Source organism: Anabrus simplex, chromosome 3, assembly GCF_040414725.1.
Source record: "Anabrus simplex isolate iqAnaSimp1 chromosome 3, ASM4041472v1, whole genome shotgun sequence".
NCBI lineage: Eukaryota > Metazoa > Arthropoda > Insecta > Orthoptera > Tettigoniidae > Anabrus > Anabrus simplex.
In genome coordinates, this window is record NC_090267.1 from 65,323,391 (window position 1) to 65,611,748 (window position 288,358).

General features: G+C 39.5%; 1 protein-coding gene across 1 annotated transcript; it reads right to left on the reverse strand.

Annotated features, from left to right (window-relative positions):
- Positions 1 to 23,721: 23,721 nt before the first annotated feature.
- LOC136866655 (synaptotagmin-10) lies at positions 23,722 to 195,698 on the reverse strand. The gene is made up of 8 exons (XM_067143773.2): positions 195,387 to 195,698; positions 158,656 to 158,808; positions 102,319 to 102,450; positions 93,736 to 93,890; positions 93,485 to 93,653; positions 53,511 to 53,631; positions 47,473 to 47,644; positions 23,722 to 23,926 (listed from the first exon to the last, which is right to left on the reverse strand). Exons 1-8 carry the CDS (start codon positions 195,696 to 195,698, stop codon positions 23,722 to 23,724), a joined length of 1,419 nt encoding a protein of 472 aa, XP_066999874.2.
- Between the last annotated feature and the right edge of the window lie 92,660 nt (positions 195,699 to 288,358).

Below are 288,358 nucleotides of genomic sequence, written 5' to 3' on the forward strand. Positions count from 1 at the left end.
GTGCAGCTGGAAGATATAACTGTTCCAGAGTAAATGGAAAATTATATTATTGCAAAGTTTGTTTTTCAACCCATATAAACGGTGTTAACTGACCGCAGTATAGCGAGTGCAAGGGAGACGTGCTATTGTCTCACACTTTCGCGACGGGCGCGTTCGCGAGGAACTTTCGTAGCGTACCGCGTGCTGTTCTTGAAACTGTGTATATATACCCTTAAAGTTGAAGTTTTCATTGTTCAGGTATCAGTGTGTTTGGCTGATCCTGTAAAGAAGGAAGGGTTGTTCGGCTCGTGGCATTGAGCGGCGAAGATATTGTTAACCAAAGCCTTCTGTGTTCCAGTTGTAATAACTTATCATCAAGAAGATGGCGACACATGAAGAAGAAGAAGGAAGTGCATTCCCACATGTTGATGCTGTGACCAACATGGTGTAGATCCCTTACGGAGCGGGGATGTGAGCTGTTGCCTTGTATCCCGAGATTCGCCATGGATCAGTTAAGACGCATGTGTTATTTATGGAATGCTATATGAAGTATGTTAAGGTACTAGGGCAGTGTAGATAGGATTTTTAATTTAATGTAAAGAAAGCCTGACGGCATGTGTTTGATTCATTTTGTTATTATGATATTTTCGGATATGAGAATAATGCATGTTTATTTCATTTTCATTTTGATTTATGATTAGATAATTGGGATAACGAGGGATTTGATAGGATTAGTTTGTTGTTCATTCATGCATGTTTATCTAGTGTAGGATATTCCAGGTTTTCCTTATATATAAATGATAGGAGGACTAGATTGATTGGTTCATCTAAGTACAACGTTAAATACGTATTATTTCATTTTATTTCGGTTATTCAGAGAGTCAGGTGTAGTTAATTTGCATGACGCATGGTATTTCAGAAGCTTTCTGAAGGAGCTGCATAACGGCGTCGTAAGAATAAGATCTTTGAAATTAAGTTGGAATTTGTTTTTGCCTAATGATTTGCACAGGAAACGAACCGAGTCTCTTAATGTGGAAGGCCAATGTGATTCATAAGAAATATGAGATATAAGATTGCATGCTGAATTATAATGTGTTGGTGCAGGCCGATTGTATGCCTGACATGTGAGAGAATAATGTGCAGTGGATATGTACCTGCCAATTGTTTTCTGAGTGTTTATTGGGATCAGAATAGACAGTATTAATTCCAGACTAATGAGTCTAATGTTGTTAAATGGTAAAAGCATGCTAAGAAAGATTGATTATACGTGAGTTTCCGTATAGCCGGCAAAGACGTTATCTCATGGCAAGCTGATTACTGGCCGTGTTTTATTAGAAGGCGCGAATGAGACGGTATTTCCTTGTGTCAGTCTTGGGAGACAGAATCCAAACTTTAGCACAGTGTTGAGTTCGACATTCCTTTCAGCTCGCAGTCTACCCGGAAATACATTACGGATGACCACGTTGTTGAGCGCTCAAATGCAGCAGAAGGAGGCAATGTTGCCCATTGCTTTCTTCATGATATTGAGGGTTATTTATATGTTTATACCTTACAGGATGATGTTTTACATTGTTATATGGTGTTTGAATACCTTGTCTCGTTGTTTTAAGGGGGAACAGCCCGAGTGCTGAATTATTGATGGTTAATCTAGTTCTGACTAGGTTTTTTTTTGTGGTGAACCGCGATTCACGTAGAATCTGTGTAGTATTTAAGGTTTTTACTCGTTGTCCGATGTATATAGATGTGTTTAGTTTTGATTATTTGATTTGTTGTAGATATAGTATAGGAAATGCCCCTAGTATTTTGCATAATTCACATAACATCCTATCGCGTCTTAAATTTTATTTCTTTTCATCGTAACTTTTCTTCATAATGTAACCTTTCTTTAACCGGAGAGTTTTGGTGACTCTCAGTTCAAATTAACTTCGTATCGTTGTGATGCGTTAAAGTGTAACTCCATGCGGAAACAGTACATATCAGTGTATGCGTACACTTGTTACCATACAATATAAACAATGGACTATAAGAAGAAGCTCAGTTCTGAAAGGATATAAGTACTCGTTGCTGAGCTTGATTTTTTTCAATTTTGTTTCCTTAAAATGTTAACGTTGTAAATGTCCATTTTTTCCCCTTTATTTTTGAGTTTTGTTATGATATTTTAACTTTTGTGTTCATCAATTTTCAAGTAGAATGATTTGGGGATATTTATAAACAAATTCATCTTACCCCATATGATTGTTTCTCATTCGTTTATACCTCCATTTCCTGTCATTTATTTATATTTAAGAGTAGAACTTCGACTTTTATCCTGACCCAACCGACAACCAACCCACTCTCTGCCCAACCCTGAGTTAGTCGGATGTTCATACAGGAATGGAGGCATCGTCCTAGAGGGCATTTACCCTTGGGTACGGTACACTATACCTTACTATACATTCGGAAATCATCCTCTTTCTATCTCGAATTTGTTTCGGTAACATTGTTTAGATCTTCTAATCCTTCATTTTGCTCAGCTTCATCACCTTGTTTGCAGGATATAATTACTAGTGTAACATGCCCTATTCAAAATGGGGATGGAGCCACGTAAAGTTGCATGTACATTCGAGGAGAAAAATATGATGTCAAATTTCCTTTTAGTAAAATGAAATGATTATAAATATCTCTTTCAATAAACGAAACTCAAATTTATGAACATTAATTTATTTGCATCTAACGAATCGTTTTCCAAAGACATCTCGATGGAATTTGGAGTCGACAAGTGTGGGAATCAGTTAATCGAAATTTGGGGGAAAACTGATTCCGGGCCTATGCCATTATCATGAAAGAACTAATCTGTTCTCTCATGATGAGAGGAGGCCTCTTTGATAAAAGGGAGCCTCTATATGTTTCTTAGTCATGGCCCTCCTACAATACTTCACATCGCAGCCTTGCACGGTTGCTAGGTAACATCACGTCACACATTTTGTACCGCTAATTTCGTGACGCAAATATTCAGATGATCCCCAGCCAAAAAATAAATTTTATCAACAATAACCTCGTCCCGACTGGGTACTGCTATTGGGCTCTGCTCCTTCCGCTGCCACTTATCTCACTAGATGGAATTAGAGATGGTAAAACTGACCCGTTAAGGACGGACATGCATTATTTTCTCGTAACTCAAAAAAGTATTAGAGAAAGAAAATGTTTCAGAGTGGTACTGGAAACTGTAACACAAACTTAAAAATACAACACAGATTTTAGCATTAGAAGGTTCGTGATACTAAATCATTACTTTACCTACTCATTTATTAGTCATTCTTGTTTTAACTCATTCGAAAATTTAACACATCCAAACGTTCTGATCGGACTCAACCATATATTTATAGCTTTGCTTATGTAGAAGTATGAGTTGAACACATCTGAATGGGTTTAGGTCATAAAATGTTGAACATTTATTGTTCAACATAATTAATCAGCATGTTATAAAATAAGACACAAATCTCCAAGAACGCAGTTTCAGAAAATAATGTTTCCTCTTCTTACTAAAGATTGGAGTTTTGTGATCTGAATGGTGTCGTGTTTTCTCGATTTTGTTTTCATGACATTTTCATGGTTCTTCTAATTCTTCATTTGCGTACACATTCTTTCCCACGGTACTACTTATAGCTCATTAGATGCTGCACCCCAGGTACAAAGGTGGGTTTGGTATAATTACGGCAGTTCTATCATCTACATGGAGATGAGTGGTAGTATAATTGACCAAATCAACTTCAAATAACAACCGTCTCTAAGTGTAATTAGTTTTATGGGCTCAAGAAAGTGTGCTTTAACACGTAAGAACTTAATTTACTTCAGAATCATTATAATAGAAAAAAATATACATGACATTCTTTTTTGTGAAAAACGGAATTTTTATGTATATATACTGAGCTGAATTTAGTGATACGTCTAATAATTCGCTCATTATTTTAGCTTTTAATGAATAGAACGCGTAAGTTCAATAAATACCTACATTCACGTATTAATGACCACCCTGAATAACAAGTTAATTTTGAAAGGTCAGATTAGGTTTGTATTTGATCCCATACTACACTTAACTTCCAATAATTCAGCCATTGTATATGTAGCCTTTCGGTAGTTGAAAGAGCGGCAGTCTAGATGATTGACTGATACGGCTTTGTAATAATACTCAACATGGCTTAGCTGTGTTGATACTGCTACACGGCTGAAAGCAACGGGAAACTACAGCCGTAACTACCTAACGAGGACATGCAGCTCTCTCTGTATGAATGATGTACTGATGATGGCTTCCTCTCGGGTTAAATATTCCGGAGGTAAACTAGTCCCCCATTCGGATCTCCGGGTGGGGACTACACGAGAGGGGGCGATCATCAGGAAGATGGATACTGACATTCTGCGAGTCGGAGCGTGGAATGTTAGAAGTTTGAATAGTTGTGGTAGGTTAGAGAATCTGAAAAGGGAGATGGGTAGGCTAAAGTGACATGTAGTTGGTATAAGTGAAGTATGTTGGCAGGAAGAACAGGATATTTGGTCAGGCGACTACCGAATTATCAATACGAAATCAAACAGGGGAAATGCAGGAGTTGGTTTAATAATGAATAAGAAAATAGGGCAGCGGGTAAGCTACTACGAACAGCATAGTGAAAGAATTATTGTCGTCAAGATAGACACCAAATCAATACCCACCACTAGTTCAGCGGATGATGAAGAAATTGAAAGAATATATGAGGAGATAGAAGATTTAATACAATATGTAAAAGGTGACGAGAATCTAATTGTGATGGGAGACTGGAATGCAGTGGTAGGCCAAGGAAGAGAAGGTAGTACAGTAGGAGAATTTGGATTTGGACAAAGGAACGAAAGAGGAAGTCGGCTGGTTGAATTCTGCACTGATCATAATTTAGTCCTTGCCAATACTTGGTTCAAACACCACAAATGACGGCTGTATACGTGGACTAGACCTGGAGACACTGGAAGGTATCAAATAGACATTATGATTAGGCAGAGATTCAGAAACCAGGTGTTGGATTGCAAAACTTTCCCAGGAGCAGACGTGGACTCTGACCACAACTTGTTGGTCATGAAATGCCATCTGAAGTTGAAGAAATTGAAGAAAGGAAAGAATGCAAAAAGATGGGATCTATACAAGTTGAAAGAAAAGAGTGCGAGGGATTGTTTCAAGGAACATGTTTCACACGGACTAAATGAAAAGGCTGAAGGAAACACAGTAGAGGAAGAGTGGAGAGTCATGAAAAATGAAGTCAGTAGGGCTGCTGAAGAAATTTTAGGAAGGAAGAAAAATTCTACTAAGAATCAGTGGATAACTCAGGAAATACTAGACCTGATTGATGAACGACGAAAATACAAGAATGCTAGAAATGAAGAGGGCAGAAAAGAATACAGGCGATTAAAGAATGAAGTGGATAGAAAGTGCAAGGTAGCTAAGGAAGAATGGCTGAAGGAGAAGTGCAAGGATGTCAAAGGCTGTATGGTCCTGGGAAAGGTAGATGCTGCATACAGGAAAATCAAGGAAACCTTCGGAGAAAGGAAATCTAGGTGTAAGAATATTAAGAGCTCAGATGGAAAGCAACTTCTAGGGAAAGAAGACAAAGCAGAAAGATGGCAGGAGCATATCCAACAGTTGTATCAAGGTAACGATGTAGAAAATTTGGTTCTGGAACATGAAGAGGCTGTTGATGCTGATGAAATGGGAGACCCAATTTTGAGGTCAGAGTTTGACAGAGCTGTGAGTGACCTGAATAGGAACAAGGCACCTGGAATTGATGATATTCCCTCTGAATTACTGACTGCCTTAGGAGAAACCAGCATGGTAAGGTTATTTCATTTAGTGTGCAGGATGTATGAGACAGGAGAGGTCTCATCCGATTTTCGGCAGAATGTTGTTATACGTATTCCCAAGAAAGCCGCTGTTGACAGGTGTGAAAACTACCGCACCATTAGTTTAGTGTCTCATGCCTGCAAAATTTTAACACGTATTATTTACAGAAGAATGGAAAAACAAGTTGTAGCTGAGTTGGGAGAAGACCAATTTTGCTTCAGAAGAAATGTAGGAACACGTGAAGCTATCCTGACTTTACGTCTGATATTAGAGGATCGAATCAAGAAGGAAAAGCCCACGTACATGGCAATCGTAGATCTATAAAAGGCATGCGATAATGTTGATTGGAATAAGCTATTTATGATTCTGAAGCTGATAGGGATCAGATACCGAGAACGAAGAATTATCTACAACCTGTATAAAAATCAGCCTGCAGTGATAAGAATTGAGGGCTTTGAAAAAGAAGCAGCAATCCAGAAAGGAGTGAGGCAAGGCTGCAGTTTGTCCCCTCTTCTTTTCAATGTTTACATAGAACAGGCAATAAAGGAAATCAAAGAGAAATTTGTAAAGGGAATCACAGTTCAAGGAGAGGAAATCAAAACCTTGAGATTTGCCGATGATATTGTTACTTTATCTAAGACTGCAGAAGATCTCGAGAAGTTGCTGAATGATATGGATGAAGTCTTGTGTAAGGAGTACAAGATGATAATAAATGAGTACAAAACAAAAGTAATGGAGTGCAGTCGAACGAAGGCAGGTGATGTAGGAAATATTAGATTAGGAAACGAAGTCTTAAAGGAAGTAGATGAATATTGTTACTTGGGTAGTAAAATAACTAACGATGGCAGAAGTAAGGAGGACATAAAATGCAGACTAGCACAAGCAAGGAGGAGCTCTTTCTTAAGAAAAGAAACTTGCTCACTTCAAACATTGATATAGGAATTAGAAAGATTTTTGAAGACTTTCGTGTGGAGCGTGGCATTGTATGGAAGTGAAACATGGACGATAACTAGCTCAGAAATAAAGAGAATAGAAGCTTTTGAAATGTGGTGTTACAGAAGAATGCTGAAGGTGAGATGGATAGATCGAATTACGAATGAAGGGATACTGAATTGAATTGGTGAGAGGAGATCGATTTGGCTAAATGTGACGAGAAGAAGAGATAGAATAATTGGACACATCTTAAGACACCCAGGACTTGTTCAGTTGGTTTTTGAAGGAAGTGTAGGTGGTAAGAACGGTAGGGGTAGACCAAGGTGTGAATATGACAAACAGATTAGAGCAGATGTAGGATGCAATATTTACGTAGAAATGAAAAGGTTAGCACAGGATAGGGTGGAATGGAAGCTGCATCAAACCAGTCCATGGACTGATGACTCAAACACATATGTACTCAGTTCAATATTATACTTTGTCCCGTATCAGCATGTGGAAAATTTGTATTTCCGCGCAGTGGTTTAGTGGTCGGAAAACAGTTAGAAAGATCACATAATTTTTATATAGAGAGAATAAAACAATTTCTAATGATACAAAAGCCATAAACAAAGCTTTGCTTTTGGTATATCATTCGGTTCCCGACAATACGCAGAGCGCTCACTACTCCAAATAAATGACACGGAAGTCTTTTGGCTATCATGGCGTGTGAATCGACACAAACTGAATGTTAACTTCGCATTTCATACATCGTTCCTTGTTTTCGATAGTTAAATGCGACGGCTCGCGACTGTTCGAATAATAGTGAATAATTTAATACCGACTTAACACGTGCTGTTTTGAAGCCGTTTGATGTTGGTTTAGTCACGATGTACTGTTATATATAGAAGAGTACTCATGTTACATGTTTACACGGAAGTGTTAAGTTATGCAGGCAGTGGAATGAAACGTGGAAAATAACAACGTCAAGGGATTACAGAAAAGGGACAATAGTTCAATAGTTAAACATCAAAAGAATGAATACAGAGAACCGTAAAACAAATCAGTAAAGAAAGAACAGAAAGAACAAAAAAAGGAAATAAATGAACTGTTAAAAGAAAATGTATAATGTACAGATTACAATATGTCTAAATGTATTGCTTCCATCTAGCTTTGCTCGTTTCACAGAATATAAAGCCCTAAGAGCTGACCAATGTTATTCCATCATAAATAATAATTATTCTGCTCAAATTGCAAGAAACTACGTTGTGTTCGTGATTTACTAAGAGGCGTAATTTTTTTCAATTTTTCCACTCAGGTAATTCATTCCTTGATAATTGTTTAAAAGGGAATCACATTATTTACAGTGTTTGCAGAAAAATATACACTATAGTTTTTAACTTTTGTAAACATATATATTGTGAAAGTAATGTCGCTTCTGTTTACGTTCTCGGACTTCCAAATTTGTGTTGTAATTTTCCACCCAGAATGATATCGTCGCTGCCGGGACCAAACCTCCTATGTGTTAATATTTTTGGAGATATACTGACCCGCAGCACATACATTATGAAGAGCGAGAATGCCTTGACCATATTCACACAATATTGCACCTTAGATGACAGAACCTTACCAGCCAAAGTTCTAAGCTAAAATAGTTCACATAGGAGGTTTTGTCCCGGCAACGACGATATACTTTTTCCACTAAATGGAATTTGTTCAATGAATTTAATTGTATGTAGCCAACGAAAAATTCTCACACGTTACATTCTGGATGTTATTTACCTTTAACTATCACTTACTTGCCATAAATGGCCTAAATCACTTCCTTAGTTAAATAGCGATATACATTTTGTTTCAGATTCTGAACAATTTCACACACAGCAAATGGACCCAATCCATTCACCGTTATGGATCTGTATTTATTTCACGGGCATGCATTATATAAGTCCATAAATTTATTGAGTTTGAGGAATAATTAAGTTTGATTGCATGGTAAGAAACCTTGCACCGATCCAGGAGAAAATGCAGGAAAACCGTCTGCGCTGGTTTGGACATGTGTTGCGTGCAGAAGACAATAAAATGGCAAAGTCAGCATATAGATTTAAAGTCGCTGGAAAGAGATCCAAGGGACGACCAAGACAGCGATGGACCGATACAGTGTACAACAACCTGAACGCTGTAAGACTACATCCAGACATAGCCCGAGACCGAATTAAATGGAGACAACGAATCCACACAGCAGACCCTGCCACCAGGCGGGACAAACGCTAAATAATAAGAAGAAGATTGCATGGTAAGAAATACATTTTCCTCAGCAGCCAGACATTTTCCTCTCGTTTATAATAGCACTAATTTCTGTGTGTTTGTAAACTGTGAGATGACTGTTTTCTCGAATCTGTAAGTTCATGCGTCTCATTCCATTGTCCTACAGAATATCATGGGCCATTGAGAAACTAGTATTACATAACGTGCAAAATATTTCATTTATCTTTGCTACTTTAAACGTTAATGTGAAAACTCCGTTTTAAGTTCATCTACTTGCCTTTTGGTATGCATAACAAATGTACTCTGCACCATTTCAGTTATATATTATCACACATCTCCACATACACCAGTGATGCATCATGTAACAGAAAACGACTGCCAAGAAAACGACACATAAGTATAAAATTTCATTATCTGAGGAGGATGGCAAGACTTGATAGTGGCTGATATCACTCCTCACATAGGTGGCAATCCCGTATGTTGCATGATTAACTGCGGAGACTAATTTAAATCATGGAATTCTCCCTCTGGGTTGTAGTTGGAGATCATTTTCCGTATGGGTTTCTTGAAGCAAGGTGGTATGATTCTGATGTTCTTTGAGAATCTTTGCTAGGTGTTCGCACTTTGCTTTGCTCATGCCTCCGATGTTAAGCTGGCATATTTTCATTGAAGGGCCAATGTTACGAACTTGAGGACCGGCCAAGGTAGATGTGGCGCCACTCTTTTCAAATGGGGATGGAAGACATCACCGCAATGTGACTGCGGAGAAGAGGAGCAGACAGTGGATCACATTGCATTTGAATGTCCTTTGCGTGCTTATAGAGGCTCCATATAAGTCCATAAATTTATTGAGTTTGAGGAATAACTAAGTCTCAAGCGAAGCTCTTTTCTGGCTCACAACTTTTGATATGGAACTTTAGTTATGAACTTGATATTGTGATTGTACATATTTTGTATAATATTTTATTCATCATACGCTAATAAATAAATAAGTATAAAATGCTGCCTAAGAAACATCACATATAACTGGCCGAATGAAGAGAATTATTAACAAGTTATAAAAGGTAAATTGTGAAATTCATTGTTTTAAAGGTATCTTGACCATTTTTTAGGCTACACTATTTTGAATGAAATACGCGATGATATGCGCCTTTTATATAGTTTGGCGAGACAACATTACGCGTAATAAGAGAAATATTGAAAGATCTCTTAAATACTACACATCTCCTAACGCTATGTTGCCAGGAAAGATGGGATGTATACTACCTCATGACTGTGTAGTTCCGGTAAATGTTCGAATGATTCCTAATAGCAAAACTCTTCCATGGGATGTTCCAAATTTGTTCAAATTTTAGGAGGCTTCAACCATTAAAATGAGGCTGCATACTGACTTTCCCTTATTAGAAATATTTCAATTTTTAAGCAATGCCACAGTCAGCACACTCAGTCTGCATGAAACAATAATAATTGTACCGGGGGTACACATCCCCCGGGAAATTAAACTGCGCGCCTTCTATAAGTCCATCTAGGTAAACAAACATGAACTGATGTATTACAAGATACTTTGGTTTTCAACGGTTAGATATCTCTATCATCGGTTTAATTGCTCCCTCTAGCGGGATGAACTTTAACTATTTCACAAAGGAATGTTTATTTTTGCAGTTGGCAAACCTTTTGTTTTCAGGATTGTTTTGTTTATGTATTAAAGTTGTCAACATTTCAGTTGGTTCCCTCTTAAATAGGAATCAACCTATGAGAAACTTGTAAATATTTTCTCCAGCCAATTAAAATTTGGGACGTGTGCTGGAATCCAACCTATCAGTAAAGAGTTCTGGAAGCTTCCCCTTAAAAATACTATAAAAGCTGGGCGCTTTAGGGCCGTATTGTCTGAATTGCTCCAGTGAGAGGAGGGTGAGTTCGTGTGAACCAGAAGGCTCAGCGACTCAAGGTATTGGCAGAATTTTCATAAAAATCTGCGGATAGTTTGAGGGGAAGATTTCAACATTTTTTAAAATGTAAATTTCTATATTTAGTGGTTTAAAATATAAAATTTTTGGCAAGTCTGTTCTATATATATATCATATTTATTGAACGAATTAATGACTTCCCGCAATAACGGGTTGCCACAATGGACAAAGTAAAGCGTATCAGGATACAGAATGTTTTATCATATAGATATATAGCGGCAATATGACTTTTTAAATTGTGGAGGTCCGAACAAATGAGATTTCAGGATGTGTACAGATCCACCTATGGTGGAGTTAACAATTCTTTCAATGTTGTTTATGGGCAGGTCGAACTTCTGCCAAAATTCTATGAACAATGCAAGTATTGTGCCACGAGCACCAAGCATTAGGCCGATAATCTCTACCTCATTCAGCTGGTATTTATTTTTGTAGAACGGTACGGTAGGTGCGTAAATGTTCTGCTTTTCGAGATGAATTTCAGTAGACTGGCCAACATGGTGCTCGAATCGGATGGTCGGATCGATAATAAAGGCAATTATGTCAATTCGTCTTGTACTCCCTGTCATAGACAAACCATGGACTTCTTCATGTACACGGAAGTTTCTACTACGGAGTTCTTCTGCAATCAGTGATCTTATCTTGTGGTGACGTGAGTTTGTCAGTATTTTGCCGTAGAGGCAAGAACCTACAACGAGAACCAGTGTTTCTTTCTCTCTGACGCATCTGCTTTTTTAGAGGAGGGAATGTGTTGTTGCGAGTTTCGCTATTCATTGGATTCACCTCGTCTTTTCTGTATTCCTTCCGTGAACATTTTCATTCCACAGTCTGTTTGGAGTTTCTGTGGTAATTTGCTTCACCTCGGCTTTTCTTCATTCAGTCTGTGAACATTTCGTTCGGCAGGCATTGCAATCGAAATATGATTGGGGAGAGGGGGAATATATTTGGAGATTTCCTGGTAACTTGATGCACCTCGACTTTTTTTAAAAATCGTCAGTAAACATTTCTTTGTACAACCTCACGGTCGAGCTAAGACTGGGGGGAGTGGGGATGTGTTAGAAGATTTCCTGTTTATTTCCCCATGGCTTATTTAAAATTCCGTATGTGAACAATTCGTTGCACATACTACGATATTATGATAGTTTTCCAGTGATTTTTCGTTACCTATATAAATCTGACAACCAATCACGCCGAGATGGAAAGCGAATATAGGTCGTAGTAAAGTGCATTCGAAATACGTAGTGTACACCCGCCAAAGTTATACAATGGGACGCGGTTGGTAGCGAAAACTTTGAAAGACTGTTTGATTGAAGCTACCTTTTTTAATGGCTGTAGCACAAACGATTAGTCTTAATACAGAGAATACATACGCTTACTTCAGATCTGCCTCTTCGTTTTAAACGAGTCCAATTCCTGACAAAAATTTGTTTTGGCATGAGAGGGTCAGACACTTAGCGTGGCTTGAGTTGATCTCGATGGAGAATGTTTTTGTCATGGTCAGCTTTACGTGTTCCTTTCGCGTATTACGTAAAAATGAAGTATTTTCATGTTCACTACTGAAGTAAGAATAATAATAATGTCGAATACAAGAAAATACTATAAGTCAACGTTTTTTGGGGTACAATTAGCTTTACGTCGTACCGACACAGGTAGATCCTATGCCGACGATGGGATAGGAAAGGCCTAGGAGTGAGAAGGAAGCGGCCGTGGCCCGGTATGAAAATGGGAAACAATGGAAAACCGTCTTGAGGGATGGCCACTGTGGGGCTCGAACCCACTATCTCCCGAAGGCAAGCTCACAGTTACACGCCCCTAACAGCACGGGCAACTTGCTCGGTCACTCGGATAAAAGTACCTATCACCCTACATTCATAACTGCCTCCGTGCAGAGCCGGGGTGGATAGTTAAATGACAATAATAATAATAATAATAATAATAAGAATAATAATAATAATAATAATAATAATAATAATAATAATAACGTAATATTTTATTATCGGCTACAAAAGACGTCAGACTATAAGAATTGTGTTCTGAGAAGTTAAAATATACTGGAGATATTTCAAATTTATAAATTATTAAATATCAAGTGATCACTCTGACATTCAATTCCAAGAACATATGCCAAGGAGATGAGTAGCTTCACAGGGCACTGGTTCCTTTGTACCGCCTTCCATAACAAAAAATGATCGTATCAATGTTATAAGCATTACCCATTATAGATCATCAGGTAGTGTAGGGATATCTCGCCGATGTGTCATTTTAAGACAGTTTCCAATATCAAAGGATACAAGTCGTAGGACTGTTAATTTCTCATCTAAGCACTCCTTCATTTAGCGCTTGTCTAGTGAGTTATCAAAACTTATAAATAGAATGTTTCAAATTTATCAAGAAAACGTATACGTTTCTGCTAGTGTAGAATGTTTACTATCAAAGTTCTGTCTCATTTCTATTCATACCGACAATTTCCTGCATTAGACATAATGGAACTTCAATGCAGTGTCTAGATGAATTATTTACTTCACTAGTTGAAAAGTATTATCAAAAGCCGCTGATAAATTTAGGGAGATGGTAGAGGTGCAGAAGAAATAATGCTACGTTCTGTAGCATAGTTGGTCTGTAGAAATAATTTTTTTCGAAATATTTTCTCTAGATTGTATTTAGTTTAAACTAAAAAAACATAATACTCTCGATTATAAGAACACCTCACATTAAACTGATTTTCTAATTTTACAAAAGACTGGGCATATTTAATGTGAAGAGGGAGATTTTTAGAAGTACCTGTCCAAACAGTGGAGTGTATTCCTTTAGTCCCTACAAGTGTAGCTAAGAACTGCGTTCAATGGAACAGTAACGGACTTGAGTCTCAGTCCATAGATGTGCAAAAATTCATTACAAGACGTTGATTTCATAATATACATTGTGCACTGTGGAGCAATATATCTCCTTTTGATCACATATGACGAGATTAGTTCCATCAATCTCTTGATGATACAGACGTTTAACATCAAATATAAAAAGGAAGGTGATTACTTATCTTTAAAGCTAATAACCTATACTACGCACTACAGCATAACTATTTCAAAAATTGCTCACAGGAAGGTGAATGAAACACGAAATCCTCCAGGGAGAACATCAATATTATCACCAGAATTTGTTTGCTATGTATGACGTTCCTTTCTCATAACGTTTGACAATCATTTCCTATGTTCGGCTACGTGCAACAATGTCACTGTGAGGAAAAATTGTTCTTTCTTTACATTTTTACATCCATGGTCACAATATTCTGGAAAATAAATTATTTATAATTTTTCTTCATGAGGTATAAATTTAAATTTAAATTCGTGAATAAATGTCCCCAAATTCATACATATTACCTCCTGTAACTTATTTCACAATTCTAAATTCTAAAGTTGTTATTCGCGAACACTGTGACTGCCCTTGACCTAAAACTAAGAAAATTATTTTTGTTCATAACCCACAAAATCTAACATTTTATATTTTCAGTTCGTATTCACATTAGTGTTCATTCAGCTTCCCCACCGATCTCACTGCAATTAAAATGTACGAATGTCTCAGCTACAGTCCAGCACAACAATTCACAAAGCTATTAATCTACTCAACAGATGAAACTCGTGATAAAGACACTAACGTACGAAGTTACAAAGGCATCAATAATATGTCAAATGCATGATTTTAAAAATAATAACCTCTGAGGATTTCTACACCCATTTTCTAAAGCAATTATATTCGTTCTTACTACTGTCTTTTTACAACTACCTTGATGATGGACAGAAAATAATGCATTAGGAAAAACTCAAACTCAGATTAGACGACTTGCCAGCAAGTTGAATATTCTGACTTTGCGTTGCGGTAAAATGCATTCTCATTAATGCTAAGTACAATAGGCATATTGTGCATACACAATGTCTAAATCTATGACGTAATATTGTCCAAGGATGTTGTATTGTACGTGACACATAGGAGTAGCTAACATGCAGTATGTTCATGCATTTAGTATGTGGTAGAGGACAGGACAGTGCTAGACCCAGAAGGAAGAAATCCAACTCATGATGTCAGCGAGCCTTTTAAGAATGGACAGCTTCTCCTCCCTTAGGCGTTTGTGCTATTTGATGCCCCGAGGGTAATTACTTGAGCAATTTATTGTGCTTCCCAACTCTTAGCAGTCTTCTTGTCAGCGCGATGACGCCTTTTCTTTCACCTGGTATGGAACAAGATAACAATATTAGACAATGAATAGGTTCCTAAAAATATTTAACAGAATAAAAGGCTCTACACAGAACAGTCACTTTTGAGTAAACATTTCCCAATCAGAACGTGCGGGACAAGCCATCAAATAAAAACAGGGTCTTGAAGGAGTAAGGAACTGAATAGGAAATAATTTTAGATTTAGGCAGGGGAGGAATTAACCTCTTGGCTGAGGGGTAGTTTATATTTAAATTATCAATTAATTTATATTTATAATTAGTGTTTTTACCCGTTTATTGAATATCAATTTTGCAATGGAATAAATGATTTCTTCATGAATTTATGCCAAGCACTCTGACACAATTCACGTGTTAATTACGGCATGTTAAACTAACATTTTTTACGGAAACGTGTAGCAGTAATGTGATGTACTGTATGATAAAGTTGAACGAAATATAGACATAATGAGGATTATTTCTGAATTTATTGTACGGGACAATTCCTTGTCCAAAGTTGTGTGAAAGTGATATGCAACGAGTGTCTCACGGAAATTTGATTAAATATCCTTTTTTTAAATATATCCGGCATTATTAGTAATATAAATGTACACTGACTGACAGAGCAAATGCAACACCAAGAAGGAGTGGTCAGAACTTTATGCCAATTGCAGGGTAGACTGACGTCACTGAGGTATGCTCATGATGTGAAATGCGCCGCTGTGCTGCGCACGTAGCGAACGATAAATGGGACACGGCGTTGGCGAATGGCCCACTTCGTACCGTGATTTCTCAGCCGACACTCATTGTAGAACGTGTTGTCGTGTGCCACAGGACACGTGTATAGCTAAGCATGCCAGGCCGCCGTCAACGGAGGCATTTCCAGCAGACAGACGACTTTACGAGGGGTATGGTGATCGGGCTGAGAAGGGCAGGTTGGTCGCTTCGTCAAATCGCAGCCGATACCCATAGGGATGTGTCCACGGTGCAGCGCCTGTGGCGAAGATGGTTGGCGCAGGGACATGTGGCACGTGCGAGGGGTCCAGGCGCAGCCCGAGTGACGTCAGCACGCGAGGATCGGCGCATCCGCCGCCAAGTGGTGGCAGCCCCGCACGCCACGTCAACCACCATTCTTCAGCATGTGCAAGACACCCTGGCTGTTCCAATATCGACCAGAACAATTTCCCGTCGATTGGTTGAAGGAGGCCTGCACTCCCGGCGTCCGCTCAGAAGACTACCATTGACTCCACAGCATAGACGTGCACGCCTGGCATGGTGCCGGGCTAGAGCGACTTGGATGAGGGAATGGCGGAACGTAGTGTTCTCCGATGAGTCACGCTTCTGTTCTGTCAATGATAGTCACCGCAGACGAGTGTGGCGTCGGCGTGGAGAAAGGTCAAATCCGGCAGTAACTGTGGAGCGCCCTACCGCTAGACAACGCGGCATCATGGTTTGGGGCGCTATTACGTCACCTCTAGTGCGTATTCAAGGCACGTTAAATGCCCACCGCTACGTGCAGCATGTGCTGCGGCCGGTGGCACTCCCGTACCTTCAGGGGCTGCCCAATGCTCTGTTTCACCAGGATAATGCCCGCCCACACACTGCTCGCATCTCCCAACAGGCTCTACGAGGTGTACAGATGCTTCCGTGGCCAGCGTACTCTCCGGATCTCTCACCAATCGAACACGTGTGGGATCTCATTGGACGCCGTTTGCAAACTCTGCCTCAGCCTCGTACGGACGACCAACTGTGGCAAATGGTTGACAGAGAATGGAGAACCATCCCTCAGGACACCATCCGCACTCTTATTGACTCTGTACCTCGACGTGTTTCTGCGTGCATCGCCGCTCGCGGTGGTCCTACATCCTACTGAGTCGATGCCGTGCGCATTGTGTAACCTGCATATCGGTTTGAAATAAACATCAATTATTCGTCCGTGCCGTCTCTGGTTTTTCCCCAACTTTCATCCCTTTCGAACCACTCCTTCTTGGTGTTGCATTTGCTCTGTCAGTCAGTGTACATATGGCAAAAGCTACCGCATATTAGTTCAGTTATTCTCAATTTTTCGGTAAACCTAACATTAATGGATATTGTCACGAGAATTTGATTAACTTCACTTGCTCTTGGCCTAAAATGGAGAACACTGGCTGAAGATCAATCTGTGTTATTTGGACTCCGTGCAGGGTGATGCATGATGGGTCAGTGACGACAAGAGAGTGAAGTGTAATGCCTCTAGACTTGTACATGTATGTTTATGTTGTAGTGCAATAATTATTATTTCCTGTCTTTGTGGTTAACACTAGTTCGGTGAATTAATCCCTTAAAAAGTATGGTGACCCCCGACGTGATCATTAGGCGTAAAAGAAAAGTTACGGTAGAATACGTAAGATTTAGTGAAAAATACCGGCACATGACCATGGAAAGATTAGTGAAGCAAAGTAAGCCAATTCGGGCGTCGTTTACAGAGGTGTATCATGAATTAATACGAAGTTTAACCAGTGAAATAGTTGATCTGGAATCGGTAGAGAAGATGCTGATGAAATTGGAGAGGTTAAGTCCTGACGTTTCCACACTAGGTGATTTTCTTTTTTCAGAATTAACGTTGGAATAAGAAGATGATGTGTATAACCGTGAGTACGAAGCACTTAAACCATATTCAGATAATAGGGATGAAACAAGACCGACTACAATATCTCAGACCGTTATATCAAAACCGAAATGGTGAGCATCATAGGATGATCAGCTGCCGAGTATTCAAGGTTAGATACTAATCCAAAAAACTCCATTTGGACGTGTCCGACTGGTTGGCTGAATGGTCAGCGTACAGGCCTTCAGTTCAGAGGGTCCCGGGTTCATTCCCGGCCCGATCGGGGATTTTAACCTTAATTGTTTAATTCCAATGGCTCGGGGGCTGGGTGTGTGTGGCGTATTCAGCATTAGAAATCATCCTAGGTAGTGCTCTCACCTTCACAGACATGCAGGTCGCCTAATAGGCCGTCTACGAGAAAAAGACCCGCACCAGGCCTCTCCGGAGGCCCTACGCCATTATTATTATTTTGACGTGAAAGCTTCGCATATTAGATTACATTCCTCCAGTAACTCCAAGATTAATGTCAAAAAATGTACGTTTTAGACAATAATCGGTATAATGCGAAATAAACAAGAAGAGGATTACGAACCAATGCCTTAATTAGATTAATGCATTACCTTACCTTCTTAGAATCGTTTAAAATTTGATAACACAATACTGACATAAAGAAGCATGTAAATAAATCAATCACTAATAAACTGGATTTCCGGCAGTCGCCCAGGTGGCAGATACCCTATCTGTTGTTTTCCTAGCCTTTTATTGAATGATTTCAAAGAAATTGGAAATTTATTGAACATCACTCTCAGTAAGTTATTACAATCCATAACTCCTCTTCCTATAAACGAATATTTGCCCCAAATTGTCCTCTTGAATTCTAACTTTATCTTCATATCGTATTGTTTCCTATTTTTAAAGACACCACACATTCTGATTCTTCTACTATTGTCATTACACGCCATCTCTCCACAGACAGCTCGGGACATACCACTTAGACGAGCAGCTCGTCTCCTTTCTCCCAATTCTTCCCTACCCAAATTTTGCAACATTTTTGTAACGCTACTTCTTTGACAGAAATCACCCCCAACAAATCGATCTGCTTTACTTTGGATTTTTACAGTTCTTGAATTAAGTAATCCTGGTGAGTACCCATACACTGGAACGATCCTCTATTTGGGGTCTTACCAAACACTTATATGCCCTCTCCTTTATCCCCTTACTACAATACCGAAACACCCTCATAACCATGTGCAGAGATTTGTACCCTTAATTTACAATCCCATTTAAGCAGATCATTCCTTATATTAACACCCAGGTACCTATAGTAATCCCCATAAGGAACATTCACTCCATCAACGCAGTAATTAAATCTGAGAGGGCATTTCTTATTTGTAAAACTCACAAACTGACTTTTAACCCCGTTCATCACCATACAATTCGCTGCTGTCCATCTCACAATATTATCGAGGTCATTTTGCAGTTGCTCACAATTTTGTAACTTCTTTATTACTCTATACGGAATTACATCATCCGCAAAAGGCCTTATCCCTGATTCCACTTCGTTACTCATTTCCCTTATATATATATAAGAAAACATAAAGGTCCATTAATACTGCATTGAGGAATTCCCTTCTTAATTATTACAGGGTCAGATAAAGCTTCGCCTACTCTAATTCTCTGAGATCTATTTTCTAGAAATATAGCAACCCATTCAGTCACTCTTTTGTCTAGTCCAATTGCACTCATTTTTGCCAGTATTCTCCCATGTTCCACAGTATCAAACGCCTTAGACAGGTCAATCGTGATTTGACCTCCTGAATCCAAGATATCTTGCTGGAATAATAAAAGTTGAGCTTCAGTGGAATAACCTTCCCTAAACCCGCAAACATGTCTAATTTAATCAGAAAGAATGCTTTCACAAAGATTACATGTAATGCATGAGAAACTGACTGGCCTGTAATTTTCAGCTTTATAATTATCACACTTTCCTTTATACACAGGGTCTATTATAGCAACTCTTCATTCATTTGATATAGCACTTCATGAAAACAGTAATCAAATAAGTACTTCAAATATGGTACTATATCCCAACCCATTATCATTAGTATATCCCCAGAAATCTTATAAATTCCAGCCACTTTTCTAAGTTTCAAATTTTGTGTCAAATTGTAAATGTCATTGTTATCATAGGTAAATATTAATATACTTCTTTAGCATTAGTACCTCCTATATCTGGATATTATCCTTGTAACAAACAACCTTTACATACTGCTGACTGAGTACTTCTCCCTTTTGAAAATCCTAACATACAAACTCCCTTTGTTCATTAATGATTCCTGGAATGTCCTTCTTGGAACCTGTTCCTGAATTAAAGTACCTATACACAACCTTCCATTTTTCACTAAAATTTGTATGAATATGGCATGAATCAGATAATATTTTTAACAAGCAACTGATTCCATTTAACATAGTAATAAAGGATGGTAGTTTTTGTTTTATTAAGATACACGATGGATGGTGGTAGATTTGACGATATCCGTCAATGCAATCCTAACTGAGCAGTTAGTAATATTAAGGGAGAATTGCTACGGTAGAAAAGTAAAGTAATTTAATGTGAGCATATATTTTACGCACATCTTTGTTGTTGCACTATTTAGACATTGCATTCAGAAATTGGATAGTGCCCTCAGAAATAACAGTACACTCATAATGTAAAATCTAATGATGTGTTATGCTGTGATAAATGCTTATTGATAGAGCTACTTTCTGCCTCTCGATAGCTGTGGGATAAAAGGAGTTCCTTGTCAAATTTAGAGCAAGCCTTAATAGTATTCTTATGAATCTATTATATCGAAGGTATACATGGTGAAGTAGAATTACAGTGTTAGTTCTTTGTATGAACCGATACTCTCATGGATACGCGTAATAAATTGTAGCAGCCAGTATCAGAATCTCTGGCGTAAACCGTACCTTAGCTGAAACTAATAATTCCACTCTTATTCCAAAGCAAATGCTGTGTTCCTACATCTTACAATATCCATATCACTATCAGTAATAAATAGATCCTCTAAAATATTCACTAGGATATAAATCCCACTGGAAGTGGAAAGATGTTCGTAATTGTAAATTCATTCACCAAATCGTACAGCGTGTCCCAGCAGTTATACAGAACTTCTCGCTTGACACACACCTATTTTCCTGGGAAACACCTTCACATTCAAGGCACTTGACATTTCGAAACAGTAATTCATGTGGATATCATCAAATCTACCATCATCGTGTACTTTATAAAATGAACAGTATCATCCTTCATTACTACGTTAAGTGCAACCAGGAGTTTGTTCTAAGGTCATCAAAAGTAGATCAAATCTTGTTCGCAGCACTTTCAAAAATTTAACTCGTCACCACTTTCTTCTGGAAAGATATATATGCTAACCAGATATCTTTGTTCGATACATTAACGGTTTGGCCTTTGACTTAATTTTCCAGGTGTATATTCATTATATATTTCTCCCCTAAAGCTTTATATTCAAGGAATTTATAAACTGAAGTATCTGTAACAGTATAATTTAACCCACAACCTACTTTGCAACACTAACGATCCATTTTGGAAATGCTACAACCGTTATAGCACAACAATAGACTCTATTAAGCACAATTATTTACACAAATAACACTACACAATATGAATTACTCGTCAAAAATTGCGTATATACTTTATACTTCAATAAAATTGTTGAACTGGTACTTTGTATTCCCTAAACACAATGTTAACAAACCTAACCATGTGCGAACTACACATCACTTACGTCCAACAGGAATTCCACCATTTTCCAGCCAATAGATTGTACCATTAAGGGCTGAGATATTGTAGTCGGTCTTGGATGAATTTAGGTTAAAGATGACGAATTTATGTACTGAAAATGTCGGCATGGTTAGAGATCAAATATCTGGTATTTCGTCTGCAGCTAGGAATTTAAAACTACTTAAGTTGGAATTAGCCAAGTTGGATGGATATAAAGGGTTGGCTCGGACTCCGGGGCATGTTTGAAATAATCCATGGCGATTGTAATATACAATCTGAAGATAAATTTCAGTATCTGAATCAGTGCACCGAACCTGCCAGTTGAGCCAGAGAACTGGTAAATAGTTTCCCTACCACGGCCGAAAATTATTCTAAGGCTATAGGGTGCATGAAGGAACGGTCTGGATGTTGACGATCTTTTGACTGGGTTTTACGTTAGGGAGCTTATGCAGAATATGTCCCATAAGAAGGAATAATCAGGGATAGCCATCCCATATTGCACACTAGAGACCAAGTTAAGATTTCTATAATAGATAGGTGTAAACAGCGATTAATAAGAGTCAATGTTATTCCCCCTCGTAGAATCGTGCTTATCTGAAGATGTTTTAAGGTTACAGCTCAGAAATGGATCATCAGCGAATGAAGATTTTGTCATTCCACAAAAAGATAAACTGGTGGCTCTTCTTAATTTCCTCAAACGTGAAGTGGAGGGAGGACAAAGGATGACCCTTGCGCAGGCATGATTCTGTTTAACCGATAGGAAAGACCATGAGGAGGGAATAGGGAACATTTCTGAAGTCAAACTGCGAGTTCATTGTTCTCTGCGAAATTTGAAGGCAAGAAGCAAAAGTGTGTGTTTTTCAGCAAACCACACAAGAGTAGGGAATGCCGCCTTGCTCAAGAAATGACCTTCGAGGAAATGGGTAACAATCTAGCAAAAGAAATCTGCTGTATTACTTGTCTGAAGTTAAGACAAAGAGCCAAGATTTGCAAGGCACACGTTCGATGCCCCGTATACACTAACCCTCATGTTGTCATTATGTGCCATAAACTGAATATACAGGGCTTTGAAGAGAAATCTGAACCTAGAACTGAAGAAGGTGGGGAAACTCAGAGCAATATCTCCATGAACAATCAGAGTGCCACAAAGGAGATGTTTCTTCAAACAATCGTGTATCAAGCTGACGCATAAGGGGAAGGAGAAGAAGGTCCGAGCATTGAAAGGCAGGGGATTCCAGAGATCCTACATCTCACAGAAGACAGCTGAAGAAGTGGGGTACAAACTTTTGAAAACAAAGCCGATGATTTGTAAGTTAAATATATTTTATAAAACTAATAAAATAATTTTGCATTTTAATGGTTCTATTGTGGGGTTTAAATTTCAGGATTTAAGGCTCTAGGAATTATTCCTAATAGTACAGAAAATGGTTGAATAATACTAACCCCGATACCGCAGACTCTTACCAGGATATGAATGTAACCATTACTTCCACATTTTGAAAAATTGCTTATAGATCTGCACAACAGAGAGATAACTTCTGGCACTAGGCAGAAAAGAGTGAAAATAAAAGTCCGTCCAGGAAAACGTGTAAACATTCCGTGCGGTCCAGAGCCTAAACCTCAAGGAACAAAGCAAAACCAGATAAATTCACTGGAAGATATGATGGTGATTAAGAAGCGAGAGTATTTAGATTCATTATCAGATGTAAGTGTGAATAGGAACTGTACAATTCCAATGGATGTAAAGTAAAGCCTGTATCAGAAGGACATTGATATTGGTCGTCTAAGTGTTAGTGATTTTGTTCCTGTAAGAAGGATATGTAAATTTATTTGCTTTTAAGTACATTGAGAAATTTATTTCTTACCTCTGATTATAAATATACTTGTTAAAATAATAACAGTGACCAAAGTCACACAAGCTGAAATATTGGTTTACACTTGTATTCAAAATAAAGCTCCAAAGTCACCCCAACTGGAAGGTGACTTTCGACGGAATGCGTTTTAACAATTAAACAAGAGTAAGAGTTGACTGCTATGATATTTCGTTTTTTAAAATAGGTCAGGACAAGAATGTTATGTTGCTCTTTAATTATTTACGATGATTTGAAATTTCCAACTGTCCAAAGTCACCAACTTCTATACTATGTATACTGGGGTCAATACCGTTACCTTCCATTAAGACAGCTCAGGCTGACTGGCAGGGTCTGTGAGGGCGGTACGGGGATCTGACCCGGGACGGTCTCCAACAGTGGGTACCACTGCGCAACAGGTCTACGAGGATTGTCCAGCATCTCCAGCCAGTGATCTCGTCCAATACCGATGAAACTCGACCCGATCGCTGTGCAGCCCATCAACTCGTTCGGTCCAATCCTGGAGCATGAATAACAGAACAAACTCTAATACGTTCTCCAGGTAAGAAAGACATACGTTATATTGTCTACTGAGGTGAGTTCACGTATTTTTATTTTATGTGTTTCAAAACGTAAACGTACACGGTGAATTAAAAGAAAAGAATACCTTCATTTTATTCTTGCGATGTGCAGATATGACAAATAACGAACAAATTTTGGTGTAGTGAAAATGAATGCTAATATATTTCATCACAAAGTGGAGCGGGCAGAGTTGGTACACGCTGGCACGTTTCCCTTTTAACGCACATTTCTCGTGTGAATGGAAACAGTTCAAATCAACGTAGCAGGTTCAATCAATCGTGCATATTCTAGAGCCCGGATTTCTAAGCATTAATAGGTGAGAATGCAAACTTATTCAGCGAGCAGCAAGTGGCTTCTAGACCACTTTACAGTTACGTGTTTGGGCGCAACATAAAATGTAGAGGTTATTATAGACCACATTTCGTCCCAGGAACACTTACGTAGGGAGTGTGACTTGGCGGACACGGGGCCTTTGCTTCCACTTACTTCTGTCAGGATCCTCACTTTTGTATCAATCAATCACCACTTATCAGCATTTAGGGCAGTCGCCAAGGTGGCAGAATCCCTACTATTGTTTTCCTAGCCTTTCCTCAAATGATTGCAAAGAAACTGAAAATTTATTGAAAATCTCCCTTGGTAAGTTATTCCAATCCGTAACTCCCCTTCCTATACAAGAATATTTGCCGCAAACTGTCCTCTTCAATTCCAGCTTTATCTTCATATTTTGATGATCTTTCCTACTTTTAAAGACACCACTCAAACGTATTCTTCTACTAATGTCATTCCAGCCATCTCTACACTGACAACTCCGAAAATACCACTTAGTCGAGCAGCTCGTCGCCTTTCTCCCAAGTCTACCCAGCTACTCTTCTGTCGGAAATCACCCAGAACAAGTCGAGCTCCTCTCTTTTGGATTTTTTCCCGTTCTTGAATCAAGTAATCCTTGTGAGGGTCCCATACACTTGAACCATACTCTAGTTGGGATCTTACCACAAATTATATGCATTCTCCTTTACATCCTTACTACAACCCCTAATTACCCTCATAACCATGCACCCTTTCTTTATAATCATATTATGTGATTTCCCCAATGAAGGTACGTTCAATGATCCCCAAGGGGAACCCTCATCCCATAAACACAGAAACTTTCATCTATCCTATCGGGCCTCCCTTGGTCAAAGCTTGTTGTTTTTCGACATCGACGGTGTTAGGTTTCATTTTCACGCCCTTCGCGGCCCTTGTCTTTCTTTAGCCGATACTTTCATTTCTCGAAGTTGTCGTGCCCCTTTCCGTTATTCTCTCTGATTAGTGTTAACAGGGGATGGTTGCCCAGTTGTACTTCCTCTTAAAACAATAATCGCCACCCCTTAAGGCCATGTTGTTGTTTGAGTCATCAGTCCACAGACTGGTTTGGCGCAGCTCTCCATGCCACCCTATCCTGTGCTAACCTTTTCATTTCTATGTAACTATTGCATCCTACATCTGCTCTAATCTGCTTGTCATATTCATACCTTGGTCTACCCCTACCGTTCTTACCACCCACACTTCCTTCAAAAACCAACTGAACAAGTCCTGGGTGTCTTAAGATTTGTCCTATCATTCTATCTCTTCTTCTCGTCAAATTTAGCCTAATCGATCTCCTTTCACCAATTCGATTCAGTATCTCTTCATTCGTGATTCGATCTATCCATCTCACCTTCAGCATTCTTCTGTAACACCACATTTCAAAAGCTTCTATTCTCTTTCTTTCTGAGCTAGTTATCGTCTATCTTCCACTTCCATACAATGCCACGCTCCACATGAAAGTCTTCAAAAACATATTTCTAAATCCTATATCAATTTTTGAAGTGAGCAAATTTCTTTTCTTAAGAAAACTCTTCCTTGCTTGTGCTATACTGCATTTTATGTCCTCCTTACTTCTGCCATCGTTAGTTATGTTACTACCCAGGTAACAATATTCATCTACTTCCTTCAAGACTTAATTTCCTAATCTAATATTTCCGATATCAGCTGCCTTCGTTCGACTGCACTCCATTACTTTTGTTTTGGACTTATTTGTTTTCATCTTGTAGTCCTTACCCAAGACTTCATCCATACCATTCAGCAACTTCTCAAGATCTTCTGCAGTCTCAGATAAAATAACAATATCATCGGCAAATCTCAAGGTTTTGATTTCCTCTCCTTGGACTGTGATTCCCTTTCTAAATTTCTCTTAAGGCCATATCGTCAGTATTTATGCAAATTATTACAGAAGTGTAGTGCAGGCCGAAAGAAACTCGTCTTTTAAAATTCTATTTATTCGATGCGTCGACCTAAGAAGATCTTTTGCCCCTAGATCGCACCATGTGTTATGAACCTGCGTGTATTTGGAAATTGCGGAAGTGTAAAGTGTTGAATGTGAGTAAAGGGCATTAAGGACGACATAGACACCTATTCCCCAGACCAGGGTATTAATCATGTACAATTAAAAACCCTGATCCGGCTGGGAATCGAACCCTGGGCCGCCGGGTGACAGGCGGACGCGTTGCACCCTATACCGCGGGGTCGGACAAGATACTCGTTACTGGTCCAAATAAGTTTGTATCCTAACCTACTAGTCTTTAAACATCTGGGTTATAATAATTAAAGTATCATAATATTCCATTTGGTTCAGTTATAATAAAAATTATTACAATAAATAAAAGATATACAGTTGTCCGACTCATTGGCTGAATGGTCAGCGTTGATGCCTTTGGTTCAGAGGGTCCGAGTTCGATTCCAGACAGGGTCAGGGAGTTTAATCTCCTCTGATTAATACTTCTGGCTCTGGGACTGGGTTTTGTGTTTGTCTCAACACTTTTCTCTTCATATTCACACCACACACTACCAACCACCGCAAAAACACGCAATAGTGATTACACCCCTCCATATAGGGTTGGCATCAGGAGGGGCATCCGTCCGTAAAACAGGGTCAAATCCACATGTGCGACACAGTTGGCACCCGCGACCCCACAAGTGTGGGAAAAGCGGTAGAAAAAGAAGAAGAAGGAAATATATGCAGTTGATTTATATTATGTCACAGAGTGAGTGCACAGCGTCTGAGGAGGAGTCGCGGCAGCTTGTAAGTGCGCACAAGTAACAGATACTAGACACTTGGATACAAACATCAGTCCTGACAGACAATACGAGCTCTCTGAATCAAGGCATATTCATGATTAAACTGTTCATTATGCAGCACTTACGATAAATGTGTAACTAAAGCACAATTGCACGACTACTTTGAAACTTCACGACAGCAGCGCAGTTCGTAACAGTCAGCGCGGACGGAACGGATGTTTATTGTCAGGCCCAGAGACTTGAGATTGGCGCATGTGCGGAAGCCATGCACTTTTTAAGTCGAAACAATGCGACTTATTCTCAGACGACCACAGTATATTCGATCGTCTTCTTTGCCATCCATGACCTATTGCAGCCCTGCTCGCTAACCAATGGATGTGCATGGCTCTCAGTCATGGCGATACGCAAACCGACACTCTTCCCATGATGCATGGTCGAGACGGTGCATGCGATTAACTACTCATCAGGAGTACCGACGTCTATGGACTCATCATCGGAACTCACACCGAATCTGCTTGCACTGGTATGAATCCTGGAGTTTGCGTCATCAATTTAGCGTGGACAGAAAACCGACAACGTGATAAAGCGGCAACCAGTCTTCGTCATCATCTTCCTTACGTTATTACCGTGCGCCAGTACTCTGCTTCCGTGGCGCCGTGTTCTAAATGAGTTTCTGCAGTCTTTGACTGGCGTTGTTCTAGACTTTAACAGTGTTTCTTGGTTACTGTAAAATCCCTTACGCCTGGCAACGTCACCGCAAGATGAAGTGTTTTTCTCGCAAAACGTATCTAGTGAATATTTAGGGCCATAAAATTGTTGCTAAATCAGCGACCATTTTGTTGGATCTTGATAGGCGAGTTTATCTTGCGACATGGCGTGTGAATGTTTTGTGCTGGATGAGCTGCCATTTTGTTGGACATAGATCATGATGCTGCATATTTCTTTCTATTTCTCCCTGTGGGTGGAGAGAAAGAATGCGTTATCTGTACTTCCTGCAAGCCGCAAGAGGATTCAAAGAGGAGAATAACCAAAGAATATGCACTTGCTCCCTCTTCTTCTAAGCACAAAAATCACATCCACGATTTTATACTTTTCCATTTACAAATATATTTTTTATTCTGTTATTTCTTCTTCTCCTTATAGAGTCCATTTTTCCGTCAATGGAAAATGGCATATTTTTGGAATCACCACTAGCCTGTCTTTCTTTGTTGTATTTGTCTTCCCCTGAAGTTTCCCTTGTGTAAAATCGCCATAGGTTCGACATTGTGAAATGTGTGTGTTACGGGAATACCCGTGGAGTAGAAAGACGTTAAAGAAGGTGCCGGGGTGAATGGGTTTATCTACAATATCAAAATTAATTTAAAAATTGAACTGAAGATTATATTTCTTTTATAACTTCAAAACAATTTTTCACCGAATAAACATAACAATGAAACATCAGGTACAATGACAATTTCATAAATTGGGGAATTCAAGATTCAGACCTTGACAATTCTGGGCTACAAGCTCCTAGGTTACAAATTTACAATTGAAAGTGGTATTATGTAGTTAAGGGCAGAAATCCCCTAATTCAAGAGCACTTGCTCCCTAAATTACGATATCTAGCCTCCCAAAGGCACACATTACTGTTGCAAAACTTTGAAAAAGAGCTAAAAGGCTCTCATTTTTCCCAGCCTACTCAAGGCAACATCACATGGAAATCTGACAATCTCTGGCCGCTCATGGCACTATTTACAAATTGAAATATTATTACACAGAGGTATCTCGTACCCAACCTACAGGGCCTTTGCGAAAAAAAAAACAGGATAAATACACTGCCCGAACACAAACTGAATGGAGGCGAACACTGCGCTCCAGATAATAAAATATTAAAACCTATAGGGTTCTCGTTCGACGAAACTGCGGCTATTCCCAAACTACTCTGGTGGCTAGAATGGAATAAATTTAATACATTACAAAAAGGTTGCAAAATCGCAGACACCTCAAATCAAGATGAAGGGGAGCTCGAGAGGGTAACTCACTCTCTATCCCCGATTTACAATTAAAGATTTTATGAAGTTTTTACATTAGCCGAAAGAAAAGTTACAGTTTAGAAAAGTAGGTTACGTAGTTAAAGATTCGGACCTTCCCCTCAGATAAAGTAGTGGAGGCAGCAAGAAAGATATAATTTTATGTGGCCATTACCTTATAGATGTTCAGCTGGCCGAAGAAAGAGGCGGACCGGCCTCCTGCCTTAACGCACACAAAGAAAGACGATGATCAATTGGCAAGGAAACACGAAAAGCCGCTATTTATATACCCTCAGGGAAGGTTCTAGAGAATTCAAGACTAATCCAGACTCGCCCTCTCAAAATTTATTGGTGAATTCAAAGCGAACAAGAAATGCGGGATTGGTTGCAAATTAATTACAAAAATTTCTGATTGGCTAGATTCAAACCTGGCGGAAAGAAAAAGACGTGTTGCCAACCCAAAAATAAATGAACAGAGAGTCAATTATGGACAACCTAGAAATACAAAATTTTTAAAAGTTATAAGGTCTTTCACCTTGCACCAGAGTGCATGATCAAGTTTTTTGGTAGTGTCATCTGTGGAAAAATGTCCAAACTTCTTGATATATAGCAGAGCAAAAAAGGAGAAATTCAATCAGTTTATGAAACTACACAATAACAAAATAACTTAAAATTTCAGTAGTGACATCTTCTGATTAATGTTCTAAGTTCGTGTTATATCAGTATCCATTTTTGTTCGATAGAGGAGTTTCTTAAGGCGCTGATTTTGAATGAGCGGAGTAGAGGTGTACCTCCCGGCACAGTGTGTACTAAGTTTAGTAATTTCATCTCACTCTTACAATACTGTAACAGTCATCAAACGCTGAAACGTGTTTTAAATAGTTCACTACATTATACACGTACAGACTATTAGGACCACTTAAAAATTTGTCTTAAACCGGGTAATGCATGTGTTACTACCCATTCTCAAATTATATTGGTCACCGGTATTGAACACAGGAGAACTCCATCGATTCCTCGCCATGGTTTTTAATATTTACAAGAGTGATTCTTATTGTTGCACGTGTAAAATCCTGCTTTACGTATAACTATGCATATGTAACTTGACTGTACTCTGCAACTTTTATACTTTAATGCCCATCGTAAACCCACCGTTGGACATTTTTGCAGTGGTTGTGCCATCTAGCGGAGTTGAGTAGCATCTGAAGAGACATAACCATTGCCTACGTTATTTTATAAGACCGAAAGGTGCCGCACAGTGACTGGGTAACACTAGAGTTCAGCGCTCTGCCATCGGGATGGCGCTTTATCACCCTACAGAGAATAGAACACTCCCATCCCCTAGTTCTGGGTCACCTGAACCTGGGAAGGGGAAATTAGTTTATTACAATTCATTGAATTCAATACATGCATTACATTCTCCTTTTTACATTTATTTCATTATTACTATACTAAATATTGTTTATTTTGTTGTGGACGTTGACAGTATTTTCTAGTCTAGGACAACATGAATCTGCTCCTTCCTGAGCTTATTTAGTGCTTATTAACAGTGTTTTATAGTCTAGGACATTTATCTTTTCCTTTTCCGGCTCCATAGCTAAATGGCTAGCGTCCTGGCCTTTAATCACAGGGGTCCCGGGCTCGATTCCCGGCAGGGTCGGGAATTTTAACCATAATTGATTAATTCCGATGGCTCGGGGGCTGGGTGTAGCTGTCGTCTACATCATCATTTCATCCTCATCACGACGCGCAGGACATCTACGGGCGTCATATCGAAAGACCTGCATCTGGTGAGCCAAACTTGTCCTTGGACACTCCCGGTGCTCAAAGACATACGCAATATCACTTCATCTTCTCCTTCGTAAGTTTATTTAGTGCTTATTTTTGTGTCAGAAATCTTATCCAACAATTCCAACATATATTATGAATGAATTGAATGGCTATGTGAATTAGCGAACGAATGACTTCATGATTGAATTGTGGCCGTCCCTGAATGAATGAATGCTCAACTATAGCCACTAACTGGGGAGAGAGTATTCATTGACGAATGAATGACCGAGCTCGATAGCTGCAGTCGCTTAAGTGCGGCCGGTATCCAACATTCGGGAGATAGTAGGTTCGAACCCACTGTCGGCAGCCCTGAAGATTGTTTTCCATGGTTTGCCAGTTTCACAACAGGCAAATGCTGGGGCTATACCTTAATTATGGCCATGGACAATTCCTTCCCACTCCTAACCCTTTCCTATCCCATCGTCGCCATAAGACCTATCTGTGTCGGTGCGACGTAAAGCAGCTTGAATGAATGAATGAATGAATGGACGAACGGCTGAGATCATGAATTAGTGGACTAGATTTCAAGTCCCCTTTTCCAGTCACAGATAGCCGCCAACTGGGAGACAGCCTCCATTGATAAATGTGTAGCACCCTACATATCAGTTCATTATATGCATTTATTCTAAAGATGAGAGAATGTACTGAACCCCCTTTATGCCTATTTACAACTTCCAGCTTTCTCAGTTATACACTGACTGACAGAGCAAATGCAACACCAAGAAGGAGTGGTCAGAACTTTATGCCAATTGCAGGGTAGACTGACGTCACTGAGGTATGCTCATGATGTGAAATGCGCCGCTGTGATGCGCACGTAGCGAACGATAAATGGGACACGGCGTTGGCGAATGGCCCAATTCGTACCGTGATTTCTCAGCCGACAGTCATTGTAGAACGTGTTGTCGTGTGCCACAGGACACGTGTATAGCTAAGAATGCCAGGCCGCCGTCAACGGAGGCATTTCCAGCAGACAGACGACTTTACGAGGGGTATGGTGATCGGGCTGAGAAGGGCAGGTTGGTCGCTTCGTCAAATCGCAGCCGATACCCATAGGGATGTGTCCACGGTGCAGCGCCTGTGGCGAAGATGGTTGGCGCAGGGACATGTGGCACGTGCGAGGGGTCCAGGCGCAGCCCGAGTGACGTCAGCACGCGAGGATCGGCGCATCCGCCGCCAAGCGGTGGCAGCCCCACACGCCACGTCAACCGCCATTCTTCAGCATGTGCAAGACACCCTGGCTGTTCCAATATCGACCAGAACAATTTCCCGTCGATTGGTTGAAGGAGGCCTGCACTCCCGGCGTCCGCTCAGAAGACTACCATTGACTCCACAGCATAGACGTGCACGCCTGGCATGGTGCCGGGCTAGAGCGACTTGGATGAGGGAATGGCGGAACGTCGTGTTCTCCGATGAGTCACGCTTCTGTTCTGTCAGTGATAGTCACCGCAGACGAGTGTGGCGTCGGCGTGGAGAAAGGTCAAATCCGGCAGTAACTGTGGAGCGCCCTACCGCTAGACAACGCGGCATCATGGTTTGGGGCGCTATTGCGTATGATTCCACGTCACCTCTAGTGCGTATTCAAGGCACGTTAAATGCCCACCGCTACGTGCAGCATGTGCTGCGGCCGGTGTCCCGTACCTTCAGGGGCTGCCCAATGCTCTGTTTCAGCAGGATAATGCCCGCCCACACACTGCTCGCATCTCCCAACAGGCTCTACGAGGTGTACAGATGCTTCCGTGGCCAGCGTACTCTCCGGATCTCTCACCAATCGAACACGTGTAGGATCTCATTTGACGCCGTTTGCAAACTCTGCCCCAGCCTCGTACGGACGACCAACTGTGGCAAATGGTTGACAGAGAATGGAGAACCATCCCTCAGGACACCATCCGCACTCTTATTGACTCTGTACCTCGACGTGTTTCTGCGTGCATCGCCGCTCGCGGTGGTCCTACATCCTACTGAGTCGATGCCGTGCGCATTGTGTAACCTGCATATCGGTTTGAAATAAACATCAATTATTCGTCCGTGCCGTCTCTGTTTTTTTCCCAACTTTCATCCCATTCGAACCACTCCTCCTTGGTGTTGCATTTGCTCTGTCAGTCAGTGTATCTGCAACTCACAGAAAGATCATGAATTAACAGTCATTCATTAAAACATCACTACTTCTCTGTTGAGAGGCTCTTTGTGAAGCTGCAAAACTCATTCATTCCTGCTCCTGCGATAAAATGGTAGGTTCTCCAGGACCGGTTCCATGAATTTTTGCAGAAGAAGAACCGGAAGTTTATAAAGTTTTTGCATTTGCCACGCTAAATTGTCTGAAAAAACATGTATTGAAATAAAAGTGTACAATTTGTGAGCAAGTTCTTCCGAGGCAGACAAGGAACGGCACGGGATATGAATTTCATAACTTCCTGTAGTAGCGCAGCAAATGATGTTTTTAGGGCACCTAAGCCCTCCTAGATCCTGAAAATGTATGAGGCTGCTGACCTGGCTTTTACTCGCAGGAAGAGAAATAGGCTGTAAACAAAACTTCTCAGCTAGTATTTACTAGAAAATGTGGCTATTATAATACCTTAATACGTTTTTGCTTTTTTGCTAGGGGGCTTTACGTCGCACCGACACAGAAAGGTCTTATGGTGACGATGGGATAGGAATGGCCAAGGAGATGTAAGGAAGCAGCCGTGGCCTTTAATAAGGTACAGCCCCAGCTTTGCTTGGTGTGAAGATGCGAAACCGCGGAAAACCATCTTGAGGCCTGCCGAGAGTGGGATTCGAACCCATTATCTCCCGGATGCACGCTCACAGCAGCGTGCCTTTAATCGCATGGCCAACTCGCCCGGTCTTGTTAGGACTCATTTTGAAGTACGGACAGCTGCTTGTTCATGCCAGAGTTGTCAGCTTTGTGCTGGTACAATTTATTCTGAAGATTATGCAGTTTTCTTCGTAACGTTTTAATAATGGCATTTCACTTAGCAGTCTCGTTCGAAGAGACTCCCTAACTACTAGCCTTAAAATCGGTGAAAATGGAGCTCCTATATTTTTATAATTTTATTTGCCTCATCTTCGCTAATAGTAGCAAAATTGCATGCAGTGTTTTTGGGACACACAAGTTTTCAAATCAAATCAAATCAAATCAAATCAAATCAAATCAAATCAAATCAAATCAAATCAAATCAAATCAAATCAAATCAAATCAAATCAAATCAAATCAAATCAAATCAAATCAAATCAAATCAAATCAAATCAAATCAAATCAAATCAAATCAAATCAAATCAAATCAAATCAAATCAAATCAAATCAAATCAAATCAAATCAAATCAAATCAAATCAAATCAAATCAAATCAAATCAAATCAAATCAAATCAAATCAAATCAAATCAAATCAAATCAAATCAAATCAAATCAAATCAAATCAAATCAAATCAAATCAAATCAAATCAAATCAAATCAAATCAAATCAAATCAAATCAAATCAAATCAAATCAAATCAAATCAAATCAAATCAAATCAAATCAAATCAAATCAAATCAAATCAAATCAAATCAAATCAAATCAAATCAAATCAAATCAAATCAAATCAAAATCTCTTTATTTGCAAATGAGGTGTCTACCTCGGTGGCAAATGGTACACTAAAATACATTATTGTCAAGCACTAAATTTTAGATTAACAAGAGAATTTTTTTCCTAGAATGCAATATTATACAATTTACGCTAACAGTTTTTCTATTAAACACACAGCTCATCCGTACTTACAAATATAGTAAACTCATATACAGTATGTGGAATTACTTCAAATAATACTATACAACTGGTATAAGATTAAAATTTACTTTCCATTTATTTATTTATTTATTTATTTTTTACCTATTTTGGAACATAAGTAGCATAACGACCTGCTGCGTGTTAACCAGAGCCCCTTTTTCCACCACTTTTCAGAGTTATTGAAGGGCCTTCACAGATACCATTGCGGTCTCAGGGCCCTCGAAGTCCCCACTGTACTTCACCCCTACAGGCAGTCCCCTACTTTGGCTTACAAACTCCTTAGATCAGCGGATTGAATTTAATTCACACATATTTTTTTTTTATTTAAAATAACCTGCACTGGTTGAATGCCCTCTAACATTTCATTTATTTTCTCTGTTGCTGTTTATTTTCTTCTTTAATATCTGTACAGATTTTGAAAAAGGATCAAACACTACCCCTGGTAAACTGTTCCACTCCTTCACGCCCTCCCCAGTGAATGAAAATTTACCCCAATCGCTTCTGCTAAAGTTTCTTCTAATTTTATACTTGTGATCAGTCCTGCCGATATAATTATTTTCCAACTGAAGCCTCTTACGGATATCTCCCCATCCTTCTCCTGTATAGGCTGTATATATTCCTATAAGTCTAGATTTCTCCCTTCACTTACTTAAAGTTTCCCACCCAAGTTCCTTTAACATTCCTGATACACTACTCTTTCTCCTGAAATCTCCTGTTACAAACCTTGCTGCTTTCCTCTGCACACTATCTATTTCTTTTATTAGGTATTATTGTTGAGGATCCCAAACACTGTTCGCATATTCTAATAATGGACGAACCATACTTAAGTAACTTTTCTCTCTTAATTCTTTGTTGCATCCTTTATGTAGCCTCATTATGACATGTAACGATCTGTATACTTTCTCAACAATGTCATCCAGTTGACCCTTCCAGTGCAAATTACTTTCTAATCTTACACCTAAGTATTTGCACTTGCCATATTTTGGGATAACTACCCCATCCAAAGTATATTCAAATTCAGTTTTAAAACTCCTGTTTTAAATGTTGTAACAGTTGACTTGCCTCCATTAACCTTCATATTATTTTCTTCAACCTACTGTTGGATACTCTCAAGGTCCCTTTGTAATTTTGAACAATACTCAATGTTATTTATTTTCCTATAAACAATTATGTCGTCTGCACACATTTTGATTTTTTGATATTATATTGTTCCCTAAATCATTTGCGTATATGAAGGAAAGTAACGGACCGATTATACTACCCTGTGCAATTCCCTTCCAAATTTCTCTTCCTGTGATACATTACCTCCTACTTTGATTTTCTGAACCCTTGATTTTAGAAATGGTTTTATCCAACGTGTAACCCTTACGACCAATCCTACTCCCTCCAATTTCTTTAATAATATTCCATGTTCCACTCTATCAAAGGCTTTGGGAAGATCTATGGCTATGCAATCTAACTGGCCTCCTGAATCCAACTGTTCTTATACGTCCTGCTGAAATCCCACCTGTATTGCCTCACAAGAAAATTTCTTTTTAAATCCATACTGGCTCCTAATGAACCAATTTTTATTATCACATATCCATGTGATGTACTTTGATATTAAACTCTCCAGTATTTTGCAAACTATACTGGTCAGGCTGATTGGTCTGTAGTTCTCTGGTTTCCTGTTATCACCCTTTCCTTTATAAATTGGTATTATTATAGATTCCTTCCATTCCTTTGGCATTACACTATTATTTATGACATAGTCAAAGAGAAATTTTAAATAAGCGCTATGTACCACCCCATTGTCTTTAATACCTCCCCAGTAATTTGATCAATTCCTGCTGCTTTTCCTTGCTGAAGCAGCTGGATTTCTCTGAAAATATCTTCATTTGTGAATGAGAAGCTTCTTGTTTTCCTACGTGTCTCTCCCTCCCTATCTTCTGTTTCAGTTTCCAACTTCTGACAATCTTCTACTGAATATCTGAATTCTCAACTAAATAGGTTTGCTTTCTCAGTATCTGTTAAATAGTGTTCACCCCCTTCCCCAACCATTGTAGGAATTTGGATTCCTTTTCCTTTTAGATTCCTGATATATGAATACAGTTTCTTCCATTTCCGTATGTGGTCATAACCCTGCTGAAGTATGCCATTCATATAATTCTCTGTTGCTTCCTTTTTTTACTCTATTCAGTTCCCCCATTAGTTGTTTTCTAGTTTCTCTACTCTCCTTACCCTCTTTGATTTTCCTGTTCACTATTCTACATTTTCTTTTTAATTTTCCTATTTCCCTTGTATAATAAACAGGGTCTGAGGTAATTTTGCCCTTCTTAACATGTACAAATCTCTTCTCTCCTTCAGAATGATTCCTTTAAATTTAGCCCAAAGTGTATCCACATTACTCCCTTCACTCATCCAACAACTAAATTGTGATTTAAGGTAAGTCCCAAATTCATCAACTTTAGTTTCTCTGTACAGTTTCTTGTCTTGTGTGACCCTCTTATTAAGCCTTTTTGGTACCAGTCCTACATCCATTATTACAGCCTTATTGTCACCTGTTCCTTCAATTACCTCAGTTTTATCAACAATTTCCCATGGTTTAACCAAGAATAAATCTAGTAAGTTATTGAGACGAGTCGGTTCTTGTACTACTTGTGTATATCCTCCCTCCCAAATTAACTTATTTGCCAGTTTCTGTTCATGGGCTTCACTTGCAGCTCCATTCCATTCAACTTCAGGCAAGTTTAGATCTGCCCCAGTTATTACCACATCATTATTATTGTTTTTATGAGTGTAATCTATTATTTGCTCAAATACTTCCATATCTCTTTCCTCTCTTTCAGGCCTATATGTTCCTATAATTCCTACCTCCTTCATATTATTGTAAGGTTAATACCTTAAGTTTAATCTCCTTCAAACATGTCCTCCTTAAATTGTTAGCAGAGGTATACATATCTTTGTCTGTGTACCTCTGTATCACGCTGCTCTCATTGTGGCTATTTTCCTCCTTCCCCCTCCACTCGCTCCCTATTACTAGCGATAACGGCGGGGCCTTGATTAGTGTTGTGGAAGCCATTTTGCATTTTTTGTTTCCTGTCCTTGTACGGGACGGACGTGCCATGTGAGGGTTTATATTAATCCAGGGTTTTCCCTGGATTTTTCCCCCTTTTGGGGTGTAATTTTGGTAGGTTCTGACCTTTTGACTATTCTTATTTTATTTACGTAAATTCAACTTGCGTTATATTTTTCTGTTCTGATTCTCCTTCGGAGCCGTCATTCTCGCTAGTCCATAACTGACCCCTTTTCAAAAACTCATTTTCTTCTGGTTCTCGGTTTTATTTTTCAGTGGTCAGCTATGCTAATTTAACCTTCCCATTATGCAAGGTATCAAAGTTGTTCTATTGAATGAATGTAATTCTGTATAGGGTTATACCCATTTCAAACTTGGCAAGCTAAATATGCCTAACAGATCTATAAGCTTAAACCTTTATCACCAACCACCCTGGGTGGTAAATTGTTATTTCTTAACGGAGCTGAGAAAAATGAATTCCAATCCCTTCAACGGTGTTTGGTTTCTCGTTGACCGTCTAATTTTAATTTTAGTTCACGGTTGCCTTGGTGACTTTTATTGTGATTGAGATCGATTGACATTGTTCGATTGAATGAGTTGACTAATGTTTTTGCTGGAAACTGACACGGGTACGTTTACTGTTGGTTCTTGTGAACTTGACTTGGAATTTTGGGGAATTATTATTATTGATTTCTTTATTTCTCCCCGGTAACTGATTTCTTAGTGAGATCCGTGCGATCTCTATTGTGATTTGGGTACGTGAAGTGTTGAATTTGGGAGTAACTTCTCCGTTTCCTGTAAGGCTCTGGTTGAGTCGGTGTGGAATTTTATTGCAATTACTCCTCTGCGCTTGTGATGCCGTTCTGATTATGGGCATATGATCTAACCTATGAAATATTATATCGAGCAGTTATTCCTGCTCCCGCCGATACGCTCCTGAAGTATTGGTAAATATATTACCGTGTTTCCCATTTCTGGTCTCCACTGGCCCTGTGGTGTCACACGTTGAATTTATTTCTTAAAACTGTATTCTGCTATTTCTCGAGTTAACCATTTTTATTGTGCCCGTGCTGTACCTCTGGTTTGTGAGGTTTTTCATGTTTCGCGTTTTGGGGCTTTTCCTGTTTTCTGTGTCCTGTTAATTTATGCAGGTATTTCCAGATTAACATCGTGGTAAGGATAGAATTCATTTCTCTCCTTGTGATTGTGAATTCATGTAAATTATTTTTAGCTGCACCCTTTGAATCTTTAATTTCGCAAACCTCTTGATTAATCTTCGTTTAGTTCAACCTGGTGTAGTATTTCATTTTGTGTTTAAATTAAATTTCTATATTCCTAAAACCTCGGCTTATCCTTTCGTGTTTATGAAAGTGCACTAATTGTTAGATTACCATGATACTGTAACACTATTGGTCACGGTTGCAAAGATCCAAAAGCACCTTCTACATACTATCCTCGAGGTAAGTTGTTTGTTTTTTAATAAAAACTGGCATTTACTTATTGCTTTCGCTGTTTCTATGTGGTGACTCTGTGTGATAAGTTACTTGGATTTTCTGGGTGCATTATCTTCGGTAATTGCTGTACACCGGAATACTTACTGCCTTTGAACTGTCACTTGACAAACGCCTACTACATCACTGTGTCTCGAGACTTACCAGATACCTTGGTACCAAAGGATTATTAACTAGTGAGTCGCTCTGAGCTACTAGTGTTATGTTTGGTGTCCTAGCTCCTTAGTGTGCTAAAAGTGTTTTCATATCGATGTACCAAACTCTCTCTAGTTTATGTACTGACCTAACCCGTCCATCACTGCGTGTCTATAGTCAGGCTTAGTGTAGCAGTGCTACGGATACTGTCTGAGTTCTAATAGGACCTCACCGTGTACTTGTAATCAACCTAACTGTAACTGAGTATATCTCTTGGAATTTTAACTAATTATCGTGACATCTCTAAGTGTAACCCAAACCTAACCTTTAAATAATTGCATCGTCACCGTTCTTATTATCGCACGTCACAGTGTCATTGTATTTTAAAGTGTGCACGTTACATTATCACAAACTAATTTTATCCCTAATATTTCATCCCTTTCATAGGTAAACCAGTCAAGTGAACAATAAGTTTCCTTCACCGGAATAAACACCCTCTCCCATTTTATCTCCTCGCTCTCTGCGATAGGCTGTATACCCTTCTGGAAATACTTCTCTATTACCCACCCCTTCTCTGAACCACGATTCCATTCCTATCACCACATCAGGCTTGTACGATTTCATCAATGTACTGAATTTTAATTGTTTATTTACTACACTCTATGACAGTTTACCAAGAGCAATCTCAGACCCCCTTTCTTTTGGATAACACATTACCGATATAATCCGTTTGAGGCTGTCGTTGCTTTGGAGGTTTCCTAGCTGTAGCTGTCACTTGTTTGTACTATGTCAATATGACTAAATGGTTAGCGTGCTGGCCTTTGGTCAGACGGGTCCCGGGTTCGATTTCACGCAGGGTGAGAAATTTTAACCATCATTGGTTAATTTCCCTGGCATGGGCCTAGGAATTGGAAGGAAGCAGCTGTGGCCTTAATTAAGGTACATTTGCCTGGTGGGAAAATGGGAAACCATGGTAAACCATCTTCAGGGCTGCCGACAGTGGGGCTCGAACCCACTATCTCCCGACTACTGGATACTGGCCGTACTTAAGCGACTGCAGCTATCGAGCTCGGTCAGTAGATTTGTTGATAAGAATATCTTGGATTTTATGTTCCCATATTTTCATCGAGGCATTGGTGTCAAGGGGTGTTTTGCTAAATGTTCCCGTTACCAGCAGTACATTACAGTTATATGTAGAGTTGCCTAGTGGTGAGCATGATGAGGCAATATGTTTGTGTGTGAGCCTTGTTTGCGTGTATTTTCATTGCAATGATGTATTTTGGGCACATATGACACGGCATGTGTTGTTTTGGGATGCTGAGCGACAGTTATCCTAAGTACTTGCAGATGTATTATGGCTGCTTTAATCCCCGATGGGCCAGTGGCCTGGGCTGGAGTAATATCATTACAACTAGCATACTTGTTGACTTCATAGAAACTGGATGATCTCATGTATTTTGAACACCGTTACAGGTTGTAAGAGCAAATTTTCCAGTCGAAGTGGTGGGGACTAACGCCATGGGTAGGCCTATATATGATTTTGCAACAAGAATTACGAATGTCTGTTGCATGAAAATGACATCCCTTGTTGACATGATATTTGCCCATATGGACATTTAAACCAAGCTGTTCTTAGAAAGCTTACCCTTCTTTGGTGGATAATCTCCTTCTTGCTACTTACCGTCCCTTTCCCTTTCTGTTAATTTTCCCGCCCATTTCATATTTGCCTGCCTCTTTCACCTTCCCTTTCCATTTAATCCTTTCTTTTGACATCTTATTCCCTACTAGCTGATGTACCTGTGCTTCGCTTTGGGATTTTCAGAAAGACTGCCGTTGTAGTTTTCCTAACTGAAGTCATTACAAAAACGTCAGTAGGAATGTAGCGATTAAAAGCAATGTTATCATATAAAATACTCGATCAAAGGGCAAACCGCACTCTTCTGCCATTATTCCGTTTAATATGCACACTGCTCATTCCAATCAGTGCCTCACATTAAGGAGCGAATAGCTCGAATGCTATGATGAACCAGTGTGTTACACCAGTAGTATCAGAAAATTTATGAAACAGAGGAATGGCATGCTAAAGAAGAAAGTTATCTAACTCTCCATCTACTTCCCGCCAATATTCAGGCAGGTTGTTACGCTCGGTACGACCGGGCGAGTTGGCGTGTGGTTTGGGGCGCGCGATTGTGAGCTTGTATCTGGGACATAGTGGATTCGAACCGCACTGTCGGAAGTCCTGAAGATGGTATTCCATGGTTCCCGATTTTCACACCTAAGCCGCTTCATTCACACTCTTAGCCCTTCCTTATCCCATCGTCGCCATAAGACCTATCTGTGTCGGTGCGACGTAAAGCAAATTTTAAAAAAATACTCGGTACACAGCAGTAATCCTATCTATCGAAGATGAGTGGTAACAGAGGACACAAAGAACATCACAAAAAACAATAGTCAACGTAATGCTATTGTTGATCAATTTTATGAGCTTTCTACATTGTAGTCCTTCACATTTAGTTTTCTTTCGACTCTGTGATATTAGGACGTCTTATAAAATTATTTTATAGCGTAGACTGTAGTTCCGTATTCTCCGATTTCACATACCGATTTTCATTAAAAACTGTTTACAAATTTTCTCGTTACTTTTTCGCTGATATGGACATAGCAACAAAAATCCAAATTCATGAATATCTCTGTGATCATAGCCGGTAAGGTAACCATGTATGAGACATAAATGATCGGAAATTTACTATATATCTTTAGTAATATATATTTATAGATACAACCACTAATAACATAACTATTTGAGAATTAAATGTTAGGCCTTCCCCTAAACTACATTTCACACAGCGTGAATAAAATTATTCATAGGACTACAAATAACAGAAATATTTGAGAATTACATTTTAGGCCTTCCCCTAAACTACCATTTTTCTCATTGTGAGTACAATTATTTACAGCCTAGATTGTATCGACTTATTTCCAGATTTTTTCCTATCAATTTTCATTAAATATCACCATTAATAACATAAATATTTGAGAATTAACTTTTAGGCCTTCCCCTAAGCTACCATTTCACTCAGCGTGAATACATTGATTTATGGCCTAGATTGCAGCAACTTATTCACCGACTTCGAATACCGATTTTCATTCAATTCTCTTAAGCAGTTTTCTCGTGATGCGTGTACATACATACATACATACATACATACATACATACATACATACATACAGACAGACAGACAGACAGAAATTACGGAAAAGTAAAAATTACAATTCCCCGTTACTGGTGACCCGGCTGCTACAGAAATACCATCCTTTTTAAACTCTAAACAATGTACGGACAAAACTGTTATTTTATATATAAGTTATAGATTGAGTTGTTACAAAGATCTATTTGACGTTACACCGAGTGAATGGCTTCACGGTGTGAGTCACGTAGCTGTCAGCTTGCATTCGGGAGATTCTGGGTCCGAAGCCCACTGAAGGCAGCCCTGAAGATGGTTTTGTGAGATATCCCATTTTCATGCGAGGCAAATGCCTTAATTACGGTCACGGTCGCTTCTTTCCTATTCCTCTGTTTTCTATCCCCTCGTTGCCACAAGAACTATCTGTGTCCGTGCGACGTATAGCAAATTGCAAAAGAAAAAACTATTTTACACAACTCTTTAAAACATCATCATAACCCCCACCATCATCCTTCTTTTCTAATTATCACGAGCTCAGGTTTACATTTCTTATTGCCATACCTTTGTGGGCTCAGCCCTCCTTTCTGTAAGCATATCCCATGAACTTATTCAGATTACGCAAATGTAAGGAATACAGAGTAGGTTGAGAAGCTCGGTATTTACAGTTCTGATACAGGTTATTCCTGTGCCATAAACGCAATCTGCTCCACTTTCTTTATCGTTAGCATCCAATCTCCGGAAGTTTGTAAATAACAATTGGATGTGTCTTCTGAGTATGAAGTAAGCGAAATATTAAGTCTACCTCAAAATAATCCCCAGAGAGAACGGCAGACTTGATTGCTTCCCCTTCACGGGATTGGAAAACAGTCTGGAACTAATCCTTCAATAAACCGTTATCCCTCGGGATAAATGCAATTAACACCGCACCCGCCAAGCTCTGATCAAACCTACTCGTGGTCTGAATGCGACATTGCTGGGAACGTGTCTGGAAGCTGCTACTACGAGACGAACAAAATCAGTTTCTTGAAGTTCGCAGAGTAAAAGTTTTCCAAAGCGTACATGGCAGACTATATATTGTAGGAGGTAACCTGTGAATGATAAATATGCTTGTCTCATACCTGTCGTGAAAAGGTCAATACAGAATATCGTCAATAGTCCTCTAATAGATGGACTTGTTAATTGGGGTTTTTACACTGACTGACAGAGCAAATGCAACACCAAGAAGGAGTGGTCAGAGCTTTATGCCAATTGCAGGGTAGACTGACATCACTGAGGTATGCTCATGATGTGAAATGCGCCGCTGTGCTGCCCACGTAGCGAACGATAAATGGGACACGGCGTTGGCGAATGGCCCAATTCGTACCGTGATTTCTCAGCCGACAGTCATTGTAGAACGTGTTATCGTGTACCACAGGACACGTGTATAGCTAAGAATGCCAGGCCGCCGTCAACGGAGGCATTTCCAGCAGACAGACGACTTTACGAGGGGTATGGTGATCGGGCTGAGAAGGGCAGGTTGGTCGCTTCGTCAAATCGCAGCCAATACCCATAGGGATGTGTGCACGGTGCAGCGCCTGTGGCGAAAATGGTTGGCGCAGGGACATGTGGCACGTGCGAGGGGTCCAGGCGCAGCCCGAGTGACGTCAGCACGCGAGGATCGGCGCATCCGCCGCCAAGCGGTGGCAGCCCCGCACGCCACGTCAACCGCCATTCTTCAGCATGTGCAAGACACCCTGGCTGTTCCAATATCGACCCGAACAATTTCCCGTCGATTGGTTGAAGGAGGCCTGCACTCCCGGCGTCCGCTCAGAAGACTACCATTGACTCCACAGCATAGACGTGCACGCCTGGCATGGTTCCGGGCTAGAGCGACTTGGATGAGGGAATGGCGGAACGTCGTGTTCTCCGATGGGTCACGCTTCTGTTCTGTCAGTGATAGTCACCGCAGACGAGTGTGGCGTCGGCGTGGAGAAAGGTCAAATCCGGCAGTAACTGTGGAGCGCCCCACCGCTAGACAACGCGGCATCATGGTTTGGGGCGCTATTGCGTATGATTCCACGTCACCTCTAGTGCGTATTCAAGGCACGTTAAATGCCCACCGCTACGTGCAGCATGTGCTGCGGCCGGTGGCACTGCCGTACCTTCAGGGGCTGCCCAATGCTCTGTTTCAGCAGGATAATGCCCGCCCACACACTGCTCGCATCTCCCAACAGGCTCTACGAGGTGTACAGATGCTTCCGTGGCCAGCGTACTCTCCGGATCTCTCACTAATCGAACACGTGTGGGATCTCATTGGACGCCGTTTGCAAACTCTGCCCCAGCCTCGTACGGACGACCAACTGTGGCAAATGGTTGACAGAGAATGGAGAACCATCCCTCAGGACACCATCCGCACTCTTATTGACTCTGTACCTCGACGTGTTTCTGCGTGCATCGCCGCTCGCGGTGGTCCTACATCCTACTGAGTCGATGCCGTGCGCATTGTGTAACCTGCATAACCTGCCTACTCTGTTTTTTCCCCAACTTTCATCCCTTTCGAACCACTCCTCCTTGGTGTTGCATTGTCACTGTTAGTCAGTGTATACGTATGATTTTGCTATCAAAATATCATTCGGATTAAACTCATTCTGAGGATGGATTGCGTCAACTTTCTATTTGCTAGAATAACATCTTTGAATTTGAGCACATTCAACAAATACATTCATGTAAGATTGTGACCTCTCACATGCGCTGTATATACGATGTATCCTTTCTTTGCCTCATTCAAGAAAGTACATGCATTCATTTACACAATATCTTGTCAGTCCCTAGATGAAGTTCCTGTAATGATTGCAGAAGTTCTATCTGCTTTCCTATAACACATGCATAGAGTTACAAAGAAGTAAAATTAGTAAAAGAAATTCCCAACAACTTATTATGCTTTATTCAGTTTTATAAAGACATTGCAGAGAGAGCGAGAATTGAATTGATACTGCATTGAATTTATTGATAATTTACATTCCACTGACGCTGAAAAGCTCCTTTATGTAGCGTCTTCATGTAATAATATACAGGTTTACGAAAACGCTAACGAAATTATTATGATATTAAACATCTTTACTATAAACTATTATGCCTTTAAGCGTTCAGGCTGCAAGCATCTGTACATTTACTAATCGCCACCACAATCCTTTATTTGTAACGAGTTCTGTGGCTTTGTTTACTTAGTTTTATACCTCTTACCTTTAAATACATTAAAATATTAAATAATCCAAATTCAAGAATTTAAATTTTAAAATAAATTTAAATTACGATTTTTCTCGTACGTATAGCAAATTCAGTAAAATTGGAACATACATAATATAAAATGTATAAAAATGAAACATTGTACCGTCAATTACTTGGCTTTACCAAGAATCTGAAACTAAAGAATCAGTGAGTCAAACAATTCTCTAGGAAACATACATCTTTCTAAGTGATAGAAACACTTTTGCGTGATCTCTTCAGCCCCTTGCGTACTACTCCAGAAACGAAATAGTGGAATTTTCCTTCCTAATCCTCCAGGAACGAAGTAGTGATTTTTTTCTTTTATAACTGTACCGGTAGGTACACCTCAGCCCCGTGCATTTAAATGAAGCACCTTGAAGAGCGCTATCTCTCACATAAAAATTGAAACAACTAGTGCAAGAAATTGGGACTTTGATCAACAGAGATGTCACTACTAAGGTGATAGAGTAATGTGTTATTTTAAGGTTTCTTAACTGATAGGATTTCTTTTGATTTTTTTGGTGTATCACAGTTTGCAACAACTATCTCAAGAAGTTTGATTTTAAATCATTCTTGTTATGTACGGTACATCATTTCGCTTGTTCATTAAATGACGGAGAAATGTACTATTTTCTACGGGGTTGATGCTCTGCAGCCAGTGACGGGAACACTCCCACACCTACAGTTATTTGAATGATCCATAAGAGGAGAAAATCAGTGGATGCATAGTATTTCTCTCGGCTTGAAAATTAACCCCACCTATTTGAACTGAACACCGAGAAAACATGAGATGGGACTTCCCCTTTTTGTGTTTGTCTGTCTATATATATAGCCGTTTGTATACTCCTAAAAGTAAAAAACTGGTGGACTTTTTAAAACCAAATTTACTCACTCCCTATTGTGTTATGAGGTGCTTGTGATGTCATTGCAAACTCATGGATTTGGTTGTGGTTGGTCATCAAATATTTTCGTTGACATTATGCCTATCAAAAGGCTGTACATAACAAACGTCTCAGTATATGTTATTTCCGTTCTTTTATGCCATGTACAGTATGTATTTAACGTAGGACGGATATTAACGCAGATGATTAAAAAACTTGGATTTTTAGTTCAAGGCCCATGGGGCATGTCGCGCATGTCACTTCCAGGTGGGAAGCGGGAAAACTAAAGGGACATTTTACTATTTTCTGTAGGGCAGATTTTGAGGGAGGTATCATCAATGTCAGACCTCTGCTCATATGGTATGAGATACAATATGCAACCTGAGAACCTCAAAGAATTTCTCACAACTTTGGATCAGGAACTATACCTTACAATAAATTAGGATATCGTTCTCATTCTCTCTTGAATTTATTCAGATTCATCATGTTTTCGTTACAACCCCTCGCTGTCGCAGGCAAATTGAATTTGAACATATTAAACATCTGAATATAGCCATGTTACTCCGCATAAATTCCTGAAGGAAAAACTGCGAAAACCCTCGCGAAGAACGGATACAAATGCTAGTTTATTCACGTATTAATTTCCGCCGACTGAAGAACCTAACTGTTGTAAACTCAATCCTTATTATCATTGTAGCATGTGAATGGCACAGGGAGCAGATGGTCTGTGGTATATAAGTCAAACGTCAAGGAGTAATTCAGAGATTTGTACCTGTCATAGTCGATCACTTTGACAATAAGGCTCACATCCTCGACGTTCTCCGCCGGGACGTCAAACACCAGCGCCTCGTTATAGACTGGGTGAAGGGTCGCCTTCTTTACCGTCGTCTTCTTCTTCTTGATGCGCTTCCCTTCACAGAGGAGGTACACCTTCACGTAAGGATCTGAAACATATGACAATTAATGTCATCAACTTACGAAATTTGTTACCCATGTTATGAAAGCTTTCGTGTTGAACACTGCGAATTTAAGAAAACAACATGCAACACTATATCCATCTATTTGTCCTTGAACAAGTAAATTAAAATTGACACACCTAGCACACTTCACACAATAATGCATATCATTTTATAAGAATCAGGCACCGAGCTTGATAGCTGCAATCGCTTAAGTGCGCTCAATATCCATTTTGTTGTGTACCTTTTGATACATTAATTAAATACCTCTGTGTTCAATTTAAAGGGGAGATATTTGGCTACCTCCACTGCAAACTTACACTTCGAATATTATGACGTGAACTGTTTGACGTATTGCGATAAGTCCATGTGATGTATGGAGTGTAATCCCCTTGCAAGGAAGACGTTTACCTTCTGGAATAATGTTCGAAACTTTCATAACATATTTCATGCAGTGAATACTGCGACAAGGATAGGATTAGAGGAATGAAAGTGACTTAACTTATTAGCTTCTGGTACGATAGTTATTATTTAATGTGTAATAATAACAGTAATAAATGTCACCGGGTGAGTTTGCCGTGCGGTTAAGGGCACGCAGCTGTGAGCTTGCATCCAGGAGATAGTGGGTTCGAACCCCACTGAAGATGGTTTTCCGTGGTTTTCCATTTTCACACGAGGCAATTGCTGAAGATGTACCTGAACAAAGCCTACGGCCGCTTTCTTCCCACTCCTAGCCCTTCCTGTCCCATCGTCGCCATAAAACCTGTGTCTGTCGGTGCGACATAATGCAACTTGTAAAAATCAATCAGGCAAAATAGCTACCTCAACTGCATCAGAGTCGTGAGTTCGATTCTGAAGGGCTGGCAAAAATATTGACTGTCCGGATCGTAATTGTTATCTCTAGTAATTCACATGACAAAGAGGAGTAGTTTACTATAGAGTTATGCTTTATTAATGAATGACTGCAATCGGGAAGTCTATACTGGAGAGACCACATTAACAACCTTTTCTAAATAAGGCCGCACGATTTGTCAATCAATCAATCAATCAATCAATCAATCAATCAATCAATCAATCAATCAATCAATCAATCAATCAATCAATCAATCAATCAATCAATCAATCAATCAATCAATCAATCAATCAATCAATCAATACTGATCTCCATTCAGGGCAGATTCCCTATCTGTTGTTTTCCTACCCTTTTATTAAATGATTGCAATTATATTGGAAATTTATTGAACATCTCCCTTGGTAAATTATTACAATCCCTAACTTCACTTCCTATAAACGAATATATTGCCCCAATTTTTCCACCTGAACTCAAACTTTATCTTCATATTTTGATCTTTCCTACTTTTAATAATAATAATAATAATAATAATAATAATAATAATAATAATAATAATAATAATAATAAAACAAATTTGCTTTACGTCCCACTAACTACATTTTTACGGTTTTCGGAGACGCCGAGGTGCCGGAATTTAGTCCCTCTGGAGTTCTTTTACGTGCCAGTAAATCTACCGACACGAGGCTGACGTATTTGAGCACCTTCAAATACCACCGGGCTGAGCCAGGATCGAACCTGCCAAGTTGGGGTCAGAAGGCCAGCGCCTAAACCGTCTGAGCCACTCAGCCCGCCATCGTACTTTTAGAGACACCACTCAAACTTATTCTTCTACTGATGTCATTTCACGCCATCTCCACTGACAGCTCGAAACATAACACTTAGTCGAGCAGCTCGTCTCCCTTCTACCGAGTCTTCTCAGTCCAAACTTCGCAACATTTTTGTAACGCTACTTTTTTGTCGGAAATCACCCAGAAAAAAATCGAACTGCTTTTCTTTGGATTTTTTCCAGTTCTTGAATCAAGTAATCCTGGTGAGGGTCCCATACACTGGAACAATACTCTTGTTGGGGTCTTACCAGAGACTTACATGTCCTGTCCTTTACATCCTTACTACAAACCCTAAATACCCTCATAACCATGTGCAGAGATCTGTATGTTTTATTTAGAATCGTATTTATGTGTTTACCCCAATGAAGTCCTGGAATTGCTTCCACTTACTTGTACCAAGCTCCTCAATTTCATCTATCCTATTCGACCTCTCTTGGTCAACTCATGTTCTTTTTCCGCCCCCCCCCCCCCCTGGTCTTAGGTTTGAGAATTCTACGGAGTCTCATTTTTTCACGCCCTTCATTGCCCTTCGATTAGTGGTAATATAGGATGGTTACCTCGTTGTATTACTCCTTAAAACAATAATACCATCACGATCACCACCAGCAGCACCACTACCACTTTTACCGTGGTATGACATCATCGGGTGATGCCGCCATCTTGAGGTACTACAATCCTCATGTAACGTGGCTAACAACTGGATTGTGTTATGCATTACTTGATGAAGATCCAAAAGTAGATTCTGAGATATTTATATAAACGCAATCTTTTGTATTAATTCAAATTTTATGTGCAATGTAAAGTATTATATACCAAAATGAAGATAACATGATGAATTTTCTTATTAATGTGTCCAAATTAGTTATATTGTATTGTAAATATATTGTCGTCGCGTGACAAAAATGAGCTCTGCAAGGTCATCCAAGCGGATCTTCAAGATAAGGAGACAGAGGAGCTTGCTTCCGTGAAGAGGTTAGCATCACAAATTATATTTTGGAGCGCAACCTGATTAAGAAGCTTCCATATAGCTATGGAGTCGGACAACCAGCAGAAGTTCGATTCCCGACTGTCTCGTGGATTTTAACTTTGATTGGTTAAGTCCTCCACCTCAGTATGGATGTTGGTGCCACCTTCATCATTAAAATTCATTTTAGAGAGCACCCTGCCTCTCACACACACGCAGGTCGCGTGTAGGGCATCACTAGCCCTATCCGGAGGCCGCGCACCAGTATTACTATGGCAGTTTCCTTCTTTTAACACCGGGTTTAGCTCAGAGATTACCGGGCGAGTTGGCCGTGCGTGTAGAGGCGCGCGGCTGTGAGCTTGCATCCGGGAGATAGTAGGTTCGAATCCCACTATCGGCAGCCCTGAAAATGGTTTTCCGTGGTTTCCCATTTTCACACCAGGCAAATGCTGGGGCTGTACCTTAATTAAGGCCACGGCCGCTTCCTTCCAACTCCTAGGCCTTTCCTATCCCATCGTCGCCATAAGACCTATCTGTGTCGGTGCGACGTAAAGCCCCTAGCAAAAAAAAAAAAAAAAAAATTCAGAGATTGGACGGCGACTGTAAAACGTCGAGAATACCTATGAGCGTCATTCGGTCTGTTTCGTGCTATGAAGTCTCCACTGAACACGATCGATTGAATTGTAGTGTCAAGGTTACTTATGAAACTGTTCACGTTATGTAATACAGTCATCAGTGTTCAATGAAGCTGTAGTAATGAAAAAGTTTTCAATAAATGAAGTATTCAGACTAGGGTTGAACGGAAGAAAAGGGGTAAGTTATTTTGTCGTATAATACATCTATTGTTTCGGAGACGTACATGTGCATTAAAGTTTAAAATAATAATCAAATTATTTTCCGTCATACTATTTTCGACGGCTTTCGGAGACGCCGAGTTGTAGGCATTTTGTCCCAACAGGATTTATTTTACATGCCACAAGGCTGACGTACTTGAGCACCTTCAAATACCACCGGACTGAGCCACGATCGAAACTGCCTAATTGGGGTCAGAAGGTCAGAGCCTCAACCGTCTGAGCCACTCAGACAGGCTTTAGAGTTTTAAAATACTTCTAGAGAAATTGCGCGGCGATGTAGTTCAATACCTCATTGTCAGGACGACCCCGTCGTAAAGACTGACGTACCTCGGTTCCTCCTATGGCCCCTTTTACGGCCGGATGCCCTTCCTTACTCCAACCGTATGAGGAGGGACGTAATAACCACACTACTGCGTTTTTTTCTGTGGTGGCTGGTAGCAGTGGCGTATGTATGAGAGGGAATAAGGGGGGAATATCCCCCTCCCATGAGCCCATTGTACACTTTGTTATAAATAGATACTAAAACAAAATTAAGTAATAAAATCATCTTACCGGGCAGGTTGGCTGTGCGGTTAGGGGCGCTCAGCTGTTAGCTCGCATCCTGGAGATAGTGGGTTCGAATCTCACTGTCAGCAGCCCTGAAAATGTTTTTCCGTGGTTTCCCATTTTCACACCAGGCAAATGCTGGGGCTGTATCTTTTTTTTTTTTGCTCGGGGCTTTACGTCGCACCGACACAGATAGGTTTTATGGCGACGATGGGATAGGAAAGACCTAGGAGTTGGAAGGAAGCGGCCGTGGCCTTAATTAAGGCACAGCCCCAGCATTTGCCTGGTGTGAAAATGGGAAACCACGGAAAACCATTTTCAGGGCTGCCGATAGTGGGATTCGAACCTACTATCTCCCGGATGCAAGCTCACAGCCGCACGCCTCTACGCGCACGGCTGTACCTTAATTAAGGCCACGGCCACTTCCTTCCCATTCCTTGGCCTTTCCTGTCCCATCGTCACCATAAGACCTGTCTGTGTCGGTGCGAAGTAAAGCAAATAGCAAAAGTAATGTAACCACATCAATTTGCAATAACATCCGTATAAAATATGTTTTATTTTTAGTGCTAATCATAGCCCCCCGTAAAACCTCCCTGACTCAGGCGGCAGTGCGCCGACCACTCACCGCTGGGTTCCAAGGTTCAAATCCGGGTCACTCCAGGTGATGCTCGTGCTGGAGAAAGCGGAAGTGAGACAGATTTTTCTCAGGGTAGTGCGGATTTCCCAGCCATATTTCATTCCGGCAACCTTCTACAATATCATTATTTCATTTCATCTGTCATTCATTAATCATTGCCCTTGTAGAGTGCGACAGACTTCGGCAGCCAGGACAATTCCTATCCTCGCCGCTGGATGGGGTTTCATTTATTCCATTCCTGACTTGGTTGAAATTGGAAACAGACTGTAGATTTTAATTTTAATTTTTATCCCTCGCCTCCACCGTAAATTTCGTTTAAATGGATCCCTGCGCATCTAAAATGTCTTCTTCTTTTACGTATTATTCATATACCCCTCTCCAACTGAAGGAAAAGTCGTACCTTCGCAACTGGTTGGTAGTTTGGTCTGTTGTCTGAATATGAAAAGTAGAGTGTTGGGAAAAACCCAAACGATCATCCCATTAGCCAGAAGGAATAATCGCAAGCGATTAAAATCCCCGACCTGCTCGGAAATCGAACCCGGGACCCTCAACGCTGACCATTCACTCAAGGATTCTGGCTATAAAGCCAATGAATAATCCCTGGAAATAAATAATGTAGAATATAACACGTAATGCTGCAGCGAATTCAATTAATATTCACTAGATAAGCCTGCACTGAGGATGGATATGCTTCTGTTGTAAGTGACTATTGTGACTGACAGAAATATAACTTGTCCGCCTCTGTGGTGTAGCGGTTAGTGTGATTAGGTGCCATCCCCGCAGGCCCGGGTTCGATTCCCGGTTCTGCCATGAAAGTTGAAAAGTGCCACGAGAACTGGAACTGGGTCGACTCACCCTCGGAAGGTGAACTGACTAGAGCGGGGTTCGATTCCCACCTCAGCCATCCTCCAAGTTCTTTTACGTGGTTTCCCACTTCTTCTCCAGGCAGATGCCGAAATGGTACCTACTTTAAGGCCACGGACGCTTCCACCTTCTTTTCATCCCCCACAAGGAACCTGTCCTCCTCCCCTAATTTCGTCATCCCGACCCAAAGTCTCACGCTCCAGGACACTACCCTTGAGGCGGTAGAAGTGGGATCCCTTACTGAGTCCGAGGGAAAACCAGCCCTGGAGGGTAAACGGATTAAGTAAGAAAGAAAGAGCTATAACTTACCTGATGATCCAGTGATGTCCATTGCCTTGAAGTTCCTACCCTTGATGATTGTAACTGTCAGACGGCCAGCAGTCGGCAAGTAGCACAGTGATAGCATCAGCTCCCCAAGATCGACCTTATCCTGGAACAAAGACGTTTTAGAAAGCTATTATTCAGTGGATTCTCTTTGAAGAATGTAAACATTCTGATAGACAAGTGGAATATTCCTCTCACAGCGAATGTACAAGTCGACTCATCTGAATGATCAGAGTCCAGACCTTGGGTTCAAAGGGTCCTCGTTTCCATCCCTGGCATTATCAAGAATGTTATCTATGCCTGATTATTTTCTCTGATTCAGGGACAGTATATTTGTGTCTGTTCCAATACACCGCCTCAGAAACACGTGATATTTATTGCGTTCTTCCCCATGAGTGGGCGTCAGGATGCGCACTGGACCATAAAAGTACATATTTGGAACCTAGGTCATACCCAAGATTCGACCGGATATTGATAGAAGCAGCGGAAAGAAAAATTAATATAAACGTATATATATACATTGCGAGGCCCAACTTCTCAGTAAGTTACACCGCAGCCGAAGTGATAGTAACTTCTGTATATTGAAAGTCTGAAATTATTGGAATGTTTTCTTTTTCCACAGCTTCTCGACGTAAACAGGCATAGAACCGGCGAAACAAGTATTATTTATAATCTTACGCCGAAATACTACATGGTGCAGTAAATTAGAGGAATGATAGTGTAGTAGTGGGAAGAGAGACTCCAAAAAATTGGAGACTCCGTCATGAGATAAGATTAGGTTCAAAGCACAAAGGGGTTGGTTTAAACTGTTTGAGATTCACTGACCACATAGCAAACCTGTCTGTAATTAATTATAGAAACGGCTTTAGAACAAATCTGAAGGAAACCGCAGGAAAAGTCGGTCTTCCGATATCTTTTGGGAAGGAAAAATTTACGAGGTTCACCCACAGCACTCAAAAACAGAGTACAGAAAAATCAACAAGGATAATAAATTTCAATACCTAGGTTAAGTAATTCAGATTAATGAATCCGAAAAGGAAGCGAACAGATCAACAGCAAGAAAACAACAAATCATACCAACTCATTAAAGATACTTGCAGTGAGAAGAATATCTCAAGGAAAACAAGAATAGTAGTTGCTCCATACTACGGGTAAGGTAAGGGTTATACTGCCCGAAGGCATGTCCGAACCTCCGCAGAGGTGTGCCTGAACCGGAGTTTACGTGCGGTAGGTTGGCCAGTTCCTTTCCGCTCCTCCATTCCCTTAACCCCCACCAACAGCGCGTGGCTACACATCCAACTCCTGACCACGCCCAATGTTGCTTAACTTCGCAGATCTCACGGGATCTGGTGTTTCAACACGGCTACGGCCGTTGGCCCATACTACGAAAAACGTAAAACTAAGCAATTTCCCAAATTGTGCCAAAAGTTGAAGGGCTATAGGGCCCGGAAATGTTTCAAATTGTGAGTCTTGCATAGCTCTACCAAACTAAAAAAAACAAATTTCGAAAATCACTACCGGCCTAAGTGCAGTTTCGGAAAACAACGCAAACTCCCTTGTTTCTTTACGCCTTTTCTTTTTATTCAAACCATAGTCAACTTAACTTATTTACATAATTCTTTCTGTAATCTATTTCTTGGCTCAATTCATTCAGGCTTCTTTTGATTTTTGAAAAAATATCCACACCGAATGTAGTTTTAGGGCTTAAGTGTAACTCTGAATTGACTCACATTAGCGATCGTAGTGGTGCTTAATCATTTTATTTGACATCCCTTTTCCAGCCAGCTTCGCAACGACAGACCGTCTGCTAACCGAATCAGAAGCTTTTTGCAGATATATTGCTGCAATGTATAGCGTACCTCGTTTCTTCCTTATGTATTTATCTATTATTTTTTAATTATAAGTATACTATCTGTAGTTCTCATTCCTTTCCTAAATCCTGACTGGTACACTCAGAATATAGAGTAATCTTCTGTCCATTTCATAATTCTTGTTACTAAAATACCCGTTTTTTTCGTGTGGCTATTTCTAGCCGAGTGCAGCCCTTGTAAGGCAGACCCTCCAATGAGGGTGGGCGCCATCTGCCATGTGTATGTAACTGCGTGTTATTGTGGTGGAGGATAGTGTTATGTGTGGTGTGTGAGTTGCAGGAATGTTGGGGACAGCACAAACACCCAGCCCCCGGGCCATTGGAAGTTACCAATGAAGGTTAAAATCCCCGATCCGGCCGGGAATCGAACGCGGGTCCCTCTGAACCGAAGGCCAGTACGCTGACCATTCAGCCAACGATTCGGACTAAAATACTGGTGTAAATCTTACTGAGTGTATCCAACAAGGTGATAACTCTATAGTTATTCGTGTTCGATCTTTCCCCCTTTCTTTTATATATGGGGCGAATTACTCCTTCTTGCCAACATCTTGGAATTTTTATGCCATCAAATATTTTGTTAAATATTTTAGTTATTATTTCCAGTATCTGGCTGTTATTCCCAAGCTCTTTCCAGAATTCATACTTAATTCCCATGACAGCACCCGATTTTCCACCCTTCCCTTTTTTCAATCTGTCTAATACCACATCTGTGGTTATTATATCGCCTAGTACAGGAAGAGTGAACTCCACATGTCTCAGTATAACAGTCTCAGTTTTCTTCCTATCCCATGAGTCTTTAACCACTAACAACCTCGTAAAATAAGTTAATCCCTCCCCATCGCATATGCTTACTTTATGACAGCTTTTATAATCTTTGCATATTGTACTAATTCTTTTACATACTTTTTTGTTTCATTTTCTTTGCAGTACTTATATAATAACTTTGCAACTTTAGCCTGTCAGTTCCTTTTATTTCCGCTCATTCTTTATATTGCTTCCTCGTTTTACAAAATTCTGCTCATAAATCCCGAGATCCCTCATTTCGGTATATTTTTAATATCTTCATCACTTGATTTTTCTTTTCTTTATGTTCATCAGTAAACATCACGTTTTGTTTATATTCCTTTCTCTTACAACTATTCTTTTACCAGCTACTTCAATTGATCTTTCAACCATACTTATTGCTTCATCAATATTATTTTCCTCTCTCATATTCTCAATACCTATCTTCAAAATTTCAAAAGTTTTCCCTTACTAGATAATATTTACGACATGAAATACACGGCGCAGAACCTGAAAGACTGTAACGAAAGATCACTTGCACTGGTGATTATGCTTCATGTGTTCACTGTGCTTTGTAATACGTAAACTAAAATACTTGAAAAGCCTGAGGGAGAACTTGACGATAGTGGCAAAACAACTAATTAAGAGGAACAAGTAGAATGTAGCAATAGAACCGTGATGGGTGTCTTCGTTTTTGGTGCTTGGACGGTAATAGTAATTAGTTGTACAAAAGAATCACTCAGCATAAAATAGCGTAGAGGGAGTTGAATTTAGCTCGAGTCAGATGGGGGTGGTTTTCTTTTCAGAAAAGTAACGAAAAATGAAAATCAGTCACGTAAGTGACTAAAAAAATATTCATTTTTACCATAACCGTTGACGTTATCTACGTTAACTTAATTGGCGATATGCCCGTCATATTTTCAGAACTTCCTTTCATTTTTGATATTCTTTATTATTTTTAAAGTTGATTCTGTAAGTCATGAAGCACTATATGTACACTGTGTTCTTTATGACATGCAGTTTCTCTCCGTGGTTTAGTTAATATAACATTTAAATCACAATTGTCCACGTTGAAGAATAAAATACCATCGATGGACCTTACCAGTTCTGCACCTCCTGTGAGATAGACACGAAGCACAACGCCAACCTTTCGAAATACTGTGCACACGACTACGCACAGGGTGACTGCAAAATTACTTCAGGTTACGATATCTTAGATTTATTTTATTAAGTCATGATATAACGACGAATGTATGTACCCTCTCCAGGAGAATATGAGTTGAAAAAATGGTTGCCCTAAGATAATAGGTTAATTTTCACTTCCGAATATCAAGAAGTTCAGGCTCAATTCCCATTTATTTTCTCATACTGTATATAACATGTCATACGATGTCAGCATGCAAAATGATCTCTGGTAATAAATTGTGTAGGCTATTTACCCTACAAAATTAATTGAACTCAGCCATAGACCGCCCAGCTGAGATCATCTTACTCTGCCATATAGTCTAACCTGACACACAGGCAGGCTAAATGATGCCCAATGACATACATGCACACGATAGCTGAGGATAAGGATTAATTTCTTTTTTTTTTTTTTGCTATTGGCTTTACGTCTTACCGACAGAGATAGCTCTTATGGCGACGATGGGAGAGGAAAGGGCTAGCACTGAGAAGGAAGTGGCCCTGGCCTTAATTAAGGTACAGCCTGTTGTGAAAATGGGAAACCAAGGAAAACCATCTTCAGGGCTGCCGGCAGTATGGTTCGAACCTACTATCTCCAGAATATTGGATACTGGCCGCACTTAAGCGTCTGCAGCTATCGAGCTTGGTAGTATTAATTATTTTCTTCTTTTTTTCTCCGTTAGTATCTTCCAGGGACCACGTGACAATTTCAATGGTTCATCCTTCGTTGTTCCTTCTTCCTCCTCCAATACTCCTTCATCTGCTCAATATGCCTCGTTTTCCTCTCCACGGACCATTTTGAGCCTGATTTCTTTCTCTCCCGACCTTGGGATCCTTCCATCCTTAACCCTTTCTTTGTAAAAATTATTATTACATTCCTTGTACAATTTGTTTTACGTCACATATTCTTTCGAATGGGCCACCAGAGGACCACGTGCCAGTTTCAATTCCTTCTTCTTTGTTCTTTCCTTTTCTTACAGTACGCTTTCATCTGTTCACTGTTTCTTCTTTCTGTCTAGAGACCACTTTGAACCAGTCCTTTTTACTTTCCTACCTTGGAATCCTTCTATTTTCAATACTTTTTCCCGAAAGCTTTCTCTATTATTTATTTATGTTGTTATATTGTTTTTTTCTAAATCCTTTCTTACTTCATTGACCCAGCTTGTCGTTGATTTCTTACCCCACAAATATCTGAAAATCTTACTGGTTAATTTACTATCTTGCATTCGATATAAATGTCCAAAAAACCTAAGTCTCCTTTTCCTCATTACATCTGAAATATTTTCTATTTTTTGATATATTTCTGCATTACTTCGTAATTTCCAACCTTCTGCTGTGTTTTGTGGGCCTAATAGTTTCCTCACGATTCGCCTTTCTAGTATTTCTAGTTTATCTAAATTATAGTTTAATGCCAGACATTCGCTTGCATCTTGGCATTCTGGCTTCACTGCTGTGTTGTAATGCCTTATTTTTGCATTTTTGGATAGGCATCTTTCATTGTAGATATCTTTGGTGACACCATAAGCTCTCTCCATTTTATGTACCCTCTCCTCTACTGCAGATTTTTCTAAACCATTTTCTTTGATTATTTCCCCTAGATATTTTAATTTTTTTACTCTCTCTATTTGGCCAATATCTGTTTTCAGAGATTTTGGTGCATCCCAAATATTTGTTAAAAATTTTGGTTTTTTTTCAGAAATTCTTAAGCCAGTTCTGCTGGCGATTCTTTCCAAGATATTTACTTGGGTTACAGCAGATGTCACATTTTCAGAAAGTATTGCAAAGTCATCTGCAAATGCATGACAATTTATTTCGATCCTTTTGTTTCCTCTTCCTAACCTTATCGGTGAAATGTTGAGTTCAATAAGTTTTTCGTTCCAAATTCTCACTATTTTCTCCAGGACACAATTAAAAAGAATTGGGGATAGTCCGTCGCCTTGTCGTACACCAGTTTTTATTTTGAAAGGCTGTGATATCTCTCCCAGAAATTTCACTTTAGAGACTGTGTCTGTAAGTGTTTCACGGATTAGATTTGCCAGTTTAGACTTTATGCCAAATTCTCGAATTATTATTATTTTTATTATTATTATTATTATTATTATTATTATTATTATTATTATTATTATTATTATTATTATTATTATTACATATCAAATTTTTACCGTACTGTAAGTCAACAAGTTAGTCACTTTATTTCTTCAAATCTTTCCTTGTCTCAGTATTCAGAGCATGAAATGTGTTATGAAGGATTCACACAGTTCTCCAGAAGGTGAACGTCTCCCTTGCAAGCGGCTTACACTCCGTACATCACAAAGATTTATCTTCACACGTCAAGCGGTTCACGTCATGATATACGAAATGTGAGTTTGCAGTGGAGATAGCCACATACGCCCCGTTTAATTTGAACTACGAGATATTTAATCATGCACCAACAAGTACACAATACAATGGATTATAACGAAATTCCCAATCAATGTCCACATTCCTATATCATCTAATTTAAACGCGAAACAGGTGTTGTAACGAAGTAATATAAATAGCTCGTGCATATTTGAAGGCTGAGTGCATGCAACAACTCATAATACACAAAAATTAACATTTTTAATGTGAACAATTTAACAAGGACACATCTATGAAATGTAGTGTAACCAAGGCCTCAAAATATTAACCCATACACAGTTTTTAATCATTATTAATATATGTATTTATTTTAGAAACTTATTTTTTGAATGGAGCGTTATCTACTGATATTAACAAAATAAAACCAGAGTAAGATAGAGAATGAAAGGTGTTTGTTTCAGGATTCTAGTACAAGCCATCGTACTTTGAAAATTGTAAATACCGGCAGTTTTCTCCTTCATATGTCAACACTAACTTGAGAACATACACAGTTCTATCCTTTCAGGAAAACAACTCAATGTCAAAAAAATCCTATGGATAAAACATAATAAATATGAGAATATACGCTTTATGCCAAAAAATTACAATCCTTTTCTTAATCATTGTTATCCGGTCGATTAGATGAGAAGTTTTCCTCTTTCTACCACTACGAGCGCTAATGTGAGTTAATGCTTTGTTTCACTTAAAGCCCTAGAAGAATTATTTGCAGAAGTGATGATTAAAGTTAAGGAAGATCTAATGATAGGCAGGATTCACTCGAATATCGGACTTAATCAGGTATGTAAATTATCACCAATATTGTTTTTACTTTTTATTGATGATGCAATGGACTGTCAGGAGAAGGAGAATAAGTCCTTGCTTAAATAACAAAGAAATTCCTGGCCTAATTTTCGCAGACGACATCCTCCTGGTCTTACTAACAACAATCGGCATGCAAAACAGTCTTAAGAAAAAACGGCTGAATACTGCAGTACATGAAATTTGAAAATAAATATCAAGACTACAAAAATCATGGTTTGTAAAAGAGGAAATAAATTAAAGAGAAACGAAAGGCGCTGGTTGTTATAAAGTGTAGAACTAGAAGTTGTAAATAAATTAGAATATGTAAGAATCATAATAACATCAAATGGGATGTGGAAGGAACAAATTAAACGTGCAAAATTGGAAGGATTGGCCGCCCCTATCAAGTACAAGGTCTCTAAACATGAAGATGCCAAATATGGAATCAAGCTGCACAAAAATATTGTAAATGATCTTCTGATATCAGGTACACTGTATGATGCAGAAAAATGGGGTAACGAAGTAGACAAAAAGGAATTAGATGTAGCAAGTAACAAATTCTGTAAACTAATAATGTGTCTACCAGATTGCACAGCTAATAGTGGAGCTAGAAGAATATTTGAAGATATCAGCATCCAGGCAGATGTAAGCAGGAAAGTAGTAAAATATTGGTTAAGATTAAGAAAGGGAGATGTGAGGGAAATATTGAACCTATCATACCAACACCAAATGAAATACCTATACGATGAATTGGGTGTCGAAAGTGAAAAGTACGCTAGACAGAATAGGAATGGGAGAATACTGGGATAAAGAGATGCACAGTAAAGAGAAGAGATTGATAAAAAGGGTAACGATTAGAGCGAGGGACATGGAGAAACAGATGATTAGCGTAGAATGTGAAACCAAAAGAACACTATCAGAGTTCTGCGGAATTATTCGAAATATGAAAGTAATGAAAGAAAGACTCAAAAATAGAGCACTAAGAGGTGTAGTGTGGTGGCTAATGGGGATATATATAAAAATAAGGGGTTGAGAGATAATCATAATGAAAATCATTGTTTTTTCTGTGCAGAAATAATGGAAGAGGCTCATCTATTGAGAGTGCGTAGGGGAACTGATGGACTAAGAGATAAATATTTTGGGGATGAATATAAATCAAAAGTAGAAATAGAGAAGGAATTTTATACAATATATAAATTGCTACATAAAGAATGGATCACTCCACGGCGAATGGCAATGTTTTTTTGGATTTTAAGAAGTATGTGGCAGAAGTAAATGAAAAGAGATTAGCACTAACTAAAATTATTGTTACTCTTAAACAAATATTTGCATCAAAAATATTAAAATTAAGATACGCGGTGACATTTAAGCAAGCATTGGAATAGTGTGATACACCTGAAAAGGTTCTTTAAATGCCTGTGAAGGCGCTTTTGTGTCTTGCCTGAAAAGGTTTGACATAATATGTAATATCTGCTGGAAAGTGGGTATTTACAATTATGTAAATTAATTATGCTGTTAAGTAGAAGTGAGTGTGTTCGTGTTAATTTGACGCGAGGTGAGCAGTTATATTGTATGTTTGATAATGATCATTTTTTTAAGATAAGTGTATAAATAAGCTAAGTTAAGATACATGTTATTCTATACAATATAGCATTGCTAACGTCTAGGACAAAACAAAGTATATTCAGTATAGTTAAATAAAAGAGGAAAATGTAAAACGTAAGGCATGTATCAAATTGAACAAATTGCAATAAAAGAGTGCTTTCTCCATTAATTCCGCATAATCCGGAACTAGGGGATGGGCGTACTCCTATTCATTCATTCGTTCATTCATTCATATTATCTAGTATGTTGTATCCACAAGACGTGCAGATCCTTTCATGAAAACCACAGACGATATATTCCCTTTTGAGTGGGGGCGGTAGAATAACAGCCACGGTATCCCCTGCCTGTCGTAAGATGCAACTAAAATTGGCCTCCGGTTCTCTTAACTTGGGAGCGTGGGTTATGACCACGGGGTCCATAGCTGAGTCACGGCATTGTTTCCATTTAATTGTGCCAGGCCCCAAAGTTTCATCTATCCTATCCGACCTTACTTGGTCCACACGTGTCATTTTCCGACCCCGAACCAATTAGGTTCCTAAGGGCTAGAGAGTTTTTCATTTTCACGCCCTTCGAAGCCCTGGTCTTTCTTTGGCCGATACCTTCACCTTTCATTTTTGTTGTGTCTCAGATTGGGGTTATATAGAGGATGGTTGCACAGTTTTACTTCCTCTTAAAACAATAATCACCACCACCACCATAGACTCGTGTAGATGTGTCGTAGCTGCAAATTGCAGTCTTTCTATATGTGCCCCTGGAGGATATCTTTGTCGGAAATGTTCGTTAATAACCTATTTGTTTTTCTCTCTTCTCGATGAGTGTGTGAGAGGGAGAGTCATACTTTTAAGTCCGAAGGCTGTTTTGATATCTTGGAGGGAGAATGTTTCCTTTGCTAGTTTTCTTTTGTTAGGTACACATGAGAAGTAACATAAGAGTCATTCCTCTTCTACCGTGAACTCTGTCGCCAATGTTGATTTGGCCCTGATTTACGCCCGGATGCCCTTCCCGACGCCAACCCTATATTAAGAGATGTAATCACTATTGCGTGTTTCTGCGGGGGTTGGTAATGTGGTGTGTTGTCTGATTATTAACAGTGTTGAGACAAACAAAAAGCCCAGTTCCCAAGCCAGAAGAAGTAATCAGACGCTATTAAAATCCCAGACCAGGCCGGAAATCGAACCCGAGACCCTCTGAACCGAAGGCCTCAACGCTGACCATTCAGCTAAAGAGTCGGACAGAAAGGACAGTCATCCGAGATATTGATTATAGTTTCCCCTTACTACAATGAAATTAAACCTCCAGCACAAATTTTCCTTGCACATATACCTTGACCCCACAAATAAATCCGTGCAATAAGTAAAATCATCCGTAAATTATGTAACATTACTTGACTGACGTAGTAACAAGTGTGAGGCACAGACATATTGCCTTTGAGCCATCAGTCCATAGGCCAGTCTGATGTAGCTTGGTTATCCCATGTTAACATTTACCATCCTCTTCAAATACTTTATCCTATATCCAATATAATTTGTCTTAGTTTCTTCTACCATCACTCTATTATTAATCACCATACCTTCCTTAGAAACCAAGCAAGCGAGAATCATGGTGTCTGAAGATGTGTGCTATCAATGTACCATTTTCTCTTGGTGAATTTCATTAAAACGGTCTCTTTTCACCAAGTTTATTCCGAATCTCTTCGTTTGTCATTCTATCTACCCGTCTCAGACTCAACGTTCTTCTGTAATACCACGTTTCAAACCATTCAACTGTCTTTCTTTCTGCGCCTGTTACTGTCCATGCCCGTTTCCATACAACGTCATTCTCTACACAGACGTCTTAAGAAATGTCTTTGTAATGTGGATACCTATATCTGACGTGAGAAAATTCCCTTTCTTACGATTCCTGCCATGCTTGGGCTATTCTATATTTTATATCTTTCTCATTTCTGACATTATCTTTTCTTCCTAAGAAACCATTTCTTTCAGGCTACTTTCTCTAAATGAGATTTCCTGCATCACTTTATTAATTTTTACTTGTTTATTTGCACCTGGTTATTTAATAATCTGAAAAGCCGTCCATCTCAAATTTTTCCAGACGAATTTGGTTTTGTTGTAGAATAAGTCCATATTTTAAGAACAAACTGGCGCACCAACCCTGCCTCTTACACGGATGAACCACGTTCGATTCCCGGCTAGAGCAAGATTTATTTACCTTGACCTGAGGGCTGATCCGAGGTACACTCAGTTTAAGTGATTACAATTGAGGAGCTCTCTGAAGGTGACCTAGCGGTCCCGGTCTAAAAATCCAAGAATAACTACGAGAGGATTCGTTACACTTTCCATGCGTCACCTCGTAAGCTGCAGAAATTGGAGCTGAGCAGTGATTGCTTGATAGGCCAAGGCCCAGTCGGGGCTGTTAGCATCATATATGTTTTTTGTTTGTTGTATGTATAGGAAGAGTAATTTTGGAATGGAATAATTCGATGAATTTCCAAGTTCTTCTAATTAATTTAAGAAAAACTGGGTAAATATTTGATAGGGAATATGCCACCTGGAAGACATTCCTAAATGAGGTTCAAGATTGATTGATTGATTGATTGATTGATTGATTGATTGATTGATTGATTGATTGATTGATTGATTGATTGATTGATTGATTGATTGATTGATTGATTGATTGATTGATTGATTGATTGATTGATTGATTGATTGATTGATTGATTGATTGATTGATTGATTGATTGATTGATTGATTGATTGATTGATTGATTGATTGATTGATTGATTGATATCTACTTGGGCCAGTGAGCGTTAAAAATTCATGAAAGTTATAAAATAATCCAAAGTATTTCTAAAAGATATCGACGACGGATTTCAGTTTCCCACTGTAAAGAGGAAGGACAAAAGTACCCACAACAAGAATCTGAAAACAGTACTGTATGTCATCATCAGCTTATATAAAATCTTAATGTAATAGAATCGTCACGCCCAACAGCGTAACTCTGGAATCCATCATGGCAGTACGTCGCGTAAGGTGTCGAATATTCATCGTATTGATTTCTAAAGGCATATGGTAAAAGTATTAATCAAGCAGAAAATATTTGAGAAAATGATTGCGGTGTGTAGAATTGCGGTAAACTTCTTTCTTACAAGGAATGTCCAAACACATGAGCAATAAACCAAACAAAACCAAACCCCATGACACTACAACCCTTGATGGGCCTTGGCCTACCAAGCGACCGCTGTTCAGCTCGAAGGCCTGCAAATTATGAGGTGTCATGTGGACAGCACGACGAACCCTCTCGGCCGTTATTCTTAGCTTTCTAGACCGGGGCCGGCATCTCACCGTCAGATAGCTCCTCAATTCTAATCACGTAGGCTGAGTGGACCCCGAACCAGCCCTCAGATCCAGGAATAAATCCCTGGCCTCGCCGGGGCCTCCGGGTAAGAGGCACGCACGCTACTCCTACACCACGGGTCCGGCTTTTAGAGAAAGTAGCCTGAAAGAAATTGTTTCTTAGGAAGAAACGATAATGCGAGAAATGAGAAAGATATAGAATAGCCCAAGCACGGCAGAAATCGTTATTTTCTCACGTCAGATATAGGTATCCACATTACAAAGACATTTCTGAAGACGTCTGTGTAGAGAATGACGGGCATGGACAGTAACAGGCGCAGAAAGAAAGACAGTTGAATGATTTGAAACGGGGCTGGCACATGAGCAATAAGGGGGTTAAAAATTATCGAAAAAGCATCCTTGAGGATAAAGTGGCTTGGCAGAGTACCCGAAAGTCCAAAATCACCAATATTCAGCGTCAAAAATCTTATTGGGAATCTGAAGTGTAAGGTAGACAAGCTTCGTAAAGCAAGCTCCTCGTTACTTCGGGGGGAGGGGGGGGAATAATGAAGAGACTCCCATGGCTGTGTGTAGTATAAATGTAGACTTTTTTTTTTTTTTTTTTTTTTTTTTACAATTTACTTTACATGGCACCGACACAGACAGGTCTTGACAATGGGGTGGTATAGAGCTAGGAATGGGAAGGAAGCAGACATTTCTCGTTTTAAAATATATTTGTACAATTGTACGTCGATGTACTATGAGTTCTTAATACGGGACGCGACATATATGTGGAAACAGATCGACGTCAATATTGCGGGAGAAACTTAAATCACCGAGCGATTGGAATATGCAGTTAGAGGCGAGCATTCTGGAGATAGTGAGTTGGAAACACACTGTCGGCAGCCCTGAAAATGATTTTCCATGGATTACCATTTTCACACCAGGAAAATGTACCTTAATTAAGGCCACGGCCTTTCCTATTCTATGATCGCCGTATGACCTATCTGTGTCAGTGCAACATAAAACAAAGAAAACATTTGTTAAATATTAATCAAAGTCACTATAAATAAATGTAGGAAAGTTCATTTCACACATGTAATATAAATCCTAAAATCAAATGTTATAAATTACCCGGCCAGAGGATGGGAAAACTTAATATTAAGACAGGTTATTTGGCGTATTTATAACGAATGGTGCGGGGCAGCGCGGCTCCTCTAGTTAGTTATAAATAGAGAGGGGTCCAGAAAATTGTAGACACTCTTTTGATAGTCAACATTAATGGAACAAAATGACATACCGTTACAATTCTTGCACGAGCGAAAGATTTATTTCTGTACTCAAAGGGACCCCCAGTTAGCAGCCAAACAACGTCGATGCCGCTGAACTGCTGACCGAAGTACGGCTCTCAGCTTTGCGGGTGTGATAGCCGCACAGGATGCCTCGATGGTTTGTCGTAGCTCGTTCAGTGTACTGAGAGTAGCCTACACTAACGTACAGTTCGTCCGGCCCCGCGGTGTAGGGGGAACGCGTCCGCCTGGCACCCGGCGGCCTTGTGTTCCATTCTCGGCCGAGTCAGGGTTTTTTAATTGTAATGATTAATATCCCTGCCCTGGGGACTGGATGTTTTTGACGTCCTTAATCTTCCTTTTCTCACACACAACATTCCACACTACCGCCATTCCAATTACATGCAGGTTCTTTTTTTGCTAGGGGCTTTACGTCGCACCGACACAGATAGGTCTTATGGCGACGATGGGATAGGAAAGGCCTAGGAGTTGGAAGGAAGCGGCCGTGGCCTTAATTAAGGTACAGCCCCAGCATTTGCCTGGTGTGAAAATGGGAAACCACGGAAAACCATCTTCAGGGCTGCCGATAGTGGGGTTCGAACCTACTATCTCCCGGATGCAAGCTCACAGCCGCGCGCCTCTACGCGCACGGCCAACTCGCCCGGTACATGCAGGTTCATGCAATATGGTGCCAGTAGGGGCAAAACATCCACATGGGTCGACGCCCTGAACAAAAAACAAATCAAAAAATCATCATCATCATCATCATCATCATCTGTTTACCCTCCAGGTTCGGTTCTTCCCTCGGACTTGGCGAGGGATCCCACCTCTACCGCCTCAAGGGCAGTGTCCTGGAGCTTCAGACTCTTGGTCGGGGGTTACAACTGGAGAGTATGACCAGTACCTCGCCCAGGCGGCCTCACCTGCTATGCTGAACAGGGGCCTTGTGGAGGGATGGGAAGATTGGAAGGGATAGGCAAGGAAGAGGGAAGGAAGCGGCCGTGGCCTTAAGTTAGGTACCATCCCGGCATTCGCCTGGAGGAGAAGTGGGAAACCACGGAAAACCACTTCCAGGATGGCTGAGGTGGGAATCGAACCCACCTCTACTCAGTTGACCTCCCGAGGCTGAGTGGACGCCGTTCCAGCCCTCGTACCACTTTTTCAAATTTCGTGGCAGAGCCGGGAATCGAACCCGGACCTCTGGGGGTGGCAGCTAATCACGCTAACCACTACACCACAGAGGCGGCCAAACAAAAAATCGTTCAGTTCGAATTGCACCTCGTGAGACCAGATAACCATCCCTGCAAACCGTTCATCCTCGCGAAGCATGCCTTCAAACCATTCTCTGCACTCCATCCTTCGATCCGTGTCGTCCTCGTTCATAGCGTTCAGCGGTCCGGCTCCATGGCTAAATGCTGGCCTGTGGTCACAGGGGTCCCGGGTTCGAATCCCAGCAGGGTCGGGAATTTAAACCTTAATTGGTTAATTTCGCTGGCACGGGGCTGGGTGTATGTGTTGTCTTCATCATCATTTCATCCTCATCACGACGCGCAGGTTGAGTACGAGAGTCAAATCAAAAGACCTGCATCTGGCGAGCCGAACTTTTCGTCGGACACTCCCGGCAATAAAAGCCATACGCCATTTCATTTTTTTATAGCGTTCAGGGATCTTGGAATGTACACTTTCACTTGGCAGCCTTCAAAATTCGCTGTACGACTGGTCGGCCTATCCCGCTTTCACGTGCATCCTGATTCACAGATATTTGAGGTGACAAAGTAAAATGTTGTAATTGGCCATCAAATTGGTGTTTCTTATTGATAACTATATAATAGTTATTTATTAAATTATTTTACATGTGCCAGGCTGAGTGGCTATGGCGCTGGCCTTCTGACCCCAACTTGGCAGGTTTGAACATGGCTCAGTACGGGAGGTATTTCAAGGTGCTCAAATACGTCAGCCTCGTGTCGGTAGATTTACTGGCACGTGAAAGAACTCCGACGGGATGAATTTAAACCCTCTGGAGTCTCAGAAAACCGTAAATGTAGTTAGTGGGACGTAGAGCAATGAACAATATTATTTATATATTGTTTTATACGCTAGCTATCTGGCCATGCTTTCTTCTTCATTTGAAATACGGTAACTAATTTTAATTACAATGCATATTAACGTAATGATAAATTAATCAAATCGCCATTCGTCTGCATTTAGGGCTGTTGTTCAGGTAGCAGATCCCCTATAAATTCTTAAAAGATTTGAAAGAATTTCGAAATTCATCTATCATCCACCATGGTACATTATTACAATCCCTAACTCCTCTTTTTATAAATAAATGTTGGCCCCAACTTGTCGTGTTCAATTCAACCTTTCATGCATACAAGCTGTAGTGCCCGTCCTTGAGAGGACAATCAGATAACACATGTATGAGAGCTGTTAAAAGACGAAGCAAGAACAAGAGGTGTTTGAGGTGTAAAATTTTGCTAACATCTGATGAACTACTTCTTGGTGGTGATCATCTGTAAATTTATTCCTACTTTTTCTTGTTAAACATAGGTGGATTCATGCGTCATTCGTATTTCATTCTATCCCTTAGTTTCGATATTTATTGCATTTCCGTAACTCTCACCACTGCCACACATGAACCACATTTTTTGAAATTATCCAGTCAAAGAAATACTGCACTAATACGAGGTCTCCAGATGGCTGAAAGCACCCTAGAAAGATATAGAATATGTTTCAAAGTATTGTGTGATATGAATTAAAATGTTCAAGTCATATATGAAACTTCTGGCCAAAATTCTTGTCAATAATTCAGATCCCATAAATAATAACAGAAATGTTTTCAAGGACATAGATAAAAAGCTGCACAGTAAACAGGTGAAAAGGAGCAATAGTACTTAGGAGTGAAACGAAATGCTTCTAAGGAAAAGTGAAATGGCGTGTGGCTTTTAATACCGGGGGTGTCCGAGGACATGTTCGGCTCGCCAGATGCGGGTCTTTTGATTTGACGCCCGTAGGCCACCCGCGCGTCATGATGAGGATGAAGTGATGATGAAGACGACACATACACCCAGCCCCCGTTCCGGAAGAATTAACGAATTATGGTTAAAATTCCCGGCCCTGCCGGGAATCGAACCCGGGACATTTAAGGAAAGTTCTTTGTTGTAAGAATAAAGTTTACTACATGTTAATTAGTTAGTTAATCAGCTGGTTAGTCCGTTACTTAGTTCGTTAGTTAGTTATATGTTTTATTTCTTTCATATTGTGTTACTTATATGTTAAACGAAGAAGGGGTATTGAATTAAACTGGCCTAATGGAAATGTATATATATATTTCCAATTACGTTCTGCAAAGCATCTAACTTTCGTTTTACGCCTGGAGTTCCTGGAGGAATGTAAATTAATATGCGAAGGTTTCTCGTCGAAATGTTCTTTATGTGACGCCTTAACCTAAAACCGTCCGCAGTCTGACGTGCTGCTTAGGCTGCCGCACTCTTTGAATTCCACCATCTCGGTTTTGGTATTACGGTCTGAGATAATGTAGTTAGTTATGGCTAAATACCCAGTTCGTGTATCTTTGGAGTCAAAACTAACTCCATTTCTCACAGAGATAATTAAACTGAGTCGTAATGTGAGAAGGCGGAACAGTTCCTTGGTCGCGCAACAGGTGCAGCGCAGTCGTACGCGGAAAGTTTCCGTGAGCCTGCACCAATGAGTTAAGAGGGAAGAAGGAGATAGGCGCTGAACGCGAGCAACGGTAATGACTGAGTAACATTCACCACTAGAGCAGACCCAAGGCTAAGTTTGTTTTATATCTGGAAATAATCTCGCCAAGTGATCATGCCTTTTTTTTTCATACCTGCGAGAGAGGGGATTTTTTTAAAGATGGATGCCCCACGGTTTACACCAAAACCTGAATGGCGTGACAGTGTCAAAATACTATCCTGAAAATTAAGCAATGAGGATCAGGGAAGTGTATAAAAGACATTCATAGAAAATTTACTACTGTAATATCTTTAAAAAAGCAACCAATCTTCCATTCCGGTCTTCCAAGGAGGTCCCTTGCCTAAGGGATGCTGGAACGAAAACTATTGTTCCCCACTGGGTTCAGGCAGTGGAATAGACGGTATTAGAGCATTAGAGACCAAGAGTGGTTTTCATTTTCACGCCCTCTCTGGCCCTTGTCTCTTTTTTGGCCGATATGTTCATTTTTCGAAGTGTCGGACCCCTTCCTTTTTCCCCACTCATTAGTTAATAGAGGGTAGTTGCCAGTTGTACTTCCTTTTAAAACAATAATAAACACCACTACCACAACCCGAATCCCCTGGGCTTGATATCGTAGGTTGTCAATCATGCGGTCCTTAGTTGAGTCCTGGCATTGCTTCCACTTACTTGTGCCAAGCTCTTCACGTTCATCTATTTTCTCTTGTTCACCGCTTATTCTTTTCGACCCCGGAGTATAAGAGCATTCTTGGCCACGCTCTTCGTGGCCCTTGTCTTCCTTTTGCTGATACCTTCATTTTTCGAAGTATCGGATCCTTCCATTTTTCCCTATGATTAGTGTTAATAGAAGACTGTTGTCTAGTTATACTTCCTCTGAAAACAATAATCACCACCACCACCGCTGAAAATTGTTTTCACTTTGTTTTCCACGAATTGTCACCGGAATTACGCGTTCTAGAAAATCAGATTGCATTTTCGACGAAGTGGTATTCTGACGTCTGGCATTCAGTAAAATATGAAGAGCAACCAAGGCTCATGCTAAGAGACATTATTTTACAATGACGCTATTCCTTATTGCCCGACCAACACAGCACTGTTACCGTTCAACCAAAAACTGCTGTTGCTATCACATTAGCTCTGACCTGACTTCATGCTACCGTAGATCACGGCTTTCCAGATTAGTGAATTTCGAACCCTCTTGATGCAGAAGAGGCAGCACCGTATTTTAGAGGGAGTTTGGCTTCCACTGTGTTCGATTTATGGCCCGTCAAAGACTTCAGTATTCTAGATTGTCGGCAAGACCGGCGTTCACCTAGACACCTTTGAGCAAGTGATGCACTGGAGGTATGAAAGACTGAAGATGTCACCACAGCGACCATTAGGCACTCCAAGTACTGTAGGCCATCTTAGCAGCAGTGGTCTTGGTAGGACAAGGGTCTTCATTAGCTATATGTGCCACAGATAGGTTTTCTGTTCGTTTTTTTTTTTTTTTAAGATAGTTCCTCAAGTGTAATCACAATAGCTAAATAGACCTCGAACCAGCCTTTAGATCCAGGTAAAATCACTCAGATGTCCAAGAATCGAACTCAAGGCATAAGGGTAATGAAATGAAATGTCGTATGGCTTTTAGTGCCGGGATATCCCGAGACGGGTTCGGCTCGTCGGGTGCAGGTCTTTCTATTTGACACCCGTAGGCGATCTGCGCGTCGTGATGAGGATGAAATGATGATGAAGACAACACATACACCCAGCCCCCGGGCGATTGGAATTAAACAATTAAGGTTAAAATCCCCGACCAGGCCGGGAATCAAACCCGGGACCCTCTGAACCGAAGGCCAGTACGCTGAACGTTCAGCCAACCAGTCGGACGGCATAAGGGTGAGAGGCAGGCAAGCCAATCTTATACCACGTGGCTGGTGGACGCGTATCTGGTGACTATATAAGAAATATAATTCAGTATGTGAATTTTCCCGGAGCCTAGTTAGCAGTGGCCTCTAAAACAATAATAACAACCACCACCACCACCACCAGTTAGCAGTGGAACACTCACACTTGTTCAGTACCCGAGTCATAAACTTTTCGCCTTGTTTCGATCATTAGTGTAATTGTTCGCATTCGACAGCGCGGTTTCTTCCTCTGGGGGGATGATAACAATAAGCCCATGTGTATGGATTGCAGGAGATATTTATGTCTCTCATGAGGAGGGGATATGACAATACATCAAGTGAATGCACGACACACTTACCGCCTGATCAATACGCTGCACAATTCATACGCTAACAGCCTTGCCGGAGAAATATTGTACCTGCTACGATTTACAGCGAGGACAATTCGTTTTGTGACCTTCGCTAGTTGTAGCGGGACTCAGCTAATTTATCATACCTAGTCTGTCCGCTTCTAGCTATATATTAATCGTAATTCAGCCACTGGAAAATACTTCTCTGCTCGACATTTTGTTTGCTGACCTGCTAGTTGAAGGAATTATCAAGTGGAAATGCGACTTCTTACTCAATTTAAAATCAATGAAAAACAACATTAACAATAAGAAATATGAACAAACGAATATACTTAGTAATAGACATTCATTTGAAAATTATATTATAGACATTTACTCGTCATACGAATATATACATATATTTTGGAACATCAATTGTGTCTTCTCAAATAGCTGCTTAATCCAATTCTAGACCCACCATTACAGTGACAGCAGACACTGGTCTTTCCTGCGATTCCGTCTCTCAGGTTCTAACCTTCTTCTGTCATGTTCAAAATATTTTAGTTCGTCATATATGACTTAGCGCCATTTTGCCTTATCATTGGCTATATTTTCCCGGTTGACAGTGCCAATTTGACATTCCTTTAGAATACATTTCAAAATATCCTTATAGACTATATTTTCAACCGCTCTCCTTGATGAAATAAAATGTCGTATGGCTTTCAGTGCCGGGATATCCCAGGACGGGTTCGGCTCGCCAGGTGCAGGTCATTCTATTTGACACCCGTAGGTGACCTGCGCGTCCTGATGAGGATGAAATGATGATGAAGACGACACATACACCCAGCCCCCGTGCTGTAGGAATTAACCAATTAAGGTTAAAATCCCCGACCCGGTCGGGAATCGAACCCGGGACCCTCTGAACCGAAGGCCAGTACGCTGAGCGTTCAGCCAACGAGTCGGACCCTCCTTGATTAAGGAGGCCTTTATTTTGTTGGGAATACATGATTTGCCTTCGGACGCGTGTTTCTGACATGCGAACGATATGTCCAGACCAGCGTAATTGATTCCTGATTATCTCTGCCTCCTTGATTTAGTGTTGGATTCATCGAGGATACTGACGTTAGTCCGATGACTTTGCCATTTAATTTTCAGTATCCTTCTCAAGCTTCGTTGATGGTATTCAATAAACACCACCATGAACGATTCCAACATGTTCAAAGAAGTGTGCCACACACTATTATCATAGTCAGGCTTGTGTTCCATTTGCGTTTAAAGCTGCTTGCTTGCAAGAAATTGCCGCAAACTCTCACCAATCGAGACCCTTTAGAATCAGATTGGAAAGCAACTCTAACCAGTGGTAACTGCGGCCGATTTAGAAGGTCAGTTTTGCTAGCCGTCGTTTGATCTTCCACATTAGAGAATCCGGTGTATGTTTACCTCCATGGACGACAGTATCACCGCCTTTGTCTGTTCTGCGGATGATCCAAGGAAAGATTTTGGGAAGGTGGGAAATACGAGATTGTGAAGGGAGATGTGCCCACAAACAAGACCAGATTGCTAGCAAAGCTTGTCAGAGCATGGAACAGGACACCTGAATTGGAGGATATAGGGAATAAATGTATTTATAATATGCCCAGAAGAAGTCATGACTTGAATGTAGTGGAAGGTTTTCATGCTAAATACACGGAATACATATTTGGAGATATACCCACCCGCAGCACATACATTATGAAGAGTGAGAATGCCTTGACATTATTCACACAATATTGCACCTTAGATGACAGAACCTTGCCGGACACAGTTCTAAGCTAAAATATTTCACTTAGGAGGTTTTATCCCGGCAGCGACGATATCTTCTTCCCGTACTATGCCGAGAAATATCATCTGGACTCCATACATGTATTAGGATTGATCATAGGAGCACGAGGCAATATTACTCACACATTTCACAACTTTTGTAAGAAATTCATTTTGCATAACCTATTAAGGACATTGGGTTAGCAGCTCTTAAAGGATCAATAGCAATAGTAAAAAATCATCTATACTCATAGCTACGTCTTTGTCCTATGAAGAATCCCTCATGGGTTTCAAAATTATTGCCTGATACACATTTTTAATTACTGTATTAAGTAGGCTGGAATATTGTATACTTATCATTTATGGACATATTATAAACGACCCTTGAAGTTATTAATCAAATTTTAATGTAACCTTTGTCTTTTTGGCAACCTACAAATGGGGGAAGCAGAAAGAAATGCATTTCTCTCTCTCTCATTAAATTTATTAAAAGAAAGTGGTGTAAATGGTGTAATTTACTTTCTTGCTTCAGAATAGATTACTAAGAACAGAGTAATCTAAGCTTAAGGATTTATAATAATCTAACGAAACATTTATAAGTTTGTATAATAAAATGTAATATTCACATAGTGAGTATAAACATTTAGCACACTAAGAGTCTTTGTCACCCTGCAATAAATGCTTGGAGTAGTAAAATATGTTTTCTTGTGTCTGTACTTACTTATACCGTTGGCTTACTTCGAAAACCTCGTAGGTCTATGTCCTAACGCTCTTCCTATCAATTATATTCCTTAAGAATGGTAACGCCCCTAAGCTACGTGTGGATATGCAGCCCATCAGAACAATTTCCTTTGTGTTCTTTTTCCTACGTTATGTGTAAAGGAAAATGAAACTTAAATAGATTATACTGTAGGAGTGCGTACATTCGCTTGCATACAACGTACCTGCAATACGATATGGTATGGTATACTTTATTTTACACATAAGCACAGGAAAATGAACAGAACAAAAATTAGTCTGATGGACTGCATGTAAAAATGTGGCTGGGAGGCGTGACCAGTCTTACGGAATATCATGACTACGAAGAACATTGGGACATACGAGGTTTTAAAAGTATGCCATCAATACGCTCCTGCGATGGGTCTTTTATGGTGAGATTTTCTTTAGTTTTTGAAAATGAGTGTAATAAATGGCGAAATGTTTTTGAATGTTTGTGGAATCATCACGTCTGAACGAATTGATACATATGGCAAAAACATCAGCAAACAATTATTGTATAAACTGGCAGAACATATGGCTACTTATTATCAAACTGTCTCTTAAGGGAAAAATGCATCTAAAGCACATGTTAAACGAAGAAGATATATGCTAAGGACACTTAAAAATGAATACGCTCCAGGTAATATCAGCCCTACTTAAGGTGGCACCGACACCTTTAACAGAACAAAAAAAGCCAATTTCAGCTTAATATTTTTCATTTAAAATTGAACTTCTCTCTTTACAAATGTGAAAACTATGTGTTGATATCTCCAATACTTTCGGATTTATGACCAAAAACGTGAAGGCCTTTCACCCAAGCAAGCCCTTTATCGGTCGTTTCCCGTAACTTTTGTTTACGGAACCGTTTCCCTGATAATTCTGCAAGGTTTTAAGATGCTAAAATGAAATTGTGCATGCACATGTGCTTCATAGACAAGAAGAAAATGCGCTAGAATTATTAACCAAGCTTCGATGGTTAAGTTTAAAATCAAATCAAATTTAAAATGAATGAAAAAATAGACTGCTTGATAATAACTTCATGAAAAATTATTTATACTTGATGGACTTCACTGTTTTTAGTATTTACTGTTGCTATAACATTACTAATCATAACAAAAAATTAATCGAAAGATATTTATGAGTTTGGTAATAATCAGGGGAATGGAAAATTTGTGGCCATGATACACCGCCATTTTGAATAATTAATTTTATATAATGGTGTAAGTTTGTATGATTTTTAAATATGTAGGCATATTATTAAAGAATATAATGATTGCCATACAAAGTTTCCTTTTAGTATTCAATTATTTTGCTAAAGAAAAGAAAGTTTAATGCGCTCCATTTCCCTATGTTCAAAGGTGTAGGTCCCCCTTTAAAATGAAACCTAACAAATGTACTTTGAACTCAACTTTACTCAAATTTCTAACAAAGTTCGTTATTATTTTCTTGCTAGCTATGCGAGCTGTACAATAAATTATCCTTGTAATTGTTCTAGCGTATGCTTTATCCAATAAAACCCATAATAAAGGAAAAACTGTTGGTGTTATTAGAAAGCCAGAATAAGTTTAGAATTTGAATTTAATTTCCTATAAAAGATTAATGAGCACTTTATTCTTACACGTAAAATGATTGCTAGGAAAGAGTGCTGTCTGTCATGTACTGCATTTATATAACGAAGTATGAAGCGGGATATCCAAGCATCTGGTTTTTTACGACTATGTTCAGATGTTATATTTGCAACAATTCCTGGAGAACGAACCTTCTTAGCAGAGAACTAAATATTTCAACGGCCTAATGTGCCACATGTCGCTTGTGTTGTGTCGTTTGTGGAAAACTAAAAATATTTGTGTTACTAATATTTTAAATCGTTTCGTTTTTTGAATTTTGTACGATATAACCTCGTAGAATAAACCGCGTGTAAAGGTGCTATAAGAGCATTATTTAGTTTCTAAGCTCTTACAAAAATATGCCTCATAATCTTCCTGGATGGGTTGGAACATTCATTCTGTCACTGCATCGTATATCGTGATATTTATTTATGTACATGATGTTTTACAAGCTCTACGAATTAAACTCGCAGGAAAAATGTAAGAAGACAGAACCACTATGTAAACTGAGAATGGGATAAATTATGTGTCAGAACGGGCAACCGGTATCGAATGCAATGCAGAGTGAAGGCTTGATAATCCGACGCGAAAATGACGCGGAGATTTTGCAGATGATTTTAAATGCAGATAAATTTAAAGTTGTGTACTGTCAGTGAGAAGTAGTTACTAGTGAATGTGTGCTCTAATACACCCCTTACATAAGTAGGGGGTTAAATGTGATGTCAATAGGTACAGAGAGATAATAGCTATTGAAGGGCCTCCGTGGCTCAGACGGCAGCGCGTCGGCCTCTCACCGCTGGATACCGTGGTTCAAATCCCTGTCACTCCATGTGAGATTTGTGCTGGACAAAGCGGAGACGGGGCCGGTTTTTCTCCGGGTACTCCGGTTTTCCCCTGTCATCTTTCATTCCAGCAACACTCTCCATTCGCATTTCATAGCATCTATCAGTCATTAATAAATCATTTTGGGAGTGGCGACCTCATCGTATTAATAGCCTATATCTGCTTCATTCTCTACATCCCTGACCTGTCAACGACTGGACAACAGGTTGTTTGTTTTCATTTTCAATATAAATTGAAAAACACCTTCAAGAAATCAGCATACCGGCGGAAGAAATTCTGGGAAGAGAAGAGAGGAAAGTCAACGTTTAAGTAAGTGCAATCGCCCCCTTAGCTGAGCCCAACGTTGTGCTAATAATAATAATAATAATAATAATAATAATAATAATAATAATAATAATAATAATAATAATAATAATAATAATACATCAGCAACCCCGTAAGAAATGTACGTAGATTATTCTTTCCAAACAGGTATAAAACAAGTTCTTGAATGACTAATGACTAATGACTGTGTTTATGTGCTCACAAGCGATAATACGACAACAGTCTTGGCAATGCGGAAGCGAGTTTCACGGGAAGTCAATAGTTACAGCTGGGCTCTTCCGTGTTCTCCAGACAGTTTTATCTGTTTGCTGAGTTTCTGCGAAAGGAGCTATTAAGTTGATGCTTACATGACGTGAATGTTTATCACGAGATCTAAAAAATATCTTGGCGCTTTCACCTCTGCAGCTCACAAATGTATGCATTACATATTCCTTGATTGAATCGTAACGTTTTGTACATGTTATTGTGGAGACTCAATTCAAAGAAACATAGATCTGCAACAGATCGCTATGAGGCATTAGTTCCACATACGGAGCTGATTCCTTGAGACATTTTGAGTAAATGCCGTTTAATCCTGTTCCTATTCCCAAGAAATGTTATTAACAACTACAATTTTAAGAAGCAGTAATTAAGTTACTTCACACACGTTGAGCTTCAGAACGTGAGTCAATTAAACAAGGGATAATCTACGAGGAGTCATTTTTATTTCGTTTTCCCAGGCTAGCGAAATGAACTCAAGAAACTGCTTTTTATGAACAACTCGCAAATTTTAACACTCTTAAATATTTGGGTATGAGTACACAGAGAATTACGTTCCTCAGTCTCCCTCAGAAATGTGTTAAATGAGTACTATAATTATTGCGGTGATAAGGGGTATTGTATTGGCACAGATCCTGAATGGTCAATTTTTGAACTGACACTGGGATGACACGGTTCTCCATATTCGTTATTCACACGTACAGTATGTATTTGACATCTAGGATTATACTACTTCATAGCAAACATTAATAATTATGGTATATATTTGCAATTCCTTTGGTGATAGTCTATTAGTGTTGTAAATAAATAGTGAAGGGTAGTTGCAATAAGTGACTATCCTATGTTCTTAGGAAATATGTTATATTACAGGGTCACCCAATCTATCACCCCAGGGTCCTATTTGGCCCGCGAAGACATTTTTGTGGCCCGCCTAAACTGTAGTTGTTTTGCATTTTCGAGTTTAGTTACTGGCTATTATAACAAACAACTTCAATTTCAACTGAAATGTTTTATCTGTACTGTACATATAATTTGTAAGAATATCATATAAGGTTTGTAATATCGGGTTTAAAGTAATCAATCTTTGATCATATCAATTAGACCCTTCAGGGCCACCTAAATGAATCATTCTGTGGCAACTACAGTATTACGTATGCAGCCTTGCTACATCCCCGGCAATTGGCGTTAAATGAAAGCTTCTTGCGTGGGTTTCGAATCTCCGTACCCTCGAACCATGTGCACGATCATATCTCTAACCGCACCCCTGCCAAGCGATCTATCGTGAGGCTTGACACGCTGGTGGCAGTTCCCAACCTATACAATATAATACAATCTTTGTATGCACCTCTTCTTGTAACCTTTGTACCTGTGTTCTTTTTAACGTATTCATTCGGGGTTCCAATAAGGAATAATGGTGATGATCACAATCTCTTGTTGTCTTTTAGCCCGTAACCACACAATTAGTTAAATTACCCTGGATTAGAGAGGGGGACCGTCGTTTACCAGACTTGTAATAAATGCGACGGGTGGCATAAAAGTTGATCGAATGGGGCAGGCGGGCCATTTCGTATATAATATAATATAATTTTCCAATTTTCAGGCTGGGAAAATTCTTGGGTGTATCATGAATAAGTGTAAAGTCGCCTTCTTCGAATACCAGCCCTGTTCCATATTTGCGTCACGTAAAACTTTCTAAGTGATGGTACAGCACTTAACTACCAGTAAGAAAGAAATATTACTGCATTGGATATAGTACGGTATTCTATTAGTTTCAAATCGGCTCTCAGATAAAACTTTTTATACATTTCTCTATTTCAAAATCGCTTTGCTGTACGGGATCTAAACTGAGTACAATCGGGACAACTTATTCTGAACTGAAAGCATAAGTAAGGAATGAATCGTATGAATGAAGATGTGAGTTGAAATGCCATCGATTCATATGAGAGGAATGGAGGGAAATAGTTAACCTACGAGAAAGAATGGACTCAACCGTGGAGAGTAGGAGAAGTAGAGGGAGATCAGGGTGACGGTCGTTATATTTAGTTTTATTATTTGAACGTAAGACGTGTGTAAGCCAGCCCTGCGGTGTAGGGATAGCGTACCTGCCTCTTACCCGCAGGATCCGGGTTCCATTCCTGGCAAGTACAGGAATTTTTACCTATGCGCGAGGGCTGGCTAGAGTTCCACTCAGCCTACGTGATTACAATTGAGGAGCTATCTAACTGTGAGATGGTGGCCCTGGTCTAGAAATCCAATAATAACATCCGAGAATATTCGTAATGCTGACCACACGACATCTCGTAATGTACACACCTTCCAGTTGAGCAGCGGTCGCTTATTCATTTGGAGCTGTTGAGCCATGGGGGTTTGGTGCTTGGTTTTAAGACATGTGGAACAAAAAATGCTACATAGACAGTTACAAATTTTGCCTACATTCAGAGAAGTTTGGAACTTAGTGATGAACGACATAACTGTCTATCGTAAAGGTGTATAATGGTATAGGGATGCAATATAAAAGATGCAACTCAGCAGGAACGTGTTGGATAAACAACAGTAATTCGAAGGGTAAAAATTATTGCAGGGTTCTTCTTAGAAAACAAGAGATAAAACAGTTCAGTCATTGACAATGAAATACAGATAACTGCAGGAGAATTTTGAATGAATTAGCGATGTAAAACAGATCAAAGCATAGATAAGTTGGTTTCAAAACCTACTGGACGTGTAACGAACACTACGCAAGAAACTATTATACCAATGAATTTCAGTTTGTTTATGTCTATCACATAGTGATAACATTAAAATGTAGATTAACTAATGATACTACAAGCTTTGAAGTGGTAAATGAATTGAACATTGTGGCTGTTGTTTTACTACGAGAAGACGGTCATCATCAGCAACGCTCGTTTACTCCTCGTTCCTGTTATTATTCTTCCCTCAGCCTGATGCAAACTGCAGCATCTATGAGGAGTGTGTTCAAAAGTTACGAATTCCACTTCCAGAAAATAAATACGTAGCCCCTATTACGTCCACATGCATTACATGAGTTGAATATTGTAGATTGCCATGAACAATTCTGATTAGAAATATGTAATTTCTTTAAAGTTGTACCGAACCATATCATGGGTACGTTCCATGTGCCTTTCATTTTACGTTTCTTGCGCGTTTTCCACAATTTTCTTAAGGTCGAAATGGTACCTTTTGAACAAAAACTCCTCATACGTGGACTAAGCCCTTTTCTATTACTGCAGTAATCGCGCCGAACGCGTTGTAGTAATTCTATCTTACCTACTTCGCAGTATGTTTAAAAGTAGTTAGCAAAAGGACAAATTTTGAATAAAGTATATAAAACACGTTTTTGGGGTAGTTCTGTTAGCACAGTCATCTTGTAGTAATATATGAGAAGTGTAGAGAGAAAAAAAATATTTTCTCCTCTAATTTATGTTCGTTCCTTTGGCTTAGTAAACTCCATTTAAGACTGTGTTAACCCCTTTAAACCCTAGTGAAGAGTTGGCAAATCCCTAGATCACACTTTTATTTAGATAGATATTCAGGTAGTACTCTCTCAGATTTCAAAATTTAAGATCTGAGTCGTAGGCTTCAAAGACAGCGTACTAGCGTTTCATTCAGACAAGGTGGAAATGTTAACAGTTATGGTTAATTTCTCCGTTTCGTGTACTGAGTCGTTCATTTCGTCTTAATAAACGAGTACACTTCTTAATCTACATACAACACACCACCACTAACTACCACATCCCTCCATTTAGGCCGCCAAGTAATATTCAACCATAAAATTATGCGTAATTAAACAGAGCATGGGCGCCAAAAATTGGGGAAAGCCTGGAAAGAAGACGAAAAAGGAAATTCAAAACTTCAGCTGGAGATGTTGGGAAGGGTGAGTGGCGAGAGTTGTGACAATTCCTCATTTCCAAATCAAAACATTCAATAAACAGTTCTGCTAGTACTAACTTAGCTCTGAATCTATGGATTTTCGGAGATGTTCAACCTAAGTTAGTCACTGAATTCCACGAACCTACTACGATGGCGTAGCAGGGGGAGAGGTGAAACTCCCACGTGGCGCGTCCCAGGTGGCGGATAGGGGGGTCCTAACCGGCTTGCCGGCGGACTTGAGGGAAATAAAATACCTCTCGCGGACCAAAGACACTACGCCCTGCGGGTGGGGGACGCACATGTAGAATACACCCGCGGTATCCCCTGCCTGTCGTAAGAGGCGACTAAAAGGGGCGACCAAGGGCTGACTGAATTAGAACCATGAAACTAATTTTGAATCGTACCATCACGCGGGGAACACCATAGGTTGCCTGTACTTGTGAGTAGTACCACTAAATTCGGTACGAAATCGGTTTGTGATTAGTAGCAGTAAAAGCCTGGCCTGGTGGATTCCAGTACCCGTGCGTCGTACCCATGTGTGCAACACCGCGGGTCTGGGCGTAGCCTGTGAGTTGTACCACTATATGAGCAGCACCGTGGGTCTGCGTTGCCTGTGATTAGTACCCACTATGTGAGGAACACCACGGGAATACCGGCGCCCGTGTTTAGTACACCTAGGTGGGGAACCTTCTCGGTTTGCGTTGACTCTGAGTTGGGCCATTGTGTGAGACACACCATAGGTCTGCGTTACTTGTACGTATTGCAATACTTGTGAGTAGTACCATCTTTTGTGGAACACCGTGAGTCTTCGCTACTTCTGATTAATACCCCAACATGACACATACCATGGTTCTATTTTACTCGCGACATGTACCATTCTGTGGGGCCTTAGACGTGGATTTTGCACCCCCTTTAGACACCAAGCATCATTGTGCTTTATAAGTGGTTCCTTGGTCGGTAATAATGTTATTTTCGATCAGTATTGAGTCCGATCCACTGGTTTTTGTTTGTTTGTTTTGTGTTTTGTTGAGTTCCTGTCCATCCATTCATTCTTCATGTCATATTTTATTTTTATTTTGGTCAGTGGATGCCTTTGCAATTTTTGTTCTTTCATTTCGTACCATTAGGGGCCGATGACCTTCGATGTTAGGCCCCTTAAAACAACAAGCATCATCATCATCATCAGTTACTGAATTCATTCTATCATTTTCCATTTGCGGTCTGGACTCAAACACTGACCAGGTTTCTACATTATCATATTTATGGGCATGTCAAGACGATTCTATGTCCTGTTGCCTTTATTTCTTGCCTAGTGAAGCAAGCAAGTATTGATCGTAGAATGCTGGACTCCTTCGCCTTTCTGCCTGGTATCTTGGTACAGTAATTCAAGAGGAGCAGGTGTGCGCAGCATCCGAGGCTCTTTGGCTAATCTACAGGCGCTGTGTGGGTTGCGTCCTCCAGGAGATCACCTGGGCCAACGCTGAGCACTGACCTGCTCTCTGAAAATAACATCTTGCACTCGCCAAATGTACAGCACATCACGGTATTAAAGCCTTTACCATTACGTCAAGGAAATGATCAACAAAACTGATTTCTACGGCAGAAAATCCCTCACGTTCCATTAAATGAGCTCATTCAACAACATTCCTTCATTAACAGTATTCACTGTCAAGGAGACAACTAATAATTTCTTGAGGACGACACGAGCATGAGAAGTAGAAAATATTAAAATATCCAAATTATTTTGACTTTCTTTTTCTTCTTATCCTGGTGCTGTCTATTCACAGAAGGATGGCGAACATATGGGGTCAACTTTTAATATCGTGTGTTTTTCCTATTAAAGTTAATGTATCGCGGATGACGAACCACTGCCGAAGTATCCGGGTCCAAGATAATTTTCCCCGTCCACTTCTACGTTTCCCTTCTTCCTCTTTGACAGTGTGTATGTGCCCGTGTTTGCCATTTCTGCATATTTGGGAGCCGATGACCTAGGTGTTAGACTCCTTTAAACAATAAACATATGTTAATCATCATCATCATCATCGGAATATGTGACCGAAATAGATCGCCTCCCTGCATTCTCCGAGGACTTACAGTTCCTTCTCCGTGGTGGCTTGGTCTTCCCAAGAGATGTTAAAAATTGGGCGGTACACCCGCATTTTAATGGCCAGCGCTCAGCTCTTACATGAAGATTCTTAATTTTAATTTCGATTTGTCGTTATTGCCTAAAGAGCCTTACAGTTATCAGACAACGTCATGTTATACCCTACATACAAAAAATTATATATTTTAATTCTTATACAAATAAAACACATGTCTTCAGAGATCATTTGTGCAATACAGGCGCCAGCTAATTAAGTGATGTTTCAATGATTTTTGAAACATTTTTACCATTAATATTTTTATATCCTTAGGCAGGTTGCTACAGAGCAGGGGTTTCCAAAAGGTGGCCCGCGAAGACAAATTTTGAGGTCTGCGAAGGCTTTGAGAAATATTTTAAGAAATATGAAAAAAATTTACAAAAATATTTCATACCTCGTTGAAATATGTATTAACTTGTAATTTTAATATTATTTCCTGTTCTTTGTTCACTTAGTATCATTACATTATTTTTGATTAAGAAAAATTAAAATAAAAAATTGGCGGAAAATGATTACTCACAAATTCCAGTGCTAAGTCTTAACCATTATAAACATGGATATGGGTTCGATACCAAGTTTTGAACTTCATGTTAACCTCACCGTGAACATTTTATGCAGGATAGAATGCAATGAATAGCAAAAATACTTTAATAGCAATTGATGTAAGAAGCGCCTTCAGTTCTTCGTTCTTCTCTTTTTGGTAGTACTGGCTGGTACACAGTGCTGCACTGGGAAGTACTCCTGGAAGTACATCACTAGGATTTAAGGCTCTTACAACTCTGTATCATTGTTCCCTTCACACTTCTCCCACTAAATTGTCCTTCTTTATTACATTAATAATTTCAGTTTTCCTTTAGGTATTTTGTTTCCATTTTTATGATTTGTCAAACATTAGGCCTAATTCAAATGAACTGATATTGTTGAGTGTTCTTCCAAATTAAAATGTACTGGCTATAATAGTGTTCATATTTAATATCACTCTTTTATGCAATTGTAAAATAGTGTTTTAAGCAATTAAAATTATAGAACTTCATTTCAATTAAAATATGCACATTATACTAGACAAGCCTTACTTGCGGAATTTCTCGAATATTGTCCTATTATTAAATTGCTGTCCGTGATCATGTCTATGGTTTTCAATGCGGTCCTTGAACACTTACTAATTGGAAACACCTTCTATGGAGTAACATATATTCACATATGAGCTATGCCCCACGTTTGTATTGTACTGGAAAGTCATGGGGTAATCATTCCTATTTCTTTGGTTATAAATGTGGAATTCACAGTTACTTATAAGCAATTATTTATTGTGTTTAAAAGGAAAATAGATTTATAAATTTATATTGGAAGATTCCTGTCATAATATTATGAGCTATTAAGTAATTTTTCCACGTACTTCGATTCGGCATACAAAAAATTAATCTTAGGGGTATCATTCGTTCAAGATATGCATTCGCCACACAACCCCAGACAACTAACCCAGACTTCAAACGAGGGTACATATTACTCCACAGTGCACTTTCATTAACTCGTTTGGATCTATTATTTTTTATAGCGTACGTTATAAAATATTCCAGATATTAACTTTTTACAGACATAATTTACATGATTCTTCCAAGACATATGTCTATCCAGAACAATGTCTAAGAATTTTGTACAATCTGTTGTTTGAAGGTGCCATTTAGCCAAACACTCATGACATCATTGCCATCCCTTTCAAAATCAAAGTTCATCACATTTGTTTTACGATGATTCAGCATAAGGGTATTGGAAGGGAACAATCTGTTGGTATGTTTTAGGATTCGTTAAGAATTTGTATTCTACTATTAATTCCATACCTTTTCCCCAAGTTTTGGCACTTGATTAATATGTAGGAAATAGAGGAAATGTTCCAGAATAGTACCCTTTGTAATTCAGTATTTTATGACTTAAACGAAGTATCCTTCTTTTTTACCTCGCGTTCGATTTCAGAATTTACTTCAAAGCGCTCGTTACGCTTTTGAAAGTAATAAGTTACCAGATGTAAAGCGACACCACGAACACCATAGCGTTCTAGATGGTCACGGATTACACTATCAAAGATATATAAATCTAAAAAAACTCAAGTAGAAAAATGACCTTTATCAATATTATTTAAATTATTGGAAGCCAAATCAGTAATAATAATAATAATAATAATAATAATAATAATAATAATAATAATAATAATAATAATAATAATAATAATAATAATAATAATCGTATAGCCTCAGATATCGTGTGCGAGTGCCGTAATTTGGCTGCTTTCTGGCAATTTCGACGTCCAATTTTAATCTAGGCCTACTAGATAGCAGAATAAACCGAATCTCTCTTGGGCGTCCATGACTGAGATTTTATAAATTTTGTTATGTGGACAGCAAATGTGTCGTCACCAGAGTTCTTCTACATGTCAACGTTGTACGACTATCAAAATTTGGAATATTCTGCCACATTTGAACCCGATAACCATATATGGAGGTGTTAGAGCGCTAACAGTTCACAAAACGTTCTTGAGTCCATGATGAAAATTTCAGAATTAAAATCTTTGTACTGACCAGAAAACGAACCCAAGGCGTTTGAATCAGAGAGGACACGCTATATATACCACAGGGATGGCTAATAATAATAATAATAATAATAATAATAATAATAATAATAATAATAATAATAATAATCAGAAGAAGAAGAAGAATATTTCAAGAAGATTATTCAATGTAACACATTTACAAAACAGGAGAATAAATTGGCTGGAGGAAACAATAGGGAACCAGAATGCATTGAACATCGGAAAAGACAACATGAGAAATAGCGAAGTCTTCACGACATCAGTAAATAAACGCACATTTATGGTAAAAACTAGTATCAGGGATTTACAAAGTGCTCACAAGAATGGAAAAGGCAACACAATGACTTTATGGAGTAATTTTGGAAGAATGGGAAGGCAAATAGCACCACGTTAATTAACAAGTTCTGATACGCTCTATGAATAAATAATAATAATAATAATAATAATAATAATAATAATAATAATAATAATAATAATAATAATAATAATAATAATAATAATAATAATAATAATGTATTTACGAGGTGTAGAATGGCTTATATATTTACAATATATATGCACATAATTATATGCCTGCAAGAACCTATTTAAAATAGACTTGTACTTTTAGTACCTTACAGCTTTTGAACGACATGTTATTTTATTTACATAAAATTTTTAACGCAAGCAGGATTATCCAGGTCTATATTTATTATTGACGTATTTGATTCAGTTAAGTCTAACTCTAAGAATTTACGGTTATGCCATTCGTTTGTAACAGTTCATTACGAAAGGTAGACATTATTACCACTTTTGTCTTTAGACTGTAAATGTCTCCTATTTGGAGACAAATCATGTCCCTTCTTGTAAAACAAAATAAATATTGGTAAGTATTGTAAATTGGAATTACCCTTAAACAATATATAACTTACTCATAAACTGTGCCGTTGTTTTGTGAATACATTCATTAACTTCATCAATGCTACTGCCGTTAGCATAACAGAGAAAATCTGTCGAAGGTCAGCAGAGAAGAGAACTGTTACTGCAATATGTTGCAATTGCGAATATCCCGGAGCGTCCTGGCAAATGTTTCTACGGAATTTGTGTTTGTAATTATACAGTCATCTCTTATAACACTGATAAAATAAAAATAGAAATTCAGTGGATATTCTGGGATCCAATACGCGTTCTAAGCCAACTGAAAAGTGATGAAAAAAATGCAAACCATTTCTCTCTCTCACCCCTACCGTTATTTCACATCAACTATGCAGGCTACATATGTTTAATTTGTATCCAGGAAAACAAATCACGGACGGAATTTTCTCTAAAGCACTGCTTGCTCCATGGAGTACTAATGAATATGGCTTTAGGTAATATTAGTGAAAATTTACCATACGACATTGAATTTGTCTACATAATAAAACAGATATGATGAATTTATGCAGCCTGTAGACGCCATAATATCCACTATCACTGACTATAAAAAGAAAGGAAAATATTCAAATTCGTATGAAAAACAAGGAAAAACTACGTCATTTATCGATTATCTCTTTTCTGTGAAAGATAAAACTTTTTCAACATAACAAAATTTTGACGTGTTAGAGAGCAAAACGGTTTTCACATTTGAAATCAGCATAAAAATATGCACTATAGAGAGAAAGCATCACGTCAGGCATCTACAGATTCGCCGTGTTACTGGTCTCTGACATATTGCACACTGGCGCCTCAATGTTGGCAATATCAGCCAACCCGTGATTGATTTCAGTTTTAGGCTCAAGGCAGGTAGAATATTCACTCAGTTTGGCGAGATGCATGATACAAGAGGCAGCTGAAAAATGTCGCACTGACCACAGTCCATCAGGCTGGGCCGTTGCATAATAACAGTTCTCTTTAATTAATTTTTCATGGTAACCTGCACATAAACGTGGACAATATATAACCACAACAGATTTTCTGTGCCATAAAAGTCATGTCTGAAGCAGGTGGGTTCCTAGGCAACGCCTGAAGCAGCCTCCAATGGTAAGCGTAAAGGAAAATGAACCTTAAACACAACATACTCTAGGAGGGGGTAATTATGTCATGGAAGCATACATTCCTACAGTACGGTACTGTAAGGTTAATTTTTCTTTACACTAGAGCATAGAAAAGTGAACTAAGCGAAAATTGTTCTGATGGACTGCATATCAATATGTGACTGGGAGGCGTTACAAGTCTCAATGGAAATAATAGATAGGAAGCACATTGTTAGATTCGTGGTTTTGGCATAGCAACGACGATACATTATTAAGATTTAATAACAAATGTAACGGACATGATTAGTGTGTAAATTTGTAAAATAATTTACAATGTTCCAAAAACTTTAAAAATCCAGAAATGTCAACACAAAATGTTTACACCTAACATGTCATTTCCACAAGTTAACATATCCGACACAATAACTGTCTATAACTGCGTGACTGTCCGACTCGTTGGCTGAACGGTCAGCGTACTGGCCTTTGGTTTAGAGGGTCCCGGGTTCGATTCCCGGCCGGGTCGGGGATTTTAACCTTAATTGGTTAATTCCAGTGGCACGGGGGCTGGGTGTATGTATTGTCTTCATCATCATTTCATCCTCATCAAGACGCGCAGGTCACCTACGGGAGTCAAATAGAAAGACCTGCACCTGGCGAGCCGAACCCGCCCTGGGATCTCCTGGCACTAAAAGCCATACGACATTTCATTTACTGCGTGACTTCTAGTCTCTTCTTTAGAATAATTTTCTGTACATGTTATTACTCGGAATCATTATTTTAGCAGAACACTCCGTAACTGTCTTTCCTTAATACCTCAACTCCCATTTCATTAGACATGTTCATTTCTGGAAATAACCTATTCATTTTTAAACTTTCCTCTGCTGAGATAAAAGGAATGTTCTATTCGCGCTGACATATAGAAATGTCATTACAAATAACATACATACATACATACATACATACATACATACATACATACATACATTATCATTATAGACTGTTAAGCCTTTCAGCGTTCAGTCTGCAAGCCTCTGTGAATTTACTAAACGACGCCACAATCCTCGATTTTCAACTAGTGTTGTGGCCTCATTTAGTTCTATACATTACAAATAAGAGTGATAATAAATTACCAGTAATAACACAAATAGTATGGCATCACATTGAATTTTCACAAGGAATGCTTATCTATAAATCTTCAAGGCAGTGCAATACACTGGTATATCGATACCGGTAATAGACTGAAAAAAAGGCGTACTAGAATGAAGAATTGTGGTAAAAATCTTAGATCCAAACTATGGATATTAAGAAGTAATAAGGAGATGTACCAGAACACAGGAAATATACAAGAAAATATAAGACCGAGCTCGATAGCTACATTCGCTTAAATGCGGCCAGTATCCAGCAATCGGGAAATAGTGGGTTCGAGGCTCACTGTCGGCAGCCCTGAAGATGGTTTTCCGTGGTTTCCCATTTTAACACCAGGCAAATGCCGGGGTTGTACCTTAACTAAGACCACGCCGCTTCCTCTCAATCCCTAGGCCTTTCCTATCCCATCGTCGCCGTCAGACATATCTGTGTTGGTGCGACGTAAAACAAATAACAAAATATAAAGAAATACCAGATGACTATTTTTTGGATATATCTATAGAATGGATGATACCAGATTAACAAAACAGATATTTATGTACTTTTGGAAGGAAAAGTCAACATCGAGCTGGATACAAGGGGTCAAGAATGATATAAAAAATAAGAGAAAAGAAAATTATAGGAAGAGAGTGAGAGAGCCAAAAGTAAAAGAATAGAATGATTCCAAGGAAGAATGAAAAGCAAACCCAGTGCAAGATGGTGAACGAATATTGGAAGGAACGGAAAAGGAAACAACAATGAAGGATGAATTGAAATAATAATAATAATAATAATAATAATAATAATAATAATAATAATAATAATAATAATAATCCTGGGTAGACTCCGCAGTTGATAAAGCACGGGTGTTTGGATGTTTCGCCGTAATTCGAGAACGAATCCGAAGAGAAGTGTAATATAATCTTCAATGTATTACAGAGAGGCAGCTGCACACGCATGTTATGTGTGAAAGCTTTGTGGCATCATCATAGCGTGTACTGCGTAGAACAGAATGGACAAAATAAAACTCGTCCGGGAAACATTTATAATAGGACGCCAACGGTGGCTATTTCCAGCATCTCTATTTATAATTCCGTTAATCTGTTCTGTTGATAATGTTCAGATATTTGAAAAACAATATATAATTCACTTCTACGTTTTAAAGAGTCTTGGGAGTGAGTAACAAAAGTTCGTCTGGACGCTCGAAGGCATGATCAACTGTAAATTTGTAAGAATATAGATGCAGGTCCTCTTTGATAATGGCCGGGCTGAGTGGCTCAGACGGTTGAGGCGCTGGCCTTCTCACCCCAACTTGGCAGGTTCGATCCTGGCTCAGTCCGGTGGTATTTGAAGGTGCTCAAATACGTCGGCCTCGTGTAGGTAGATTTACTGGCACGTAAAAGAACTCCTGCGGGACAAAATTCCGGCACCTCGGCGTCTCCGAAAACCGTAAAAGAGTAGTTAGTTGGACGTAAAGCAAATAACATTATTATTCTTTGATAATGATTCGACACGACGGTCCCTTAATTCCCACTTGCAGAGGTAAACGGCGTTGAGATTTTGTCGGACTTCGTTCCAGGCTTTCCTCCATTCGAACAGTGTTTTCTAGTGTTCGAACTCTTTTCGGATAGTTATGGTTTTTATTCACTTTGCTACTAAATTTTGTCAAAACAATTCCAGTCTTAAACTCTTGAGCAAACTCTACCGTACAGGTTTCCCAAGAATCGTGCTACCCACAACACTCGACAAAGAACACAGGCTGTTTTATCATGCGCACCATTTTGTGATGCATTCAACTGGTCACTAAACACGTCTGATCCTCTCACTTACTCACTCACTCACACATAATGACAAAGCGACGTACTCGGGAGATACGCACGAGCAGACATGTAACAGCAACCGACCGGGGCATCGAAATTACGGTTTTCAGCATTTTGTGTGATGGACAGTTCTTCTGTTCCTTAACAAGGGTCAATTACGCTTCAGTCTTATAAATATTTCCCTGGCCAGTTTCATTTTCTCCACCGGGTAGATAACCGGACGTACTGTGTCTCGATCGTAATAGCCTACCGTGGCGCAGCAAAGTAAATATCCAAGCATGTACCATAGACATCCATTCAATGGTTATCGCACTGTCTGTATGTGTTTTCTGTTTAAGGAGTCTGGCTCCGTGGCTAAATGGTTAGCGTGCTGGCCTTTGGTCACAGGGGCTCGGGTTCGATTCCCGGAAGTGTCGGGAATTTTAACCATCGCTGGTTAATTTCGCTGGCACGGGACCTGGGTGTGTCATCTTCATCTTCATCATCATTCAATCCCCATCACGACGCGCAGGTTTCCTATGGCCGTCAAATCAAAAGTCCTGCACCTGGCGAGCCGAGCATATCCTCGGACACTGCCGGCACTCAAAGCCATACGCCATTCCATTTTATTTAAGGAAACGTGATACGAAAAGGAACGACTTTATTTTTTATAAATGTACTAACATTAGGATCTGCCAAGGTCATACGACGTACCAGGTTTGCGCAATAAATGATGTCGTCCTCAAGAAATTACAAATAAGAATTGTTTGTTATGGCTGCATGCATTTGTTCATGAAATGACCTGAAAGATAACAATAATAGAAAACCGCCCATATTAATATAGAACACATAGTTTTAGGGGTCGCTGAGATGCATACTGACACTCCGGATGACTTTTAGGTCAATGGGGATGGAACGAGGTAAAAAAATATCCAAAATGACTGAGATTATGGATGTATGTGTGCAAGTAACATTGGAGTTCTCAAGTGAACTCGGTTCAAAAAATGACTTAATATATGCAAAAATAATGTGAGGGTGAGACATCACTAGCACCACTAGGGGAGGGGATGACATGTAAAAATAATAGAAAACGACACATATTAGTATCGAATCCATAGTTTTCATGGTCCCTGAAATGAATTGTGATACTCTGTATGCCGTTTAAGTTCCCTGTTCAGCCTCCATCAACATGGGGATTCAGAACGGGTGTAAAAGAAAGTGTCCAAGATGACCAAGAGGAATGCTGATTCGATTCTTTTCGGGGTTGCTAGGCTGATTGGTGACAGTCCCCATGACAACACAATATAGCCCGACGCGTAAATTCATACAGTTGTAATTACTTTTATTATTTGTTTGAGAATATCAACTACTTCACAGACAATCTTGGGGTGCCACAAGGAAATGCAGTAGTTCAACGCGAAACTAAATAATCTCAAATTAAATCTCGAAATTATACACATAACAATATTTCTAAATCTACAAAATATTTAGTAAGATTTCAATCAATGTCACACTGAAGAAATCCTCATACAAAACATGTCAAGCAGGTAATACAAATCCTACTAGCCGGGCAATACTGCCAGAGTATTAGATATTAACAACTTCATTCACATTCGTGAGGATGCCCTCCTGAGGTCAGGGTAATGCTATACAGCCTACTTACCTGAGGGGCACACAAGATGTTCATGGTGTACTCGATCTCTTGGTGCAGATCAGCGCTGTCCAGCAGCCCCTTGAGCACCACCTGTCCGATGAGGTCATGTCGCGAGAAGCGGTCAAAGTCGTACACTGAGAACTGAAGATACCGCTGCCTGAGGTCCTCATAACCCACACTGAAACACCGACCATTCTCTCACTTACAAGTTCTGAAACAGCACCCTTACAAATTCCGTAAAATATACTGCTAACACTGACCTGAATATGAAAGTCTCATTGAAGATGGGATTCAAGTTCTTGCGGTGAACTTTAGTCTGAAATTTCTTCTTGCGGTCAGGAAGCAAATATACTTTAACGTAAGGATCACTGCTTCCCGTCACATCCTTGATGGGCAAATCTCGAGCCTCCAACACCTGTGTGGGAAAGAATGAACACAACGTGATTGAAGGTGTATAACGAAACCTCCTGAACATGGCATAATTTTCTATTGTGCGAATGTTCAGTATGCGTGGGAGACGGATGAATGTTTAAGTGATCCCGAGTGTGTGAGACTGTATGTGGGTATGAATGAGCCGGCCTAGCTGAAGTACATGTGGGAATCCAAGTGTTTGTGTGTGTGTGTGTGTGTTATGTAGAATTATTTGAATATTGAACAGGTCCTGTGAACATTATGTAAATAATACGTCTACTTAAATATGGTAATTATATATAAGCACATTCTGTACCCTATGATTGTAATTACTTAATATCGTAATTTTAAGTAGGGGTGGAGGCACCTTCTCCATTCCTTTCTCCATTCACCATCCCTGACTTGTAACTAAAATTTGTGGAAATAAATAAATAAATAAATAAATAAATAAATAAATAAATAAATAAATAAATAAATAAATAAATAAATAAATAAATAAATAAATAAATAAATAAATAATAATAATAATAATAATAATAATAATAATAATAATAATAATAATAATAATAATAATTTAGTAGAAGTTACTTTTTACTCTACCAGAGGTGAAAGAAATCAGGGCACTTTGAGAACGCAAAATTAAGAAGTTACAACTCAGTTATCAAACCTGAAGCACTATACGCCTCGGAAACCTTGATCATTGGAGGCGCATCACTTATTAAGGACATAGAGAAACAGGAGAGGAAAATATTGAGGAAAGTTTTTGTCCAGTCTACTGAGAGGGAATCTAATGAAATGGCAGCCTCGGGAGTTTTATCTGCGTTCTGAAAAGATCAACGACACCGACAGGAAAAGGCAGTTGAAGATCTATGGCCACATTCTCAGAATGAACAATAACAGGCTCAGCAAAAGGATTCTCAACCTTGCTCTCTCAATGAAAGTCAATAACAACCGGCTTAGTGAAACAGAAAATGACATTCAGTAATTTAGCATCCGACAGGAAATCATTCAAGATCGACTCCGGTTCAACAAAGCAGTCAACAACTACCATTTAACTGAGGAAATGAATCCCATTGCCAATAAATCATGGGCCCAATAATAATAATAATAATAATAATAATAATAATAATAATAATAATAATAATAATAATAATAATAATAATAATAATAATAATAATAATAATAATAATAATAATAAACTGTCACTGACGCAGAATAAATAAATAATAACGTTGAAAGCTTTACGTTGCACTAACTACTTTTACGGTTTCTGGAGACGCCGAGGTGCCGGAATTTCGTCCCACATGGCCACGCGCCAGTAAATCTACCAAATCGAGGCTGACGTATTTGAGCACCTTCAAATACCACCGAACTGAGCCAGGATCTAGCCTGCCAAGTTGGTGTCAGAAGTCCAGCCACTCAGTCCGGCCCACTGATGCACATACATCTCTGTACATTGTGAGGGATATGAAACAAGGGACAGAGATGGAAAGTTTTGAACAATTTTCATGAATTCAGTTTTGTTGATGATGATGATCATCATCATCATAATCATGACGTGGTGGTGGTCCTGATTATTGCTTCAAGAGGAAGTACAACTTGGCAACCATCCTCTATACAACACTAATCAGAAAGAAAAATGGAAGGGATCCGACATTTCAAGAAATGAAGGTATCGGCCAAGGAAAGACAAAGGCTTCGAAGGGCGTGAAAATGAAAGGCTCCCTAGGCTACGATACCTAATACCGTTGGGGTCGGAAAAGAACAAGACTTGGCCGAGGGACTCGGATAGGAGAGATGAAATTGACAAGCCCCGCGCAAGTGAATGGAAGTAATGCCAGGACTCAACTAAGGCCCCGGAGTCACTAACCCACTCTCCCGTGTTGAGAGCCCATGGGGCCCCATTTAGTCGTCCCTTACGACAGGTATGGGATACTGTGGGTGTTCTTTTACCGACCCCACCCACAAGGGGATGATGATGATGATGTGTTTATGTTAATTTTGAGTCATGTTAACAATGAGATCGGAAGCTTTGAGTGAGGAAAAGAACACCTGAAAAATGAAATTATAAGCTTATTGAGGGAACGACCATGAAAAACACAAAGTTGAGCCCCTTAAAGAAGCAAACACAATAACATTGACGGTGGGGGAATGGGGAGGAGCAATGAAGTGCAATGTTACTCAAAGGAGATCAGACGAGAAATATGAAACACACCGAAAGATGTGGTCATATTGTAACTACAAGTAGCTTAGGGCCGCTTCACACTAGGCGACAGGAGTCGGCTACAAAGTGACCCAGGAATTAAGCTTTCCTATTGTTTTAAAAAAATTAACAGAGTTACATGAAAATTTTTATTGGCACTCGATACTGCGATGTTAGGGCTATTTTTCGACATAATCGCCACCAGAATTGATACACCTGTCATATCGTGTATCTGCATTTGTACGCCTGTGTCGTGGAAGTCTGCCACCTGGGAATGGAACGAGCGAGTGACATTCGTCTTCAGCTCTTTGTCCATGTGAAAGTGCTGACAGGAGGAGAGGGATTCTTTGAGGTGCATGAAAAGATGAAAATCACTAGGACTGTACGGAGTAAGATCAAACACCTCCCAGACGAACTCCTGCAGAACAGTTGCTAAGCGCCGAGCCGTATGTGGGCAAGCATGGCCATGGATCGGCACAACACCTGCCCTGAGCATTCAATGCCTACGGTTTTGAATGGCCCATCACAATTTCCTTAGGAACTTCATCACAGACCGAACCTCGCAAGCGGTGGGAGAAATAATACGAGCTGCCATTTTCAGGCACTGCTGCTGCGCTACTGACACCAGCTGGTATATGATTTCTATGACATAGATCTGTCGCACATGCTCGTATTTCCGGGCTAAATACGTTTACTTTGCAAAAATATATAGGGACCTTAATGTGTGTATTGCCTACGTAGCTCATGTGAATTATGTGTCAAGGAATGAAGGTGTAAAGAAAATGAACATTAAATACAGTACACTGTAGATAAGTCCGTCATCCAAAAATACATTCCTGTAGTACGGCACGGTAAGGTTTTTTCTTTACACATCCACATAGCAAAATGGAGACAACAAAAATTGTTCTGGTGCACTGCTTATCCATATGATAAACAACCTAGGTAAGTGTATGTTATCTGCAAATGTAGCAAAATCAAATCGATCGTTAGTGCCTTCCATGTTGATGAGAGGTCCTAGAGAATGATACGAAAACGTTTCCCCGACTACAACATGCTATCAGCAGTTTATGCTTGTCCACTAATGATTGCAGGGGGATTTCATCGGGTGTTTACCGCCTGACACACTAACATCCAAACGTTCGATGAAAATGATTAACGGGACCCATCAGATGATGCACCCCTTCCCAGTCAACAGAAGTCTGACTCCAGTACTGTCGAGCTAATGTAAGTCTATTACACACACATACCTTTGTGCAGTAATCATTCGTTTATCTCGGAACTCCACATAGAGCAAGGTTCACTGATTTACTTCGACGGTGAGTTACTCACTTTTGAGTTTTAGTCAGCCCACATGCCCACAATTACCACTTCGGTTTCCTTACATTACTACGATAAAAAGAAAAAAAAACTGCGGTGTTTCAGGAATTTTGTCATGTTTTCCCCGAAGGTTGATAATTATTCCTTTCAGCAAATCAGAAAAATTACCCTTTCTACCCATGGCAGCTAAGACCGACATGAGTGTATACACCCTATCACATGCCATTTATACCCACCACGCCAGCTCACGATAATTGAAATATTTCATGCGCTAAGGGCTGGCAGTTTACGTGAAGGAGGAAGTAATCATGAAAAGAAGGAGAGGCTATAGGCACCAAGATAACGTCATTGGTTTGTATGTGCTTGTTGTGATTGTGTCTGCTAGTAACTCCCGCCTGTTTCTAACTAACATACTTACTTACTAGGAGTGATGATTTGTGTTCGATACCATCCTGTACAGTAGTTACGAACTGCCATGGATAAAGTTTCTGAACCATGTAATGAATCTCTGGGAGAGGTTCATTGAGGCAAGGCTGATGTAACAGACCCAGATTGCAAGAAATAAATTCGGATTTTTGCCCGGCAGATTGCTGCCGTGACATGTGGGTATAACGTCTGCTCTAAAGAGTAACTTACAGAGATGAGATTGTTATTTATAATATAAATGTTCGCCTTGCAATATCTCTTAAAGGTAAGTGAAGTAATTTGACACGAAGGTAGTGATGAAGGGGGACCGAGCTCGATAGCTGCAGTCGCTTAAGTGCGGCCAGTATCCAGTATTCGGGAGATAGTAGGTTCGAACCCCACTGTCGGCAGCCCTGAAAATGGTTTTCTGTGGTTTCCCATTTTCACACCAGGCAAATGCTGGGGCTGTACCTTAATTAAGGCCACGGCCGCTTCCTTCCCACTCCTAGCCCTTCCCTGTCCCATCGTCGCCATAAGACCTATCTGTGTCGGTGCGACGTAAAGGAACTAGCAAAAAAAAAAAGAAAAGTGATGAAGGTAAAGAAGAAACACGATCACGATAATGGGTTTTCCAGATGTGAAAACAATCAATACTGCCTGGAGAAACGCTGTTCTCGGAAAATGTGTCCCTTCTCTTACTTAGTTTTCTAATCTGCATATCAATCTTCTCGTGTACGTATATTAATGAGATTAAGATAAACTTGAGCTCCTTCAGTATGAGTAGTAAATGATCTCTTCGTCGTATCAGTTAAGAACTCATTTTGTCTTAGTGGAAATGTTATTTATAAAATGTGTTCTATTCTTGCATGCAGGTCAAGATCTCTCATGTAGAGACTTCAATTTCCTAAAAAGCTTGGCAGTAGATGAGACGTCACGCTCATCTCCGTGAAACAATCTCGACAATGATTTGTATTCAATTTTGTATGACAACCATCCCGTGAGCTGCAGTCTATAATTATTATTTTGCTTACATTAGAAACAAACTAACTTTAGTTTTATCGGCTTATGAAGAGATGAAAATCTCTTGGTGCTCCATGTCGATGTCATTACCATATTAATAACTTCTAGTCTACCTCTCACTATCACTCGACAAAACTAACTAGATATCGTCCAGAAGGGAACCACTCTCGTAACCAAATAGGCACGTAGTAGGCGGACAGTGAATATGGTACCAATTAAAAATATCTGCAACTCTATTGCTCAGATTATTATTATTATTATTAATATTATTCACGTTTCGATCTCTATTGATCACATTATTTCAACTGCTTTCTCCTACTATCTTTCACGTTTGTCCAGTGTTCCCGTATTCTTCTTCGGTGAACATCCCTCCGTTGTTCTGTCCATTTCTTGCGCGTTTTCATTTTGAGTTTTGGCTGAAAACTCGGTACATTCTGAAGTTTCTTCTTCAAATAGTCACCGTTCCAAGATGTCTTCAGCAGGGCTGAGTGGCTCAGACGTTTACGGCGCTGGCCTTCTAGACTCAACTTGGCAGGTTCGATCCTGGCTCAGTCCGGTGGTATTTGAAGGTGCTTAAATACGACAGCCTCGTGTCGGTAGATTTACTGGCACGTAAAAAGAACTCCTGCGGGACTAAATTCCGGCACCTCGGCGTCTCCGAAGACCGTAAAAGCAGTTAGTGGGACGTAAAACAAATAACATTATTATTATTATTAAGATGTCTTCATGTGAGATCCCCAGTTCTTGTAGGTCTTTTTCCACTCTATAAACCAGATCCCTTTGGTTTTCTTTCCCCGAAAACAGGCACAAATTCGATTGGACAATCTTCCGGAGCTCACTCATGTCACGTGGCCACAGAAAGAGATTCTCCTTTTGAGTATGTTGTCCGTTGTCTTCTCCAAGTGTAGATACAGTCAATCGTTGTATTGTCTACTGTACTCTACTTTTTCTTTGACCGGCCTCAAGATCTTTCTTAAAATCTTCCTCTCTTTGGCTTCCAATTGTTATGCCAGGCCTTTCTTATTCATCTCAAGGCATTCTGATGGATTTAGCACCTTCGGTCGAATAACGGTACAGTAGTGCCTGAGTTTGGCTTGAAGGACACTGATCGTTTATTGTAGGTGTTTTTGGTTAGGTGTTGAGCCATTTCCATTTTGTTGATCCTTGCACGAAAGCTTCGTTTTCGTGAAGGGGGGAGACCCAGCTTAAGAAAGGAAAAAAATAGGTTTATATTCATTCGATTATTAAATATGCTACAATTGTTGTTGACTATTGCTGCACATATCCCAATATTAGCATGCTTCCTGGCAACCAGAACCAACTTCAATAATGTCAGAATTTTAATAATTTTAATATTTTGAAATGAAGTATTCAAAATTTCCCGTCTTTTTAACAGTATATCACTGTTTCCCTTATAAATTCCAAGTTTATAAGAATTTTCGTACTTGTCCTTTTTTAAAGTGTGTATCAAAACGCCAGCTACAAAATGAACCTCAATCATAAACATAGACTGTGATTTATATTTTTGTCGCGTTTTTATTCCGATCACCAGAAAATATTAAAAGATTTTTAAATAAAAATATTATATAAAATAGAATTTAAATCCTATTGATCTGATTGAGGTACAGATTGTAGTACAACATTATGGGAGGAAACTCTGAAAAAATCATAATTATCCGTGAATCAGTAAAAGAGTTATGAAGGAAACCGTGATATATTGTTAAAAAGGCGTGAAATTTTGAAATGTTTATTTTAAAATGTTATAATTAAAATTTTTACATTAATGAAGTTGCTTCTGATTGCTCTTAAGCATGCCAATCCTGGGATATGTGCAGCATTTGTCAACAACGTTTGTAGCATATATAACAATCGCATGAATATTGGCCTATTTTCCCCTCTGAATGTGGGGTCCTATCCACTCACCCAGGTATTTGAATTTCGTTCACCTTAAATTCTTTGGGTGCTGACTCGATGTTCGTTATGACCTCTGTTTTCTCAAACGAAATCTAAGCCCTGCCTTTCCTGCTTGCATGTGTAGTTGGCTGACTTGTTGTGTGGCCGTGTCAAGAGAATACAAGTTTTGCATGGTCATCTGCGAAGGCTAAACAGTCGATTGTCAGATCCTTGTTCTTACAACATAGTCTGACCCCATTCACTATACCTTCCTGCACAGTTCTTTACACCACTATCGAATAATTTTCTAGAGAACACCGTTGAATAGCAGAGGTGAGAGCCCATTTCCCTGCCTTACCCCTATCCGTATTTCGAACCACTCAGAATTCCCCCCGCTGAATTTCACTTTGGAGATTGTTTCCAACAGAGTTTTCTGGATGATTGTTCTTGTATTATTATCTAAACCCAAATTTTTGGAACCTGGATCGGGGTACTTCAATCCAGCGAGTCGTAAGCCTTCATGAATTCAACGAAGGTCACTACGAATTTCTCACTCCTCAGTTTCATGTACGATTGAACTGATTTTAGATTCATGGTTTGCTCAAAACCAGATCGCCCTTTCCTGAACCCTCCTCGGTATTCTCCCAGTTGCTAATCTATCTGTGCTTTAGCTCTCGTTTGAAATGTTTTCGCGAGGATCTTGTATGTAATCGAAAGGAGTGACATGGCACAATTATTTTTTATACCACGTGTTAAATTGATATGTTTCTACAAAGTCACGTGGCAGTAACGTGAAGTACGATAAAGCTGAACAAATTCGAGACAGAATGAGGAAAATCACAGAGTTTACCGAACGGTACACTTCCCGATCCCAAGTTGGGCTAAATTCTCTCTACTTCTCGGTTACATATTGTTGTTCACCTGAAACCTGGAGTGGAGTGGCTCGGTGGCCGAAGACTCATGAAAACAATAGTTGACGACAAACTCTATTATTATCTGTTTATTAAAAAATGTAAAATGGTTCTTTAGATATTCCAGTTAACCCACATTGAAGTGACATGACATAGCTTGTAAAACCGTCCTTTAAAGATCTCTTCCTTATTAATCCTCCCATCGAAAATGTACACATGATTATTTTTAAGGAGTTGATTTCCATTAAGGCTGGTCATGTATATTGTGTGGGAGGGTAAAATCGTGTTTGATCTTCTTATAAACCTCCAATCCATTGAGAGATTTAGAATAATATTGGCCCTAAAACCTACCCGAGGGCAGGTGGATTTTATATATAAGTTTGGTAGAAATATATCCATTAGATTTCCCGTTGTAAGAACTCAGACAGACAAACGGATAGACAGACAGGCACAAAACTATACAATATTCATATGGTCATTACTGAACATAGAACAGTTAACTGTAAGAATATTTCACCAAAATATTCAATGTGCAGACACGGTCGTTACGATTTTGTTTATATAGATTATTATTATTATTATTATTATTATTATTATTATTATTATTATTATTATTATTATTATTATTATTATTATTATTACTTTAAGTATCCAGCACTACACGATAAGAACTTTTTGACTTACCTTCACAATGAGCCCTTCCATCTCCAGGTCGTACCGCAGAGCAAAGTGTAACTTTCCGCAATATTCCATCTCCGTCCCCGAGCTGTCTGTGGAGGCTTGTCGAACCAGCATCTCGTTCTGGTACAGCTCAGGCTGGAACAAGTTCATATGTAACTTATATTCCCAGATAACCGTTACAGAGCTACGAACTACTTCTATACAATATATCTAAATGGAAAAGTCCAAAATAGCATTGGTTGGAAATTTGTGTATAAGTTACTACTAGAAATATACTCACGATAAAATGGACAGATATCTTAATATCACAATACAGTTCTCAGGAAAGTGTACAATTCGCAAAGTGGAACGGAGGCAATGATGCAAAGTCATTCTACCTATTATATTTATTGATTTCAATCTTCTTTACGCCGCTCTGACACAGGTAGGTCTTATGGCGACGATGGGATAGGAATGGGCTAGGAGTTGGAAGGAATCGGCTGTAGCCTTAATTAAAGTACAGCCGACCATTTCCCTGGCGTGAAAATTGGAAACCACAGAAAACTATCTTCAGGGCTGCCGACAGTGGGAGGTGGGGTTCGAACCCTCTTTCTCCTTAATGCAAGGTGATTGCTAAATGACTCGAAACTGCATAGGAACTTCCTCCGTCAAAATATTTTATTATCTGGAAACCAGATGTTGTTTAATTGGTCGCCCGTACACCTGTTAAAAATGTTCATGTAAAATGTTTGTCTCTGCGTAATTAGTAAGAGACAAAACACTGAATTTCAGTCCGCTCTCCACTAAAATCGAACAACGAGCTCTGAGAATGTCTGGCCAATTTTCAAGAGCCAACTCTTTAGGAAATGAAAGTTAATGTGGGCACTTTGGGTGGCTCATGAACAGGGGTTGGCCTCCGGTGGATTGCGTCGATCGTAAATCATAGACGATTAAGTTTCCTTGCAACGTTCCACATGGCCAACCAGTGAGAACCATTGAGAATACTGACTCATGAAGGCACTACGTCCTTTCGAAGACAAAAGGAATGAGTTGGAAAGCATTGTAAGGTAATATGTTAAGGTCACTTCAGGCAAAGCGTGACGCCCCATGTTTGACGGCATTTTAGAGACGTTAGTACCTGATCGAACATTTACTTCAGATGCTCCAGTTCAGAGCGTCGTCCCTTCACGCTAGTGGGTTTTCAGCCGACGCCTCGGTATAGTTTCGCCTTCGAACTCCAGAACCGGTATCAATAACGAATTCGGAGAGTGTCAGAGAAATTCATTTTCTTATTTTGTTATTCGACTGAAATTGTGTCAATTATATTTCTAGGGATAATACCTCTCAGACTGGTAAGATTACTCTGGAATCTTGAAAGATATCGTTCGAAAGTTTTGGGTGGGTATTCGTACGTTTGAAACGTTTGAAACAAGTAGCGACATTCCTTGAGTACATATGTTATGGAAATTTTAGGTGAATAAGTTTGTTCCGAACGCTAAAAGAGTTATTTTCAAGCAGGCAGCAAACGCTTTCACATTTCTATATCAAATACTTTTCGATTTCTTCCCTCCAGATTCGTCAATATCACTTAACTTATTTGTATCTGTCTCACTTGGATGTTTCTTAATATTCTGGTCTTCGGTTATATATATACTGGCGGAAAAAATATCCAGACACAATGAAGGGGTTGTGCTAGATTACCGAACGTCGGTAGGAATGTTTATACATCTGAAAGATGACGTTGATTTAAATGTCCCGCAAATCGCATTAGAGTGGCGCTAGTAGCTGCCCCATGACGTTGCACATACGGTTTGCTTTAAATACGGGCCGTACTGTGCGGGAGCGTTAGTTACCTGTGAGATTGGACGGAGTGACTGTGAGTGGGTCAAGAATTATTTTACGATGACGAAGAGGCCAGTATCAACAGCTCACTGCGGTTGAACGAAGCTGTATAATAGGTGGATTTTTCTTCCGCACTATTGCAGAAAAACTCGGCAGGAATGTCTCCATTGTGCAGGCGTGCTGGCAGCAGGTGTCACGAGAAGGTACGTTCGCAAGAAGACCGGGCTCCGGACGGGCCCGTGGCACCACCGAGAGGGAGGACTGCCGTATTCGGCGTATGGCTGCGGCGCAGCAGCAATTCGAGCGGCATTTGGCACCACAGTGACGCAATGAACTGATCGGAATCAGGTACTTGAAAGAAAGCTCCGAGCGAGACGCCCTGCGGTGTGCATTCTACTTGCCCAAACCACAACCGTCTGCAACTTCAGTGGTGTCAAGCGAGAGCTCGTTGCAGGATGGAGTGAAGGTCCGTTGAGCTTTCTGATGAAAGCAGGTTCTGCCTTCGTGCCAGTGATGGTCGTGTGTTTATTAGAAGGAAGCAAGGTGAGCGTCTGCATTCCTCCTGTCTGCGGCGTCGACATACTGGACCTACAGCGGGAGTTCTGGTCTAGGGAGCAATTTCCAATGACAGCAGGAGCACTCTCGTGGTTATCCCACGCATCTGACTGCAGATGTGTACGTCCATCTGGTGATTCGACCTGTCGTGCTGCCATTCATGAACAGCATTCCCGGGGGTGTTTTTCCAACAGGATAATGCATGCCCACATGCCACTGTGGTAATCCAACATGCTCTACAGTGTGTCGACATGTCGCCTAGGCGTGCTCGATCCACCGATATGTCCCCAATCGAGTACGTATGGGACATCATTGGACTACAACTCCAGAGTCATTCCTAACCGGCATTAGCGGTCCCTGTATTGATCGACCAAGTGTAACAGGCATGGAACTCCATCCCACAAGCTGACATCCGGCACCTGTACGACACAATCCATGCATGCGACTGCATTCAACATCCAGGTGATTACACCGGTTATTAATGGACCATCATGGCATATTTGCGATGGCTTTTCTCGCGCGGATATTAATCTGTAGTCGTGTACCTTTAATCGATTAAATATGTTACAATGACAAATATATCGCCAACATTTCCATATTTTACATTCCTCATTTCATGGTGTTCAGATATTTTTCTGCCAGTATAAATAGTGGCCCGTAAGGGACCCGTGTCGAGTGACAATGCCAGTCTAATGGTGACAGTGTGGGTAGGGTCAGTGACGAGTTAATGAATAGCCCCGGCGAATTGCTAAGGCACACCAAAAACAAGTTGGCCAAGCTCCTTCGAAGATCCTGGAAGGAGGTTAAGAAAATATTGGCGCTCGAAATGATCTGAAAGTGAAAGCTCAACGTTTTTTTATCTATAATCTTCTAGTGGTGTATGAGAAAGCGAAGCTGAGGTATGTGAGAATATTTTGAGTCAGTTACGAGATAGTCGTGAGATAGTCATGTGCTATTCCGCGTTGTATCAACGACTACTGAGAGAGAAGGCTATTCGGAAATCAGTGAGGCGTGCGAGTGGTATTGTGGAATGAACTGCTCTCAGAACGACACTAAGATGTGAAAGGATCTGGTGAATGCAAGAAAGTCGTGAGTAGGTTACTAGATGGTCTCGAGACAGTCATGAGCCATTCAACAGGGCGTCAACGACTAGTGAGAGAGAAGGCTGTAAGGAGTTCAATGCTGTGTGAGAGTGGAGTTCTAGGGTGAACTGCTCTCAGAACAACACTGGGCTTTGAAAGGCCTGTGGTCGAGAGGAGGAGTTGGACGCGCCGGGTTGATATGTGTTTGGCCATGTTGGTGAGTACAGTATTAACTGCCTAAAGTGGAAAACTCGAACATGAATGAACTTGTAAATGATTATAAAAAATATTGATTTCAATTAGTAGATAGCATAACACGCTACTTGTTTTATTTTACATACATACATACATACATATCTTTATTGCCCACCCTAGTGTACACCATCGGCTTACAGGCAATAAAGACAGACAGAGCGAAACAAAGGAAAACAAGCAATAATAGCAACTACATCTCTCTTAAAACTACTTAACTACATTTACTACCTCTACATCTACTCAGTATCATCCCACACGTACGCGGATAGCCAGCACACATGCAGGACGATACCGCACTACTAACTACCCAAAGCCCAACCCCTGACTACCACCTAAAATATAATTTTAAAAATTAATTAGACTGGTCGCTGCAACAGCCCTGGCATGGAACACACGCCCACCAACCCGTCTACAGCAGCCACCAGCCTTGCCACGTGAGAACTGGTATCGTATCTCACCGACCCTCGCTGACAAACACTGTGTTCCTTTCCTTATCATGTGTTACAAGCCACCCTGGCTGAAACCAGACCCAACAGGTGGCCTGCAACACACTTCCGCTATGTACGTCACACATACTCTTGACCATTGTCAGCACACTACCTTCCCTATCCTTTTCATTTCCGTGCAGACATGCTCAAGTCTTCTTTGGAGTGGGGTCAAGTCCCCCACCCCTCCCTCTTCCCTTGATACGTCACCCTCACCTCTCACGCACTACTTCCGCTATCTACATCTCACCTTATAAAACTTAAGACTTAAACATCAGCTAACAACCATTTAAAATCCCTCATCAACGCACCTAAAACAATTAACACTTTTTTTTACACAGACAAACTTTTTTCATTCGAAGTCCATTAGTTCACTCAGTCTTCTCCACCTACCGCACCACACTTCATATATCAAACCTACTCACCTTATTAAGCTTCAGACTTAAACATCAACTAACAATCATTTTATATCGCACTTAAAACAATTTGACTTTTTTTTAACATTTCACTTACACACAAACAAACAGTTTCCATTCAAAATCCATTAGTTCACTCCGTCTTCTCAGTCTACAACACCTCAATTCCATCAAACTGTTAGATCCCATTTCTTAAATCCTATTAAACTTAATACATAAACATCAAGAATCCCTCAATTTTACACCCCTCATCAAGGCATCTACACCATTTTCATTTTTTTAAATTTTTTTATGACCTACTTTCATAATTTCCATACTGCCAACATTTTCTCCTTAACTACATTCCCACTTAATCTATCACAATTCTATCACATATACCTTCTTTATACTCCCTCCTCACACAAATACACTTAAACAATCCATTTTTTCACTCCTCATTTACACACCAACAGACAGTACTCCATTCCAAGTCCATTAGTTCACTCAGTCAACTCGCTTTTTTTGTTTTATTTATTTTTTTAATTTTTTTTTCTTCCACCTAAGCTTTACACTACCCTCAAACCTACTCAACCTCCCCTTTTCTCAACGCTTACCTAATTTTCTCAGGCTTTCCCTTTGCCCCAGGCGGATCACCTTTCCACAGGGCAAAGTGTTCTCCCCCTTTCCCCTAACACTACAGCCCCCTCTTCTGATATCATTATTACCATGATACCCTTCCCGCATTTGCTCAGCGCGGATATCCATTCCTCTGAACAGAATGCCTTCCCCCTTTCTCCCTCAGCACGAACCACATTATCTGCACAACCCCTGTTACTCCCTCAATTTCTTTATAAATATAGCTCTGGCCACATTTAAGAATTTCGCTATATTCGTTCCTTTCTCCCACTCTCTACATAACCAAGATGTTATCTTATAGCTTTCCCCTACCATATGCAGCTCCTTCTTACTTAGTAGTTTGATCTTTATCTCCGCCAAAGGTCGGCATTGATTAAAAATATGCAGGTCCTCCCACTTCTCTCCACATAACACACATCTATCCCTATTCTCACTACCTACCCACCCCCTATTCCTCGGTACACGCAATACCCACCAATACAAACCTCTCTTATCCCTTCTACCCTCAAACTCCGTTTTCGGGTTTATTACTTCCACCAATTTATTTAATACTGATAAAGAGACTCTCTCTCTACATTCCCCGATTAAGCTCTGTCTTTCAATATCTAGTAGTCTTCCCTTTATCCTTTCCCATACCCATTTATTCCTACCATCCCCCCAGACCTCTCCATATACCCCCAATCCAATCTTTTGTAACCATTTTTTGCACTTATTCACCCAGTAACCTTCATTCGTCATACCTTTCTGAAAATTAAACGTTTCTTGTACTAACGCCCCACCCTTCCCTTCCTCCAATCTAATCCAGTACTTGAACACCCTCTTAGCTATTTCAACCTCTATCGATTCTTTACAGACTAATCTGGCCCCGGCATTGGCTGTACAATTCGGTAGGTCCATCATGATCTTGCTAAATTTCGCCACCACCTGGTTTAGTTCACACCTGTCTTCCTCCAATCCCCATACTTCAACCCCAAATAGCATTTTGCCCATTACCAGTGATTTAAACACCGTTTTCTGAATTTTGTATTTAACGTCTGGAAATTTCTTTTCTAATACTCCTACTACCGCAAGCGCTCCTCTTCCTTTAAGTTTTGCCTTCTTACACTGATTTTTCCAAGAAGCATTCTTACTAATTCTTACACCTAGGTACTCAATTTTTCCCCCTGGTTTAATTTCTTCCTGCTCCAGCCTCCAGACTTCCTTATTCTTTCTCCCACCCCCTTTCCTACACACCATTATCTGAGTCTTTCTTACATTTACTCTGAGAGACCATTTCCTAGTATATTCAACTACCTTGTCCAACCCTTTTTGCAACCCATTTGCCGTCAAAACCAAAATCAATAGGTCATCCGCGAATAGCAACCCCGGAACCTCCATTTTCCCTACCCAAGGGCATTGCCATGCGTCTCTACCATGACCCTCTAAAATATTATTTATAAGTAACATAAATAATATCGGGGATAGCTTACATCCCTGTCTCACCCCGCTTTTCGATTCAAAACACTTACTCAACCTTCCATCCTGCAATTTAATCATCACAAACACTTCCTCATAAATAGCTTCAATTGCCACCCTCATTTTTTCGACATTCCAACCTCCCCTAATCTCAAAAATAGCGCCTCCCTACTGACCGTATCAAAGGCTTTTTCTAAGTCAATCGCTGCTATAAATAATTTACGCCCTGCTATCCTCGCACACTTTGTAATCAAAGTGTCCAGAATCCAAACATTATCAACTGTATTACATCCTTTCCTAAATCCATTTTGGAACTCAGATATCCTACCGTACTGTTCCGCCCAATTTGTTATCCTATTCGCCAAAACCCCTGTGTACACCTTTGACAGCGAGTCTAGGAGTGTAATTCCTCTATAGTTGTTTGGATCACTACTAGCTCCTTTATTTTTATAAATAGGGCATAATACCCCCTTCCTCCATTCTCTAGGAAATTTTCCCGTTTCCAGCAACCTATTAAAGAATTTCACAATCCCTCTCAACATCGGTTCATTTGCCCCTACCTCTTTCCATACACTATTGGAAATACCATTCACACCTCCAGCAGCCTTGGGTCTAGCATTTTTTAATACTGTAATTACCTCCTGCCTTGTTATCTCCACATCCAATATTGTAATGCCTACTTCCAGTTCCCTTCCAATTTGTAACTTGTCTATTTCTCTACCCAATTTCCTCTAACCTTCTAAAAGCCTTTTAAAATGCCTAACCCACTCGTTTTCTCCTATTTTATGCCCCTTCCCCTCCGGTTTCGTTCTTCTGATCTTGTTTATTGACTCCCAAATCCTCTCAAATTTCTTCTCTCTACAATATATATTTATTTTTTCAGCTTCCGCCTCCTTCCATCCTCTCTTCTTCTCATTCAATACCTCCTTATATTCCCTTCTCAATTTACAATATTCCTTCCTTTTTTCTTGCACACCCTCCTTCCTAAACTCCGCTAGGGCTCTCATTACAACCTCACGTTTTCTCCTACAGTCTTCATCAAACCATCCATTCATTTTATTCTTTTCTCCCTCTACCCTTCTCCTCACTTTCTTCCCCACCCTCCATACAGGGAGTTCAATTAATTTTAGCACGTTATCCACATCATTCCCTTCTACCGCCCTTTCAATTCCTACCCTTAATATATCTCCCTCCTCTTTGAAATGCCGTCTTAATTTCTCTTTAGTATTATCATCCCATACATACTTCCATCCTCCATTCCTATACCTCTCCTTACTTTCCTCCATCTTTCCCTTCTCATCAGCGACCAACGTTCTCAATTTTATTTTGATAGGCATATGTTCTGTCAACCCATATTCTAACACCTCAAAACTTATTATTCTCCTTAACGCTATCTCTGAGCTTATTCCTATGTCCACCACACTCCCTCCATTTGTTGTAATATACGTCAAATCTCCCACACTATCCCCCTTCATCCACCCATTTAAAATAAATAAATGTTCTAGAGCACATAACTCTAATAACCTTTCTCCATAACTATTTACAACATTATCCTTACTCTTCCTTTGCAGTACCCCGTCTACTTTTACTTCTTTCCCGTATACCGGTACTCTATTGCTCACTCTCGCATTCCAATCCCCCAATAAAATCATCCCATCTTCTACGTACATTCCTTTAATTGTGTTTATTTCTTCAATCAGTTCGTCAAAAAAAATGTTTATTTGCATACACTGAATCGCTCGGATGGTTATAAAGCAGTGCCAGACAAATTGCTTCCGCTGCCCCCTTCCCCATTTTTACTCTCAACCACACTACCCCTTCTACCCTAGTCTGTAACGTCTCCACCCATTCAGCTAGCTCATTTCTTATTAAAACTACTATGCCCCCTGGGTTTCGGCCCCTCTTCCCTATTTTTTTCCTTAACACGTTAACTACTCTATAACCGTCCCATGTAATTTCAACCCCCTTCCCTAACCACGTCTCTACTAGAGCAATAATCTCAAAATCTTTCACTAAATCCACAATTTCCTTATTCCCTAACTTCCCCATCAACCCCTCAATATTCAGCATCCCTATCACCATATCTAGTTATTTATTTCCTCCCCCTCCCTCCCTATACTTCTGCATTTCACCACTTCCCCCCTTACTTCTCGTGATTCTTCCTTTTAGCTCCACCCCATCCCTCTCTTTCTTCTCACCCCCATCCTTCCCCTTTTCCGTGCCAGAGCCTTTTTTCCCACCCCATAGATCTTTTAAACTTAAGGATCTCGCCTTATTTAACGCCTGCTTTCTCTCCAGGTTTATTTCTGCATTATTCCTATTCGGGGAGGTTGAGTCACTACCCTGACTCCTTTCCCTTCTCGTCACCTCTTCACTACCTGTATCCACTTCACTTCGGTCTAGTGTCCTACTTGTTGATTCACTCCTTCTTGGGCTGTTCTGACTCACCAAGGACTCTGCTGTCTTCGCTACCTGCCCGCTGACACCGCAGTCCCCTCTTCTCTCTTCCTTCTCCGTACTGATGTCGCCCTGCTCTCGATTTCTGCAACTCATTTCCTCCTCACATTTTTCCATCCTCAGCAGTTCCTCCTGTGTCCACGATCGCGACCAATTTCTGCCTGAAGTAACCAGACACCTCCCCACTATCTTGACTCGCAATCCCTGCGCTCTAGCACGCCACATATGCCGCTTATAGACATCCGACCGCATCCTGTCTTCTTTCTCTATCTCAGCCTTAAAATAAATGTTCGATCCTTTCAAATTTCCAGCATTCCTCAGAATTATATCAGCCATCAGGGTTGATATTAATCTTAACTTCACCGGCCTATGTCCCTTGTTCCTTCCCACTCTATATATATCATCTATATCAACTTGAGAAAAGTTTATCTTCATTTTGTTCGAAACTATGTCCACCACTTTCAATACTAATTCCACTTTTGATTCTGTTCCTTCCTCAGGTACACCATACACAAACACATTTTTTCTTGCTGATTCGTTCCTCGCTAACCTCACTTCTCTCTTCATTGCTGTTAATTCCTCTTCCAGTACCACCACCTTCTTTTTCAAGCTCCCTACCTCATCTTCTATCTCCGCTAACTTGTCATTTACACCTCCAATTTCTTCTTTTATAAAACTTTTTAAGTCCTTCATCTCCTTCATTTGGGTTGCCTGGTGTTCCTGCATCATTTCCTTAATTTCTTCTCCTTTGCTTGCTTCCTTCACCACTCTCTTGATCTCTTCAAGCTCCTCCCAGCCGAACGGTCCCTGGTTTGGACCCGGATTTTTTTCTATACCTCCTACCACCAGCAGCGTCGCAAAAACCGTCGCACACAACATAATCTCCAACAGTCCTTTATAACCACTAATTTCTCTTCCTCTCTCAACTCCACCTTCCTTCCAACAATGCCTTGCACCATGGCATCTTCCAATTCTTAGCCTGTATTGCTGTATCGTTATTCCCATATTGCGCACCTCAGCTCATTCACACGTCCGCACTTCCCGATGTCTCGCTCGTGACTGTGATAACACGCTACTTGTTGAGTAATTATTTCAGATTCAAGGACTTTGAGAATCCGCCATAATGCGTTTATGTTTACTTAATATCCCACAAAAATACATCCAATGTTGACTGAATGAATATTGAAAATTACGTTGTATTTAAGTGAAATACACTTGATAATACGATTCTAAAACCCACATTCTCCTCTTGAAACTGTCGGTGGATGGACGCTGTCTTAATCATGCTACGTAAAAGTTCGGTAATAATAGTAATGTTATTTGCTTTACGTCCCACTAACTACTTTTACGGTCTTCCGAGACGCCGAGGTGCCGTAATTTAGTCCCGCAGGAGTTCTTTTACGTGCCAGTAAAACTACCGACACGAGGCTGTCGTATTTGAGCACCTTCAAATACCACCGGACTGAGCCAGGATCGAACTTGCCAAGTTGGGGTTAGAAGGCCAGCGCCTTAACCGTCTGAGTCACTCAGCCTGGCGTAAAAGTTCGTATTATGCCATCAGGTTACAACTAGGCCAGGAGATTTTCATACAAATACCTCCAGAAGTTTTGCAGTGGGATCCAGAGCTAATGTTCAGTAAACAAAAGATACCGTAAGAAAATAGAAAGCGTTTTAGCTACCTCTGTTGTGAATCGTCCTCAACATTCATTTCCCATGTAGATAGCAAACCTATGGATACCCACAGCGAATACTATATGTATAGGTTCAATTATTTCTTGGAAATGTGTACCTGCGAAAAACTTATACCTGTAGCTCTACATGAAGTGTAAATGTTCATAAAGTACGATATGGCGGTGGTGGTGATTATAATTTTAAGAGGAAGTACAACTAGCCAACCATCCTCTTTTAACACTAACCAGAGGGTAAAATGTGTAAGGGGTCCGACACTTCGAAAAATGAAAGGTTCGGCCAACAAAAGACAAGGGCCACAAAAAGCGTGAAAATGAAGGACTCCGTAGGACTCGTCACCTAGTACCATTGGGATGTCCGACTCGTTGGCTGAACGGTCAGCGTACTGGCCTTCGGTTCGGAGGGTCCCGGGTTCGATTCCCGGCCGGGTCGGGGATGTTAACATTAATTGGTTAATTCCAATGGCACGGGGGCTGGGTGCATGTGTTGTCTTCATCATTTCATCCTCATCACCACGCGCAGGTCGCCTACAGGTGTCAATTAGAAAAACCTGCACCTGGCGAGCCGAACCCGTCCTGGGATATCCCGGCACTAAAAGCCATACGACATTTCATTTACCATCGGGATTGTAAAGGAAGAAGAGTTTACAAATGAAGGTCGGATTGGGTAGGAGGAGCCTGCAACATGTAATTGGAAGATATACCAGGACTCAGCTATGACCCCCGTGCTCGCCAACCCACAATACTAGTAAAGGGCCCTTGGGCCCCTTTTAGTCGCCTTTTACTAAGCCGGGGCACACCGTGGGTGTTATTCTTCCGCCCCACCCACAGGGGGATAAATTACGCTATGATATACGATGTGTGTGCATATTTGCAAATCAACACGTCTATCTCGTTATGACTAACTGCAACTAAACTGCAATCACATAGGCAACTTGCACCTGTTACTACCACGGAAGCTAAATGTGTCACGATATTTCGGAAGTTTTTGCTTATTCGTTTTTGTGCTTGTTTAAAGTGTCTAACATCTAGGTCACTGGGCCCGGAAGTTTTAGAAATATTTCTTCCCGTAAATGTGGTCAATCTCAGCCAGTCTTTTAGCTGAAATATCTGATATTCAGAGAATACATTCCTCTAAAATAAATTAAAATATGGAATATCAAAATATATTCTTCTCCACTAAAACATGTCTTTCTAGCACAAGGCTTTCTGAATCCTCGTTAACTGATCACAAATACCGTATAAGGAATTACCTGTTTTTCAGAGAGCAGATCACAGGTGAATATGTGGAGTGTTCCTGTTGCCCGTGAGATACATTTTTCCAATAACGAACCGTCACGGTGATAAAGGAAGCGAGAGTAAAGATAATGAGCTCGTATATTACTGAGACGAGCATTGCGGTTCGCGCTCTTAGCAACAGTGAATCTCCATTATTTACCAAATTTAATGTGCTTTCGTACTTCAAGTAACATCTTAATACCTTAATGTAACACGTTCTAAGTGAGCGAACGAATGCCCTGTTTCAAGTCGAAGGATCGTTTCTGTGACTGCTCCTATATTTCACTTTTGACAATCAAGGAGAATCTTCATCAATTTCTTCCTGAACGCTTCAGAAGTTAGTAATACTATTAACACAGTTCTAATGGTAGCTTACAGGCAACATCGCCTCAATACGGGAGTACTCACTCTACGATTCGTGATTATATTTATTCATTTATTTATTTATTTATTTATCCTTGACTTACATCTATGGTGAAGTTACGGCTTACGGCCCTCACTTACACTTAATCACTTTCAAAAATATTATTCCTTAATCGTTTTACCCTCCAGGGTTGGTTTTCCCTGGGAATCTGCGGGGAATCCCTCCTATACCGCCCCAGAGGTAGTGTCCTGGAACTTGAGACTTTGGATCGGGGGATACAACTGGAGCAGAGGACCAGTATCTCTCCCAGGCAGCCTTACTTGTTCTGCTGAACAGCGGTCTTGTCGGGGAGGGGGGATAAGGGATAGACAAGGAATAGGGAGGGAAGCCGCCGTGTCCTTAAGTTTGGTACCGTCCCGGCATTTGCCCGGAGAACATGAGGAGAACCACGGAAAACCACTTCGAGGATGGCTGATGTACGAATCGAACCCCCCTCTACTCAGATGACCTCCTGAGGCTGAGTGGACCCCGTCCCAACTTTCGTACCATTTTTTAAATTTGGTGGAAGAGCCGGGAATCGAAACTGGGCCTCCTTGGGTGGCAGTAAAAGCACTTGAAGATGTAAATATAAAAAGTGGAAGTCACAGTAAGATGTAAAATAAGATAACCATTCAAAAATTATAACAACAGTATTAAAGCTAATGTTAACAATATTAATAATAATAATAATAATAATAATAATAATAATAATAATAATAATAATAATAATATGGATATTTTAAAAGATCAATCTGAAACTACACACAATCGATATCCAATAAATGTTTTACACTGTTAATATATCTTGAATAGTGTATTAACAAAACTGAATTGTTGCTCATTTTTTCTGGAATGTTCTTTTGCGAACACAATCCGTCTTGCAATTTGGCCCAGGTTCAGCGGCATTAATGTCGCCTGGCCGCTCGCACAACAAATGCCTCGTTTCTGCTGTTCAGTACTCCAGAATGTTATCGAACATACACTTCGTCCTTTCTGCAATCATGCCTTTTCCTTCCAACATCTTAGGTGTGTTTGAGGAAGATTATCTACGCCGTAAATTTTCACAATTACAGTTGGACAGTCCAATTTTTTAAAATTGTTTTTATTTGCTTTACGTCGCACTGACACAGAGAGGTCTTATGGCGACGATGAGGCCTTAATTAAGGTACATCCCCAGCATTTGCCTGGTGTGAAAATGGTAAACCACGGAAAACCGTCTTCAGGGCTGCCGACAGTGGGGTTCGAACCCACGATCTCCCGAATACTGGATACTCGCCGCACTTAAGCGACTGCAGCTATCGAACTCGGTCCAATTTTTTTTGACACGTAATGACCCCGGTTATATTATTCTTCACAGTAAAATGTCAGAAAGATGTGATGTAATGAACTGTTTTCAACCAGGGTAAGCCGTATTGGCCACCTTCTAGTTATTGGCCAATACTGATTTAAAGTTCAATAACAAGGCAGTGGTAGCATTTGAAGTCTGATTTTTGTCACCAAGATTGCAGACCTATCCTTTATTCTCCATGAGCATGTGACATTTTCCCTCCATTAGCTGTGAGAGTTCAAAATGGCGGCACTCAATTGGCACAGTGTTTAATATTGTGATAATTCTTGTGAATTTCTTTATTGCCAGGATGCATTTGAAATATCCATGATACTGTTTCGATATTGTCCTACACACCAGGGTAGGTTACTGAGGTGAGTTAAGTTAATAACCAATAATAATAATAACAATTTCGTGTGTCTATTTCTAGCCGAGTGCAGCCCTTGTAAGGCAGACCCTCCGATGAGGGTGGGCGGCATCTGCCGTGTGGAAGTAACTGCGTGTTATTGTGGTGGAGGACAGTGTTAGGTGTAGTGTGTGAGTTGCAGGGATGTTGGGGACAGCACAAACACCCAGCCCCCGGGCCATTGGAATTAACCAATGAAGGTTAAAATCCCCGACCCGGCCGTTAATAGAACCCAGGACCCTCTGAACCGAAGGCTAGTACGCTGACCATTCAGCCAACGAGTCGGACAGTTAATGACCAATGAGTTAATGTGATAATTTATAAGAATCATTGTAGTTTGTACCATAAACGTGAGTGGCCAATAACTGAAACTGAAGAAGTTGCATTGTATAGCTATTGGCCACCTCGGCCAACAATTTTTGATTGGTACTTTTCAAGTAATTTTAAGAATGCCTAAACTTCCAAAATACGATCCTGCTGCTATGGAAGCAGTAATAGAGGAAATAAACAATGATACTGATGTATCTGGGAGCCATGGCGAGAAAATATGGCCTACCACGAACCAGTCTACAATTTAAATTGAAAAACCCTGCTCACAAAGATTCTTTCAGTTCATCACCAGTTCTCACGAAGAAAGAGGAGGATACATTAGTCAGGTAAGCCTAAGATGATTCAAAATATGTAACATGAAGTAGAGAGATACACAGTTTGTATTACTGCTATGGTTCTTAACAATGAAAGAGAAATTTAATCTTTCTAGGTGGATACTCGAAATGGCAAGGAAAAGTTTAGGACAAAAACAGAGAAGACATCATTTCCAGCGTACTGAATTTTTTGACATTAAAACACGGCCGAACCCTTTTAGGAACAACCACCCAGGTGAAGGCTGACTGAAGGTAAAAAGATATTTGTAGAACTGCTTACTAGTATCTATGCAGTTGTAAATTCTTTTGAAAATATTGAATTCTCTTTTTTGTTTATAGGCTTTTCTGCGTCATCAGGGAAAGTTCATGTGTCTCGGAAAGTGATGTTAGGAAGTGGTTTTGCGAAGTAAAGGAGTATATTAAAGAAAAAAACCTTGAAGAGGCTTTGAAAGACCTATCTAGAGTCTTCAACGGAGACGAAACAGGTTTCCAAATATGTCCCTCAACGGGTCGAGTGCTAGTGAAGAAGGGGGCATAAAACGTGTATTTGGTACAGCAGAGACCTTCTGAGGAGAACATAACTGTTATGTTCACCTTTTCGGCCAGTGAGAAAACATATTGCCGAATGATTGTCTATCCCTATAAAAGAATTCCTGAAAAGATTTCCGAATCTGTTCCCAAGGAATGGGGAATCGGTCGAAGCGACAGGGGGTGGATGACTTCCGAGGTATTTTTTTAATACATAGCAAATGTGTTTCACCCATTTCTTGTGTCTCAAGTAGTATTGGTTGCCAGTAATATTGTTTGTTGACGGACATAAATCACATCTAACTTATCAATTAAGTGTCTTGTGCCGTGATTTATTGATTCAGGTAACAGCACTGTATTCAAATGCTACCCGCATTTTACAACCTGCTGATGTTGTGTTTCGTCCCCTCAAATTATCCTGGCGGAAGGCAGTGCATGATTGGCATTCTAATCATCCAGGTGAGGTTATAAACAAATTGTCATTTGCTCCTCTGCTGAAGAATTCAGTTGAGTCTGATGCCAAACCTCAAACCCTGGCAAAAGATTTTGATGTATGCGGTATTTGTTCTTTAAGTTCAAAAGCAGTGGATTACTCCAAATGTCTTGGGAAATCTAACGTGACAGCGGTCCCGTAGGAGCAGGGACAGATTTCCTGCAATAATGAAAATATCTCAAATGTAGTTATGAATTATGACACATTTTTCAGCATTGTAGGAGCTGAAAATATTGAAATATTTAAGAATAGCAATGGCACGATTCTGCGAGAAAGCAGCGAATATTTTCTCTTTTTTCCGATTATGGAAATATTTAAATAAAGAGAAGAACTTCAGGCGAATGTCAGGAGCTCAATCAAGCAACGCAGCAAGTGGAATGATTCAGTGTAACAACAACTCATCCAATCTGAAGGATATTGATTGCCAATCCACTAGCTGAACTCCTGAGAGAAAAGGTACTGTTAATATCAGTAGCAATGTGACCCCAAATAATGCCTCACGGCATAACTAAATAACAGCAGAAACTAGCAATACCTCAAGCAAGAGAATTTGCGCAGGAGAGGAGGAAAAGTGTTCAACCAGCACAACTACCTCAGTAATCCAGAGAGCTCGTTTAGACAATATGGAAGAATTTCCTCTTTAGCCTGAACCTCCTGAGCGTAAAGGAAAGAAGATCACAGACAGACAGCCATTTGCTGTTACATCAAAAAATATCAAGACATGTTTGAGAAGAAGCGCCTTGCTGAACTTGCCGCAGAGGAAGAGAAAGAACAACAGAAAAGGAAACATGGAGAACTGAAAAGTGAAAAGGAATGCAAGGCAAGCGAGAAATGCACAATTAAAAGGAAATTATTTGGGAAAGGTGGAAATTAAGTATCGTGTTGCATCTGACATAGCGAGGTTAAAAATGGGAGGGAAATACGTTGTGACGATTACCGCAGTTCGCATATTCGCATATTCGCCTGGCTGAGGACGAGGATGGGTTCCTTTGCCATTTCTGCTACAATGTGAAATCAGCCAGTGAAATTGAAGATTTCAGTGACAAGAGTGTGCATGATGATGATAATGATGATGATGATGTAGGTGAACTATATAACCTAATAAAACGTAGAATTTAACACTATGTTCCAAGAAAAGTATGATATACTGTAGTAGTTTATAGATTGTTCAGTAAACCGATGATATAACGTTACTAGTACAAATATGGAGTGGCTATACATTCTTACAAATAATTTTGTTGTGTAAATTTGTAATATTATTTTATCCCAAGTGTCTTAGTCCTTATTTTATTAGAAATAAATAACAATGCCAAAAATCTGTTTCAAAAAATTATTTACTGCCATTCAAGAATTTTATTGAATAACAAACTTCAAATTATACTTAAGTGGCCAATAACTGTATTGATTGATTGATTGATTGATTGATTGATTGATTGATTGATTGATTGATTGATTGATTGATTGATTGATTGATTGATTGATTGATTGATTGATTGATTGATTGATTGATTGATTGATTGATTGATTGATTGATTGATTGATTGATTGATTGATTGATTGATTGATTGATTGATTGATTGATTGATTCATCGATCGATCGATATCTGTTCAACTGTACATCACTGAGTTTTTAAGCGAAAATTGTCCGAAAACAAAAGTTCAGAATTTTACCCTACAATTTACCCCCATTCCTTGGGGTGCATGGCGATATATCATTTTCGTTAACGGCCATTTAAAGGTCCTGTTAAGGCATTTAAATGATTTAAGCACATCGCTTCGAAAGGCCATGCCTGCTACCTTGATGAATATCTTCGGAATTTCAATGTATTTTATATTTTAGCTGTTGAATTCCCGCCTATTCCTGGAGTAATGGTTTGTGCTGCCATCTGTAGACAGTTTCCATAGTTATATGCACAGAAAAACATTAGAAATAGTAAAATCTTTTTTTTTTTTTTTCATGACAATTTTGTTTATAAATGCTGTGCTGACTTTCACGTTTATTAGAAACTGAAGACTATTTATTGTTCATATTTCGGGTATTATTAGTCGGCCTCTCACCGCTCGATACCGTGGTTCAAATCCCGGTGACTCCATGTGAGAGGCGGAGGCGGGACAGGTTTTTCTCCGGGTACTCCGGTTTTCCCTGTCATCTTTTATTCCAGCAATACTCTCCATTATCATTTAATAGCATTTATCACTCATTAATAAATCACCTTCGGAGTGGCGACCCCATTGTAATAACAGCCTACATATCGTCGCTGCCGGGTGAAGAACCTCCTATGTGAAATATTTTAGCTTAGAACTTTGGCCGGTTAGGTTCTGTCATCTAAGGTGCAATATTGTGTGAATGTAGTCAAGGCATTCTCGCTCTTCGTAATGTATGTGCTGCGGGTCAGTATATCTCCAAAATATTATCACATAGGAGGTTTTGTCCCGGCAACGACGATATGTTTCATTCATCACATCCCTGACCCGGCCAATGACTGGAAAACAGGTTGTAGGTTTTCATTATCAGTGAGTATTGGTTGTCTTGGAACTCTGACAGGAAACATGTGAGGATGTTTATATTCGGTCGTGTGTTGATGTGTGTTCAACTCGAGGTGCTTCTGTACGAAAGCGATAGCGGAGGGCGAAACACCACAGAGTAATGATAAAATATATGTTACGTTGACCCCCAAGTTGGTGGAAGAAACTAATGCCCTTCTATTTGAGACTGGCAAATGATGAACTCCTGAAAAAGTGTACAAGGGGCAAGACTCAGAACCCAAATGAGAGCTTACACTGTGTAATTTGGCTAAAGTGCCCTAAGCAAACCTTTATTTCCAAATTCACAGTTGATACGGCAGTTGTGAATGCTGTAGGAAAATTCGATATGGGTGCACTTGCCTACAATAAACTCAAGATGGCAAATGAAGGAAGAGAACTGTGTGACACTTCGTACAGGGTATGTGTGGAGCGTGACATAACAAGGAAGAGAAAAAGTGTCACTAAGGATAAAGTGGAGAGAAAACTGCAAGAAAGAAGCGTAGAATACTAAAAACTATTGCTGAGGAGAGGAAAAAGGCCAAGGAATGAGAAATGTATGGAGCTGGGAAGTTTTGATGCAGCTACTATAAGTTAAACTACTACTTTTTACAAAATTAGCTTTTCCACAAAAATATTATTTTTCAATATTCAAAGTGCAACAGTTTTTACTTCATTGTATTTAAACTTGGCATGTGTATATTACGTGTGAGATTCATAAATGTTGGTATCATAATTATTTTTGTGGATACGAACTTTGAGAATTTCTAAGAAAAATGCAAACGGGTAAGAGAAAAAGTACTTTAGTAACATTACCAATGTGATTTTTCAAATAATAATACCAATAATTATTCAGATACCCCTAGCAACCATCACAAAAAGAGTTTCAAATGACAAACTCAAAAAATGGCATGCAAAGGATGTTTTAAAATTATGCAAAGTATTTCTTAATATGTGCTTTAAATCAGAAACTATTTTACCAAATTGTTATATATTTTAGAATAATCTTAATTTTGGCGTCATAAATGAACATACAAAACTTGGTGGATATAGAATGACAGTTGTAAGACTTAGAAAACTCAGTAAGGTACCAATTTAACTGGCGATACCGAGATCAATGTGTCTTTTGGTGTCAGATAGATCAAATTTCTTACTTTCATCAACCTTTCTCAGTACCAACTTTGACTTTCACAGTACGAAGGTGACAAGGTATGAGCGATGCCAATAATGTCATTCCTTATGTAGACAGTACCTGTCATGAATGGCGTGAAAATGTTGCTCATAGAGTCGGTATGTGTGTGCATTTCAACGGATTTGGTAGAGTGATATGTAATAGCCAATTCTGTCTCGGTGCGGAAAGAAACGGAAAACTAAATCACTCTTAATTTCGTTACTGCTTCTCTTCAGTGACACCTAGACCATTTACAACAGAGGAAGTGATGAGGGAGCAGCCAGCCTTCCTAATGTGTACTCTACATACAATTGAGAGAAATAAATCAATGATTCCATGTAATCGATACTATTTATTTGCATTTGGCAAAATAAATACTGTAGTACATATTTCGTCTAATGACTACGTCTTGTTTAGGAGACTACTCCGCAGAAATGTAAAGGAAAAATAACACTCTGGATGTTGAGGAGTAAGTTTTCCTCACGGCAATCAAAATAGCAACTTTCTCAGAACACTTTTATATCACACATAATTATATTTCTCGCATTTCTGCCCAGTTACAGGTCGAGTTGAAAACTTCCAGCCGACTTATGAATGCCAAACCACCATTATGAGTCTCCAATGGAATGGCAACTCCAGTGAGCTTGTAGATTTCGTCAACACGCATAATAAAACTTAAAAAAGGAAATTGCTTTTTTGTTCTCAAACAAGATCGAGTGTCATATGAAAATAACAACAACTCATTACATTCCCAGAAGATTTGAGGCTCACGCTATCATAAGGACTACTTAACTTTTAAAACTATATCGAATATGACATCAAAAGTATTTTTAGCTATTGGCCATTTTAACTGTTAAAAATGATTAAACCTTAACTTGTTAGTTTCACCCATCCCACCCCCTCTTTGAATAACACATTCCTTTAGTTCGAGCTAAATTAATTTTTTTTATGGTTTTCAAATGTCTTTATAGTGTTAAGAAGAAATGAATATGTCCTTACTTTTTGTAATTATTACCCCTAAATAAGACGTAGCTATTGATGTCTAGTCAGTAGGCGAAAGATGTACCACAGTTTTTTTTTAATTTTGCTATAATGAAATAAATAGTACCGGTTAGGTGAAATCATTGATTTATTTCTCTTAATTGTTTGTCACATCGATAGGGATCATGAGGATGATCGTTCGCTACTTTACATGCATACGTACGGAAGTACATGCACCTGCGCAACCTAACCTATTTTATTTTATGTTAGATGTCACCTACTAAAAAAACCGAGAAATTGCCAGGAATGTGGTACCTGTACGGTAAGATTATGCAAGAAAATAATCGTATGTCAGATTCACTGCCAGTTAACACTTCCCAAGAAGGAATCACTGCGTATCTCAACGAGTACACATGTATAAAACTTCATTGTGGACTTCTTTCCAGTGTTTAGTCTTCAAGCCTTTTTTAATTCCTGCACCACCGCAATTCTGCACTTCCACCTATCACCCTTGTCCGTTTATTTTTGCACATGCAAGTAAAGGAATCTTGTCTATTGGATGCAATGAAGTCAGCAATCTAACTATATACCCGAAAAATACCACATAAATAAATATTTATATTCCTTTGTATATATGATATAAGATTTTGGGCTTTCACCGTCCCAAGAAAACAAGGCGAAATTCATTACGTTTCGCAAATAACTTTCCTCCACGTCCTCAGAAGAAAATCTCTACCGTTCACGAGGAAAGTTCTCTGCAAAACGTAAAGGGTTTCACCTTTTTTTCTTGACGCGACCTATGGCCAAAATTACATATCATGTCTACAAGTACGGGCCGTGAAAGCATCAGTGTTAACCTAGCAACATTGCTTTTACTTGCATAATTTGCTGCACAATTCACTTGCTTATAGATAATCTGCACCTGATAACACCAGTTTTGGTCTCTGAGAGAGCAGAAACGTTAACTGTGTTCATCATCTTGTCTCAAACAGACGAGAACTAATTTACTTTCAAATCGCTTGTACGTATTTGTCTTGGTAAAATATCAGCTGGCTGCGGACTGAGAAACCAGCTGACGCAGTTCAGGAATTGAAAATCAGTGTGTTCCTTTGTCGCTTCGAGCCCATTAAGAACTTCTGAAGTCATCCGAAGAATGTTATATTCATTACTGGGTTCCTCGGCTTTCACATTCCTTTCCAAATTTTCAGCTCATTTTCTCAATAAGGAAAGTTTATCTCTCTTTAATATGTCGAGAGTAAGTAATTGTTTTCACTTCAGAAACGGCACTTTTATTTGTTTTCTTTTATTTCGTTTTCATTTGTATTTGTTCCCATGTAATAAGTGGAATTTTATGATTTTTTATAACATAATGGCAGGTTATGACATGCAAAATAATACAATAACATTAACATACAAGGTACAGCATATCTCCGTCTAAGAGACAATACATCGTATCTCACAATGCTCTTCCTATCCATTATGTTCCTTAAGACAGGTCACATCTCCCAGACACTCTTGCAGCTATCCAGTGCAAAATAATTTTCGTTGTGTTCATTTTCCTACGGGTACGTCTAATGAAAATGAACCTTACCATACTGTACTGTACGGATGTATGTTTACATATTTACTCACTCCTACAGTATACTGTATACAAGGTTCAGTTTTCTCATACACAGGTAGACCAAAATGAATACGAATTAAATTGTTCTGGTGGACCGCATATCCATATGGAGGTGGGAAGCGTGACCAGTAATAAGGAAAATAATGGACTGAAAGAGCATTGTGAGATAAGAGGTAATGCTCCTTACGCGACGATATTGCTATTTGATCACTTATAAATTAAATACAAGTTTTCGTGTGCTATGTTGAAGTGTTTTCGAACACATTTAAAATCCATATCACTGTATCCATTCTAATGACACAATCTCTGACACACTTTGCTTTATAACAAATTTTACAGCTCAGCAGTTGTGTATTGATGCTGAGAAGTTGTAACCGTCCAGGCTTCTCCAGTCCTACTAATTTAATATAATATCTTTTTACGCGATATCATTTGATATCAAGTTTATCCGCCATCGGCAATTATTCGTAATAACATATGTATTCTACGTCAAGCATTTGTAGATAAGGTTTTTGCAATCATATTGTATATATTATAACATCATTTATTATTTATTGTTATAGTATGAAAGATAGGAATTTATTATGTATTGGATTTGGTTAATATGTTGAAATATAGTTGTTGTCATTTCATCTCATATTTGTGTATACGGAAACGGTTATTCTTGAGCGTGCAAAATTACATAACTCATGGGTTTAATAAGTCAGTGCTAGTAAACAGTGACCCACGCGCGAGGCTTGCAAGCTGGTCATCTACATCATCGCCACGCCTACTGGATTTGTCAAGAAAGAAGAGAAGGGGAGTTGATAATTCGATCTATCGAATCAGATACTTCGTTGTATATGAGTTTTAAGATTGAACTGTTACCGAGAGTGGGGGTGAGCCCAGATATATAGAGATTTTCACCACGAGAACGGCACGTAACAACCTAACTAACTTCTACTGTGAACATCTACTGTGAACGACGTTATTGATTTTGTACAGTGTGTTGTCGCTTCGATACAGTACTTAGCTGCGGTTATGGTATCGGGTCTACGTGAAACGAAACAAGCTTACGGCTTGTGTTATATTCAGTAAATCTTCTGGACGAAGAACTATGTTTAGTTCAAGTCTACGAAATTTGGTACAAGTCTGTACCGTATAAATAGTATAGCTCAGTTGGATTGAGATTTCTACTAATATGGAAAAATTCATATCTTCGAATTTTCTCCTCTTACGATCAACGCTGATCAGTTTTTACAAGTATAGGGCCAATGTCTAATTTAAAGACTAGGCAATTAGGGAGTGCTAGTTCAGATAGCCCGTACCATATCAGAGAAGGAAGGAAGGATGTCCATGGAGCAAATTCCACATCGAGAAGAAGAGAATGAGTAACCACGGAAACCAGATGACTTCAACGGAAGCTGCAATTGGTGAGCTTCAATTAGATAAAGCAAGCAATTAGTAAATTCAGTAAAGTAAATTCTAAATTCCTCCACTCTTTAAGGAACTTTTCCGATTCATCTCATTTTTTAAAATAATAAATTCATTTGTATTTTATATTGCGTTAATTTTCTTTCTTAAGCGATACTTAATGGTTAATTATTTAAAATACTACCCCTGTGATTTAAGTATAAGTCTCTATGCTAGTAAATATAAATTTTGGTTTACAGTTTTGTTTAAAACTGTAACCCTGGCGCCCAAACATCACATAGAGAAATGGGAAACCATGGAATGTTAATTGTTTCTATTTGCGTGGCAATTTGCGGGCAAGCCACAAATAGTTTATTTGATATGCATGTGTCCCAAGGTAATAACTTTCATCTCCCCAAGTGTCTTGATGAGGGGTCGAACAGTTACAAAGTTTGTAAGACTTTATTTTAAACTTATTTTGGTATAGATCGTTGGAAATGGATTTTTTACGTCCTTAATCAATAGTTAAAAAATTAGACTAGCTTTAGCGCGTTCTATACCTACACGAAGTGTGTCAATGATATGACGATAGGCTTACAAAAATTAAACTCTAACATTTCACGTTACGTGAAGAAACTCTCCATGTTCTAACGGTAGAACAGATAGGTGAAAATAAAAAATAAATAAATAACACTACACATATATAAAACCTCACTGTAGACTTTTTTTCAGTGTTTGGTCTTCAAGGCTCTGTTAACTTCTACACCTCTTCAGTCCTGTATTTTCACCTACCTCTGTTGCTTCGCTTACATTTACAGATCTTGTGCTCAAATCTACTCATTGCCATTTTGGTCTCCCGCTGTTTCTTTTACTCTCCACAGCTGAGACCACTATTGTTATGCGTGTTCTCTCCTCTTTCATGTGCATAACATGACCTCTACGTTGAAGCCGGTTCATACCCTCAGCTTCATCTAGAGACTTAATTCCTAACTTGGCCTTTTTCTCCTCATGTCTTGTACTGCTGCGATTGTTGCCATCTGTATGTACTTTCTTCTTCTGAGTCTTTGACAAGTGTTCGTTGTCAGATGAGATCAGCGAGTGAGGTAACCACCGCCGAGAATTCTTTGAAACAGTGAGGGAGCTTGCTTCCTTTGAACTGTAGCCAGTCGCAGTGTGGAAGGTCAACCAACGTAACACCTGTGAGGAGGAGAGTTACATTACTTTCGAATATTATTTAATCAGGAGGGAAATTTGAAGGAAACAGTGTGCCTGTCTGTAGGAATTTCTGCGATATACGAAATTATTCCTTTTCCCGTTCTCGTGTGTAAAGAGTGAAGCCCTACATTCCTTTTGTCTGTCGGCAGTACCTAAACTAAATCATACAGCGGCCTATCGGATAGGGCACTTACCTCTACTCCTAGGTCACAAAGGGGGGGGGGTCTTTTATAAGCATATGTAGTGAGATTTTCGTACTAATTAATATTTTCATATTTTATCCTTCGAATCGACTTGGGCTAAATCCTCATGGATTCGCAGTGAGAAATAAAACTGGAAGTGATATCGACTCATTGCTTTAAAAGGGAAGTGTTTGTGTCCAATCACTTGTGAATGCTGCGTTAATACCTTTCTATACATGGCGGGCCTCAGGGTTTGAAGCCTGCGATTATGCCAAACCATATAAACAACATCGTTATATAATTTATAGAATATGTGAATAGTATACAGTAAAGTTATAATCGTCAAAATATATCAAATCCATCATGATAAACAGTGCTAAGGGTTATTATTATTATTATTATTATTATTATTATTATTATTATTATTATTATTATTATTATTATTATTATTATTATTATTATACCATGAGGTACATCTCTACGCCACACGTTTAAATCTTGCGCCAATAAAACCTCCTCTACAGGAGAAACTCTGAACTTAAAACTGGACTAACTTATACATTTTCTCTGAAGATGGCGCCACTAAAAATTTTGTTCTCGTGAAGTTTTCTGAACTGTGTACATTTCTACTTGTTTTGTTTCACGTTTAGCAAGAAGTGTGAACATTCTCTCATAGATGTCTAGGCTAAAAAACTATGATCATGCACCCTGGTGCGAAGTGAAGGAACTTATTTGAAGAATTTTTGTACTCATAAAATTTTTAATACTAAATTTCGTTCATTCGCTTATGGGTTGGCAATATTTATATTTTATTTTCTTCTTCGACTTTAAGTGTACCTTCAAGATTGACCAATAAAGTAAGAGGGTGTGGCTTGATTATTCATGAAAGATCTCGAACCTTCCCCGAGGGTTTATAAACTGCTGATTTTTATGTCTTGTGGCCACTTGATTAACATCTAATCTAGTGTATGGACGTGTAGAAGGAGGCGGGAGGTGCCTCTTTCTTCAGACAGCAGTTCTTCAGTAAGGTAATGGCATGTAACATCTTATTTCTTGCTAGCTCAGCAGTTTAAGCCGCGGGAAAGGTCCGAAACTTTAATATGTAACCTACCTTTCTGTAATGTAAATTTCTGCTGGCTTATGTAAATATCTTTAATTGTAAATCGGGGATAGAGAGTGCTTTACCCTCTCGAGCTCCCCTTCATTTTGGTTTCAGGTGACTACGTTTTGTAACTGATTTTGTTCTCTTCCTTAATGTATTAATTATTATACGAGTCGCCTCCATAGGTTGGGATTAGCCCCTGTTTCATCGGCCTTGTGCCTGTTAGGTTTTAAGAAGCTACATAGAGGAGTGCAAGTATCCGCCTCCTTCCTTTTGTTTGGGCCATTTATTTAACGGTTATTTCTTTTCCTCGAAGGCCCTGTAGGTTGGGTACCAGATACCCCTGTTTCAATTTGTAAGCTGGGCCATGGAAGGGCAGAAAGTGTAAGACAGTTTTGATGTTGCCTTGACTAGGCTTGGAAAACTGAGAGCGGGTCTGCTCTTTTCTAGTATTGTAAAAGTGCCTCTAGGAGGCTTGACTTTGTAATTCACGGAGCTAGTGCTCCATGGCCATGTAGCATCTTATTTCTCGCTAGCCCAGCAGTTTAACCCGCGGGAAAGGTCCGAAACTTTAATATGTAACCTGCCTTTCTGTAATGTAAATTTCTGCTGGCTTATGTAGATATCTTTAATTGTAAATCTGGGATAGAGAGTGCTTTACCCTCTCGAGCTCCCCTTCATTTTGGTTTCAGGTGACTACGTTTTGTAACTGATTTTGTTCTCTTCCTTAATGTATTAATTATTATACGAGTCACCTCCATAGGTTGGGATTAACCCCTGTTTCATCGGCCTTGTGCCTGTTAGGTTTTAAGAAGCTACATAGAGGAGTGCAAGTATCCGCCTCCTTCCTTTTGTTTGGGCCATTTATTTAACGGTTATTTCTTTTCCTCGAAGGCCCTGTAGGTTGGGTACGAGATACCCCTGTTTCAATTTGTAAGCTGGGCCATGGAAGGGCAGAAAGTGTAAGACAGTTTTGATGTTGCCTTGACTAGGCTTGGAAAACTGAGAGCGGGTCTGCTCTTTTCTAGTATTGTAAAAGTGCCTCTAGGAGGCTTGACTTTGTAATTCACGGAGCTAGTGCTCTATGGCCATGTAGCATCTTATTTCTCGCTAGCTCAGCAGTTTAACCCGCGGGAAAGGTCCGAAACTTTAATATGTAACCTGCCTTTCTGTAATGTAAATTTCTGCTGGCTTATGTAAATATCTTTAATTGTAAATCTGGGATAGAGAGTGCTTTACCCTCTCGAGCTCCCCTTCATTTTGGTTTCAGGTGACTACGTTTTGTAACTGATTTTGTTCTCTTCCTTAATGTATTAAATAATTATTATACGAGTCACCTCCATAGGTTGTGATTAACCCCTGTTCCATCGGCCTTGTGCCTGTTAAGTTTTAAGAAGCTACATAGAGGAGTGCAAATATCCGCCTCCTTCCTTTTGTTTGGGCCATTTATTTAACGGTTATTTCTTTTCCTCGAAGGCCCTGTAGGTTGGGTACGAGATACCCCTGTTTCAATCTGTAAGCTGGGCCATGGAAGGGCAGAAAGTGTAAGACAGTTTTGATGTTGCCTTGACTAGGCTTGGAAAACTGAGAGCGGGTCTGCTCTTTTCTAGTATTGTAAAAGTGCCTCTAGGAGGCTTGACTTTGTAATTCACGAAGCTACTGCTCCATGTGGTAGGGGTTTTCTGCCTCTTTGAACAAATTGTGCTTTTGTAAAACTAGGGGCGTGTAGCCCTAGAGTGTCAAAGTTCTGGAATCTTGGATCTTTCTAGTCTTGTTTCCAAATTATTATTTCACAAAGTGAAATTTTGTTCAGGTTTTGTCGTTGATTGATTGTTAAAATTCAAAAATATAACCTTTATTTGAAATTTTAACTTTGATTTTGTAGTTAGACCCATTCATCCCGGCACCTTCTTTTACCTCTGCTGTTCCACAGGAGTCCTGGAACAATTATTATAACTATTATTATTATTATTATTATTATTATTATTATTATTATTATTATTATTATTATTAAATAATCGTATCATCATGTAAGTATTTAGTTCATAACCGGTTTTTGGGTACTATGGTCCAACATCAGTGATTAAAATTATTTAAAAACATGCTAATCCACACATGATGAAATGTGTGCTGAACCTACTGTACGATTTTAATAATAATATTATTATTGTGCTTTTATGGCCTCATTGGACCACTGTAGTCAATTTCTGTCCGGTCTTCTATGAAGTTTCATGGGTTTTTTCTTTCTGTTCATCCAGTATTTCTTCATTCTGTATGATCTTCACTTTCGTTCTTATTCTGGAAAAAAACCTTTTTGGTGTTTCTCTTTTATCAATTTTTGGTAGGAATTTACTATTCTTCAGTTTATTTACCTTGATATATTTCTTAAATCATGCAGTGTTATGTCTAATAATTATTTCATGTCTTCTTTTATTCCTTTTATCCAGATACGTTTTTATTTCCGAAAATTCTCCAAAATTCTGCGTATTAACCTGTCTTGAGGCATTCTCAACAGATGAACAAATGGTATTCTCTTCTTTCTTATGAACTCCGTTATAGGTTTTATTTCCTGATATGCTGCTGCATTTGGGACGATACGCCACCCTCCTTCTTTCTGGTATATCTTATTAATGCATGTTCTTACTTTTCTTTTTTCTATGTTAAATATGTTGTCATTGTTATTCTTTAGCCTTAGTTTAAATAATTGTTCACTTCCATAAGTTGTTTCAGGTTGGACTACAGTCTTATAATGTTTCAATTTTGTATTTATTGAAAAACATTTCTTGTTGCATGTATTTATGGTTACATTTTCGTGCTCTGAATAATTTATTCATTCTCTCTATCCAAGAAATGTTTTCATTTAAATTCTATGTTATACTTTCTCCAAGGAATTTAAATTGTTTTACAGTTTCCATTTCATTCCGTAAAATGACAGCCAGAGAACATCTTGCGGCAACCACTATGGTTCATGCCTTTGACAGTCAAGAATGGACGGAAATATTTTCGGTTGTAATAATACTGTAATTATACCGGAGGTACACCGGCCCCGTGAATTTAAAACTAGCGCCTTGTAGAAGGCATCTAGATCAGGATACCTGAAACTCATTTCGGAAATAGTGTGAACATATCTCGACTGATGTCGCTACTATCAAAATATGTCGTGCCGTCTGGGTGAAGAAGAACTATTAAACTTCAAGACAAATTTCGTGTGTTAAGGTTTCTTAAACTGGAATGTTTAGTGTAATTTATTGATGTTCAAAAGTTATCAACACTTCTATCTCTTGTCACCAATTTAAGGCGTTGGCCAGTGAGAAATTTTGCACATTTATTTATCTACCAATCAAAATTTTCTGATGTTTATTAAATTAATCCATAAGAATAGTGGGTTTGTCAGGGCCTTGACCCAAAAATTTTCTGGAACTCTCTTTTCCGCTAAAAAAGCCGAGAGCTGGTGAGCTATGTTGTCTTTAATTGCTCCAGTCTAGAGTGTGTTCGTAACTGGGCTGCCTCATCCATCTTCGGGAGGCCCACCAGCTCGAGGTAATGGCAGATTCCGATCAAAATGTGATAGTGTATCAAAGCTAGCTCAAGGGGAAGGTGTCAAATATTTGGTTATGTACCGTAACTTTTATTTTCTCAAATGTAAATTTCAAACTCTAAATGCAAATTTCAAACAAGTCGAAAGAACTTAACCGAAATCAGGGAATACAGAGTGTGGTACCCCTCTTGTATTCCCTCTCAAGTTGAAATTGAGGTGACTATGGTTTTGTAACCTTTAAATCTATCTAGTAATTTCCGTAACTTAAATATTTTTTCTCCAGCTAGTCACCTCGGTAGTATAGGCTTAGCCTCTCTAACGTCGGGCCGTAAGCCCAAATAGGATTTTAAACATGTCTGGTAAATTTCAAGGAGCGCAAGTTTTCGCCTCCTTGACATTTTTATTTTCGGCCTATAATATTAACCTTTGTTTTTATCAAAGCCCAGGTAGAATGGGTACTCGTTACTCCTGTTACAGTTAACATCATTCATTTCATTTCTAGGCAATTAGACTGTTGAGCAGTTAAGACAGTGATTACTGGTTGTTTTGTTAAATGGAGGTTGGGCCTATGATAGGTCTGGAAATTGTAAATTTCGAAAATACCCTCCTGAAGTATAAACTTGTAGACCTGATGTAAAAGTTGGGAGATCGGTCTCCTCGACTGTTGGTTAAAAGGAGTAAGAGTGCTGATTTATAATATGTAATTAGGGAGCGTCAAGCTCAGGTTGTTAATTGGATATTAATTGATTATTCTGATTGCCCTAACATTGCTCTGTAACTGATGTACTATTTACTTAGCAACGTGTAAAGTTCAAAATTTGAAAAGAAAAACAAAAGACATAAGGAGGAAATACAGCTCATATTTTAAAGTTTGAAGTTAATCTTCTAACTCTTCTATACCCACCCATTCTTGTCTGCACATTCTTTCAACTCTTTCAAGAATAAGATGAGAGGTTACATCATCGACCCCACAATTCGCTTAGAAAGCCATAAGTCCCAGCCCTCAGATGTTAACCTCGAGAAGAATATTTGTTGTTGTTGTTTGAATCATCAGTCCATAGACTGGTTTGATGTAGCCTCCATGCCACCCTATCCTGTGGTAACCTTTTCATTTCTACGTAACTATTGCATCCTACATCTGCTCTAATCTGCTTGTCATATTCATACCTTCGTCTACCCCTACCGTTCTTACCATCTACACTTACTTCAAAAACCAACTATAACAAATGATCTATATCTCTGAATGCAAAAATCAAACACAATTACATTGTCATCCGGCCAGAGGATCTATATGCAGCGGAATGTCTCACCATGAACAAAAAAAAGGCACGATGGAGAAATTGGAGGTTAAGGAAATGAATATTTCGAGGAAATTATTAGGTCCAGTCAAAGACAATGGCGAGTTTAGGAGACGGCACAACCAGGAATTGTACTCGTATGTGGAGAAAGTAACCGATGTGATGCGGAAAAGGAGGATTACTTTTTATGGACACATGGCCCGAATGAAGTCAACACGGTTAACCAACTGCATTTTCACTTTCCTCATAGAGAAAGGCAAAGGAGGCATGGTTCAGTGAGATACAGAAAAATCTACAGGAGATTGGGATCGCATTTGAAGATATCTAGGAGCGCGACCAACTTAAGAAAAATCTCCAAGAACATCAGAGTTTCCAACCAAAGCCGAAGCTGAAAACTGGAAAGGCATGGACGAAAGAGCGAAAGGAGCAACACTGTATACGAATGAAGGAGTACTGGACCAACATTAAAGCTCAAAGGAAACATTCGAAATGACGTGGTTCTTAGTTTCCAAAACGAAATAATAATAACAATAATAATAATAATAATAATAATAATAATAATAATAATAACGTTCAACTCTACAAGAGCTTCAATTTTCAGTGACTCAACACCCCACTCGCTCAGGATACGATCCCGGAATTTGCATTTAGAAGCTGTACGTTGAAAGTATAACTTTCTAAATGTGAAAGAGCGAGGAACTGTTTAACTGGGTTGTAGATATTTTCTTCATTCACGCTACGTTTGTGCGTAGTCGAGAGAAAACATTCTCAGAAGATTTCCCTAAGGCATGCCCCATATTATGCACAAGTACTGCCGTAGATACGGAGACTCAACAAACAAATTAGCAGAACCATTACAAGTGTAAAATGCTAAACGTTGTGTGTTGGGTTTTGTTCATTGGAAGGAGAATATAATGTCTACCATATCCTATGTAACGGGTTAATTTCCTCTCTGCTTCAGGATCACGTTCCCGAATTGAGTATTCCGATGGGTTATTTTTCCAAATGTACTTTTTTCCGAAATGCAAAAGTTCAAACAGAAATTTCTGAATTATGTTTTACGAATGTAATTATTCTGAACCCAAGTATTGTGAGAAGTGAGGCATACTACCAAATGTATAAAGACGAGAATGGATGTATGGACTACCTTCAGACACTTGGACATATGTTGACCCTGTAATTCCTGAAAAAGGATTTCAGGCTGCAGATCTAAAATTCACAGGAATGGAACCAGATTTTCGGTGATTAGACTGTGTGCATTTGCAGAGTTTCGCCCAGACGTGCCATTTCGGCTCATCGGTTGGATTGGCACGCACCTCCAAGACTCTGCTTAGTAGTCGAAGACCAATTGAGTGGTCCCGGCGTGTTCTTTGCGGCGATTATTATTGTCTTAATAGGAAGGACTACTGGAAGACCATCATTTCTTAACTCTAGAGGGAATTTTTCCAGGTACTTCCCCGATTGGTTAGCGTGGTGACATTCGGTCCAGAGTGTCACTGCTTCGATTCTCGGGTACCTCGAGACTTTTAATCATAAATAGTAAATTACCGTTTCTTGTGGTCTTGGTGCTTTTGATGTCCCCAACATTCATGTAACTCACACACCACACATAACACTGACCGTCGACACAATAACACGCAGGTTCCCATACACTGCGGAAGCCACCCACCCTCGACGGTGGATCTGCTTACAAGGACTGCACGAGGCTAGCAATAGTTACATGAAATTATTATTGTAGGATAGCGGAAGAGCTCCGACCAATGTAAGAATGAGTTCATCGGCAAAAATAAGGGACGGGCCTCGAAGTGAGTGAAAAGGAAAGACTCAAAAGTCTTCTTCTTCTTGTTTCCGAATTTGGCCGCCTGTGGACCGCATTGAACTTAAATGTTTATCTTCTTCTTATTCTTATTCTTCTTCTTCTTCCTCCTCTTCTTCTTCCTCCTCTTCTTCTTCTTCTACTTCATCATCTTCTAATCCTCTCAGAACCTCTTCATCCTTTCACTTCTGATCTACCTTGCTTTCTCAGATATGACCAATTTGGGTCTATATTTTGGTGGTTTATCCTGGAATGAGAGGAGCCTCCGTGGCTCAGACGGCAGTGCGTCGGCCTCTCACCGCTGGATACCGTGGTTCAAATCCCGGTCACTCCATGTGAGATTTGTGCTGGACAAAGCGGAGGCGGGACAGGTTTTTCTCCGGGTACTCCGGTTTTCCCTGTCATCTTTCATTCCAGCAACACTCTCCATTCTCATTTCATAGCATCGATCATTCATTAATAAATCACTTTGGGAGTGGCGACCCCATCGTACTAACAGCCTATATCTGCTTCATTCATTACATCCCTGACCCGGTCAATGACTGGAAAACAGGTTGTAGGTTTTTTCATCCTGGAATGAATCATTTTCTGTTGTGAATCATATCTATTGTAAGTCCACTTTCTATTGCATCTCTTTTTACCTCTTCTACCCACCTCGTCGAAGCTTTCAGTCCAGTGATGTACTTGAATATTTTCTTAGTTAGCCGTTTCTTATCTATTCCTCTAGATGCCCATAGAATTTTAGACTTTGCTTTCGCATGGTGACAGTGTTTTTCCGGTGTATTTGTAGAGATCATCATTTTTTATATTCCTCCACTCCCCATCCGCATTTTTCTGTGGTCCTAAAATTTTCCTTAAGATTCTCCTCTTCTTTTTTTCGAGATATTTAAGCTCACCCTTTTTATTCATTGTCAGGCTCTCTGAAGCGTAGAGACCCTCTGGCTTTACTACTGTGCTGTAGTGTCTAAGTTTCGCCTTGCAAGATATTGCTCTTTTGTTGTATCTGCTTCTGGGTTAACCTGTAAGCTAATTTTAGTTTTCTAATTCTTGCCCTATTCGCCTCTTTATCCAATCCGTTAGGTTCTATCCATTCCCTTACTACTACTACTACTACTACTACTACTACTACTACTACTATTACTACTACTACTACTGCTACTACTACTACTAATACTACTACTACCGTCAGGATTGGAAGAAAACAAAACTTGATCAAGGGAGGCCAGATAAGAAAGGTGAGAGTGTTTAGGTTGGCAGAAGTGAGTGAAAGCCCTCGCTCCTAAGTTTAGAACAGATGGAGCTTCCCATTTTAGTCATCTTTGACAACGGACAGGTGATATTTCACTAAATGTTAATATGAAGAATTACTAAATTGACTTTAGCAACGGCTGGGATGATGTTACTCTAGCAGAAGCCATCAAATGAAAGAGTGCATTCATGCCATGTTCTCCATCAGGAACTGGAAAAGTTCAAAAGGAAAATAGGACGATTTGTTCTGGATGATTTGTAACAAAAGATTGTGTTGCAAATATGTTGCAAGCTCTAATCTGGGAAGACTTGGGAGTAAGGAGACGAGATGCTCGACAAAGCAGTATGTTCGTTTTTTGTAAGTTGTTTTACGTCGCACCGACACATATAGGTCTCATGGCGACGATGGGACAGAAAAGGGCAAAAATGAAGTGGCTGTGGCCTTAATTGAGGTACAGCCCCGGCATTAGCATGGTGTGAAAATGGGAAACCATGGAAAACCATCTTCAGGGCTGCCGACAGTGGGGTCCGAACCCACTATCTCCCGAATACTGGACACTGGCCGCATTTAAGTGACTGCAGCTATCGAGTTCGGTAGTGGTATGTTCCGAGCTGTCAGTGGAGAGATGGCGTGCAATGATATTAACAGATGAATAAGCTGGAGTGGAGCCTTTATGGCAATGAGGAGAAAAAAATGGGAATAGAGAAATTATGGGATGGAATAATGTATCAAGGGAAATGTTCAATAAATTTCCAAGTACTTTAAAATTAATCAAGAAAAGACTAATTAAACATCTGATAGAGAATCTGCTTCTTGGATGACAGTCCTAAATGCAGATCAATGGTGATTGATTGATTGATTGATTGATTGATTGATTGATTGATTGATTGATTGATTGATTGATTGATTGATTGATTGATTGATTGATTGATTGATTGATTGATTGATTGATTGATTGATTGATTGATTGATTGATTGATTGATTGATTGATTGATTGAGCTGGGGGATTTAAAACAGAATGTGTTCAATCACTCTAGGCACACCGTTTTCTACAGCTAATTGTTTAGCTCACATTATTACAATACATAGTACATCCAATATTCAAATATTGAAAAAAATACACTCGGACCTAATAATTTTCATGTGTTGCGTGGATGGAAATCTCTAATGCAATATAACGTAATGAAGATGAAAATTTAATGGAAAGCAAACTCTTTGACACATTTCTGTGACGTTTTCAGTTTTTAGATGTTCACATCGAAAATCGTTAGTATTCAGTCTACTGAACTAAGGACCAGCAGTCTTTGTCATACTTTACTCCAGTCGTTCGAAATTTCTTCTAGATTCCATCCTGTGTATTTCTTCAACAACATTTATATCTTTCGGTATAGTTTGCTATACAGCAAGAAAAATCTACGAGAATTGACTGTCAGTGATTCCATGAATATACACACGTTTTCTGGAGATTTCATGCCTCATAGCATAAGTAACTTGTTCCTTTTCTTAAGAAACTCTTACTAATCGAGTTGTGAGTTCTGCTGTAAAGCAAAGTAACTTTTCAACTTGAGAAAAAGACACCATTCGTCCTTGACATCCTCAGAGAGAGAGAGAGTAGCACAAAAGTAATTATTGCCTTTAAGGACAAATAAAGAGAAAAGAAATGCAAAGCTCAGCGGTAATTATAGCAAATGAAATTGTTCTCTCTAAATGGAGTTTTATCTCTCGCTGTCGAGATGAGTTATATTCATTAAGAAATAGGTCATCCACACGCAGATCTGGTGAAAGACGGATATGACACCTTCATTTTATGATTACAAATCAATTCCAAGCACACAGGGCGTACAGGGGCATCACGGGAAGACAAGTGATTGTTATTGTGAAACTTCCTTGTATTAGTGTCTCTCAAACTTCTTCTGCAGCTAAGTGAGAGTATCGGTTTTCTGCGCGAGGAGGGTGACACTTAGGTACAGTGCAGCCCATAGACGGTGCTCGTATTTACCGCCCTCTACTCGCAAGAGCACAACAATTTATAACAGGTTATATCTACATTATATTTAAATTACTTTTTACGATTTAGAAAACATTGATCATATGGATTAAAAATGCATGCATAAACAGTTTTGCACTGATGATGCCATTAAAATCGTTCTGACGAAGCAAATCACATTCATTGCAAATAAAACTAATTTTCAAGGGATAGTAGATATCTGACTTCATGTTTACTGTTTCTAGAGCAGTTCTTCGTACTGTTTCATCTCTGAAAACCGTTTTGCTCTATCACTTAAGGTTTTAAAGATTTTTTAAAAGTTTTATTTATTATGGAACAATGTTCAAGGGCAATTGTTTTAATTATTTTCCGATGATTTTCATATACAGCCAAAAGGTTTCATTTACTTCTTTTTATTGTCAGTGGCAGTGGACATTACGGCATTGAAGGGTTATAGATCTGATTTGCTACGTCTGCGGCTATTTAACAAAAAAATCCAGTATGTGACATGGGGTTTATTTGCACTAATCTTCATTAGTAATCCATGTAGCAATTAGTGCTGTAGTCCACCTTATTTCTGTGAGGTGTTTTCCTCGATACAAGGTTAAATATAGCTAAATGGCAATGGTAAATGTCTTACATCTCAAGACAGATGCGTGATAGAGGCAAATGGTTTGCACATTTTGTATCAACTTATTTGAGTTGTCATCGAATGCGTGTTGAATACCAAAACATCCGCCGAAAGGTATTTTTTGTTGATCATTGTAATAGATACAGTATTGACTCAGGCCCACCGTTTTGCAGAAATTGGTGAAAAAATCCAACTCTATATTTGACAAACTGTTCACATACATATATATAGTGCACCTGTCATTTGTCCGAAAGTCATTAAATTGTTTCGTTTTGGAGATACAACTGAGATATATGCTCCTTGTTCATAGCGTCAGACAATAAACATTTATGTTTCAACAAAGGATTCTTGCTTAAGACATAGACATTCAATTGTTACTAGCATGCACAATGCACGCACCTAGACGATACGATAACAAAATTTGTGACCTCCGTCTCAAGGTGTTGAAAAAACTTGTACCTGTGAATAATTTTAAAAAATAAGAATACTGAAAATTAAAACATGAAAAGTTACGGGAAATAATCTCCGTGGCAACTGATTAACCCTCTACTGCATGCTGTTGCCGTTAGGCAACAAATAACTTTTCACCTGTATAAATGGATAAATATTGTACACAGAGGTAGTTTTACGGCACACCTTCAACTATACAGTCAATTAAACACATATCCCAGTGATGCCTTGTATTTTTTTACATAACTTAAAACAGCCCTACAACCAAAGGTACTCCTTCCACCCCGTCATGCACGCGTACCAACCACCGTTTATTTTACGTGGGCCCTCCCCATTATTTTACCACAGGCTTCAGGAGTACCTCTGGCTCAACCTAAAAGACATTACCGAGCTACGGTCATGCAAGTTGTACTTGCGCCTTGCAGTACGTACCCATGACCAGTAGGTAGTAATGTTTGGTCTTTGAATGTTAAAATCTTAGCGTAAAATCGTGAAAAATCGTATATGTGTTCCACTATGGTAATCCACATCGCATACGAGTGTTAAGCTATTAGCCCCAGTTAAGAATTGCTGGTACATCTAAAACACTGAATGTATGTTGTCTTCACCAAACAAAAAAGAAAAATAATTCATACAGTAGAGGGCTGAATCTTGGCGTGAGACTTCTAAATTGCTTAATTTAATTCATTTGTGAATTAGTGAGTTACAAGCGAAATTTTTTTCCTGGAGCTCAAGATACGACACCGGCCGGCCAAGGCCCGTTGTGTGGACTTAAGAGGTCGTCAAGATAATGAAAAACAGCATTCAAACTTTTTTTTATGCGAAATGTATATTTTCTAAGCAAAAGTATCTCCACTTGTCCAGTCCATTCTTACGCCATTTTAAAGATAAAAATTAGTGCCTTAATTTATATCGTCCCTGTTCTGCCAAAACGGCGAATGTTACAATGCTCTTCCTATCCATTATTTCCCTTAGGAATGGTCACGCCTTCCAGCCACATATTGATATTAGGTCCATCAGAACAATTTCCGTTGAGTTCATTTTCCTATGTGCGTGTGTAAAGGAAAATGAACCTTACAGTACCGTACTGAAGGAATGTATGTTTGCATGACATTTACCCACTCCTAGAGTGTGATGTATTTAAGGCTCATTTTCCTTTACACACGCGCATAGGAAAATGAACTCAACGAAAATTGTTCTGATGGACCGCATATCAATATATGGCTGGAAGGCGTGACCAACCTTAAGGGACATAATGGATAGGAAGAGCATTGTAACATTCGCCGTTTTGGCAGAACAGGGACGATATATTGTATGAAACATTTATCGTAAAATATTTTGTATTTGTTTTTTAAACATCTTCAGTGGCAGGTGGAGAGGGACGCTTTAGCAAATTAAAAGTATTTAACGTGTATCTTTGTTTTATAGTCATCTGTAGAAATTTATCTCGTTTGAAAGAGAAATAGTAAGGAATTTGGATTTCTCTCAGATTATAAATACTTCACCAGAAAACAAAGCCAGGTGCGAAAGAACTGAGTGAGCGTTTAGGGCAATCTAACTTCATCTTTTGTTGGGGAAGTGCCTTTATTCTTTTCATCCGTTATGCCCAAATAAGGAGCACGTTTGAACATATTAGCAATTGTTTGTTTTCCTTCCTCTCTTCCCATTATCTCCTCATCCTCTCGCTGCGTTCCTTTTAACATTGTTCAGTCCATCCTCTATTTAGTCGGGTGAGCTTTACAGAAGATTTTTGTTTGTGAATTAAAGTTCTGAATTTTATTCTACCTTGAATGGTTTCTTCACTAATGTCAATTGCATTTAGGTTTACACTGATTCTTTTAGCCAATTATTGTGATTTTTCATTGATGAGGCTAACGAGGGAACACATACTTGTGTCACACTCAGATTCGGTTGAAATTTGGTAGGAATATTCGTGGGAGGCAGTAGAATGCTAAGGTGAAAACTGCATGTGCCCAGCGCAAGTTTAAATGTCAAAATTGAACAAATAAATAGTCGTAAAATTAGAAGTGCCGCGGGAGTATCGGGGTGTGGCGGAGAGGTAGGGAGGAGCGAAGCAGTGGACGTGAACCAACCAGGCTGTAATGTTCTGCGTCAGCAGCCAGGCAGCGTATAGTTAGCACGTTCTCCTTAACTTCCCGATCAGTTGTGCAAGACGTAAATATGATGACAGCACATGAAACAAGTGTATAAGGGACGATGTTTGAACAACGATGCCAATAAGGTTTGAAAAATTACGATGAGTAGCAAGAACTCGGGCGTTTAAACTTGCGCTGGGCACATGCAGTTTTCACCTTAGCATTCTACTGCCTCCCACGAATATTCCTACCAAATTTCAATCGAATCCGAGTGTAACACATGTATGTGTTCCCTCGTAAGTAAGTTAAAAAATGTATTTGTGAGCCTGTTGTTATACATTCTATATAAGTGGCAATAAAATTGTAATCGAAGTTACCTGAATGTATCTCTGAATTTTTGTTACTTGATAGTTATGTGATTCCTTTTTTTATCCAAATTCTATTATAACATCCAGGTCGTTACAGACCTCTGAAATTTGTTACAGTGTGTACAGTTTAAATAGGTGTTTGATATCATTTGATATCATATGTGTATATATCCTTAGGATTATTTGATCATTCCATTATACTGTACCGTAAATGTTAACGAGAGCTCAAAGGAAAGATTTCATACAGATAGTATGTTGCAATTTATACGCTAAAATTAATTTAGCGATTTACTTGAGAGCTCAAGGCAACAATAAGCTCTATTTATGCACCCCAGACGGAGACTAACTTGTTCCTGGAATTTCAAGACAGTAGCCAGCCAAGGCCAACGTTCTACAGTGTGGCGATTTATGGACACGTCACAATTAATCAGATCTTTCAAGCTAGGAATTTGTTAATATACATATTGTCGCCAATCCGTAGTAAAAGAGCTGGTCCACCACACCATTTTCGAATTTTGGTTTTAAATTTTCCTGAGGATTAACATTTTGGTGCAAATTAAAAGTTTAGTTTCGAAAGAATCAGCACGTAAGAATTATAACTTCGATAATATACTGTATGTCAGTGGATGGAGTTTTCAAGTATGTTAAGTCGTGATGCTACTTGTTCCCTTCGCTGTCTTGGGGAAGAAATTCTGAGCGCATTAAGAAACCTGTATGTGTGCTTTGTTGATTATGAGAAAGAAGCTAATCTGGCAAACGTTGTTTCATACCATTGAGCAAATATGCTGCAAACAGAAAGATAATCATATCTACGATACATACGAACATCAGAATGCTGTGCAGGCTCGGGAACGAAGTACCATAATGTGAAGAGTTCTGTAAAGGAGAAAAGCAAGGCTGCTTACTCCCACCAAGACCGCTTAAGCATTTTCCGATTTGTTCTTAATTTAATTCACAAAGGAAGCCAATATGGATTTAGCAATTGTATATTATAATTATTCAAAATGTTACATTTACCGATGATTCCGACTTGCTGACAGAAAATTTAAACACTATAGCAAACGTTTTCCAGTAAACTCATAAAAGTATTGAAGGCACTAGTTATGCATTACAATGGACTGAACTAACCTAGCATTTACCTTGGTCAATGATGTTGCTGGAAGGAGTTTTCAAGTAAGAATATGAACTTCAAAAAGACGAAAATAAGGATCTTGCCATTACTCACTTACGGGATACACCTAATATGGAAAAACTGCCTAAGAAAGATCTGGCCACCATCGAAGGAGTGAACGCAATATTCTTGAAAAATATAATGGGATTTTCAAAATGCACGCGTTTCCTCCTAGCATACGAATTGGCAAGGGAACCTTTCCTCATAGAGAAACTAAGAACGAAACGAAACTACCGCTACCATCCACAAAGAACGTTGAAGTGAACCTAGCCGAGATAAGGAAGAAGAGAAAAGAACTACCTCATGATTTCTACAGCATGGACGACACGTTGGATCGGAACTGCTCAGTGTCAACCAAGTAGCAGAGCACGGGTACCGTCACAAAATATGTGAGAATATGTCTTATCACGACCCAATTGGAAACTGCGTGTGCTCATTATGCGGACAGTTCTGTGATATCAGTCACATCACAGCTATAAATCTATGTGTGATTACAGCAAAAACTAATGTAATAAATAATCTGTGTAATGTACATTCGTGCAATTTTCTGTTAATAGTAATTCACATAAACTGGACGTATCCATAATTCGAGCTGTGGAGTAAAGTAAACACTTTATTAAAATTTTCTATGGGATGTATTTAATGTCATTATTATATGTACGCTTGCTTTATGTACATGGTATTGCTCCACGTGATTTATTCCGTCCACGCGCATTACACGACCAATAATGCAGATATGTATCATCAAGCCATCCACGTAAAATATAGAATGCACCTAAAATGGAAATTAATTTATACTAGGGAACCCGTGCGAGAAATTTCGCATGTTCATAAAGTATGTGGTGGAGTAGCCCCGGGTGAAGTACTGGTGAACTAAGGAATACACAAATCAGTACAATATTAGATAGTCTTACTTATCAATTAATGTAATCTTTGACTTTTTAACATTTATGGTATCCATTTGAACGGAAGCAAATGTAAGTGCATTATTATACTGACGAATGTTCCGAAAGTAATTTTTGGTTTTACTACCATTCTTTTCTTAACTGATAATTACAGCATATGATAATGATATAAAACAGGCGTCATAGCAGCCAAAATGTGTAGTGAACAGCAATGATGGCGCGTATTTTCCTACAGCAACAGTATTTGCATATCGCACACTTCGTACTATTTTTCTAAACACACTTTTTAAAGAAATTATCGATATTTATGCAATGAGAGATTCGTCAGTGATAATGTCTATTGTCTTTCTTTGGAATGCTAATGTGTTACGATCGGTTACTTGCGAGTGCTGCAAAAGGGATCTATACTACTGAAATTATATTATGATTATATGTATTTTGTTCTCCAATCTGCCGAAACGAATTTTGAACAAATACATTTATAAACTACCTGCAGGAAAACATAAATTTTGGTAACTTTATTACACTTGAAAAATAACTTATTTAAAATCGTATAACATGTTTCCCTAAAGAACATCATAAGTTTCTATCAAATCACACTCAAATATTTAGAAACGTAAAAACATATATATATATATAAAACGCTAATATGTATGTTTCACAAAACTCAAGCTCTTAAACAAGCAGGAGTTAAAAGGTGCGGTTTATACCATCATCTTCCAAATAGTCGCAGTAGTACAGGAAAATCCTTGCATTTCTTGAAAATTCATCGCAATTTATTTTCAAGATCAAATCATTAAATGTGTACTCCAATAATTCCAGGCCAAGACTACGCTAACCCATAATACATTCTGTACTTATCAGGTTGCTAAGCGACTAACACTTTCAATTTTGATGACTACCTGTGAAGGCGGAGAGTATACACTTCTTCTGATGATGGAAGAATACTATTCTCTGCTGGATACTCTTTGATTATGCGACCTTCCCCAGCTTCTGAATATACTGAGCATATGGCAGAACGTTCCCAATAACTTACATGCTGCTAAGATAAAACAGTCCACGTACGTACAGACGGGAGATGACCATTAATAAAACGCTTTAAAAAGTGGGTAGTCTACTTACCTGAACCAGTATTAAATCACGGCCAATTTTATGTTGCACTCTCTCGAGAAAAATCGTTTGACAATATTAAGATCCAGATACGGCCGAACTGTCGAGGCACATAGAATATTTAATGGAAAGCAAATGTATAAACTAAATTACGAATGAATCAGTTATTATGTACCGATATTAAATGTTCATAAACTGTTGTAAAGGGCAGGCGAAACAATATGACTACGGCAGGCATATCAAGACGAGTTAATTGATCTATTTATAATGAATGCTGCAGAACAGCACGAGTCCACTAGTTTATGTTTATTTATGTTAACTCTATGCTGGAGTAGACAGGAAACAGGACTTCACTAAGATAAGTTCCAGATTTTCAAATTCATAAGTATTTAAACAGAAATAAACATAAATGTTTGTACTTTTCTAAATATTTGAGTGTGATTTCATAGAAATGTTTGATGTAATTTTAAGACCGAAACATGTCATTTCATTTCAATTAAGTTGTTCCCTTTCAAGTATAAAACTGTTACCATATGTTTTATTGCAGATATTTTAGACATGTATTACTCAAAATTAATTTCGCCGGATTGAAGAATCACACAGTTAAAACGTAACTCAGTCGAAACTGAAAATAAATGGCTTCAGATATGTTAATTGAAAATATACTACTGAAATATGCAGGCAACGCCGAAAAATAATATTAATAATTCCAGAATAAGGAAATACGACAGTGAAAGGAACGTGAGGATGATAAGGTAACACACTGAAATCTTGTTACAAAGTCTTACTTCAATATAGTTACATCGTCTTCCTGATTATTAACGTCAAGGTATTATTTTATTCCCACACCTCATAGGTAGCTGGGCCATCAAATGTATTTCTACGGACATTGGTTTTCGTTATCATTGTTAGATGAAGGTCAATTTTCATATCACAATGTGATCCACTACGTAATATTTTTAGGTTTCTCTGTCTCAGAGATCACCGCAACGCTATGAGCATCCCACAATAGGACGGCATCGTACTTGCCATACTGCAGTGGACGTCCGCTATCCCCCGTTCATTTACATTGTTTTACAATAGTTATAGCTGTTGAGGGCAGAATACAACATGAAATGAAAATTCGACCGGGTCAGGATTGGAATGAATGAAGCCTCATCTAGCGGCGAGGATAGGAATTGGGCTGGCTGCCGAAGCCTGTCGCACTCCTCCGGGCGAATGATTAGTGAATGACAGATGAAATGAAACGATATTGGAGAGTGTTGCTGCAATGAAATATGACAGAGAAAACCGGAGTACCTGGAGAAAAATCTGTCCCGCCTCCGCTTTGTCCAGGACAAATCTCACATTGTGTGACCGGGATTTGAACCACGGGACCCAGCAGTGAGATGCCGGCGCGCTGCCGCATGAGCCACAGAGGCTTCATAGAACACAACATGATTAATAAAAATATCCTGATAACTAAAAAGTATAATTTATACAAAATGTTTCAACAAGAACTCCATTGCAAACATTTTGCAGAAATATTCAGTATGCTCTTATTTATTTTTATTTAGCGTGTGGCTTCTAGTGCCGAGAATGTGCAAGTACATATCGACGCGTAAGAAGCAATACCTCGTACAGCATGTCACAATGCTCTTCCTCTCCATTATATTCCTTACGAATGGTCACGCCTCCCAGACCCATATGGATATTCAGTCCATCAGAACAATTTATTTTGTGTTCATTTTGGCATGCGTGTGAATAAAGGAAAATTAACCTTACACAGGCTACAATATTCCCTACAGTACTGTATGGTTAAGTTTATTTTTCTATCATACGTAACCATAGGAAAATGACCAGAAAGAAAATTGTTCTGATAGCCTGCATATCCCCAAGTGGCTGGGAGGCTTAACCAGTCTTAAGAATCATAATGGATAGGAAGAGCATCGTGAGATATGAGGTATTGCTCCCTAGGCCAGACGTCATCACGCAGTTGCTCTGGGGAGCCGGTATTACTTGCTACGCTCGGGACGGCTGTCAGTCACGTGACAAGAGAGCAGTGGACAGGCGGGTTGCATACCGTGGCAGTACAGTACTTGCCGCTCGGAAATGTCACCATATGGACAACAGCAATGAAATGCATACCGGTACATAAATCAATCATTTCTGAGGAATTATCAAACATTATAATATTAATAGAGTTGTGTAAGGTAATGTGAAATGTACTTACATCCTCAAATGTGTTTTGTTTTTAAGCTTTTCAAAAAACGCAACCCTTTCCCGGCCTTCATATTTATCATACTCGTTGGCGTGACGCAAGAAACAACGGCGGGCTGCAGATTGAACTTTTAAATGTGATTCGATATTTCATTACATATTCAACATTTTGTATGTTATTTTCTTGAAATATCAAATATTCTTCTTCCCAAGAAGGTTTGAAACTTGTTGGCGTCGATGGCCTACGCTGTGCTCAACTATCTTCCATAGTAAATGCAACATTAACTGACGAGACTTAACGTCGTGTGATGTGAGGATAAAGGCGGGAACACACTACTGTCACCTCACGTATCGTGTCACAATCTAACCTGTCCAGAGAGTTGCCCTATACCTTTACGCCACTGGCCTGCAGTACGCACTATGTCATGCATTTCCCCTACTTCTTCCCCTAGTTGCTCGCTAAGCTGCTCTCGTTTCTCAAGAGCGGGCAGCAAATTGGCTCCGAAGCCATTTCCCTCTCGATTGACGATGCCTGAACTTGGCGATGATACTGGGCTTGCCCGGTGCCGCTCTGTGTATTTGACACGCATGAGTAACCTACGGGTCTGAATCTGAAACGATGATGAAAATGAGGTACCAATTAGGTGAAACCCGGCGTCGGTATATAACCTTCTCCTGTTTAATAGCACCAAGGCGCCTGCTTAAAATGTAAGGTCTCCACCCGACGGACGAATCACCATTAACATCGTTATATGAACACTATGGAGAGGTTCGCAATTGAATCCAGGATTTTGGCACGCAGTCTAGTGATTACAACTTATACAACACCCCCTCTCCTATCTTGTCTTCCAGCATTCTGAGGGTAGGAATTGTTTCTCAAGTGGATTTCGCACCGGTTAACTACGGTGTCAGACTGTAAAAACTTGACTCCTTAACACCCACGGCCAGCAGGCGAGCTATGGTGTTAATAACACTGAATCATAGTAATGATAACAATGAAAATGTTTGAAGTACCTTGGAACAAGCTCCGATTTGAGAAAGTAGTTGTTGTCTAAGAGGTTTGTGACTTTAGAAAGAAAGGATTTTTGTTAAGTCTGAAGAAATGTACACCTTAAATGCATTAGGTCTAAAGTTCATTTAACAATGTTTTCCTTCATAAACCTTATCCCGTTAGTTCGTAACAACAAAGCCTCAAGCCACTGGTATTAGTAACTTCGCGCAATCGTATTTTCAGCACGTTAACACTCGATTGCTTGAAGTTGGTGTTTATCCCGCTATAGCGTTAGTAGCGTTGATACCTGCTGCCGCACGGTACGTAGCAGATGGCCTTGAAACTACTTGAAGAAATTGTAAAATATTATGAAGGAATATATCGGGTGGACTGGACAGGTGAGCGAGTGTCCCGCCGGGGTTTTGCTAACATCGACGCGCAAGGCAAGTCTGACTTTGTGTAAAGCGAAATACAATTTACATTTCAATACAACTTTACTCCGGACACAAATATATATTGGAAGGTCCAACTCTCAGTAGAACAATATGGGTAAAGTACTATTGCTCTCTGTAAAATAAATAAATAAATAAATAAATAAATAAATAAATAAATAAATAAATAAATAAATAAATAAATAAATAAATACTGTAGAACCTCACTTAACCGAACTTCGCTTAACCGAAACCCGGCTTAACCGAAATGCTCTGGCAAAATTGTATTTGAATATTTTGGTGTTACCCTCTCGTTCTTAGCCGTCGATATCAGTAATTCCCTTGCTATATGTGCAGAGAGCTACTAGGCAAGCCCTAATTTTATATTATGTCTTATACCAGAATGCACGTGTAGCATAAAACAAAACAGTTTCTTACCCTTTAGTTCGTTCCATGATACATTTTTCTTCAACAAGTAGGAATTGTTATTACTGCATTATTATTATTATTATTATTATTATTATTATTATTATTATTATTATTATTATTATTATTACTGTATTTTTCATCATGAATAATATGCAGACTACTCCGACCTTGACAATGGCGGTTTTGAGAATCGAGTTACAGCAGATGATGTATTTAATACATTGGAGGTAACATTGATTTCGAATTTTTATAAAAATAAAGTACCACGTGCTTAAAATGCAGTACTGTAATAAAATTACTGTATACATTATTCAGTTCAGTAGTAAAAACATTCTTTCTTTCTTTCTTTCTTTCTTTCTTTCTTTCTTTGTTTCTTTCTTTCTTTCTTTCTTTCTTTCTTAATCTGTTTACCCTCAAGGGTTGGTTTTTTCTTCGGACTCAGCTTGTGATCCCACCTCTACAGCCTGGAGCTGCAGACCATTGGTCATGGGATACAACTGGGGAGGATGACCAGTACCTCTCCCAGGAGGCCTCACCTGCTATGCTGAACAGGGGGCTTGCTGGGGGATGGGAAGATTGGAAGGGATAGACAAGGAAGTGAGAAGGCCGTGGCCTTAAGTTAGGTACCATTCCGGCATTTGCCTGGAGGAGAAGTGGGAAACCAAGGAAAACCACTTCCAGGATGGCTGAAGTGGGAATCAAACACACCTCTGCTCAGTCGACCTCCCGAGGCTGAGTGGACCCCGTTCCAGCCCTCGTACCACTTTTCAAATTTTCTTGGCAGGACCTGGAATCGATCCCGGGCCTCCGAGGGTGGCATGTAATTACACTAACCACTACACCACAGAGGCGGCCAAAAATGTTTCATTATTTTAAATTGCTTTGCGCTTTGTTGAACAAGGAAATGAATCTACACCAGCTAATGCATTGTTGATTAAACGGTGGCGCGACATAGAATGGCTTCCTACTCTAAAAAAAGAAAGATTTATAACAGCACAGTTCAACTTTACTTTATTACTCTTTCTAATTATGTGAGCCACTTTCATGTTTCAAAACATGTGGTAGTACACCGTGTAACTTGTGCTCTAATGATATTAAGTTTATCACAATGGTACCGTTACGTCGGGCCTAAAATTCTCTGTTGAAGGATATATGCATGATGGGTCGAAATTTACATTCAGAATTCAATGGAAGAAATGTGCAGTCACTCTTATTATCAAGTAGATTCTTATTATTCCCCCCCCCCCCGGTCGTTCTCAAAATAAGCAATAGGAAGAAAGCGATTCACTGTTCCGAGTGCAAGTATTGAGTGATCTTGGTTATTTTCAATTAGGATGATATGGTGGATGTGAGATATTTTAATAATTATACAACAGGTTTTGCTGTTTAAATGGTATTCATTACAGATTAAAATTTCTATTGTAGAGTAGACACGATTATTCACAGACGATGTTTTGCACGCTCAGATAAATGTAGTCCCATTGAAGCGGCCTCACTCAGCGTCTCTTTAATAAACGCTCTATCAGCGGGAGCCTGATTGCAGCTCTCTACGTTCGCCAGAGTGAACCCTACGAAATCTGTAATATCTCTCATAACTCGAACTTTTCAGTGTCTGCTTACCTTGCTAATTACTAGCTCACATTACTTCTACCCGAGAATATACAAAACTATTTACGCCAAGAGCTGTTTCTGTTGTACTTGATCTCATCATAAATTATCGTGCACACCACCGCCATTGCTGTTTTATCCGATACGTATGTGAGATAGCGAATTCAACAACAAGGTCTCACATTTGTGAGAAATAAAACTTTAAACAGAAGCATGATGAACATTTCTAGATAAGAGGATTCAGAGAATTAGAGTATCTGAAGCATTATCTGATTATGTGGTGACTAAGAGGGCGATCCCGCAAGGCAGTGTTACTGGACAACTGTTTACTTATAAATGATATGAATAAGAAACTGAAATCACAGATAACGGTTTTTGCTGATGATATTGCACTCTATGGAGCAAAACATAAGTTACAGGAATGCAAAAAGCTTCGACAAAGTTTTGAGATGGACAGGACAGAATGGTATGATGGTAAAGAGAGGTAAAAGTCGGGTTGTAAGTTTTACAAATAAGATAAATCCTATAATTACTGTGTTGATGGAATTACAGTAATTAATGGACATCACTGCAGGTACCTATGTGTTACTGTAAGGAAAGAACTTCATTGGGGCAATCACATAAGCGGGACTGTGATTTTATGAACATGTTTAGCAGCTGTAGTAGGGATGTAAACGAAAGGGTATAAAATAATTTGGTAAGACCCCAATTAGAGCAGCTATTATTTTTTGGGACACTTACCAAGAATACTTGATAAATACGAATTGGAGAATGTATAAAGGAAAGTAGCACATTTTGTTGTGGGTGATTTCCTAAAAGAAAAATTAATGAAAATAATGAAAACTTTGGACTGGGAAGACTTGGATGTAACGAGACGAGCAGCTCGACTAAGTGGAATGCTTCAAACTGTCAGTGGAGATATGGCTTGGAGTGACATTGGAGGACGAGTATTTAGTTTCAGTTGAGCTTTTAAAACTTGGAAAGATCACAAAATAAATTTGAAACTGACGAGGACAAACTAGGGCAAATACTCTCTTATAGGAAGGGAAATTAAGAATTGGAGAATTTTAGCAGTGGAGTTGTTTGAAAGCCGGATCCGTGGTGTAGGGGTAGCGTTTCTGCCTCTTACCCGGAGGCCCCAAGCTCGATTCCCGGCCAGGTCAGGGATTTTTACCTAGACCTGAGGGTTTGTTCCAGGTCCACTCAGCCTACGTGATTAGAATTGAGGAACTAACTGACGGTGAGATGGTGGCCCCGGTCTCGAAATCCAAGAATAATGGCCGAGAGGATTCGTCGTTCTGACCGCATGACACCTCGTAATCTGCAGGCCTTCGGGCTGAGCAGAGGTTGCTTGATAGGCCAAGGCCCTTCAAGGGCTGTAGTGCCATGGTGTTTGGTTTGATTGGGAGTTGTTTGAATATTGTTCTAATTCTTTTAAATCATTTAAGAAAAGACTAGATAAACAATTAATAGAGAATCTTCAACCTGGGAGACAGCCCTAAATGCAGACAGTGACTGGTTTCGTAAAATTTACTATTTAGCCACGTTCATTTCAGTTACTTTCCCCTCCCCCAATTCCGCCGCCAAAGACGTTACAGTTCTAATGGAACTTGGTCTACCAAGTGGTCACTGCTCACCTCGAAGGCCTGTAATTTAAGATGTACCATGCATGTAGCGAGACGGATCCTTTCAGGAGCCGTTGAATTTATCGCTTTAGATTACTGAGAAGCTGAAAAAAAATACAACGGTATTGTGTTCGGTTTTTTTGGTACAAATTCTATAATTGATATCAAAACATCGCGTAACCGATGTTATTGTAATGTGGGAACAGAAATTTAATTGGCACAGATATAAGGTTGTATAAGTACCGAGATTAACTTAATATAGAGTTTAGAATATGCAAAAAAATATTCTACCTGCGTAGCCAATTAGATTTTGGGGCGTGGAATTTTATCACAATCTAGAATGTATCTATAAAACAAGATGTATGTTTATGAATATTGAATTTTGACGACAGAATTTTAATAGAAATCGACTTTCAACATATTAGGTCGTGTTTCGTACATTTAGTACGTGTTGAAGAGATGTTATGTGCAGAACGAAAATGGCCAACCTGATACAAGTGAGATCCGAACCCATAACCTCCCGATTTCGCGTCGGTTGGTAGAGTAACCTATTACTGTATGTTGAAATTCGATTTCGAAGATGTATGTTTGTTTGTTCGTTATACAACTGTACACTCCCCTACTGATCAGTACAAAAATTTGCATCGAGGCTCATGATGTCAAGAGGCACTCGGACGGGTTGTAGAGGTAGATATATAATAAGATATTTCGTCGCTGCCGGAACAAAACCTCCTATATGAAATATTATAGCTTAAAACTTTGGCCGGTTAGGTTCTGTCATCTAAGGTGCAATATTGTGTCAGTGTGGTCAAGGCATTCTCCCTCTTCATAATGTATGTGCTGCGGCTTAGTATATCTCCTAAAATATTATCACATAGGAGGTTTTGTGCCGGCAACGACAATTTAATAAAATACAACATGCTAATGATAGAAAAGTGGAGGAAATGCACAGTTCATAGGGAGATAGAAACATGCTGATGATATAAAAATGTATACTTAGTCATTACATATGTGATGTGCCGGTAGAAGGTTTCAAATAATGACGCCATTTTTGATACCAATATTCTGCTAAACAAATTGTATTGAACTTAAAATAGAAATGCATATCTATGATACAATCTGGCGATTAATTATCTGGAAAATTAACCTCAGTTCCATTTAATTAGTATCAAATGATTACTTATGCCCATCAGAGTTTCGTATTTTATGTCATTTGTAAATGCATAAATCAACCGATTGCAACCAGACTACCTTCAAAATTGAATTCTAAATACATGCAAGCAACCTTCAAATAAGTCCTACTATTATTTCCTCTTGACAACATGATTACCACAGCAGTATATTGCAGCAATTGGATAGTGTGCTCTGAATATTTCACCTCGTTTCCATCATTAGGGGTTAGCATAGCAGGGCTTAATTTGGAATCTGCGTGTTTCTCTCGTGGTCCATAATATGTAGCTTGCTCCGCGGTTGGAAATCGGGGAAATTTATACAATTACTCTCCCAGTAGTGTGATACGTAATTTTCTTTATCCTACGGCAGTGATTAATAATTTCATGGTTAGAAAAAATGTATAAACTTACGAATCTACATCAAAACTTCACAATAAGTTCAAAAAGTTGCACAACTGTAGAGAAACGAATATAATTCCATTTTCATTTTTGATACATTTTCGGATGTTAGCTGATATACCACGTTCTTTTACCACAATTGATCATGCGTGTTATTCCATTACCTCCAAACTTTGCAACGTGAAGATATTGCGGCTGGAGCCCGAGGGTAATTGATAGTAGGCTATAAGATAAATCGCTATTTTTGTAATGTCACCACCACAATTTATACAGTAATAGGGAAATCGTAAATGCCGGCACCATTATCAGTCATATAAGACATAATGAGGAATGAGGTAATTTGCCGTTGCTTTCCTCACCTAGCCAGAGTCGACTGGTCTTGTTCCACCCATATATCTGTAGTTCCATACTGTCAAAGAAGGCAACATGGATGGGGAACGTGGATTTGGATGGGGAAGATTATCCTAGGCTCAGAACTTGCGATAAGCTTCGATATCCGCCACATAGCAAACCTTATACAGGAAATAAAAATATTCACACCAAGACGGTAGCCAACCTCCAATGAGAAGGCAGTGGAAGAGAAGAAGAATAAGAATGCTCCTACCTTGTCATAGATCTTTTTCAGGGCAGAAAGGTTGAAACACAAGTCATTGGATCACATATACACAATACCGCTGCTAACGTTATTAATAAATAAGGACGGGATATGCCACGCAGCGAATGGGTATCACTGGCGTTCAGCGCTCTGCCTCTACGATCGCTTTGTAACACCCTACATATGACCACACTATATGAATTTATTATAAAGATGAGAGTATAGTATTAAAACTATCAAGTTCCTCATACGTAAATAAACTCGCCGGAAAGTCAAAAATCTTCTTCTTTCTTTCTTAATTCGTTTACCCTCCAGGGTTGGTTTTTCCCTCAGATTGAGCGAGGGATCCCACCTCTAACGCCTCTGAGGCAGTGTCCTGGAGCGTGTGACTGAGGGTCGGGGAACAAAACTGGAGAAGAGGACCAGTATCTCACCCACGCTGCCGCACCAGCTATGCAGATTAGGGGCCTTGTGGGGGAGATGGAAAGATCGGAATGGACAGTCAAGGAAGAGGGAAGGAAGCGGCCGTGGTCTTAAGTTAGGTACCATCCCGGCTTTGCCTGAAGGAGAAGTGGGAAACCACTGAAAACCACTTCGAGGATGACTGAGGAGGGAATCGAAACCCCCTCACGAGGCTGAGTGATCCCGTTCCAGCCCTCGTAACACTTTGTAACGATATTTTAACGTTGGAATTACCTTAACCATGTCCTCCTGAAGATGTAAGCAGAACTGTACGGACCCTTCTCCGTATAGTTCTGTGTTGTGCTCCGCACGTGATTGGTCCATCTCCCCCTCTCTTCCCATTACTAACGGGAGTCCGGATGGCTTTGTCGAATGTTGGAGTAGCCATATTGCAGGTGTTCTTTCTACGAGACAGACGAGTCATGTAGGCTGCGATATATTTCCGGGATTTTGTTTTTTTGCAAGTTGCTTTATGTTGCACCGACACAAACAGGTCTTATGGTGACGATGGGAGAGGTAAGGCCTAGGAATGGGAAGGAAGCGGCCGTGGCCTTAATTAAGGTACATCTCCATCATTTGCCTGGCGTGAAAATGGGAAAGCAGGTAAAATCATCTTCAGGGCTGCCGACAGTGGGGTTCGAACCTACTATTTCCCGGATGCGAGCTCACATTTCCGGGATTTTTCCCGGTTCCTATCCCTTTTGGGTGGGAAGTTTTTTAAGTGTCGTTTTATTGTCTAATTCTTCTACTTATTGATCGCGTTTGGTACATAAATTAACCTTGTGTCTTATTTAGTTCTGATCTGAATTTCCACTCCAAATTTCTTACGGATTACCAGCATTCTCATTAACATTAATAGCAGAATCAATTATTAGTTCATTACTGACGTTTTTTCTAAATCCCCTTATTCTTCTGTTTGTAGTTTTAATTATTTTGGTGGTCAGTAATCTTGATTCCGTCCTTCTCTTATGAAGGCATTCAACCTTGTTGTAATTCTGCATCCCTTGGAATTTTCCAACGTCTCCTTTATTAACCATCTCATGTGTCAGATACTATTCGAGCAGCATAATCTTTAATGGGACGTTTTCGGCCGTTTTCCTAAATTGTATTATTTAACCTTGATTTTAAATACCCGTGGTCGTTAACTTAATTATGCCTACCTGTTCTGAAGGCTAACATTAAACACAATTCACCTTGTGGTGGATTTCATTAATTGTCGTGAAGTATGTATTGAGAAAACTGAAACTACCACTATCATTACGGTGATTTGTTACGTGTTTTCATTGCCTGATTTTTTCTCGTCGTCTTAGTGACCTTTTTTGGTGGCATATTGTGTTTTCGCGAATTGAGACTTGAGTCCGACTTCACTGAGATCGGGTGAGCGTTGCTGATTGATTTGACTCGATAGAAGATTTAGTGGTGATTTTTACTGATTTTACTGATTTACTACTTCATTGGATGGTCATTGACATCATCCATATCTTATTTACCTGGATTTTCATTAGTAAATTATTGAATTAAGGAATGATTTCTCCTTGACTTAGCATTGGCATAGAAGTGTAAGTGGTGATATTTACTGATTTCACGTTTACTTCACCACCTCGTTGAATGATCGTTGGTATCATACATTATTTTATTCGCCTGAATTTTAATTAGTAAATTATTGAATTAAGGGGTTATTTATTCTTGACTTAGCATTGCCCTAGAAGTGTCAATGGTGATATTTACTGATCTCTCTTTTATTCCACCACTTCAGTGAATGATTTTTGTTATCGTCCATTACCTTACATAATTTGGAATTCATTGAACTTTGGTGGGGTTTCTCCTTGACTTGACCTTGTTTTAAACTTAATTGATTTTGGGTATTATCCATTTTGAATCCCTTGTGAGGTGGGTTTTCTGTGAATTATTATACTGAAGAGCGCTTACTTCTAGATTTCTGTCCCCTGGTAATTTTTTAATGTACTCTGTTCTTGTTTTTACACCGTACTAAGGTACTGATTTTATTTTTGTCCTCTTATCATTCTCAGTTAATTTTATTGTTAAAAACCCTCTTACTTCTTCTTCTTCGGGCTGTTAATTCTAAAATCAAACCGGATCATTTAACCTTAATGCTGTTATTTCCCTAGAGGTCATATGTAATTCTTATGTACTGTTGGTATTAAATTTTACTATTTCTAAACTAGGTATTATCCTTTCTTGACAACGGTTCGAAACTAATCTCAAAAAATTACATTTTAATTCTGATATCTTAAAAAAAGAGGTTGGTTACATTGCAATGATCCACTTTAAGCTCGCTCTCCGCTCATTCACCCCTTCTTCTGTTCTTATTTATTTTCCGCTTGGGGTGTAATGACACTGTATTTATGTTTGATTTTTCTGGTGTCACTGTTTGTGTAAGTGCACAGTGCACAGTTTGTGTGAATCTTTACCTAGCCTTATCTTGGCTCTTGGTAAGACGTTACTGTTATTATGTTCATATTTTCTGTCACCCCTTAAGTTACTGTGTTCAATTTAATTACTGCCACCTCCTCATTTATATTTTATGACTTCCACGTCTCAACTTTTGAAATTTCGTGGCAGAGCCGTGAATCGAACCCGGTCCTCCGGGTTTGACAGCTGATAAACTAACTACTACACCATAGAAATGGACAAGATCATAAATAAGGAGTATTTTTCTGTTAAGGGGCTTAGTGTGAAGCGGCAAAAAACTTTCATTCCTGCTCGTGCCATTCGGAACTTCATACTCGTTGCATTTGTCACACTTAATTATTTGAAAGAACTTATCTTTTAATAAAATTTTACAGTTTGTGAGCTAGTTCTTCCAAGTCAGATACTGCACAACACGGGACATGAATTCCATAACTTGCTCTAGTAACGCCACAAATCATGTTTTAGGGTACCTCAGCTCTGCGCGAGCTTGAAGATGTATGAACATGACGACCAGGATATCACTCGCAGAAAGAGAAATAGGTTGTGGACAACCTGTTCAACTACTGTATTATTTTCTTCTGCTTCGCGCACCAGATGAACTGCCACCATGTTGGATGTAGTAGCTAAAAATCCTGAAAAAAGGCCAACTTCCTAAAAATATTCGTGTTTAGGTAAAAGCACACTGCAAGGAAAACAAATGACTAAGCTGGTAATTGACCTTCAACGAAATTTTCAATTACAACAGGGAAATGCTTGAGGCTGACGTCATTTCGGAGGTTTCCTAGCTGTAGCTGTTTCTGCTGAGCAAAGTCTGTGAATACTGAAGGAATTCTTTTAGGCAGAAGAAACCTTCTAGTTGTGCTCTCATTAGAATTGTCTTCTCTAAAATGCCCACCACAAACCGTCGGCCTTTCTGAAGGAGTCAACACAGTGCCTGGTTTATTACTCTGTCGAGAAGCAGTTGAAATCCACTTATTTCTTAATTCTCCATTAATAAGAAACGTATGAAACAAAATTGATTTACACTTTTCTTCACGTGATGTACAAATCGGAACAGAGCAGTAAGCAATTTTACCAAAATTAAAATAACCACTATTTGTAATGCCACTGTTGAGTTACAGGCGCGAATGCCGAAACTAGGGTGGTACTACATGATCCAAGCGGTGACTGGTGGGACTTCATGTTGCATAATTTTTAACGCAGAACTGCGTACATTTCCTGGCCTTGTATAATACCATAGACAACGCACAATACTCAACTGAAATAAGGTACAATTCTTACCTTGATGAGGCCGATACTGGAGTCGGCGCGGTGCTCCAGGCTACACACGCTGAACTGGATGTTGTTGGGCAGGTCCAGACGGTGGGACAGTTGCCTCTGGAATGTCTGAAGGCGAGTGGGTACGGATGGCAGTGTGGTCTGACGTAACACTTGCTGCAACAGTCAGAAAAGCACCTAGATGCTTCACATGCTTCACCAAAATAATGCACAAAGAGGATTCAAACCACTCATTCCTTAATTCGTAAAGTAATGTGTCAGCTGCCATATCATGATCTCCAGTGCACTGAAAATAGTACTTTCCCCTCAGTCGCTAACTCATAATAAAATGGTCGGAAATAACTAATGATAAATGGAGATTATATTGAAAATATCAATCTAAATATAAAATATTCGGTGAGGGACCAGATTTCTAATTAGTTCATTACCGGGCGAGTTGGCCGTGTGGTTAGGGGCGCGCAGCTGTGAGCTTGCATCCGGGAGATAGTGGGTTCGAACCCCACTGTCGGCAGCCCTGAAGATAGTTTTCCGTGGTTTCCCACATTAATTAATTAAGGCCACGGCCGTTTCCTTCCCATTCCTTGGCCTTTCCTAACCCATCGTCGCCATACGACCTATCTGTGTCGGTGCGACGTAAAGCAAATATCAAAAAGAAAAAATAATTAGTTCATTTCCTATCCCGCAATAAAAACAATAGTAGCACATGAAAACGTTGGACTCTTTGGCTGAATGGTCAGCGTTGAGGCCTTCGGTTCAGAGGGTCCCGGGTTCGATTCCCGGCCGGGTCATGGATTTAAATCGCGTGTAATTAATTCTTCAGACTCGGGGACTGTTTTTCTGTATGTATCCCAAAACGCTCCTCTTCATATTCATACAACACACCACACTAACAACCACGCAACAGTGATTACATCCCTCTATATATGGTTGGCGTTAGGAAGTGCATCCGGCTGGAAAACAGGGTTAAATCCACATGTGCTACTAATTTCACACCCGCGTCCCCACAAGGTGTGGGAAAAGCGGTTGAAGGAAAATAAGAAGTACCATATGAGTAAGTGAAGATATTCTCCCGGGTTTTTTTCTTTTTCCTTACCCTTCAGGGTTTACCCTAGTTGTTTACCCTAGAAGGTAACATCCTATCTCTGTTAATATAATACGGAAAATAGCTATATATATAAAACATTAACATAAGGAACTATATTCATTAGGGTAACCATGTTAACAAAAGTGACAGATCTCTTCACACGGTTATGAGAGTATTTAGGGGTTGTAGTAAGGATGTAAATGAGAGGGCGTGCAAGTCTCTAGTAACACCCCAATTAGAGTTCCGTTCCAGTATACGGGATCTTCACTGGAAATACTTGATACGAGAACAGGAACAGATTCAAAGGAAAGCAACACCTTTGGTTCTGGGTGATTTCCGACAAAAGCATAGTGTTAATAAAATGTTGCAAACTTTGGACTGGGAAGACTTGGGAGTAAGGAGACGAGATGCTCGACTATGCGGTATGTTTCGAACATTCAGTGGAGAGTTGGCGTGGAATAACATTAGTAGACGAATAAGTTTGAGTGGAGGTTTTAAATGTAGGAAAGTTTTTAATATGAAGGTAAAGTTGAATTTCAACTGGGGCAAATATTCATTTATATGACAGGGAATACATTATCAAGGGGACTGGTCGATATGTTTACAATTTCTTTTAAAACGTTTAAGAAAAAGCTAGGTAAACAACTGATAGGGAATCTGCCACCCGGGCGACAGCTGTAAATTTATATTGTTGATGATTGATTGGATGTACGGTTATATGGTGGTGATTTCAGCTGCAATGAACGGTGTGAAGGTATCAGCTGTGGTCTATGAATAGGAACTGTCTCAAAATTTCCTGTAAGTAATAATGGGAAATACCAGTAAACCATTCTCACGGCAGCTGATGGTGCAGTTTAACCCAACACCTACCGAATGCAGAGCTCGGTAATACAGAGGATAATGGTATACAAACTGTAATAAACGAGTTGAAAATGTGATCTCCCTCTCGCTTTTATTCCGCATACACCTAATTCTGAATTGCTCATATTTGCTTGACATTTCTCAGACTGTAGTTATTAATCTCTCCGGTTAAAAGCATTATGATGGCTCTTTCTCGACTAAACACAAAAGACTAGCAAAAGCAATTGAAGTTTCGGTCATAAAATCTGAGCTCATCGAGTTCACAGTCTCACCGATAGATGTCAGTAAACCTAAATATTGCATGGTGGCATTAACATTAGCAAGATAGAACTAAGAATGGGAGTTACGGTGTTTTGGTTCATGAAAGTGTGTGAATGTGGTGAAATTTTATGTCGCAAATAGCACATCAACCACTGCTAAAAAGGCAGAAGTTATTACTTTTTATGTAGATCCAGTGCCGAAAGATAAATGGATTATTGGTATTTCAAGAGAGAGCAAGAAGCAGTGATCTCTCAGGTCACCAAGTAATTGTTCTCTCTTCTTTTTGTACAATTTCCTTTACGTCACTCCGACACAGATAGGTCTTATGGCGACGATGGGATAGGAAAGGGCTAGCAGTGAGAAGGGAGCGGTAGAGGCCTTAATAAAGGTACAGCCAAACATTTTCCTGGTGTGAAAATGGGAAACCACAGAAAAACATATTCAGGGCTGCTGATAGTGCGGTTCGAACCAACTGTCTCCCACATGCAAGTTCCCGGCCGTGTGACCCTTACCGCACGTCCACTTGCACGGTTGTTTTAAGGTCTACGCTCTGAATTCCCAGTACTGTGATTTCGGTAAAACTACAACAATTAAAGGACTATTACCTAACAAAGTGCCTGTTGACTGTAAACAGAGAAGTGGAAGTAGTAAGAAATGTCCATTTCTGGGACGCTATATCACACCTTTAAGCAAATAAAGTAACGCATAAAACAACAGAATGTAATTGCTTCAAATGTATTACGCTGCTGCCAGCAATGGAGTCTGAATACGGGTTGATTCCCCACTTAGTGGTCAGAAATACTATGATGAACAATTTTAAAACAATTTCGTATTATTCTTTTGTTAGCAACATATTTCCAAAGAGTCTACCTTACGATGATCTGTTATCATTTAGGTACAGTTCTCTGCTGCAATTGTTAAAAATTAGCGTCCGTAAACCCTCACGTTTCGTTGATACAGCGATAACGGTCTCTTTCCATACGCGAGTATGCTTTGGTTTCAAAGTCCTCGCCATTGCTATGCGCCTGCGGACGTGTGATGTCGAACAACAATGTCCAGGAAGATACCTGTCATAATAATAATGTCATTTGCTTTACGTCCCACTAACTACTTTTTTATGGATTTTCGACACGCCGAGGTGCCGTAATTTTGTCCAGCGGGAGTTCTTTTACGTGCCCGTAAATCTACCGACACTAGACTGACGTATTTGAGCACCTTCGAGTAACACCGGACTGAGCCAGGATCGAACCTGCCAAGATGGGATCAGAAGGCCAGCGAATCAACGACTGAGCCACTCAGCCCGGCAAAATATACCTGTTAAAAATGTTAAGTTAGGCTGGAATCAGTTGTAAGGAACTAGGAAAATTGAAAGCCTTATATTTTACGGAAATACTCGTGTCGCTTTACCGTTGTCTGGGTGATGGCCGTAAACTCCTAACTGTAGAGGAGGAAACTGCACTCATGCTGGAGATGAAACAAAGACCCGGGGTAGCCTATTGGGATATTGATTGCATGTTGCGTGTCAGATAAAGTTCGCCACTTTTCCTTCAATACAGTATTTATGAACTGTGAAGTTAAGAGGCCACGGGAGAAGGAGTTTATGAGCCCTACTTCCTTCATTACTCCAGATTTGAATTCCGCTGTTAAACGTGTCTCCTCTTTTCATACCCCTTGCTGTCCGACTCGTTGGCTGAACGGTCAGCGTACTGGCCTTCGGTTCCGAGGGTCCCGGGTTTGATTCCCGGCCGGATCGGGGATTTTAACCTTAAATGGTTAATTCCAATGGCACGGGGGCTTGTTATATGTGTTGTCTTCATCATCATTTTATCCTCATCATGACGCGCAGGTCGCCTACATGCGTCAAATAGAAAGACCTGCACCTGGAGAGCCGAACCCGTTCTGGGATATCCCGGCACTAAAAGCCATACAACATTTCACATTTCATACCCCTTGCTGCCTATAACAGCTCCCTCTGTCGAGAGCGTCGTCTTGAAGTTCACATTATTATAACAATGAAGGTCGAAAGTGCAGGGAGGGGGCCGGTAGGGGAGATCTGAAATACCGGCGAGAGGCCCAAATGGCAATGCACTGTCCACAATGTGTGCGGGACAGTAGCAAGCAAGAGAATACCGTCGGATAATAGTTGTCTCGCGATCAGGAAGATAGCTTCCTAGAAGAATATTGAAACGAATTAACAAAGGAGCAGGCATCCAGAATGATCTGGAAGTGGAAACTACGTTAATCTTGTGTAAACCTCTATAAAGAGCGCAACGTTCGGTCGCGCGTGAACGCAAGGTGTTACGAGACGATCGCGAGTCCGTCAGACGGCTACACTGTCATTAGTGTGATTTGTCCGCTGTGAAGAGAACTGCTCTAGGAACGGAGTGCCATTGGGAGAGGCCGTGTGGAGACCAGGAGTACGACGCTCTGGAGACCTGTGTGCTTAATTGTGTTAGAGTACAACTGTGTCGACTGAACCTGTGACTAATTTTAAACAGTTAATTGATTTAGTAGATAGTATAATTGATACCTCTCGGAATAGAGAATTTTAGCTTATGAACTCTGATAACACACCCAGCAGAGCTAGCGGGAATTTTAATAGGTACTCTACATTCCATAAATGATGGTGGTATTGTTTAAGAAGGTGGGTGATATACTACTTGATCTGAGTTTATCAATCTCTCCAGGCAACAAAAGTCGATTACAGTGCTGGTCTCTAGGCGTAATTCGTAAGTTACCAATAGGTAAGACCAAATAGTGAAGCAGTTACGAAACTATTGCAGATTATTCCAAACTGAGGTCTTAGTAATAGATACGTTCCACATATGCTACGACGTGAGTCAGGGGAGGACGAATCAGGCAAACGATCAACTAGCTGTTCGATTAAACTGATCACTTCGGATGGATATCAGTGGCCTTGACGTTTACCAGACCTTAAGGTGCCAACCTCTGTGCTTAGGTGCAATGTGCTTTAATCGGTGTAACGGATAGAAGATCAATCCATGGGCTTCAAAATTACACTGCCAGCGTTCAATCATGTGATATCACAATTTGGCGGGCGCTACGTGAACCCGGAATTCCAGAATTACCCATCTATTGGTTATACTTGCTGTACCAGAATGCCACCACTTGTATAAGGTGTTCATCCGGCGTCTGTGAAGAGTTCCGTATGATGTTTTTCATCAAATAGATTTCAGGACTGTCACCACTCGTCTTGATTCTCGTTATGGATACAATCATCCGGATTTTGCAAAGTGATGTCGCACGAAGGTCAGAGGGACGTCAAATCACGAGGGATTTAAAACAGGATGCTCCAAATACCCCCACGAGATGAGCTCATATTACGACGGTTTTCCTTCTCCTGATCTTCTCCTCATTATTATTACCATCGCATTCATCGTTAGTGTTAGAGCGATAGCAGATGCTCACCTGCGGTCCCCTGTAAATAGTAATTATTATCTCGATCCCTATTTTATAATGTTTTTTACTCACAGCCATAAAAACAAACAAAGGCAGATTCATCCCACCTCATACCTGACAACAAGCAATGCTATTTCTGTACTCACTGGTTAAGGTAAGACAGGGACATGTGTCTCTAAATTTGCAAGTTAAAATAAACCACATATCTATATAACTGTCTACTCTATGGTCATGACGTCAACAAGTAGTGAGGAATTGTAACGAAAGGTGCAGGCTTTTGGTATTCCGAGTTTGAACTCCGCCTTAACATTGTGACTGATTGTATGGATACAAGCCGAGCAGACAGCTTCATCAACAGCAAACAAAATAATCACGTTGCGGCACCCGGATTCCTGTCTTCTGAGTGACGGCAGTGTTAATGGTTACCTGCGAGTTTGAGTGAATGCAGCGAGATGAAGAGAAGTTACGAGGGCATTATACGACACAAAGATGTCTGCGCGTCTGAAATCCAGAAACTACTTGTCTGTATTCCTCCAGTTGCGTTGTATGGAACAGAGTGTTGGCCTACAACTAAAGCCATTGAACGTCGTCTTCACATACTGGAAATGCGCGTTGTTCTTTGGAAGATTGATACCTCTCTATCGGATCATATTCAAAATGATGTACTGAGAATATAGTTTGGTATCACCAACATATAAATTTTTAGAAAATTCTGGAGCCCATTAACTACTGAAATAGGAAACGCTACGATAAGAACGCCTAGAACTGTTCCCAGCACATCTTACAACCTTAAGACTGAAGTCCAGTAAACCTCAAAAAGAGCTAAACAACGATGACAAGAGATTATCAATGGAAATTTGAGAATTAGCGTCGTAAATTCGACTGAAGCCCAGAGCAGAGTGAAGTGACGATGAAAGATCCAAAGAGTACACATTGCAAGGAGCGGGACAACGCTACGGTAACGATGGAGATGACGATGATGATTATGGTGACCTGTACTATTATAGCATGTATTCATTAGAAGGATTTTCAGTTTTGTTTGCATGTGATATCACTTTCTTTTGTTGTGGCTACACATATCGTGCAAGGACTTGCTGTTCATATTAATCAGTTTCCCAGTAATTATTGTGCAGTATGTTCCCCAGTGGTTCAGTGGTAGAGCGTCAGCCTCGGAAACTTAGGATGCCAGGTTTAAATTCAAATTTTAAATGTCTCTTTGGTAGCCTTCGTTGTACTGTCCTGGCATACACAGGGAAGCTAATAACGCAATTCATGTTTAATCCATAAATAATGATTAAATCTCCCATAAAATTTGCCAAATGTAGGTGATTCAGTTGAAACATTTGAGGTGGATGTGATTGTTGTACTAAGGGATATCTGGGTCATTAGATTTGACGTTTAATAATTGAACGTTTGATAGCAACCATGAGGCCAGACTGCATGTCTTGTGTACGTTTACATAGGCAGAGCTCCTTCTAGTCCATCCAGGAAGTATTTTTCCTTATACACTAGTGTCCACAAGTTAAGCATAAGTTACGGGTAAGCAGAGCAACAGGAAATAGACCGCAAATTGCACGACATATGCACCTACCAACCATACGTGTTCGCTCTGTATAGGAAAAGATTGCTCCCTGCTCTGACTAGCGGCATAACCGCAACGTAAACACAGCCAGTGCCTGCGCCCCATATTCCCTCATTCGTGTTTGCCCTGTTATAGTGTGCGGAGTGTAGCCTCGTGGTGAACGTGACAGCATAATGGCACAATGACGCCACTTGGACCCCGTTTTGCAGGGTGGAATACTCGGCCGCCTGAAAGCAGGCCAGACAAGGACCGAAATCGCTGTATCATTTCCAGGCTTTGGAGATGATTTCGAGACACATGAGATGTGGTCGTAGACCAGTACCAGGTCAACCAAGTGTGACCACCCCACAGCAGGACTGATATCTGGCCTTAAACCCCCGACGAAATCGGAGTGCATCCGCAAGGCAATTATTGTCGGCAGAGCTTATAACCGTCCCAGGAGTTGCCGTTTCCCGGCAAACTGTCTAACGGAGGCTCAGAAGAGTAGGGCTGTTTGCCCGATGTCCATCGGTGTGCGTCCCGCCCACTCCAGCACAGAGACGGGCCCGTTTACGGTGAAGCCATCAACATCGAAACTGGACCATGAAAGAATGGAGGCATGTGCTCTTCACAGATGAATCTCGCTTCAGTTAGCAGAACAATTCCCGTCGGACAATAGTGTGGAGAGAACTGCATAGCCGATACAACCACAGAAACATCGTGGAACGGTACCAGTATGGTGGAGGTGGCGTCATAGTGTGGGGCGGCATCATGTTGAATGGCCGTACGGACCTGCACATCTTCATGGGTGGTCCGAGGAACACTGTTAACGCTCAGAGATACAGGGATAAGATACTAAGACCACATGTTCGACTCTTCAGAGGTGCGGTTGGTCCAGACTTCCTCTTAATGGACGATATTGCCCGACCGCACCGTACTGTTCTCGTGGATGAATTTCTGGCTGGGGAAGACGTTCATCGCATGGACTGGCGAGAGAGGTCTGCGGATCTGAATCCTATAGAATATGCCTGGGATGCATTGGGGAGGCAAATTTCATCCCGTCAGCCTCCATCAAGGACCCTCCAAGACCTTCGCATTACCCTTTCGGAGGAATGGGATCGACTGCCACAAGAGCTCTTGGATTAACTGATAGAGAGCAAGCCACGTCTCTGCGAAGCATGTGTGGCCGTTAGGGCTAACCATACACAATTTTAACAACATATTTGGTTGTGGAAGACATTGCCAAGTTTTGTTATTTGTTATCAAAGGTGTACCTTAGCTATCAGAACCTTTCTGACACTCTTTGCTGGGCAGGTTTTGTGACATATGGTGTGCGATTCAGCTTCCGTTTATTCAGCAATCCGTCTGACATTCCAATCAGGCGGTAAGGCCTCGTTTAGTGATTATGCTTAACTTTGGACACTAGTGTAGTAGGAAACAATTCCTTCATATAGTCTTGTCTTCTTAGTTCATTTGTTGAAATTAACAGCTGGATATTGTCTCTAGATCGTCCTTACGTAATTCATTCGTGAAAGGATAACATTAGTCTGTCGAGTCTATTTATTTATTGGTATAAACAACGCGTTTTACAGACGTTAGTTGCAGTTAGAGTATGTAGTGTATATTACACACATAGACAATTTACAAACTAAGTAGAGAGACAGAAGAAAAGAAGAAGAAATAAACAGATGTATCTCTGTCTTACCGACAAACAGAGCATCCTGAATTCTAATTATTACTTTTAAATAATATTATGACAAACGAAGCTAGATCAACTCAAGACCGAATCAGTGGTTTTTATTTTTCGTGTCTGCTTGAAACCATGAAACTCAGGAGATCTCTCAGGGATCAGGAATATAAACATGGTGCCTATTAAACCAGAGGGGCAAAGGTGTATACGTATATCAATAGTTTACTCCAGTCAACCGGTGGATAAGAAAACAGAAATGATTCACAATGGGAAGATGCTCTGAAAATGGCAGAGAATTTGATTCCTGTGCGCGCCATACCAAGAAGATCGAAGAGGGTATAATAATAATAATAATTTTGTGTGGCTATTTCTAGCTGAGTGCAGCCCTTGTCAGGCAGACCCTCCGATGAGGGTGGGCGGCATCTGCCATGTGTAGGTAACTGCGTGTAATTGTGGTGGAGGATAGTGTTATGTGTGGTGTGTGAGTTGCAGGGATGTTGGGGACTGCACAAACACCCAGAATCCGGGCCATTAGAATTAACCAATGAATGTTAAAATCCCCGACCCGGCCGGAAATCGAACCCGGGACCCTCTGAACTGAAGGCCAGTACGCTGACCATTCAGCCAAAGAGTCGGACATCGAAGAGAGTAACCACTGCAGACGATGCGGTGAGACTGAAACTTTCACACACGTCTTAAGATCTTGCCCATTCGGCAAATGCTTACGGAACACCAGACACCATCACATCTGGTCTTCCTTAGCCGGTTCGCTACGTGCTAAAGCGTACGTAGTACACGAAGAGGTCCATGGCCTCTCAGTTGACTGTGGGACAAGACGAATCGACATGCTCGCCTTCAAACCCGTGAGCAAAATAGTTTCATTCTCGACCCGACTCTCAGATTTGAAGCAGATGCACAACAACCCGTTGAGGTCGATGAAGAAACAAAGATGATAAACTTACCAACCATTCCATATTACCTCAATAAGTACAACTTTGAGGACATCGAGGTCATAGGGATCATGCTGGATGCAAGGGGCACCATTCCTAAACTACTTGTCACCTACTTACGACACTTTGGTGTGACGAGTGAGACCATCGTGATCTCGATCATACAAACATTGAAAGCCTCGATAGCAATCTCGAGGCATCACCTGTACGCTCCATCCATAGAACTACATCAATTAACGAAATGTATATGCTGATTATTCGTTTTCTGTGTATTATCAATGCAATGATAGTTTCTTTTACACTGCACTCTGTACATAACCTATACTAGCTGATGTACCCGTGCTTCGCTACGGAATTCTACATTGTGTACAGAATTCTAGGCTAGGTAGTGTATACGTTGTGAGCAAGATTGTATTAAATTGCATAGCTCTTAATGTTACCCTAGAAACGCGACGGGGAAGTCACCAAATGTCTTTTCTCATATGAAGACTGTATTAGGGAATTTTCATTGTAATGACAGGCCCGCTTGCCTACCATCAGTTACCACCAGATTGGGGAGTTTTCATTATAATGGCAGACACTCTCTCTCCACCAGCCATTTCACATCCTCAGAAAGCCTGTCTTAGTGGTTTTTCCAACTGAACATAGGTCATTGCAATGACGTCAGTAGGAATGGCACGATTAAAAGCTATGCTTTCATATGAAATACTCCATCAAATGAAAGACCACACACTTTCTCACTTTTAACGAACAGTACTATGCTGGAATTCTAGAGCTGGAATGACCAAGTCGCAGACAGCTCTGATCCGTGAACACTCTTCGTCTTTTCTCGGCAGTGCGGGGAAGAGGGGGGGGGGGAGGCGAATAGTAGAGAGTCCCAGGGCAAAAACTATGCCCTATTACTAATGTTTCCGAGGAATACCCGATGAGTCGGAAAATCTCAATTCACTACAATGGCAACGGAAAAACCTATCTGATTTGGAGGCAATTTTTTTCCTCAAAGCCAGAGGAGAAGCCCCCCCCCCTCTCTTCACTGCTAACTTGGAATTAAATTAATGTAGAATTTAATAAAAGTGAAGAGGAAGAAGCTTTTCTTAAGAAACGGCTCTTTTCAGGGTTGACTTTTGAGTTATTTAGTGAATTGTGATGCTACAATTTGAAATAGGCTTAAATTGTAATTCTAGACCAGGTCATACTACTACTACTACTACTACTAAGTGAACCTCTGCCATAAGTGTGCATACAGCTCATTCGATACAGCGCGTCAGAGTAGGGATCGAATAACTGGAATACTATGGTGAACCAGTGTGTTACGAACCTACAGTATCAGAAAATGTTTGAACTAGAGGAAATTGAAAATGAAAACCTACAACCTGTTTTCCAGTCATTGTCCGGGTCAGGGATGTAATAAATGAAGCATATATATAGGCTGTTAGTACGATGGGGTCGCCACTCCCATTGATATATTAATGACTGATAGATGCTATGAAATGAGAATGGAGTGTGTTGCTGGAATGAAAGGTGACAGGGAAAAACGGAGTACCTGGAGAAAAACCTGTCCCGCCTCAGCTTTGTCCAGCTTAAATCTCACATGGAGTGACCGGGATTTGAACCACGGTAACCAGCAGTGAGAGGTCGACGCGCTGCTGTCTGAGCCACGGAGGCTACATGAACCAGAGGAATGGCATGCTAAAGAAGAAAGTTTTCCAACTCCCCAGCTATTTCCCGCCAATGTTCAGTCAGGCTGTTATACTCGGTACGCAGTAGTAATCCCATCTCTCGGAGTTGAGCGGGACCATAAGAAATGAAGAACATCACAACAAACAATGGTCAATGTAAAGTTATTGTTGATCAGTGTTATGCGCTTTCGGTATTGTAGGCCTTCTGAAATACCACTCTTATCATAGTCGGTACAGTAAAACTGAATGAAACATAAATGATCGGAAATTGTATTGTCTATGACTTTTGTAATGTAGTACTTTTCGATAGCACCAATAACAGGTACCGGTATTTAAAAATTAAATTTTAGGCGCCTTCCCCTAAACTACCATTTCATCTCGGGTGAATAAAATTATTTACAGCCTAGACTGTAGTTTCTTATTCCCCGACTCTATATAGCAGTTTTCATTACATTCTGTTAACCCATTTTCTCGTGGCTAGGCGTTGATATGGACTTAGCAACAAAACTACAAATTCATTAAAATCTGTGTTATCAGAGCCGGTACGGTAAAAATGTATAAGACATAATTGATTGGAAATTTAATTCTATATAACTTTAGTTATATAGTATTTATCGATAGGACCACTAATAATATAAATATTCGATAATTAAATTTTAGGCCTTCCCTTAAACTATCATTTCACTCGGCGTGAATAAAATTATGTATATCCTAGATTGTAGCGGCTCATCCCCCGACTTTACATACCGATTTTCATTAAATTATCTTCAGTCGTTTTCTCGTGATGCGTGTACATACATATTTTTTTTTGCTAGTTGTTTTACGTCGCACCGACACAGATAGGTCTTACGGCGACGATGGGACAGGAAAGGGCTAGGAGTGGGAAGGAAGCGGCCGTGGCCTTAATTAAGGTACAGCCCCAGCATTTGCCTGGTGTGAAAATGGGAAACCACGGAAAGCCATTTTCAGGGCTGCCGATAGTGGGGTTCGAACCTACTATCTCCCGAATACTGGATACTGGCCGCACTTGTGTACATACATACATACAGACAGACAGACAGACAGACAGAAATTACGGAAAAGTAAAAATTACATTTTCTTGTTACTATGGACATGACCGATACAGAAATACCATTCTTTTCAAATTCTGAGCAATGTACAGACAAAACTCTTATTTTATATATATAGATTGTATGATATTCTTCGTCGGTTTGGCAACCTCATTCATTTGAGGAATAATAAATTAATTGAAACACTCTACGATGAGAAAAAATATAATGAAGTCAAGCATATGCAGATAAATTGAACATGTAGGCAGACAAATAATCTTTGTTAACAATTGCACTTAGTAAACTAAACTTAACATTAGAGAAATTTGAGAAATCGGATACATCGTCGGCACTATCTTCAACTAACAAATATGAAATGCCCTACTGTCCAGGAGAGAAAGAACAATTTCTGTGTGATATAAATCTGGCATTCTCAGCTTTATTTTCCGTTAAATTTACTTCATTTCCCCTTGGCTTATATTTTAAGTTGTAGACGTTACAATGGCATAGTATCTTAAGCTTAACTATATTAAAACAATTTTTTGAAATTTGCGTTCCTTTACGTATACACATTAAGTTCGCTATCGAACTTGAAGTGACAGAGCGGGAATGTAATACGTTCCTTTCTTAAATCTATATAAATAAAGTTGTAGGGAGTTCGCTGTCTGTAATTTCGTTCGTTTTGCAAATTTTTGAGATATTTATCCGTTTTAGATCAACTCAGGCCTAAATACTTCGTTTTTACTTTTATTGTCTGGTTGTTCCTCCATCACGGCGAAATGGCTGAGGAGATCTCAACCAAACGTCACATTTAGAGTATACTCATTCCGGGGAAGTTTTGGTATGCATATGATTTTAAGATCTTTGAACAGGAAAAAGAGAACAGTTTTCCTCCATTTTCTCTTATACTATTGATTTCTTGTAAACTCCGTGTACTGTATATGAAACGTCCCTTCATTATAAATAACTTTTGTTATGTTCATAATTTAGCTTACTCTTCAATTGACGGAGAAAATTACTATTTTCTGCGGGTATCATGCTCTGCATTGAGTGACCGACAGACCAAAAATGAACCTACAAGTTACCACGGCAACGTCTCTGACTGCTTCCCAGCAGGAAGTAACCTATTGCCATTTTCTTCGTCATTCCTGTAAACTCGTGGTTGTTCCTTCGGTAGAAAGCAAGAGAGACGTCCATCCGCCGTTCTGCGGGATATTGGCGGAATATCGTAGGAGGTTATAACCGTCCTCGAATAGCTTAAGTAATAACACCATAACTTATCTATTTATTTGTTTACCTAAGAATCCTTGCAACTGAATTTCTCCTCTGTTACGGTTTTCTTATATCAGTAACTCATACCATCATAATTTATTAAGGGAAGTTTGATTTTGCAGTACATCCACTTGGTATTTACATATTTGTCCTATACGGCTGTCCTCAGTCATAATCCTATTTTCTATTAATTCCAACTTTCTTAACTGTATCACTTTCTTTCTTAATTTCTCCGCATGTATGCGAGTGCTGATCCCGATACCTGGACACTCTTTTCTTCGAGGAAAAGTTCCAAGCTGTTCAAATGTATAACTTTCGGCCTCGGAAAATACCGAAATATGGATGCATTTTAATGACGGTGCGGACCTTCGTTTCGGGGTAATTGGTGGCTAAACGGTAAGTCGCATTACAAAACAGATAGCATAATCGCCGTTCTATTGTTGATACGATTGTTGACGCGTTAGATAGCGCTGCATTTCTCAATTATAATCAAATCCTTCAAACTCAATTATGACCTTCATTAGGAAAAATGGCCTGTCCTGTAATGAAAATTGTCCATCGTTATTGTGAATAGCAGTTGCCAAGTGGGCCTGCTGTTATAGTAGAAACTCCCTAACTCGATTGAGATTGGCAGTAGGAAATGTGGCCTGCCATTAACCTTAAACTTTCCCAATGTCTACTTTGCATCGGAAACAACCTATTCTATCCTCTCTATTTTGTTTCTAGGATAGCGCTAAGAGGCATGCAATTTAATATAATCCTACTCGCTGCCTTTACAGCAATTTACGGAGAAATCCGTATACAATGTAGAATACCGTAGCGAAGCACGGGTACATCTGCTAGTTTCTTATAATTTCGCATTCACGACGTTATTCTCCCGTTAACTCTAAAGTTAAGTTGGGACGAATAAAAATTCCAGTGACAAGAATTAAAATCTGGAAAAATACTGTTAATTTCTGACACATTTGCTACCAGGGCCATATAAAGAGCACCTCACATCCGTCAAAGTGCAAGAGTTCATTGGGAATGCTCGCTGTATTTTCATATTCCTGATTCACACACAAAAACAGATACTAACAGATATCTGCAACTTATGGAAACAGTGTGTCCAGGATGAAGGAGATGGCTGGTGGAAAACCATTATCACTGATGACGAGTTATTAGTTTGCAGTTATGACCCTGGAATGAAAAACAGAGTACAGAGTTGTATTCAGCACAGCATGTGCTCGTTTACAGATTTCAGCACGACGATGTGAAGACATTCTTGCTTGCTGTGACATGTGAGGTGTGTCTTCTCGGTATCTCTTAGTAATAATTTGCCTAACGTGGCCAGGATATTTAGTCATCTGTGCATTCAATTAGCACGAAAGATAGTGATATATGGAATGAAACAAACAAACATGAAAATAGAATTCGTGTATTTCCGCTCAACTTAATCCGTCCAAATACGGCTACCAACATATTTTTAAAATACAGGTTCGCATAGGGCGTCTCTTACGTTAGTTGACAACCAAGTATATGTTGAAACCGTACTGTAAACAAAAGAATTACTGTAGAAGATGGATCTCTGATTTCGTGCGTTTAGGATTAGTGTAGCTGAAGCTCTGGGTGGAATTTATTTATTTATTTATTTATTTATTTATTTATTTATTTATTTATTTATTTATTTATTTATATATTTATTTATTTATTCGTGTAATAAGTACAAAATATGAAACATGAAAACGTGAAACGAAGGAGCATGAAATGGACACAAGTATACGTTCAAACTGTACCGTCAACAAAAGAATTATTGTAGATGATGGATCTGTGATTTCGATTTTTCATCAAGTGACTTCAAAGAGTTCCAGCCCAAAACTCAGGCACTTAGAGAAGCAAATGAATTAGCTTGAGTCAAATCACTCATTATGCGTCTAGATCGACACAACGGACAACATAAGAGATGTTCTATTGTTTGAAATTTGTCTGGATGTTACGCATTTTTGAGAGCAACTGGAAAGAAGTTGTTAGATAATAGGGAGCCTGTTGGTGTATTACTTTGCTGAATATTGAAACCGTACAGTGTCCTGTACAGCTCCATGGGAATGATATGGGCCTCTATACTCCATTAAAATTACTCCTAAAGGTCGCGTCATTGGTAGCAGTATGGGCGAAGGGGATCGAGCGGCGTCCGGCCAGAACGGAACCCGCGAAAAGAGCGCCTGCGAACAATGGAAAGACAAAGCAACAGCCAAGCCCTCGCGGAAATACGCTCTCAACGTGCAGAGAGAGATAGAAGGGGACGCGATGCTGGAATAGTCAGATACGCCCCGAGGTGGAGCCTAGCCTCCCCGAGTTCCAAACGAACATAAGGAACTTCCGGTTTTTTATGCACGTGTCACGGGTGCCAACGTCGGATTTTGGCGCGTAAACAATAGAATGATATTTTAATCCAGACATAGGAAAATTATGCGAGACACACCATTGAATAGAGCGGAATTTTCTGCGTTCTCCAGACTAAAAATATGTAATAACTTATGCAGGGGAAGAAATGAGGTCACCAGCTGTCAAGATGTAACATATCGCTAACACATGTGGATACAGCGGCGTCACCCACGCCAAGAATCGCGCTTAGGAGATAGCTCCACCCCCCAGAGGACGCTATGAATTAATCAAAGGCGGGAAGCAAATTACATAAAAACTGCTGATCGTCGGTCCAGCACGCCAGGCTCAAATGAAAGAGGAGACAGAGGGCTACAAGATGCACTATTCAAATATCGTCAATTCTTGGTACGAAAGGAGCTCTTGTTCTTAATGAACCGTGAACGTTGACGCCCCCGAGCTTCCGGCGGGTAAGATAATATAAGCCGGGCAGGCCATTGTAGAGACAGTTGTTCTTTTACGGGTCGGTGAGGAGGACACTATATCCCGCGGTGCCCCAGTTTAAGTCAGAAACCCTTGACCGTGTATTGAAAGCGCCATTGTGTCCAGCACGCTTTGTGAAGTGAACGGGAGGCCAAACGAGCCTAGGTATTGTTCCTGTGCTGCGTGTCAAACTAGTAAAAACCCGCGAGCATAATTTGCAAACAAGTATTGGAATTCGGCTGAGACAGTGCCGGCTTTAATGAGTCAGTCAAATTCATAATTTGGTATCACCCAACGTGTTACTTTGAATCAGGGGCTCGAATCTCGTGAGCCACCCGATTCTTACTGTGAACGCGGGTGTAAACTCTGAAATAGAGGACGTGTGACGAGTGTAAAAGTGTTACCCACTTGGATTACTGTAAGATTTCAGCTGTGACGAGTTCCCCATGATGTCGGACTTGTATGGACCAAGGATGAAGGACTGCACGCCCGCCACCTACCGAGTGGTCATGGAGTACTAAGAACTTCACCATGGGTCTCCCGTGGCGGAAGAATCAACGGCCACCAAACAGATGAGTGATGTCCAAATTTAATTTCTAAGCATGACATAACCCGGGGATAGGATTAGCGTTCTTTTGTAAATATCAAAATGTTGTAAGTTAATGCATGTCCTATATGGAAATTTTATTGATTTTATAATGTTGAAGTAAAATTTAAGGGAGCTGAATTCCCGGACGACTCATATTTCTTTCTTAATGGTTAGCTTATCGTGAGGGTTATATTTTTAATGTAGAATGTCCTAGCAAATATGGGAACAAGGTTAGGAGAATATTTGAGTTTCCCGTAGGGGCGGTTGGAAACATAGTGCTGGCAAGCAGGGAAATTGTCGAAATGTTGGTAGTCACTGTCCCACGTGGTTGTCGGATATGCCAGGGAAACTCATGGGTCAGTCAGATAATGCATGCCTAGCTTACAGATATAATCCGTGCATGTACATCAAGAATGAAGAAAATCCCGACCGGGAGAGGTACATACTGTGTGATCTAGATAGGTGTGAGGAACCATGTGCAAGTCTCCCGTGATTTTTGATTAATGGGCCATAATGGTTTGGAGTGTATTTTTTTTATCTATAGCCGGGGTAAGACCCAGGGGCATGAGTCCCTAATCTTTGGCCAGAAGGTTTAAATATAAGTGTAGTCATGTGGTATGGACGAGGAGCCATGAGAGCCATAGGCCCAAGGGAAGAAGATACGCGGTATGAGGCGTAGTGGAAGGGCCGAATAGGAACTTACGATGAGATGATTGAGAAGTGATCGTGCCCACAGTCTCAGTGATAATAATGAGAAGGGAGTGAATAAAAAGAGTATTTCATGGGAATTCCATAATGATATGAATAAACAAATGAAGCGGGCTGTGGATATGTGTGTCCCCGAGATGAGAGGGTAGACGTGTGAGCGAGAGAAGAATCAGAACGGCCGTGCGAAGTGAATGGCCGGCCTTCCTTCTGTTGTGAATGACTGGCTCTCGCCCTCGCGACAGAGGGATCCCTTTAAACCATTGTGTTAAGACTAACTTGGAGCCCTGGGTCAACCTCGCGCTCCCCTCGGTTGGTTTAAATGGCTCAGCTAAGAATACTTGTATAATGATAATATCACGGTAACTTCTTTTAAAAGGGTATTTAATAAATGAGTAGGGATTCCCCCAGATATCCGGCGAGATGAGATTGTAGCTATTCTCGGTATCTACAGAAACCCACAGTACCTCTCGGTCGGGAGTCTGCCAGTTCGACGCCGGATGATGACGGCGCCCTTGAGCGAGCTGCTTCCAAGCTTGCGCTTTGGGCCGGAGACTGTGATAACCATGCTGTTTTCTTTTCTAGGAAGGGTTCTCCGGTGTGCATGAAGTGTATATATCCATATGTTTTGTGTATGTTTCGTAATGATGTGCACATATTTTTGAGTTCAAACAGAACCTATGTGCACGACGTGTGGTCTTGGTGACAGATGAGAAGTCCGGGGTTTAGCAAAAATGGTATTTGTGTTTGTTTGTGCATTATGCAAAAGTGTCTTTTAATATGATATTATATAGTGTAGGCCCCGGTTATGTTCGTGCTTAGAACAGCTAGTAATATTTGTGTATAGGGACATCAGATCATCTCACGGTGTGATAGACAGAATAATGTACAAATTTCATGAGCGGTATGAATTAATGAGGAAAAATGAACGATAGCAAGTCGCAAAACCTCAATCATACCGTTATGCAGACGACGCCCATGGGCGATTCGTATTTTAAAATGATTATTATTTTCTTTTCATCCCATATGTGGAGAGTCATTGTATAGAGCTGTACCAACCTTTTTAAATTGTTATTTTTGAATAAATTTGCATTCGTAACCCCTATTTTATGATTCTTGTCATTTGTAGCAGTGTTAAGCAGTATCCAATAGGCATTTGAACCCAGAGATCCTACTTTCATATTATAGACATAAGACTCCATCTTAAGCATTTGTTGTTTTTGTTTTTCTTTGAACGTACCACTTCCCCAAGTGCTCAGGCTGCCGGGCCGGCACAGAAAGTAGGAAGGGGAGCGGTCCGAAGCTCGTTAAGCAATTCGACCCGCTCTTCGATCCAATCTCATCCGTGGGTGTTCCCCGTTACGTGGAGGCATTCTTATGCGTGGGTCATCCATTCGACGCCCGGTAGGGTGTAATATAAGCAACGAATGATACCTATGACGCTGGTTTAATTTAAGCCAATTTAGCTCATGGAATGCAGGATATATAATGAAAGTTTGGAATTTTCGTTATAAAGCGGGCACAAGCATCCAGAGCACTCAAAGTTTATTAGAGAGTGTGCCACTTAGTCTGCCATACACGACGTCATAGTAAACGAACAGAGGCATTATTATCAGCTGTTGAAACAACAGGTTTGTGACGTTGAAAGAAAGTTAATTTTTTATTCTTTTAAATGTGGGGACGGAGAAAAGTACTTGCTGGCATACAATTGTTACATGCTCTGCCCAGTCAAGGTTTTTAACCAGTAATAATCAAATATCTAAAAAAAAACATAACTTTGATTTCTTCAGTATGAATTCTGTAGGTGAAATGCAGAATCTGAGATGTCCTGAAGTGACTTTTTAGGAAGTTTCCTGATATTTAACGCAAATAATAAAGTCTATATTCTGGAAAAAGCCCGTACGTCTAATAAATTTTCATCCAATGATAATGGGAATGGCAGTCGGTGATATGCCTATACTGTCACTTTCATTGAATGGCGAAACCTGACATGTGTTACTTGTCATACTCTCATTTTTGTTACATCTGAAGCCATCTCTTTTCAGTTTCGGCAGAGATTTTTCTAACTGTTTTATTCTTCAGTATGCCGAAATTAAATTTGAGTAAATAAGTTTATAAATCACCTGAAATACAAAATACATGGTAAGAGTATTACACCATAAAAATAAACTAGTTAGTAAAAATAGAACGACATGATTCGTTCTGGAAAGAACATCATCAGATTCTATCAAATCACACTCAAATATTTATAAATTAATATTTATGTTTAACTATGTTTAATACTTAGCTGCTAATGCTGGAGTAGAGTCAAAGTAGGACATCAAATTTCTAGTTCCTAGGTATTTAAAGCCAACGGCCGTAGCCGTGTTGAAACACCAGATCCCGTGAGATCTCCGAAGTTAAGCAACGTTGGGCGTGGTCAGGAGTTGGATGGGTTGCCACGCGCTGTTGGTGGGGGGTAAGGGAATGGAGGAGCGGAATGGAACTGACCACCCTACCGCACGTAAACTCCGGCTCAGGAACACCTCTGCGTAGGTTCGGACCTGCCTTCGGGCAGTATAACCCTTACCTTACCTTAAGTATTTAAACAGAAATGAACATGAATACGTTTTTACAAATATTCGAATGTGATTTTACATAATCTGATTATGTTCTTTCCAGAACGAAACATGTCATTCTGTTTTAATTAACTTTGAAGGTGTACCACTGTTATGGTATGTTTTCTTCTTCAGGTGGCTTATAAATTAATTTACTCAAGGTTAGTTTCGGCAGAGTGAAGAACCTAAAGCTATAAATTGTCATACTCTCACTTTCCATTTTCAGAAATTTCACAGTGTGGCAAAATGTGACGTGCCAATGTGCTGCTGCTATAGTAAGAAACGAAATGCCTTATGTGCACAATCTGATAGCTCTAGGAAAATCACTGCATTGTACCAGTAAATGAGAACAGGGGAAAAGACACGATTTCTAGGAGTACACTATACGAATTTGATTATCAATAATGCTCGCATGGAACGTGCAAGCGGAAAAATCGACTTGTAGTTTCCTATTTCCTATACCAAGTACATACGGTACTTGTGAAAATTGTTCGTGGCAAAAAAATCACTCAGTATTTGAGGTATGCAGTAGATTGATATCTCTTCATATTCCCAATTGCTGTACCTCTATTGGGGTAGGAACAGTTCATTGTTTCATAAGGGGACTTTTACTGGGGAATTTCTGTAACGACATGATAACATAAGTGTATAACAAAAAAAAACTGACTTATCTTTACATTGTTGATAAACTTAACCATAAGAGGTTAATATGGTTGTTTGATCCGTATTTACTAGTCTGAAATGTATTACAGAACTATTTAAAATATTTATATTTGAATCCGCTTGCTCACTGATGAAGGGAATGGGTGACTTCCCGAAACATGTTTAGTTAAATAAATAGTTTTATTTCATTAATAAGGGTATTGACAAGGAGGATTCAAATATAACTATTTTAAATTTGTTCTTTATATTTTGTCCATTATTATACACATCGGTCATCTGTGTAGCACCACAGTCCGTGTGCCTACATGGGAATACTGATCACGAAATGTTTGCTTCGGAAACAACAATTCTAACGGCAGTTCTGTTAGATGACACAGTCTTGCCTTTCTCTTCTTTTGAAAGGGTAGTGGGCCAGGTCTACATCCAACTGATACGTTCTTCCCTTGTTGACATGAATGCATCGCATTTCTTTTGTGAATAATGTTATCTTGGTTTCCGATATTTGAAAATGCAACGACAATACAATTTTCATGACTTTTTCGATGTCTGTTTTCGAGTCACAAGGATATCTATCTTCCTCCAACTCTCAAACATTTCCAAACTTTCTCAGCATTGTTGAGAATTTTATATTTCATCCGTCTGTTGCGTTTACTGATCTACATTCTTACTGGTTCCGCATTAAGTACATTTTGAACCGAGTTTTAATTCTACCACTAAGCAGGTTTTCAAACGAAGACTACCGAGCTCGATAGCTGCAGTCGCTTAATCGGGAACATGCATCATTTTCAAAAATACTTTTTTTTGAAAAGTACACCAATGAAATAGTACGTAAACGTATTACATTGTGGGATGTTGCCTTGTTTTCTACCATTAAAAAAATATTTAATAGTGCCTTTCCGCAAGGCGAGTGAAACAGCCTCTGATGTAAGCGGCGCGCTGTGACGTCACGATCCAGTGCCGCATGGAGCTCTACCAGCCGTTGTGCATCAGCCGTTGCTAAAAGCCGATTGTTTATTATTCACGATCGCGAATAACTTCAAAGTGACAGGAGAAAGGTTCAAAATAGCACAATCAGACAATCTATCATGTGTAAATGTCATCATTCTTGAAAAATAGTGACTTTTGTGGCCGCAGAAATTCGCGGATAACAAGCAAGTTTGTAAGTGGTGTCTTTTATATACGTGCAATGTACTGTAACCCATAGTATTAGGATAACAACGAACCTGGATAGATATCACATCACTATCAACATTTCCTTCTAGACTGATTACCCTATTAAAGAATAACATTACATTTTCGGGCTTTCAGCATTAGTAAAGTAAGAAATCGGATTTCAGCACTAACATAAACATATAGGTAGCATTATAGTACTAGTCCGCTTCTGTGGTGTAGTGGTTAATGTGTGCCACACCCGGAGGCCCGGTTTCGATTTCCGGCTCTACCATGAAAGTTGAAAACAAATAGTACGAGGGCTGGAACGGGGTCTACTCAGCCTCGGGAGGTCAACTGAGTAGAAGGGTTTCGAATCCCACCTCAGCCATCCTCGAAGTGGTATTTCGTATTTTCCTACTTCTCCTCCAGGCACCTAAGGCCACGGCCGTTTCCTTCCCTCTTCCTTGTCTATCCCTTCCGATCCTCCCATCCTCCAACAAGGCCCCTGTTGAGCATAACAGGTGAGGCCGCCTGGGTGAGGTAATGGCCCTCCTCACCAGTTTCATCACCATACTCAAAGTCTCACGTTCCAGGACACTGCCCTTGAAGTGGTAGAGGTGAAATCCCTCGCTGAGTCCGAGAGAAAACCAACCCTGAAGGATAAACTGATTAAGAAAGAAAGAAAGAAAGATCATAGTACTATAGGGCTATAATCTATCATTCCCAAAATAATATATATATATATTTATGGTTGGGACAACTGGCCTACCCACTTCCGGGGCCCATGAAAGAGAATTAAATATCTTTGTGGAGGGAAAAAGTTAAACATGATAAAGATAAATATGACTTCATCTAGTTTTCACAAGTCGGGCTGAGTGGTTCATACTGTTGAGGTGCTGGCCTTCTGACCCCAACTTGGCAGGTTCGATCCTGGTTCAGTCCGGTGGTAGTTGAAGGTGCTCAAATACGTCAGCCTCGTGTCGGTAGATTTACTGGCACGTAAAATAACTCCTGCAAGACTAAATTCTTGTACATCGGCGTCTCCGAAAATCGTAGAAGTAGTTAGCGGGGCGTGAAGCCAATAACATTAATTACATTTGGCATTTAACAAGCTGAGCATATCAGGAAAGAAAAGTGTCCTGGTGACATTTTAGTCGCTCAATACAGGAATGTCTTTGGGTGCTGTGACTTTTACTTTTTTGCTTTACGTCACACCGTCACATATAGGTCTTATGGCGACGATGGGACAGGAAAGGCCTAGGAATGGGAACAAAGCGGCCGTGGCCTTAGGTACAGCTTCAGCATTTGCCTGGCGTGAAAATGGGAAACCACGGAAAATCATCTTCAGGGCTGCCGGCAGTGGGGTTCAAAACCCACTATCTCCCGGATGCGAGCTCACAGCTGCGTGCTCCTAACCGCACGGCCAACTCGCGCGGTATTTTTACCCTTCGTTTTATTGACTTGGCTTGTATAACCTAAAACTTAGGCTAAGTTGGATAATATTTTAAACACCTACATCACTATTTTCACCTGTGTGCAATTATGTTATTTATTTCATTAATATTATGATAATTATTATAATTGAGCATTGTTAACTTATAAGACCCCAACAGACAAGCATTGGTTTTGTGCAGAGTTATACATTTGTTAAATTCACGTTGTTTCCTTTCATGATGTACACGCCTATTCTTTGTTACATTATAGAGTATAGAGATATAGCCTAAATTTCTTTACCAATTAAGCTCTTCAATAAAGACATACATAACTGTCCCATGCCAAGATATATTGGTAGAATTAGAGCTGTCAAAATGGTCCATAACCCCTTTGATTTATTATCTTGACATGGATCACCCAAAACATAGGTTAGGTTTGGAGAATACTTTAATAATCAGCATTATTTAATGCACTGTTTATTACTTTCATATTCCAAGATGTAATTGAAGCATTTAAATAAAGCATCATACATTAAAATTTAAAGTTTTACAACTAGAACAGCTGACATGGAAAAGTGATTTGAAAATTCAAACAAATTCATCTTACGTTAAAATCTAAAAAAAAATTAACTGCAGACTTTTCCGGTATATCACCAGCATTTCTCCAGCTCGCCAAAATCCATTTCTCCGTAGTTCTAGCGTCTTTGGAACGTTTATAAACAATTTGTTTGGTATGGTATGCGATGTGCTATTGCAAATCGGAACTCTACACCATTTATCAGTTTTCTGCCTCACTGTTTGCGCAGGATTCATTTTAAGTCTAAAATATACCACTCAGATTATTATCCAATGTATAGACCTCGAATTTAACCGTACTAGACACTAACGTAAAGTAGAAATACGCGAAGTGTATCCTGCTTCTCACAGCACACTATGTGTTATTTCGTCTGCTAATTCAGTCAACCTGTACGATGACGTCAGGCCAATGAGATCTCGTACTTGCGTGACGCGACATTTTCGTAGATTTTTATAATGTTTGGAGTTATTATTTGTACATTCTGATCACGTTTTTGAATTCTGCATGCAATTTTGAATCAGATTAGCATATTTTTAATTAAAACCCCGGATCATGCATGTTCCCTATTGCGGCCAGTATCCAGTATTCGGGAGATAGTGGGTTCGAATCCCACTGTCGGCAGCCCTGAAGATTGTTTTCCATTGTTTCCCATTTTCACACCAGGCAAATGCTGGGGCTGTACCTTAATTAAGGCCACGGCCACTTCCTTCCCACTCCTAGCCCTGTCCTGTCCATCGTCGTCATAAGACCTATAAGACCTATCTGTGTTGATACGACGTAAAGCAACTTGCAAAAAAAAAAAAAAAAAAAATACAACAACGAAGACTGCATCTTACTGGATTCTTGAACCTAGAATAAGGTACACTTTGAGACTTTCAGTTACTGTACTTAGTAGTTTTGTAGTACAGGCTGTCATCCATAACTCAACTTGACCTAAAATTGCACCAGATAAAATTTGAGCCGGTCCGCCTCAAATACAGTATACCAAGTCTCATCCAACCCGGTACTTTCTACATACAAGTGTCCTGCATGCTCTAGTGACGAATGGGCTGCCTGTGCACTGGTTAACAAAGAAGCGCAAAAACGTTCTATATTTCGGACTAGCTTATGTACCCGTGCTTCGCTATGGGATTCTCAGAAAGACTTCTTTCTGGTTTTCCTACCTGAAGTCGTCAGTAGGAATGTAGCGATTAAAAGCAATGTTATCATATAAAATACTCTATCAAATGAAAAACCGCACATTTTCCCACTTTTAACGAACAGTACTACGGTGCCGATCTAACAGTCCAATGTTCCAGTGCTGGAATGACCAGACCGCAGACAGCCGTGAACGCTCCTTTGCCATTATTCCGTTAAATACGCACACTGCTCATTCCAATCAGTGCCTCAGAGTAGGGAATGAATAGCTCGAATGCTGTGATGAACCAATGGGTTACGTACCAGTAGTATCAGAAAATGTATGAACCAGAGGAACGGCATGCTAAAGAAGAAAGTTATCTAACTCCCCAGCTACTTCCCGCCAATATTCAGGCAGGCTGTTATACTCAGTACGACCGGGCGAGTTGGCCGCAAGGTTAGGGGTGCGCAGCTGTGAGCTTGCATCCGGGAGGTAGTGGGTTCGAACTCCACTGTCGACTGCCCTGAAGATGGTTTTCCGTGGTCACCCATTTTCACACCAGGCAAATTCTGGGGCTGTACAGCAAATAAGGCCAGGGCCACTTCCTTCCCACTCCTAGTGCTTTCCTATCCCATCGTCGCCATGAGTCCTATCTGTTTCAGCGCGACGTAAAGCAAATAAAAAAAAACTCGGTATACTGCAGTAATCCCATCTATCGGAGATGAGCTGCAACAAAGACACAAAGCACATCACAACGAACAATGGTCAATGTAATGTTATTGTTGATCAATGTTATGAGCTTTTTGTACTATAGGCCTTCGCATTCAGGTTTCTTTCGACTCTGTAATATTAGGGCGTCTTATAAAATTGATTATAACGTAGACTGTAGTTACTTATTCTTCGACTTTACATACCGATTTTCATTAAATTTGTTTAGCCATTTTCTTATGGCGGCGCTGATATGGACTTAGCAACAAAAATACAAATTCATGAATATCTCCGTTATCATAACCGGTAGAGAAAAAATGTATAAGTCATAAATGTTCGGAAATTGAATAATATATAATTTAGTTGTATACTATTTGCAAATAGGACCAATAATAACACAAATATTTGATAATTCAATTTTAGGCCTTCCCCTAAACTGCTATTTTACTCAGCATGAATACAATCCTTTACAGCCTATATTATAGCGACTTATTTCCCGACTTAGAATACCGATTTTCATTAATATAGGGCAAAAAATAACAAATATTTGAGAATTAAATTTTAGGCCTTCCCCTAAACTACCATTTCCCTCAGCGTGAAAAAGATCATTTATCGCCTAGATTGTAGCGACTTATTCCCGAACTTTACATTCCGATTTTCATTAAATTCTCTTCAGCCGTTTTCTCGTGATTCGTGTTCATACATACATACATACATAGATATATGCAGACAGACAGACAGACAGACAGAAATCGCGGAAAATTAAAAAGTACATTTCCTTTTTACTCTAGATACGACCGATACAGAAATACCACCCTTTTTAAATTTTGAGCAATGTACAGACAAAACTCTTATTTTATATATATATATGTTAAAATAATAACAAACCTTTTTACTAAACACATTCTGTAACGTGGTGCATTTGTAAAAACGCCAAAAATGGAAGAAAATAAAGTTGAATAACTGATTAATTTATACACGTACAGACATTCCTCTCTAATAAAAAATTAGAATGATCCATTAGCTTTTAATTGCAAATCTGTTCGGCGATATTCGTGTATATTGTACAAGGCAGGCGGCTATTTGGGAACTCCTGCGCATACGGTATGCGAGCTTCGAGTGCGTTCTTATAATTTCTCCATAGATTAAAACTATGCCTGTGTATTCGTCGTTGCTGGACACACCATCCATTGTTGATATGCTGATAGCAACTGTACTGCTACGGTTCTAAATATTAGCCTACTCCTACACGTTCAGAAACGAGGCTTACTGATGCAAGAGGTCGCGTTATACGGATAGCACTGAGGAATATGCAGCCAATGACCGTCCAGTTTTTATAACTTTGTATTCTGATGTAACCTATCGGCAGTCAGTAATACCCCTGTGAACATCAGTTATTAGGCATCCCATTAATCATTATTACATGCGGGATGCTTACCACTAGAAAGTATGGAGCTGGCGGGCCACCTGGTGTCATTTATAGTTCGAAATAATGACATTCAAAAATACTAAGTACATGTTCTCTTGAACAAATAATGTGTATATTCAATCCTCAGCCCTAAGGATGGTTGGAACCTCCACAGCTCTACCATCAACTGTTATAGATGGCCCAGGCAACACTGAAGAGGCGTACTAGAGAAATGAGGAGTGAGGTTGTTCCCTGTTGCTTTCCTAACCGAGCCAGAAGTTGCTATTTCATATCAGTCTGCCAAGCCCACTTGAAACGCATGCACTAACCGACCCAATGAGCAATATTTTTCACACCATTCATAGCAGGGACTGGCTGCATAAGGAATGATATTACTAGCATTGTTCGTACCTCAGTCACTTTCATATTGTTAAAGCCAAAGTCAATACAGAGACAGATCAATGAAAGTAACAAAATTTCTCTAGCCTATGCCAGAAGACATAGTGGACTGTAGACACTACGTCCCACCAGCAACGGCAGTCAGCTTAAATTCCCGCAATCCATTTATGGATATAGGTCTATGCTCTTCCCCGAATTGTGATACGATCGCCTGTCTCCAATATATTGATCTGTGCTGCATGTGTTAGAGCCATTTACGTCTCATGTGACCGATATCAATCACTGACGTAAAGGCTCCGTACAGTATGAGCCTTTTTGATAGCGTGCTTTGTGAACACTTCACATTTATAGCCGTGACAGAAATGGGATGTTGAATAGGAAGGATTCGACTCTAACCAGAAAAATTCACTCTCAGTATATGCTGCTGTACTGCATTGTCTGGAGTCGGAAGTCTTATCTCCACACATGAAACCACTAGTTTTATTTAGAGCTTCATATACAATATCCAGAGGACGTTCAGAAATGAATTAACGAATCTCTTCAAAATATTTAAATAGCGTATGTTCCATGTACTGCGTAGCAACGCAAGGAGCGTTATGTAGAACTCAGTCAACATATCAGTTCATGAAGGACAAGACTTCTTTCTGATGTAGTATATAAGACGTTTAATCTGTGATTAATTTACCAATTATCTTCAAAAATAACATGGTAACTGGATAATTCTCATTCATGAAAAGATAAGAAATTAAAACATTTTATTTTCTATTTTCGAAACGTACTTATTGGCAATATTACATGCCCAGTTTGACAGCTAAGTAATTGACACAAGGGTTGGCCTGGCACTCATAAACATATAGAGCTACAAGTACAGGGTCTTTATTTATGCTTGGCAAGGACTTTCTCGCTCGACCTTGGCCGCCAGTGACGGTTCAGTTGCCGGCTACCGTGCGTGCGTATGTACGGCAGAATACGGTGCTCAAAATCATTATCATGCATTTTACTCACCACTTTTACAGTTTATGCTGAAAATGTTCCCCATACGCTGCCAAACATAATCGGCATCTCCTAATGAAGATTTCGCTTACTCTACCAAGATCCTCCGCAGTGATAGATGCGATTGTAGCTTTTATATCGTCTTTAAGTTCATCTAGTGTGTGAGGTTTGTTCCCAAAAACTACATTTTTTAACATTCCCCACAAATAAAAATCACATGCCGTTAAACACTATCCTCCACCACAATAACGCGCAGTTACCTTCACATGGCAGATGCCGCCCACCCTCATCGGAGGGTCTGCCTTACAAGGGCTGCATTCAGCTACAATTAGCCGCACAAAATTATTAGGATTATTAATGCAATCTTTGATTCTTCTCGAAGGCGTATGACGATCTCAGAACCATAAGAATTTGCTGCTTGAGTACATCTGTGAGCATTTTATGTAATTCTTGAATATAAAGCATATATAGATACTAAAACAGCTCCTTAACAATATAATTGAGGCAGTAATCCTAACCAGAAAAAAAATAGGAAGATCGGTTCTCAAACCATGAATTCCATTGATTTGTCATTTTTACTTCTGATCGTCGTACCAAACACACTTCAGTAAGGAGATAACGATTCTTTACGTCCATTTTTATTGTTTACTGAACCTGTACGTTTGAATCTCTTGGCCAGCTGTTTTATTGTCCGATTCATAGGAATGGGTCTCCCTGGAAATTTCGCTCGAAACTGTTGTCTTGCCCTAGCGCAAGATTTTCTGCACTTTAATGTAAGTATTGTGCAGATATACACGTTCACGTAACGAATATTTCACATACATTACAGCACTATACATAATCACAATAAAACACTATACATAGCATTGAACACCCTACTATCTCGCAGCTCAGCTCTCAGCAACTGCAGGAAGTGCGGAAACCGCGCGCACCAGCGGCCGGTAGCGGCATGTCATCGGTGGCCAAGCATAAATAAAGACCCTCTATATACACAACTGGATGTTGTATATTTGAGATTAATAGACACGGAAACTGCTTGATAGATTTCGCTGAAAATTTCACAATTTGTTCTTATTACTTCTGAGGGTTTCGAGAAAACCACGGTCAGTGACGAAAACATTGAGAAGGTGAGGACATTAATCAGCAACGATTGATTAACTGTGCGCATGAAAGCGGATGAACTGCAGATTATCCATGCGACAAATCTTTACCCAGAAGCTCGCCACACATAGCGAATATCGTCATAGAGGTTGAAATTGGCTAACTATATATAAAAATAGACTTTTGTGTCCGTATACTTCACCTCGCAGCCTAAACTACCCACCGCAGACTACTTGTGCTTCTTTGTGGTATTATCCTTGATTCTCCCGTCGTATACCATAGTGGTCTGTAGCTGTGGTGGTGTGGGAGTTGAGGGGGGGGGGCTTGAAAGTGGCTGAATTCGTCATTGAATGTATTAAAGTGAGTGAGAATGTACTCTAGAAGGCTGTGATGTTTACTCCTTGGTTTCAAATACCATCTTTGCCCGACTCGTTGGCTGAATGGTCAGCGTACTGGCCTTCGGTTCAGAGGATTCCCGGCCGGGTCGGGGATTTTAATCTTCATTGGTTAACTCCAATGTCTCTGGGGCTGGGTGTTCGTGCTGTTCCCAACATACCTGTAACTCACACACCACACACAACACTGTCCTCCACCACAATAACGCGCAGTTACCTACACAGGGCAGATGCCGCCCACCCCCATCGGAGGGTCTGCCTTACAAGGGCTGCATTCAGCTACAATTAGCCGCACAAAATTATTAGTATTATTAATGCAATTTTTGATTCTTCTCGAAGGAGTATGACGATCTCAGAACCATTACAATTAGCTGCTTGAGTACATCTGTGAGCATTTTCTGTAATTCTTGAATATAAAGCAGATAGTTACTAAAACAGCTCCTTAACAATATCATTGAGGCAGTAATCCTAACCAGAAAAGAAATAGGAAGACCGGTTCTCAAACCATGAATTCCATTGATTTGTCATTTTGCAAAAAAGTCGATTAAAATTTCCAAACTTGATATGGTCTACGTTGCTTTTTCCCGTGTCGGACAAACAGAAAATCTGTTTTTACAAGCGCCAGACAACACGACACCAAATGTTGTGTACAGGAATGCATTTTTATGAAATGACTTAGAATGTAAGGTATTTATATACCCGATAAAAGAAAAAAGGAAAAACAGAAAAAGAGTGATTTTAATGCACGCCTTCTGTATTATATAGCGAAAACCGCACGTATATTGGCTTCAGCTAATAATAATAATAATAATAATAATAATAATAATAATAATAATATATTTACTAGGTCTGTATTGTCTATAATTTTGTCACATTTTGAACCTTAAAATTATTTTCTGAATACACTGAATTCACTGTCCGGCGCCATGGCTAAATGAATAGCATGCTGGCCTTTGGTCACAGGAACACCGGGTTCGATTCCCGCAGGGTCGGGAATTTTAACCATAATTGGCTAATTCCCCTGACACGGGGATTGGGTGTATGTGTCGTCTTCATCATCATTTCATCCTCATCACGACGCGCAGGTCGCCTGCGGGAGTCAAATACCTGCATCTAGCGAACAGAAGTCCTCGGACACATCCTGGCACTAAAATCCATACGCTATTTCATTTTACTAATTTATTTTTCGATTTTTCGAATCTGTATATCTCCTTTATGGATAGAGTCAAATGATGCACGATTTGAACCCATTGCAAGTCGTAAGAGGCTGCTAAGTGGAGAATAACCAGTGAATCTGTACTCGCAAAATCACATCTATTATTCTATGATTTTCCGTGTAGCGGAGAAAATGTGCAATTGGGAAGTTATTAAGTACATGAAATTCGAGAGCGGTTTTAAAATTGTGTGCGTGTGTTTGTTTGTTTGTTTGTTTGTTTATTTGTTTGTTTGTTTGTTTGTGTGCTTCTTACATCACGGAAAAATGACTACAGTAAGTAGAATTTTCAAGTATCTCTGTGGTTAAATCGCAAGACTAATAATAATGTTATTTGATTCACCTCACACTAACTACTTTTACTGTTTTTGGAGACGCCGAGATGCCGGAATTCTGTCCCACAGGAGTGCCAGTAAATCTACCAACATGAGGATGACGTATTTGAGCACTTTCAAATACCACCGGAAGGCCAGAAGGCCAGCGCCTTAATCGCCTGAGTCACTCAGCCTAGCATTCGCAAGACATTTTTTTGCAAGTTGCTTTACGTCGCACCGACAGAGATAGGTCTTACGACGACGATGGGACAGGAATGCTTAGGAAGCGGCTGTGGCGTTAATTAAGGTAAAGCCCCAGCGATTGCCTGGTGTGAAAATGGGAAACCACGGAAAACCATCTTCAGGGCTGCCGACAGTTGGGTTCGAACCCACTATCTCCCAAATACTGGATGCTGGCTGCACTTAAGCGACTGCAGCTATCGAGCTCGGCTATCGCAAAACTATACCTAATAATAATGCCATAGAAAATTCAGCTTCCTATCACTTTATATGTCTGGTAAATTCCTATCATGTGAGCTGTAATGGTGGCATGCATGACATTAGATTTGTTCTGCTAAATGTAACAAGGCCGAGCATCACTGAAATGTGCTAATGTTTCCGTTCAGAATGACAAGAGCGCTGTTGATTTTTCTTTTACTGATTACACTGTCAATTTAGTTTCCTGAATAATTATTTTAAATCCAAATTTCTTGCTCTTGAAACAGAACTATAGGAATTATCCATTATCAGCAAGTACTATGTAGAACGTCATCTGCATACAGAATGGTAATTGTTTAAGTAATTCTGATCTTAATTTCTGTACAAAATTTATCAAAAGTAACTCGAAAAACAACGTCATAATTTCCCAGTCAATTAGTAACTGAAAATCAATTACCTGTAGCAGGAGCAAAGATGCTCAACATGTGTTAACCGGAGCCTGCTTTTACCTTGTTCTCTGCGAGTTGAGTATGTTAATTGGTCCTCTAATACACGCTGTGATATCATCAGTACACACAGTTTAATGAGCCGAGCACGCTTGTGTTTATTATAACAACCCAAATTTATGCTGCTAATAAATATCATTGGAGCTGTATTCAGCAATCTCGAAATAGATGGCCTAATGATAAACTGAGGCTAGTGGCATTTTAAGGAAAACGGGATTACTCTCACACAACAAAGACCAAAGCATGCTCCTCACACGAGAGAGTACCAAGTAATATTTTTATTCTAACTTCCGTGGAGGAAGTAGCACCATTCTTCACATGCCAAAGTGAAATATCATACGAAGAAGTGGCTTCTGGTTGTTCTTTTCCTCCCATGTAGCATTCTATGGGGGGGGGGGTATACCCTACAATCAATCCAGAATTCCAGAAATCTACTAAATTCATCCCACCTAGAGGGAACGTAACATCAAGAGGAAGTGAATTACAGATGGAAAGTAATGGCCACGCTAATCCAAAGTAACCTCAAGTTCAGTGATAGCAGAAAATTTAGATTTCAATGTTCAGTGACGTCACCATGGATCCCCGTCGAATGGGTCACGAGCATCACAGTGACAGTCTTCAGAAACGAAGGTCCCTCGGCAGACTGTTCTGTCTACCATCCAAAATGCCTCCTGTCGCACACCATGAAAATCTTTGGAAGAATCGTCGACCATCGCCTGTGCGAAATCGTTAAAATTAGTACCAACCAGTCTTATGTCTTTGTCATCTTCACCATCAGCATTTGGATAGCAGCTATTAACAAATGACTCGAGACGCGAAAGAATGCATTCGTTGCGTTGCGCGTTCACCCTCGATACCGATTAGAAGAGAGTTGTTAGACTTGATTTGTAAAACAACAGAATTGTTTTCGTGCTGATGGAAAAAATACATTCGTTTTAGGGCTTAGTTAACATAGAAATACTCTGATAATAAAATAATTCAAATTAAATATTATTTCGTTATTTTTAGCAAAGTACTGAACATGGTATGTTGCACGTAAAGGGTAATTATATCGTTCTTCTACTACAGCCATTCAATGGGTTCACACAGTAAGTGAAAGGCAAAGACAGGTCAAAGAAAAGAATAAATTTGATCTAGCTCATACCCGAAGACATAGTGTACAGGTAGTAAGCACTATCTCTTATCTAACATGGGTCTGGGCACGATATTATTATTATTATTATTATTATTATTATTATTATTATTATTATTATTATTATTATTATTATTATTATTATTATTATTATTATTATTATTATTATTATTATTATTATTATTATTATTACACACGTAATAGGCCGATATCAGACGACGTGAAGCATTCCTGACTGCTTGTTCTTCCTGTTCTTCAGGTGTTCTATCATTTGGTCACTAAAGGCCCTCTTCGGTCCACTTTGGCCTTGGTGCTTTTGGTGCTGCATTCTCTGTCATTACTTCCCACTTGTATATCTTGGGCCTACAGATGTTTTTGTCTGCAATGTCCGCTGAATCTTCCTGCACCCTTTTCACATCGAGTTTTACTTGCGTCATTCATGGTGTAGTGGTCTTGACCTCCTGGATGTATCTGAGGATTCTGAACGTAATTCTAGATTGTGGGAGTGTGCTTAAGTGTCCATATAATTTTATTCTCCTTTTTCGGGTGTCTGCTGCGAGGTTCCACAACCTCTCTATGGTATCCCTGGAATGAAGCATGTATCCTTCATTTGTCAGCTTTGGGACGATAATTTTTTCGATTATTTTTCTTTCCTCTTTAAGTATGTTCTCCAGATTGCTTTTGGTGTGTAACATCAGGGTCTCATTTGCGTATAGCACTTCCGCTTTAATCACAGTGTTATGTTCGCAAAGAAGTGCAGATCACTAGAGCATGTGTTGGTGACTGAGGTATGACCCAGAAGGTGAATTCACTCATTTAACTCATTCATTTTCACAGTTAATTTTTTGGATTCTGACTGAGCTAGTTAGGTGTTCGGTACTGGTCGCTTAGCTGGCTGTCTATATTCGGGAGATTGTGGATTTGAATCTCACAATCGGCTGGCCTGGATATTTATATTCATGGTTTCCCTTCTGTACACCAGACGTATGACGGAGATCATATATCAGTTAATTAGTGAATAATCTTATGATTTATGATTCTGTTATACATCGAAATTCTCATAAACTACAGGCACAACTTCTTCTCTACAGGGATCATGAGGATGACGAGTTAGAAACCTCGATAATAATTACTGCTCTAAAGAAACGTTTGTTGATGAAGTTAGTCTCGTTAAATCAGTCTGCTCTTACTGCGCTGAAACAAATTCATCCTTTCCTTATAACGAACACTACTGAAAGTATACACTCTGATTTTGATGAAACTACTACAATGAAAATTCTTTCACTATGATGAGCAACTATACTCATTCTGTTGGCAATTATCACTGCTCAATACTGAAAAGGTAGACATTTTGTTTAAACTAGGATTATCAGAATAATCACTAATAAGAAGAACCAGTTAGATAGAGAGTGGAGATTATTTCCTAATGCAGTGGTATACCGAGAAAGTGAGTCAATAATAGACAAGATGAGGAAAAGGACAATTGCCTTTTACTGTCACATATCAAGATTAGAAGAAACCAGGCTATCGAAATAACTATTTCGCTACTGTTGACAAAGGCAAAAATAATTGGTTCAAAGAAGTCCAAGATGATTTATAACAGTTGAATATTACAATTGCGATAAATTGCTAATAGATAACAGACAGGAATTTTGAAGAACAAGCATACACAATTGAAAAATGTGAAACGGAAACAGGATCTCATATCTGTTGAAGAAACGGGAGCCAGGCCAGAAAGAATGAAGAAGTTTTGCTTAGGAGGAAGATGGTGAAAGCTAAATTTTATTTAAGTGCTGCAATGTGGACAAAAGGTATGTAAATAAATATTAAATAAATAATGTACTAGTGAATAGTAATGCGAATTGATATAAGTGTGAGAGAAACACAAAGAATGTTGGCGCCAACTCCAGGTTAAGAAATAAAATCTTCACACACATGACAATTACATTTTTTCTCAAGGAACAGAATTAAATTGGATTTTCGAAACGCTAAGGACTTTCTTGAATGTAGCCACTCTTTACTCATGCATAATTAAATATTTCTGCAAATCCAGGTGAGTAAATCTGGTTATTTACCAGAAACTACAGTTTGATTATGATTTTCCTTGATGCCCATTAGCACGTGATCAGAAAAGTATCGATAAAATTCCGAATCCATACAAATCAACAGTTGAGAAACGGATGCAGTTGGTTTAGCAAACATTGTTAGGTCTATCTCTTATTCAACGGGAGAAAATCAAATTAGTGTTGACATCGCTGTAAGTTTTCAACAGTTATTCTTATAAAATAAATATTTCACTGACTTGTGCGAAGAAGATATTTATATCTGAACCATACATTCTGATGGTCCTTCGTTAGTATACCACACCTAAGAACACTTATGTAAATATTGACTAAAAAAATATCTCTCAGTTTGAAACATAAATTTCTACCTATTCCTTGCAAAATTGTGATGGCTTGCGAAAATGTAAATGTCAGTTTTAATTATTCTTAATTTTTTTTCTGTAAAATTAGTTTAATTAAAATCGGAATGTACACTTTGAATAGTGCCCCTTCTTAGACATCAACAGGTTTATCTGGGAAGTTTGTGCCACAAAATTCTAACAACAAATTCAATCACTCACCTTCTTGTTTTCCTTGGGGTCTTGAACGTATTCGTGCCTGGCAGGCTCGGGTTTGAGGTCAGGCAGGGAGTGACTGATCCTGATAGCAGCCTGCTTGGAGAGATCGTCGGAGTCATTCTCACTGTCTCGACGGCGTCCTCGCAGCCACCTCCAGGTGGCGGCACACTGATAGCTGACTGCGGCGAAGAGCACCATGGCCATAACCGTGACCAGCACACCACCCAAGAACTGGTAGGACCAAGTTGAGGGAACCTCCTCACCTGCACAGAACAAACAATGATCAATAGCGGCGCCGAGGTCACCACTTGCCATGACGTCAACACCTGCTATACCTAATGCGTTGTGGTAACACCAGTCAAGGTTAGGCGCTTACTTTACTACATGTCGTATACTGAGTGATGAAATGTTTCCTCAAGGAAGAACATAGGTGTTAAGTGAGGATGAAAGAGCAATGAAGCTGTCTTCTCAGGCAGACACTTTGGTAATCCTCAATTATTGCATCACAGGACTTTGCGTGGTTCCTAGATGTGAGAATATACAAGTATTCCTCTAGTCAGATTTTTTAAAAATATTTATTTATTTATTTATTTATTTATTATTTATTTATTTATTTATTTATTTATTTATTTATTTATTTATTTATTTATTTATTTATTTATTTATTTATTTATTTATTTATTCGGCTTATCTGAAGTGGCGAAGAGAGTTCTGAAGAAGAACATGCTGAAATAATTCCAAATGAATCATTTCTAAGAGGAGAGAAAGATTAGAAGCAAGAGAATGAAGAGATTCTGGGAAATGAAAGGAATAAAGGCCAAGAAAACTTAAAGTCTATGCAGTCTATAGTTGGCCAAACTATAAAACAAACCAAAATATTGCGAAAAACATAATTTTTTATCATTTATACGTGAGGAACATGGAATGTTGACATGGAATTGAAGCTGTACAGAAGAAATAAGAAGCAGAATATCTATGAGAAAAGAAGCCTTCGGAAAGGTGAGAGGGCTTTTGACATCTACGGCAATGTCTAGTGATTTAAGAAAGAGGTTCGCAAAGTGTTTTGTGTGGAGTGTGGTGTCATATAGAGCTGAAACATGGACATTAAGAAAGAAACAAATTATTTGGAAAGTTTTGAAATATGGCTGTGGAGAAGAATAGAAAAATTGAAGTATAGTGAGAAATAATGAAGTGCTAAGAAAAGTAGAAGAGAAGAGTCACCTAATGGAAACGATAAGGAAGAGGAAAATATCCCAGTTGGGACACATACTACGTAGACATTTTCTTCAACAGAGGGTCATGGGGGGAAAATTAGACGGAAGAAATTGAAGAGGGAGAAGAAGGTTTGTAATTTTAACAGATGTCAAACAAGGGAGAAGCTATGAACAAGTGAAACTATATGCTCAGGAAAGAGAATCATAGAGGCTGTCCAGTTGACACCTGTCTCAAAACAGATTCACAGAAGAAGACGAAAGTTCGAGAGAAGTGTCTCTTCAAAAGCTGCTATTTCCACTTCATTTGTTTAGTAGTTGTCCACATGCCTTGCAGTAGTTGAGCAATCCAGACCAGAAGGATGTAAGCTAATTCCTTGAAGGAAGTACCATAACCGATGATTGACACGTTCCATCTGCCTTTTATTACACGTTTTTTTGTGTTTTTGCAAAACTTTCTTAGAGAAGAAATAGCGCCTTTTGAACAGGCAGTCATAATTTTATGTGTTTTTCCCATCCGATGAACAATAACGTAAATATTTGCACATATTACATTTTTCGCCTACTTTCAGATATTTCTAAGAGCATCGAAATAAATATTACGGGAATGAAATTTCCAATGTAGTGCATTTTTTAAATCTGGGATTATTTGCGGAAAAGTCTTTCAATGGTGAGGTTCGTTAATATAGAAATATCATTCATCGTCATGGTGACGAACTAACTGGCAATGGTAATGATTGCTTTTATATGTTTATAAGCGAATTTCAAAAAATTCATCTCAGTTTTAATGACTGCATTGATGGGGTGAATGTTCGTCGTGGAGATCAACATAAGTACCTACGTGCTGATATAAGGAAAAATTTTCATTGGGTATTCACATTCACGAGATTGTAAATGTTGATGATGCTACTTGCTTTACGTCCCACTAACTACTTTTACGGCTTTCGGAGACGCCGAGGTGCCGGAATTTCGTCCCGCAGGAGTTCTTTTACGTGCCAGTAAATCTACCGACACGAGGCTGACATATCTGAGGACCTTCAAATATCACCGGACTGAGCCAGGATCGAACCTGCCAAGTTGGCGTCAGAAGGCCAGCACCTCAACCGTCTGAGCCACTCAGCCCGGCAGATTGTAAATGAAGGTTACAGAACTTTTCATATGGTTATGAGAATACTTGGGGACAGTAGTGAGTATATAAAGGAGAGTATTCATCAGTCTGACAACCCTCCAATTAGTTATGATTCCGGTGTATGGGACCTCAACAGGATCATTTGATTTGAGAACTGGAAGAAATCCAGAGGAAAGCAGCTCGATTTGTTCTGGGTGACTTCCGACACAAATGTTACGAAAATGTTGTCAATGTCGGGTTGGGAAGACTTGGGAGTAAGGAGACAAGCTGTTTGACTAAGTGCTATGTTCCGAGTTGTCAGTGGAGAGACGGCGTGGAATGACATTAGTAGACGAATACGTCTGTGTGGTGGTTTTAAAAGTAGGAAAATCACAGTATGAAGATAGGATTTCAAGAGCACAAATTGGATCAAATATTCGTTTATAGGAAGAGGAGTTAGAGACTGGAATAATTTTCCAAGGGAGATGTTCAATAAATTTCAATAAAAGTCTTTGCAGTTATTTAAGAAAATATTGAGAAAATAACTGATAGGGTATCTTTCACCGGGGTGACTGCCCTAAATGCAGATCTGTGGTGATGTATGATTGATGATGAAACACCAATACAGCTGTCTGCTCATGTAAACACTTTATTAAAACATTATTGCTTCAAGGGGGCATTGCGTGTTTCCTAACTGTGCTGATATGCAGTCCCCCCTCTAGTCAGAATATAGACACTTCAGTAAACCTAAATTACTGCATCATTGGAAAATGTGTGGGTCATAAACGTGAGGATTTACAACATTTCTTCTAACCAAAAAGTTAGCTCATAAGTGTTAACTGAGAATAAAACAGCAATGCTAATGTATTCTAAATTTGACACGTTATTAAACAGAAATTACTGCAACTCGGGGGATTGCCGTCATTAGAACTCTACTCAGCTCGCCTCTATACCTTGACGGATGCAGTATCCTTAATTCTGTCCCTTGGTAGAGCAAAATATGGCTTCTTAAGATGTCTCGGGGACATTAATTGATGTTACTTTATCGACGCTGAAGTATGGGGGTTGTGCTGAGTAATTATATTCAGATAGGATTAATTATTAGGGGCTGTAACAAGGATATGAAAGGGAGGCCGTAGTTGTCTCTCGTAAGACACCAATTAGAGTATGCATGGTTCCAGGGTAGGGGACTCGCACTAGGATTACTTAAATCCAAATTGGAAATGGATCAAAGGAACGCAGCGCGATTTGTTCTGAGTGATTTCTGACAAAAGTGTACTGTTACGAAAAATTTGCAAGGATAGGTATGGAAATATTTGGGAGTAAGGAGACGAGCTGCTCGACTACGTGGTATGTTCCAAGCCCTCAGTGGAGACGGCTAAGAATTACATTAATGTGCGAATAATCTTGAGTAGAATTTTCAAATTAGGAAAGATAATAACATGAAGATAAGGTTAGAATTCGAGAGGACAAATTAGAGCAAATACTCGTTCCTAGGAAGAGGAGAGGGGGATTGGAACAATTATTTAAGAAAAGCATAGATAAACTGCTTATAGGGAATCTGCTAGATGGGGACATCTCTAAGTGCAGATCAGTCAGCAGTGGTGATTGATTGATTGATTGATTGATTGATTGATTGATTGATTGGTTGATTGATTGATTGATTGATTGATTGATTGATTGATTGATTGATTGATTGATTGATTGATTGATTGATTGATTGATTGATTGATTGATTGATTGATTGATTGATTGATTGATTGATTGATTGATTGATTGATTGATTGATTGATTGATTGATTGATTGATTGATTGATTGATTGATTGATTGATTGATTGATTGATTGATTGATTGATTTTCAGTTACATAAGTTATATCTCTTCTGCTACCACTCACCTCTGTTAAGTGGCATTTCATACAAATACAAAATCTAACCCGTCAGGCATAGCGATATGACAGCTAGTAGAACTACACTAAAACGTGAAGTTCTCTTTCAGTTAGGAGTCAAATGCGAATTGTCTGTCAGATCGGATGAACTCACCAAGGATATAACATTCAAATGAAATATTCTCCCTCAGCTCATATTTCTCATGCAATGCAGTGCGTGAAGCTTTTCATAGTCTCGTAGCACTTTCAGTGTATCTATGAATCAGTCACGTGCACTTCAAAGGGACGACATACGAGGTTCGATTGCAAGGAACATTGAGAGTCCGACATGGATATGAGAGATTACCAACATGTTACTGATCGCTGTGCATTCAGAATGCTAGGTTTACAAATTCCCCAGACGAATATGAGCAATCGAATGCAATATTATCCATAAAGGGAGCTTTGATGCATATACGATTGCAATCCATATCATCTCCTCTATGACAAATACGTCATATATTCAGTGAATATATAGTCACTAGAACTGGACAAACACCTCGCCATTTCCAAGCAGTCTGAAACTGAGAAGGGGCTGTAAGTTATTTTTCCTATGTAAATCATGTTTGGTATTTGTGCGTATTAATATAGTTAAATGTAATTGACACTTCGTACTCTAGTTATGTAGTACATGCATATGTACGTTGATATTAGGCACAACAATTATTATATATGTAGATCACAGTTTCATGGTGTGGTTATCGGAACTACAAACCTCTCTAGAGGATCCCTAATGAGTTGAATGTATTTTCTCGGTAATACATTTAAATGTATCACAAGAAATATTATATATTACGTTATATGGGACCTTTTACTAAAAATGCACAGCTGTAGCTCTTCGGGCAAGCAACTCATTGTTAAAAACATCCTACGGATATGAGCTACGATTTTTTAATAAATAAAATATAGTATGAGAATATATTCTTTATTTATTCCTAAAGTTACAATCCTTTTCTTAATCATCGTTATCCGGTCCATTAAGTCATCAGTTCGCCTTTTTCTACCACAACGACCGCTAATGTGAGTCAATGCATTGTTTCACTTAAGCACCATTACGAGCGCTAATGTGAGTCAATGCATTGTTTCACTTAAGCACCACTACGAGCGCTAACGCGAGTCAGTGCAGTGTTTCACTTGAGCCCATATCACTACATTCGGTGTGTACATTTTTCAAAAAATCAAAAACGCTTTTGGGTATTGAACCAAAAAACACATTACAGAAAGAATTAGGTAAGTAAGTTAACTTGGCTAGAACTTGAAACAAAAAAGAAAACAAGTAAGAAAACAAGCGATTTTAGGCTTTTTTTCGAAACTACGTTTAGACCGGAAGTGATGTTCGAAATTTTGTTTTTAGTTTAATGGGCCTATACATGAATCACAATTTGAAACCTTTCTGGGCCCTTTAGCTCTTCAACTTTCGGCACAATTGAGGAAACTGCTTAATTTTATACTTTTCGTAATATGATAATCCCTACTTCGTCAGCCAAGAAACGTATTCAACATTAAGGTGTTGTACACGATAACATACCCAACTGTATCAGTCTATTTAAAAACATAACGATTAATGTGTAATTTAAATATACAAAATTTAAGTTTCCATGATAGGATGAAGTGAATAAAAGGTGTATTTGGTAATACAAGTCTGTTTATAAGAATATACATGGTTTTCCTTTAACTAATGGTTCTAATTATTGTTTATATCTTGAAGCTATTTGATCTTTATCGAACTTATAATGCTTATTTAAAATTATATTGCACAAAAAATAGAAACTGCTACTTCTGGATACTGGATCTTTCAATATATTGGAGACTAATGGTTACCAATTTTCAGCTATGGTTATGTTCATGGGCGTTAAGAAGGAAAAGTCTTATCCTCATTGATGTTGTTTACCAACATGCAGAAGCGTGAGACATAGCACAGTGCACAACAATATGTAAGTGACTGAAGAAAATGTGGGCTAGGATTGACACTGAGTTGGAGTGGGCACCGAGTGACAGTTACAGAGCTGAACCAGTCAATTCAGACTCATCAGTCCGAGATGCTTTGTACAATTATAATTGACCAAATTTCTAGGAGGTGCGGAAGTTGACAAAGGAGGTGAATCTAAATGGGTCAACGAGGAAAACTCTGAAACTTTAACAGATCAAGATACAAGAAAAAGCATCTAGGAAGGAATGGATGGAAGTGATGAGGAAGTTGGAACCATAGAAGGAGGACTAGGAAAATCCCATACACAAATGGCGCCGAAACTTCAGATATATTCCTGTATTTTCAGGTTATAGAGCCTAAAAACGAACATGTCACAATTATTTTCAAGATGTATCATGTCAGCGCCTAAATTTAATTTTAAATTCTTTTATTTATAGAAAATATAGAATATAGTTCTGAAATCAAACGAGGCCAGAGAGCTAGTAACAAACAAGAGGGCCGTGGAGGGTGGGGTAGTTTATTCACAGAGCCTTGCTGACTAAATGTTGAAAGGCACAGTGGTTTATAATCAAGATGTACAGGAGGTATGTGTTTTGTACATGTATCAATGGATTGAAACAATTCGAGTATTATAGGCTGGACTTGTTTCAAAGACATTGCCATACTTTAATTTCAGAAAATAAGTTATTACTGGGAAGTTTAAATCTTTTAATATATAAAAACGAATATTTGTTTGTTCGTCTCGAGTGGACTCAAAAACTACTGGACCGATTTTGCGGAAAATTTCACAAGTCGTTCTTATTACTGCTGATAGGGTTTAGGAAGTGGTTTGAATGAAATTCGATAGGTAGTGTTTTATGATGAGTAGTTTTTAATTAATATTTAATCTCTATATACAGAGTGTTAGGGGTATGCGTGAAGATATTTCTTGTAGCAATCGAGAATGATGCGTCGAACCACTGTATATCACTTTTTTGTAATCGTCGGAAGTTACTTTCGTAAGCAAAGGGATATAATGTTTTCAGAGTAGTTAATACACCTCTTCGATCTCGGTTGATGTAGATGTATCGAATATCCAGTATTAATGACTGTTGCTGTTAGGTCCTTTAGGGGTTCAGAATATCTGTGGTCATCAGCCCCATGCTTCAGTGAGTGTGGAAATGGCCTGATCATCTGTGTTGGTGCGGGGTCTGTAAGATTGTGTAGTATCATAATTACTCGAGAGTAGGGTTGGGATAGGCACTCCAGGAAATTAAGTATGCTATTATCCCCGTTCTGCATTGTACAAAGGGAGGATGAACAATGCAATATCATGCTGGCGTATACGTAAACAATGTTCCTTGCGTCAAGGAAATAATGCATGGGATAGGAAATCCTAGCGAGTAATACTGGAAGTGAATTATTAAACCACATGGAACGTTTCGTTTCGAACGTATAATGTACGTGTTATTAAACTACATAAATAAAACGTACCTACAGTTGGTCCTTCCAAACGAAGAGAACACGTATAAAGCTAAAATAAAGTATCATAACTTACTGGTGCGTTTGCAGTGCTTATTTTTTACAATATACTTTACGTCGCACCTACACAGATAGGTCTTATGGGAACGATGGGATAGGAATGGCCTAGTATCTGGAAGGAAGCGGCCGTGCTCTTATTTAAGGTACAGCCCCAGCATTTGCCTAGTGTGAAAATGGGCAACGACGGAAAACCATCTTCAGGGCTGCCGACAGTGAGGTTCGAACCCACTATCTCCCGGATGTAATATCACAGGTGCGCGTACCTAAACGCATGGCACACTCGCACTGTGCAGTGCTTATTAACCGTACCGAAATAAAATTAAAAAGTTTAAAGGCTGAGTGGCTCAGACGGTTAAAGCACTGGCTTCCTGGTCCTTTCTTGGCAGGCTTAATCCTGGCTGAGTCTGATGGTATTTGAAGTTGATCGAATACGTCAGATTCCTCTCAGTAGACTTACTGCCACGTTGAAGAATGCATGTGGGACAAAATTTCGGCATCGCGGAGTCTCCGAAAACAGTTAAAATAAGTTAGTGGAACTAAATAAAAGTTAACCGTCACACTCAAACTTTGTAGCTCTCAATTTGTCAGAATAAACGAAAAAGAAAATATTCAACTGTCGGCAACTCCGAATTATTAATCATAACTCTTAATATGACTTCGCAATTACTAGAACATGTACTTCAACGTCCGAAGTTACTGTTCTGTTCCTTCACAGGAAATGCTCGAAATGTCTTCGGTTAACTCGATGACACTTCCGTGCGGTGAGACCATGAAGCCCTCACCCGCATCAGCTCTCACAGTTGCAACGGAATCACAAATACATTGTCTTATAGGTGATTCGTCGGCAAATTCCACTTGGTACACCGAGTCTGTGAGGTGCCCCCAGAAATAAAAATCTAGTGGATTTAAAACGGAGGACCTCGATTTCCAGCTGATGGGACTATGCCGACCAACCCACCGATTGGGGAAACGGCCTTCTAGCTATCTAATAACATACATACTGATTTGACGAGGTGCCCAATCGTGCATGAGCCACATCCGCTTATGTTTCTATAGTTGAACGTCATCCAGAGGCTTTGGCAGAGAAGACTGCAGAAAATGAAGATAACTAAAGCCAGTCAGTCGTACAGGTCTAAGAAGCTGATATCCCAACTTTACTGCCCTAAAATGTTTAGAAAACCTATGCTGGAAATGACCTTGGCAAATGGCATGAGCGTCTTCTTTTGCCCATGTGTGAGCATTGTGAAAATTAATTATACCCTCACAGGTAAAGGATGCTTCGTCTGTAACCAACACATTGTGCGGAACGTCTGCATTACTTTCACATTGTTACAAGAACCAGGTACAGAATTCAGCTCTTGACAGGTATGCGCTTGTTTTTTTTTTCTTAAATTATAATTTGTTCTACGTCGTCCCGACACAGATAGGTCTTCCTGCTACGATGGGATAAGAAAACGCTAGGAATGGGAAATAAGTAACCGTAGCCTTAATTAAGGTACATCCCCAGCATTTGCCTGGTGAGAAAATTTGAAACCACGGACAACCATCTTCAGGACTTCCATCTTCAGGGATTTGAATCCACTATCTCCCGAATGCAAGCTGATAGCTACGTCACCCAAACCATGCGGCTACTTGCTCAGTGAGATCCTGAACTCTGTGGTAGTGCTGTGCGTTCAATAGCTGTTCATGCAATGCACAATGAGCAGTCTAGTTAGACGTACCTACTTGTCTTGCCAAGCTCCCTGTGTCGATCTCCCTTCGACGAGTTTAAAAAATCCTTTCCACCGAAGCTTTGAGGGATAATAATAATAATAATAATAATAATAATAATAATAATAATAATAATAATAATAATAATAATAATAATAATAATTTTACCGGGAGGTACAACTCAACCCCGCACATTTAAAAGAAGCGCCTTAAGAAACCCCATCTATCGAACAACTCTTGAAACAGCTAATGCATAAAGTTGGGACATTAATCAGAAGATGTCACTACTGTATAACTGAGTAATTTGTTATTTTAAAGTTTCCTAAACTGATTGGATTTTTTGTTCGTTTTTGTTTTGGTGTATATCAAGAAGTATTAACTTTTCTCCGTACATGTCTGTACAAAAACTGGGGCCATGCACTGTGGTGAAACGCCGAATAATTTAAAGTGATTTAAAGACGTTTTGTATGTATAGGTTTTCTCAACTAAATTGACTTTCTTTTATTGGTATTTTTGGCAGTCTGATTGTGATGGTTCGGTCAGCTTCCGCTTCGAACGCTAGCGTTGTCATGTCCTGGGGGGCATCTGGTGGCGAATGAACGTACCATTTTCCACTTCTATTAAAACGTTCCAAATTTAAAGTGTCGTTGTTTAAGAAGCCTTTCTCGTGGACAGTCGAGATTTCTTCTGAGGACGCAGAGCACAGTTCCCTGCGAAACGATAAGAATTTCATCTTATTTTCTTGACACGGCATAAGCCCGAAAGCCTATACAGTATCATGTCTTTAAGTGCACTGTATCTCTAGCGACGGATCCAGTAAACGTGCAGACAGAGAAACATCGGCGTTGTTATTGATCCAAAAATAAAGTTTGAGAATAACAGTTCACAGGCCAAAGAACTTGATTCTGAAAAGAAGAGACGCTACGAACCCTGTTTTTAATACTTTTAAGAAATGTATCACATAGCCGCCAGTTGCTGGGAAGCGATTGGGTTACTCTTCGGTGCGTGAGGATCTGTCGCAAAATTTTCAATGGATTTCTTCCTTTGTTTTGGTATTCCCGTTTGGTATCTAAAGAATATTTGTTTAGATGTCACGAGACTCAGTTTCAATGGAAAATCATCATTTATACGGTATATGTAAAGAAAAATAAAGTTTTGCTGATCGGGGATAGCTGTAGGGTTACAACAGGGGATTTTTTTTTTGCTAGGGGCTTTACGTCGCACCGACACAGATAGGTTTTATGGCGACGATGGGATAGGAAAGGCCTGGAGTTGGAACGAAGCGGATGTGGCCTTAATTAAGGTACAGCCCCAGCATTTGCCTGGTGTGAAAATGGGAAACCACGGAAAAGCATCTTCAGGGCTGCCGATAGTGGGATTCGAACCTACTATCTCCCGGATGCAAGCTCATAGCCGCACGCCTCTAAGCGCACGGACAGGGGAAATTCAAAATTCAAATTCAAAAATTCAAAATGCCGGGGCTGTACTTTTAATGAAGGCCACGGGCTCTTCCTTCCCATCCCTAGGCCTTTCCTGTCCAATCGTCGCCATAAGATATATCTGTGTCGGTGCGACGTAAAGCAAATAGCAAAAAAGTGTTGTGTTGTGTTGTGTTGTGTTGTGTTGTGTTGTGTTGTGTTGTGTTGTGTTGTGTTGTGTTGTGTTGTAAACATATTTTCAAATGTTGAAATGTTTATCGAGATTTATGTTGTAGGGGTGAGGATTCGTATTGAATACCAAGAGAGTATTGTATTTATGCTGGCATTTGAATTAGTTTTCATGGAAACTCACACGTTTCCTTACGAATGGATGTGAGATTTCCATTTCGTGTATGGACCTGCTATCGTGTGAGGTGCCATGGCAACTACTTCAATGGCCGCAACAACTGCAAAATGCTCTTGATATCCAGGTACCTGAAACTTAAGAATGAGTTCGTTTCAACACTTGAAAACTTAATTACTTCCTACCCTCGAAATGATTCGTTTCCTAATCTATATTATTAGTTTTATTGTTCTCCATTCACTATTTCAGATGTATCACTTATTTTGACCCCTCCCCCGTATAGTAGGCCTAATTCATTATTTGAAATAATCAAGTAATTACAATAATTGTTCTTTTAATATGTATAAACAGGTTTCATATGTGTAAAAGTCTATATTAATTTCCCGAAATTGTATTTTTGGTGAAGAATAGTGTATTCTTTGTGCCTATTTTATCATTTGTAGTGGCTGAGTTAGATGCCGAAGAGCCGATTTTTAAGTGAATATAATGCGGGGTTTTGTGATCCTATTCTAGAAAAATCTACTGAAAAATGTACCCATTGGGCAAAAATTATGACAATCCAGGAAACCAATAAAGTATAATTAAGTATCTCTCTGCAATATTGATCCGCTACCTTGATTACGAAACACTAATTTAAGAAATATGTTCTTGGTATACTTTAATTCCCCGTTATGAAGGAGAATGAAGACCAGCTCAACTCCGCAGTTAATTTACATTTCTCTCATGGGCTTGCCGACAAGCAGTGCACTTAACAGATTAACTTCTAACCGGGCAATCTTCCAGATTAAAGAAAGGAAATCTTCATTTGAAACATTTCAAGATGTCAGGAATTTAGAGTCAGTTAATACCCTTGGTCTTGCAACCAACTGAGAACATATCTTAGAGATTGTCTTCCGTAAAGTGAAAGAATTTAGGGAAGAACTTATTAACGCATGCTTTTACTGCTAGTGTCTGTGTTTTAACCTCTTCAGAGGCATCGGCACATTTGATGCTATTAACTTAAGTGTATTTTAAATGTGCTTATAATTGGTACTCCAATGCTCAGAGTACACATATGTGGCCTTTAAAATCTGTTGTGTTGGTACCAACCACGTTTCGTACCCATAAAGCAGCATTTTGTTCACAGCTTTTATGTTGTTATGGAAGCTGAATGCTTCGTCCTGGTATGGCAATTTTTATTACCCTAAACGACAACCTGAAAATAATATTCTGATAAGAGTTTACGTAGTCATCTGTGAAAATGAATAATATACAAATAGCCTCGCATGTGCCCAGTCAGTCACACCTCGTAAATGTTATGCTTGCGGGTCGCCTGACCATCTTCGCAATAAGTGTCCACTGATCAAGCCTAGTAGGGCAAATAATGGAGCTGGTTCATCACAAGGCTGTTTTAAATGTGGGGCTTTCTCACATATCGTCAAGAATTGCCCAAACTCAAATAGCACCCCCTCCTGCTCAACTTCTGGTGCAAATTCCACCAATGCCAATAATAAAATGTCACTAGCGGCTTCGGCTGAGTCGACTCAATCGGCTTCTCAAGGCTCAGCCCCTGGCAAAAAGGTCGTGAATTCAGGGAACGTTCAATTTGCAAATCCATCTTTCGAATGCCCCAAAGAGTGTCTTAGGATTGCGGCGGATACCCCCGCACCTGTTCCTTTTCTTAAGATTGAGTTGAATAACGAGCCTATAACAGCTCTATTAGATTCAGGCAGTGTTTGTTCAATTATTTCGGACCAATGGTATTCAAAATTGAAGTCTGTTTGTAAATTACATGACTATGGCTCATCTACCGTTCAATATGTTTCGGCTAATTCATCTCCATTAGAAATTTTAGGTTCTGTACAGGTCAAAATTCGTATTTTTAAATTCACATGGAAAACCAAACTGTTTGTGGCTAAGCACTTGTCTTGCCCCATCATACTGGGAGCGGACTTCATTTCTCGCACTGGTCTTGTGCTCGATCTTCAGAGTAAGTCGTGCACGTTCAAATTTGTGTCCAATTGTAAAATTCCCTTGCTAAAGTGTAATTCTGTATCATGTTCATCTATTTCGCCTACCCAGGATGAGATGTTGTTAGACCTTAGACATCTACCTGAGGAGCAGGCTGATAGTATTCGTAAATTATGTCAGTCATTTCCAGAGGTGTTCTCTGATACTCTTGGTGTTACTGACCTTATTGAATACAAAATTGAGGTCACAGATTCGATTCCTGTCCGTTTTCCACCATATAGGCTATCTCCACCTAAAATGAAGGCATTGAAAGAAATCATTGATCAGATGTTGAAGGATGGTATTATTAGGCCCTCTAAGTCGGCGTATTCGTCACCTATTTTTCTAGTCCCGAAACCCCAAGGAGGCTTCAGGCCTGTCATTGATTATAGGGCTCTCAATCGGAAAGTGGTGTTACAATCTGTGCCCCTTCCCGACCTTCATTCTTGTTTTTCATGGTTCCGTAAGGCCAAGTTCTTTACTATCTTGGACTTGAATCAGGCCTATAATCAGATTCCCCTTGCCGAACAGTCTAAACATCTTACAGCGTTTGCCACGGACTGGAACTTATACGAATACAACCGCGTGCCTTTCGGGCTCCCCACGGGAGCAGCTGTACTCACTAGGCTACTAGATAGGGTCTTCTCCGACATCAAATTTGAGTACTTATATCATTACTTGGATGATGTCGTCGTATTTTCAGAGACTTTTGAAGAACATCTAGATCATCTGCGAGAAGTTCTCGATCGCCTTCGTAAGGCTGGGTTAACTGTCAAGTTGTCCAAGGTTGCCTTTGCTAAGCCCTCTATGTCGTTCCTAGGGCATATTGTGTCACCTGATGGTGTAGCGGTCGATCATTCTAGAACACAGGCCATCCGTGATTTTAAACCTCCCAATGACATTAAAGGTATCGCCAGGTTTATTGGTATGGTGAATTTCTTCAGGAAGTTCATTCCTAACTTTGCTAATAGAGCGGCGCCCTTGAACCTTCTTCGTAGGAAAGGCATCAAATTCGAGTGGGGACCTTCTCAACAAGCCGCTTTTGAAGATCTTAAATTAGCTCTCTGTAATGCCCCTGTACTTGCTATGCCTGATTTCTCGAAGAAATTCATCGTCCAAACCGATGCGTCGTCGTCAGCAGTAGCTGCTGTCCTTCTTCAAGAGACTGAACTGGGGAGGCGACCCATCGCCTATGCATCTAGGACTCTATCGGCTCAAGAAGCCAAGTATTCTATCTATGAGCTCGAAGGGTTGGCAGTCTTATTTGCCTTAGAGAAGTTCCGTCTCTATCTGGAACATGTCAAATTCGACCTGGAGACAGATAATCAAGCCTTAAGCTGGGTCTTAGGTAGGCCGCGTCGTACTGGTCGTATAGCCCGTTGGGCCATCCGTATTTCTGCCTTCCCATTTGATGTCCGGCATATCAGAGGTACCGAAAATGTTGTCGCTGATGGACTCAGCCGTATGTTTTCCAACGACGTCGAGACCCACAAACCGGCCGACAGTTCATCACCTCCCGAGTCCATACTATCTGGTGTCAATGCCATCTTAACTGATGCTCCCATGCTCTTTAGGGATATCGAGATATACCAACGTGAAGATCCGACGCTGGCTCCGATAATGGAAACCCTTTCTTCTGGGGAACATGTTGTCCCTTATGTTCTGAGGAATGGTGTTCTATGTTGCCCTTCGAGGCATGATAAGATGATGAAGGTTGTCGTTCCAGCTGTTCTTGTGCCTATGATCTTCAAATACTATCATGAGACCCCATTAGGAGGGCATCTTGGAATCTTTAAAACTCGTGAGAAGATTCGTGAAATGTTCATCTGGAAGGGTATGGACGGTGAAATCCGTGAACTAGTAAAAGCTTGTAAATCTTGTTTGCTCAGTAAACCCACCATGTCCACCAAGGTAGGCCTTTTGTCTTCGCATTAAGCGTCGCGTCCCATGGAACGCCTGTATATCGATTATGTAGGACCCTTCCCCCAGTCAAAGGGAAATGCCAACAAGTTCATCTTTGTATGCGTAGATGGCTTTACTAGATTTTCCTGGTTATTTCCGACTAAGCTGGCTACCGCTCAGTCCACCATTACTTGCCTAAATTCTATTTTTGCTTCTTTCGGTCCGTGCCAATATATTGTATCTGATAATGCTAAGGCTTTTACATCTAATCTATTTCGTAAGTTCTGCTTTGACCTGTCTATCTCTCATGTGACAACTTCTGCTTATTACCCTCAACCATCTCTGGCTGAACGGGTTAACCGTAATCTCAGGTCCGCGCTTATTGCCTATCACCATGAAGATCATTCCAGGTGGGACACGTCCCTGCATTGGTTAGCTTTTGCTTTGAATTCGGCGGTTCATGAATCACATAAATTTACTCCAGCCTCTTTGATGTTCAGATTTGTTCCCAACACCCCGCTCTCTAACCTCTGGTCTCTGAGTGACATTCTACCTGAGACAATAGATCCGGACAACATTAAAGATCTTTGGAAGAAGGCTAAAGCCAATCTTATAGTGTCTCATGAAAAGGTTAGGGAAAGGTATGATCGTGGACGGAGACCCACCAAACTGAAGGTAGGCGACCAAGTGATGGTCAAGAATTTTGTTCCCGCGGGCAAGCTTGCCCCCAGATTTCATGGGCCATGTGTCATTCTCGATTTCCTGACGCCGGTTACGTTATTATTAAGTAATCCAGCTGAGTTTTCACTTTTAAGGCATTCTGCCCCTTCTATAATATTTTGTTTCATATGTAAGTTTTTGTAAACCCCTCCCGCACGGTTAAACGGCCATCCTGTCCTTGCCACGGCCCACGGCCATTACCTCGCTCCCGCCTCCTGCTCCGCTCTACACAGTGGCTTAATTAAGGCCATGGATTTCTGCACGCCGCTGGCCCCTCAACCTCTCCACCAAGCCTGTGCCCTCAAAAAAAGATGATGGTCCAACAATTCTGCCGCCTAGCTTTAACGTTTCAGTGCCCCCGCAGCCGCGCGGCGCCGTGCTGCGACTGGGTCAGAGGAAGGGCCCCCTCTTCCCCAGCGAGGACCACATGGGCACGGCGAGCCGGAGCTCTCCTCCCGGCTAAGGCTGATGTGCGGCGCACGACCTGCTACTGGACCGCAGCCTGTATATGTTCACCGCGGGCGCGGCGTGCTTCAACACCACTGCTCCCCTCATAGTGCGGGCGAGCGGTATCTCAGGGTACTTGAGGGGTCCGAGCGGCCTCCTCTGGACACAAGCTGCAACGGCCGGTCTGGCCATCCAACTTAATCAACATTAACTACATGAACTATTACTATCAGCAATTACTGCACTTGGGAATTCAACAGCAATATTTGGTGGTCCTTGCAAAATTTTTCTTCACTTTCAAGTATTAAAAGTTTATCTTCTGAATTCAACTTCTACAACCATAAAAACTTTACTTCTCCTGTTACAACAAAAATTTTGAAACTGAATCAAACCACATTAAGAAAATCTTATAAATTCTTCGGCAATTAATCTCCATATCTACATCAAAACTTGGACCTTGTTTGCAAACAAATTTCATGTTTCACCCCTGGAGGAACTTTTGGGGGGGGGGGGAGGTCTGTACCGGGCGGTACACCTCCACCCCGCTAATTTAAAATGTGCGCCAATTGAAACTCCTCTGCTGGAGGAAGTCTGAACTTTATTGATGGTATTAATTTTCAAGTTTCTCAGAAGATGTCACTACGTGGAAAATTTGGAGTTTTTGAACTATGCCATTTTCGACGTATTTTTGTTTTGCTTGTAGTAAGAAGTGTGAACTTTCTCTTCTAGAGGACACTACTGAAGATCAACAATAGTGCACCCTAGTGCGGAGTGAAAGAACTGTGTTTTTTTTTTTTTTTTGGAGAAATTTTTATTTCAAAAGTTTGTTTCTTGTTAAATTTCTTTCTGTTATTGCTTAAGTTGGCTGTATACCCCTCTCTTTCCCCTTGTTTTGTATTTAGCCTATCCCGAATTTCTTTAATTTATTTCTGACCAATTGAATGTAGCTTCCCCCAACTGGAATATGTTTCGGTATCCTACCCAATAAAAGTTTTTGTGGGGGGGGGTGTTCTCATTCCCCTAACGCCTCGAACCTTCCGCGAGAGGATATAAACTGCTGATTTTTGGGTCTCCGGGCCACTTCTGTTCCATCTTTCAGTGTGTAAAGTACATAGCAGGGGGCGGGAAGCGCCTCTTTCTTCGGCGACAGTCAACAACCAGGTAATGGCCGACTAATTACTTCTTTTCTTGCTTGCTCAGCAGTTTAACTCTCGGGGCGGGTCCGAAGTTTTTCCATTATGTAACCTTCCTTAAAATGTAAAGAAACTTCTATCTATTCTATCTTTTAAACTACATATTGGGATAGAGAGTGCTTAACCCTCTCGAGCTCCCACTCATATTTTTTGAGGTGAACTTATATTTTTCTCAACCTATTCTTCTTCGACTTAATGTAAATTATTTCCTTATTAAGTCACCTCTTTAGTATGGGATTAGCCCTTGTATTAACGGCCTAGTGCCAAGTAGGTTTTAAACAAAGCGTATTAGGAGTGCAAGATCGCCTCCTCTCAAATTGTTATTTTAGAGGTCATGTAATTACCCCTTTTTATTTAATAGACCTCAGTAGGTTGGGTATTTTACCCCTGTGTCTATGTCCCGAGAGGACAACTTGAAGGTGGAGTTTGGTGTGGCCTTTGAGAGGCTTAAAGTTGAGAGCGAGTGGCTCTTTTCGAAAATTGAGTGTTGTATGCCTCGAGGAGGCTTTTCTGTGTAATTTGGAGCAAGTGCTCTGGGACATGAATGGGGTTTTCGGCCCCTCTGGTAAAACTTATTTTGGAGTAAGGTTGGGCTAATTGCCCTAGAAATGTGAATTCGGGGCTCGAAGCCCAAATCCTGTAAATATTGTAACTACCTTTTGACTTGCTACTCTGTACCTGCCATGCTTGTTATTTCTTTATTTTGAAAGAAAAATATAACCTTGTTAAATTTTAAATTAATTTTACTTTCGTAGCTTGAGACCTATTCACCACCCCGCGCCTTCTTTCACGCATAACTACCGCAAAAACACGGTAACAATTATTATTATTATTATTATTATTATTATTATTATTATTATTATTATTATTATTATTATTTTGGACATTAAAATGCGTCATGCTGTAAATGATCTGCCTGGCGATACGATTCGTGTACCACAAAGTAATTCACAACTTTGTAGATGGTACACGGTACGTTTCAGAAGCTAAGCGTCAGAGTGATCGCGGTACTAGCCTCGGATTTAAGGAGGGCGATTCTAATTCTATGCCTCTGATCAATCAATCAATCAATCAATCAATCAATCAATCAATCAATCAATCAATCAATCAATCAATCAATCAATCAATCAATCACAACTGATCTGCATTCAGAGCAGTCTCCCAGGTGGAAGATTCCTTATCTGTTGTTTACGTACTACTTTTCTTCAATAATTGCCAAGAATTTGTAATTTTGTTGAACATCTCCCTTGGTATATTAATTGACTGAATGATATCGCAAATAAAGATCCGAGTGCTAATATAGAAATTTCAGAAGACTTCATGGAGATGATCGTTACGAAACAACACGATCCAATTCAACCGTGCTCTCAGATATGGGCATCTAGCCACACACATTTGTCAGCTCCTTTCTGACACAGGCACATTGCCCAACTACGAGGACAGTCTCATATGCAATATGCCTATCATTCTGTGTTGAGATTTAAATTTGTATTCCCTCAAAACGAAAGATTTGCTCAGATTCATTAAGAACGGCTTCATTTGGGAGCTTGAGTGCTTTACCTATGGTAGACTTCCTTGTCCAAAAACAAAACAAACCCCATGGCGCAACAGCCCCGAAGGGCCGTGGCCTACCAAGCGACCGATGCGCAGCCCGAAGGCCTGCATATTACGAGGTGTCGTGTGGTCACCACGACGAGTCCTTTCGGAATGTTCTTGTCTTTCCAGACTGGGGCCACCATCTCACCGTCAGACAGCTCCTCAGTTGTAATCACGTAGGCTGATTGGACAACGAGCCAGCCCTCAGGTTCGGATAAAAATCCCTGTCCTTGTCGGGAAGCGAGCCCGGGCCCTTCTCGTAAGAGCCGGGGGACTCACCTGTCACCATCAGATATTTTTGCAAAACATTAACTTAGCAACTTTGTCGTATGTCTAATTTGTAGTATCACAGGAGTCTATTTCACAAGCTCTGTAACTAGTGTTAAGCCAAAAATAGATTGTCGCATTTTATTTCACCAGACCACATTGACGTATTCACGCCTAAAATGTTGCCGGCTTTTTTCCGATAAAGCCTATCCCCGATTTTTTTGACACATTACGACACAATCTCAATTCATAGGCTGGTATTGACGTCATGTTGGACATTGATTGTTTCGGCTGTGTAATGAGCGAACATATCTCTCATAAGGTCATCCAGGTCTCTCGTACTATTCCACATGAAAATAAAACAGTATGCGAAACAATCCGATATGAAGGGGCTATAATTAAAATGTAAAGATAGAGGCACGAAATCGTGTCTATCAGTGTACTGTCAACCTCAGTGTAATTAAAATTGAAATATATACACTGATGTTCATAAAAACAAAACACTTTGAAGGAATAGAGATAGAAAGTTCATATTCGCAGGATATGTTCAATAGTATGTTCTTCAGGAACGATTAACATTTCAATCAGCTAGGTTCGTAATATGTCCTGCTCCACTGGGTCCTCCTTGGGCACTGATAACTTGTTCCATGCGTGATTGCATCGACGTGTACGGCGTGAATGGCGTGGCGTCGAGGGGTACAGCCAAACATGCTGCATTCCCCTGGTTCCACAGTTCATCTTTGGTGCTTGACACTGGGTCACAGCGCCGTACCCGTCGTTTCGCCATATCCGACACATTTTCGATTGGCGACAAGTCCGGTGATCGGGCGGGCCAGGGCAACAGTCTGGCATCCTATGACAACAAGAAGGCACGTGTTCGTGCAGCAACATGTGGTCTCGCAATGTCCTTCTGAAATATGGCGTCTGGAATGTCGTGCAGGAAAGGTATGGCTACGGGTCGCAGGATGTCATTCACGTAGGTCAAACTGGTCACTGTGCCCTGGACACGCACCAACTGTGATTTGTAGTTGTACCCAATAACACCCCACACCATAGGGCCTTCAGTTGGCGCTGTATATCTTGTGCGAACGCAGTCAATGTGATGCCTCTTCCCCTGTCTGCGGCGAACCAAAATGAGGCCACCATTTTCAAACAAACAGAACCTGGATTCGTCCGTACCCAGTAACGTCGTTCCATACACCATTGCAGTCTAGCATGTTTATGCACATCAGTCAAAGATAGGCGGAAAAGTTAACGACGCGCTGATAATCCAAACCGTAATACACGCTGTGGGATTGTCACTACTGATAGTGTATGATCTGTTCCACTGTTGCGCCAGAGCCGAGGAGGACGCAGATCTGTCCTGCAATGCCATTCGGTTGAGGTGTCGATCTTCTCGGGGTTGGTCTGGGTCTCGGTGGTGCGACCAGAGCTACCTCGTCGTGTTCTACAGCCTTCTGTGAAGCATTCTGTACCCACCCGTTGCACTGCCGACACACTTCGCCCTAAACGAGCAGCGATTTCTCGGATGGATGCATCACGTTTTCTCATGCCTATAATGCGCCCTCTTTCAAACTCACTCATTTGACGTAAGGTTCTGGCATACGGCTTCTCTGGTCACAGGCCGCAGGCGCATTTTGCCAGTCGGTGGTGGTGGGCCAGGTATCAATGTGGATCTTGAACCTGAGGGCCGACATGGTTCAAATGCTGATCACTTCTTTAGAACATACTAGTGCATATTTCGAGTGAATATGAACTTCCTATCTCTAGTCTTTCAAGGTGTTCTGGTTTTAATGATCATAAGTGTGAGTTATTTGCGACTTTTCATGTTATCAGTTAGGTTACTTTCGATTTTTTGAAAAATGTTCACACCTTTGTAGTTATAAGAGGTTAAGTAAAACTCTGCATTGACTCACATTGGCGCTCGTAGTGGTAGAAAAATGCAAACTGCTAATCTGATCGGCCGGATAACTATGATTAAGAAAATAATTTTAATTTTAGGAATAAATAAATAATATGTTAGCATTCTTTATTATACTTTGTTTATTTAAAATTCGTAGCTCATATCCCTGGGATATTTTCAACATTGAGTTGCTTGCCTCAAGGGATTTTTTGTGATGGACCTGCTCCTTCATATCTTGCTAAGTTTGTCAGTCACCACGCTGGTCGCACTTACCTCCTCCGAGCAGCCTCCATTATTCGAGATTAGAGTTCTAAGGTATATCAAACTCCGCAATACCTCAAATTCAGTTAGTCTACTAGTGTGCTTCAGTTTGTTTTTCGCACTACCGACGATCATATCTTTCGACCTGCCACCTTGATGTAAGTTACCGAAGTTTTCAAAATTTTAATGGAGCTCTGTTTTTGTCACGGCCGCTACTTTTGATGTTAAATATTTACCATGAGACAGGCGTTGTCGAAATAAAGTACATAGTCAGTGTAGGTTGCAAATGTTATTCTTTACCTTTGTCAACTGTCCGTGGGAAACGATGTAAGTCTATGAACTGAAACTGTCAGGAAACAGAAGAAATCATTTTTGCAGATTATTTCTTAATGTGATTTTTATTTTTGAAAGCTTTCATAATTTGTCGGACTGTCATGTGATATATTGCCATGTGAAATAGTGATATTCTATTAATAGCAAAAGCATAGCACGGAGTGACATTTTGTATGCCTGGATAAGATATAAGTGCCATGTAGTTCCTCATCAGGATAGATATAAGTACAAGAAATTGCCAATTAGTACAAGAATATCAGATGCAATACATTATTACATGGGACATAACAGAAAATAACAAGAAATAAATAATGAATACGAGCTCCTTTTTAACATTCTTCTGAGCATACAGTTTTTTTTGCTATTGGCTTTACGTCGCACCGACACAGATAGGTCTTATGGTGACGATGGGACAGGAAAGGGCTAGGACTGGGAAGGAAGCGGCCGTGGCCTTAATTAAGGTACAACCCCAGCATTTGCCTGGTGTGGAAATGGGAAACCACGGAAAACCATCTTCAGAGCTGCCGACAGTGGGGTTCGAACCACCTATCTCCCGAATACTGGATACTGGCCGCACTTAAGCGACTGCAGCTATCGAGCTCGGTGAGCATAGAGTTGTTTGCATATCACTTCATACTCACGAGTAAAACAAACTCTGTAGGTGTTTTGAAAAATAAACTGACTTTCAAGTATCTTCATATAATTTATGATATTTTGAAGTGTATGACCTACAACATGGTTAGAGTATCCTTCTTCTCTACAGTTATTCCTTATTCTTTTCAGCGGATGTATTGTTCTAATTTGCAAGGATCTGGAGGATATTTTTTCCTCTTCTCGTTATATGGAAAGTAATCACACCTGAATGTCACTTAGAGATGGCTTTATTTGTAGTACATTGGGACTTACAGTAGTAACCTGAATCGATGACACTGTAAATCTGGAACTTATCTGTTTCAGAAGCAATATCGAAACGTCTCCACAGCCCATGGCAAGCACTAGCCACTAGCCACTACTAGACGGCGCAGGCACTTACATCGTTGTCTTGAGTACTTCCTTGAGCATAAATATCATGTGCAGCATAATGTACTCTTTTTGAACTACAAGGAGCAGAAGTAGGATCAGATATCCTTTACTGGAGTGTCGGCCATGGCACATACACCGACAAATCTTTTAGGGCACTTGTGTCGTTTCCCATGGACACATTGTATTTCTTAATGTTAAACAAATTTGCACATCTTGATTACAAAGCCGTTCTACATTCATGAGTTTAAAATTACTTTCCACAACCGTATCTGTAGATATACTAGTCCGGGGCTCTAGTAAAACGGAATTAATCTCACGACTCTTGGCAGTTTTGAATTTGGGATATCTTCAGGATCTTTCTAACGTTCGCAATCAGCAATTTTGAACTTTTGGGTTATTTGATAAGTCGCTCTATACTCTTGAATGTGAATTCAATAATTTTGAAGGCATTTAATATCCGAATCTCATGATATCATGCGAAGGAAAGAATCCTTTTGATTTTTTCACAACGTTTTTTTTAAGTGACCATTACTTGATTGCCTTATCCGCACAGCTGTAGAATCCACTAAGGCGTATCAAATGTCGCCTTAAACTAAGTGCTACCACACCAACACCCAGAGCTGCACTAATTGATAGCCTGTGGTATGGCGGATTTGATTTATCAAAATGGTGGCGCTATAGCATTACCAGATGATGTCAGACCAAGATAAAATTCTTGTTGCCAGAACAAATGAATTCACACATCTTGATTGCAAAGTCGTTCTACATTCATGAGTTTCAAATTCCTTTCCAGAGTTGGAGCAGTAGATATACTTGTCTGGAGCTCCAGTAACACGGAATTAATCTCACGACTCTCGGCCACCTCGAAATTGGGATACCTTCTGTATTCTGCGAATAAAGTGTTACGAAGAAATTAATAAAGACAGAACAACCAATAAGTCATCAAATTAAAGAAAAGGTTCTTCGTCTCTCCAATAAGAGGTTGAACAGTCGTAACAAGTTCTGAATTAAAATCTTTTCGATTTTAAAACCTCCACATTTTGGCAACGTTCAGATGACTTAGATGTTGATTCTCATAGGGAACCTACAATATTTGTCCCGAATGAGTAAATTTATAACACCAACGTAATTGGGCCCTTATTGGAAATTATAAATTTTGCAGCTAACTCATTCCTGGTTGCCGGCGTTTCACCCCAGTGTGCTAAATTGGGCTCCTCAGTTGGTAAATAGCACACCCACCAAGACGCATGGCTAGTGCATATCGCGGAGGCCACTGCGTAGGCTACTTGGTGCCACCGGCAGTGCTAATACACTATGACAGACTTCGTCTCATTTCCAAAAAATTACGCCTCCCTGGGTATCAGATGGCATACATGTTGACTCCCGTAGAGAATCTGAAATATTTATCCCGAATGACTAAATTTATAATACCAATATAGTTGCTCCGTTATTGGGCATTATACATTTTTCAGCTAACTCATTCCTGGTTGCCAGCGTTTCGCCCCAGTGTGCTAAATTTGGCTCATCAGTTGGTAATTAGCATAGCCATGCGTCTTGGTGGAAACTAACTGCTTTCAACTGTCTAAGTATGGTTCTGAAATTAAAGAAGGTATTCTAGGCCTGAAATTAGATTCACATATCTATGGCTCAACGTGTAGAGTGTTTTGAAGGTGTCACAGACGGTCATTTATGGAAAGGGCATCGAATTAATCACAATATGACACCATTCTCTGCATGGGGTGAAAAACTGAATATTTTGTTTAAATTTGTAAAGGTTTGGTTAAATGGAGCTTGTGCAGGTTTTGCATCGGGTTATTCACTGATCGTATTCACAAATTCAGAAATCGAAGCATGCTACTCGTGTATGGAAGCAGACCTTTCAAAGTAATAATTAGCGTTGTGAATGTAGCTTTTCGTAGCAGAGCGTGCATTTGCACAGCTCTACACAATCTGGTAAAATGAAACGGGGTAACTCAGTAAATTAGTAAATATTTATCAGGATCGCGTCCTTCACACACATATATAGTCTTCCTTAACCACCACTCTGTCTGTATATGTCCAAGCCCGTTCGACTGTGCATATCCTATCATCACTGAGAGATTCCTTGATCTAGGGCAGCAAGGCTGCAGTCTCATGTCCATGCCCTGAATTATAACTTTTCGGCCCGGAGTTAGGTACGGAGCCGGTGTAATAACTTCCAGAATGCAAGACTTGGATTCTCCTTCCGATTTCTTTACACAATTGGCTTTACGTCACACCGACTCAAATAGGTCTCATGGCGAACACTGGACAGGAATAGGCTAAGAATGGAAAGAAAGCGGCCGTGGATTTAATTAAGACATAGCCCCAGCATTTGATAGTGTGCGAACCGAAAACAAGGAAAACCACCTTTAGGGCTGTCCACAGTGGGTTTCGAACCAAATAACTCACGAACAGAAGCTCACAGCGGTGCGCCCATAACCACTGGCTTCTCCTTCTTACTCACAATTTTTAAAGGGAAAGTCCGACCCCGCGGTGTAGGGGGCGACGCGTCCGTCTGTCACCCGGTGGCTCCAGGTTCGATTCCCGGCCGGGTCAGCGGTTTTTAATTATAATGATTAATATCCATGGCCTGGGGACTGGGTGTTTGTGACGTCCTCCATCTTTCCTTCCTCACACACAACATAGCACAGCACTGCCATTCCAATTACATTCAGATTCATACAATATGGTGCCAGTAGGGGAAAAGGGTCCACATGGGTCGAGGCCCCGAACAAATATCATTTTTTTATAATTACAATTATTACAAATTTTACGTTGTATATTTCCATACCTGCGAATAGCTCTGTATTTCCCAACTGTTTGAACAAAATAAACTGTTATTATTGAATATGGGAGCGCTCCAGTCTCAGATATTACTACATTAATACAGCAATGATGTATAGTAATAAAAAATAATAACTATAAGAATACGTTGTCTAAATATGGAAGATATAAAAATGTGGTACGATATAGTACAGAGACCTTCGAATACGCACACAGTGAAAAATATGGGATGATATTCTAAGGTATTGACCACAAGTGAATTTCCATGTGTGAATTCCGCCAGTGACTCCACGATTATGATGTTCGGCGTTCTTTAATATGTTGCATGTTTCTATCTGTTTTCATGGAAATATACTCATGTTATTGTAGCTGAGTCCAGGTGAAGTGTTTTAACTATGATATTGTAAATGTAACGTCTTCATAAACGAGATTAGAAAAAGTATCCTGCCTTTCTTCTCTTGAATCCGTTACAAGAAATCTCGAATGAGAGTACGTAGGTGATAAAGTAATTTAAGTGAAATCTAGTCGCGTTAGTTCGTAACCAAGGTTACATTTTGGGGGCCCTCTCCGTTAACAATTTAGACGTGGCAAACACGCTGTAGAAATCTGTGTTACTGGGAATTTATTTCCAATTTGTCTTCTACTATTATATTCTATGTGACTTGGTGTCACATGTTTGATTATAATGCCATTTCGCCTTGAGCGCTAAGCTCCTATTTCTCATATTCTTCTTGGTGTACCTCTTCTACTCCGCACGAGTAGTGGTTATTCATTTCATCTTTGTGATGCTATCTACGGCAGCTGGTCTAATCTTGTTGGCGCTGTCTCTGGCCAATCAACACACAGCGTCATCTTGGGCCAGCCAACGACTCCTTGTGGGCTTGCGGCAGCTTTGACTCTCTGTTTTGCAACCACGGGAGAAAGACGTGTTCTGAGTTCACGCCGCGTCCTGGCCTTGGTCTGGATCATGGATCCAAGATGATAGAATTAATTATAGTGTGTTTTTAACCTCAGAAGATTCTTTGTTTTAGTCTTTTTCATCGTCCTCAGACTCTTTGTAATTTGATGTGAATATAAGTATTTTCTAACTAGGCACATCTATTGTATGTGGTAACACGTGTTAACACGGGGAAAACAGGTCAATATTCATTCGATTGTTATATATGATACAAACGTTGTTGACAAACGCTGCACGTATCCCAGTATTGGCAATCTTCCTAGTAATCAGAAGCAACTTCAATAATGACAAAATTAACAATTTTAAATTAAATGTTCAAAATATCCCGCCTTTATAACAATATATCACGGTTTCCTTCATAACTATCTTATTTCACGGATAATTATGATTTTTTCAGGGTTTTCTCCCATATTGTTGTACAACAATCTGTACCTCATTCATATCAATAGGATTTACATTACATTTTATATAACATATTTATTTACAAACGTATTCATATTTTCAGGCGTTCGGAATAAAAACTCGACAAAAATATCTAAAGCACAGTCTATGTTAGAGATTGAGGTTCATTTTGTAGATGGAGGTTTGAAAAAGGAAAGTACGAAAATTCTTATAAATTTTGAATTTATAAGGGAAACAGAAATATATCGATAAAAAGGCGGGAAATTTTAAGCATTTTAATTTAAAATATTATAATTATTAGAATCAACTACTGTTGACTAAAAAGGACCGTATTCGATGGGAGAGTAAATTGATTACTAGTGTGCAATGTTTCATTTCTATGACAGTTTATAGAACGCAGGTAATGGACTGTTTAAATATTATGAATTATACATGTTAGATTTGCCTTCACTTCTATTAGTTATGCAGTATCTACTTACTATGAACATTTACAAATGATTGACCTTTAGGAAACTATCGACTCGAATAGAATTGGAGAAACAACGTTATGAATTATTGGGCGCATTCCATTGTTAATTAAGCATTCCTGCGCGTGAGATCAGTTATGTCAAATAGAATGTTCTTCGATTCTCAGAAGTACTACAAAGAGAGGTTAAGTTGCTAAGATTATTCTAATCAGAAAAACGCTGCATTATTGTAGTAATGAATTGGGTTTGTTTTATATGAAAAGAACATAAAGAAAATGAGAATGAACATCGCTTGTCTTGAATGCAGGGAAATCTAACTGCAGTGCAGTCGAATCTATCTGATAATCGTTTGCCAATAAATAAAGTAAACCGTAAAAGTAGAAAATATAGTTCTTTAAGGAAAGACATACAAGGCGAGTGTGGCTTCATAATATTGAGATTTATTTCGATGTATAATATTGTACTAATTATATAAGTTGCAGTTTACTCTATGACGGATCAAATGGAGAATTGTCATCTTGAAAGATACGCCAATACAATGATGTAGGCTTAAACCGCAATGGAGTCCCAACGGGCCTGGAAAATGTGGTAATATGAAGGAAAGGCAGTGTTCCGAGGACCTGGATGATCGAATTATATTTTTAAGAACTCAACAGTTAAGATGAATACAAAAGACTCGTCCTTTACTTTTCCCATTATATTGTATATTGTGTAGTTACATATTTTATTTCATGATTATAAGAGTAACGTGTTATACATAAAGCAACTTGAGTGACGATGTAGAATCATCTATATACATTTTACAATGTCGATGGGCGCTTTAATCCTCCTAAATGATGGCATGATTGGAATTCGATTTGATGATGTGCTCATTTCATCAAAGTTTCGAGTGCACATTTATAGCTTGTAATACGGGAATTGCATTATGATTTAGCTATCGTTTGCATGATACAGTCTCTTTCGATGAAATTAACTTACCAATGTCTTCATGAATAAGTCTTATTGGAAATATTTAGGAAGAATTTACGATGTGGTGAAGTGTAAGGAATTTTCTTTCATGAATCAGATATTTCATATGGCCTGACCGAGTCTTCATAAAAGGAACATTTCGGGTTATAGAATTCACATATGTTTAGAATTGAGAATGTCTTCGGTAGTTATGAGCTTGTATATTTGAGTGAAATAAGCATGATGCGTATATGAAGTTGTATGGTTCTGTTGAATGTTGGGGTCGTCGATGTGATTGATTATGATATGGTGCGCCATTGTTATATTGGATTATTGATTGGAAAATAGGGGTTACGTATGATGTAATGTTGTCTTCAAGAAATCCCAAGAATGTTGATATTGGAATATAGTAAAGTAGAGGCTCAACATGCGAATGTCAATGTGATACTGCGGAAGAGACAAGCAGTTAGGATTTTATAAGTGTACCGTGAGGGTACTGTTTTCTGAAGAATGTTTTCAAGATGAACATGTGAATGATCATCAATAATATTAATATGATACATGATTATGAGACAGGCATTATATGAATTATAATAAATACATATGGGATGAAATTCTTAGAATTAATGTTACCCCAACGAGACGTTTAAATTGCACTTTGATTAAGAATAAAGTTAGGTTCATACTAACCAATATGCAACCTACTTATTTTCCGTGTGAATAACTGTAGTATTAGTGCATGTTTCTTGCAGATATTGGCAGAATTTCAGAAATCGAGGGGAGAGATCGTGGACGAATCCAGATGTTGGTGTGTCTTGATAATTTCAATTCATGATTGTTCATTATAGTAGCACGTAGATTTGAATATTTTTTTTTGTTTAGGTGCAGCAGCTTGAGGACACCATAATTATGTTGTTCTTCTGTTTTAGTTCTTCAATTTATTATCCGTGCTTAGCTGCAGAGTTTGGTTTTGAGTGTTCTAATTTTATTTTTAGGTTCCAGGGCGTTACATATATTATTTTAGTAAGCACTCATGTTGTTAATAGGGCGAAGTCGTTATTTTGTGCGACGGTTGTAAATGCTGTTAATGGGATACTAAAGGACAAGGATTTTTGGCCCGAAATGGACATAGATATAAACGAACAAATATTTATTCTTTATTTGCGGCGGAAAAGATAAATAATTTGAGATTACTCTGTCTTGAATTGCATGTTTAATCCTTCAGAAACTTCTGAATTAACAATGTTAGTTCATTGATTTATCTTTACTCATATTACTGGATTTTCGTGTATTTATATATAACATCAGATAGGTTTGCCATTATTGTAAAGGTAGAGTAGCAGTGTAGCGTCACATGAGCGGAAGAGATAATAACCAACAAAAGAAATTTTAATCTATAGTTTAAAATGTACGTCGTTTATTGGACGCAGTGTTTGTTATTTATCCACCCATGTGATAATATTTTCTTTGATTATTATTTATTATATTGTTATCGATGATTGATTTCATTAAATCGGAACATCCTTCGAAATGAACTAGATTTTCAGTATTTTCATTTGTAAATTAGGATTTCAGTTATCCTCCGGTAATTTCAAGCTAGAATCTCTCATGATGGTCATATTAACGTGCTGATGATTATTATGAGCTGTAACCGGTGCCTAATAGAAACTTCACGCCCATGAGTGGACTCTTATGTATCACCGTTGAGCAATGCCAAGGCGTATCTACAATATATCTTCGAACTACAGTAATATACATTTGCGCAATTACGGTTACAGTTTACCTTTTTGGATTCCAATCCTCGAGCATGAAATGTTAAAATATCCTATGCGTTTTATTTTTAGGCACTGCTTTCATATGACATTTTTGTGTGTTGCATGTGAAAGTTTATTTTGCGGTTCTTTGATCTTTACTGTTATTGTTCTTTCATCATCGTGCACGAGGAGTATCTTTGAATAATTATTCTTGTTGCCGTATTATTATTGTTCCTTTTCAGGATCTCTAGCAGCACTTTTTACTACTACACTCAATAATTTCGTGGATTTGCGCCTACTGTGCAGGCAACACGGCGTACACTCGTGTACTACAGTCAACTTCTTTGACTGGCGTTTACAGTGTAGGCAACACAGTGTACACCTGCGTACGTACTACAGTAAGTATGTTCATAGGCTTGCACTAACAGTTCAATAATCACATAGAGTTCTGACCTGTCTTTTGCCTCTTATTCCCGTAGTGGCTATCCGGGATGTATCCAGTTGATCATCTCAGACATTTCCCTAGAAGATTTGTCTAATTTTTGGTAGGACTATAAATTTTCCCGTTGCTCAAACTACGGCATTCTGAAGACCCGCGGCTAACCCTACACAACAGACACCATAGTTGATTATATTGTTATCGATGTTTGATGCACACGACTGCCTCTTGCAACATCGTGTTGTGCAAACTCTCCGCTGAAATACACGACAGCGACACTAGACGACCAGTCCATGAACTTTGTGACACTACTACGTACAATATTTGGGCAACCTGCACTGAAGTTTAACTACTTCGTTTCAGCATTAATATTTATTACTTGTAATGATGATGTTAAGTACCTCGTGAAAAGGAGATTCATTTTCCCAAAGAAAACGAATGAAGTACCACAATTAAATATCGCACGATACATACGATAAAAATGGAATTCAACAGCAGAATTTATTTTTCTAAATTATCCTTGTTATTATTTAAATTCATTTGTCGGATTGTTTTGTCCGGTTATATAATGTTTATTTTAGTTTCAATACTGTTCATTGTATTTAACAAGCTTCGGAACTCATGGATAGACAGGCGTCATTGTTACATAATATACGTACTCGTCCATTATTGAGTGTAATTGCTATCAATTGATCTATATTAACAACGATGCCCTTTGTTCTACGATTATGTTAATCCTCCCATCCACGTTAATATTTATTTGTTTCTCATTATAGATTCGCTTTGATTTAATAAAATATTTTATATCTTTCCAAGCAAGCCAATGGTTTTATTATTTTGTTATGTAGTATTGAATGCCTTACCACAACCCACCATTAGAATCACGACGGAGACGCACCAGATAATACAATCCCCCATCCGAAACGTCCCTAAATACATCCCACGTCATCTACCTGAAAATGAAAGAAGTCGGCGCATGCCGGCAGCCTTACTTTCGTGCCCCGAATAAAGATGTGCCTGGATTATGTAGAAGTATATTCATGAATTACATTCAGCGCATAAATACATATTACAATACTTCTTGATTAATGACTGTTATTCCTTTCAGCTTTCGATTTAAAGACTTCTGTAAAATAACTCTGCGCCTTCACAATAACTTATATCATCGCTAAAAAATTAGTACGACGTACCTGACAATGCTCTTCCTACCATTATTTTCCTTAAGATTGGTCAAGGCTACGAGTCGATCGGAACAATTTTCGTTTTGTTCATTTTTCTATGCTTATGTATAAAGGAAAATGAACCTGAATTGTATTATACTGTAGTAGTGTATACATACGTCAGGCTAACATACATTCCTGCACGGTACGGTCATATACATTGTGCACGTAGCCTGACTCACTATTGAAGGCCCATCTCTCTGTGCGTAATACCCATCCAATTCACCGCCATCTAGTGATGTGTCCATGTACTAGGAGTGTCATGCTTTCCATAAAGTATTGCCATCGTATGTAGGGGTCCCGGGTTAGATTCCTGGCAGGGTAGCGAATTTTAACCGTAATTGGTTAATTTCGCTGGCATGAGGGCTGGGTGTATGTGTCGTCATCATCATTTTATCCTCATCACAACGCGCAGAACGCCAACGGGGGTCAAATCAGAAGACCTGCATCTGGCGAGCCAAACTTGTCCTCGGACACTCCCGGCACTAATAGCCATACGCCATTGTTTTTTGAGGAAAAAATAGTTACCCTGATTTATGCCCCATCCTTCGTATGTTTAAAAGATTTGCAAAGAATTTCTTCAGTCTGTCCTGTGATTAACCAGGATCTACAAATGAGTTAATCTGATTTTCTCAAACATTCTTTTACTTTCCATTTTCCCTCCCTTTCTAAGGTTTCTTCGGACAGAACGGACAGATTTCCATAATGTTCGACATATCCTCCCCAGGTTATTTGCGAACTCTTCCCATGATTTCCTTTTGCACTTTATAATGACTTTTTTGCTCTATTATTTCCATCAACGACGGTTCCATTTTGTGGAGCTGTACCTTAAATAATACCATGACAGTTTCACCAAAGTCAGAGTTCTTCCCTATTCCACTATTAATGAACATTTCTCTGAGTTAATGTGCTGTTTAACCACTGGCAAAGGCGAAGACAAAACAGGGCACACAAGTTTTACGGAGTAGAACACGCCTTTCTGACGAAAATAAAATATATCGCATTGAAGTAACAAGTACTTCTACAGACAATTTTATCCCTAGGATCACCATAGTAACTGTTCCTATACTCATGCGCGGTAGCTGCATAAATTGTACTCGAGACATCACCTATATCTCTCTGGAATGTGGTTATATTTAGGCGGTTTCCTGAATCCATTCGATCTAGAAAGTGGAAGTACCTTGCGTTACGCGAGTTCGTGGTAGCAGAAGCTTCATACGATTAACCTAGTTACATATTCCAAAAAAAACTCGCCGTGAAGCACCTCCATCACTCAGGCTGTTGAGGACCTCAAATAATTCCTGTTCCACAGCTCATCGCACAATTTACAATTGAAACCTAATTTATTGTCTGTAAACACAACGCCAAAATCCTTAGTGGTAGCTTTGCCAAATCCTGTCAAATCGGTTGCCCGACGTGCATCATCAACTCGGTCTTCCCCATCTAGTAGTCAGAGATAGTCTCCGAGAAGTTCCCAAGGCTAATTCATTTTAAGCTTATTTGTAGTGCACAGGCCCCTCAAGCCCTACAGAAGCGTTGGGCTGTACGATCAACTGCTTAGACGCCTCCAATTCTCTAAGGTCCCAATATGATCCGACACCTATTGCTCCAGAATTCTTGGGCTTATTTGATTTTTCAGATTTTCTCAAACGTACAGAATGCGTTTGTGGCCGTTTCTGATCCATTTGGAACGATGATATTCAGACAATTTACAAATTTATGAAAATTTCAACTAACCTGGGAGCGAATTTAATGACTTTCTGGTGAGTAACGTCAGTTCTCCTAGAAAGATGCAGAGAACAACTCAAATATATGTTTGCATGTTACATTGACTAGGAGAAGTCATTCGAAACAGTCAATCACGGAAATTTAGTGGAGATTATCCAGCAGAAACGGTCATATATAGAATATCTACATCATACAAAATATTTCCTGTAACCAGCGAGCAACAGTCAAGAATGGAACAACAAGAACTTCAGAGATGCTTATAAAAGGAAGAGGATGCCAAGGATGCATAGTTTCACCGCCGCAATTCTACCTCTATGCCGACCACATATTCAGAGAAACCTTGCATGATACTGAACTAGGTCCGAGAGTAAACGGAGTCGTCATATACAATATTTGATATGCAGATAGCACTCAGATTATACGTAACACCATCGAAGATCTTCAATAACTGCTCAGATATTAATCTCAATGCCTTAGGATATGGTACTATCATTGAGAAAGATAGATCATATTTCCAGAAAACGTAGCATTTTTTATGATAATGTATACCTAAGTCTCAGACAAAAGCAGTTGGAATGTTATATCTGGGCAACACTGCTCTATGCAGTACAGAACTGGACTGTCAAAGCTTCCTCCATGAACAGATAATACGCTTTTGAATTGTGGTTACACAGGAGATTATTTAGGATACCCTGTATAGATTGAGAAATAATGAAGTGTTAAGGACGTACTGAGTGACAAGAACGGTTGATGCGCTGGCCTTCTGAATCCAACTTGGCAGGTTCAATCCCGGCCACAGTGCGGTCGTTTTGGAGGTGGTCAGATTCGTCACCCTCGTGTTGGTAGATTTACTGGCACGTGGGATAACATTTAGTCACCTCGGCGTCTCCTAAAACCGTAAAAAATAGTTATATGGACGTAAAACAATAACATTGTTATTGTTGAAATGTTAAGAAAAGATAGAGTAGAGCAAGAGCTCGCAAACATTATGAAAGCCAGGAAAAGTGCTTATTTAGCTCATGTTCTAAGAAGTCGGATGTTCAGGCTAATACACTTGATACTACAGAGCAAGCTACACGGTATCTCATATAAACTATGACCGTAGAAGCGGTGTTTATACTCTTGGATACGTAAGCTCCAGTACGGGAGGCGCACAAGTTGTTCTTGACCTTGCAAGCAGCCTGCAAGTGTTCGACCAAGCAAACATCAGTCGCCAGTCTGAACCTCAGCTGTTAATATGACGAGACAGTTATCATTGCAACACCGTATTTTCGTATGTAAAACTTCTGGTTTCATCTTCATGTTCGTGTGAACTGTCATAAGTCTCGCCATTGGTGTGCAGAAAATGTTAATGGTGTTTATGAATTCCCTCATTATGATAGGAAGATTGGTGTTTGGTGTGCTGTTACTGCAAAGGTTAATAACTGGGCCTATTTCTTTCGAGATGAAAGTAAATACAGAGAGGTACCAAAATGACATCTTGACGCAGTTCTTCCATCAGTTTACGGAAGAAGAAAAATCGCGTGGGTGGTTTCAACATGATTCAGCCCCTGCTCTACAGCAAAAGAATCCCTTCTTACAATCTCGGAAGTGTTTGCGGACAGAGTGATCTGTGCTGGTCTATTCCCCCTCGTTCTCCAGATCTAACAGTGTGATTTTTGCTTGTAGGGTAAAATGTAAGAAAAAGTGTATCGAAAAAAATCATCACACATTTGAGGAACTGAAAGAAAACATTACGAATGAAATCAGAAACATCACAATGGCAGAACTCACTCGTATCAGCCAGTATGTGGATACCAGTTACAATTCCTGCATAACAAAGGAAGGACGACATTTGCAGCATATTTTAAAGGGTAAGATTTCATATAAGATGGTATACACGCTTAACCGTCGGGACGTCGCGCCACGGTCTTTTCGACCGCACGCATCCTTCTTTTGTTACTCTGTCTACGATTGTTAAAGGACAGATTTCTCCCTCTACGATATCTACCCCGCAATCTTCCTCTAGTGTTTATAGCCAGGTAGCGCTCCCTAAGTGCTCTTCTGTTGTCGCTGTGGATGTTTATGTGAGTGTGCGGTGCTTTCGACCGCGGGCGACTACTGCCGTTTGTTGAATTTGGTTCTAAACCTGGACGGGCAACTATTCGTATACACAAATTATTTGACTGTTTACTTGTGGTGTGAGTAAAAATGGATTCCGAAGAAGTTGTTAGGATAAACAAATTGATTGATGGTGTGGAAAAGGAAACAGAAAGACGAAGACTTCGTGTGCTTCCTGCTCTCTGTGCATATGCCGGGAGCACACTGTCTTCACCAGACAAGCCTGCAGTATGGGGACAGCAGGTGAAGACGAAGAAAATGAAGACCATTTTATTATTTAAGGACACAGTCAGCTCACGAATATAATGAAGAATGACGAATAAATTGTCTTTAGTGAACAGTAAATATTTAATTGCTATTACCCTTCTATCTTTTGTAGCCATGCTCTTACCATTGGACTGTATACCTTATTTATATTGCTGTATCTTTGTTTTGTCCATATTTTTACTGATAGTTGTAAATTACTCGTACATTGCACTAAACATATTTTACCAGTTTACCTTTGCGAATTCTGTGAATCTATGATCTTCCCATTTCACTGCTTTTTGGTGGGTGTTAAGTAGAGCGTAACGTTATTTTATTATTTCAAAGCACTATTTAAATGTAAATAAATAATATTTGTATTTCTAATGATGAAAATAGGGAGTAAACAAAAATATAGCAACATAACAAAAATAAATAGCAAATTGAAATACAAAACGGTATGGAATTTATTGCGCGGTCTTTTCCACCGCACGCGACGACTGACGTTACACTGCATCGCGCGACGTCCCGAGGGTTAAAACAGGACGGGCGCGCGCGACATAAGTTCGGCTGAGTTAGCTGCCGTAGCGCAGAGAACAAGGTAGATCAAAGACTGGACTGGTAATAACAACACCAAAAAGGGCTCCAGCCTGATCGTCAACGTCTAGGGGATGGATATGGCATTTGAAAAACAAGATCGCAGCTAGTATGATCGAGTCTTACATAATAAACTTAACGATACCACTTGTAACACGTTAACACCAGGGATCGCTAGCTACATTAATTTAACCGTGTCATGGCAATAATAGTTTCAACAGGAAGTGGCGAACAACCCCACCACACGCCATGAAATCACCGATTATAGGAGTAGAAACTAATTGAAAAGAAAGAAAATCATCTTGCACCTTTTAAACATATTGTTACGAATAAAACAGCTTCTGTTTTCTTACTCTAATTTATTTCAGGATGACTCAATAAATGCGCACACTCACACACAAACATGCACAGTTATTTTCAACCATGATTGGCGACACTTACTAATGTCTGTCTATTTACAAGTATCTGTTCCATACACAGTAGGGGATCCAGCCATTTGTCATTACCTGGAGACGGCTATAATGTATACTTTCACTTGCACGTAGAAGTCCAGTCATCCCATAGAGCAGCTGCGTGCCGACCGATGGGTTTAAACACAGTGTTAATTGCTACACAACATACGATGACTGTTCTTTGGTTCGATTCCTGAGACAGCCCAGTAATTAACACAGTCATACGCACTGAACAAATGAACAGCAACAGCTCAAGAGTGTAAAACTGCAGGACATTAGTGCTCTCAACACGATTATTAACACACATCCCAAAACACTCACTATAGCTGCTCCGATTGCCACTTCTGCGACAATCCTCAGTCCACAGAAGTACACGAACACGCAGTACTCTCACGTAACACACAATATTCAATTTGTCAGGCTCCATGGCTAAATGGTTAGCGTGCGGGCCTTTGGTCACTGGAGTCCCGGGTTCGATTCCCGGCTGGGTCTGGGATTTTAACTTCGTCTGGTGAATTTCTCCGGCTTGGGGCTGGGTGTTTCTGTTCGTCTTAAATGTATAAGTTCAATCCATCAAAGTCAATGCATAATTAATCAGAAATATTCAAAGTTGTCAATTCATAATTAATAATTAGAAACCTACAAAAGTGTAGCTGGCTAAATGGTCGATAAGACTGAAAGTCAACATTTTTAGAAAGTCTTCCGTTCCGTCCGCCATCTTCAGTCCAGCTACTCATAGCAAACTCCGACACAACCACAACAACTCGCTCGCAGTGGCCTTGTATTTATACCTCGATGATGGCTACTACAACATTCAGGGTTCGGCTGGAGATGGAACATTCCCGTTGTATCTCTCAGAAATCGCGGGAATAAAATAGACGAAGGGAACAATAGAAAGGGAACAATAGACGAAGGTCCTTGGCTTGTCCTTTTTAGGAAATACCGATGAGGCTTTGACAAGGTAATAATTTCGTCTGGCTATTTCTAGCCGAGTGCAGCCCTTGTAAGGCAGACCCTCCGATGAGAGTGGGCGGCATCTGCCATTTGTAGGTAACTGCGTGTTATTGTGGTGGAGGATAGTGTTATGTGTGGTGTGTGAGTTGCAGGGATGTTGGGGACAGCACAAACACCCAGCCCCCGGACCATTGGAATTAACCAATTAAGGTTAAAATTCCCGACCCGGCCGGGAATCGAACCCGGGACCCTCTGAACCAAAGGCCAGTACGCTGACCATTCGTCCAACGAGTCGGACTTTGACAAGGTTAACGTTCACTTGAGCACGTAAAAGTATATTAACCGATTAGATATCGTTCACAGTTGCATATTCATAAAGCCGAATTTACATATTCGCACGACATTCGAAATTATATGTGGCGTACAGTATACGAACGCACGTCAAAAATAAAAATCACTGGAACCATCATATTACAACATAATTCACCCACTTCCGGGAGAAGTTAACGTCGAAGTCAGTCAGCCTCCATGGACCTAGACGCGGGTACTAAATGAAAGACAAGACAATAAGATGTGAAATTTAAAATCATCGGACCGTTGCTTTAAGAATTGCCTATAATATCCCTATTTCAGCTGTCTTTTTTTCCTCTGTCGCCTATTCACAGTGGTAAAGAAAACATCGTCTACATGCCTAGTGAAGTGTGCCTGACGATATTCCAGACTGTTATTTTTGAATCAGCTCACATATGCTGTAAAGACGCTATCTGTATGCAAACGGCGGCCCCTTTACTCTTGAGGAGGTGAATTTCGCGGCAGGCGGTGCAGGCTTCCCGCATGAGACAGCTTCAGCGCGCGACAGTATCTCACATTTCGCTGCAGGCGTATAGTATCGCCTTTATTGGACAGCAAGACAGTGGGACTTGTAAGTTCGAAACTATCAACATATTGAGTTATTCATATCGTATATGTTCCTGTAACCACGATGCCTTTAAGCAACATTGAGAAAGGTATCTTCCAGTTCATAAAAAAGTTCAGGTTATCGTGCCAGGAGTCCAACACTCACCACAATTTTTCCGGAAAACTTGTACGTAGAATTCTATATCACCAAAGGTAAGAGATATTTTCCACTTCTAATTTATATTGTAGAATTTTCGAGAATCTCGACGAATGCTATTATCTGATGACACAGCGTGAATGGGAAAGCTTGTCCTATCCAGCCCACACTAACTATCAATTTCTCAGGTATATTCTCAAATTTATATCAAGTTATCAGTTTAAAACTCTTGTCACTTTCAATTAATTATTAATTATTAATATAATAATAATAATAATAATAATAATAATAATAATAATAATAATAATAATAATAATAATAATAATAATAGGTTTTGGTTGCCAAAGGTACATGTTTCCGTAAAATATTCTTTCAGAACGTAATTGAATGATATGGGCATATATTAAAACCTCATGCCCATACCTTTTGTAGAAGAAACCCTTTCACTTTTGTGGCTGTATAATATATGAACATGCCGTAGAAATGTCATTCTTTAAGCATTAACAGTGTATGATAAGTGTGGACCGCTTCCTTACCTAAATGGTTAGCATACTGGTCATCGATTTAGAAGGCCCACGATTCGACTCTTGGCCTGACCGGTGATATTAAGTGTATGTTTAATACTTCTGTGCCCACCTACATGGCTAAATGGTTAGTTGATGATGATGATGCTTGTTGTGTTAAGGGGCCTGAGATCCATGGTCATCGGCCCTAAAAGGTTAGTATGCTTGCCTTTAGTCCAAAGGGTCCCGGGTTTGTTTCTCGTCCGGGTTGCAGATTTTAACCTTAATTGGTAAATTACTCAGGCTCCGGGGACTGGCTGTTGTGTTCGTCCCAGTAGACTTCTCCTGATCTACGTACAATACACAGCATTACCAACCACCACAGAACACAGCAGTAAATGCACCTTCCACGTTTTTGGCAACAGGTTGTAGAACTGGGCCAAATCCACAACAGTGTTGACATCAAAAATTGTGAAACGTTCAGAGAGAAGAAGAAGTAGAAGTAGAAGAAAAATAATAATAATAAGAAATTCACTATAATTTTGTACCAAAAACTATAAAATTATTGAACTGAAAGAAAGGATGTTAATGTTTTCCACTTGAAAGTACACTTGAAACGCCCGCTAGAAACGGCAAAGATCGCCTCTGAACTGTCAGACTATCCTACCAACACCATTGGTTAGGATAAAATATGCCTCTTAAAAGAAATAAGAATAATAGACAGATATATTAACCCTAATACTCTATATGAATCACAAACAGGTCAGAAGGGTGCTTGGCTACAAATTATTACATTTTAGATATAACAAAATGTGGGCTTTAAGTAACTAGATTTACGTTCTTTTTGTCACTATAAAATGTGTGTAATTTATTTATTTGTTTATTTATCTATCTATTTATTTATTTATCTCATGGCTTCATTTGTGACGAAATTAGGGCTTCACATAACATATTAGATAAAAAAGAAGTAAAACCTGAATTTTGACACCTGTATTCCATTTTCACTGGTTTGTTCCCCATCAATTGCTCCATTGCTCTGACAACAAGACTACCCGTTAAGAAGATCGGTAACATGTCATTGAGGATCGAACTTAACAATATAGGAACTTACATAATTGTAGCCCTAGTAACTGCAGCTCTTAGTACGACCCACATCTACCTCATTTTTGTGGTAGTAAGTATACTATTCAAACACATCCATCATTGCTCTAAACACGAATCACATCACACGAATTTGAAGTTAGAAATAAGAAAATCGTTACTTACTTGACTGAGGAAAAAGGTAGTTCTTAAATCAGTTCATTTACTAGTGGAACGTACCCGTCGTTAAAGGATCGATAGCTGGCGATATTAGTGCATTTTTCTTCCACACCTGATGTCAACGTAAAGGGGTATCTAAGACTAGAAATATATCATATCAATATGTGCTGTAAAACATATGGGAGCAATCTCTCAAATACCACGGGTCAGAATTTAGGGCAGTCGTCCAGGTGGCAGAATCCCTATCTGTTATTTACCTAGTCTTATCTTAAATTGTAAAGAATTTATAAATTGATCAAACCTATCCCTTGGTAAATTATTCCAATCCCTAACCTCAGTTCCTATAAACAAATATTTATCCCAACTTGTCCTCTTGAATTCCAATTTATCTTTATATTGTGATCTTTCCTACTTTTGAAAAGAGCATTTAGACTAATTCGTTTACTAACGTCATTCTACGTCACCTCTCAACTGACAGCTCGAAACATACCATTTAGTCGAGCATCTCGTCTCATTTCTCCCAAGTCTTCCCAGTTTGTCCAGAGGCACTCAAATGTCCTTAAATCAAAAATACCCGCAGACTCAAAGATAATATTTTTTTTTATCAGCGAGTTCTCCAAGTACTAAATTAAGGGCGTGAGACCTGAGCATTGAATGAATTTGTCAAACAAATACTTAGAATGGCACAAAGAGACATCGTAAGATCAATGTTGGGTTACTCGCGAAGAGGTATAAACAGAGTGGATGAGATACGCTCAATTACTAAGGTTTCTGAGATCATTCAAAGGTTGGCAACACTGAAATGGCAATAAGGTGGACAGGCGGCTCGTACGAAGGACTATTTATGGACAAAACTCCTTCAGTGGAGCCCTAGAAAATATCAAAGGCCAAGAGGAAGATCGCCGTACTGATTGGACAAGGACTTATGGAGAATGAGTGGAAAATATTTGCTGAAAATTGCCCAAGACCGTAGTGCCTGAAAAGAGCTATTGCATACAGACATTATGGATAACATCATATAATGGATTTAATTGGCTGATTATAATGATCGTTGATATATTAGCGGTGAAGTTTAAGTCACTGAATATGAGTATAGGGAAAGGGTTCTAATCCAAGAATTCCACCGAGATCTTCAAACGACTCCTTCACCTTCAAACGCCAACACTTCCTTGAATCTGCCTCGGCGGACTAATGAGGATAATTAATGACTAATCAGATGGTTTCAAGTTACAGATACCTGCACACAATCACGCTGTGAATTACCAGGGCCTACCCTGGACCGGCCAAACAGCCAGCCAAGTCACGTGTAAAGGACAAAGAAAAAAAACTGATATTCATGTGGAGCAATGACAACCAACCTGTAAGTCAAAATACAGTCTATTTGAATTCCTAACATCATTCTCTAGAACTCGAAAGGGAATTTCCCATGAGTTCAGTACGAAATGCCTAGGATACTATACGACAGAATTCAGTCAGTGTAGATATTTCGTTAAAAAATGTTTATCAAGCCAAGAGTAATTCATTGGCATATTAGTTAATTCCATCCTGTGAATAGATGGTTTAAAATGAATTTCTTTGTAAGTTGTAGATTAGATATTTCCGTTGTATTTGCTTTCTTAACAACCAGTTTACGTATTTCCAAAGTAAAGTCTTCTGATACACTACTGAAGTAAGGCGTGCCAAGTAAGGTCTACGACTTCAGGAACTTAATTTTACATTTGAATTTACAGTTTATTCTTTAACGTACACTTTGTTTCTGAATTTATATTATGACAATATAGTTTGGCCTAGCAGCGAGTAAGACAGCAGGCTCAGTGAATTGTCGAGGTACGCGATAAAGATGCTGGACGAACTCCTCACCAATGGAGAAAAACTAATATTTTATTTGTTTTTACGTCCCAGTAACTACTCTTACAGTTCTCGAAGGCAGCGCGGTGCTGGAATTGTTTCCATCAGGAGTTATTTTACGTGCCAGTAAATCTACCGACACGAAGCTGACGTATTTCAAATAACACCGGTCTGAGCAAGGATCGAACCTGCCAAGTTAGTTTCTCACCCCGGCAATGGAGAGAGTGCCCGAAATTATCCAGAAATATAAACTGCGAGATACTTTGTGGAGAATCAGTCCCTGTCGTATGAAAGGAACAATTGGTGTGCACGAGTCAGTCTTGAGTCAGTTACAAAACAGTCAGCAGGTCACGAGCAAGTCGTCCAGGAGTGTGTCAGCGACGAATCAATCAGGTGATCTTTCCTTAGCGAAATTCAGTGTGGCACGTGAGTAGATAGAGTTCTTGCGCATAGCTCTGTTTGAGAGAGAGCTGCTGTTAGAACAGCACTGTGCTGTGGAGGTGTTCGAAGGGGTTCATATTGCAGAGTAGGTGTTGTGTGTTCCACCAGTCAGTGAGTACAAACTGCATGAAGTGGAACACCCGAACTTTAGCGTGCCTGTAAATAGAAGTCCTGACTGAAATGTTGGGAGTTTTGATCAAAAGATAGATTTTCCTATTTTCCTATTTACTCCTGTTTCAAGCTTCGTTTACAATTTTCCCTAAGGCTATTTTTAAAACTCTAAGTTCAATGTTTAATGGATAGCGGTTCGGCGTATATAGAGCAAGCCCACGCCCCTTTCTCCGACGCTGTCAGACAAAATTATCTTCAAAGTTCTTTCGGACTACTAATTCAATAATACCGCTGGAATACATTCACCTTGTAGTAGGCCTACGCTGTGCGTAAGAAGAAGAGTGCATTAAAGTACAGGGAAGTTTTAAAGCAAGTATGTTTCTTGAAAAGTTCAATTACTTTTATCTCCATTAAAACTTTTCCCACCGAGCAGGTGGCTGCGTGGTTTGGGTCACGCAGCTACCTGCTTGCATTCGCCAGCCCTGTAGATGGTTCTACGTGATTTCCCGTTTTCACACCAGGCAAATGCTCTCTCCTAGGCCTGTCCTATCCAAACGTCGCCATAAGACATATCTGAGTCGGTGTGATGTAAAGCAAATTTTGAACAAAAAAAGTATTTTTCTCCTCTTAGCCAAGCGTAAAATGATCACTGCGACAGAGTTTTTATCGGAATTTCCTGAAATCGTCAGAAAATGTTTGAATATGTACAGCAATTTCAAGTAGTTCTGAATTTGGTTATCAGTTGAATATTACCCTCATATTTTTACTCATGAAGTAGAAGGAAACTAGATTTTTGCCTAGTGAATAAATAATGAAAAATTTGAAAAATTGTATCTCTATTTGTTTTTAGCTGACTTTAAAACCCGGGTTTAATCTTAAATACATTTTTTGACAAGTCTGCAAAATTATAGGCAAAAATAAAATAATAGTTTGTCAATAACTTTGCTACCAATTCACTGATGAACTCTAAATTTTGTGTAGGGTATATCATATTAATGTGTGTTTGTGTTTTAAATTTGGCTTTGATAGGGCATAAATTGTAGAAATTCAAAATTTATATCATTCAAAATTAAATACTTATTATGAAGTTTATCTGCCTGGCAATAAATATTCATTTACAGTTTTTGCACGGCTCCCATAGGCCAACTGCTTACAGGCTCGTAAGAGCTCTTCCGGATCAATATCGTAATTGATGTGCCCCGGGGTACAATGAACTTTGGGACGTGTCTTTAACTTGTGTCAATAGCTGGTTCGTATGCCGACGAGCCTCTCATTTAACACTGCGGTCTCCCGAGAGAGCCGTGTTGTCACGGGTCGTGACAGAGGAGATTAATGACCACACTGAAGGTCACACCTCACTCCGTCTACTCTAATAACATACCCTGCCACTTAGTGGAATTAGCCGTGGGCATATCCTCATGAGAGATATTCTAAATCAGACCACATGCAGATACGTGTTTTCTTTAACAAAATGTCACTGTATCTACTTTAAATTAAATGTCAATAAAAGTTCAAAGTGATTGCACTTCCATCTACATCCTACACAAAATACAAGAATATTAGAGTACTTAAAATTTATTTTTTATTCTTCCTCTTCTTTCGTTACATCTACTGTACGACCACGGGCAGCTTTGTCATGGTTTTGTTTTTCTTCTTCTTCTCCCAGAAACTCTTCATCCTCTCTCTCTCCTCTCCCGTTCTTCAGCTGATATTTTCTGTATCCTGTTCTCTTGTCTCCCCAATTATGCTTCTCTATCCTATTCCTGTACCTTTCTGTGTCATTCAGCTCTGGCATATTGGCTGGTGTGTATGATTCTCTAGTTCTCCGTCCCTTCTTCCTTGATCCCCATCTTAGCCCAGACAACCCATTTAGTTCCCGTATTTCCTCTCCTTCTATCTGCTGTCTCCCATACTCTCCTAGTCATTCTCTTCATGTCCATCCTGATCACATATCCAGCAAATCTTGATCTTTTGAGTCTTACTTCTTCAGAGATCGTCCTCATGTTTCTGTACAGTTCATCCCTTGGTCTTCCTTCCCGTCTTTCACCTCCTCTTTTTCGTCCCAGTATCTTTCTCAGAATTTTTCTTTCTTCTTTCCGCACTTGCTCTATGGTCATATTATGTCCAATCACTGATACTACTTTTTCAACAAGCTACATGAGTTTCGGAGATTCAAATTTATTTTCAAAAAGGAGTAATGGCGATTTTACTTCAGGCACTTTGTCGATGATCACGGTAGCACATGATGAAATTAACAAGATTTAATTCCAAGAAATTTTGAGGACTTCAATCCAAGAACTTTGTCGACGAAATAGATAGACAAATGAGCATATCAATTATCATAGTGCACCAAGAAATTTACCTGACACACTTATGCAGTGTCTGGTACGAATCATCGGAACACACGTTCGAAAAAGTTAGTTAAATTAGAACTAAACCCTAAAGGAAGGTAAGGATAGAATTACTTGAGCATGTTAACAAAGACCACGATGGCAGTTCTAAAGAAATAATGATCATTTTGCTTCATGTATCTTTTCAATCATCATACTGAGAGTTTCACAGAAATTCGGAAAGTTTTTTGCTTAGTAGACTGTCAATGAACATTGCGAAATTTAGAAACATAGTATGACGATTTATATCCAAGTGTTTTGTCGACGAATGCAATATCATTTACAGTGAATGACGAGGAATTTATTCCACGTATTTCATCTACGAACACAATTGCAGTAAAGTAAAAAAAATATTAGTATTTTATTCCAAGCACTCTGTCAACTAACACGATAGCAGTTAAAAATGAATTATGAAGAGTTTTCTCAAAACACCTTGAGGACAATTCTGACGAAGTTTAAGGGATAAGAATCAGGAACGCTGAAGGTAGTGAAAGCTTTTTTCAGGAATTATTCGTTAAATTTGGCTGAATTCATATGCTAGCACTTCTGCTCCACGGGTTAGAATCATACAATTCTATTACGGATGGACATGAGTCAAGTATTTTTTTACCTGAATTCATTTATATCCCGTAGTTAATTACAACAATAATTTTATCTCCACTTAGGGACTTTCCCACTGATACTGTGAAAGCTCATCTGAAACAACATTGAGGACTGCTCCTTTTAGATTAAAAAGTGAACAAGCAAACAAACAAACAAACAAACCAACAAACAAACAAACAAACAAACAAACAAACAAACACTTATTTAGCCCACATCAATCTGTTTCACTTCATTAATTGCTTTCTTTTCAAATCTCATCGAGATGAGCTCTGGGGAAATAGGAATTCCGGAGTGCCGTCATAACGGATATTTTTGACGTGGGACAGACAAAGCCATTATGAGTTCATCTCGCTTCGGTCGAGTGAATGCTTATAACTGCGATTGTGCTACCTGCTATATCGATTCTACAAGTTGATCGATCTATCTGCACTAGCAGTATATTCAGGAGAATTCTCTGAAACTTCACAAGCTTACCTGATCTACAATACTGAAAACGTTGAGGGATTCTGTTCAGAAGATCTGATCTCCAGAATATTGGTTTTTGAGGAAATAATTATATTAGAACACATTCCTTGAGCAGGAAAATACATACCCCTTGAGTAGAAATGTACCCCTACGGATTCTATCCCTTGTGGGGTGAAGTACTCTTTGTGTGTCTCTTAGCACACAGAAGGGCAAATTGTAACTTCTACAGAAGTCTCACTCTCTTTTATGGCTGTTAGAGTTCGGAAGCTGCTAAAGTACGGGTGAGCTGAATAATGGCATCCAAAGCACAACTATTGAGTCTGGGTGTTTTGAAAGGTGCTTCTCATAGGGCAAGTGATGCTTCGATAGTACTTAATAGTCCATTGAAGAAGGCAGTGGCAAACTTCCTCACACCTTATAATTCATTGTATGTCTCACTGCGCCACAGCCATGGCGATTTGCACTTTTCCTCTAAACAATAATCATCGATTATTTTAACTAAGAATCCAGGCCGCCTCCTACATGAAGGCTAAATGGACAGACAAAAAGATAGATAGAATAGCTCACCAAGAGAGAGCTGCGTACAATTGATGGATTAATCATTATCAGTATAACATAAAAGTTGATAGTAATAAACACTTGGGTTTCTGCCTGTTCTCGCATAGAGTACTGAAGAATGGTCCACATCTAAAAAAGTGTGGTCAACCAGCTCTTCTCTGTCAGTTAAGGATGGAAAAACGTTTACTGATATATCAGTAACATTAGCATAACGCTTAAAGATACGCTAATGAATGTACAGAAGGAGCTGTGGTCTGGAATAACAAGATCTCACCAGAAATGGGCGAACAGAATAACAGAGTGTTGTCTGAAAAGAGGATGCCGAGTTGTTTCTGTCGTCAGATACAGTGAGACAAACGGTGCGACCATTGTGGATAAATACTGATCAAGACAAGAGAAACGGGAATGTACTGAGATAAGATTTTTCTCTGACAGGTGAGTGATTAGACAGTGATGATTTTGATGACGATAATGATGACAGTGTTAACAATAGCCATGGAAAAGTATCACTTTTAAAAAGCTACGTCCTTCATTCTCATTATTTCTTTGTCTTCTTCCAATGGGCGTATTTGGGATCGCCCTTGTTAAACCTATGGACATTGATCTTTGCCCAATATTGCCTCACCTTTCCCCCGTATGGTTCCTTTCTTTCCTCCAACCAGGGGGGGGGGAGGTGTTATCTTTCTTGTTTCAGTGGATTTTACTAGAAAGGACGGAATTTCTTCAGGATCTACCTGACAACCTGTTTGATTTGTAAGTCTGCCAGCCTCAGTTGTTTTATGTCCTTCTCAGTGTCCATCAGACTTGTTTCATCAGAAGAAGAGCAGGTGGTTGGTCAATCTGTTCGAAGACAGTGTTGCAACGTGACCATGGAAATATCCTCCTTTTATCGGCACAGTCAGAAAGCATACTGTCTTGGAGTAGCGGCCTGAATTCTGACGTGTCCGATATTCCCCCATCTTCCTGTACCGGACCTCGTACCTTTCTGGGAATTCCTCTCTCCTTGAATTCCAGATTTACTATCAAGTATACTTAATGTAGTGGCAGACACTCCGTGGCATCCGGGTGGATGACTCTTAGGTAGTATTTCATCTTGAGATTTCGCTGCAGTATTATTACTTTTATCAATACAGTGTGAGAACCATCACATTACACAGATCTGGACCAAAATTTTGTCACATGGAGTCATTATATGTTCCTTGAAACAGGTCATCGATTAATACCGGGGGATGGACATAACCTACATAAAACATGAGCTTCAGAGTATGGTCTTCCCAGCATTAATACTTGATATTGTCAGCATTGATGAAACTCCACATCTCTAAGGTCACTTCGGACCTGCCCATGCCCGATATCAACCTATCCAAGAATTTCTATGTTGTGCAATTCTCTTTATGGTCATGGGGTTAGAATTCACCTACTGTCATCTGTCGAATGGATTTGATTTTCCATATGTGTAATCTTCCCTTTCCGGCTGATACAATTATGTCCAGAGATGTGCGTAGAAAAACCATTCCTGAAATTCAGTCTCTGATCCTATTTTGTTCAACTCTTGTCTTCTTCTTGTTCACTCCCTTACCTTCGTATGTGATGGAGCAATTCCTGTAAGATTATAGAGCTTGTAGACCAAAGAAGACTTTAAACAGCCTGTCCCCATCCCTTCACTTCAGGGCTACATCTACCTGTTTGACATGAGATGACGAGTACCAAACTCCACGACTGAGTAAAGAGGAGCTATTGATGATGTACGGATGGTTTGTGGTTGACAACCTCTCATCGATCCATCCAGTTTACGCAAGAGTTTATTTCCGGTGGTGACTTTCTATTTAAATTTCACGCAGCGTTTCTTGAAATCTAGAGCTCTATCAAGAGTTTTTCTGACATTTGGAACTGACACATAGCTGTCGTTCGATATCTGACCACATGATTTTCAGCTTCTGATGTGCCTATTTATTTTTCATACCAAAGGTACTTCTGTACAGGATCAATAATGAGATGGCTTGCATTATAATAGCGTGGCAAGTTCTCTTTCCACTGCTCCTAAATTGGTGCTTTATGTGGCCAGGGCTGGTTCGATAGCATATAGATTTACGGTATTTGTACTCACTGATTCGTCATTTTTATATATGTTGAAAGGTATTGGAGGCAACATACTTCCGTGGGGTAGTCCATTTTCTGTATTCTCTACAGGCTATGCATTCCGATTCTGGAGAAGAGTAGCACTGAGCTTCATAAGTTTTCTGTTCTTTGTCAAATTTTGGATATCAGTTTGAATTTGCTGACGGCTGCCACAAAGACTTCACTGTGTCTTTTCGAGATTCCAAACCTTTATCTATAAAATGTGCGATACGGTATTGAGAATTTTACCAATGCAGATTTTACCAGGAGGAAATCCGACGTGCTGCAGTATACGTAATGGGTAGGTCACAAGTAAAATATGTTTTAGAATCATTATTTACAATTATTTGTACAGATGCGTCTGAAAGCTTTTGGCTGGCTCCCTTCCTTGATAAATTTCAGAATAGTAATTACCCTATTTTATCTTCATACCTGAAGCATTTTACTTTTCTTACACAGTTTGTTTAAGAGCTGCAGAACACATTCCTTGATCTTGGGTTCAAAATGGCCGATCTTTTCTGATCCTGACCTACTCTCTTGGTTCTTTCACACTATTCAATTAGCCTTATCCAATTCAATCACGCTGCAGAGTATAGTGGGACTGTCTCATTCTTTTAAATACTCTATTCGTACTCTATTGGTTCTGACTAAAAATTTCCTTCCCTTTAGGATTAACTGAAGTAAAGTCTTTTGACTTTCATACTTTGCGACTGTCTCTTACCACGTCCGGATTACTGATTGTCTTGAAAATGTGGACTCTTTTTGCTGCGTTTAGAGAGTTTATGAGCTGGCATCCATTGTTACATTGTCAATGTTTTTTTTAAAATTTTCACAAACAGAGCAGCTAGTTCTGAAGTGAGATCTGGAATGTATGAAGTCCGACAACCGTGAGGTATTAAGGCAATTTTTCAATAACAGCAATAAATATATCAGGTGTTCACTCTTCGGCAGACACTTCATCATCTAACACCTCTGTGAACTTCAGTCAGTCAGTCTTCTTGAAATTGTACCTCCTGCTAAAAGAACACTCCCGGGTTTAACTGCAGCAAATACTTCACATATTTTTGCTCTGTGCTGTGTGTTTGGTATCGACTCAAAGTTAACATTTCACACTGCCGGTTGAAGATATCGTTGCTTAATTTAAGATCGGTATTATAACGCATTCTCCGTCTAGCGCTGCTTAAGGACGCTGGTAGATTATAATCGTGCATAAGAGTCAGTTGATTTACCTCTGCCTTTTCTTGAAATTTTCGTCAGCACATTCGAAGCCCTAATTAGTATTCGTAATTTTACTGTTTATACGGTCAATAATCCTCCTCGTACGTTGTTTCTAGAAGTTGTAAAGTGTTTCGGCTGTGAATTCAATGCCGGCTTGTAAAAATATGACATTTTTAGACAGTGATATTCATGGTGACGAGTTTAATATCACGTTCTTATGTGAAATATATGGGTAGAATAAGAACATCACATCGTACGGAGATAGTGAATCCATATTTATGGTGACAAGATAAGACATCAATAATTAATATAATTTTCATAACGCCAGCGACATCTAGATACATGTTCCGCATGTTATAATGGAGAATGATGTATCACACACTCGCCGTGTTCGCAAAAGTTAGGACTCAAGAACGATATGTCATTAGGAAAGCAGCTCATTTCTATTCGTTTCAGTAGTTATGTAATCTGTTACGTTATGCTGAATAAACTTGAGCCAGACCTTCTTAATAGCGGTATGACTCACGCATTAATGGATACATCATTCGGTGAAATTATGATGTAGGTACATTAACATACAAATTCATTTTAAGCTTTGAAAGTATCTTATGATTCATTGTTTAAAAAGGGATATATGGTGCACATTCCTCCTTCAAACTGCACGAAGCACATCCGCCGTGCTGATTTCTGCTGTTCTCTATCGTTCAATGGCGCTAGTCGATCAAGCCCACGTTTTCTGTTAGCTACATGCAATCAACCTCATGATTGGTTCCGTATTGACTTACAAATCTAAAAAAATGTCCTCCCTCAAACACTCTAAGCACGAAGCACATCCGCCGTGCTGATATCTGCTGTTCCCTATCGTTCAATTGCGCTAGGCGATCAAGCCCGTATTTTCTGTTACTTACAGGCAAACAACCTCATGATTTGTTCCGAATTGCCTTACAAATATAAAAAAATAACTCTTACGAGAAAATTATTATATTTTGTTTGACTTTCAATAGAAAACCCTATAAAAATTTTAGACTTCAATTACAATAATGAAAAACATTATTTGCCACAAGTACATGTTTCACTCCTTCATTCTCTCCCGATAAATTACTGATGTGTTGGTTACATCGTTATTCCTGGGAGGTCTTCAAATACGTTTTTATTTATTTGGATCAGTCAAGAGTGAGGATGGTCTAAAGAAAGCCTGAAACATGTACTGGTGATAAACAATGCTTTCCGTTATTGCAATTAAAGACCACCCCAGAATAAGGACATAACCAGAAAATGTTTGAAAAGTGATATTTCAGCAGAAATAAGGTGTATAATCACGCCTCTATGCTGTGGTGTATTCTTATATCTTACAATTAGAATTTCAAGTTCGTTCACAGCCAGTAGAACTTTACCTCCGTGGTGTAAGGATGGAACATCAGTCAAGATGCTTGTGTTGGTTCATCACCAAGTGTAAAAGATCATTTGAATAAAGGCCATGGACTAATTCACATCTATATTTTGAAATATCTTTCAGACTTTTTATTTCTATTGATAAGTTTTTTTACAATAATATTAATCGCTACCATTTTTGTTCCAAATGCATGTACAGGATTTCTCTTCTGTTATATGCAAACGCAAGACATGCTTGCAGATTATTTTACTGTCCATTCATTATTTTTTAAATCCTTAGTTAAAACAAAGATTTTTCTAATACATGAACTCATTTGTGCACTTCCATATGCAAGTGCTTCAAGTAGTGTACACCATAAATTAAACCCCAAAAATAATTTTCCTCTCCCCTGAAATTTAGAGTTTTGTTGGTTAAGTCCTTATTCGGGGGAGATCTTCAATTATACCAGAGTAAAATAAAAATTTGAACGTTGTATTGTGTTGAATGCTGGACACAATTTAACCCTTAAATGTGGAATTTATTATTTCTTTCAAATATTGTTGTTTTTCATTCCAAAAGTACTACATTATTATCAGAAAAATATTTAAAAATAAATTTATGACAAACTGCATATTTTATATTTATTTGGAACAGTCAAAATGTTAGAGTTTGCATGTTTTACGTCCCGGTATATGTAATGCTGTGCAATTACTGCAGTTGCTGCCATACATAAATCTTTGGGACGTCTTTGCTCTCTGAGGTAAACAACATCTTAATTGTTTTACCTTAATTGTTTAAATTTTACCCTTCACTCCAGCTGATTAGCAAGAAAAGATCATAAAATAAAGGATTGTTCAGTTTTGGTACCACTAGAGACCTCTAGTGAGTTCGTCTGCAAGGTAGAAGCAAATGCACATTTGTAAACACGTAAAGCAGATTTAACTAGCACGTAAATTCTCCTTTGCACATATGCAATGCTGTGCGTTAAAGAGATAATATGTTCCTGGTTAGTCAATTTTTTGAGGTTTTCTGTTACTGTTAAAGAACTTGTGAATAGTTTAATCTAGCAACCCTTGCCCCTTACCGTTGCCTACGAGATACTAAGGGCCGGGAAATGGAACACACTAGACTCGGCCTCGAAATACTCCCGACTACCGCCACTAGAGTTCTCTTTACTGACCTGACTCGCCCGCTCATTGCAACATGTTCGAGCATGAAAAGCCATAAAAATTCATTAAAACTAGTAATTTCGGAAGGCAGCAAACAGATATGAGATAAAAGATAGACGAAGAGCAATTGTTTGACTTACTTTCTACAACGTATTTCTAACACAATGATTAATCGAAATAAGTAATTCACGAAAGGAGCAGAGCAATCTGATAGCGAGTTTGTCACTTCTTGCCGATTCCTCTAATTATGCCTCAGAGTATCCGATAAACGGATCGAGGTTGCGGTCATAAATAACTTTCGGTTTAATCGCCATTTCACCAATTATCAGCGATCCAATCTTTTCCTCCGCACATCTGATGTTTTTACATTCGTACTGAAGCCGCTGTTTGGTGAGCGATGTTATGCTCGTTTCGCCATTAGAAAATCCTATGAAATTTTTCAGCGTATTCTGAAACGGCATAGTTAGGCTATGCAAGGATCATAGAAATCTGTAACTGGTAAGTGCTTTTCTATGCCAGAGGACGCAAATACTTAGCGTCGTTTCAACGTATTTGTCTTTTTTCTTCCCGTAAAATTCAATTTGTTTTATCAGGAATGAGGCTCCCAAATGACCATTTTTACCATTCTTTTCAATTTGGTTTGCTCTTTGGTCAAGTTCGGATACCTTAAAACTTTTTTCTTATTCCATTACCCGTATCCTACTTCTCAATTTACAGATTGTTTTCCGTAATCCGGCATTTAATTTTCTCATCCGTATATCTCTAGATTTAACAGAGATACTCGTAGCCTTCCCTTGACATAGAAACGACACTTGTCCTCCGTTCTCGTTTGTGGCTAACGTATAAGGATATGGTATGTTCATCGTTATCTGAATGAGAACTTTTACTAAATTTTTACGGGAATACGTCATTTTTGGGAGCCAGACGCTTCCTACGTTTGACATGTTTCCGTTTATGTACAGGGTACACACTGAAAACAGAAGGAACCTTGATTGATGTGCATACACCGAAATCTGTGTCCGATTCGTTGGCTGAACGGTCAGCGTACTGGCCTTTGGTTCCGAGGGTCCCGGGCTCGATTCCCGGCCGGGTCGGAGATTTTAATCTTAATTGGTTATTTCCAATGGCACGGGGGCTGGGTGTATATGTTGTCTTCATCATTTCATCCTCATCACGACACGCAGGTCGCCTACGGGAGTCTAATAGAAAGACCTGCACCTGGCGAGCCTAACCCGTCCTGGGATTTCCAGGCACTAAAAGCCATACGACATTTCATTTTACCAAAATCTGTTGTATGGGAAGAATTGCTAGGTACCTAAAGAGATCCTACTTTATCACGTTGCCTAGAAATAGCTTGCTTCCATTTCTCCCGTAAACCGCACTCGGAAGGGAAACTAGGGAAGCGAAGGAACGTCAATTTTCATGCTTTTTGAGCGTCATCCGAAATATATAGAGGTACACAACAGTGCGCCATCTTCTCAACCTGACAGACACTCACCGACAGAAACAATATTCACAATAAATTGCACAAAATCAACACAGCATCAAAATTTTTCCGCATATCACAATGTTAAAGTCCGCCAAGAACAGAACGGAAACCTGACGTCTAGCGGCCAAACCGTGAATCCGATCGGGTCGCCTTTCCAGCGGCAAATTAGTAGACGGCAAATTAGTAGACTAGATATGTCCCGGCCTCGTATGTCTCGTGGGCAACGCCCCTACGTTGTTGGTTACAATTTCTGCTCCATGCCGCTACGATGGAGCTGATGAGATACGAAAGAATTGCAGATACAAAACGAATCCTGTGATAATGGAACTGCTAAATAATAAATGAAAAAACACACAGAACATGAGATATTTGTAAAACACTCTACAGGAGTACAGTTTTTTAAAGGGAGAAGTATGTACATTAAGAAGACTGGACCAAACTGTGTGGCCTTTATTGCATTCGTGTTTGAGTTTTTATGCTAAAGTCAGTGATATACACGAGCCCCTATTTTGCCGGGAGTTCTCATAATTTTACATTCCAAGTAACGTTTAACATTAAATAAATAATACTGGAGAGATACACAGTTTTGTGTAAGTCAGTGGCGGCTCGTGCTGAATAATGTTGGTGGTTCTGCTCTGTGACGCCCAGTCCATTGCAGTAAGTGTAATAGACACATCTAAATTCGTATTGTATACGGGAAGTGTCAGCTGAACTCGTGTGGCGTAGAGGCACGCGGCTGTGAGCTTGCATCCGGGAAATAGTGGCTTCGAATCCCACTGTCGGCAGCCCTGAAGATGGTTTTCCGTGGTTTCCCATTTTCACACCAGGCAAATGCTGGGGCTGTACCTTAATTAAGGCCACGAACGCTTCCTTCCCACTCCTAGGCCTTTCCTCTCCCATCGTCGCCATAAGACCTATCTGTGTCGGTGCGACGTAAAGCCCCTAGCAAAATAATAATAATGAGCTCGTGTGAATCCGTCCTCCAACCCCGCGGAAACGCTTTATTCCATGTCCTATCAGTGTGAAGTTCTCGAAAATGTACGGAAATAGGTAGACGTTCACCTCAATTTGTAAGACCCAGATTCCGAGGGACATCGACAATATAAATAACTGACTTGTACAAAAGACAACAATTAAAATGTTACAAAAAGAAAGCCCCTCTTCTACTGATCGAAAAAAAATTGTTGACCTATCGACACATTCATATTTACAAAGGTTCCGAGACCTGCATACATCTTTGGCAGCCGGCTTTCTTAATGGAGGGAGAACATCATCTGATGGTACTAGCGTTTCTGTTTTCATTTTCCTGACTACCTAACTCGGAAGAATTCACTACCATTACGGAGATACTTAGTCATGATTACCTATAGGCCTAAGAACTCGCTCATTCGCTTCGTACGAGAGAGAATGTTTTCGGTCGTTGGATAGAATTTTGATGAAGTCCTGGTCATTTACACCAAAGATAGAAAAATATACATACCCTCAATCATAAGGTACGACTTGTTTGAAGACTTAACATGGACAGTAAATTGATTTTGTGATACTTAATCACAACCATCTTCTTTTATCACGCATTTATTTGGGCTTTATTTCTACTGAACAGAAGCATCACAACTATACTGTAGTATCTGAGAATGTTGACATGTAAGAATTTTAAACCATATTAATATCCACACAGTTTTATAAGTTCTCTATTTACCCTGATGAGTACAATGGAGGGAGCTTTCCCGAAACAGCTGTGATTTCAACATGCTCGCTCGCTGCAGCGACTCTCTCACGGACGGTGGCGCTGTCTAGTGTATTATTTACTAACTCTATGGTCACGGGAATAGGTCAGACGTACTGCAAGGCGTGCAGTTCACACAGACCCTTATGGGCGACCCTTAGCCACCTATCGGAAGACAGCTTGTAGTTAAGTGTGCTCTCCTAATGTTCTGTCGTTCACAGATCTAAACAGGGTTGCCAGATCACCAGCAGTTGTATGGGAATCGATCTCTGGCTCGATATAAACACTCAATATGAAGGACGGGATCGCTAATCGCTATACATTACTGTATAACTTTCATTGTGGTGGTTCTTCAGCTCTGCACATCGTATTATGGCGCCGCGCCTGTGTATCTCATTGACCAAAAGGGAATATTTGCTGTATTTAAGTGCCTGTAATATTGGTATACGGGCATATATGCTTTTCATGCACTTATTTCTAAGCATATTTCCTATCTATGACCAAGTAACTAAGATAAGAAAAATTAAGTACATACTATAACTCAGGTGGCGTTTTGTGTCTCTCTCAAAATATTGATTTTGTAACATACCACCGTTCAACAATGACTCATTAAATTTGTTGGGTCAGAATTGTTCATATATTTTATTCTGCTAGTAGTTTAATGTCGTAAAAGCACATCGGAGGTGTTTGGTGGCGCATTGATGGTAAAGGGCAAGGTTTGAGAAGGCAGCGGCCATAGCCATGCTACGGGTAAGGAATATCCCCTGGTGTGAAAATGGGAAAAATGGAAAACCACTACCAGGACTGCAAAATGTAGTATTCCAACCCACTATTTTCTGAATTCAAGCTCAGAGATAGGCTGCATACGACCTGTAACTAACTTTATGGGTGACTTCAACATAATTAATTTTTTTTTTTTGCTAGGGGCTTTACGTCGCGCCGACACAGATAGGTCTTATGGCGACGATGGGATAGGTAAGGCCGAGGAGTTGGAAGGAAGCGGCCGTGGCCTTAATTAAGGTACAGCCCCAGCATTTGCCTGGTGTGAAAATGGGAAACCACGGAAAACCATTTTCAGGGCTGTCGATAGTGGGATTCGAACCTACTATCTCCCGGATGCAAGCTCACAGCCGCGCCTCTACGCGCACGGCCAACTCGCTGCTTTTGTTGAGAATTCAGGCTAGTAGAAGTCTTTTGTGATGAGTTTCCGTTTATAGAAGAAGAAGAGGGAAACACAGTACTGGTGACAATTTTGAGACAACAATAAAAAGGGTCAGAAATTTCATTTGCATAATACTCTGAGAAAAGGTAATTTCCCACCAATCTTCCTGTACATAAATATCTGGTGATCTTGTAAAGAAATCATAACAATGGTTCGATATTGGCACAGATATGTTGTTCTCGGTATAACGTTATGGGGCTTGTTTTAAGTAATGACTTACTTGTTTATTGAGTTCCTAACACATTATTTATCCACACTAACATGCTGTCTTATCCATCCATGAGATTACTGCAATTCTCAGTCCTGAAATTTGCATCTGACTTAGACACCCTCTTTACTCCCACACAAATTTTTAACTTTCTGGTTATCGTGCACTGTTGACAACTGAAGCTATAGCTATTAAACAACAAGGATTGCTGATGTGACGTCCATGAACGCATACATAGTCCCTCGATCGTAACCTTGGTTCATTAGAACAGTTTGAAATACGTTTTGAGTTTAGATTCCTCATTCAAATCTTTTAATATTATTTTTTCACCTTAATAGTCTTCAGAATATTTTCTTGTATAACTGAATTCTCTCCTTTTTAAATATCAATATTCCGTTATAAGATAATGAAGGGTGTCTTAAAATTTCAGAAAATCTGGTATTGAACTATTTTTAAAAGGTTGAGTAACATAAAATGTTATCGTGTAAGAAAACTAAAAAAAAACTGTATTTTTCTATCGAAATAACGTTAATTTATAAATGTCCAGTGCCCCAGTCCATCCCCTGAAACTACGACGGAGGTGCTCTTCATGTTGCGGTGGATAATTTGATTGCCGTGAGTGAAAATGCTGTCACACAATGTTAGCATAAACACCGTTCCTAATTAGAACACATTGACTTTTAATTACGGCCCGTACAATCAAAGTTCCGCCCCCATAAATCGAGTTTCACCACCACATTACATGATGTCAAAAGTACCACCTCGGTGAAGACATTAGAGGAAAATTTTTGCTTACTTCCCGGTAAATATGTAAGAAGGATAATAAAATTACTAAATCTGTGGCCCTGTAGCGCAATAATGAAATTGTAACCTGGCGTTAGCTGACTGATCGTATGACATATTCAGTGTTACTTGAGGTTAGAAACTTTCTCCTAATAATAATAATAATAATAATATGTTATTTGTCTAATACCATGCATATTGATGTAGATTTCAACATAAGCCAGAATTTTAATAATCAAGTGTAGTAGGGAATCTACTGTCTTGCTATGAGCAGTATAATGGCTAACAGAATCCACCACATGCATATATAACTTATTTTCATCATAGATCCAAATGTCATTCAGTTATCAGCGCTCAAGCGCCTAAAAGCAAATAGTGTGTGCCCATAATCCTCTGTCGTGGAATGGAATGAATGAAGCCCCATCTTGTGGCGAGGATAGGAATTGTGCCGGCTGCCAAAGCCTGTCGCACTCCTATGAGGCAATGATTTATGACTGACAGATGAAATGATATTCGAGATTGCTGCTGGAAAGAAAGATGACAGCGGAAACTGAAGTACCCGTAGGTAAACGTGTCGCACCGCCAATCTGTCCAGCACAAATCTCACATGGAGTGACCGGGATTAGAACCGCGGAATCCAGCAGTAAGAGGCAAGCACACAGCCGTTTGAGCCACGGAGGCTCGAACAATATCAGTAAGGTACTCGAAATGAAAAGATTAAACATAAGTTACTATTAAACTCGACGGATGAAAACGTTCCGTGTTGGGGTCACTTAAGTCGAATGAAGGACTGTAATCAATTCGACCATGGAGGGTAAAATAACTCCTGAAACGATGGTTAGACTCAGATTTTAATGTTTTAGTGATGACGAGCGTGTGGCTAAACAAGGTCGCTGAGATAGCCGCATATGGGGAACTGTGGAGGCGCTTATGTTCAGTCAAAGAGAATGCGAACTGTCCGTGCTGACGAACGCGCTGGATTGTGTTAGTCCAGCAGAATGAGGACAAGTCAGGGCGAACCAGTGTGAAAACGGTCCCAACCAAGTGCGTACCGAATTCATTCATGTTTTCCTTTCTTGATCTCTTGTTTTCAATTGTTAGTTTTAATCAAATGCCCAGCAGCACCTCCGAAGAAGAATAACGTCTTCCATTCGCTTTGAGGAAAGCCAAGCGAAAAAGAAAATTAGTACATGAAATAAATATAAAACCAGATACAGTAAGTTTGGCAAGTTTAATCGACTGTGCCGTGAATGGACTTCATTCGAAGACCACTTTTTCACATACTTCCGAATGTCTAAAGAACAATTAGACAACTTACATGCTCTCCTAGAATATAAAATATCAAACCAGACCACTAACTGTAGAAAATCAATTGGGACGAAGGAAACGAAATCTGCCTGATGTAGGCTAAGTAAAGGAGATACTTTTCGTTCAACTCTTTTCAGGGATATGGAGGTGAGCTGCATGTATCACTTTAACCATATACAAGTCCTCCTGATAATCTTAAATTTGTGGTAGAACTGGGAAACGAAGCCGGGTCCACAGAGACGGTGACTGATAGAGTTAACCTTACACGACGGAAGTACATGTCTAACGAATATGTATGCATAAATGTATGTACACTGAGAAGCCAAAAGTCACGGGAAGGGGTGTCCCATGTGCCGTGTATGACCCCTGAGCATTGCAGCAAGCTGCGCCGTAGCTGAGCAGTCTGTCACAGACACCAGTGTCGTAAAGATGGCAACACGTCACGAGTTAACCGACTTCTAACGCGGTATGATCATCGGCGCACGGCGCATGGGTCATAACATTGCGTAGATTACACGAGAATTCGGTGTTTTGGAAGTCAACGGTGTCAAGGGTGGATCTTCAGTACGGCAGGGAGAACGTTACCACCCGCGTAAACCGCAGCACGGGAAGACCACAGGTGTTTCATGAACAAACATTACGTCGCCTCCGAAGAACCGTACTGGGCGCTCGTCGGGGTAATGTGAGCCATATCATCCCCCATGTTGAATGTTGGGAGTCAGTAACCCATTTCTACCAGGACAGTAAGGAGGCAACCGCATAGGCTTCACCAGGCGACGACCTATTCGTGACCCTCTTGACCCTCTGCTGACACTTCGACACAGAGCTCAACGGGCCCGCGAACATCGGCAATGGTCCATGGACAAGTGGTGGCGTGTGGTATGGTCCGATGAATCCTGGCTCCAGTTGTATCGAGCTGATGGGTGCCTGAGAGTGTGGCCTACGCCCCATGAAGCTGTGGATCTGCGCGTGAACAAGGTTGTGTCCAGGCGGGAGGTGGCTCAATTCTGTTCTGGGCGGCGGTCTCATGGTGGCAATAGGCCACAGTGTTCGGCTGCATGGAGCGCTGACAGATGGGCGTTATGTGGAGTATCTTTCAGACCATCTGCATCCCCTTCTGGCCCTAGAGTATCCTGATGGAAATGCCATGTTTCAGCAGGACAATGCGGCATGTCACCGCACTGTGGTAGCACGCAGGTGGTTGAAGGAACAGTCCAGTGAAGTTACGACCATGGATGGCCCTCCAGATCCCCCGATCTTAATCCAATCGAGCATTTATGGGATGCTGGCGATGCTGGAGTACTCTCCATGAAACCCGCACCAACTACACAAGACTACTTGTGGGTAGCAATGCAAGATTCCTGGGTTCAGACCCCTCCAGAACGATTCTACCACCTTGTAGAGTCGATGCCTTGCCATATTGCTGCCGTTTTGAGGGCTCACGGACGAGCAACTCGTTATTAACATCACATTCAGTGTCTTCCCATGACTATTGGCCACTCAGTGTATGTATCTATGTATATTTAGTTGTTGGCACAATTATATTTGGTATTGTACAGAGGCAGCCCATGTTGAAATCCATTACCTTTCATTTTCATCCTGTTAAGCAGCTACCATTGAAAATTTTACTTTCAAATGGTGACAGTAATGTGCGGATGTGTTTTAGATAAATCTTACTGTCCCAAGCTGAGTATGAAAAAGATATGAAAAAGACACGACTTGAAAAAAATTGGTAATGACCAAATTGCCAATGTGTCGATGGATGGAGAAAAACTAGATCAGGTAAAGGAATTCGGATATCTAGCAAGCCTGATTACATCTGAAGGAAAATATACGAGAGAACTAAATGTGCGGACTGCTCAGGCGAAGTCATCTTTTTTCACAAGAGGAGTGCCTGCTAACATCTAAGACCATCAGCATGCAGGTACCAAAGTACTTCGTGAAAAGAGGTGTTGTGTATGCTATTAGGCAGAAACCCTGACCCTGCTAAAAGCGGAAGTATTGAAGCTTAAACATTAGAGATGTGGTGCTGGCTTCAACTCCTGGACTGTTATATACACAAACGAAAACATTCCCAAAGAAAAAACGAGACACGCTCCTTGGTTGGAACATTGAAGAGGAGAATAAATTGCTTCGTTTGCCACTTATTTCGTCATTCTGATTGGTGCACCGCCCTCTTTTAAGGCAAACTGGAAGGTTGAAGTAGAAAAAGAAGACCTCGAATGCAATTTATAGGCAGCATTAAAGCACGCCTATTGGCACCCGAAGCCGTTGGCCAAAGAAAGGAAACATTTGGAAGACCTGCATGCTACCGACCAACTTGAGGGTTGAGGAGAAGAAGAAGAGACTGTCCCAAGGGATGGTACATGAGCCGACATTTATTGAGTCTGCTATGGAAATCAGTACTTCAAACAAATGTTACAATAATGGGGACATATTTGAGAATGTATACACAGTGGTCCACCAGTTCCTTAAAAGTTAGCTTTATGCACCCCGTAATTTATAGAAAACATTTAAACATTTACCATAGAGACTACGACCTTCTTATTATCTTCTAGGCCTCGTTCCACAACGTTTGAAAATTCATGTTAACAGAACGATTTCCTTAAGGGCCTAATTTAATTGCCTACCCGCTAAAACTAAAGTGATACGATCCTTCCTTAATACATTGTCTCTCCTCCTTTATACATAAAGGGCATTCCTACCATTTTAGGCATCGATTCACCAGTAGTCTATATTGCACTTGTCTTCAATTCTAGACCGACCGAGCTCGACAGCTGCAGTCGCTTAAGTGCGGCCAGTATCCAGTAATCGGGAGATGGTGGGTTCGAGTCCCACTGTCGGCAGCCTTGAAGATGGTTTTCCGTGGTTTCCCATTTTCACACCAGTCAAATACCAGGGCTGTACCATAATTTACGCCACGGTCGTTTCCTTCCAACTCCTAGGCTTTTCCTATCCCATCGTCGCCATAAGACCTATCTGTGTCAGTGCAACGTAAAGCAAATAGCAAAAAAAAAAAAAAAAAAAAATTCTAGACCAGACAGATGTTTTCCTCTGGTTGAGCAGTCAGGTTTTTCTCAGCCCGTATTTACATATATTCTGCAAGTTTTTAAGCGGATTCATATCGGGAGAATTCCTCGGCAAATCAAATACTTGAATCCCAGATTTCTCGATGAATTACATAATTTACTGGAAATATGACAAATGGCACGGTCCTACTGAAAACCAACCCCTCCTTCAGGACACAACCTCTGCAGCTCTTCCAATGCTTTCGTTTGCAGTATTTGTAAATATTCATCACTATTAATCATCATTTGGCAATATAACAAGAATAGAACATAAGCACTTGCTGAAACTTCTCTTGTCTGGGTGTTTCACTATCCTCTGTATTTGCCTGGAAAAGACCTTCGGACGTTATTTACTCAGATATCCTGCACATGCAAAATTTTATTCGTCGGTTTTTTCGGTAAAAGTACTTTTCACCTATCCTGAGAAGTTATATACCTTTTTACACAGTGTAATAATTTTGTTACTTCAATTTTGGTATCAAAAGTTGTTTCTTTTGAGGTCTCTTTAATTTACGGCCTGTCTCTGAAACCTAGCTATGTCAGACTGTGGAATTACAGATTTCACTACCAGCTGCAGCAAATCCTTCTCAAGTCAACACTGTGTTTCCTGGGATCGATCTTACTTTATCCGATGAGATAAATATTGTCTCTCATTCTTGTGGCTACTTTTCTTCCACAATGCCATTTTCTTTGTACTAATCGAGCCAATCTCCGTTTTAATTTTAATTACCGGTAGTTGTAGACAGCGCCAAGACTCACCTGGCACAATTATGAAAAGTACTTTTGTATTAATGAGTTTTTACATGCAGAAATATAATAGTCGATCGCTTCCTGGTTCTCATATCCATCTTAGAACACAGCAAAGAATCCTGCAGTCTGTTAAAAATGCTGTTAACACGGATATTATTGTCAACATTGCTTACCAAACTAATATTTCCCAATAATGGAAGCTTAAACATTAGAGATGTTGTGCTGGCTTCAACTCCTGGACTGTTATATATACAAACAAGAAGTAAAATTTAATTACGTCATGTTTCCGATACTGTAGGGTACGAAAACATTCCCAAAGAAAAAATGAGACACGCTCCTTGGTTGGAACCTTGAAGAGGAGAATAAATTGCTTCGTTTGCCACTTATTTCGTTATTCTGATTGGTGCACCGCCTTCGTTGAAGGCAAACTGGAAGGTTGAAGTAGGAAAACAAGACCTAGAATGTAATTTATAGGCATCAGTAAAGCACGCCTATTGGCAAACGAAGCCGTTGGCCAAAGAAAGGAAACATTTGGAAGACCTGCATGCTACCGACCAACTTGGGGGTTGAGGAGAAGGAAGAAGAGACTGTCCCAAGGGATGGTACATGAGCCGATATTTATTGAGTCTGCTATGGATATCAGTACTTCAAACAAATGTTACAATAATGAGGACATATTTGAGAATGTATACAGAGTGGTCCACCAGGTCCTTAAAAGTTAGCTTTATGCACCCCGTAATTTATAGAAAACATTTAAACATTTACCATAGAGACTACGACCTTCTTATTATCTTTGTCTGTTTACTAACAACTAACGGCCTCTTGTAATGCAGTGGGGAATTTTTTATTAATAGTTCATGGCTTCCTCTACAAGATGGCGCTAAAATCTCAATTTTCGTCAAATGGCGCTTAGTCTACTGATGCATAACAGCATCCAATTGTACTATTTTCTCTACCTTGGATTTCATCTCACAACTGACTGAACACCTAAACGGACACCAAACAGAAAGCCAGTGTCACTGTGATGAAATGGCGGTAAGTTGTAATAGTTTTGTGGGTCAGTAAAATACCTGATTACCTTAAGTATCAAATTTACAAGACAATGGTGAGTTCTGAGTTGCTGTATGGGACATAATGTCAGCCTCTTACTAGAAAACTGGAGGAGAAGATCGATGTAGCAGAAGCGAGGATTCTACATTGATCATTAGATCATGCCAGATATGGATACTGAACCAGAAACGCTGGTCCTGTTATCATTTCGCGAAGTACTTTTAAACTTTGAAACACGTGCTAGTGGTCTGCCGGTTGCAGCTAAAATATGACCCCCAGGCTACGGTATATCATCCATACAATATTCCATTCCTTCCCCTCGGAATATCTCCCGTAATAATTATTGTACGTGTATGGGAATAATACTACCGTACGCCCCGCTTTAATATCACCATTATCGCCAAGTTTCAGTAAGATCCTTCACGGGTTAAAGAATACATTAAAGGAAGTATAAAACAGTCACCGTTAGGAACTCCAGAATAAAAGAGTGCGAGAACGGGACACAAACATAGTCTTATTCCACAGTCAGACATTCATCGGAGAATGAAGACTGTGAAGCATGTTTGTCGAAAACCACTGTTGTGGAGTGGTGTACCAAGGTCCGTGCATTCAAGCAACTCAATGTTAAAAACATCCTAGGGAAATGAGCTACGAATTTTAGGTAAATAACATGTAATACACAGTTTAAAAAATTAGGGGAACGTGTTTGTAACGTCTGGAATGTGAAAGTTAATTTGGTAGATGGGGTTCCAATGATCGTACGGCATACCTTGAGACCTTAGCTACTCAGGGTATGTAGGCGTAGCCATGCATTAAACTGTCAGGTGACTCCTCAAATAGCGGTGCGTCCGTGTGTCGTTGTGAGTTACAGAGGCTAATGTGGTCATTTGAGCACGTTGTACGTCAACCAGCACATCCTATGAGACATTTTAATGAGTTTCAAGTCGCAAGCGGCGTCACTTTGATCCACGAAGGATGGACTTACCGTCGTGTTGCTGTGGATCTCATTGTCTCTCCGTCAGTTACTCAGCGCTTGTGGAATCGCTACACTGAGACAGGCCAGTTCACAAGGAGGTTTGGACAAGGTCTTAGACGCATGACAACCCCACAGGATGACCGATATCTGACCATCTGTGGGTTGCGGCGTCGTTCAGCAATTGCCAGAGAACTGAAACAAGACCTCAGAAGGGTAACTGGAGTCACCGTGTCTTACCAGTCAGTAAGGAACAGGTTAAGAGAAGTGTCCTTATGACCCAGACGTCCCGTACGAGAGCCCTTTTAACGCAGCAACATCGCGCAGCTCGCCTTCTGTTTGCCCGTACCCACGTCAACTGGCAACTTCACCCATGGAGACCTGTGTTATTCACAGACGAGTCTAGATTTCCTCTGACACAGCGTGATGGACGTCAACGTGTATGAAGACGCCGCGGTGAGCAGTACATGCCAAATGTTGTCCAGGAAGGCGACCGTTTCCGACAAGGTTCTGAGATGGTGTGGGGTGGTATCAGTATTGATGGCCGTACGGATATTATCGTCGTCCGTGGTAATCTTACCGCTGCGGGGCACATCGATCAGATACTGCTACAGCATATGTTGGTTGCTGCATGCGGTGTTGACCCTGAATTCGTACTCATGCACGACAATGTCAGGGCTCATTAGTGCGCATCACTAGAGCTGCCTTGCGAGAACTGGACATTCAACAGACAGAATGGCCGACAGTGACTCCCGACCTCAATCCCATTGAGATTGTGTGGGATAGGCTTAACAGAAGTGGTCGTGAGCGTCCTGTTCCACTTCAGATTCTGCAAGACCTCATTGAAGAATGGGACCTGATACTCCAACGTGACCTCCGTCGACTCATACGGACCATGCCACGTACGTGCCAAGCTGTGATAAATGTTCGTGGAGGACATAAACCATACTGAAGCTCTCCAACTGTGATAAAAATCCACCCTGGAGGATTGTTATTACTTTGTTTTTCGCCCTTATTTGGACATTTCCGTTTGTGCTCTGAAAATGAACGTGAATCCATCGATGTTTTTTGTATACTTCAACGGTAAGGAATAACGGTTTAGTTGGTAATATACCTGGGTGTGAGGTATTGTTTCGTGGAGTACGGCATACGTTCGAAAACATGTACCCCTAATTTTTTGGACTGTGTAAAATATGAGAATATATTTTTTATTTATTCCTAAAATTACAATACATTTTTCAATCACTGTTATCCGATAAATTAGATTAGCAGTTTGTCTTTTTCAATCACTACGTGCGCTAATGTGATTCAATGTATTGCTCTGCTTAAGCACCAGTACGAGCCCTGATGTGAGTCAATGCAGACTTTCACTTAAGCCATTACAAGTACATTCGATGTGGTCATTTTGTGGCCATTTTGAAAAACATTATACATGCCCGAGGGCATTGAACCAAGGGACACATTACGGAAAGAATTATCTAAATATGTTAATTTGGCTACATTTTAATAAAAAAGAAAGCGAGTAAAGGAACAAGCGATTTTAAGCTGTTTTTCCGGAACTGTATTTCAGCAGGAAGTGATATTTCGAATTTTTCTTTTTGATATAGCAATCCAAGACGCACAACTTGAAACCTTTCAGCACCCTTTAGCCCTTCAAATTTCGGTAAAATTGAGGAAATTACTTGATTTTACTTTTTCCAGGCCCCTACGTTTTCGGCTAAAAAATGTTTTTGACATTAAAATAATATAACCACCTCCCATGGTATGCATCTAATTTCGCGAGAAGAATTTATGTTTATAATTGTATCCATTTATGTCACTAACGTGAAGGCGTATCACCATCAGGGCCCCCCAAATACTATAGCAGTGTTCCACATTCAAAGTATTTTGATTATTACTATAGCAGTGTTCCACATTCAAAGTATTTTGATTATTACTGTAAGGAAGTGAGCCTCCTGAGAAGAAGGAAACTGCCTTAAGACAGCAAGAGGAAAGCGCCAGCAGGAAGTTCTAGTTCCTCAAAGTTAGTAGGCGGATATTGTGAACGCCCACACTTGCCGAGCAGGTGTTTGAGGATATTGGGAGACGTGTCGTGGCTCTAATGACGTTTACTTTCCAGACTGATTGGGCGCGACTATATTTAGTACTTCCTGCTCCGCACATTGCCATACGCGTGATGTGTGACCATTCACTACATTACGCCGGCAAAGAAACTTCTTCAAAAGTCAATTGAAACAGTAGGTAATAACATACGTCAGTTCCAGTAGCAATCACAACTTCAACGCCAGACCATTCACGTGGTTTTATTTTTCAGAGAGACAATATGAAACATTTTACTGGCTGGCGTTGAGATCATTAATTAGTTTCTCCTGTTTTTCTTTTAACAATTTGCACCGATACTGATAGGTTTTACCAGGCGGGTTGGCCGTGCGTTTAAGGGCGCGCAGCTGTGAGATTGCATCCGGAAGATTCTGGGTTAGAACCACACAGTCGGCAGCCTTGAGGACTGGGAAAGTACATTAATTATTTAGGCCACGGCCACTTCTCTGCCATTCCTAGCCATTTTCTATCCCATCACCGCCATGAGACCTATCTGTGTCGGTGCGACGTAGAGCACATTATAAAAATAAATTTTATTTAAGAAACGTTTGAAGAAATTTGTTTAGCTGGATATTTCTGAAAAGCCTTTGTCTCACTCTTCTTGGACACTGACGGTTAACACTCTAGGTAGCATAAATCATGACGAATATTAATAAAATGGAGGCACCAAGAAACATTTTACCGATAAATGTGAACGGATGTTTTGGGCCCTTCAATACCTACTGTAGTGTAACACCGAGAAGTTAAGCTGAAGATTGTGTCTGACTAAATATATGTGAGTTATACAGTAGTCTGTAGGAGAAATTGTATAAATTTATGATTAGACCTGTTTCACTCTGTGGTTCAGAATTCTGGGCATCCCCATTAAGACATGAGCAAGTCCTCCATGGAATGCAGATGAAAATGCTCCGTTGGTCGTGAGGGCTTTCGAAAATCGACCACGTCAGAAATGGTCATATCAGACAATGAATGGAAGTTGCACCAATTTCGGACAAGATGCGAGCTCGCCCAAGATGGTATGGACATGTCATGAGAAGAGAAGAAGGATCAGTTACTAAGACAGATGTCCAGTTCAACCCAGGAGAAAATCGACCAGGCGGCCGTCCCAAGAAACTGTGGCTTGTTCGCGGGAGAAACGCCAGGAAGGGGAAGAAAAAGGAGATAGTCTGTTCTTGGTTAAATTGGCATCTTGAGGATCATATAGGATATATATAAAACCAAACCAAACCAAACCCCATGGCACTACAGACTTTGAAGGGTCTTGGCCTATCAAGCGACCGCTGCTCAGCCCGAAGGCCTGCAGATTTTGAGGTGTCGTGTTGTCGGCACGACGAATCCTCTCGGCCATTATTCTTGGCTTTCTAGACCGGGGCCGCTATCTCACTGTCAGATAGCTCTTCAATTCTAATCACGTACGCTGAGTGGACCGCGAACCAGCCCTCAGGTCCAGGTAAAAATCCCTAACCTGGCCGGGAATCGAACCCGGGGCCTCCGCGTAAGAGGCAAGCACGCTACCCCTACACCACCGGGCTGGCATAGGACATATATAAGGAATCAAATAACAAATAATAATTTCAGAAAGTTCAGAGATCGTGGCAACAGCCACACGTTAGGCTGTATTCATCATATTTGTGGCTAATTTTGGATCGTGAATCCTGAGTTACAGTTTAAAACTTGCTGAATCTGAAACTATATATAATCTCCCTATCATAATAGTTATTTCTTGGCATTTTAGGCCAAATGGCTTCAAGACATAGTGTGAAATTTTATGATTTGGTAAACCACAAATTCAACTGTATTTTCCTCATTCATCATGGTAGAAAGTACTCTACCAGGAAGCATTTCACCGAATATCACAACACTTACGGCGATGAATACAGCATTCCAATAGAGAGTATCTCTGACAAAGGACATTCGCGAAATGCCTGGCGAGTATTTACCTCATCTTTTGAAATAGGTATAGATGATCTACTAGGTGGCGGTAACAAAACTTTTAGCTGCCCATATTGATTAGCTCGCTGCTGATTGGTAGTTAGATGTAATACGCTAGAGCAGCAGCATGCTGTTGTGGCAGAACATTTTTCTGTCTGACTTCAAAGTTTGTTAGTGCATACTGTCATATATAATTCGTGAACACTTGAGATTGTGCATTCGTGTTTGCATCTTGCACATTGAGAAATAATACAAATAAGTTGTTAGAGATTAAAACCCAGATTGAATTACAGTCTTCGTCGCATGAGGAAGAAAAAGAGTGAAATGTTTGAGGAATTTCAAAATAAGTAACATAAACTCATCTCTTTACTGCACGTTTTACAACACAATAGTTCTCTTCATAATACGGTAAATTTCCTTATCTATATATTTAGAAAAAGTATGAAAACTAAAGTCAGTCAGTCCGGTCATCATATCCGGTCGATTTCCTTAATTTCTTAACTGAAAGGTATTCATGCACTTATTTGTTATCAGGTACTATAAATCACTTAACTTCCGCCTTCCTCAAATTATTTGATTTTTCAATTTTTTATCTTTGAACCAATCATATCTTTGGATCTAATTGAGGTACGGCGTTAATTTTGGTATAACAACACTCACTGTATCAAACTCTTTAATTTCAGCTCTTAACTAATCAAATTGGTTGATTCTGAGGAAATTTATGAGTGCATATTCAATTTTACGTCTCATTTCTTCAACATTTTTTCTCTTTCGTTCTAATTGAGGTACGCAGTTCGTTTTGTCTAAAAACACTCGCTGGATCAAGCGCTTCCTTTTGATGTAATAACTACTTCAACTGGTAGATTATGAGAAAAGTTACGAGTACATTTGTCTCCATGACGAAGATCTTTGAAGGACTTTTTAACAGTTCGGCGCGTAGTGTTGTTCTAAGGAACGTTTAATTCAGTTTCTTTGTGTAATGTATTTTCAAGTGTTTTGCTGACAAAATATTACTTTCTATTACCACAGCAGATCATGTGCTTTATTTCATTAACTCGAAACTTTGCAAAACATCCGTGAGGATAGTAACGAACAACACAAAACTTTGTACATTGCGGGCGGAGCCAGCGAGAAACTGCTAGTTATAAATTAAATGAACTTAATTACAAATAATTTCGATTCATCATGACGCAGATCATACATGTTTGATCCATGAAATGACATTTCTTGTTTTGTTATTCGTGTCTTGCTATGAAAGATATCAGAGGTGTGTTCATGAGGTTGCGTCTTAGTAAAATATTTAAAAAAATGCTATTTGAAACAGCGAAGATCCCACTATGCTACATAGTCCTCTTGTCCTGGATTAATGGCGGATTTAGAATATACTGTGATTTATACCATATTTATCTGTCTGAAATGGATTATCCTGTAAGTTACACTCGCAGTATCGTGATGCCTGCACACTACTTCAGCTAGGAATGCAGCGACGCCATTCTTAGTGTATATGAATACGGGACTATGGTGCTCCAATCAGCCGGAGAAGCAATTCAGCGGGGCTAACACAGGTGTCCCCTGATTCATGATCTTTCTGACTATCCGTGTTTACGTTTCTATGATGCATGTTTCAACCGATCAGAGACGATTGTTAATAATAAGGTAGGGCGAAAAGTACTTACAGTACCATAAAGTTTGATTTTCTGTACTCGAAAGAGTAATGAAGGCAATTACGTCATCATATGAAATAAACAGTATTTTCAATTTTATCAATGTACTTGAAGACGCCGAATTCACCAAAATTCTGTATGATAAAGTACTAGTATAAATGCCTTCCGAGAAAAATACTGATATCGAGCCTGTTTATTAGCCTTTGAATAATGATGTAGCTAAAGACTATGTCCCTTTCGATAATGTCAAGAAGGTATTTGAAGCTACTTTTTGCTAGTTTCTTTACGTCGCACCGACACAGATAGGTCTTATGGCGACGACGGGATAGGAAAGGGCTAGGAGTGGGAAGAAAGCTGCTGTGGCCTTAATTAAGGTACAGCCCCAGCATTTGCCTGGTGTGAAAATGGGAAACCACGTAAAACCATTTTCAGGGCTGCCGACAGTGGGGTTCGAACCTACTATCTCCCGAATACTGGATACTGGCCGCACTTAATCGACTGCAGCTATCGAGCTCGGTGGGTAATAGAAGCAATAAACAAAGCATGGTCATTCAAAAAAATCACGAGTTACTTCAGGAAGTTCAAGGACAACAATTACCTAACCTGTCGTCAGTAATATTATGAACAACAAGGAAAAAAAATCGTGACAAACTCAAGGCCTTATCGAATACCTGTGATTTAATTTAAGTATACGAGGCAAGGGCTAAATGAATAGCTGTGTAAGATATCGATATACGACGGAAGCGTGAAAAACATCAAAAACACTTGGAATGACAGATGTGAAAGCTGCATCGAGCTGGGTTTGGAATTTCAAGGCAATTCATAAGCTTGTTTGTCGCAAAGTCATTCCTTTGTAAATACAAACATGCACACTCGTAAGAAGGGCTTGAGAACCGATTGAAATAATGGTACTTAGACGGTGCATTATTTATTTATTTATTTATTTATTTATTTATTTATTTATTTATTTATTTATTTATTTATTTATTTATTTATTTTGGAAAACAAAACTTAAGAAAGGCTTGAGAGACATGCTGAGAAATAAGATTCAAACACAAACATAGCTTTGGATTCAGCCAGTGTCACCGTGGCGTTGTAGCTTTGGCGCGATCATGTCAGGTCGGAAGTTTGCATTCAAACCCTTCCCCTGGCAAAGTTTTATTCTACGACCGGTGCTCTCATAGCGGTATTAAGCCACGTACAGTTTTAGCAGCAGTGCCGCACAAAGCTCATTTGTATTCGACCGCGAAGCGATCTGATTGACTAACTTCAGTAGCTGATAAAAGATGCGAGATATCGAATTATTTGTTTCAAATTGTTTGTCAGTATGACCAAACCTTTAACACTGATACGCTCTGTTCACGGTGTTTCCCTGTATACGGCTGCCGCATTTCGAAGACTGTATTTATCACTTAAACACTGTCGAAAGCGAATGTTTTACAGGCGATGACACTGAGTAACCTGGCGAATAACAATCCACGCTCATGTAGTACGAAGCATGTAATTCGTATTGTTATGCTGAGACCTTTCCTGAGCGGGCCATGCTACTGTGCGGAACGAAAGCATGGAACGTGATGATGAGACGTTTCCTCGGAGGAAAGGTAGTTCGACAGCAATACATTTGAAATTTACGTGGAGTTACAGTCTAAAATAAGATTTCGCTACCCAAGAAATAAAAAGGACGGAATTTGTTTGCTGAGCATGGTGCAAGTGGCAGTCCAATGCCTGTCAAATTGACATTTCTTGACAAGCGGTACATTTTATTTTTCTTGTAACAATTTCCTTGGAAATATAATAATCGGTTCCATCGAATATATCCATATCAGAATAACTTGTCCGGGTCAACCACATTCATTAACCGAGAGGGATTCTGTTAGATTGTATTTGCTGCCAAGTAATTACTTATAACGTTGATAAAGCAATGTTGTGCATGTGTGTCACATTTTCAGATTATAATAGTACGAACCCAAATAGGTTTTTGGCAACGATTATAAAGGAAATGGCAAGTACTTGGGGGGTGGGGGAAGTGGCTGTGCCTTTAATAACTTCCTCAGTATTTTACCTAGTGTAACAAATTGAGAAAATCTGAGACTGTGGTTAGATATTTGCATTCCAGTTGGTGAAATGAATCTCAGCATCAGAATGCTGGCCGGCAGGATAGGAGAGTTGGTGGTATACAATTTATCCACATATATTGGGTACCAACAGCCTAGGTTCAGTTCCAAGTGTACGCAAGGCCAAGGAGAGATTCCGTCTATACATTTTAAACTCTTAACTAGCATTAATCTATCGAAGTGCTTATTGTTTCTTGATCCAATTCAGCATTATTGTTATTACCATCAAAGTGCTTTTACTACTAACCGATTTCTAACTATCGTTAATCTTCTGAAATATTTATTGTTGAAGAATAATCGTTGTGAATAAAGTCAAAAATACTTTAAAACTCATAGACAGGTAAATCTTCCGAGATATCCTTACGATTACCAAGACCACACTTCCATACCCTTACCACGGTAAGTGTTCCTTTCGCTATTGACAAGAGATTCTGTTTAAATAATTTTAACTCAAAGACAGCGTTAGTCAGCCGAGATATTCTTATGGTTACTGGAACATATTTCCATAACCTTATCACGATGAAAATCCACAGCCCGTTTCCAGTCATTCGACCGGGTCAGGAATGGAATGAATGAAGACCCATCTCGCGGCGAGGATAGAAATAGTGCCGGCTGCCGAAGCCTGTCACACTCCTCTGGGGCAATGATTAACTTATGACAGATGAAATGAAATGATATTGGAGAGTGTTTCTGGATTAAAATATGGCAGGGAAAACTGGAGTACCCGGAGAAAAACCTGCCCTGCATTCGCTTCGTCCAGCACAAATATCACATGGAGTGAGTGTGATTTGAACCACGGAATCCACCGGTGAAAGGCCGACGCACTGACGCCTGAGCCACGGAGGCTCTACCTTATCACGATACTGATTGTAAATAGCACCAACTGTTGCTTTCACTCTTAACACGGCCGAGATATAGAAGGAATATCCTCAAATAAAATCTGGTCTTAGCCTAGGTCATTGTCCTTTTCTAGTAATATCAAATAGCATTGTACATTAAACAAAATTACAGTCAAAGAAACGTCGGTGAAATGTATAAATCCCTTCTGTAGAATAATGCACTTTAATGTATACGTAGAAGCTTTAATATGAGTTGTCGCATTTCATTGCCTTTATTGAAGAATCCTGCAGTTGTATAATTTACAGTAATACGATCATATGTGTTTCTGTTTTATCAGACAGCCCTTCACTGCTCATTTAACAAACTTTCATTCGTCGAACATATCAATGAACACTACTACGCTCAGCAAGTTCGGGGGCTGGCGCCTTCAATGCAAGCTACACGGCATACACCCGTGTACTGCAGTCGATATATTTGTGGACAGGCGCTACGAATTCAAGTATTACATAGTCTATTGACCTGCCCATTCGGGATTTCTTTCCATCGTGGTGATACGGACGGTTTCGGCTTAATGATCTCAAACGTTTTGCAAGCGGATGTGCGTAATTTTTGCTAGAACATGAAATGTTCCTGTTGCTCAAACTACGACATTCTCAAATTCCGCCCTTCACATTCAACTGTCATTCACAACAGAGACTATAGTTCTGCTTATACTGTATGCACGCAGCTGCCTCTTACTGTGAAGAAGAACTGTCATGGCAACAAACTCTCCACTATAGTGCACCACAGCGACATTAGAAGGCCAGTTCACGAACTGAATGTCTCTACTAGATAAACAGCTTTAATCTGTGTTACCGTTGTAGTTCATTGCCCCAGCCTGATTTGACTTTCGTCCCCTTGTTTGATAGTCCCGACTTTAATTATTTTCATATGGCCCTGTGACATGCCGCTTCGTGTCTGTACAATATATGGGGTGTTCTGTACAAAAGTGATAACCATGTCTCAACTTAAATATTAATCTTCCAGAGTGTAGGAATGTTGAATCAGTTTTTCTCAAAAGATTAAAAAAAAACAAAAAAATGGATTTGGTCCACTTTTGCTCTGAACCCCTCATGTATTGACAAGATAGGTGCTATTTTATTAGGCGATGGACTTCAGAAAATATTGAGCCTTTGTAATCGTTGTACCGAGCGAAGACGATGCTAGTTTTCAATAAATTTAGCCATCCATTCACCCGCATTTCCATCTAGTCCAATAGCCCTCATTATAGTCAGCAGTCTCCCATGATCTACCCTATCAAATGCTACGGATAAATAAATACCGATATAGTCCATTTGGCATTTTGAATCTTAAATATCTCAATTTTTTCTTATATCTTTGTCTAACCCTGTAAATCGAGCCTTAAACCTATAAAGTATCCTAAACCTGAACTGCCAGTTAGAAGGTTCGAATACGCACCCATTATAATCAGAAATGAGTCCTTCTTAGGACTTGCATGCAACTAATGTCAAGCTGACCGGTCTGTCATTTTCCGCTTTATGTTTATCGCCTTACCCTTTGTACACTGGCGATACTATAGCAACTCTGCATTCATTTGGTATAGCTCCTTCTTATTTCAGAGCAGGTATGAGCATGAACATTCCCTAAGACAGGAGTGTTGAAGCAGCTCCTGAGGTTATTGTATAGTTTTGATTACACATAAAACAAACAAATCTCACCTAGTTTGGACTTTGAATGTGTATTTTTACATTATTTTAGGATGAATGTGCATTGAATTTGTAGTAAAAAGGTTTTATGTGCGTTGAAGGGTGAAACTCTTCTCTTGTTATGTGAGGAAAGAGTTCCAGTATTTGAAATGGTATATCAAGGCAAGCTTTTTCCGAGATGAATAGAGAGTACACTTTAATTAGCGGTAGTCAGTAAGAAACGAGATAGTTTCATACTAATCGGTGAATTGGCTATGCAAAAAGAATGTGTTCCGTCAGTGCTGGTGCCAGATAGTGAACACTCCTCATGATATTAAATAACCTGAAATTCAACCTTTTTCCTTTTTGCACCGTAACGTGTTCTGTCCCTTTGTAATGAAAAATATTCTAAAGAAGTCTTATCATCACAGCAAGAGTAAATATTAAAAACACATAGAACCTGAATTTTTTGAAATATTTCGAAGATATCCTGAATAGAATACTTCCAGGAATTACATATAAATGGAGGTAATAGAGGCCCGATATTCCGATTTAATCTGGTTCAGTAGATTTTCTCTAATTAATGCTGAGTTATCCCATCCATTGAAGGGTATTGTTCATTGAACGAGATTTCTAATAAACCTGGTGTACGGATGGCTGAGCGCGGACGAAAGTGTCTATCAGCTAAGAGCGAGAGCTATTGATACGCCGCCTTACCTGTCTTCCCAGCCTCCCAGTCCATTGTTTGTAAAGTTCAAAGGAATTTTATTGTCAGCAGGAGGTAATTTGTTTGAAGTATAATCGACTTTGAACACACTTTCATATTGTGTATTTAAAAGGGGAATAGTTAATTATAATATTGATTTTCTTTAAGATATATTTAGAAAGAACAGATTTCCCTCCACTGAAGTAAATCTGGGAACTGTTGCATTGATCATCCGAGTGCAGAAATGATGTTATATTCTAAAAAGTCAGCGACGCCTCAATCGAATAAGGGAATATTGTTGAAAAGTTCCCTTCAGATCATACAATGTCTGTTTCTGAAGAGGATCATCCAATAGTAAAAAGAGATATAAATCCGACGAGGAAAATATTAATTTCAAAGGAGATTTATAGAGTTAACTTGAAATTATTCCCCGTCACTCTCGCTGGCAAAAAAAAACATGGTGTTCGAGCAGCATGTACAATAATAGTGTTTCAGTTTCATGACAAGGTACGTCAGTCAGTGGTGGATATTTAAGCAAACTGTATTAAGGTTTCTTTACTTTGCATTCATTTTGAAACACAAATTTGATCATTCATTTCTGGAGCCAACTTATATTTATTTATTTATTTATTTATTTATTTATTTATTTATTTATTTATTTATTTATTTATTTATTTATTTATTTATTTATTTATTTTACTTATTTATATATTCCTTCTTACAGTGGCGAATTTAGGCATCGAGGCCCTTTCTTACACTCGACTACTTACTAATCAAAACCATAAATAAAATACTGAGATTCTTAAAATAGTTAAAACTGCATAAATTAGTAGAATTGAAAATCATTTTAAATAAATTACTTAACTAAATTAATATTAAAAGTAATTAAAAGGGGAATAGTTAATTATAATATTGATTTTCTTTAAGATATATTTAGAGATCGTTTAAGACAGTTCGGTCTCATCGTGATTATTGTTGCTCGATTAGCACCACCACCGTTTGGCATGACAAACTGCTGCTCAAATTCATTAGTATCATACCTTGTCGGAAACTAACCACTCTAACACGCAATATGCTGAGCAATAGGTATTTCCAAGTGTTTTCAGAAAACTCTACAAGTCGGGTGCACAAAATAAATGATGGGCTCCCACAGTGCTCTGTGTTGGCTCTACTCCTTTTTAATTTGTACACATACGATCTTCCAAATACCAAGTCCAAGAAATTTATTTACGCTGATGATATTGCCTTGATAGCCTAGGACCAAACCTTCCCCGAAGCTGAAGCAACATTAACAGCAGATCTGAAGATATTGTATGAATACTTCAAACATAATTCTCTTCGGCCGAATCCTCAAAAGACAGTTGTATCAACTTTCCATCTACGGAACAAACATGCAAATTACAATCCTACACTCAGTTTCAGAGATGAGATTCTCCAATGCTGTAGTAACCCTAAATACCTACGGGTGACCCTGGACAGATCACTGACATATAAAATGCATCTCAAGAATGTAGTAGCTAAAATTAAAACCCGGAACAACATATTACAGAAGTTAACAGGGACCACCTGGGGTGCCAATGCAACAGTCCTTAGATCCACAGCTCTGGCTCTTTCGTACTCAGTTGCAGAATACTGCTGTTCTACACGGTCATAATGCAAGTAATCCAAGTTCGTGTCCTTCGTATTTCTGACATTTATGTACTTGGGTGTGTATTTAGGCATTTTGAGGGAATAGGATATATGTACATCGTCGTTGCCGGGACAAAACCTCCTATGTGATAAAATTTTTGGAGATATACTGACCCGCAGCACATACCTTATGAAGAGCGAGTATGCCTTGAAAATACGTACACAATATTGCACCTTAGATGACAGAACCTTACCGGCCAAAGTTCTAAGCTAAAATATTTCACATAGGAGGTTTTGTCCCGGCAGCGACGATATATAAAGTCGTGGGTCGAAATGGATGGTACAGGGATTTGCGATGGGTTGTTACTCTACCTAGGTTGTTCGTTGTAATGAGATCGTTGAGTGTGTGTGATGAACGGTTTGTTGCATACACGTGATCCTTGAATTGTAGCGGGAGAGTAGTCATGTTAAAAATAGTAAACAAATCTACTAATCGATTACTGTCATGGGTCGTATTAAGTAGGTTAGTGTTAAAGTCACCCATAATGATTACGTGTTCATAAATAGCCTGGAAGCCTAGTAAATATGTTTCGGATTCAGTGAAATCTGTTTCACCAGGCGGTTTGTGTATGACAGAAATCACCCCCTTTTTTCTGTTAATATTTACTTCAAAGAACATGAATTCCGGCCGTGTTCGTACACCCTGGGAAGATGTACATATCACTCGGCTCCTCAGGTCATTTCTACAGTAAATCGCTGTCCCACCTCCACGCATTCCATCCGACCGATCGAAACGTATTAGATCATATCGATTGATATGAACCATGGAGGACGGAATGTTAGTAGTCAGCCAGGTTTCACAAATACAAAGTATATGTAAATTATGTTCCGTTAGTATTGCTTGAATTTCGTCGTAATGCGCCGGAAGAGGAATATTCATATAATAGTTTCCTAGCAGTCAGCCAGTTTTCAGAAATACAAAGTTTATGTACATTACTTTCCGTTAGTATTGCTTGAATTTCGTCGTAATGCGCCGGAAGAGAAATATTCATATAATAGTTTTTTTCTACCACAGTCAGTAAGTTTTTGCACAGCGCCTAGAGTATAGGCAATACGGTGTACTCTCGTGTACTACGGACAATTACATCTTGGACTGGTGCTTACTGTGTAGCCAACACAGTGTACACCTATGTACTTACTACAGTCAATGTGTTCGTGGAATGGCGCTAACAGTTCAAGGATCACATAGTCTTTTCACCTGTCTATGCGCGTCTTTTTCTCGTCGTTGGAATCCGGGCGGTTTCGACTGGATCATCTCAAATATTTCACTAGCGGATTTGTCTAATTTTTGAGAGCACTCGGAATTTTCCCCTTGCTCAAACTACGACATTGTCAAGTATCGCCACTGACATTTAGCTACCATTCACAACAGAGACCGTAGTTCTGCTTATCCTGCCTCTTGCTGGGACTAGCGAAGAACTGTTATAGCAAAATCCTGTGGTTCAATCTCTCCGCTATAGTGCACCACAGTGACACCAGACGGCCAGACTACGAACTTAATGACTCTACTAGGTATAGTTATTTCCAAATGACTGTTGAAGACCAGACATCCTGATGGCTTTTACATACGATTGGATGTGCTTCACGGGATATACCAGGAAGAAATACTTGCATAAAATTGTTATATATTCAATGACGAGCACCAATAGAATGCAATGGTGAGGGTGTTGGAGTAACAAAGTTTCGAAAGAAACTTATTGGTCCACCTTTGCAAAACATAACAATTTGTTCTTTAGATGAAATTACAACAATTATTTATTCGATACCAGTTTCGACGCTGTTTTACCTCATCTTCTGTCGTACATAGATCGTAGAAACGGGCAATCATATAAAAATAAAAATTACACAATATAAAATACGTTATAACATTCCCTCCCCACTTAGTGCCTTTCAACAGCCGTCCGAGGTCCCGCATTGAACTGGGAAACACCGTTCTTTTAGCGTCTTATGGACTTCACTTATAACACGTTTCCACCTCATTTGACATGTTGCAGTAATAAGCTAATGGAAAGAGACACAAGCAATTGTTCACAACTGTGTCCCTCAAGATTGATTTCATTACTCACAGAATTACTATTCTTACTCCGTACAAAGTGCAACAAGTCTTAAATCAAAACTATTTTTAACAGATATTAAGTGTGGCAAAAGTTGAACCCAGGACTCTCAAGAATCCGGTTTGACAAAATTCTAACTTATTGTATTCTACTCGCAAATCTTAAACCTGCTAAAAGAAGATAAATATCCTTGTCATTTTAATCAGACTTATTTTAAATGAAAAGTTATAATGTATTTTATGTTGTGTAATTGTAATTTTTATATGATTGGCCGTTTCTGTGATCTATGTTTGACTGAAGATGACGCCAAACAGGGTCGAAACTAGTATCGAATAAATAATTGGTGTAATTTAATGTAAACAATAAATTGTTTTGTATTGAAAAAGGTGGAAAAAATTCTTTTCAATGTTATTCTCATTTCAATACGGACACAAGATGAAAAACCTTTAAATCTAAAAGGTCTTGTGCCGTGAGCTATTAACATAGAGTTACTCCCTGGTGCCAAAACGTTCACAGGTTTCACCAGCAAGGGATCGTTGAAATGAGGATGTATTTATGATATATTAGTTTAACTTATTATGTGTATTAGGTCAAATATTGCGACCCCATATGGGGTCGTATTGGTCATTGCGAATTGTACACATACACGCGCCTCCATATGGGTTTGCACTTACACTGTAGTTACTGTCCCGACGCTAGGTCATACTTACCTTTTCCTTTGCAGGGACGCGTTATATGCTGTTGATTATGAGAGATGTGTTAGCTTGATGATACTGGAGCCGTAAAAATGTACGATCCCCGATTTTAGGTCAGGAAATGTTTGTAAATGAAGATCATCTGATTTTAGGTTAGGAAATGTTCGTATAAAATGTTGTTTATACAAAGTAGTGAAAATCATGTGAATTTGACAAAATTAGGATGTAACAGAATAATATTATAAGAGGAATTAATAGTTACGGAATATTGAATAACTATGTAATTTTGTTTGTATAACTTTTAATTTAGGTAAGAGAACCTAGCAGCGATGATTGTGCAATATGTTAAACCTGTGACTATATCGTTGAAGATGGTCATAATTGTTGCAACAGCTGGCATCGAAACCCGGAGTACAGGGGGGAAGTGTATGCTGAAGATTGTAATTCATCAATGTGGATGAATGTGCGAGATCGGTATTTCCTCTGTACTTGGTTCAAAATCACTGTAACTATATACTTCGTCTACATCATCATTGTCCAACTTGTTCTATATATCGTCCAGACTATCTGCACTAAGTCTTTTACTGATCGATTTACTCATAGCGACTTAAAAAATAAAAGGAAACTCACAGCACAGCGCACTTGCATAAACAATCCGTGCGCGAGATAGACAATGACTGTGTCACCCTACAAAGCACTCTTGACGAACCCACATGGGGTCGCGCCAAAACAGGAGTTGAGGAATGGAAGGTGGACTATGCACATACTTAAATATACGGCCAACAGATGCAAGTAGGAGACGTTATACAGCTTCGAAACACATACTTACTGCGTACCCAAATGGGTTCGCACAGTTCTCGATTTAGAACGAACCTACGACCCCATATGAGGACGTGAAGTTCAAAAACTTGACCTCTCTCACGTACCCAAATGGGGTCGCTTGACACTTAACGTGTTAAAGTTTGACATACGGTATTTCTTCCAGGCAACATGATTTTACTTTGTACTTGAATTTTTCACGCTAAGTATTTCTCAATGTCGCATAAAAATATTGTATTATTAAGTACAATGCCTCTTACCAGAATCAAATCCTCAGGAGAAAATATTAAAATTATGAACAATTTTTCATTTTAAACATTACGAAAACAATACAATACTTTACATAAGTGACTCTTCCAATGAATATTGTGTTTTCCAGAAATACGCTACTCTGTATTTTCTCTTCTCAGTACAAAATACCTTCTTACGTAATTGTTCGTGGGTAACCACATTTTTTTTGTGTTCTGGAAATGTACTGACTAGAGTACAATTTTTGAAACTCATCCGCTAAATATGGAATAAATTTAACGGTAATCTGCAAATCCATACTCTTAAAAATTGTTAATATCTGATGGTTTTGTCAATTTAAAAACTCAATAAAGATTTTACTTTCAGACGGTGTTCATAAAATAACTCACAGAATACTGCTTAATTTTGAAAAGTATAAGGATCAAGGTTACTTCAAATGTGAGAAAATATCTTCTTCAGACAGTTCACAATCTCCGATTACAAAAGTACCACAGTGAATATTCAGAAATTAGGGATATTTTTACCAATATATCGTAGGTTTCTTGTAAAAATGTTCCTTTATTGAATAGAAGATCTCAAATTATAGTGACATTGTTCGATTTAACGGGTTTGGAGGAGGAGGAGGTCCCTAACACGAGGTTCATGGTACTTTACAGCTAGCGCTTTTGCGGATTCGGTTCAGCATATGTAGGTATCATCATTGAAAGTAAGAGTCAGAGGTGACCATTGACCCTATCGTGGATTGCTTGTACGTGCAAATAGTTTTTATTCATAGCATTTATATCGTGATAGTCATCAATCATCTGAATACGCTAAGAGTACGAGCAAAAGAAAATCGTAGAATGAGGAGTAACGGACGTTAATATCTTCAGTTTTTTTTAATTTTTGCATGTTTTTTCAGTCTCAAACAACCTAATACCGCATTACACCCTCAAATTTATCGTATAACCCCGTAATTACTCCACAGGCTCTCATCACTTCCACAGCTGAATGTTCGTTTCTCAGCAAAATAATATTAAACCTCATGGTCCCTTCCTTGCCGCTATGATAGGCAGGTACGCCATACAGCACACTCTTGACAGCTGTCTGATAAGGAGTGAACTTGTAGAAGTCGAGCGGTGACATCCACATCCTGTCGCTGCTGATATCAACAGTTGGTCTCAACCACTTGTTAGCCAAGTCACACTGCCCGACCTGTGGCATGCCATGTTGTGCTCACCACGGATATTGAATGGTACGTGAGTCTTCATAGGAGGACGAATACGACCTAGATATCATACTCCCCTTGATCATACCAAAAACTATACCTTCATTGTTTATTCAGATTAGCATTTCATTCTGATGTTGTCTCCCCTTCGACTTGCTGTAAGACACATTCTTGCGATAATACCTACATATCATAATTACCGTAAACATGATGATAATTATTATTTCTCGGGTTCGTCGAAGTCATCGGTTTAGATTAGTGTTATTTAACAGTCAGTGTATTTCGGTACTAAGTCATGTCCCTCCACCACACCTCCACGTGATCCGACTCGTTGGCTGAATGGTCAGCGTACTGGCCTTCGGTTCAGAGGGTCCCGGGTTCGATTCCCGGCCGGGTCGGGGATTTTAACCTTCACTGGTTAATTCCAGTGGCCCGGGAACTGGGTGTTTGTGCTGTCCCCAACATCCCTGCAACTCACACACCACACATAACACTATCCTCCACCACAATAACACGCAGTTACCTATACATGGCAGATGCCGCCCACCCTCATCGGAGGGTCTGCCTTACAAGGGCTGCACTCGGCTAGAAATAGCCACACGAAATTAAATTATTACCTCCACGTGTATGCATTAATTCTCAGGAATTCATCTAGGGCAAACCCTTTCTGTTCATGTTGACTTATCTAATTCAAGCTTCAATAGGCTGTATTCGAGCCAATCTCTACCACAAACAGCTGAGTGGATAGTTGCTGAGAACGGCTTAGTCCAGCAATGATCTGATGACTGCAAACTTCTTGTTCCTACAGAATCTCGTGACATGCCATCAATCACGACAACAGTTCATTCATTCGAACTAAAGCGTAGCATTTAGTCATGATTAAATCATATTAGGACATACTCTGGTATATGTGCATACAGTGGTTCGAGTGGAAAAAGTTGCAGTCTCCACGGTGGAATTGTAGTGCTAATAGAGTCGACAGGAGAATACATGTAACTTTTTAGTACAGTCTCCTGCATTCATTGACTGCATATCTAATATAGACATTAGACTACGAGTGTTTCTGTATCCTACGCTTAATAATAAAAAAGCATATGTAAATTTCTCCTCCGCTACTTGGAGGCACATAGAATCGTGGAAAAGCATTTGGGCTTTGAAGACGAGAGAGAGTACAGATTCTTTGGTTTTCCCCCTCTTAGTAGCCTCTTACCACATGCAGGGATAATGCATCCTTTCACTCCACCCAATGGGTCGATATAAAAGGGAAGGGTGTATTCTGCCCGAAGGCAGGTCCAAAACTCCGCAGTGATGTGCCTGAGCCGGAGTTTACGTACGATAGGGTGGCCAGTTAATTTCCGCTCATCCATTCCCTTAACCCCCTACAATAGCGCGTAGCAACCCACCCAAATCTTGACCACGCCCAATGTTGCTTAACTTCGTGGATCTCACGGGATCCGGTGTTTCAACACGGCTACGGCCATTTGGATAGTTCCGATAAATGGAAAGAAAAATGTAGCATCATGATTTACGTCCAACAATACGGCAGTCGCGACTGAGAGCTTGAATCCGGAAGGTAGTGTGTTCAAATCCCACTGTCGGCAGCCCCGAAGATTATTTTCTGTCGTTTCCCATTTTCACACCAAGGAAATACAGGGGATGTAGCTTAATTAACGCCACGGCCGTTTCTTTCCAACTCCTATGCCTTTCCTATCCCATCGTCGCCATAAGACCTATCTGTGTCCGTGCGACGCAAAGCCACTAGCAAAAAAGGAAAAAGTGGCAGCTGATCCAGCAAACAACATTCCCATGTCACAAGATAACTCTACCTATCAAGATCTATGTCCAAGTAATGGTCGCTTATTTAGCACAGAAATTTAAAGCCATGAACATTCGCAAGATACAGAATCTGATGCCATCGGTTACGTAACCGCGTGTAAGCCGCTTTGCTGTGACCTAGACGAAACACAAGTCAAATGAAGCAAAAACTCATTTAAAACACAGCGCTATTGGTACCTTCTGCATATGGAAGGCAGTGTTCTGACACACGGTAATGACGTGAGGAAAAATATGACGAAGACTTAGTATGGAGAGATGACGAACACTGGTTGCCTGGTGTCGTTTTTCTGTATACACAGAAACAGCCCAGAAATATATAGATGTTAATAATAATAATAATAATAATAATAATAATAATAATAATAATAATAATAATAATAATAATAATAATAATAATAATAATAATAATAACAATAATAATTGTTCAGGTGATTTTGTGCAACGCAGAGGTGTAAGAAGGTGCGGGCATGAATGGGTGGACACAGAAAAGATCAAAGCATATTTTAAAACAATAAATTCTGAAATGTTATTTCTTTCCATTTTTTCTGATTTTAAAATGTATAGATAATCTGAATAAGTAACATTAACAAATATAGCTCAGGAGCTTGTCAGTTCGTATAACAATATTGGACTATAAGTCCTAAATCAAGTACAATACAGAAAATAATTAGAACAACAATTTACAAAGAATGAGTGTTGTAGCTCTAATGGTACACAATTTCAAAGAGCATAATTGCTCCACTCAATTACCCTATAGGCGACTGAGTTCCAAAATTTACTACAGTCCAGCCTCTCAAAAGCATGAGTTTCCTATCGGAATGTCACACTAGATAACTTCAAAAATAGAGTTTATTTTCATTTCTGCTTGTAAGTCTGATCCACACTTGTCTATAAATAACTAGAATTTAAACAAGGGTAATATGTGCCCATTGTAAATGGCCTAAATGTACAAAGAATAACGTTTAAGAGAATCGGCCATGAACACAATTCTAGGAGGCGAAACACGTGCAAACCTTTTTAAAAAAAACATAAAATCCTACATGGGCTTATGGCCCTAAATTGAAGAGGCTAAATCTATACTACATAGGGTGACTATATGGCGAAATATTAAGTTCCAAAAAGGTTTGAAGAATTTAGAGTTTTAGGAAATCATAGTCACTCCCATACCAAGTAGAATTGGATTTAATAATAGAGGGTGAACACTCTCTCTTCCCTATGTTACGTATTTTGAATATAGTCCTTAGAATTGCCTGAAAATTTACATTTAGAAGGTGATATTAAACTTTAGAAATTTACATTAAGAAAGATATTTGAAACCTTCCCCTCAAGTTAGCTGTCTGTAGTTAACACATATTTTAAGACATGTCCGCTATTACCATAAGCTGTTCGGCCTTCCGACGACGGGCAAGGCAGCCCCTGCCTCCACTTACACTTATGCATTCTAAGACTGGCCCAAAAGCTTCCAGCCTATATAGTAACTCAGGGGGAAGGTTCCCGAACACCCTTGACCTAGAAATAATGCCTGAACACAGCACCAATTTTAATTGGCTACAGAAGTATATACAAAAATTTCTGATTGGTCCATAACATAAGGAAGTCGTAGAAGTGCAGGTAACTTTAGCACATAAAAAAATCTACAAACACTTCAGGTTTACAAATCTTGAATATAGAAATTTCCCTTGAAAAATTTATAGTGCGTCCTCCCGCCAGACTGAGCACATAAGTCGATAGTATAGACATCTAGAGACTAAAGGTCCAAACTTCTTCAGATAAACAGTTTCAGATTAATAACACAGTTGGCGTTCTAGAAGGCGCGCTTTTCAATTGAACGAAGGTGTACATCCGATATAATAATAATAATAATAATAATAATAATAATAATAATAATAATAATAATAATAATAATAATAATAATAATAATAATAATAATAATAATATATTCTGTGACATTAATTCTTTTATCTAGATCCCCCTATGGATACTTTGTAGTATGTCGGACTCTGCATGCCATTGTCCAGCGTTCAAACTCGGCGGAGGAAGTCGGAATTTAGAGGGGCAGAAGAAAAATCCAATTCGACACCCCTCATCGTATGATGTTATCATGTGGATGATAAAATTGGTGATCGCTTAAAAAAAAACCAGTTCGTCCATTCTAGAGGAACTGAAGATTTTAAAACTTCCTTAACCTCGTACCACTGAAATAATACTGCAGTTCCTTGGAATCATTGAGAGACGACCTGGAGAAAATCTAGAGGAGTTATAGCAGTAGACGACGGGAAAAGACTGCAATCAGATGTATGGGACAAGTAAAGACTATTATCGGTTTATCTTTCCAAGGTGGCCTGAAGAAAACTGAAGATTGTCCTGAATGTCAAAGCTACAGCAGAGATCAAACCATCAACGCCTGTGGGGTCACAACGTTCAGAAATAAGTAAATCGATTTATGATGATTATGGTGAAGAATATGATTACAGTGAAGAATATTATTATTAATAATGATTTTCTTCAGAGTGTGTCGTCCAGAATATAATTTAGTGGCCAAGTAAGGTGCTTTTTATTCAATTCTTAATTATCTGATAAGGAGAAAATTCCTGACACAAGAAGCTGACTAAAGAAGATAGGCTACCAGCAGAGTGGTGATGTTACACGAAACTACTGATAAGGCAGCATAATTGGTTTGAACTGTCGATTTTACCTTGAATGAAGCTCAATATTTTGGACAAAAGTCGCATAGCTACGTACCGATAGGTGATTATGTTATATATACGCTCAAGACAGCCAGAAGCAACGTAGAAAATTTGCTGTTTGTGAATGTTATTATGCATGGCGTAATTTTAACCACATATATTCAAACACTTTTTAACTGATGCATGTCGTTATATACGTCCCCGATTATCCGAGATAATAGAATTTTATTTACCATTTTAAAACCTATATACCTAATACGTCAAATTAAAATGCTCCCTCCTCTCTTAAATATCGATGCTGCACTATGCTAAAGTGTAATATATATTTCCTGAAGATTTAATATACTCGCAGTAATGCCATTGAAAATTAGTCCAGTACACCCGACTGCAAAGAAGTGTTAACTAGCTTTTGGCGTTCTGAATGTCAAGGGAAAGTGAGTATTTCCCCTAGTGGCAAAAGATCTTCGTAGGTCGACGCCACAAAGAAATATATATATTTTTAAAGAATTTCCCCTATGATATTTTAAATTAAACTTTATGATTTTCAATCTGTTGAACACGAGGCATAAATTCAAACATCATCTGTAAATTTCTGAAACGCTCTTCTTTATAACACAAAAAACAATAACTGACTGACTCACTGGCATTAATGTTTACCCACTTCTAGGTGATCTAGACACTAAAATTTGGCTAACAGGTAGCTATAAACTTGTAAATCATGGAAAAATTCAAAAAAGGTCTAAAATGTTATTTGAGCCCCAAAACCAAATGGCGGACTCGAGTTGCGCTAGAAAATTGATATTTGACAAAATTAGAGCTCTTGGCATTTAACAGATGGAAAATCGAAGTTTCTAAACCAATATAATGTGTAGCCGACTGAGATACGACAAAACGTCAAAGAATCAAAATTATAGACCGTTTCATTTTCGATACGCCTGCCAAATTTCAAGACTGTAGCTGTCTGCTAGGTGTGTAAAATAATTTCTCAACTTGCGAAAAACGTACGAAATTTGCCCTATATCAAAATGAAAAATATAAATATAAATAAATAAATAAATAAATAAACATAAATAAATAAATATATAAATATATAAATAGCCGAGATACAAGAATATGTGGCAGGACTAAACATACAGACCATTCAAGGAGGCGTCTGATCGGAACTGTCTCATTCACTCACTGATATATCGGCTCAGTTCGGTTTTATTTGAAGGTGCTGAAATACGTCAGCCTCATGTCCGTAGATTTTCTCCTTCGGGACTAAATTCCGGCACCTCGACGTCTCCGAAAATCTTAAAAAATACGTAGAGCCAATAACATTATTATTATTATTATTATTATTATTATTATTATTATTATTATTATTATTATTATTATTATTATTATTGTTGTTGTTGTTGTTGTTGTTATCACCCAGTGATATTAATATTTACCCACTTCCAGACGAAAAAGCCTTAAAAGCTTAATGTCTTTATCATTAAAGTTGCCCGGTGTCTTGCCAGGTGTACCGGCCATACGCGTGCAGAATTTGGCGATTCCAGCTTTGACGAATTAATGGTAAAACAAAATGAGAATGTGAGAAATTTAATGAAATTGTACTAAATCTTAGTTAGTATCTCAACTCTGATAGAGATACTACTGAAAATAGCAGGACCGTAATTACAGTTCGCTTCATCGCAGATACGCATGCCAAGTTTGCGAACTTTAGCTGTCCATTATGAAGGGGTGAAAACTTAACATGTAAAACGTGCAAGATTTTTTCCCTAGGTCTATAAATCCATATCTACCTTTCTATGGCATAGACAAAAGAGACCGATAAAATGCAATGCTATCAATTTCGATAGGTCTGCCAAGTTTGAAGAATGCAGCTGTGAATTAGACGTGAAATATTATTTACGAAGCTGTGAAAAACCTACAATGTTAACACCCACTTCTAGCCCTGCTGTATGGCTAAATGGTTAGCGTGCTGGCCTTTGGTCACAGGGGCCCCACGTTCTATTCCCGGTAGGGTCGGGAATTTAAACCATATTTGATCAATTCCACTGGCACGGGGGCTGGATGTATGTGTCGTCTGCATCACCATTTCATCCTCATCGCGATGCGCAGGTTGTCTACGGGAAAATAAAGAGACCGGCTCCTGGCGAGCCGAACATATCCTCAGACACTACCGGAATTAAAAGCCATACGCCATTTCAATTTTCCTTCACCCACTTCTAGTGAAGAGCACCTGGGAGCCTGGGAGCGAGCAAAAGCGAGTAATTGATTACAAAATGACATGCATCGCTCTATTAAAACATACTATGAGTAAAATTATTTCAAATAAATATTGTACGAATCAATTGTTGGGGAAGAGGAAAGCTGAATAGAATGGGAAAGACAGTGCGAATAAACAGCCTAAAGTAGTTTCGAAGGGAGAGACCGAAAATATAGTCGAAAAAAGTGATGAAAACGGTTCGACAAATTCACCTCTTCCTTCCGCAGACGACTACGAAAAAGGAAAGCGAATCAAAATTGAATCTGATAGTGAAAATAATGAAAAGATATATCAGCTGCCACCCACTGTAAATGATGTGAATGAAATTAAAGAAGAAGAAAGAGAAGAAGATGAAGAATAAGAAGCATTAAATTCTGTGAAAGTGGAAGATACTAGTTTGCTCACAACCAACAGTGGAGATGGCAGAACTGTTCTTATATGTGGGGGAACATACTGGAACCCGATGGGTCGTAAGACTCCACCTAAAGGTACTAAAGGTACGAGGAGAAAGAATCCTTGGCTGCCTCATAGATTCACACCACTGAGTGGTTTTAAAGTTCGATTAGTGGCCTCCAATAGAAAAGAAAAGTTGTTTACTTTGTGTAAACTTGTCACTGATCATTAGTTTTCCTTCCGGGTTGAACCGTGTTGTTGTTGTTGTTTTCTGTATATTCTGTAGAGTTTGCCTACGTTTTGAATGCATTGCAGTATTGTTTGTCATGGCGACTGGGAGACGTTACCTCGGATCGATTAGGGGTAATTCAATCGCTTTGAAAAGGCTCATATCAGGGGTCAAAAGGTCAAAAGATAATTTGGAGAATTGGGGTTACACCACATCATCAAACTTTTACGACTGTGCAGTTCAACAAACCACAGAGCACTTATACGAATATAGACTATGTCCTTCAATATGTAACATTGATGATCTGATGTCTGCGAGCTCTGAAGCCATAGTGATTGCTAAATATCGGGCTAAAGTTATTTAGATTGTCATCTCTGTCTTTTATCTCCTCTGTCTTAATTGTGTGTGGTTATGTTCAGTCTTCAGTCCTAAGGATGGTTGGATCCTCAAAAGATCCGCCATCAGCTGCCATAGATGGCCTAGGCATCACTGAAGGGGAGTACTAGAAAAATGAGGAGTGAGGTAGTTTCCCGCTGCTTTCCTCACCGAGCCAGAAGTTGCTATTACACATCAGTCTACCAAGACCACTGAAATACATGCACCAACCGACCCTATGAGCAACATTTTCACACCATTCATAGCAGGGACTGGCTGCAGAAGGAATGGCATTACTAGCATCGCTCATACCTCAGTCACTTTCATATTTTCAAGGCCAAGGATAAAACAGAGACAGATCAATGAAAGTAACGAAATTGCTCTAGGCCATACGAGAATACATAGTGCACTGTAAACACAAGGTCTTGCCAGCAAAGGCAAGTCTTAATTGAATATTAGTTTTATTATGTATTTTATATATACTGTATAATGTGATGCTTTTAGCAGGAATAAATAAATAAATAAATAAATAAATAAATAAATAAATATATATATATATAAATAAATAAATAAATAAATAAATAAATAAATAAATAATACTTCTTGTTTGTTACCTTACATGTGAAGCTTCCACGGTATTCAGAGTTATTTAGATCTTCTTCCGTGTTGAACCACGTTGTTGTTTTCTGTACAGTTTTCCACACAGGCCACTCTTCAGTGAAACCGTCAGATAGATTTTCTGATGGTGCCACGCAATGGTGTTGAAATCTCATCTTCCACACAGATAATCGAGAATATTTCTGTTGACCAATATTATCTGTTGCTCTCAAGAAATTTTCGTTGATATTGGTCTTGAAAAAGGAGGTTGATGGCCGTATAATGGATTTTTATTTGAAGTAGTTACTTTATGCCTTTCTCTGTATGCAGCTGCTTCACGCCTGATCTCTGGAGGGGTAATTCCACCCAATCAGTAAGGTTTATCCCTCGGTGTAGGTTTGCAGGCATCCAGTAATAAGTCTACATGACTCATTAAGAACGTATCTAATTGTTTAGCATGAGTATAATTACGTTTATTTGTTCGACTCTAATTTCAAGAAGTAATATGAATAGAAATGCAGTGATATCAGCGCCAAGTATCAACGATAGGTCCGCAATGCAGTGTATTTCTACAACATTTTCAAAATTAATAACATAATAATATATCGTCGTTGTCGGGACAAACCTGATATGTGATATATTTTGGCTTAGAACTTTGGACAGTAAGGTTCAGTCATGTAAAGTGCAATATTGTGTGAATATTGTCAAGGCATTCTCGCTCTTCATAATGCAAGTGCTGAGGGTCAGTATATCTCCAAAACTATTATCAAATAGGAGGTTTTGTTCCGGCAACGGCGATATTCTTGCCGTAAATTAAGGAAAGCCAGTATAAAGTAGTCATGCAATGATTCCGGGTAGCAGATTACGTTTTCTGTACAATGCATGAATAAGCCGAGCCAAGAGTCTCCCATCCCACTGTGTTGTCCGAATTACATATTTAAGAAGTCCATAGAACATGATATGCGCTCTCTGCAACGGAAATGAAAGTTCTATAATATTAGGATATTGAAAAGATTCTCCCAGATTTCCGACTCTAAGTCGCAGACAGACGAAGAAGCTGATCCGTAATACCCGTAAGACATCCGAAATGAGAGCACTTGGATGGTCCAGAATAAGATAGAATGATGATACACTATATATGGCAAGACGTGAATAGAACATGAAGAGGCTCAAGACACAATGGTTTGCGGACGAGTAGTTAGTGGTTCAAAGGCATTGGCTAACAATAGAAGTTGTACAGCCTCTCGTGAATCCCTCGAGCCAAAAGAAAAGA

Excerpts from the sequence above, each read along its gene's own strand:
- LOC136866655 (XM_067143773.2), bottom strand. The coding sequence starts at position 195,698 with ATGGCAAGTGGTGACCTCGGCGCCGCTATTGATCATTGTTTGTTCTGT. Across the intron at positions 93,654-93,735 it reads AATGAGACTTTCATATTCAG|TGTGGGTTATGAGGACCTCA; the intron begins GTCAGTGTTAGC and ends TCGGTGTTTCAG. Across the intron at positions 23,927-47,472 it reads AAAGTGATCGACTATGACAG|GATTGGACCGAACGAGTTGA; the intron begins GTACAAATCTCT and ends TTCATGCTCCAG.